The following is a 288,358-nucleotide window of genomic DNA, read 5'->3' as shown; positions in this document are numbered from 1 at the left end:
GTCCCTGAGGACTAGAACATGTTTCCCCACTACTGACGTCTTGAATCGTCATAGGGCCAGGTGGATCGCCCTGAGCTCCAGCCAGTTGATGCTCTTGCGGAGGTCGGTCTGTGTCCACCGCCCCTGGGCCAGCTGGGACTCTAGGTGTGCCCCCCAACTGAACAGGCTTGCGTCTGTCGTTAACACAAGTCTGTCTGGCTCCCTGAACAGGGAGCCCTTGGATAGGGCTGGGGACGTCCACCTGTGGAGGGACAGGCATACCTGGGGTGTCATCCTGACTGTGAATTCTGCATTGCTTGTCCCCCCTCTCTGGTGGGGAAGCAGGAACCACTGCAGCTCCCTGGTGTGGAGTTGGACCCAGGGCACTATCCCAATGCAGGAGATGAATTTGCCGAGGAGCCTGGAAAGAGAGGCTACAGAGACAGATTGAAGCCTACGGATTTCTAGAATCATTTGTACAATGTTGTCCGTGCGCTCTTCTGAGAGGAAAACCTCTCCCCTATCGAGTCAATAATGGTCCCTAAATGTTGGAGCCTGGTGGTGGGTGTCAGGTGACTCTTCTCGAGGCTAACTGAGAATCCCAGAGATCTCAGAGTGGCGATGGTGAAATCTAAGTCCCTTTCTGCTTGAGCTAGCAAGGGTGCTAAGACAAGGATGTCATTAAGATAGCAGTGTAGCCGGATCGGGCTGGAGCAGAGATGGGCTGACACCACGGCCAGAACCTTGGTAAACATCCTAGGGACGGAGGCTAGGCCGAAGGGAAGGGCCCTGTACTGGTAATGGGTGCCCCCATAGGGGAACCTAAGGAACTTGCGGTGGTCTGGTGCGATCATTATGTGTAGATAAGACTCGGTGAAATCAATGGAGGCTGGAAAGTTGCCCTGTCTAATTCCCTCTAGGATAGACTTTAGTGAGGCCATCTTGAACCTACGATAGACCAGCTTGGAGTTGAGTAACTTAAGGTCCAGGATGGCCCTCCACCCTCCAGAGCTCTTGGGGACCACGAAAGGTTTGAATAGAAACCAGATTTCTTCTCTCCCTCCAGTACCAGCTCTACCGCTCTGATCTCCAGTAGATGCTGGATAACCTTGCGCATGAGAGAGCGCTTGGCCGGGTTCCTGGAGGAAGAGAAAACCCTAAATCTATTCGTGGGTTGTGAGCGGAATTCCAGGTGGAAACCGAACCTGACAGTTTGCAACACCCAAGCATCCATGGTGATGTCCACCCAGCGATCTGCGAATAGGGAAAGGGAGTCCCCGATAGGGTGATTCGATCCCGAATCACTTGTTTCTGCGGAAGGGGTGACCGCCTCCCCCTCAAAAGGGGCGCTTGTTAGGTTGTTGGAACCTGAACCTGTCCCTAGAGAACTGTCTGTCCCCTTGTCTGGGGAACCTGGGCACAGAGTACCTTGGCTGTTGGAAGTCCTGTTCCGGTGCTCGAAAACTGGACTTCTGGGGTACAGTGCCGAACGGTGATCCGGTCGTCTGGACGTGGACGGAAAGACCTTCCGCTTGTTTTTGTCCTCGACGACGATGGGGTCCAGGGATGGACTGAACAGCTGACCTCCTGTGTACTCTGTGCCTGCTAAATGCCACTTTGTCTGGAACTCCACCTGCTAGTAACTCAGCCACAGCAAACACCTGGATGCCACTGAAGAGGCTAGAGCTCTAGAAGAGTATCTGACTGCATCCAGTGTGGCGTCCGCTGAGAACTGGGTGGCCGCCATCACCTTTGTGATGTCCTGCAAGAGTCTGACGTCCGAAGCCGGGGTTCTGTCACGGAGCTGTTCCAGCCACAGTAAGGTAGATCTGTTAAAAAAGCAGGCTGCTGTGGCAGCCCTGATTGCCCACGATACCACCTGGAACATCCTGCGCATGATTATTTCCGCCTTCCTGTCCTCTGGTTTCAGGCAATTGGAAATGTCTCCTGTCACCACCGGTGAGGAGGATGCCAGGCTTACCACTGGAGCGTCTACTGATGGAACCTGCAAGGCTTGATCAAAGTTCGCGTTAATGTTATAAAACCTGCGATCATTGCTCCCAGGTGTTGGAAAGGTTCCTGGTTGGGCCCATTGTGATTTGAGCACCTCTAGGAACAGGTCTGGGGTAGGGATTTCCTCCTTCTCCACCTAGGGTCTGTGGAAAGGACCCTTCTTGGCTCCCCCACTCTTTCCAGCTTTGGCAGTGTCCTGATTGGTTACTGGGACATCCAGGTCTGCTGTGGCCTTAGTTTTACGCAGCAGGGAGCTAAAGAGAGTGGGTGGGAATAGGCCCAAGATAGATGGGGTCCTCCCCTTCATCAGAGAAACCCACCTCCTTAATCTCCCCCTCCTCTGACTCTGACTCCTCACTAGCCGTGGAAGGAGATTCCTCTCTAAGGTCTCTGGAGGTGGAAGGACCGGGTTGGTCTAGATGACCTCGAGGTGTCCTACAGACTGCCTTGTTCCTAGGCCCTTGAAACTGGTGTTGGATGCCCAAGGAGATGCCCTGGGCAATGGCTCTAGCTAAGACCTCCTGGAAACCCTGAGAGAGCTCTGGGTAGGCCGGAGATAGCCTTGGAGGCTCTGGATCCATGCTGTGATCAGGGCTTTGTGGAGCCAAGCACTGCCTTGGCAGGCTGAAGGGGTCCCCTCGTGCTCCAGAGGGATGAGCTGGAGATAGAGTGGGGGATAGGGAGCTACCCCGCCTTTGGGAACCACGTGGCGAGGTCGTTAGGCCGGGAGATCCCCTGGGGAGGAGGGCCTGACTGGGGATCGGGATCTGGCCAAGGAAGGACTGATCGTGTCCCTATTTCTCTTGCTTGCCGCCCTGGTTACCCTTACTTCCTTCTTCGAGTGCTCTCTCCTCGATTTGGAGGTGCACTTTCCTGCCGCGGCTCTGCCCCTCTCCCCAGGGTAGGATCCTCTGGAGGTCCCTTCCTCTGAGTCTGTCCCCCTTGGGGAAACTGCCCAGCCCTGCACTTCTCAAGTTGTCCACCATCACGTTTACTCCCCCTCCTCTCTCGTTCTCTGAAGAAGCCAGTCCGCAGGCTTTCTGAAGGCTCGCTTCCCTCCTGCTCTGCTCTCCGACGCCGCCAATCCATGGCTCGAGTCGGGACCGGCCCATCGCCAGATGCTGGGGCCCTCCCCGGATTTCCAGAGAACTCAAGCCCAATTCCCTCTTGGACTGGTGGTGTTTGCGGGCGCTTGCGGTCTCTGCGACCCGAGACCAGAGTTACGCTCCGCGCATGCGCTCTCTCGCTTCAAGATGGCGACTGCCGACCACACAGCCCGATCATGTGCTCTGCTCTCTTCCTACTTGCTTGTAGATCCTCTTGAGCAGCCTACACTCAAGCCGCACTGTGTGTGCCGAGCTTGGGATCTGCAGCTTCTTCACCAGGCCACTGCTCAGGCCTTTCAGAAGCGCTACTGCTCCTATGCCAGGCCTCGTGGAGCGCACGAGAGGAGGATCGTCCGAGGCCAAAAAAAGAAAAACTTCTTCAGGTAAAAACTCCAAAGGGAAAAGCCAAAATGGAAAGAATAAGGGAAAAAAGAGAAAATATTTCGCGCCAAGGAGAGCCAGGTATTTAGCTCCTTCTGAGCCGAAGACTGAGGTTAATCTGGGGAGTCAGAGGAGGGGTAAGGTGTGGCCTCAAGATTTACCTCAGTCTCTGGGCAGATGGGCCGTGAAAATACCCAGCTGTGACTCCTCCCATGCCCCACTTCAGAGACTTGGTGAAGTACAGTCCATACAACTGTTGGTAATTGATCAATCCAAAACATGTGACTTCTAGAAGAAGACAATTTACAAGGCTATGTGCAAAGGACAAAAAATAATCCACTGTGTTCCGGTGCTATGAAATGATAGCGAAATCACTGCTGCTTCAGCAAAGTAACTCCAGAAAATCCTTATTTAATGAAGTTCCATTACAGAAACTTCAAAGGTCAAAGTTATTCCCCAAACCTGTAATACCTAGGGTAGAGGATGAGCTTGGATTAAATTTAAGATATGCTCCATGCCAGACCAGCATAGTCATCACAAATCAAATACTTCCAAGCCTGACAGTCAAATCTGGAAATTCATAGAAAGTGTGATATTTTCAATTCTCAGAAGTGCCAACTTTCATTTGAACTCAATTATCACTTTTGGAGAAAAGTGCTCTATTTATCCTCTGCCTCCACTTTTGCTCTTTGTTTAAAAGTTCATTACACCCACTTAACTTTCACTATACGCAATAATTACTTGTGTTTGATTGCCTAAGAAGAGACTTTTATATGTCATTTTTTAAAAAGTCCTCAAGTGAAACTTTTATTGAAGGAAGAATGAGTGGCACAATGTTCTCTTCTGAAAGCTATCAGAAGCCACTTCAGGTAGAAAGAAAAGAGTATTCTAAATTCCCAAAGTTTGCACTTGCCCTGCAGAGTTATAATAACTCTCAAAGGTCTGTAAGTCAAAGAAATAAAACCTATTGATTTCAGCAATATTTCCTCATACAATGGATATGCGATGGAAATACATGGTCCCACTCTGCTTTAAAACCTTTAACATCTTCCCAGCAAAATTCCCATTTAATTCTTTTAAAAAGGAGGCTCTCTGCAGATCTCACTGCTGAGAGATGCCATCTTTTGAACAGTTACAAATGAATTTGGGGTAATTTTAGCAAATATTTAGAGAGGATGTTTACTAAAAATTTACAGTGTATGGCAAACATTTCTCATTGTTGTAAATGGTCTTGTGATGAAAGAATATTCCCTTAAAGCAAGGCAAATGAAGAATTTAAGGATTTACAGATCATGCCTTGGTGGAAATAAGAATTGTTCTTTTTTTTTTTGCTGTGATCCGACACTAAGAAAAACCTCTGCTAGCCCCCACTCCCTTCCTAACTTGGCTTGGAAACCTCTGAAAGGCCAGAGCTACAAATCAGCCACCCCACTTTTTGGTGAGTTATAGGTATTCCATAATATGACTAAAAAGATTCCATCTACCTGTTGGCATTTTTGCAGGAGAGATTTAAGACTGGAAACAGAAGACGTGAAATCAAGTTGCCAAATTTGGGGCATTTTGCTGTTAACTTTCATTGTTTCATTTTTAAAAGCTTTGCTCTGGTACTTACTGTGGTGGTAGGATCTGGCACTGGAGCAACATTAGGGAGATGAGCCTCAGTGAGGCTTCAACAGCCTGGACTCGTGCAACTTCAGGCAGCAAGACCTTTTAAAGACACAGACCTTAGTTTTGAAACACTCTACCTCCAAGTCTTCAACTTTCTAAGATCTAGTCAACATGAAGCCCATTTAGTATTCCTTCTGTACTATTTCATGGCTGCCTCAATTCTTCTTCCCTGTCATCTCCTATTGCCTCATCCTTTTTACCTCACTTTCTCATCCAGACTGTTTCTGGTTGTCAGTTTATGAACTCTCAAAATACGGAAAGTTTAGTTTTGCCAGTTAACTAAGAGGCAATGGGAAAGGCTCCTGGAAAAAAAAAACCACTGCCAGTCAGAGTTGGCAATGCTAAGCCCTATGGACTGATACCCTAACAAGACAGAAGGCAGTTACTTGCTTTTTCTCCTCATGTACAAAACAGAACAGTCTTTGAATCTGTATTTGTAAACAGGCAGCTCTCTTTCTAATTGAAGAATGAGATGAAAATGAATACCTTGCCCTGCAGGTGGCAGATTAGGAAACTCAGGAATTCTGGAGTTGCTATGCGATGGCACAGAGCCTGATTGACATGGCAGCAGGCATACAGAACCTAACCGATGGAAAAGCAAAACAACACTGGACTGCTGAAATCTAATCCCTCCTTTCCCCAGTTGAAAGAGGGGGAAAGGCATACACATCACAATGAGTTGCAAATAAGACCAAAACATCTCAAAAAGGTTACCTTTAGCCCACTCATGGAAGAAGTAGGACACACGGTGGTTGAGAGAAGACATGGAAGCAGTCGGTCATCTTTCCTGGTGAGCTTTTCAGCTATTTGCTGGGAAATCTGCATGAAAGCCACAAGAGAAACCCTTGGTCAATTGACTAGTTAAAAGGGGGGAAATAAAAACAGCAGGAGCAACTCTTCCAGCAATATTAGACAACTGGACTTAGAGGCTGAGTCCTGTTCTGGAGGACTTTATGGCTGCTTTAACTTGTTTTCATCTCAAAAACAACAGGATTAAATATTAGTCCCTCCCCAGACATCACAAGCTCAGATCAGAGATATAGAAAGGATCTAATTCAGTAAACCTGGTTTGGCTACCATTACTATTAGTAGTATTAATTTTTTTTCTTCCATTACATCCCTGCAGTTTCATTGGCAACCTGTTTCCAGAAGTGATTTGCCATTGTCTCCTTATTTATATCATGTATTGATTTAGAAAATTTATATTGTCCTCTACTTACACGTGGCGACCCAAGGAGGCTTACAAAAATATAAAAACACCATATACATTTTTAAAATTAAAAATAAAAATAAAATAATAGCTCTACACACTAGTCATTCCTAGGGCTGAGAGAAAGTTACTCTCAGGAGGAAAGTCACCCAGTTGGCTTTATGCCTGAGATGAGACTAGAATTTTGGGACTCCTAGATTCTAATCTAATACCACTAGACCAAATTGGCTCTCAATATTATTAATGCTATGTACCATTGCAGTGCTGCCAAGCAATTGCATTGTAAGCAATTAGTTTTCTCTCCACCAATATCAATATGATCCACAGGGCCAGGAAGCAGCACTTCCACTAAAGTTGATGCCAATGATATTACCAACCTCTGCTGCTTTAATAGACCACATTGCTAATGGCTGATAAATATATATGCAAAGTCAATCCACACCTGCTTTTTGGCATTTTGATGTGTGTGGTGTCCTCCTGGGATGCCACAGGATGCAGCCAGAGCTTCTGTAAAAGCAGCTGGCAAGCATTGATACCACTCATGTGCTGCCTCAGCTGATTTTGGAAATACTGCTGGTAATGAATAAGAATACAATAAAAAGATTACATGTATACAGAATAAACTCTTTTTATAATTACCTGCTTTGGTATTTAGAACAATGGAAGAGCGAGGCAAGAAAACTAGTACCGATATGCTGCTAGGCCTCATGTGCATGAAGAAAACTCATTCTCTAGCAATCCAAAAAATGATTACTGAAAAATTTGGAATTATTTTGCTTGGTATAGTTCACCTTGATTTCCCTTTCTCTTACTGTTCACGCAGATATTTGTTACTGTAGAAGTTTAATTTGAATTTGAAAATAAACCAGTGAAATGATTAGTGTGTAAATTAAGAAAAGGATTTTGAAATGTCAAGAGGGAGATACTATATCAATGGACAATGTGGCTACAGAATTTTTTTTTTTTAAAATCAATGTTACTCTAACTTGTACAAAGGACCTGATATTGCCTTGGAATGAAAGGATGATTATTTTAAAAACAAAATGTACCAAATATTAAATTAGGGAAAGTAGCAGGACCAGATGGGTCACCAGGTTCTTAGTTACAAATGCTTTGAATATAAACTTTTACAAACCATCCAAAATATTATGAATTCTATACTATAGGGAAGAAACTTGGAAAAAGGCAAATATAGCATTAATATATGAAGGATGAGATTTTAACTCCAGCAACAAATATTATTGAATAGCAATTATAAGTTATTTACAATGATTTCAGCAGACAAATTGAAAATCATCATGGAAGAAATTATTCATGAAGACCAATCTGGATTTTTACTTAAAAAGATCATTAAAATATAATATTGGAACGGTATTAGACATTATAGAATACTTGGAACAGCATAATAAAAACAAGCTGTGCTAATTTTTTAGATGCAGAGAAAGGCTTTGATCATTTAATTGGCCTGTTTATGAGAAGTTTTAGAAGATAAGATCTTTAAAGATAATTTTGTAAAAAGGGTAAAATCAATTTATACCTCACAAAAAGCACAAATGGAGATTTAACAATGGGAAAGGGAACAAAATAAAGCTGCCTATTATCCCTTTCTTTGTTTATCTTGGCTCTTGAAATTTTGAATAGAGATATAAGGCAAGATGAGAGGATATTAGGTGTACAAATTAAAAAAGAGGCTTACAAGTTGAGAGCTTTTGTAGACAATTTGTGTTGGTATTGGAAGATGTTTCAAAGGGCTTTGAACAGTGGTGGGTTGCAGGCGGTACGCTCCGGTACAGACGTACCGGTGCCTGCCAAGAGCACCGGGTACCGTTCTGGTACGGTGCTCCGGAGGGCCCACCTGAACTCCTTACCTGTATTTGAGCTCTTCTGCGCTTCCACGCATGCGCACATGCATGGAGCGTACGGCGCCTGTGCGACGCTCCGCCGAGCAGTTGGAGCATCGCGGAGGCGTCATAGAGGTAAGGATGCATGCACGTGCTGTGCGTGTATGTGGGGGATGTCGGGCCCCGTTGCACCGTACCGGTTGCAATGGGATCCGGAACCCATCACTGGCTTTGAATGATGTGATAGAAGAAGGTGTCACACTGGTAGCCCGTGGGCCAGATGCGTCACATGCAGGCCATGCCTGCCCCAGCTGCGCAAATGGGGAAAATGTTGCCAAATGCCACGTGCGGCAACATGACATTGAGAGTTTGACACCCGAGTGATAGAATGTTGTGGGCCAATTTCACAAGGAGAGGCATTCCAGAGGAAAAAGAGGCATCTTTGTTCAAATAGTTGGTGTGAAAGAGGGTGAAGACAGCCCCTCTCTAGTAGTTCTCACAATATATGTTTGATATGTAGATAGTATAGTCTGTCAGTTTGGCAAGATCCTGTCTATATGTATGGAACAATAAAGAAATCTGCTTGGACGAATCACCATGAATCTTTCTTGCTTTTCGGTCTGACCACCAACAATGAGAAAATTAAAAGAACTTGGTGCATTAGCTAGCAAGATTAATAAACTGAAGACAAAGAAACCAACAAAATATGAAAATACAAGATCAAATAGAACCAATGAACAATACAGTATTCAATATTAGAAAAATGTAAAATATATGGGGGGTTATTTGATAAATACAAATTATATGTTGTTTCAAAATAATTATGTTAAGTCATGGAATGAAGTTTAAAAAGATAAGTTAACATGTTAAAAGCTACAACTGTCATTGTTGAGGAGAATCAGGCTTTATTGGGACATTTTCAGTGAAGTTCAGGGCAACAAGATAAAGTGTAAGACTAGATACCTCACAATGAGAACATACTTTATTTGCTTAATCTACATAGATACCCATCTCACATAATTTATAAGTATTATAAATTTAATATCCATTTCTATTCCTTATAAATAGCAATGCAAACAAATTTGATTGCACTATGTGGAACATCAATATCACATCTTCTATGTGTTCTCTAATTGGATCAGAGCACAGAGGAGAAAAACATTGTAAGAATTGTGTGAGAATATAAGAGAAACATCATGCTTGTAAGCAGCCATCAATCAAGAATAAGAGAAAGTTCTCATGGAGAAACATAATGGCCAGTTTGTAGTATCCTCAAAATACGAGAAGGCCAGTGTCTTTGCCATTGCATCCATTACCTTCCTGAGCTGAGTGCTCAAAGCTTGCACCCAGGTAGAATGCATCCAGCAGGGCTTGATGCTCTTCAAGCAAGCTGGTGTAGAAGGTGTTGGAGACTGATGGACAGGTGCGATCCATGCTCTCACATAAATGGGTGAAACACTAAAGGAAGGGAAAAAGGGCAAATATTACAATGCAGATGGGGCAGATTTAAAGGTGGGTAGAAGGAATAATACCCTAGACCAACACAGTGAAGTGGTGCTGGTGAAGTAAGATAAATGTGATCTCCCTGGCTCCATTAGCAAAGGTGACAGATTGCTTGGGGCCAAATGGGTTGAATGATGGAAGGTAAGGGAGGGGGAAATGCAGGACCTGCAGAGTGCTAATTTCTTGGAAAACTAGGAGAGAAGGGCCCCATGTTATGAAGATACCCAGCTGAAAGGGAGGAAAGGTACAATCACTTTTCAAAGCTAGCAAGAAATCACAGCATTAAATGCAGCACTTTGGGTAGGAGTTGTTAAAAATGGCATACTTCTTGGCTGTTTCTACCACCATCAGTATCATTCCCGGGGGTGGGTGGGTGAGGGGGGAATGCAGTGTTTCCAAACAATCAATGATTTTAGAGGGCCACGTCACTAGATAAAGAACTCCTGGGCTAGCAGAGAAAACAAATCAACAGCTGTTTCTGAGATCTTTCTTAATGGAATAGTAAGACATTTGTGAGGTAATCTGCACTGTCCCCCCACCCCCCAAGATAGACCAGATCTGTAAACGATTCCATATGATGACTACATTTCAGTAAGATTATTGGGCTAGGCTATAATAATAGGTTATTGCAAGTCTACCATGTTTTCCCTTTCCCTCCCTCTTATACTTCAGGGAGTCAGGGATTGGGTGGGGGCTACTCTGATTTTCTTTGTAATGCTCTCCTGCTGCTCTGGATTTAACACATGTGTGTTATGCAACTGGGGTTTTCCTCATGACCTCTGGATTCCTTCTCTAAAACCATTTCCCTGATTACCTACATTAAGGAAATAATATTACATGGCTCAGATTCAATATACCACATGTTGAAAAACATGCTGGAAAACCGAGACTTGAAAACATCAAGCTTTCAAATCCTTTTCTTAAATTTTATAATTTGGTATGGTTTTTACAAACAAATCCATATGGGTTTGTGGAGGCTTTTAATCATGGAAGATATTCAGAAACTCCATGTCCAGGCACATTATGCTACTGAATGTCAAAAACTGAGAAGAAGCACAAGAGGGCCGTCAATTATTTTTCTGCCTTGGTACCAACTGCTGGATCAAACATATCTGATTCTGCAGGACTTTTTAAATCAGATTTAAAGTAAAGGTTTTCTTACCTAAAAAAAAAGCTGTCTTATACACAGAATTCAATAATTCTATAATGGCTTCTCATTACATGATGAAGCCATATTCCTTAGCTGAGGAGAGCCTTGAGGGATGAGTGTGTCAGCATACATATGGATTGGGGCAACAGATGATGAAGCTGAATGAGGAGGAGAACGAAAGTGCCAGCAACAGAATACAGCTGGATAAATTTAAAAAAAAAAGATCAGATAAGGCATGGATACTTACCACAAGGCTTTGTTTTCGCAGCCTGCTTTCTTGATCTGTTGGCTGATTCAGTAGTGTGGGCAGCAGAGTTAGGAAGTGACTAGCACATGTGTAAAATTCCTGCAAACTGGAAAACCATTTGTGTTTATGATTCAAGACATAAGAGCTAAACTCTGAAACATACTAATAACGACAGCAACTCAGTTTTCTCCATCTCCTAACCAGTTCAATTCTTGCAGCATAAGGGCTTCTTTTTGGAGACATTATTTGCTATGCCCTGCTTTTAAGGGGAAAAAAAGACATAGCAGGAGAATAGAACCACCGGTTATTCAGCCATACCCATTTATTCTGGGATTCAATTTTGCCTGCCCCTATTCTGCTGAAAATAGTATTACAACTTATTTTGCCTTCTTATTCTCTCTATCCTGCAAGTTTCTTACCTTTGCTTTTCTTTATCTTTCTCCTGGTTGAAATCACTGGCAAAGAAGGCTGACATCACTGCAATTAGATCTATTAGCAGTGTAATATGCCATGGCTGCTGTAGGACAGAGAAAAGAGCACATATTTTGAAAATTGTGTAGGGGTCTCCAAAAGATCAAGGAATATCTCAGTGAATTCTACATATATACTGCCAAATTTTGTGCAAGATGCAGACTACTAATGCAAAAAAGCAGGAAGGAAGGAAGGAAGAAAGGAAGGAAGGAGAAAAGGAAAGAAAGAAAGAAAAAGAAAGAAAGAAAGATCTGTGTAGACAAAATTATCTTGCATGACTTGCAACACTGAAATAAGATTCAGACAAATGTGATACCTTAGTATCAAATTTCAGTTTTAACTTAAATCAAATCTGCTGGCTTTCTTGATTACTCATGAGCACTTGAAATGCAAGACATTGGCTATAGAAAACTCGAGCAAAATGAAACCTTCCAGAAGTCAACTGATGAGGCTAGCCATAGTACTATTCTCTCTAATTCCCTGCTGTTCTTCTCACCAAATTCTGCATTTCAAATACTCCAATAATGCTATCAACTTTGGGTAGATTAAGCACAATAAATATGATTTTTGTCTTTTAAATCAAACATAAAAATGCCACTTTAAATTATGCTCATATAAAAAAAACTAAACGAATACAAGCAGCAAAATTTGTCTGCCACCCACTCAGATCATTTTTCTGGAATTGAGCTGATTGTTTAAATAATACCTCTTTCTTACCTGCTTGATACAGGAGCTCTCCAAGATGTCCCTCACTAGATGCATCACAGAATGGGATAGGTTTATGTCCTTGCAGAAGGTATAGAGTAGTTCTGAATTACATCGTGTATTTAACAAGTTGCAAATGACACGAAGAACAGGACGAAGATGGGAAGCACCCTCAAGCATTCCTTCTAAGACCTATAAAAACATATTAAAAACAGAAACATTTAGCAAACTACCAGCCCCTAAAGTGTGACATTATACAGTTTGTTCATTCTAGTCATACGGTCTTCAATAATATGCACAACCATTATTAAGTTCACTCAATATACCTACAGCCATTTCCCCCCAGAATCAATAGCATGTGCCAGCTTAGCCTTTAGACTCCCTCAGTCCCTACAAGAACTGAGACTTTCTTGACTCTGACTTTCTTCAACTCTTAAAGATTTACTTCATCCTTCAATTTCGTGCCTCACCAATTCCTAGGAGTAATAGCTAAATGGCCAAAACTGCCAAAGGGGTCTGACCACGGAAGTGTATTTCCAATTAAGTCCTCATCTCTTTTCTCTAAAGTGCATGTAGTTTCATTTCTGAAGAACTAGTTCCTAAAACATCTCTAGTGTTCTTTGACATTTTGTATATCTCACCTGATGACCAGAATCCTGGATTCGGGTAAGGATGCGCTGCACAAAATCAGGGTCTCCCAGAAGACTCAGTGGGGCACACAGCTGTACATTTACAGGATCTGTGGCATCAATGAGGTGCTGCCATTCTTCATCACTATCCAGCTCCTACAGAAAAAAATGTCCTGGAAGTCCAGAAAAAAATGTATCTGATTCTGCAAAGTGCTGAGGTATATAGACACATACTTACCTCAGGTTCCAGATCTACAGTGTTGAGGCTGCATCTGTCTTGTGCTTCTGGTCCGCCATTTCTTGGCTTCCCCTCTGAGAATTCCCGGTCATAATCATGTGTAATTCTGTTCTCCCTATCCATGGAAAAGAAAGATGAAGATTGAAGTGAGAGTGCACAGCAGAGATCTGTTCTTTTCTTAACTCCAATATCTAATTCTCACCGAGGCGTAGGAGGTGGCTCTGCTTGCTCCCATTCTGCTCCTTGATTTACTACAACACAAGGCCTCTGTTCTCCAGAACCAGAAGACGCCTGATGCCTTTCTCTGGGATCTGCTTGAACTGGGCAGGTTTTCCATGGAAGTCTCTGGCCTTCCTTATCTATTTCTCCTTTCAAAGGAGGCTTGGATTTCTCTCTCACCTGTAGTAGGAGAAAAAAAATCACATATGTTACCTTACTGTTGTGGACTGAGACTCAAAAGGATCCTTTCCAAGGATTATATGCTATACATTTCACCTTTTTCTGAGCCTCCTGGGCCATCTTCTGACGTGCCTTCTTCAAAATCTTTGACTGACCACTGTGAGGGGCCAGGAAATGTGCCTGTTGGTCTTTGAGAGCCTGTAATTCAGGACTCAATTTGCTAGTGAAAGGGTTTGCAACAGCCTGTTCTGTTGTGTCATTGATCACTGCAAAGAAGGATCCAGATCAGTAACCAGATTTTGATGGACTGCATACATTAAAGCAGATACTTAAGCAAGATTGAGGGGAGATGGTAGAAAGAAAAGTGCCATACTTACCTGTCACCCGTCCAGCAATGAAGGGATGATAGAGTAGCTCTGGCCAGGATAGACGCTCACGAGGATCCTTCATTAGGAGACCTTGCAAGAAGCTCTATAAAGTAATATAACACATGAAAGAAGCTCTCCTGACTAAACTGGTAGGTATGGCTAGTGTGCTTCACTCATCTTGACTAGATGAGTCTCTGTAATCCAACCATATATGAGGCTATCATCAGCACAAGACATCTTGAAATATAATTTTTGTTTCCAAGTTTAAATTTACAATTCTCAAAGCTTCAGGAAAACTGTGGCTTAAACAGTCAGCTGGTTTCAGCAAAATATTGCGCAGAAATATTCTTTAAGAAACAAATACATTTGGAAAATGGTGTATTTCATCTCCCCACCAAGAAGCTAGGCAGGACCTGAACCAGTAAGAAGGAAGAGGTTTATCTATTTGGAACTGTTTGAAATAGCAACAAGAGTTATTTTATAATGGCAGTGCAAATTTTAATAACCTGGATAGCATCAAATCTATGTAGAGCAATAGCTTGAAGTCATGGCCAAGCTGCCAGGGGAACTTTGATCTTCCCCCGACTATTGTTGGCTGCTGCGGCCCTCGTTGTCTGTTGGCTCGCTGGCTGTGGGAGCGTTGTGTCTCTTTCCATCTGAGCCGCCTAACATCGCGGCTCGAACGAACGAGCGTAGCGGACGGTGGAGATTGGAACTGACTTAAACAACGAGAGAGCTGGTGAGAGGGGAGTTTGGGAAGCGTCAGGGACGCAGAGGGACGCTGCCTGTTGCTGGCCACCGACATTGCCGGCCGTGGTTACCATCTAATGCCGCCTAACATCGCGGCTTGAACAGAAGGAACTGGTGGAGACCGTGGAGATTAAAGAAGAACTAAGAGAGAGTTGGTGAGGGGGAATTTGGCCCCTGGGACAGAGTTGAGGGAAGGCGGAGTGTCCTGTGATTCAGAGCTGGCAGCGGACCGGCAAACTTTAATTTTCCGAGCTGCCAGCCTCCATAGACGCCAACATTGTTGGCTAATGAAATTGACCACCTTGGACTTGTTTTTGACGCGCTGGGCCCTAAGAACGTCGGGCCCGATTATTGAATGGAGCGCCCCCCCCTCCCCTTCTACCAGAGATAGGCTTCCCTCCCTCCCTCTTTGGACTCTTTGGACTCCTTTGATCCTGGAAATGTCATCAAAAGAAGCTGTTGAAATGAACACACTTACCAGACTTCTTGCTACTATGGTTAACTCCCCGGTTCGCATCATTGCAGCTGACTCCCGAATTCACTTTACCCCCCAGCCCCTCCCCCCCTGGACTATACTGAACTTTTCAGAAGAGCCCCCCCTCAAGGTAGGCCCTCCCTGAGGAGAGGGCAGAAGACACCTTTGGACTACCTTAAACTGAACATTGTGTCTATGAGCCCGTGCAATTTTTAAATTTTTAAATTTTAAATTTTATTTTAATACGGTATGTTGAGTGCATGGGACTGCTTGGGATGATATGAATGATCTCACTTTTATTACTATTACTGTTGTAACTTTGTGTTTTAATTATTTCGTGAGGATTGTTTGAGTGAGAGTTTGGGTATGACTGATTCGGAGGACCTGCCGGGGTATGCGGGGGTCATCGGGGTGGTTGGGGGGACCACAACCACGGGTGAGGGTCGGAGCATTGCGGTCATGACAGGGAGAGGCAGATATGGCGGGGACTTTAGGGCAGGCCATCATCGGGGAAGGAGGGCTCGCTGTGTCATAGAGATCCCTCCTTCCGGCCCTAGGAGTCCCACTCCAAGGTCAGATGGCGCGGGTGTTCAGGACCCTGGTCTCAGGCTGCTGTCGCTAAATGCCAGGTCTGTTGTTCATAAGGCCCCCCTCATCCGGGACTTGATAACTGATGAGGGCGCAGACCTGGCATGTATTACTGAAACATGGCTGGGCCCTGAGGGAGGAGTCCCCCTCGTCGAGATGTGCCCAGCCGGATTTCAGGTGCTACACCAGCCGAGAGCCCAGGGAAGGGGTGGCGGTGTGGCTATTGTAGTCCGGGAGTCTTTAGTACCTCGTAGGATCCCTGCTCCGGAGCTTGTCGGGTGTGAGTCCCTGCTAGTGAAGCTGGACCTCAAGGGTCAAGTGGGTTTGCTGCTTACGTACCTGCCTCCCAACTACGTTGCAGCAGCCCTCCCCTCGCTCCTCGAGTCAGTAGCCGAGCTAGCGGTTGAGTTCCCTAGACTTATAGTTCTGGGGGACTTTAACTTGCCTTCGCTCGGTGAACACTCTGATGGAGCGCAGGAGTTCATGGCTTCCATGACAGCCATGGGCTTGACTCAAGTAATTCGAGGCCCAACTCACTCAGCGGGTCACACGCTTGACCTCGTATTCCTCTCGGAGCAGTGGAGTTACGATCTTGGTCTGAGGGGTAATGAGATCATACCCCTGTCGTGGTCAGACCACTACCTACTGAGGCTAGACTTCCGGAGGCCAAACCCCCACCGTAGGGAGGAGGAACCGACCAGCTGGTTCCGCCCCAAGCGACTGATGGATCCTGTTAGGTTCCAGACGGAGCTTGGGGTTATTCCTGATACCCTCGCCCACAGTTCGGCGGAGACCCTCGTCACTGCCTGGCACTCGGCAGCTTCGGAGTCTCTAGACCGGATTGCGCCGCTACGGCCCCTCCGGGTCAGCGGCCCCCGGAGGCCTCCTTGGTTTACTGAGGAGCTCCGGGAGGTAAAGCGCCGGAGGAGACGCCTAGAGCACTCGTGGAGGTCCGATAGGTCCGAGTCGAAACGGGCACTTTTGACAGCATGCACCAAGGAGTATATTCGGACCTTAAGAACAACAAAAAGAACATACATTGCCTCCTTGGTAGCGTCCGCCGAGTCCCGCCCAGCCACCCTGTTTAGGATAACCCGCTCCCTCCTAAATAGGAGGGAGACGGGGGACTCCTTACAGGGTAAGGCTGAGGAGTATGTCCAGTTCTTGGCGGACAAAGTTGCCCGGTTTCGAGCGGACCTGGACTCCACCCCAGTAGATCCAGCCGAGACACAAGGAGAAAACTTGGCAAACCATCTCTGGGTTGAGTTTCAGGAAGTTGCCTCTGGGGATGTGGACAAGGCTATGCGAGCTGTGAGTGCCTCCACCTGCATACTGGACCCGTGTCCCTCCTGGCTGGTTGCCAACAGCAGTGAGGTGACACGAGGCTGGATCCAGGCGGTTGTTACCGCTTCTCTTCGGGAGGGGTACTTTCCCACCGCGCTTAAGACAGCGGTGGTGAGACCCCTCCTGAAGAAGCCGTCTCTGGATCCAGCTGTCCTTAATAACTATCGTCCAGTCTCCAACCTCCCCTTTGTAGGGAAGGTTGTTGAGAAGGTTTGATTTGATTTGATTTTGATTTTATTAATATTTGTATGCCGCCCTTTTCCCTGAGGGGACTCAGGGCGGCTCACACAAAATCAGGGGAAGGGAAAACAAACATTGACAAAGAAACATACAATAAAATAGTCAGCAACATACATTCATCATTCGGGAGGGGCAGCTATCCTTGTCCCCAGGCCTGACGGGCTAGCCAGTTCTTAAGGGCTGTGCGGAAGGCCTGGACGGTGGAGAGGGTACGAATCTCCACGGGGAGCTCGTTCCAAAGGGTCGGGGCTACTACTGAGAAGGCCCTCCTCCTTGTAGTTGCCAGCCGACACTGGCTGGCCGATGGAATACGGAAGGTGGTGGCTCTCCAGCTTCAGCGTACCTTGGAGGAAGCTAACTATCTTGACCCCTTCCAGTCTGGCTTCAGACCCGGTTACAGCACAGAAACCGCTTTGGTCGCATTGACTGATGATCTCTGGAGAGCTAGGGATGGAGGCCATGCTTCCATCCTAGTTCTCCTGGACCTCTCAGCGGCTTTCGATACCATCGATCATGGTATCCTTCTGCGACGACTGCGGGAGATAGGGGTGGGCGGCACTGTCTTGCAGTGGTTCTCCTCCTATCTCTCGGACAGGTCGCAGTCGGTGTTAGTGGGGGGGGGCAGAGATCGTCCCTGAGGCCCCTAACATATGGGGTGCCGCAGGGGTCGGTCCTATCCCCCCTACTATTTAACATTTACATGAAACCGCTGGGCGAGATCATCCGAAGGCACGGGATAAAATATCACCAATATGCGGATGATACACAGTTGTATCTGTCCGCCCCGTGCCAACTCAATGAAGCGGTGGACGTGATGAACCGGGGACTGGAAGCCGTTAAAGACTGGATGAGAGCAAACAAGCTGATACTCAACCCAGACAAGAACGAGTGGCTGTTGTGTTTCCCTCCCAAAAATTTGACCACCATACCATCACTCAGGCTGGGGGGACAAAATTTAAACCCCTCAGAAAGGGCCCGCAACTTGGGAGTCCTCCTGGATTCACAGCTAACTTTTGACCACCATCTCTCAGCTGTGACCAGGGGGGCATTTGCCCAGGTTCGCCTGGTGCGCCAGTTGCGGCCCTACCTGAATCGGGAGGCCCTCACAACAGTCACTCGAGCCCTTGTGATCTCTAGGCTGGAATACTGTAATGTGCTCTACATGGGGCTGCCCTTGAAGAGCATCCGAAGACTTCAGCTAGTCCAGAATGCGGCCGCGCGAGTGATCGTGGGCGCACCACGGTTCGCCCACATAACACCGATCCTCCGTGAGCTGCACTGGCTACCTGTTGGTCTCCGGGTGCACTTCAAGGTCCTACTCACCACCTATAAAGCGCTCCATGGTAGTGGATCTGGCTATTTGAGAGACCGCCTTCTGCCAATTACCTCCCTGCGTCCCATCAGATCGCATAGAGCTGGCCTCCTCCGTATTCCATCCGCCAGTCAGTGCCGACTGGCGACTACTCGGAGGAGAGCCTTCTCTGTTGCGGCTCCGACACTATGGAACAATCTCCCCGTGGAGATTCGTACCCTCACCACCGTCCAGGCCTTCCGCACAGCCCTCAAGAACTGGCTAACCCGTCAGGCCTGGGGATAATCTTATTTCGCCCCTCCCGAATGCTGAGTGAATGTTGAGTTTTATTGTCTAATTTTCTTTGTGCACATTTCTTTTTTCGTATTGTCCTACACTCCCCTTCCTTTTTGATTGTAAGCCGCCCTGAGTCCCCTCAGGGAAAAGGGCGGCCTATAAATAAAACAAACAAACAAACAAACAAACAAACAAACAGAGGCTAATCTTTTAAAATACTGTTTAAAGTCTTCATGTGGGCTGAACACAGATAGCAAACAGTGAAAGAAGGTGAAGAAATCACATGGACCAAAGAGAATATAGGAAATGTTGAGTGTAACAGGACACTGAAAGACTAAACATTCTAGGACAGTGGTTTCCAACCTTTTTCATCTCATTGCATACTACAAGCTGTTAACATGTGTGCATATTTTATAAGCAGGACTTCCAGGTCATATAACCTAAAAGTTCCATGATGTCACAGGTTGCTGGGACCTGAAAGGAGTCTCAGAGAAAGTCTGACCCATGTGATGTCACAGAGATGGAGTACTGGCTGTGCAGTTCCACAACATTTCTTTGTGGCTCACTAATGTGGCACCCTTGTAGACTTTTTGTGGTACACCAATGTGCCATAGCACAAAGGTTGAAAAGCACTGCTCTAGAAGAAAAAAAGAACATATGCTTTCATATCTATGGAGATTCTCGGTCATCCAGGTGATGGTTGTTCCAAAGGTGCTTTTTCAAAAGGCAACTGGACTTTCTGGTTAAAGTCCAGTTGCCTCTTGAAAAAGCACCTTTGGGATGCCTTCATGTAGAAATCAACCTTAATCTTATCAAGTGGAATTGGGAAAAAAAAGTGTTACCTTGAAATGAGAGCTCATATTTTTTGGCCACTTGACTGGGTCTTTGATGATAAGGCTGACCAATTGGAAGATGCTATTGGTGTAGAAGGGCGGAGTCCCCACGTACAGTTCATACAGAATGCATCCCACCGACCAAAGGTCAGCTGTATGGTCGTATGGCTTCTCTTCCACAAGCTCAGGAGCCATATAAAGTGGGGTGCCCTTGATAGATGTCAATACCATGGTTTGAACACTCATTGCCCGGGCAAACCTTCCAGAAAAGGGGGGGAAAAACAACAACCAAGATTTTTCAGTGCTTAGATCAGGAATTAGATGTGGAGGGAGATCATAAAATGCCTACCCAAAATCACAGAGTTTGACCACGCCTCCTTTCCCTAACAGGATATTCTGAGGTTTCATGTCACGGTGTAGGATCCGGTGGGAATGCAAGTAATAGAGTGCAGAAATAAGCTGAGCAGCAATAACTTGCACCTGAAAGAGAAATTGCAATCCAAACCCTGAGAAGAGGCGTACTTACTTACCATTGTGAAAACTTCTCCCAGTTCGAGTATAACATTTTCAGACTTTTTATATACTCTGATGATGATACTTAATCTAGTATCTTCCCCAAGAAACTATAAAATCATACAACACTACCTGTATTATCCTATTTGCAGGCCAAGCATGCCCTCTTAATTAGAGGTTTTCTCTAAATGTACACTGTGATTTTTGGGGGGTGGTGGTGGTGGTGGTGTAAGAAAGGAGCTTGAAATCACAGAATGTAATATCCTTTAGTGATACTTCTCTCCATTGAAGGACATCCAGATTCAACCATGAACAACACCTGACAAGCATTTGCTTGAAGATAAATAGGCTGAGTTCATTCTTTAAGAATCCACATTAGTCTACTGCACTGTGGTCAAAATTGACCTTATCATCATTTGTTCTAGCATTTTTCCTGGTAAAAGACAGATAACTGGACAGCACTTTTTTAGTCTTCATTATTTATGTTTTGAGGGCTGTGACAATTATTGCCTCTTTTCAGTCTTATGATTCCCCATTCATTCTTTGCAGATGCAAAGACTCATGCCATGTACACAGCATGGGGCACATGACCTAACAAGATCTGACCCTTACACTATTACAGTATTCTTCTCACTCTGTAATATTTCTCAGCTTGGGCACTTATTACTCCAGTCTAACTCTTCAGCTGCAGTTACCTGTTCCTCAGGCAAGTTCCCATCATCTTCAAGGATCTGAAAGAGCTCTCCTTCAGCATAATCTGTCACCACAACCACCTAGCAATCAAGAACCAGAAAAGTAAGCCAATGTAGTCATTCACAAAGAAGCACAGGAAAGAATACAGTAACACTATGACTAACATTCCTGCACTGAGCATAAATCTAATTAACAGCTACAGAATGACTGTAAAGTCTTATAACATTTAAAACATTTCAGGAGCCTTTTGAGAAATGGAATCAGAAGTTAACATCAATAATGTCAACTGCAATCTTTTTTGTAGGGATAGACTATGTCCAAAATATGTTTCTGAGGAAATGGCAGAAGAGAAACAAGTTTTATCTGAGAAGACAGAGACAGACTTGAAACTGGAAATGGATCTACAAATGACATAGAAAATGACATCACATCGGACATCAAAAGAAATAGCTTGATGTTTTAAAAATAAAAAAGGAGTTGTACATAGTAAACCAAGAGAATGATCTAGATAACATTTATATATTGGATTTACAAAAGAGGTTTACTAAAGCTTAGATAAATTTTGTGAGAAGGAACAAAACAGAAATGAAACCAGTTTTATGAGATTACTTGAATGGACTAAAAATTAAGATTGTTAGAAGTAAAAGAAAGGAATATAAAGTTGATTATTTTTTTTAAAAAAAAAGTCTGGATAGTGGACATTGCAGTACCTAGAGACAGCGCGGGGGGGGGGGGGAAGAAAGAACTAGAGAAAATTACAAAATATAATTGTGACAAGATACAGCAAAAGTAGTACCAGTAGTAATAGGTGCCTTGGGCGAAATTCCAAACATTTCCAACCCTGTTTGGCATTGACAAAATCACCATTAATCAATTGCAAAAGGGAGCTTTACTCTGAAACCCATTGAGAAATCTACTGGTAGCCATTCCCAGATTTTTACAAGAGGAACATACTGTAATCCAAACATTCTCAGTGTCAAGGTTCCGACAGATGCCCTAATTAAATCAGGAGTCTCGAGCCAAGCTTCAAAAGAAATCCAGTTATTTATTAGAAGCTTCACGTCGGCATGTTCCAAGTGAAGCCAACTCTGACCCCACGTAATTTACGGCCCAGGCTTGACCCTGTTTCCTCCCCTCCCCCCAGAATGTGTCACCAGTCACATTCGCCAACAAGCAATTTCATGGATTGTAGAGATCACTCCCCTCCGACCACTGTGGGTAACCCCTTGAGACGGCCTTGACAGAGATATGTCTGGAATGTGCTTTTGTTTTTGGCTGCCGTGCTGCTTTGCCGTAGCTGCAAGTTGGTTTTCCTATCTCCCTTGCCTATGGCAATTCGAGAACAGGCCAGGGATGCTTTGCTAGTTGACACTCAGGTTGGTTGAACACAATATAATCGCTTTATTGGGAAGTGAAGGAAAAATTCATGCGCTCTAGGACCCTCAATCTTCTTGAAGAAAGTCTTGTTACATGACCGGTAAGAGTACACATTGATTTGATTGCACATAATCCATCAGAAAGGGCTTTAAAGATGAGCAATGCACAGTTTTTCCTATTTCTCCTACACTTAACTTCAAAGTGATTTTGGCAATATGTTTTCACCTCTTTGTCAGTTTCAAAACTGTCAAGCATCTGGACAATGTTGGGATGATGAAGTCCCCTCATGATCTCAATCTCTCGCTGCAAATTCTTCAGATCTTTCTGAGACCGACCCACTTTAGGAATAAACTTCAAGGCCACAACCTATAATGTTTTAAGAAGAGAAAAAGCTGGAGAAACATGCTAAATATTTGCCTTCTTTCCAAATTTATTTGCAAATATCTTTTTCTTTCTCAATTATGTCTGCATTAATAACACATAATAAGATTTCTTTGCATGTTATGGAAGCCCAGATAATTGCGGCTTAGTCAATGAATCAGTGCTAATCAGAATAACTGAACACAATCTATTTGTATAACAACCCCCGCTGAACAGTTAATTATCACTTTTCTCTTTTGCTCTTACTTGTGCGCTATATTTGCGACGTCCTTTATAGACTTTTCCAAAAGAGCCTTCTCCAACCATTTCCAACACATGATACTTGTCCATGATTAGTATGTATGGAAAGGGATAAGTGCATAACCTGTTGAGTGCAGAAACAGAAATGTAGCTCCTACAAGTTGAGTTATCAGTACTTCCCTCTGCCACACTCTCAAATTGACTTCTTTTCTTCTCTAATAATTTTCTTACATTATAGCTTACATTTATTTTCCTTTTTCTTACTGGAAGTCTGGTCATTATTATATGTACCATATCTTTCTAACCTTTGTTCAGAAGCCTTTTGATTTGACAGTGTATCTCCCAGTTTCTAGAAACTTCATTGGGCTCCGATGATTTCCAAAAACGGTCCTAAAATACAAGACAAATCCCATAGGATTGTAAAACCAAAGCATCCAGTAACACTGAAGCATCTTTGGATGACTTTTCGTAGCACATTTCTTTGGGGTGCAATACATTAAGCAAACAAAACCAAAACTTTCTGCTTTACTAGTCCTTCAAACTGGCAAGGAAGAGGCTCTCTTGTTACAGCTCTTTAGCAGCTGCTTTTAGAAGACTCAAGGAAGATTGTGAGAATTTATAGATTGCATTTTACTTTTGTTATTTATTTTGATGCCTTTGTCTTCTTTTTATCTGACGTTATTTCATTATATGTTCATTTTATATATTTTTTTAATCAGCAACTTTTCTCAAATTTCAGTTACCGCACAATTTCAACAAACATAAAGTTCTTCCCAAGGGCACCTACCCCACCTCCCTAATTTTTACTGTATTTTCTAACACACACCAAACCCACAACAGAGAGTAGAGACTTATTCTCCAATAAAGAAAGTAGGAGATGACAACTGCAGCTGCTGCTAAAAGTTCCTTTGGCTTCATGCCATCCCGCTTGGACCTTTTTCTTTCTGAAATGTTTGCAAAGATGCATTGCAAGCAAAAGGCTGCAACCCTTTCAACTTAGAGCGGTGTTTCTCAAACTCAGCCACTTTTAAGAGGTCAGGACTTCAACTCCCAGAATTGGGGGATTTTAGATAACACTCATCCACTGCTAGGACTTACTTCTAAGTACTTGCGCAGAACAACTCACAGCAAAATACCTCCATCCCTCTTCCCTTCCCTCAGACCCACCGACTCGTCTGCACCTGGAGGGAAATTGCCAAAGGTCTCCTCGCGAGGAGGGGAGCGATGGGTTTAGCTCCGTATCTCACAAGGGCGGGGCGGGGGAGAGAAGCCCGCACGCTGCAGACACCCGTTACCTGCCAAGCGTCAGGCGACGGCGTCGTCGACCTATCGCCTAGCAACTCCCGGTGCCGGAAGTACTCGTGTTCGATGTAGGCCCTCTTTCCGGTTTTGGGCTGGCAAAGATGGCCGCGGCAGGTGAAGAAGAAGAAGAGCAGACAGGAGGGGAGGATTGGTAAGAGGGTGGTTGGTGTCGTTTTGTTCGAATTACCAAAACTGGGTTCTGTACTTTCTTCCTTCCCTCTGCTTAACCCCTCCCTCTCTCCCTCCCTCCCCCCCTCTCCCTCTCCCTCCCTCCCTCCATCCATCTATCTATATATTTTCAGCCTGGATGTCAATTAAGAGCTCATAAGGAAGCGGAGAGTTTAACTGAGAAGTTCTAATTAGTCTCTTGTCTCTGAAAAATACTAAAAGTATTGATGTTGGGGCAGGTAGATCTGCGCTGCAAACATCCGCACCCACCACTATGGGCAGCAAAAAGTTGGTTATAAAGGCTTAGGCTTTCACAACTGGCCTCAGTGAAGCGGTGATGAGCTTTCGGGCTGAATGGTGAAACGTCAGGACAAAAGCAATGTCTGTGGAGATTCTCAGTCATCCAGGTTATGGTTGTCCCAAAGGTGCTCCCCCCCCCCTTTCTTCTTCAAAGCAGAAGAAGCTTTTGGATAGAAGCAAAACGTCTTCAAAGGGAAAAAAAGTCCAGTTGCCACTTGAAAAAAGCACCTTTGGGACAAAAGCCAAACAACCTTGGTCATTGTGCCTGAAAGCTCATTAGTGCTTCAAAGAGTTAGATACTTCTTGCTGCCATATAATAGTAATCTGGATTTTTGCAGCCTACATATGGTAGCATTACTTTGGTAACTGCCAGGTTGAATGTCCATGGCGATTCTCAGTCATCCGGTCATGGTTGTTCCAGAAGTGCTTTTCTGAAATGCAAGGGGACTTTCTTGGTTTTAATCCTTGAAAACATTTCACTTCTTATCCAAGAAGCTAATTCAGAAAAGCATTCTTGGATCTATCTGCCAGGTTGTTGTTTTTTCCAGCTAGAAAAATTGGCTTGTGATAGATGACAGATTTAGTCTATTTCTTTTCCTGTTTTCTTTACTGAATTATATGCAGATAATTAATCTCGGTATGATTTATTTCTTTATATTTGTAATGCATAGAGTGCAATGTTGTTTTTTTATTTTGCTTTCATGACAAATTAGAAAAAGGGAGAGATATAATACTGTTTCAGAAACAGGGTATAGAGACAAAAAAATAAGAGGTTTGACTCAGAGATTCAAGGAACAGGAATTACATTTTATTCAGTTTACTACTAGTTTCCTTAGTGAGTGTTTCCTTTGTTTTGTACTTTGAGATAAAACTCTTCAATATTTCTTTTGGAAATGCCTTTCCTTCCTACAAATAAAGAAGGAAAGCAGTTACATTCATTAGCTATACAAGTATAGGAAGTAGTTATTCTAAAAAAAAATACTTTTCCCCTCCTGCCCCCATTTATGTATGCTATAAACTTAATACAATCTCTCTTCATCTATTTTGCTCTTGTTCTTTTGGCCATTGCTGTATAAAATTAAAGCAGTTGACAGAACTGGAGCTTTTGAATACAGATGTGGTTGGAGTGACTTATAGAAATCTACCTTAGAAAATAGCAGTGTAATGATGACTTTGATCTTTATTGTAAAAATAATGGTGGTATTCTAATCCTGGACTGGAAATTTTGCCTTTTCTAAAAAAAATAGTTTTAGGGGCATTTTGTAATTTCAAATTATTTTATATGATTACTACAAATACCAGTTCCCAAAGTGACCTGTTTTAAAGAATCAGTTTCTGTTACTCTTTTGAAAGGAGCTTGCCTGCTTTACTATTGCTGTAAAACACATCTTATATTATGCAGGTAGAAGAAATTTAAGAAAATGAGATATACCTGTAATATTATTTCTTTTTCTTCAGGGGTTTGAATTCAGAAGTGGAAGTTTTAGAGTCTATCTATTTGGATGAGCTTCATGTGTTTAAAGGAAACAGGTATTTGCTTTATTGTCAGATGTTTTGTTGACTTACAGGTGTAAAACATAGCCAAGAAGAGTATTAATGTATAAATAGTTACAAATCAATAAAACTTAAGGGCAGATTTTCATATGGATGATCTTCTCTGGCATACATGATGGAAGAAAGGAGTAAAATTGACAGATCACTCCTATATCATTTTCCAAGTTACATAAATACAAATCCTTAAGATTATGAATTTCTTAAAATTCTTAAAGTCACCAGTGTAGAATTCCAAGGTGTTACTTTTTAAATTTGTTCTCTTTTCTGACAATTGACTTTAGCTTGTGCCTCTCTCACACTAGATCAATTCCCTGGGAAATCTCCATCATCCTACACCCAGCAACTGCTGAAGATCAAGATTCTCAGTATGTCTGTTTCACCCTTGTATTGTCTGTGCCTCTGCAGGTAAATATCTAAAGGCTTTTTTTCTTAGTTATTTCATCATGGAATATAGCTATACTATATATTTACATCTGTGCTATATATTTACACTTGGCTTGGTTTCCTTTTAGTATCCAAATGAAATACCAAAGATTGCTATCCAGAATCCTCGGGGCTTATCAGATGAACAGATCCAAAAGTAAGTACTTTGATTTTTATCATCAAAATTATCGATTAGTTGTGCACTTCTTTTGGAAGTGGGTTTCTGATACCCATTTTTACTTCTGTAGTTCTGTTCCTTAATATGTAGCTGTCCTTCAGAGGAGGAAGATAATACAAGGTAGTTTCTATATATAAAATACATTTCTGGATTAACTGGAAGACAAAGATTTTGCTTCCTGAACCCTTTTGAGTGAATCTTGTAGATTTTTGGCTGCTAATCATGAAAATAACCTACAAATTTAACCTATCACATACCATTTTGTAGAAATCTTTTGTTTTTATACAATAGTAATGTATATCCTTCAGTACCTGTTGGCTATGCTGCACACATTAAAAAAAAATGAAAACATGGAACTGTTGTTGCAACACAACCGTTGGGTATTCCAAGTATAACTAGCATAACTTTGGATATCTAAAAGTAGTAGCTCTGCTGCTTGGGATGCAGCTCAGATATACAAAGTACTGTTGTTACATATGTAAACGGGACAACAGTGGAAGAGAGTCTCATTACACTAAAAAGAAATGCCCAGTCTGAAATAATTTGGTTCTAGGAAAGAAAAACGTGGCACATGAAAAACTTGTTGACTCAAGAAAGATAATCCCCCCCCCACTTCACATAAAACCCGGATTGATGAAAATTTTTGTGAAAGTGATGAGCAAGGAAAGTGTGAAGATTTTTGTTATTTGAGACAAATAACAAATTGTTTCCAAGACTAACTGATATCAAGATCAAGGAAGGCATTTTTATTGGTCAACAGAACAGATTCACCATCAATGACAAGCAGTTTGAAGGTCTGATAGTGCAGGGGTGGAGAATTAATTTTCCCACGGGACCACAAGAGAAGAGCCTTGCAGATGGTTGAACCAATACGCTGAATTTAATTCTGCTCAATATTACTTTAATTGCTTTGTAAAAACCAGTAAATTATTTGATTTTTATTAGTTCTTCTGGTAAAAATACATGTTATGTCTTATTTACAATTTATTTCTAATTTCCAATTGACCTCACATGGACCAGATAGGGTCAAGCAAAAGGCTGTATGTGACCCAGGGCAGAGGTGGGTTCCTACTGGTTCTGACCTGTTCAGCCAAGTAGGTAGTAACTTGGCCTGCCACGTCCCCAAACTGGTTCTTTTGGCGGTGCCTATGGCGGCGCCATCTTGGTTTTTGCTACTGCACATGCTCCGAATCAACAATCAGAACTGGCCATAGCAGCAGCCAGAACCCACCACTGACCCAGGGGCAGTAAGATACCCAGGTCTGTGTAAATGGGACCAGAGAAAATTGTCCAGAAAGCATGTAAGGATGTCATAGGGAATTTTCTTGGCGACTACCAAGCATTATCTTAGGTTCAACTGCTTGATGAACTTCTTATAACATAAAAAACCATGAAATACAACATGGCGCTGAAGATTCATTTTCGGTATCCACATTTGGATTTCTTTCCCAGAAATCTAGGTGCACTCAGTGATAAACACAGTACAAGTTTTCATCTGAACTTTGCCACAATGGAAAACCGGTATCAGGGCAACTGGAATCCATCAGTACTGGCTAATTATTGTTGGACACTAGAGTGAGATGCATTAGACACGGAGTATAAACAAAAATCAGCAGCAAAATACTTTTAGCCCTGCTGAACTCATGCAGTGTGTCGGAAACATTATGCACTTAAATATAGTCATTAAAAGTTAATTTCATGTTACTCAAGATTCCTGTGTGATGCAGTCATTCTGAAATTATATTTGTGTTCAGTTTGAAGAAGACTCATAATCACCAAAACTTTTTCAGGAAGCAAAAAAATTACCATTCAGTATATGGGATTTATTTTGGAAGTGGAGGTTAAAGGAGAAATTTATGGAAGGAATTTTTGATCAGCTAAAGCACAAGACTGACAGAATTATATGCTCCACCTTTCTTTACTCCTGCCTTACCAATCCCTGTAAGGCCTTGCCCTTTTCTTTCCCTTTCCTCAGAGGGAGCTCAGAAAGGCTGGGCAACCCAAGCTGCTGTTGCTGCTTACCAAATGAGGAGGGAAATGCACCCCTACCATGGGGTAAGTTGAGGTAGCCTTGCATTATTAAGCCACAATCATAGATTCATTTATCTCATGGCAAAGGCAGCTTGGGTTCCTTTCCTGTGCTCTTTCCACAGGTTGTAGTAGCCTACCCATATGACATAATATACTGAGAGTATAGTTATTTCCTATTGTCATTCCTTTTAAAGTGCTTGGAAGTATCTTTTTTTGTGCAAGGCTAGAGATTGCAGTCTCAGAATAAGCCTGTGCTTGTATTAATGTTCAGCTTGTCACTGTGTTTAATCTATTTAGCTACTCTTACTAAGTATTGCCCTCTGGTTTTTCTTTTGGTTCCCCTTTTCTGCCTGTCTAGAATTTCCCAGACACTGCAATGTATTGCTGAGAGCCAACTGGGTACACCTGTGCTGTATGAACTAATAGAGGTAAGAGGACAGGACAGAGACCTGCAAGGGTGGTGGTAAGGAATGGATTTAGCTTGGACTGCCTCTGCTTTAGGATGTGAAATTACACACTGGCTTTTTCTCTCAACAAGAAGGGAAAAGAAATCCTCACAGACAACAACATTCCTCATGGACAGTGTGTGATTTGCCTGTATGGCTTTCAGGTAAGAGCATACTGGACTAGCATCTTTTTTACTATTATTTTGGGAATTAGAGGAATTAAAATCCTTGACAAAAAGGAGAAAAAAATGAAATGTTGGTGAGCTTCTTGAAAAGATGCCCAGATAGGAATCTCCTAGTTGTGATGCAGTTAACTTGATGCAAAAGAGAAAAATGGGAATTTTAGAACAATCGAATACGGCATAGGAGTTTATTAGGGTGCATACTCCTGTTTCTGTAGCTACTTGAAAATGCTACCCACCCACCCACCCACCCTCAGAAGCAGCTTTTCACCCAAAGGAACAGAATATAATATTGTGTGGAATAAAAAAATTAAAAAGCCATTAGTTATATGCAGAAAGTTTTATATGAGTCTTTGGAATTAACCTTATAGAAGTAGGATTTAAATGTAGCAAACACTGCTCTCTGCAATATTTCCTGAAAGTATCATGTTCAACTTAATGTACTCCTGAGAATCTGTTCTTTCATCTTCACAGGAGAATGAGGCTTTCACCAAAACCACATGTTACCATTACTTCCATTCACGTTGTCTTGCTAGTTATATAGAATATATGGAGAAAGAAATCAATGCACAAAAGAAAGAAAGAATGCAGCATTTGACAGCTGTGTCCAAAGAGGTAATGAATGGTTTCCCATTTTTCCCCTGCAACTGTTTGACTGCTCTTTTCTTCAGGAATGGCTTCTTAGTTTAGGACAATATTACCAGATTATTTCAGTTTGTTCAATTATGGCATTGTGGACAAAATATTGGGGATAACAATGGATTTTAATGAAATTATTGCTAAATGATAAGCAGCTTCCCTCTTACTGATGCAAACCCTGTGTTTTCAATCATCATTTTCTATATGTAAGGGGGCGGGGAGCTTTAATCAGTGCCTTAAATCTGGGAAGAGTTTAGTGCAGTGGTAAAGGCACTGGACTAGGAACTGGGAAACAAATTCTAATCCTGCCTTAGGCACAAAGCCAACTCTGTGACATTAGGCCAGTCCTTCTCTCTCAGCCCTAGAAAGAAGGCGGCATTGGCAAATCACTTCTGAAGAAATGTTGCCAAGAAAACAGCAAGGGCCTATCCATATAATCACCTTAAATCAAGTCTGACTCAGGCAATGAATAAATAAGTAAATTCTAGAAATATTTTGATTTAAACTTTGTGGGAGATGAATAATATGTCTTTCTCTCTAAAGTGTTTTAGTAAGTTTCTGTGAATAATCTTTCTGGTTTTGTTAATAGAAGAACAAAAACCATGTGCATTATTTTTGAACACATTCCAAGTTTTTCTTCACGTTTTGACCAAGATGGTTTTTTTTTAGTGAATGAAAGAGGACGAGAATATGTTTTATGTTCTGGATAATTCTTTTGTGGGACATGTTGTTTGCCACGATATGAAATGATCCTCTCTTTCTTCCTCCATAATAATAAGAGAGGAGGGCAGCACTGACTGCATCTTTCTCTGAGATTATAAGAATTGTGGTAGTTAGGAGTAAGATTGCTGCAGCAGAGCAAAAAACAGAGAAAGCATGAAATGCCAAGTAGACTCCATCATGGATAGTAACATAATTGGTAGTACGCCATACCGTTTCCTCTCTGTTGTGCCACTTGGGAGGGCACTCTTAGGAAACCTAGGTAAAAAGCTTGGGATCCAGGCTTTTCCATTAATACTGAGTGCTGGGATAATTGTTTTTGATTGAGAAGTAACCATGGACTTTTCTAGAATTCTCCTAAAGGAGTTGTTATGCACCAAGGCAGAGCATCAGAGTATGAAGGTAGAAACAGAATATCCTACTGTGTGGCCTAATTACATGATGCTCATGATTGCTTCTGTCATCTTTTCTTGTGCAGGATATTGAAGTGCAATGCCCCGTGTGCAGGGAACCTCTCGCGTATGACCTTGCCACACTGCAGGCAGCACCATTACCCCAGCAGTCAATGGTAAGGAAAATTGGCAGCCAGACCTTTTGCGTGGAACCATTATTGTTAAAAAGATGGGACAAACAAGAGGCTTGTGGCCTAAACCACTTTTCATATATCAAACCGCCTTAAGAAATCTGATACCCCTAAATTAGTTTTGCTGAATTATTTCCAAATAGTGACCTCATTGGAGCTCTTTAACTCAGCAGGGTGTGGGAGGGACAGAGAAACAAAAAGGCTAAATGTCCACAACATGTTCTCATTCTCACTAGGTATAACAGTTTTTAGCTATGTGCACATAGCCTAATGTGTAGTGCAAAATCTAAATAATTTTTAATGCTCAGGTTTTCCAGGTAGATCTAGGAATTATAAAGGTTTTAGTGTAAGATGTCTGGGGGAAGGAGGTCTGCCTAAATCCTTGTCCTTCTAGGAACATTGTCAAGATCTCTAAAGGTTCTACTTGCTACTCTCCTGAAATACAAGCTGTTGTTCCCCCTTAGGAAATATACCAGCCTGACCAACAGACAATGCAACACAGAGAGCAGCTGCGTCAGCACTTCCAGAGGCAGCAAGAAAAAGGTGGCATCATTGATGTGGAGCTGGAGAGAAATCGCTATTTTGTTACCCTGCAAAGGGTGAGTGGGTCAGCAGAAAAGAAGGAAAAGGGGTTATTAAGGAAGGAATGAAGAAACTGAATAATATCCAAAATAAGGAAGCTATTAATCCTGTTTGCAGGAAAAGAAAACCTTTTTATGTGGCTGCCACTCTTGGAGCACAAGAGTTGACTCTGATACATCTTAAGCAATTCCATAAGTGTCTTGGGTAATTGATTAAGACTGAAATCTCAAAGCCATTTTGGATGGCTGTTGTTGTGAAGAGCACATTCCAGCCTCCTTGCAGTGAGACGCTTATTACAGAATCAAGCTGGAGAATATGAGTTTAGTGACACCAATATTTTAGCCCTTGCTGCGTGATCTTTCTGGTTCATGTATTTTATCCTAATATGTTCGTTTTCTTTTCAGCCCTCGGATGTCAGGGAATATGATCATACAGCCATCTCAGAAAATGACCTGGGAACTAAGAATGAGTTGAAGTCACCAGCCCTTTCAGAACACACTCAAAGAAGTACAACACCTATGAACGATGAGCTAAAAAATACAGATACATCATCTGTTACTTTGCATCACCATAATAGGAGAGAAAGAAATCGAGGAGAGAAGCCATCTTTACAAAATCCTAGCTGGCATTTACATTATAAGGCATTGGAGATGACAACAGGAAAGTATGTTGAGGAAGAATCTGAAGCCTTAAGTAGGAGATCTAATTGGAAGAAGGAAAGAGGGCAGTGGAACTATGGGAGATACAACCAAGATATTTCAAAATCTTACAGCCAAAACCAGGAGCCTTCATTCTTGGATAAAAAAGATTTGTGTGCCAAAGATCTCCCATCAGCCAAAGAAGAGAAAAGCTACATGGACAAGTGGATACCAATGCCAAAAACTCAAGCCTCAAACAGAGAGAAAGTGGACATTTGCCATGGTGAGCTCCGAGGACAGAACACACGGCAAGGTCAGCATGGTATTCAGTACTGTGAGAGATGGGAAAAGACCAGAGGGAGAGAGTATGTAACTTATCCCAGAATGCCAAGAGGTCGGGGGCAATCCAGGCCTAAGCCACGGAAAGAACTTCAGGCCCCAGAGACAGAAGGAAGTTCTTAGCTGATGGCAATCTAGGAAGAGGACACTGATCACTTTGTCATGTTGCCTTTCATTGACTCTTCCTTATTTTATGAGTGGGGGGGGGGGAACCCCCAGCTGTCTTGGGAGTTTTCTCTAATGCACTGGCAGTATGTCTTGTTGGGATGGATTCAGCTTGGCGAAAAAAGTATTCTGTTTTGTGAGGATTAGAATGCTGCAAAGGGACAAATGCCTAATTTGAGAGAGCAATAAATGACAGTGAAATAGAGTTTACATGTATATTGAAATATCTTCCAGCAAAATGGAGTTGTTTTAGTGGTTGGGAGGTGAAATCCCTTAGTTGGAAAGGCCATTGGAAAAATGCAGTTAAAACTCTTTTAGAATTTTTTTTTAAAAAAAGAGGTACAGGTGTATTGTCTAGGGGTTTGGATCAGTTTTGCCACATTACTTACTATTTATGGTCACTTCATGCTAAAAATAATGGCAAAAGAGTGCACTATATCAGATAAATTTAGAAGTAGCCCTGGGAATTAATCCTACTAATTAATCCTTTTGTGTGTAAATGGTCCTCTGAACCCAGAAGTCTGCAAATAAGCTGCATACTGGGATGTGAGGGTTGTTTTTTAGTGATCTTTTCACTACTGTCAGTAACAAAGTACCTTTTATTTTATATGATTAAACAGTTGGTCTCCAGAGTTTGAGATTCTTGTATTTCAAAAGAGATTACACTGAGCCTTCAGTTCTAAATGCCAGTATGCCAGAAATATAAAAAGCAATGCAAACAGTGATTTCTTCTCTTCTACCATTTTTGGCCCAAATTTGTTGTACCCAATCTTGGGATCAGAGGATTGTATTCTACCACAGTAGTGGAGAGGGGAAAATGTAAATGTGTTTTTGCACCCACATACATGTTATTCAATAGTTCTCAGAAATCAAAATTTATATCAATATAATTTACAGAACTTTTGTAGGATTATCATGCCTCACAAATTGGTGTGCTAGTGACAATGATCTGAAAAAAATATGCTTGGTTCTTTAATGGTTGAAAGTAAGAGTGGCACGAGTCTTCCTTGGCTGTATTTGATGGTATTTGCAAGAATGGACTGGAACAGTTTATAGGCTCACTGTGTTCTCAGTAAAAAAAGTCAGTGGAAGTCAAGCAGATCCAGAGCAACATAGAGCAATGTGAGCTGCTCTATTTCAATATCATATTCTACAAAAAGCATTTAACCCTTAATGCTACCAGACAGATTCCATTTATTCGAAGCAAAATTAAAACCAATCTATTTGTAGTCCGTTGATCTGCCCAGGTATCCAGTTAACCTGGAGCCTGTAAGTTGCTTGAAGATGGCCCTAGAGCCATCCATTCTGAAGAACCAAGTGCCTTCTCAGTGTGTTACTAAGTGGTTATTGAGGCAGAGACTCGTTTGGAGAGGAGAAGAAAGAAACCATTCAATCTGAACTCCAATTTATTTTTAAGGGATATGCAATGAGATTGTTTGCTTTATTCTTTATTTTTTACAAAAAGGACCACCTCACTGAGGCAGAAATATTGATGGTATCACCCTTAGTTACTGGGTGCTGGGTGAACGGCCCAAGAAACCACATTCAGTGTTTTCTCAGTGTTTGTTCAGATGTAAGCATTTTCACATTCTGAATGGCTTTAACTGGATCTTCTTTGTGTAGCATGAAATGACCTTGGAGTTGTGCAGCACTGATTTGATCAGAGACGGAAAGGGCTTGTTTAGCAAATTGCTCAGCGACAGCAGATGGCTGGTCTGGATAGAATCTCTGGAACATCTGTTTGAACTGCCACTCCGAACAATGACCAATATACTGTTTGAGGTCTACTCGGCCTGGGCGAATCAGTGCTGGATCCAGCCTGCAGGAAGTTTAAAAGTAACAAAGGAGCTCAGTAAAAGTTTAACCTTGCAAATATAGCTTCCCTCTTTACACCCAAGCCCAAAATGCTATTTCTAAAATTCCAAAAAGAACAAAGCTTAAAAAAAAACTTCTCTTAAAATAGAATCTATTTTATTTTATCTGCTATGTATAGTTGGCCATCAGATTCAGAAAAAATATAAATTTGGTGGCCAGTAAATATATTAATACCAATAGAAGTCCTATTTTAATTAAACATTTTAATTTTTTCTCAACTGTACTACATCAGTCCAGACTAAAGAGTCCTGCATAGAATAAGAAAAAACTATAAGTTATGTAGAGCAAATGTAAAATTTTAAATAATTGTGCCCATTTCCACTTCACACAGAATAACTATGCAATACTTCATATTCAGGTCTGATTCATTAAAGCAGCTGCATCTATTTTCATAGCTATTGCACATTCTTAGAATCAATCACAGATAGTTTAATGAGTCACTGACAAATGTTATACTTGCACTTCCATATACTATGAACCTCCTTTACAGTATCATATCTAAAACGTGCACAACCTACCACAGACAAATTTCTTCCTCCTCCTCTATCACCTACAGTACCTTGAAATTACCCACCTCTTTGCTACAGTTCTAGCAGCCAATATGGAGCCAGGAAACGTAACAGCGAAAACCACATGTATATTTTGCAGGTTCAATGTTGCAAATGTTTCAGATCATGACCAAGGCCATTAATGACAATGCCACTGCCAACACATTTCTCAGATCACAGCACCAATGCATAAACATAATCCCACTTTTGACCCAATTCAATGTCAACTGACATAACCTTATCTAACAACTTAGCCTTGTCGTTCCATAACATTTGACTTATGGATCCTTTCTCAGCAGGCTGTATGGCTAGCGCTGCCCTATGCTTTGGAAGAAAGCTGAAAGTTACACAGGTAACTTCTAGGATACTTTGCAAGAGCCATTCTTTTGCTTCTTTGCAACTTGTTCCTAGTTCTCATGGACGGAATGAGAAGTATGGTGTTTATTCTTTGTAAAAGAGTTGCATTTCTACTTCCTCCTCCTCCCTACAAAGGCAGAAGGTGCATTTTTTGTTACAAGGAATAGGATTCAACTTGTCCCAAATATTCTTGAGCCACCAAAGCATCGTTCCCCAATTTTTCCAGTGAGGCAAAGCAACAGAGGGGGAGAGGGATGGTTTTGCATGTGCACACTGTTTTCACAAATGCAGTTTTGCACATATGCACTTGTCCACCACATCTACAGGCCAGTTCCAAATGAGCTGCGGTCCAGCATTGGGCCGCAGACCAGGTGTTGGGGACCTTGCATCAAAGTATCTAAGAAGGTAAACAGATTCCTTTGTGCACACCTGCTATTCTTTTTTTGATCCAAGTGGAATCCTTCCTTCTTTAAAGAGAATTATTCCTCTCCCTCCACTGATAGGCTGTGTTTACTATACAAACTAGTTTCCTCCCAACTCCTGGATTATGTGGCTAACTGATTTATGGATTGGGATAACTATTTGCCACTCTTTGACTTTTCTCCTGCTTTCTCATCCAAAACAATGCTATGTTTTATTGTCAGTCAGTACTTAACCTTAGGAGAGTTTATACCTTTTCTGTCTTTTGAACAAGAGGGACATCATAAGCTTTTCTTAATGATATGCTTGGATATTGTATAAGTTACATGGGAAGAGTTGATTTATGTAATCAAACCATTAGAGTTTCCACTGCCTGGATCAGCATTTCAGCGTGCAGCTGATACAAGGTATTGCTGAGAAGAATGCTATGACTGAAAATTGATAAATTGGAAGAAACTCTGGGAATGCAGCTGTTTGCTTTCCTACTCTGTGGTTTTGATTTAGCAGTTAGAGCAAAAACTGCTAACTAGTTATGTCACTCATATCAGCAACCATTCTTACTTAGCCCCTATGAGTGTTCTCCTAAGTCAAAAGGTGGCCAAGTTAGTAACACCCACTTATCCCATTTTTGTGCATCAGTTCTAACCTCTCCACATAATTGGTAGTCATAAATACTAGTCTGGCTTCAGAAGATGCTACGCCATCCAACGCATTGAGAAGGCCACTGAATGTTAAGCGTCCCATGCCTTGATATGCAACAGATTCTGAAGAGAAAAAGCAGCAGAAAATTATTCAGAAATACGAAACAAAATAAAATTAACAATATGAATAAAGACATATACCTTCTGCTGAGGTATATGTCTTTAGGAAAAGATTTACCCAACCAATTGGTTTTACAACTCCCATAATTTCTATTCCCACCATTCACTACCCCAGGGGCAAAAACATATTTTTTTTCTCTATCAATGGCTGCATTCTTTCAAGGGTACCTGTATTAAGAATTTGCAGGTTACCTGCAGATAAGAGTCGAAGGGTTACAAATACGGCATTAATTAAGGCTGCTAAACTATTCTCTTTCTCTTTTGCTATGTGAGAGGAGGGAGACTACTATTATTGTTAAGTTCTGAACTGATTGCTTATCAGAGTGATCATTAATATGGAGTCAAAGCAAAAGTGGATGACTTGCAGCCCAATTCCTGATTTTGTAGTATTTGGGTCACCTTTCAATCATGGCTGCGAAAAACTGATGGTGTTATTTTCCAACCACGTTAGAAGTTGGAAACCATGCATTTCATTGGAACAGATACAAAATTAGCATGTATTTAATTAGACATGTCATTATTAAAAGGCAAAAAAAATTCCACCACTACCCCATGCTTACATACATATGTGGTGCTATTCTAGGCACTTTGGAACCCTCACCCCTGGAAAAATGCTAAATACAGCCCTTGGCCATGAGAGGGTGGCTTACTAAAACTAAAGGAAAACTGCTCCAAAGAGGCATTTCATATGATGCCTCCTTAAGGCAATTATTCTGTTACATGTCCAAAGTTAGGCTCCAGCTGGAATGAAAGAATAAGATAATTTGGAATAGGAAGCAAGAAGGAGCATGTGCCCCTCACTCACTTTCAGCAGCAGGGTCCCGACTGACAAAAGCCGCATCTATGTCTTCCAAGAGAATGATGCTCTGTTGTGGAGCTACACTCAGCAAATGATTGAGGCGATCATCTGAGAGACTTCGATCACTCAGGCTCAGAAGACAGATGCTGTACTGCAATTCGCCAGCCAGGGCTGTGCTGTAATAGATAGGAATTTCATTACAGAATGTAAGCACACAAGAAAAAAGGGGTTGAAAACAGGGGAGGAAAGCTGAGCTCCTGCAAGTTCCTCTCATAATTAAGATACCTTTGTTTGCCCCAGATCTATGTAGATCTGATACACAGATGGAAGCACCATGGTAAATTTCTAAATTAGCCCAAACCACTATTAAATAAAAAGGTTCAGAGTAAGATGATATTACCTAGAATAGCACAAGCAACTTACCATATTTTTCAGACTATAAGACACACTGGAATATAAGACACACCATGATTTTCAAGAGGTAAATTTTAAAAAAAGTTTTTGCATTCTGCAGGTCTCCCAAACCTTCTGCACGCCTCGTTTTTTGCAAAAAAAAAAAGGGGGGGGCATGCAGAGCTTTGGGAGGCTTGTAGAGTGCTCCTGGGGGCTGGGGAGGGCAAAAACGGGCAAATAAGGGTCCGTTTTTCACAAAAAGGGTCCATTTTTTGCACCAAAAAAAAAAGGCGTGCAGAGGCTTTGGGAGGCTGGTACAGTGCTTCTGGGGGCTGGGGGGGGGGGGAACAAACAAAAATGATCCGTTTTTTTCTCATTTTTGCCCTCCCCAGCCCTCAGCAGCACTTTGCAAACCTCCCAAACCCTCTGCACGTCCATTTTTGCAAAGGGGGTGGGGTTGTGGTAAGCCAAAAATGCTGTATTCAGTGTATAAGATGCACCCATATTTCCCCCCTCTTTTTTAGGGGAAAAAGGTGCGTCTTATAGTCCAAAAACATGGTAACTCTTAAGAAAATCTATTGTGACAAAAGATTTTTTAGAATCAGATTCTCTTGAGAATTATATACCCTTTTCCCTGCAACATCACAGCTCCAATACTTCTTGTTTTCTTGACCTATATATACTATGTTCTCTCTAGGATTTCTTTTATCATCACTTCCAAGAAGAGATACTCTACAGGTGAATCCACTTGGAGCAGTTAAAAACAGAAAATTCTAACTGTGCCATAGTTTGAACCAAACACACTTTTGATCCATTTAATGTAACTTGATATAACTCAGCTTGCAGGGAAAGAGGCAATAAGTATCAAAATTGTATGAACAATTCTGCCCCAAATATCACAAATTGTGAGGAAAAGAGACAGTGTTAAAAAGTTAAGAATCATTTTGCTCCCTGCTGAAAAAGTATTTCTAAATCTACAAACGTACCTTTCTCACCTCACTTTTATGCCCTGCATTTGTAAAACTTACTTCCTAATAGAATACAGTTGACTGCCATTAATTTGGCCTTTAAAAAGATCCTAAAACACACTTCTATTCTAATTGGTCTACCAATTATTAATTTAAAATCATTTAACCCTTTTGCCCAAATGACAATTTAATTCCATTCAAACAAAGGTTTTATCACTTTGAGATAACTTAGAATCAAATCAAACCCAATTACACATTGGGATACAATATTCTCAAGCACTGCTAAATAAGGATGGGAAGAAGGGACACTTTTTCAGAACAGGTTTGTTACCAAGACTATAGAAACCCAAACTTACATGAAACTGCTCTTGCCACAACCTGGAGGCCCATAGAGTAGGTATCCTCTCCGATAAGGTATTCCTATGGAAAAAAGAACTAATGAGAAGACACCATTCAATTTTCCAACTTCCTACTTTATGAGTTATAACCATACTATAAAAAGTATATGATAATTCTTCTGCCACTTCTAAACAAGGAATCAGTTTTCTAATGATTATCAGCTTCAGATGTTTTATCTAACTGCCAGCCTATGAAATGCACTCACCTCGATCAATGTACCACTTGGGGTTATCAATGAAGTCTTTCACATCTTGCACAATTCTGTCTGCTATTCCTTTGTCAAACACGACAGACGTGAGTGGACGTTGTCGTCGTGGAAAACCAAATGGCCGCCATTCAGCAGCCATTGCTGTATACATTACTGTTTTGCCTTCTTGCTGTCTCAGAGCCAATTCCTTGGCTGAAGAGAAAGTAAAATGTTGATTATACAAAATATTTGGATATAAATCAGAAGAAATACAGGACAAAGCCGAAGAAACATCCCCATCACAAGAAACAACAAAGGAATCAAAATACCATGTAGAAGAGATAGTCTGTTTAGACACGATGTCCAAATCTGGTTTGTTTGGGACTTTGCTGTGAGCAATATTCCATTCAAGGGTGCTGGGGGTTGGGTGCTAACATACCTTCTTGCAGGATGTTAAAAAAAACATCTCTTTTATTGCCAACTGCTGTAAATGTGACAGACTCCCAAGGAGTGCCTGTGTGGAGATCAATCATCTGGTTCTCCCGGTTACGTTCTATACGGATCCACTTCTTTTGATACCTGAAAGTAGAGGAAAGAGCACCTGAGCAGGAAAACCTTTTCTGGACTTCCACCTCCAGAAACAGCCTTTTCCATGTCTGTTGATGTGTAATGAAACAAGAGTTAACCTAGGATTTATTGCATTTTTCGGAGTAAGGCGAAATAAGGTGAAAATCTGGGTGCATCTTATACGCTGAATACAACATTTTTGGCCTCCTGAAACCCCTCCTCCTTTGCAAAAATGGTTGTGCATAGCCTTTAGGAGGCTTCCAAAAAACTGGCTGTTTTTTTGCTTATTTCCCCCCCCCCAGCCCCCAGGAGCACTCTATAAGCCTCCTAAAGACTATGCATGCCCCCCCTTTTTTTTGACCAAAACCGGGCCCATTTTTGCAAAAAATGGGCCGTTTTGGTAAGGTCTACAGAGAACAAAAAAAAATGTTTTTAATTTGCCTCTTCAAAATCTTGGTGTGTTTTATAATCCGGTGCGTCTTATACTCCGAAAAATACAGTATATATGTTCCATATGGCCAACCAAAATATGCAATGGTAGAGATAACAAGGAAATGTCTTTTGTGACTACCTACTCTCCCAATCTACAAGCTTAAAAATTTCTCCTTATAAAAAAATATTTGGATTTTGCTTTTTGCCTGACTTTTTTTGCCTGAATTTCCATTTTTGCTGTTTACTCATGCCATATAGCTCATGTTCCTCAGGACTTTCTCCAGCCTTCTGAAAAAGGAAAAAAAGGAAAGAGAAACTTGTTCTGTGCGTTTTCTTCTGTTCATGTAGCAATATAGTCTACAGCACTGCAAATAAAAGTTATCCATTCAATCAGTTCTGCTTATTTAAAACGTTCCTATTCCATTGTTGAAAGTCCTCAACATATTGAAAAATAAAACTATATGTATATAATGCAAACCACACAATTGTGAAAAAGAGATTTAGCTATTAAAATAACCAAACAGCATTTCAAAATATTTTACAATATCTTAAGTTACCTATTATTTTGTATCATCACACTCTGAGTTGGAGTAAAGAATGGATCTAATTGTATGCTATCAAATAAGCTTACAAAAAAATTCAGTGCTTAGCTGATACTGGTTAATCATAAAAGATAAACAAAGTTGAACCTAGTTAATAGTTAAATCAATTCCTATTGATAAATCAGAAAATAAAAATAGAAATGAAACATTGGAACTGATTAATGGAAATAAAATAATCAAAAACACTGCGGAATACGGCAATAGCATGATTGCTTTAAAAAAAACCTGCACAGATGTGCCCACAAAATCTTAAGGATTTAAGCTCAGCTCAAGGAAGATTTTATCTTACCTTTAAATCCTAGAGTTCAATGGGATTTATTCTTAAATATGGAGGCATAAGAGTATAGAATAACAGCATGATCTTTCAAAAAAATAAAACAGTTGCTGAAACAAACATTTAGCCACACTGTTGCAAATCATTGGCATAATAACTATCCTTTTGAGATTCAGCAGAATACAGAATTTGCTCTCAGTGCACCCTTGTAAATATCCATACTATACTCCTGCACATGCATTTTGCTGTTTTCTTGATCTTTGCCTATTTTGCAATTTTAGAAATTGAAGTTCAGGATGTAGACATTTAAATTTACTTTCTTCTGTAAGTTGTGCCCTGCAAACTCCTGTTTGTTGCCATAGAAGTATTTGGGAGTTATTGCAAAATATAACTATTCATGTTCACAACGTTCCCACTACTTCCAGCCTGGAGATATTTCACGGTTCTCCCTTACCAAATGAAATGATTCCCAAGGCTGGGAATAAAGTCAAATTTTGTACTGACACGGCCACTCTCATGTTGCAGGTAAGAAGTCTCCACGCTCAGGTGCTGGGTGTGCTTAGCATGGTGAGATATCCAGTTCAACAGCCAGTGGTAGCTCTTGTCCCTGCCTGGCACTTCCAAAGTGATCATATAATGTCGTTTGAAAACCATCATGCCAACCTGGGCTCCCTTACGTGCCAGGGCCAAGGCTGTGCCCACACCAACTAAGCCAAAGCCTGCCCCAAAATATGGATTGTCTTTTAGGGCCAAGACAAAGTCAGAAAAAGGCATTGTGTGCAGGAGGAGCAAATAATGCCAAAGTTAAATAATCACTCGGTGTGGCATTTTTTTAAGCCTGAAAAATAAGAGAGAAAGCAGGTAAACTCATGAACAAAAAACATGAAAGGCATAAAAAGCTTGCATCAAATACACCAGACTTTTTGCAATGTCTAGAAGGCAGACTGCTCTCCAGCTGGTATTACACACCATTCATTTAGCGTACTGCAGTTGCTTAACAAACTAAATTCAGAAATCAAAGAGAACTTGGTCTCTAGTCGCTGATACAAAACAGAAGCTGTACTGATTCCCATAACTGTCCTTCACGTCTTAAAATAAATTGGGGAGAATCTCCTTGGATTTTTAGCTTAAAAAGTGGCCTCTCTCTCCCCCCTCCCCTTTCTCGCGATCTACTGGAAAAAGTTGCAGCTTCATGCAGATCAAGGGAACGAGAAATCTGTCCTACCTTACTGCAAACCGGAGCTTGATAAAACCCCACTTCCCGTGTACAGTATACTATTAAAGACACATTATCTCTCGCTTAGCCGTCCTTGAGCGACCTGCCCCCCCCCCCCGACCTTGCAATCAGAGCCGCCCTCGCACTACTGTGATTCCACCTGATCGGAAGAGGTCAGCCTCTTGTCCCAAAGCTGCTTTTTTCCAAGAGGCAACTGGACTTTCTGGATTTCCTTGGAAGACGTTTCGCTTCTCCTCCACGAAGCTTCTTCAGAGCTGAAGAAACTTCTTGAATGAGAAGCGAAACGTCTTCAAAGAAAAAAACAAACTACAAAGTCCAGTTGCCTTTTGGAGAGAAAAAAAACAAACACCTTTTGGGACAACCACGACCTTGGATGCCCGAGAATCTCCAGTCTTCAACCTCTTGTTCCTACCGAGATAGCTCCGTGGCATGCAAGTGTCAGTTTTATAGAGCATTTTTTTCTCAGCCTCGTTGCCTTTAACGCGCCTGGACCAACTCCCAGAATCCCCCATAATTCTGTCCCTTGAAGGTCACAGGTCTTAAATAGTCCCTGTGGTTTAATTAAAATAAAACGGAAAGGAGCCATTTACTCCTCCTCGACTTTTATAGGCACGGTGGAACCACTTTGGAGCAGGGGTCCTCAACCCCCGGGACCGCGAGCCGTTCTGAACCGGGCCGTGGAAGAAGCGGCGGGGCGAGTGATTGGGCTCATCATTCCCACTTGCGCGAGCAGCGGGGGAGCACGTGCACGCTCGCTGGATGCTCGCGCGGAAACATCTCCTCCCCCCCCCCCATCCCGGTCCGCAAAGACGGGAAGGTCGGGGGGGGGGGACTCTACTCTAGAGTCAAGAGCTTTACAATCAACATGATTAGAAAGCAGAGCTTCATTATGATTAAAGATTAGAATGGGCAACTCTAATAATTCCCTAGCTCTATCTTCCATCTTCGCTTCGGGAACCTTTCTACTTTCTATGAAATTATCCTGCACTCTATGGTTTCTGGGAAAGCGTTTAAGTTCCCGGGTTCCTTTATCACAACCTTCACCGCGAGGAGTCCGGATATCGGGACTTTGATTTGAGAGGAGACGACAAGCTCTGCACCCCCCGCCCACGTTTTGCTTTTAAGTTAAAACACCTACTACCGCCCAGCAGTGATAGGAAGACGCTCTGCGCACCTCGTCTGTGGCGCCGTCTCCGATCCCCCAACGCCAAAGCCTGCGTCAAAGGTTAACCATAGAGCTTCCCGGGGAGAGCGCGGACGAAGCAACAACAAAGAGGGCGGGGGGGGGGAAGAGAGAGAGAGAGAGAGAGAGAGAGAGGCTAGAGAGGAAAACATGGGTGCTTTCCTACCGGCGCGGGGAAAGAGGGATCGTTGACACGGTGCCTGGAGTGGGGATCCGGGCGTTGTAAATGGTGAGGAGAAGCGAGAGGAAGCGCGAGTCGGGACGGCGGCGGAGCTATCCTGGGGCGCTTGAGTGGGGGGAATAGGTAGCCAGAAAGGCAAGTGGACATGCTTCTAAGGATCAAATGGGCTTTTTTCGGGGAAGGGGAATGGCGGGGTGAGCCCCTGTGCTGGTCTCGGGGATCCCTTGTGCCGAAGGGGCTTTTGAACGTGGGTGCTGCGATGGGGTCTCTGCGGCGAGGGGCCTGGAGAGGAGCAGGGCCCGGCTCCAGTTGAGATTCGTTAGTCCTGTAGAATTGGCTGTTTGTCATTCGGATCCAAAAGATGCTGTCGTTAAATTGGTGGCTGTGTCTTTTTTTCTCTTGCAAGGTCTTCAGAGACGGAGAAGAATGGTTCACACCTGGCGTGCAGAATCCAGAAGGTTGCAGAAGAAGCCCACCAGAAGAAGAGGAAACTCGGTGTGTGAGTTAATCTTTTTTTTAATCCTGCCTAATCAGATGGTTTTTAATCACAAATTCTTATTGTTTTGTTATAATGATAATATATGAAACGTGTGTCACCCAATGCTCAACAACTCAGGGCTGCTTGAAAGTACAGTAGAACCTCTGGTCACAACCATAATTTGTTCCATAACTTTGGTCGCAAACCGATTTGGTCGTGACCTAAACCTAATTTTGGAAATTTGGCACTTACAAAAAAAATGGCGCAGAAGGATTTTTTTGATCAGAACCTGATTTGGTCATGGTCAGAAGCATTCATGATGAGAGGTTCTACTATATATAGAAGAGATATGAAGGAATCCTGGATCCAGGAAATAAAAATGTAGGATAATGTGCAGTGAAATAATATAAAGTATAGGTAGTCCTCAACTTACAACCATTTGTTTAATGACTATTCAAAGTTACAATGCCACTAAAAAAAATTGATGTATGACCAGTTTTCATAACGACCGTTGCAGCAGTCATGTGATCAAAATTTGAGTGCTTGATAACTGGCATGTATTTATGACATTTGTAATCTTCCCATCTGGTTTCCAGCAGACAATAAGAGAAGCCAGATTCACTTAACCGCATGATTCACTTAACAACTGCAGTGATTCCCTTAACAACTGTGGCAAAAAAGGTTGTAAAATGGGGCACAACTCGCTTAACAACAACAAAAATTTAAACTGCATTGTGGTCGTAAGTTGAGAACTACCTGTCTATATAATGAACATTTGACAGAACCTGGTGAAATAGACCGATTCCAGGATGACAAAGAAGTTTGACAGATCTGTATACTTCCCTCATATTCAGCCTACATGCTAAAGATATATACATTAAGGGAAGTTGGATTGGAAGAAGATGAGTGTGGTTTTAAAATTGGAGGAAGAAACATCAATAACCTGTGCTATGCTAATATCACTATTCTGATAACCAAAAATGCACAGGATCTATAAACTCTAGCAAATAAAGGTCAAGGAGTAAGATGAAAAAAATGAGACTAAAATTAAATATAAAAATGACTAAACTAATGATAACAGGTAGTCTAATCAACCTTAGAATTGACAGTGATCAAAGTGGTGGATATCTCTTGCCTTTTAGTTCAGTGATTAACAATAATGGAACAAGCAGTCAAAATATGTTGCAGACTGGCACTTGGTAGAGTAGCCAAGATCTTAGAAAAGATATTCAAATGCCATGATGTGTCTTTACCTACGAAAATCAGAATCGTGCAAGCCATGATATTCCCTGTGACGCCATGGAAATGAAAGTTGACTTTGAAGAAGCTGGATTAGAAAGGATATTGTTACTTTTAAACTTTGGTGCTGGAAAAGACACCTGAGGATTCTATGGACAACCAAGAAAACAAGCCAATGAATCTTAAACAAATCAGCTCAGGATTCTCACTTGAAGCACAAGTGATCAGGTTCAAATTATCCTACTTTGAACATATTATCTGAGATTCAGCTCTCTAGAAAAGACTCTGATTCTGGGAAAGGTGGAGGGAAAGAGAAGAAGCGGAGAACTAACAGCGAGATGGATGAACTCAGTTACAGTGGCCATGAGTACATTGTTGGAGTACCTGGAAGACCAGGTTAGGGACAAATTATCATGGGGATAATCTATGTGGTCACTAAGTGTTGATAATGACTTGGTGGCACATAATCATGGTGAAATACTCTCTTTCCACAGAAATTACAGTGTACGTAACTGTAAACTGTACCTGCCATTTTTCCTGGTAGAATTATTCATTGTTTGCAAATATATGTGCCACTTTCATATTTTAGCCAACAGTTACTTATATTCATTTGGTCTGGAACCTGTTCTTTAAACAATCATGCTTGTGACTAAATCATTCAGCCTTTCTATAACATCAAGTATAGTGTAGATTAATTTCTGAGAATGCAGATCAGAAATATTAAATACCTTTAGCTGGCTCTTCTCTTGTATCTGTGCCTATGGAATTACTTAAGAGCAGTCTTTCACTTAAATACATGTATGCATCTTAATGTGATTTCTGTACTATAGAGTAGCCCCTCATCAATAATATAATTATCTGAACTAAACAGATCAGGAATGGCTATGGTTGATTAATGAATGGGCCACTGAATATTAGGCTTTAGAAACAAATAATTGTGTAAGATATAATTATAAGTAATTCAAGAAATTGTTTTATTAGAATTATGAGATAGATAGATAGATAGATAGATAGATGATAGATAGATAGATAGATAGATAGATAGATAGATAGATGCATGCATGCACACATGCATTTTAAAAGATAGTAATGATCTATCTGCTAAAGTGAAAAAAGAGCAAGCAAAATTTTGCATATTCTCTGGATTGAAATTGAAAATGTATATATAAAATAAATCTATCTTGGAGTGAATTTCCTTAGCTCAGGCTAGTTAGACTATGTGTATTAGTATGCCAGGTGATAAATAAGACTTTACGTAACACACATGATTTCTTTAATTACTGTTTGTGTGAAAAATCAGAATTGACTCAATTTACACAAAACGGTATGTCATAGATTATTATGTACAAACTGGATCAACAAGATTGATACATAAAACACTAAGCTAGGATCAAGCAAACTATGTCATAACTTAATATCAATGTAAATCCAGTTATTGTATTTGATTCCATCAACAATCTGTGATAACATACTAGTGCATTCCAGCTTTGAAAATATTGGTAGAAGACGTTTTAGCCGTTCCCTTTTCATCCTGACTTCATGAGATTAAAACAATGTCTCTTTTTTTTCAAATCCCTTATAATCCTTGTTTGCCCTAATTTAAAATCCTATGTATTTAAAGTTAAACTATTCCAGTGGAAACCCTTATGGGTATTGAGAGTGTTAGTATAAAAAGCATTGTGTTTGTATCTCTACAATTATAATATTTCCTCTTTTATTTAGTTCTTTGGAAGATCTGAATTATTTCACATCCTATATCGACTGCCCTACTGCATTTTCTTCTAAACAGGTATGACTACTAGCAATACTGAGCGATTATAGTTGCTAACAACATATTTCTTTATTACAGTTATTGATGTCCCTTTAAAGACACTAATCCTTTCAAAGCATTTAGAATCTATATATAACTACGCATAAAAATGCAGTAAATGTTGAAAAGCAAATCAACTTCTAGTATCTTTTCTACAGGACAGATGGTGGTAATAGCCCTAAAAGGGAAGGCAGAGTTTAGCTAAGTAGGCCTTGTTCCTTCCTCTGTAAATATCTTATGCCACAGCTAACGTAGCAAGTCCCCTCTGGAAACGGGAAGAAGTTCTCATATAGAACAGTTTTCTATGATGGTTGTCATCTGCTTTCCTCTGTCCCCACATAAATGTATCTTTATTTCCTTTAGAAGAGAAATTGGTATTTTGTGTCTCTTTAACAGGATCTGTATGTCATGGTGTAAAGTTGTTTGAGGAAAGACAATGAGCAGAGGAGCAGTAGCAACAGAATCTATTGGAGACGACAAAATGAGTGGACTTTGCCAGGAGCTGTTATTACCTGGCTCAGGAATTGCAGGAAATGAAGACAGTCATGGCATCTCAAGTGAAAGTCTACCAGTGGGACAGAGTTTGCTCTTAACAGAAGCTTCTGTTGTAGGTACAGAAACAGGTGGTGTTGAAATATTTGTAGAAGCCATGAGTAGCACCATGGCTCTCAGCAATCCGGGTAACCCTACAGGTATGTTGTATTTTGATAGAATTATTTGTTTTACGGTTTCCATATCATAAAAACATAATGGCCTGGGGGGAAAAAATCTTTTCCCAGATGTTCCTGTTTTTATGGGCTTTCACTTCTCTAGTCAGTGCTTTTCTTACTCTAAGTGAACAGCCAAGGATATGTTATAACAGGTGGTAGAATTTTGGAATGCATGCATTCCATTTAGTATGTCCATATGGATCAGATACCTTCATGAATATGCTAGGAGAGGTCATATGTCATATGTAGGCTTGAGTTGAATTGTGCTAGCTATGACACTAAGTTGTTATCAACTGGAAATGCCATGAGAACTTTGAACTTTTTTGGTATCTGGTGTTTGTAGGATGTGAACGACGCAAAATAAGATCAGATTAAATTCCTCCCAAGTTCCTGGATACTCCCCAAATGATATCCTCCTCCCCTTCCCCCTCCCAGAAATTAGAGTGTGAATTGGGTCTCTCTAGACTCATGGCTACTACTTCAGCACAGGCCAAGTCTCCCCTCTCTTTGAAATTAAAAGAGGTGAATAAATCCATAGCCTCTTCTGTAGTGACCCCCATACTTTGGAACTTTGTACTTCCTCAGGTTCTTAAAGTTGTCCCTGTCTCTCCTCCCACCCCCAATAAACCAAATCAGAAGATCTGTAAAGAAAGCTTTATTTCAGTCTTCTTGTTTTAATCCATTTTGGAAGAGATTATTTTTTAAACATGGCATTATATTATAATCTTTTTGAAAAAAAAGTTTTGGGAACCTGTTGCAAGGGAAGTTTACCCCACAAATCAATTTGATGCCAATGCAATGTATTAAAATAAACAATAATAGTGTTTAATGTAGTTCATAGAGACGATTATTGTTCCTGATGGACATTAGAAGAATTGAATATAATTTCTGCTAAGTTTATAACTACTAGTACTGAGGAATGAAAGGGTGAGGCAGGTTTGCTTTTTAATATAAAATTTTAACTTTTTTTCCCCCCAGAGGTCTTAGTCAAAGTTGTGGAACTCTATTTTTGTGAACAGTGTGGACGAAACTTCCCTGATCCCAGCCTTCTTTCCCAGCATCAATGTGGTGAGTTTTTCATATGACAATTTGGTAAACTTCCTTCATCTCCACGGGTTCTCATTAAGCCTCACCAATTAAAACTTACCTCTTTCAGGAGAACAATCAACTGTTGGTCAGGTAGAAGGGCAGAACTTCCTGGATGAAAGCAGACAAGACCCTCAATTCTGCACTGAATCTCTCCCATGTCCTATATGCCAAATGGAATTTGCACTGCCTACTGAGTTGAAAGAGCACTTTAAGGGACACCACAAACCCCAGGGTGCCCAAGCCTGCCCTGAGGAAAGCTGTCAGTATAGTTCAGAGGATCGCAAGGAGCTCCGAGGACACCTTCGGCATGTTCACCAGATATCACCAATAGCCTGTACGTACCGTGGCTGCCCGATTTTGTTCCGAAACCATGAGGACATGGAGCTTCATCGTAGGAACCACTTCCCATTCCATTGTGACCATTGTGACTTTATCAGTGCAAACATTAAGCAGTTTGGCTTACACAGGCAGATCCATCTTCATGAAGCTATACAGCAGGAGGACATAGAGATGGTTGCTGAAAATGCAGAGGGCAAATTTCCTTCAATGATGAAAAAGGGATTGACGGATAATCTGCTTCTAAACACAGGTAACCATACCTTCTGGACTTGACTAGGGTGGATGGAAAGAAATATTGTAGACTAGAACGTTATTCAGTGACCCAGAACCATTTGGAATTATGATAGGTTTAATTTTGTTATATAGCTACTGCAACTTTATTAAAATTAGTAAATCCGTGCTATGTCATAATTGTGTGGTTGGTGCTCCAGCAGACCAGGGATATTGCAAATTTATGTTAATCAAGAGAAATGTAATTTAAAAAGTAGTAGAAGTAGAGAGCAAGGGTAGGGATGAGAGCTGAAACAAATAGGCTTAAGAAGAGCAGTCTCAGGGGAATATGGAAATTAAAAGCAGCAACTTCTTTTTGAGAACACTTTAATATTTCATCTTCATTTGTGCTAGAAGAAGAGCCTGATTTCCATCTGATATGCATCTACCTTTAACCCATTTTGGTTCCTGTTTCTGTAATTAGTTATTTTCACTTGCAGCAAGCAGTTACTTGCATACCCATGCCAAATTGAGAGTATGGAATAAATGCAAATCCGGGCTGTGCCTAAAATACTTTTATGGACCTCAGCACAGGAAGCATTTTGTACTAGAGAAGTAGCAGATAGAGAGAAATGCCTATCAAGAGTTATTAACACAGGGAGATAGAGAAATAAAGAAGTTAAGAGAACAATTGACTGTAGAAAGGCTTAGTTTTCAATGGTTCTCATGCACCATTAAAATTTAATATGGATAAAAAGACAATTGGAGTTGAAAAATGCAAAATGGAATTTGAAATTGAATTATGCACAAATGATAAACGTAATAGCAAAAATGTATAAACTTTTGTTAAGATTTGAAACAAAAAGACAAAATGGGCTATTTGTTTTAGATATGACATAGAGATGGACACTTGGGAAAGAATGTAACTGGTATTAAATCTATATTGTGTCATAAGAGACATTTTTAGCAAAATGGTGTAATATTGCTATGTGACACCTGAGAAATTATCAAAAATGTACTAAAGCGTTTTAAGTAAGTATTGGAAATATGAAAAACCCGGACATTTTGTCTTGCATGGTGGGTTTGTGATAATGCTAAGAAACCATGAATACAAATTTACAGAATCACACAAAGAATTTTAAAGATTAATATTGGGAGGAAACCAGAATTCTTTTTTTTGGACTCTATGTACAATGAAGTGGAAAAGACATATAATAGATTGATTTTGTATATGGTAATTCCAGCAAAATTATCATGTACATAGCAATGGAACAATAATAAAATCCCATAGTAGAAATAATTGTGAAAATGTCAGAATTTGCCAAAATGGCAAAAATGATCTGTTTGGTCAGAGAAAAAAGCAAAAACTTTTGAAAGTCTGGAAACCTTATATTGATTTTTTGCTGAAAGAAGAAAAGAAAAAAGAAGAAATTTATGGATTTGAAGATTAAGAACGATGTGGATTTAACAAAGGGCTGAAGAGGTGAATAACATCTAACAGGATGCTAAAGAATAACATCTAAAATAGGATGCTATGTAAAATAGCTATTCTCTAGTTGATGTTGACAGATTTTCAGATTGCCTCTAAATTACCAGTCCCCATCCTTTGTGGCTTGGTGGCCTTGCTTGGGGGTAGGGCAACTGGGCCACACGAGTGGTGGGCTGGTGCACATGCACACAATTTGGTTTGTGTGAGTGGTGGGCCAACGCACACACATGCATGCACATGTGCACCAGTGTCGACTCGCTGCTTGCACAAGTAGAGCTCCACACACACTTTTGCGTGCTGGCCTGCCACTCATAAGGCCCAGTTCCAAATAGGCCACAGCCTTGTAATGGGCTGCTCTAAATCACCCCGGCCCTTAATAATAGCATGGAGTTCTATAAGGAGAAACATGGAAAGTGATTCCTGTTCAAAAAGCTGATTGTTCCTGATAATAAGACAAAACACATAACAGCTTTCCACTTTTCATTTTCCTGTAATGAACTGTGATTTGTGTTGTGCAGGAAATATCGCTGCGGAGTCCAAATATTTGTTCAAGACCCACATGTGTCCAGAATGCAAGCGTTGCTTCAAGAAGCGGACACACTTGGTGGAACACCTTCACCTCCACTTCCCAGACCCCAGGCTGCAGTGCCCAAACTGTCAGAAATTCTTCACTAGCAAGAGCAAACTGAAGATCCACATGATGCGTGAAACTGGAGAGAAAGCCCATCGCTGTCCCTTGTGCCACTACAGCTCCGTTGAGAAGAATGCCCTCAACCGGCACATGGCCAGCATGCACGAGGGTATCTCCAATTTCTATTCAGATGTCTACTCTTGTCCTGTGTGCAAAGAGAAGTTTAAACTGAGCCAGACCCTCAAGGAACATCTGAAGACCCACAAGGCAGAGCCCAAGCAACTGAGCTGCTTTCAGGCCGGCTGCAGTTACGGCACCGAAGACCGCAAGGAGTTTTTGAGGCACGTCAAGGAGGTTCATGGCATTAAAGCAGTGGAGTGCAAGTATTATGCCTGCTCCCTGCTTTTCCCCTCGACAGAGATGATGGAGACACATCGCAAAACCCATTATGCCTTCCATTGCCAACAGTGTGATTTCATTTGTTCCAACAAGCATATCTTCCGCAAGCATAAAAAGCAAGGCCACCCAGGGAATGAGGAGCTGCAGTGCAGCTTCTGCCCCTTTGCCACATTTAACTCGGTGGAATTCCATGACCATGTGGGCAAGATGCATGCCAGTGAGAAGATACATAAGTGTACAGAATGCGGCTTTGCCACCGCACACAAGAGGGTCCTCATCCGCCATATGCTTCTCCATACAGGCAAGTTTTCTTCCCAATTCAGTGATACTTGCATGGGTACAAATACATGCTTCCTCTCTGCCTTATTTTTTCTCCAAAAGAGCTTTGCAAGTCAGGCCTATAATCCAGAATTCAGCATTGCAGGTGTCAGTCATTGGCTTTTCATCATGTCTATAGGTGGATAAGCTGAGACTGGGAGAGTCTCTTGGGCCCTTTTTCCTCACAGGATCAAATATGACATAGGCTTCTTTTGGTCTATATCCTTAACAGGTTCATTTATTGGAATGGAGGGGACAATAAGTTACTTAGAATGCTTTTTAGCTAATCAGGGCTTTTTGAGTAAGGAAGCCTAAAGAAAATGCTGTTTAAGTGTTTGTTTGTTTATACAATTTATTGGCATTAAATTGCCATATTTCCTTCCCCCTAGTTTTCTGAAAATACTTAACTTTTGCATCTGAGTTTTGGTCTCACCCACCAAACCTGGGCAGGGTCTGTACTATTCTACCCTCTGTGAGAAGTCCTAGATCTGTTTTCAAGGGGGAGGGAGGGCCAGAATACAACTCCATTTTAAATTTAATCTGCTGACCTCAAGGGGCAGGGCCATCGACCCACAGCTTCCGGTTTGCTCTGTGACTTTAGGAGAGAAGCCTCACAAATGCCAACTCTGCGACTTCACTTGCCGAGATGTGAGCTACCTTTCCAAGCATATGCTGACCCATTCGGACGATAAGAACTACATGTGCACAGAATGTGGCTATGTGACAAAGTGGAAGCACTACTTGAATGTTCATATGCGGAAGCACACGGGAGATCTCAGGTAGCCAGCAGCCTCCTTCTCACTACGTAAGCTTATTTTCTAAGTAAATAAAGGCTAGAATTGACTGGACATCGTATCTATACCATGAAATCATCTCCAGGTCTAAACTTCCACTATGGGTATGGTTTAAAACTAGATACAATGAATTACAAAATATCAAATAATGCAGAATCAAAGACTGGGCAAGGTTTTCTGGTTAAATTATTGAGCTATTACACGAACCTGATACTGGCAACAGTGTCTGGATAGTAACCTGAATATTTGAACCCATTAGTATCTGGGAATACTTGACTGACAAGCTACTGATAAAAGTATTAGTATTATTTGAGGGAGAATGTTTTGGTTTTGGTTTTCTTGTTTGATTTGTATTCTGTCTTTTCTGCAGGAACTATTTATCTTGAATAGTACAGAGATATGGTGATATGGTACAGAGATTACAATGTTTAAAAGAATAAATCTACTTCTTATGATTGGAAGTGCAAGTGGAGGAAATCTAATTCCAACCTGGTGCTGTTTAAAAATCTTGGAGAAAGCTGTCCTGAGTTTTTGTTTTCCAGCTAAGGGAAGCTGTACATTTCTAGTCACTGAAGTGAACTTTGTTAAAAAACCACAATGAGAGGAGTTTTAGGCTAGGGCAGCCCCTATTCATGTCCCAGCTCCACTGTGAAACGGTTCGGTGAACTTGATAAGCAATTTTCTTCTGTCTGTTTCCCAGTTTGCAAATTACCAACTAAAATCATTAGCTTTAAGTTTTGTGAGTGGTAGTGATTGTAACTGCTATAAAGCAGTTTTTGCTTAGTTAATCCTTGCCTGTGGAAGGCTCTGCTGGATGGGAATTTGGAGAATTGTCCCAACATTTCTGGAGAACATCAGATGTGGGAAGATTGCCTGTGCTGATGTTTTGTCTCAATCTCTGATTCACTCTTATTCTTATACTAGGTACCAATGTAACCAGTGTCCCTATCGGTGCCATCGGGCAGATCAGCTGAGCAGCCACAAGTTGCGCCATCAGGGCAAGTCTTTGATTTGTGAGATCTGTGGCTTTGCCTGCAAACGCAAATATGAGCTGCAGAAGCACATGAAATCCAAACATTCCCAGGATTATCAGATGCCCATTTTTCAATGCCAGTATTGCAGCTACCAGACTAAATACAAGCAAGCCCTCCTGAACCATGAGAACTGCAAGCATACCAAACAGAGAGAATTCTGTTGTGCCCTGTGCACGTACCGTACTTTCAGCAACACAAGTCTCTTTTTCCATAAACGCAAGGTTCACGGCTACGTGCCTGGTGACAAAGGCTGGCAGGAGAACTATGCCAGCAGAGAACTGGAGGTTTCCTCTACTGAAGTGCTGTTTAGCTATAACCTTGCCATGACTCTGCATTCGGAGTCCAGCATCTCTCTGCCTGGAAAAGAAACATGTCAGGATAAACATAAATTCCCTGCTTTGGAGGCCCAGGAAGAAAACTGCCACCAGAAGGCCCTCTGTTCAGATGAAGGCAGCATTGAGACAGAAAGAGAAGACTCAGCGGGAGAACAGGATTGTAAGAATGCAGAAGCAGTTTCTTCAAAAGATCTCTCTGGGAACACATCTTCTGAGAGTCCAGAGGAACTTGACAGATTGGCTCAAGTTTGCATCCTGCACTTAGAACCCTTGTGCAACTCAGAACCAGCTCTGGAGCAGCTGGCCAAAGGAATGCCTGCAGCTTTGTCAGAAAATGAAAAAGCTCTAAACACCCAGGAAGTAGAATCAGCTTACCAAGTGTTGGGCTCCAAGGATTCGCTTCTGCTGGAGGAGAGCGAACCTACCCTTGAAGACATTCCTGAATTTGAAGAAGAAGCAGAGATCCAAGACGGTTCAGATTTGGAGAAAAACAACAACTTTGATACTGGTAGAAATAGAGAAAAAGTTGCTCTTCAACATTTAAAAAACTGTGGCAGTGATAGCCAGAATGCTGAACTTTTGCAGATACCACTTAATTCCGAGCAGGATTTAGGGTACAAAGAATCAAAGCCTTGGTCAAGGGCATTAAAACAAGATTCCCTCCAACTTGATAGTAGCCCTGAAACTTCCTTTGTTCCGGAAGATGCACTTTCTTCAGAAGAGGTTTCTCAGTCAGAATCAGTGCTTAAAGCTCTAAGGAGGCAGGACAAAGAGCAGGCAGAAACCTTGGTCCTTGAAGGCAGAGTGCAGATGTTGGTAGTCCAGTCCAAGAGTCAGGTCTTCAAATGTGAGAAATGCTCCTACATCACCAGGAAGGAGAAGTCAATGTTGGTGCACTGCAAAGCTGATTGCCAAAGCAAGAAATGCCCTTTGGTGTGCCAGGAATGTGGGGCCATCTTTAAGCAGCAGAGAGGACTGAATACTCATCTCCGTAAGAAATGTCCCATTCTAATGAAAAAGAACAGTGGAAAAGCAGCTTCCGTAGAGCAGCCTGCTCCTGTACTGACCTGCAGAAGAACTCTGGAAAGAACAGCAAACAGAAAGAACAGTACAGGAATACTAGATGAGGCAGAGGTGAACAACCTGCCACAACAAGCCGAATCTATGCTTACTGTACTTCCTGATGCACAATCTTTGGTCATCAGCCCACAGGACAAGTCATCTCATCATGACTCTGAATCTGTGGTAGAAGAAACGTTGTCAGAGGCTGTGACAGATGCTGCCAGTTGTGTCTCAGACAGATACTTCCTGGAACAAGGCAAGTTCCACTGTAAGTCCTGTTCCTTCCTCTGTTCAAGGGAATCCACCATCCGATCTCATGTAGAGGATAGCTGCCGTGGCTTGGAGCAGTCCTGGTGTCTCCTATGCTGTAAGCCTTTTCGTTCTAAGAGGGCACTTAAGATCCACCAGTCGGAGGGACACGCTGTAGCGCCATTCCCTAGCCTGCTTGAAAGGTCTAACGGCATCACATCCCCAGGGGTTGCAGCTGAACAAAGAAATGAACCCATCAGTGGTGAGGAAACGCCCCAGCATGCTGAGCTGGCAGAAGTAATGCCTTCACCTCCAATAACCACCCATAAGAGGCGCCACTTCTCCTGCCCTACCTGCCCTTTCACATGCCACCAGGAACGAGCTCTGAAGACTCACAAAAAGCGTGGCTGCCTGAAGCTGGGGGAGTTCCGCTGTACGCTGTGCCCTTTTACCTCTAAGGTGGCTGCAGCTCTACGACTCCACCGCAAGCTCCATTGGAAGTATCTCAAAGCGCGGCCTCAGTTGACCTGCCGGCAGTGCGACTTCACCTGCAAGCAGGTGCGCTGCCTCCGCCAGCACGTCCGCATCAAGCACGAAGGCGTGAAGCCTCACAAGTGCCCTTACTGTGATTTCAGCACCACCCGGCGTTACCGCTTGGATGCACACCAATCCTTGCACACCGGTGTGGGCCGCATTGCCTGTGCCACTTGTGGCCAAACTTTTGGCACCAACTCCAAACTGCGCATTCACCATTTGCGTGTCCACGAGAAGAAGCCCACTCACTTCTGTCCGTTCTGCGACTACAGTGGCTATATCCAGAATGACATCACTCGCCATGTCAGCAGCTGTCATCAAGGAGAGCTGAATTTTGCCTGCTCCCGCTGTGAAGCTCGCTTCAGCTCAGAAACAGCCCTGAAGCAACACACGTTGAGACAGCATGAAGAAAAGATCTCCTATGGCTGTCCTCGATGTGCCTTTGTCTGCCACAGTGAGGCTACCCTCAAGTGCCATGTCCAGAAGCAGCACCCACTTCTGGAATGTGCCACCTGTAAGGAGACTCTGACCACTCGGGAGGAGTTGGAAGAGCATAAAAAACTTCATTTCAGTCACCGCTGTGACATCTGCAGTTTTGCAGCCAAGGAACGGCAGCAGCTAGTGAGCCACTATTTGGAGGCTCATGAGCCCTCGGTCGGTGCTGAACCTCCCTTCAAATGCATGTTCTGTGACTTTGGTTGTCACCATCAGCTGGTATATGACCATCACATGAAAGGCCATGGTGGCACCCGCATCTATAAATGCGCTGACTGTGAATACAGCACCAAGAACAAGCAGAAGATCACATGGCACATCCGCATCCATACCGGGGAGAAACCTTACAAATGCCATCAATGCCAGTACGCCTGTGCCGACCCTTCACGCCTCAAGGTGAGAGCTCTGGGCAGCTTTGGTGAGTTGATAGTGGAAGGTTGTTGTGGAAGATGGATAATCCATCTTAGACGGAAATGGGAACTGTATAGGTAGTCCTTGAGTTACGAGCACAATTGAGCTGAAAAAGAGAAGTGCAATTGCTCTAAAGAGTCCATTAAGTCTAAGAGAAGAAAGTGGAGGGAACAGCCAATAAATGTTCTCTTGCAAAGTCTAAAGCACCTATTCTAAATCATTGTTAAAGTTGCGTAGCTTTACTGTTCAATACTGACTCAATGTGTTTCATTATCCCACTTTTATACTCAAAGTCCACCAACCAATTATATCTAGAGGTCTATTGAGTTCTGCATAGTCCATTCCGCTCCTAAGGTTTCGAGTCAAGTTTATAATACTTGGTGTTAACAGCTAACAGTTTCGTATCTCACACAGACCTGCTTTTCTTTTCTTTACTTAGTATCATATGCGTATCCATAAAGAGGAGCGAAAGTATCTTTGCCCGGAATGCGGCTACAAGTGCAAGTGGGTGAATCAGCTGAAGTACCACATGACAAAGCACACAGGTGGGTTTTCAAACAATGAAGTAGGTTTGCGTCCTGGGATCAGACAGTGCTGGCTATGTGAATAAAAATCACAAGGGGGGAAAGTTGTTTTAATTTCTCACTTAAGAATGATCATACTTCCAGTGGCTATTGAGCATGCCTGGGGCATGTGCTCTTGGATACGTCATTTTCATATAATATTGCCATCTAGCTCTATGCTGCAGCATTGGATGATGGTCTCTGAGTTTTCCCTTCCCCGGGTGTGATAGGGGGGGGGGGGCATGAAGTATTCTGCGCCGACCAATGGAATGAAAGTCTCTTGTAATGGAAATCCACCAAGTGAAAGATTTGTTTGGCTAATATGAGAATATTGTCTCAACTCCATTTCCGGTGGGTTGTTTTTTGTTTCTGTTTTGCCTGTCTCCTGTGCAGGGATCAAGCCGTACCAGTGTGACGAGTGTAAGTACTGTACCAACCGTGCCGATGCCCTGCGTATTCACAAGGAGACACGGCATCGCGAGGCCCGCTCTTTCATCTGCGAGCAATGCGGGAAGGCCTTCAAGACTCGGTTCCTCCTCAAGACACATCTAAAAAAGCACAGTGAAGAAAAGCCATACATCTGCAATGTGTGTTACCGTGGCTTCCGGTGGGCGGCAGGCCTGCGGCATCACTATCTCATTCACACCAACGAACACCCATTCTTCTGCCGCTTCTGCAGTTACAAGGCCAAGCAGAAGTTCCAAGTGATAAAACATTTGCAGAAGCACCATCCCGAGCAAGAAGAGATAGCAGGGGATCTCAGCAAAGGGGTGGGCAAGGACCCAAGTATTCTCAGTGTCCATCTGCACGATGTTCAACTTGAGATTTCCTCCTCCAAGCACGTAGAGGAAAGTGCAGCTCAAATGTCTCCACATGGTTGAGCAACTTGTACATCGAGACTGCGTGGCTGTAGTTTCCATGAGCCAGAAGTGGGTGGGAGTTCTTTACCTAGCGGTGTGTGAGGTCTGGCTTGAGATGCTTGATGTCTACTAGGGCGATTACCACCTATCTCTGCTCTTGTGTTGTTTATATTTATCTCTGTATATGGGATGTAAAATATGTGATTATATAAAAGCTATTTCCATTGATGGCATGTAATTCCTTGATTTACAGAGCAGAGCGAGAATGATAGTGATGATAACACTTTTGGTGGTTTCTGCATAAGGTCTTCAGGGATGGGACAGTTTGGTTTAAGTTCATATACTTCATAAAGCATACTTCTGGTAAATTGTTTAGACGGTTCCTGCGAAATACAAATGACAGATACATCCAAAGAGCTCCAGATGGAACTTCATGTGCACAGAATATACTCCTTACCAGCACACTGATGATGTTACCTAGTTTAGCTAATGACACAACCAAGCTCAGATAACACCAAGGATAACTTAAATCATAATTACACTAGCAACAGAGTAGGGATGGAAAACAAGTTTTATATTCCCAAGTGCTTGGAAACCTGCTAGTCTTCGAGCTTTGGAAATGATCCAGTTGCTTCAGCTCTCTAAAATAAGGAGATCATTTGATGAGATCTAGAGTAGGGGTGTCAAATTTGCAGCCCATGGGCTGGATGCATCATGTACTGGCCACTCCCACCCTGGGTTTAGTGAAGGGGAAAAAAGCCGTGACACAGGTTTGACACTCCTGTCCTACAGGATTTATTGAGCTGCTGCTTTGCAGTACTTAACGTTAGCAATTGGCTACCAGGCTGTCTCCCAGTTTCCAGAGATTGCATCACCGTAATTAGGTGCCAAAGTAACTGAATTTCAATGGTACAATGTTTCACTTGTGATTTTTCAGGATACCTTCCAAAGTGGCCTGATGATTCTGTTTTTCAGGCCCATTTTTATTTTAGTACATGTTTTAAAAATGGGAACGGGGGACAGCCTCCAGGTGGAAAACAGAAGCCAGTTGCCATTCTACTCTTAAATTCTGGGAAAAAAAGTCTATAAAGTTAAGAGTAATATAGAGCAGCTTTCTTACTAGTGGTCTTACACGGTCAACAAAATATGCTCTCATTCTTTCTGGTAATATCATTTCAGCCTTCTAGAAGGACAGGAAGCAGAGTTCTGTCCCCTGAGATATTTCCTGTCACCTATTTTAGACCAGCAAAGATTATACAGTAGCTACTTTTTAATACGTTATTATAAGCTGGCCTGGGAAACTTCCACATTAAGCCTTGTATTCCAGGCTTGAAATGCCACATAATTCTTACATGTATTTCACACTATAAAAGCTGTGTTTCTGAATGCGACAATTAAAATGTGCCAAATTTTGTGGCTATTCAGATAAGCAAATAGGCTGGTGTGTTTCTATAAGGCACAGAATCAACAACATTCTGCTGCAGTATTTATTTCTTCTAGTAACATGCAAACAACTGTTTTGGGGATAAAAAGCTTAATAGTTTATTTGTCCCTTTTACATATACAGCCCTCAATTTTTCTTCTTTATTCTGCCCGACTTCATCAGCCAAATAAACCAAAATTATACAATCAAAAGCAAGCATACAAAAGAAGGAAATAATTGTACCTTCCCCATTGGAGTCTATAGTTCTTGTCCAGATTGCTCCTGTTTCTTATGTGTATATCTCCCTTTTTCCTTTGATTTGCTTGTATCTCCATGAATGTATCATAACCTTGCATCTATATTAGGAAGATATGTTGCAACAAATATAATCTTATGCAAACTGCCCAGGGACTAAATATTACAGCTTTGAGTGAATAAGCATAAGATTGGGCTATATGAGACTTTCTGCTCTACATTAGAAAAGAATAATACAAAATAGATACCCTGCATGTCTGACACTTTTAACAGAAATTGCTTGCACAAAATGTGTTCTTAATTTTAAAAGTAACTTGTGTGATTCTGTTTCTATTCTGATTTCAGTTTGAAACACGAATCTCAACATAATTAACTAGACTTTCAACCAGACTTTTCTCTTCTGGGTCCTTCACTTATGCTGAAGGATTGCCACTCTTGGGGAAATAAGCCAAAAGCATAAGAAGGTGAGGTTAATAAATATTCTCTAAACCTTTTTAATTTCTTCCTGTATATTGCATAGAACCTGAAGTGTATATGAAGTGTGGAATAGGAAGCTTAGGTTCGGCAGAAACTATCTTGTTATGTTGATGGATTCCTAATGAAACTAATGTTAGTGAGGTCCAGAAACTCAGGTTATGATCAGTGTCACCCATCAAGACTATGATGACCCGGGACAAGGCACGAAGGCCACACAGCCAGCTGAGAGTTCACACTCCGCTTTAATGCCCCAAATTTCCCCAAACACTCCCACGTTCTTGGCAAGTCCTAGAATAAAGCACGCATGCATGCACGCATGCACATGGCAGCCTCTGGCTGCACGCAATCTAGCAAAGCAGGAGGGCACTCTCCTCCCAAGTTGTTGGATTGGCCTGCGCTGTTCGTGCCTTCTCTCCACTCTCCGTGCTCAGGGATCAGGAGAGGGCGGTCCTTGCTCATTGCCTGAGCTCTGTTGCTCCTCATTTCCACTGCTTGCCCTCTCTTGGTCATCCTGCCAGTTCCTCCCTGCTAACAAGCCATCCCAATCCTGAGGAACCCTGGACTGCCTCATCCTGCTCCTCCCCACATTCCTCTGAAGCCATCTCCTTGGCAGATTCAGGCTCAGACGGGGGCATGACAAAGTCTGTCTTTTCTAACACACACAAACTAATAAATGTTGCAATAAAATAAAATTTTTACAGGTTTTTACAAAGAAAGCCATACTTGAGAGACTGGCATTCAAGGGAATTTTGTACATACTGCAGTTACTTTAGATATCACATTAAGCACAACCATGTTGAAAGCCAAGCATATTGGATTGTTTAGGTGAGCTAGAGAGCAAAGCATGGATATAGTATCCATAGCACATGAGCAAGCTGTAACCAGGAAAGGTAGTTCTGAAATAGATTCTATCTTGGTCCTGATTAAAGTAGGTTCACCAGGTTCAAATGAAATTCTAATGCCATGCTACCCAATCTAAAGACAGCATGCAATTTCCCTCTTCGTTAGCTATCAATTTTGTTTCTTTAGATTCTGGAAGTGGCATTCCAGCTGCTAATCTCTATTTCCAATAAATATCCTTCATGAGAGAAGCTGTCTCAATATAATGTAAAATGCTAAAATAATTGATGGCTGGAGAGCAACTTCAATGTACCAGGAAAGAGAGATTTCAACATTTTGTAATGTTCCTAAATATTTTGTTCTAAGAAAAAAATTCCAGAGGAATAATAGAAAAAATAAACCTTGAAATAAACATATTTTGCTCGAATTTCAGAAAACTCTTCCCAACTTGATCCTAGCTCATTGGTTTCTTTTATAAAGCTAATAGTAGATTACACCTGGCTGTCAAGCATTTCCTGGTAATAAATACTAGAAAGAAAGACTACTACACTGATCTCATAAAAGAAATTGATCTGAAATGATATAAGGTTTCCTGCTTAAGCAGGGAATTAAACTAGAAGACATCTAAGGTCCCTTCCAGTTATTATTCTGGTCCTCCAACCTCTTGATGAAGGTTCTTCAAAAAAAAAATCAGTGAAGTATGTTCTTGTTATTTTTTGCCTGAAGGTGAAGTCACCCAAATTCATATATTTATAATGCTTGATGACATCCATTTAAATATGAACTGCTTCCATGTGGAAAATACAGATCACAGTGTTGCATATGTCAGGTTCACACACATCTCAAAAGATTTTACCAAGGGCATCCTAACTCAAAAAAGTTTATCTCACATGAATTGGAAGGGATCTTGACATGGGATCTTGACATGCCCCTAATCATACATATAGGAGGGAGAGAAGGAGGGGGAGAGAGGTGGGGTACACAAATATCTCCAGGTACTGTTTACGTTAATCAAATCACTGAGGATCAATTAATGTGTAACATCATGTGACTGTGACTTCTTGCCAGTTTCGCATTGACTTTGCTTGTTGGCAGCTGGTTTGCGAAGGATGCAAATGGTGATCACTCAATCATAGGATGCTGTGACCATCATAAAGGCTTGCCGGTTGCCAAATGCCTGAATCACGACCATGGAGACACTGCAAAAGCTGCGTTTTCTAGGAACCAGTTAGTTGGAAGTCTTCTCTTTCAGCGCTGTCATAATTTTGCATAGTTGCCAAAGAAGTAATCGATCAGCAAGGACTGCCTGTCCAGCCGATCTCAATAAAGATAGTTCTAGTCTTCCTATAGAGTTGATCTCATTCTCTGATTTTACTTCTTAGTGGGGTTGGCATCAATCTTGCAAGTCTGACTGTGTTGTACCTCTCCCCTCCCTCCTTTCCTTATAATCTAGTGATTAGGGAGCATCTGCTCCTGAATATTATCTTCTTTCCCAAGGCTTAAGAAATGTTTCTGCTTCTTTTGCCTGGCTAATGATTCTGTCAAGGTCACCTTCTTTCCTTCCAATACATCTCAGCCACATTATGTTTGGACAGGGGTTTTGTACTCTTTCTACGATGTAGTAGTCTTGTTTTCAGAAAAAGTTTGCAGTTGAAGAGAAAGAGTTGTACCAAACAGGAAGATTAAAGACCCTTCCTCCTGTTTCATGCCACATATCCCTCCCTATATGACAGGTGGCTAATTCGTCATTTTAAGCACCTTCCTTCGGTCACCCAGTTCTGACCTATATAAGGGAGAGTGATTAGTGACTGTTTTCCTACCGGAATCTATAAGGGAAACCAGGTTGGGGGAAAAACATACATCAATTATTTTCTTCGACTTGGCCCACAATAGGATAAAGCTTTCATCAGCCTCCTTTTAGTGTTGCAGAATACCAATCAGCAATAAAGGCAGCACAGTTTAAGCCAGTATACATTTCTGCTAGCTCAAGGCCTGTTGAATAGTACTTTAACACAGCTCTTCTTACAAGTCCATGATTATAGAAAACCTTGTTTAAAAGAACTTTGCTCTGTCGGAGTACGCTGGATTCCTTGCAAAGCGGAGGTAGATTATAAGGTGAGACCTGAGGCAATCACAATCATAAAAATAAATAGACAAACAAAATAATGCAATTGGTATTCTTTTCTTAAAAAAATAAGTATACTAATGGAAAACAATGTTTGTGTCCAAATCCCATTCTGCATAGAAGTAAGAGATGGTTGGCAGATAGGGTGATTTTAAAAAACCCACCATCTTAATTCTTGTCTCCTTCATTCACCCTCATTCTCTAAAGCAAAGGGGGCAGAGAAGGAAGAGTTGTATTGTGTAATGCAGAAATGCGATTTAATCATTCTCAGTTGCCAACTCCCCTATCTGAATGTGGACAAAGAGTGATGCTGGTGAGATCCCAGTGCCATCCTTAGAAAGAAGATGGATGTGGCGGTATCCTGTATGGGAAAAGAAGGTGCAAAAAAAAAAAGAGAGGCTTATTTTAAGCAAGACAAGGCCAATTTCTTTTTTATCTTCTCTGTCTGCAAGAGAAGCTAACTAAGAGAACATAGGACACATTGGGAGACTCAGAGCTCTTCTAACTGCATATTTTGCAACTCTTCCCATCTGCCAGCACTGAACACTTGGATTCATAAGACCAGCCCTGAATGGAATCCCATTGGTTGTTTCATTCAGAACTGCCTCCTCTTATTGGTCAACATCTTGTTAAGCTCTCTCCCTTGCTACCTCAGCCTTTAGAGATAAGAAGCAGCAGCAAAGCAAGATGCCACAGTATTTGCATACATAGTTTGCAGTTTTATTTAACACTGGATTGTCCCTTGTAAATACAATAGCCAGAAGGAAGTTCAGAAGGATGCTTATCATTAGAAATACCTTTTTTTAGTTGTTGATTCCTGCCTGAACTGGACCACATTTCGAGCTCTGATCCTTCAGATAGTTTTGAAACATTCCATGTTCCTCCATCTCCTTTATTTGACCCAAGGTGACCCTCTGGCTATGATTATCTTCTTTTAATGACCCCATAATCTCTTGTGAGGTGGAGTTTGAGCCACTGAATGGAGCTAGCAGAGTGTTTTAATGGCCAGATGCCCTTCCTGTTGCCAATGCGGAGGTTTGTTCAGTGGGCCCAGAGAGAGAGCTGTCTGCCTCTACCTAGGATTGAACTCACAGCCTCCCGATTGTGAGGCGAGAGCTCCACCTCTAGGCCACCTCACCACTCCAAAGTGCAGTGACTCTATGGGTATACATGAACAATATTAGTTTCTTATTCACAAGACAGGACACCGTGATCTTTTTTCTTCCACAAAATGATGTTGTTTGGATTTGCTACAGTAACAGACATCTATAAAAATCCCATCTAAGCAATACTTGCAAAAATTAATTGAAATAATGAGGACAAAGTAGAGTCAGGGAACTTCTGAAGTTTGATCCATCCATGTCCAGGTCTCTATATCTTTGTTTTTCTATTCTGCAAGTTACTTTTAGACATTTTTATAGTAGAAATTGAACTTGTGAAAAAAATACTCTTGAACTAAAAATGAACTTAATACATTATTGTACACACATTTTAACGAAGGCTCATTGTTGATTTGTATAATATACTGATATGCTAGTTGCTGCCAAATAAAGGATCATAGAACTTTAAATTTGAAAATGTATGATATATAGCTCATTGATGTCACCTGAAGAAAGATTCAAAGCACATTTTCTTTTCTTTTCTTTTGCTAGAGCTGGGCTTAATGGAGGACATCTAAGAAGGAGACCTAACAATTTCCCAGCAGTACAGAGAAGATTTTGACAGGAGATTCAGCCAGATGGGTCATAGCCTACTATAATTAACTTTTACTATGTTACTCTTTGAGGATGCGGTGGCTCAGTGGCTAAGATACTGAGCTTATCGATCAGAAAGGTTGGCAGTTTGGCAGTTTGAATCACTAGCGCCCCGTAACGGAGTGAGCTCCCATTACTTGACCCAGCTTTTGCCAACCTAGCAGTTAGAAAGCATGTAAAAATGCAAGTAGAAAAGTAAGAAACACCTTTGGTGAGAAGGTAACAGCGTTCTGTGCACCTTTGGCGTTTAGTCATGCTGGCCACGTGACCACAGAGACGTCTTCAGACAGTGCTTTGAAACGGAGATGAGCACCGCCCCCTAGAGTCAGGAATAACTAGCACATATGTTCGAGGGGAACCTTTACTTTTACCTTATGGAAAAAGAATATCCACTGTAGTGGCAAATGATTTCCCCCAACCCATTTGTCACAAGGGCCATTACTATTTTTATCCCCAGGACTTGGTGTGAGGTAACTCCACCTCTTGACTAGTGTAATATGGAGTCCCATACCTGCTTTGACACTGGTGAGAGGTAGTGTATACTGCCCCACAAAGTCATTCCGAGATGCCTTGTCATAATCTTCCACCACAAAACGTAGAAGGGCCAGTTCTGGGACCCACACGTAGAACCGAAAGGACTCACCCCACTGTGGGTTAAAACCTGTTTAAGAATTTTGAAATAAAGCGAAGATGCCATCACTAAATGGTATTTCAGCATCTCTTTTAACTTTCCCTTAGACCTGGCATCTCCAACCTTGGCAACTTTAAGACTTGTGGACTTCAACTCCCAGGATTCCTCAGCCAGTTTTGCTGGCTGAGGAATTCTGGGAGTTGAAGTCCACAAGTCTTAAAGTTGCCAAGGTTGGAGACCCCTGCCTTAAGACCAGTGTTTCTCAATCTCAACAACTTTAAGACGTGTGGACTTCAATTCTCAGAATCAACAACTCCACATCCTAAAATTGCTGAGACTGATTGTAAGGACTTGACTCTTCTATCCCCTCAAGAAAGCAGAATTCTTGAAACAGACAGCATTTCAAAAGGAACTTTTTTGGGAGATAGTGATAGCAAGGGGAATAGGCAGGATCTGAATTTCTTGCTCAAAATTATTAGGTTAAACATTGTAGAAACCCGTCCCCTTTGTCCAGTCCAAGGCAAATCAATCCACAGGTGTGAAGTTGTTGCGGGAACCTCAGGCTGAGAAGATGATAAGAAGTTGTTCTCAGGTGCCACTTGCTTGTGAACTGCCCAGAGTCACATTTGTGAGGTGGGCAGCTATATGAATTGAATGGAAAGAAATAAAAATAAGGAAAATGTGTAAGATCTAAAGCCCAACTTCCTTCATCTTTACAATAGGATTGGCTCACCATTATTGTCAATATATTTGGTTTCCTGCTTGGCACTGTCAGAAGGGATCCCATGAATCTCCACTCGCACGAATGGATCCACAATGGAGCCTTCTTTGCTGTTGGGAATCTTGGGCAGCTGCTGCCCACTAATGATCTGAAAGAGAAGATTGCACGATCATGAAACTCATGTCAAAGCTACAAGGCAGAACTTGCAAAGTACCAACTGCTAAAACTTGGAACCTGCTGCTCAACACAGAGAGCAACTCATCAGAAGTTCTAAAATCCCCAAGTCTTCTTTTGTCCCCAGCTGCCAGTTGGCCCTAGAAGTACCACTTCTGAATTGGCATTGATGTTACTGAGTCAGCCATTGCTCTGGCAAATGCTCCCAAAGGTCTCCACCAGTGTTTCCCTTGAGTACAGAATCTGGAGGGTCTGCTAGATCAGCGGTGCCCAATCTTTCTGGCCATGGAGCAGATTTGGAAGAAAAATTGTCTTCCACGAACCAGGAGGGCATGATTTTGTACACAACCTAGATCTTCTGCATGGGCAGATAAAGCTTCGCTCACTTGCTGCTGTGTGACCTAGGTCCTAACTGGTTATCCCAAAGGTGCTTTTCCAAGATGCAACTGGACTTTCTGGTTTTTCTTTGAAGACTTTTTTGCTACATTCCAGAAGCTTCTTCAGCTCTGACTGGTTGGTGGGGAATGGAAGGATGTATAATCTTCACCTGCATTCCAACTACTGAAGCTGTTGTGGTAGTGAAGAAATGAAAGCTACAAGACAGCACCTTAGGTGACAGAACCAATCTCAGCCCAGACCCCATATGTGCCATGCTGGACCTCTGCTTGACCTATTTTACTACCTATTTAAAATACAATGAAGGTTTCTACAGACAGAAACATGGCTGTGCCATGGGTTCACCTGTGTCCCCCATTGTGGCCAATCGTTTTTGGACCAGAATAATAATTGGAAGGGACCTTGGAGGTCTTCTAGTACAATTCCCTGCTCAAGCCGGAAACCTTATATCATTTCAGATCAATTTCTTTTCTGAGATCAGTGGAGTAGACTTTCTTTCTAGCATTTATTATCAGGAAATGTTTGACAGTCATCTACTATTAATTTTATAAAAGAAACCAATGAGCTAGGGTCAAATTGGGAATAGTTTTCTGAAATTCTAGCAAAATATGTCATTTCTCTCTCTCCCTCCTTCCCCCCCCCCCCATTTCAGGCAACATAAAATGCAGCTCTCCCTAATTTAGTTCCTTAGTTAGTTTCCTCATATGTAGACTTTCTGGTCTAAAAGAAAGGACATTCCAATAGAAATTGCCAATATACAGGGGAAATTTAAGGGGAAATGCTTTTAAAATATAATTATTGTTTTTATTGGTTGTTGTGGACTTTACTGAACCATAAAGATATAGCAACAAATATGTATAAATATAATTTTAAGAACTTGGGGATGGGTAGAACTCTATGATCATTGGCCCTGCTCAGTATAAGGAAAATACATATTTTTTTTTACCTCCCCCAAATCTTTAAAGTTAAAGTGTGGGTACAGACACGTACAGTACCTTAACCATTAAGCTCAAGGGGTTACCTTCACCCCTGCTTTGGGGGTCCTCAGGGCTGAAGGCTGTCTCTTTATCCCTCATGAAACTTGGCTTCAACACATAACCGCAGTGGCCATTTTGACTAAAAAATCCATCATACAAGTCCATCTCTGTACCAGCTGTTTGAAAATTCAGGGCCACTGAAATGAGGAAGATCAGAAGTTATTTTATTGTTTACTTTTAACCTTAGAACCTCAGACCTATCCTCCACAGAGTACTTCCAGATAAGCATCAATTGAGAGAAGAGATCAATTGAGAGAAGAGATCAATGAAAAAACAGTAGGAAGTTAGCACCCACCCACTCCTAGGAAAATGAGGTATTTTAGGAAATATTAAAAGGGCAGAATATTTCCCCTACAAAAAGGCAGAAACTCACACACATACACCCCACACACACACATTTGTCAATGGGCTAGTAAGGGCTGGGCCAGTCTATTCTACATTACAAAGATCTACCTCCTTCAGGCAGAGCCATAGTAGGAATTGTCCAAAGCCCTTTCACAACCTACAAAGTAACCCCTGCATGACCCCATGGGAGTCTGACAACCAATCAGAATTCAAAGCCCAACAGAGGGTATAAATCTATCTCCATCTCTCACCCATGTGCCTTTTTGCCTAGGATCTCAAATTATGCGGTTCTACCCACCACCATTAAACCATCTTTTCAAGCAGTCTCCATGTTTCCAGTGTCTTTCTTCCCACTTGGAACTGAATCCAGATGGACATTTCTTCCAACAATACAAATTAAGTCCCAGTCTAACATACTGACCAAGTTCACACAAAACATTAAGTCATAACGTGGCTTGCCTCTTGTGCTATGCAAATCCAGACAATTGTTATTTTATTTTATTTATTTAGTTTGTCACTCATGTACAAGGTAACAGGAATAGGAATAAACATGAATAAGAACACAGGAAATTGGTACAAATAAATTGGGACAGTTGAACAGAGATGTTAGGCACACTGGTGTGCTTATGCACACCCCTACAATTGTGGTTTCAATAAACCATGGTGCAGCAGAGAATAATTCACGTGATATGTGAAATCATCCATTGTGGTTTGTAAAATGGCTCAGTGCAAAGTGTAAACTCTGCAAAGAGGGGCTTACTCTATAAATGCTGGTTAAACAAACAACTGCTTAGAGTATGGTGTGAATTAGACTATTGTGTATAACAGTCTTGCTCAAACAAATGCCATCTATTCTGGAAATTCTGAGAATTGTCATTATAAGAAATATGAAAAATATCAGTTTGGGGAAGTACAGAACAGATCACATCTCCAATTAATGTCTACTGTAGCTGGAAAAAAAGAGCGTGAACTGACCTTATTGTTGTTTTTTCACACATTTTTTGTTTATCCTATCATCTAAGCTCGACTCCCGGATTAGCTCTTGTCTTACTCATCTATACATACAAGAGGATAAAAAGGAGGAGGAGGAGAAAGGGGGAAGGAGAGGAGGAGCAGGAGGTTCCTTTCCCATATAAAGAGCAGCACTATAAAAACTAGCCTAGCACTGTTCACTCAGGCCATAAAATGCAAAAACAAATAGTATGAAAAGAGTGAAATTTCATATACCTTCAGAAATGATATTCCTAATCTATTCAATGAATAACATAAAAGATGTAGCACAACTTTGCCTAGGGAAAAAAACCTCGTCATTTGTTTTTCAAATGAAAACTGATGGTAAAATGGTTGGAGATGTCATTTATGATTGAATAATTGTAAATAAGGATTGAAGAAACCAGACACTGGATCAGATCAAATGCCAACATCGTTCATCATCTCATGTCTGAGGAGACCAGCAGTATGAAGGACATGACACAACAGCCCACTCATTCTATTGTGCTCCATCAAATGATATTCATTTATAGAGCACATTTCACCTTGATAGTGGTAGATAACCACTAGTGGCTTCTAAAAGCCTCATGGCTTTGCTTTACCTCCTTTTTAAACTGCCTACCATGCTGATCATTTTACCATCTCTTGTAACCAAGTTTCTCATTCATTTATTGATGCTGTTTGAAGGCCACTCAGTAAGAGAATCTTCAGGACAATTTGCAGCAAGAAATAACAAAGTTAGCCCTCTTGCTCTAGGTAAAAGTGCCAAATGTGCCTTGTATTGGCTATCAAGCAACCTCACCATTACAGTACATACTCTTCCCTCCTCATCTTCTCCTTGTCCCTTTCCTCTTTTACATACCCAATTGGCACCCCACATTCCACATTGCCTGGGGGTTGAAATTGGAGGAGTCCGTCCGCAACCCACTGGGGAAGATCCGTGTCAGTTGCCAGGTATTATGGCGGACAAAGTCATTCCCTATGAGAGATAGGGCACCAATTGTTAGGAATTCAGTAAAGGCAGCGGTGATTAATTAGGTAATTAATTAAGAAGACTAGCAGGATTTTAATACTAGAAGACCCAGCATTTATCGAGAACCATGTGCTATGTATGCATGCTTTGCTAGGCCTCAGGACAAACTTTAAAAAAGAGGTCATCCCTTCTCAGAGCTTCAACATTCTACAAAGAATGTTGTAGAAAACCTTAATGTGGGTAGAATAGTTACTTCATAACGAAAGGAGGAAAATAGATATTTCTTGCATCCTTTTCAAGGCTTGATAGGTACTGTTACTTGTAAATTGCAGAATCTTCCAGTTTTAGTAAAATTCATTTTAACCGATACTATAAATCTAATTAGTGCTGAAATTACCTCATGGATGAGGTAATTGAATAACATACACATGGGGAGAGTTCTCAGTTTACATAAATTTATTATTATTATATACTTCATTAAACATGAAACTCAGCCAACTGAACATTCAAAAATGCATTACAAATATCATTGACTGATGCTAATGGTTGACACAGATTGCTGCCAGCATCCTAGGTATCAACCAAGTACCTTCTTAAAATATAGGATGTTCCGAGAACCACAGTTTTTTGCAGTTCCGCTGGTGTTATTGCAGGAAGCCGTAATTTTTTGATGGATCTTATAAAATTCTTGGACATGGTACCAAGTGCCCCGATGACAACGGGTATCACTGTTACATACTTCATCCATAGCCATGTAGATTTGATGGCCAGGTCGCAATATTTCATTATTTTTTATAGTTCTTTTTCTTCGACTCTGGCATCTCCTGGAGCAGCGATATCAATAAACTGTACACTTCGACCTTCTACAACCGTGATATCTGGTGTGTTGTGCTCCAAATGACAACCTGTCTGTATTCGGAGCCCATTGGTATGGTTAGGAGGGGGTACACCTTTTGAGCCGACCTTATGTACATTTCCTGGCAGAATACATGGGAAAATCCCATTCAGGAAAATTCTACTTAGGGTTAGGATTAGCTCTCCATGAATTTGTAGAGCAAAACGGACATTGCCATTGGATTTGGAGCCTGTTGGTATGGTTAGGAGCGGGCACACCTTTTGAGCCGGTCTTATGTACATTTCTTGTACATAGTCCTACAAGTCCCACAAGATCTTCACCTTCTCATTTTCGATAACTTTTTCTATTTTCTGGATACAGGTAAATCATGTTTTTTATATAATGACCAGTGGGTTAATTTAGCAACTCGGTCATGTCTAGTTTTGTAATCAGTTTGTATGATTTTGCTGCATTCACGTATTAAATGTGAAACAGTTTTGACTTTGTTGTTGCAAAGTCAGCAGTTTGGATTGTCAGTGAATTTTTGTATCTTCACTTTCATGGCACTAGTTTGTAGTGCTTGTCTTTGAGCAGGCAGTATTAAACCTTCTGTTTCTTTCTTTCTTTCAAGTGCTGTCAATTCAAAGCTTTGGTTTTCTATTATTATTATTATTATTATTATTATTTCATTAAACATGAAACTCAGCCAACTGAACGTTAAAAAATGCACCACAAATATCATTGACTGGTGCTAATGGTTGAAAAGGATTGCTGCAAGCTTTCTAGTTATCAACCAAGTACCGTATTTTTCGGAGTATAATATGCACCGGAGTATAAGATGCACCAAGATTTTGAAGAGGCAAATTTTTAAAAAACATTTTTGCACTCTGCAGCTTTCCCAAAAATGGCCTGTTTTTTTTGTGAAAATGGGCCCATTTTTTGTCAACAAAAGGGCATGAATAGCCTTTAGGAGGCTTATAGAGTGCTCCTGGAGGCTGGGGGGGGGGCAAAAAATGAGCAGAAAACAGTTCTTTTTGCTCATTTTTGCCCTCCCAAGGCCCAGGAGCACCCTGGAAGCCTCCTAAGGTTATGCACGACTATTTTGCAAAAGGGGCAGGATTTTAGGAGGCCAAAAATGCTGTATTCAGAGTATAAGACGCACCCAGATTTTTGCCCTCTTTTTTGAGGGAAAAGGGTGCATCTTATACACCGAAAAATACGGTACCTTCTTAAAATATATAATGTTCCGAGTAGAGCAGATTTTTGCAGTTCTGCTGGTGTTATTGCAGGAGACTGCAATTTGTTGCTGAATCTTATAATATTCTTGGATATGGTACCAAATGCCCTGATGACAATGGGTATCACTGTTGTTGTTGTTGTTGTTGTTATGACTGCATCTTGCTCACCGAGCAGTTCAAGAACATGCAGATGCAAGTAGATTAATAGGTACCATTTCGGTGGGAAGGTAACAGCCTTTCATGCACTTTTGGTGTAGAGCCATGCTGGCCACATGACCACAGAAATTGTCTTCAGACAATGCTGGCTCCCTCAGTCAAAAAACGGAGATGAGCACCATGCCCTAGATTTGGACATCACTGACAGGGAAACCTTTATTTTATTGTGTCCTTATGGCTGGCTTTGCATATTTTTATATTTTTCAATCTGATGCAAAGTTACTGGAATTGCAGCCTGACTGTATCTGCTATATTATAACAGTAGAGGAAGTTGAATGAGCAAGAATAGCATTTGGCAGAATTGTATATCCATTAATCCTTGGCCCAAACATTTTGCCTGCCCACAGATTTCAGCCCCACTTTCTCACCAGCTTCTCGGATGAGCTTGCGAGCTTTGGATTCAGTGATGGAAGACATCTCATATGACTTGTAGTGGCTGCAAGAATGTTGGAAGCTGCAGAAAGGTACACTCTTACAGTAGATAATACAATCCGAAAGTTCCTTTGAGAGGGAATGTTTACCTTTCTGTAAAAAAATATAATGTTCATCTGCAGATTATTAATAAATAATACTCCTGCCAAAAATGGGGAAAAGTACAGTATTTTTCGGAGTATGAGACACATCTTTTTCCCGCAAAAAAGAGGCTGAAAATCTGGGTGCGTCTTATACACTGAATACAGCATTTTTGGCCTCCTGAAACCCCACCCCTTCACCAAAATGGCCGTGAATTGCCTTTAGGAGGCTTCTAGAGTGCTCCTGGGGCTGGGGAGGGCGGAAATGAGCAAAAAATGGGCTGTTTTTTGCTCAATTTTGCCTCCCCCCAAGAGGCTCTATAAGCCTCCTAAAGGCTATGCATGCCCTTTTTTGACAAAAAATGGGCCCGTTTTCACAAAAAAATGGGTCATTTTTTGCTTTTTTTTTGTGGGGGCCACCCCCACCCCCCAGGAACACTCTACAAGCTTCCTAAAGGCTATTCACGGCCTCTCTTTTTTTGAAAAAAAGGACCCATTTTCGTAAAAAACAGGCCGTTTTTGGGAGGTCTGCAGAGTGCTAAAAATTTTTTTAAAAATGCCTCTTCAAAACCTTGGTGCATCTTATACTCTGAAAAATACAATATCCTTTTTTTTTGCATATAGAGCTTGACACCTTTGTAATTTAATGTGTTCAAGTTCTGGATTTTACACAACTGACCAGTCTAGCAACACACACAGACACACACAAACACATACACCAGTATGTGTATTGTATCCAAAATGGTTATTGTTAAAATATGATAATGACACTTTCCTAGAAGTCACATTTAGTCAAAAGTGGGAGAGGAGCAAAATTTTGTCATGGCAAGAAGGGAGGGATTAAACATTAATAGATAAATGAATCTACTAGAGATCATTTTGAGTTGAAATCAGCAGAAATATTGCTGTATCTAAGATTTGCCGATGAATTTAGGTGGCATGATTTTGGGAAACTTTCTGCAAGGTACAAAATAGGGATTCAGGCAGGGGTGGGATCCTACCAGTGATGGGTTCCAGATCCCGTTACAACCAGTACCCTGTGACGGGGCTGAGCGTCCACCAACGACACGCGCGCTATGCACACATCTGCACCCACCACCCTGTGATGCTCCCGCTGCTCAGTGGAGCATTGCACAGGTGCCGTACGCTGCACGTGTGTGCACAAATGGCCCGCTAGCTTAAAAGAGGTAAGAAACAAGGTTGGGTAGGTCTGTGGGCCCAATGAAAACACCATTCCAGTATGGTGGCAGCTGCTCCCAGGTGCCACCAGTATTCCCATACTGGGGCATACCGCCCAGAACGCACCATTGGATCCTACTGGTTTAAGAACTGGTTCGCTGCGTGTGCAAAACCAGTTCTTAAACCAGTAGGATCCAGTGGTGAGTTCCGGGCGGTATGCCTCAGCAGTTTAGAGAATACTTACCTTCTGGATTGCTGCTTGGGAAGGAAAACAGCTGGGGCAATCCACTCTGCCGTGCGACTCAGCTGAGAAGATAAAGGTAGGTAAAGCATAGGGGCGTGTGAGTGAGTCCAATTGCTTGTGGGAGAGAACCGGTTTGCTCCTAACTGATCTTCGGAGCTATAAGTTTGCCCAAACTGGTCCGAACCGCTAGAATCCCACCCCTGGATCCAGGTTGCATTCTCTAATTGTGAATAGTAGGCCATCTGGGAGAGTGTCCACATACCTTCTCTTTCCTCTTGTCTTCACTACGCAGGGCCTCTTCTTCTGTCTCATTTACTTCCTCCTCAATAACTTCTTCCCGTTCAGGCATCTTGTCTGGATGCTCATTCAGAGAATCTTCCAGATATCCAATCTTCTTGCCCTTTAGAATGATCTTGCCCTTCAATTCCTGCATGTGGACACATAAACGAGATTGGAACAGGAGGATAATTCTATTGCTTTTGGAAGAAGCAGCTCAGCTACGTTGCTTTGGTTATAAGACCCCAGCATTTCCACAAGAATGAGTTTTGATGGATGGCAAGATTGCTGAGTTTAGATATGTCAAAACTCACTATGACAAGCATTTTGCATTGGTGCATTCAAAGGACATTCAACTATTTCCTGGATAGTTTTGGATGCAGACTTTGCACTATTCCAGAAAAGTAGTAAATCCCTCTTAAAAAGCAACCCAAACCACAACATAGAGTACTACTTAGAGCACAGGTGTCAAACTTACAGCGTCACATTGCTGTCACGTGACATATCACAACGGTTTTTCCCTTCATAGAGCTGGGATGGGCATGGCCTTCGCATGATGCATCCAGCCTGCAGGCCACCAGTTTGACACCCCTGACTAAGAGCATGCTGGCTAGGGAATTCTGGGAATTGAAGTCTACATACATATCTGGACTTGATAAGGTTGGGAAACGTGGTTTAAAAATTCAAGAAGCATTGCTCCAGGAAGCAGCAGAGAACCACCATGCAGTCCCGTTATCACCACCAATCAATTGTTGTTCAAGCTGATGCAGATCTCCAAACTGGGGCCACCTAAGAGCCTGGAAGGGCACAGGTGGAGATCCTGGTTGGAAAGATCTGAAATTTCCTGTTGCCTGGAAAATTTCCAACAGTTCTGGAAAACAAGGTCCAGGAAGGCAATGTTCCTACAACAGCTTAGAGTTGTACAACAGCTTAAAGTTAGAGATGTGAGCCTGGTGCTATCTCAGCTGGGTCACCTGACCGTACTTCTGATTCATTTTTCAGTTAAATGCATTTTTCAGTGAAAAAATCTGTGAAATATAAGGGGGGGGGGAAACAGGATGTTTTAAAGCTGTCGAATATGAACTGGGAATGAGACAAAAAACACAGTATGTAAAACACAGTATGGTGATGTAGCAGGGAAAAGGGGGAGGCTTTAGCTGTGAATATTTGCATTGCTGGAGATGTAAGTCAAGAAAGATTCTATGTAAGCTCACTTTGTTCCTAAGTCTGACATAATTCAGGGCATTTCTATTTCTTCTTCCTCTCTTGGTTTTTGTACCATCTAGCCTGATGAAGAATTCTGAAAACTTCAATAACTCCTATGTTATTTTTTGGCATTTTAGTTGCTCAATATCCACCTGCTTATTTATGAATTTGAAAACATCTTCTACACTTGAATTTAGTGAAGGGCAGCCTGGATAATCATTAGATGAAAGTTCTTAATTACTCTATGTTCTTACTTCAGGTGAAGGCAATTGCACAGGAACAAGGTCATCAATGGTGTTGATGAGGAGTCGTTCTCCCAGTATGCCTTTCAGCAGTTGTGCCATGATGTCTTGTTGTTCTATGCTGCAGTGATTCTCGATAGATAGAATGATGGGGTAATCAGAAACCTGGTTAAAGGGTTAAAGCATTTTGGATAAAAATATGGTGGATTATGCAAAATATTCTTAAAAAGAGGATAAAGTTTACCCCTCAGTTATTCCTGTTAGGTATAACTACTGACTGTACTGTTATAGAGACTAACTAGATTTTGTACTTAATAACGGCAGCAAGATTGTTGGTGGCGCAATACTGGAAGAAGGAAGATTTGCCTACTATTCAAGAATGGACATTAAAAGTAACAAACTTAGCAGAGATGGCTAAAATATCAGCATATCTTAAGGACCACTCAGATGGGAAATATAAACTGGAGTGGAGACGATGGATTGACTATATTCAAAATAAATATGGGACTAAGAAATTCCAGATAGTTTATGACTGAAAAAGCGAGGAACGATATAATCTGTTTAGAGTTAGCCTAACAAAAGAGGAGTTAAAGCTCAAATGAAAGGTGATATTAACTTTCTTTAAGTTTATTTTAGAATATTTTTGTTAAAGATTTATACCGTGTATTTGTTCTGGGAAGTCGGGGGGGAAGGTTGGGGGGGTTGGGTTCAGGTGGGGAGGGTGGGAGAGGGGAGGTAAATATTTGTAAAAGCTTTTTTTCAAATTTTCAATTAAAAAAAAGAAACCTGGATAAATAAGACAATGATGGCTAGGTGTTTGGGAGATTAAAATTGAAGCAGGGCAACCAAAAGAGGACAATAGAGTTATTGTAAGGATCCCTGGAAACTGATAAATATCGTTTTTACTCAGGAAATTTGAAGATAGATGAATTTCTTGAAGATCCTTGGGATTGTGGAATATTATTGCAACAAAGTTACAAAATTACAATCAATTGTAACCAGGGATATGTGGTGAACTCTAGCTTAGATATTCACAGACAGGTCAAGAAAAGCCGAATAACAAAATGTCCATTGTGATGTCTAAACTCAAACTCCATCCCATACGTATTTGTGTAAGGACATTGCACAAATGACAGCGCCTTGAAGCGGATCCGGAGACTAATGGGTAACCAGAATTGGGGGGGGGGGCTTTGTAATGATGGCTCTCTAAATCTAGATGGTAATTTAAAGAGGAAGTTTTTAAAACCTGGTGGGGCTCCTCTATTTTCACCAGCTTCACATGACATAATCACATCACTATATTTCTAAAATAGAAGAGAATATATATAGTTTAGGACTGAATTGTGGAGTTCCTAGGGCTCTCTGAGTTTGATTGTTTGCTTGCGGACTTTTCATTACCTGATTAGGTAAGATCTTCAATGCTACTAAAGATAAAACTAAAGATGTTATCTAGAGGGTGATGAAATGTCTGCAAGCAAACAACCAAGCTCAAAGAGTTTCTTCTGACTGTACATCAAATTGGATGCCAGTTTGCTGAAATGTGTGGTACCAAATGCATACAGTATGTTTTCAATTACTGTTCATGTTTAAAATTAACCCTTTGGGGGTTTTGTCCCTTTTTGAATAATTTTAATATTTGTTTGTTCTAAGATGGGAAACTACAGTATAATATCTGTCCATCAAATTCAATCTGGCAGGGTTGGTGTGCTCTTCTGATTAAACAATGCCATCTATCAGAATCCCAGAACCACACCTTTGTAGCAATGCCTGCCTTCTGGAATGAGATTTTCCCCAAGATCCAGATGGTTCCCATCCTGCTGAACTTTATCATATTTATTTATTTGTGAGCTACCCGCATTCATTGAGAGTTGGGCAGCATACAAATATTCCTATTCTTCTTCTTCTTCTTCTTCTTCTTCTTCTTCTTCTTCTTCTTCTTCTTCTTCTTCTTCTTCTTCTTCTTCTTCTTCTCCTCCTCCTCCTCCTCCTCCTCCTCCTCCTCCTCCTCCTCCTCCTCCTCCTCCTCATGGTAAACAATTGGCCATTGTTAGTTGTTTTTGAAGGCATTCTGAGTTACAATAAGAGAGAGATGGACTAGATCCCCAAGGCTACTTAAACACTTGTTCAAAAAGAGCTGAGCCCAGAATATACCTTGCAAGACGACATTGTTCTATGCTATATTAAACTCCTTCTGCTCAAGCCTAACAAATCCATACTTTTATCATTACCCCCTTCCCACCTACAGAGTTCAGCCCTACAGGGATTCCTTGTGGTAGAAGCATGCAACTTACCCAGAAGGCATATTTCTCAAGAGTTGTCACAACATCACGGAACGGGATCTTAGAAGTGAATGTATAGCCATGATAGACAATTGGTTCTCCATTTGATCCATCCCAACAATCAACTTCTAAACACCGGCAGCCCTGTTTGAGAGCCCTACAAGGAGGAGAAAGCAACTCATTGGCCCTTCACCCCTGAGACCCAGGATGCAGTGTTGGAGGTTTCCTCAGCTGCTACCTGACTGAAGAATGAACATGGAGAAAATATATACATATACATATGCATATGCATATGCACATGCACACGCACCCACGCACACACACAGACATATATATGCATACACACATATACGTACACACACACACACACACACACACATATAGGTCTTAGTGTATTCGGGTCTTTTCCCATGTAAGATTGAGAGTATCTTGGCGACGTTTCAACGAGGTCCCACTTGCCATGTTCAGGCTGGTGCCTTCAGCTTCATGCTTGTGCGAGCAAAGCGTGATCAGAGTTGCCATCTTTCTATAAATATTGGTGTTTGTGTGTAGAGTGCTGGCTTTGTTGCTGTAGGCGGATTGGTTGGCTGTGTTGTAACATCTTGATTAGTTGATGGAGTTGATGTTTGCAGATTAGTCGGCTGTTTCGTAACATCCTGTGTGGCTGAGGTACTGGCTCTGTGCCTATTGTTCTTTTGTGTTGTAATGACCTGGGTAATGACTGGCTGTGTGATGGCATCCTGAGCTCTATTGTAGTGATATCCTGAGTCCTGTGCTGCAACCTCCTGGGGGATTGGCTGCATTGTAACATCCTGAGCCTTTGCGTTGTAACCTCCTGAGTTCTGTGATGTAATGTCTTGAGCGGATAGCTAAGGTGTAACATCCCGGGCTTTGGTTTGGCTCCAAGTTTGCGGTCTGGCCATGTGTTCATGGAGTGTGTCAGTTTGCTTTGTGTGGGGGTCAAAGGGAGGTGCAAGTTGGTGATGCCGCCGTAGTTTGGCTTCTGGATGGTGGTTGCATTTGGTCTATGGGATGGGTTTGGGTTTGAGTCTGGTGAGGGTGATTGGTGGTGGCGTCCTGTGTTGTTCTGGATCCGGTGTCGGTTTTCGTGGCTGGGACTCGTTTGTTGACTAGGGCTAGTTTCCAGATGTCTGGTAGGCAGGAAGTATCGTCACGTTTATTCATGTTGTGGGGATGTTTCTCTATTTCGATGGCTTCCATAATTATTCTCTTGTTGAAATGTTCAGTTTTGGAGATTAATTTGGTTCCTTCAAAATCAATTTCATGTCCTGTTTGCTTTAAGGTGCTGGAAAAGGGAGGAAGTTTTTTCTTCTTTTCTGACTGCGTTCTTGTGTTCTGCAATGTGTGCATTTATTCTCCTATTAGTTTGTCCAAAGTATGCGGCTGGGCAGATTTTGCGTGGTATTTCATAGACTCCTTGGTTTTCTAGCTGGATCTTGTCTTTGGGGTTTCTTAAGATGTTGGCTAGAAAATCTACAACCCAGCGACCTACTCGTGAGACCCGAATACACCAAGTCCTGCATACCTGTACCCATAAAAATCTACGAAAACAACTATAACTATATCTAGCACCTTCCCTATTCTACAGGCAGCCGATGGAATGGCATGGCAGAACTGCCCCTCAAAATACTGAGAAAATGTCAATCAAAGTGTCAATCAAAAAAATTAACTGCTTCTATCAGATGCCTGTGGGGGGAGATTATCTTAATTGTTCCACCTTTTCAAGGGTCTGAGAAATTTAGTAATGTTCAGCTTGATTAGAAAGTGTTCAAGTAATGCAGATGAATGATTATTTCTGTTGTTCTGATACAATACAATACAATAGCATAGCTGGAAGGGACCTTGGAGGTTTTCTAGCCCAACCCCCTGCCTAGGCAGGAAACCTTATACCATTTCAGACAAATGGCTATCCAACATCTTCTTAAAGACTTCCAGTGTTCACAACTTCTGGAGGCAAGCTGTTCCACCTATTTATTGTTCTAACTGTCAGAAAATTTCTCCTCAGTTCTAAGTTGCTTCTTTCCTTGATGGGTTTCCACCCATTGCTTCTTGTTCTACACTCAGGTGCCTTGGAGAATAGTTTGACTCCCTCTTCTTTGTGGCAACCCCTGAGATATTGGAACATTGCTATCATGTCTCCCCTAGTCCTTCTTTTCATTAAAGTAGACATATCCAGTTCCTGCAACCGTTTTTCATATGTTTTAGTCTCCAGTCCCCTAATCATCTTTGTTGCTCTTCTCTGCACTCTTTCTAGAGTCTCCACATCTTTTCTACATCGTGGTGACCAAAACTGAATGCAGTATTCCAAGTGTGGCCTTACCAAGGCATTATAAAGTGGTATGAACATTTCACGTGATCTTGAGTCTATCCCTCTGTTTATGTAGCCTAGAACTGTGTTGGCTTTTTTGGAAGCTGCTGCACACTGCTGGCTCATATTTAAATGGTTGTCCACTAGGACTCCAAGATCCCTCTCACAGTTACTACTGTTGAGCAAGGTACCACCTATACTGTACCTGTGCATTTTGTTTTTCTTGCCTAAATGTAGAACCTTACTCTACTGATGTTGCACCATTGGGTCTGAACAGTGGTGGGATTTAAATAATTTAACAACCTCTCTGCCCTAATAACCAGCTAGGTAGGCGTGGCTCAGTGGTCATGTGACTCTGTGGGCCAATTCTATATCACTCAAGTCGATGGGTGCTTCGCCTTAGCTATTACAATATAATAAGGAAAGGCAGTTTCTGTAAGCAGGGCAATAAAGATTAGGCTAGAAACAATACCAGAATGTTTCTTCCTGCCTTCCTTACAAGATTAGCCCTGTAAAGTGGAAAAAACAAAATAAGATTTCTTCCATTTTTCCAAACTGCTTAGAAAGTTAACAACTGGTTCTCCTGAATTGGTGCAAACTGGCTGAATCCCACTACTAGGTCTGAACCAAATTCTAGATCTAACACATGACTGCCCTTACCAGAGCCAAGATAACTTGGGATTAGTCCATGGTTGTATTGGAGATCAAGGAATCCTGAGCACCACTGATTCCCATACCCAGAATATGGAAGCAAGAGTCCTCCAGTGCTATAATCCTAGAGGACTCCACCACAATTCACAATAAGATCTAGAAACCTAGGAAGGACTATTTCTATTTTTTGTGTGGGTTCAAAGATCGGTGGATAGCACTTAACTTGGCTTTAAGGAAGAGCCATAAAGTTAATTATAAAGATAGTTGGGGATATCAGTCAAGAAGTTATAATGAGTTGAAAAAGAGCTTGAAAAATCAGGAAATGGTAACAGTACAATGAGGAGTGAAATCTGTTAGCCTTTTAGGATTTAACCTAAAATCAGTAGAAAGAAAAGATAAGTTTATACATGGAATCAAAGGCCTGTAAAAAGTCTGATACAGTTCTGCTCAGCCTCCATTTGAAAACTCTGTTTTTATTCTTCACATGGTATGTTTTGCATTTTACTAGCCATTTCTACTGTTCTCTACTGTTTATTTGGTTTATTTCTTTCTTAAGAAAAAGGAAAGCAATTAACATAATCACAACAAGGATTGATGGACCAGTAATTTCGGATTCAGTTTAGGATTTTAATACACTGATGGCATTCTGATGTGCTTGCTGCATTATTAACAGATAATCCTTGACTTACTATCATTTGTTTAGTGACCATTTGAAGTTAAAACTGCACTGGAAAAAAAAGACTTATGACCGTATTTCACACTTACACCACTGTAGCACCTCCATAGTCACATGATCAAAATTTGGATGCTTGGCAATTGGTTCATATTAATGATGATTGCATTATCCCTGGATCATGTAATCGCCTTTTATGACTGTCTAATGAGCAAAATCAATGGAGAAGCCAGATTCACTTAACAACTATGTTACTAACTTAATAACCCCAGAGATTCACTTAGCAACTGCAGCAAGGAAGGCCGTGAAATGGGATAAAATTCACTTAACAAAGGTGTCACTTAGCAATGGGCTCCATTGTGTTCATAAGTCAAGGACTACTTGTACTTATTAATAAGATAAAGATTTTTGGTTCTGTCACTGAAAGAACTATTGATGCAGCTGCTTTCTCATCTCTCCTTTCATTTTGATACCTGATGTATCCTTCAACACTGCTTTGTCCTCGCAGCTGGTCTTCAATCAGATATGTGTTGTGAGAGGAAGAGATGAAATAATGGCAGAGAGGTTGAGACATATCCTGGAAGATCTTCCTGTGCTCAGGGTTGAAGATTGAGCCATCTGGTGAGCAGAGATATGTGAGGAATCCATCTGGGCTCAGGATATGCCGAGCTTTGCCTATCGGAAGAAAAGGTTGGTGAGGAGGAACTGAAATGGATAGGCTTTTCGAAACAAAAGCCCTGCTAAGGGACAGGCACTGAACTAAATAAAGACTACGAAGCAGGAGCCTTTGATCAGTCAGGAAAGAGCAGGTCTTAGAAGTCTCAGACAATGGAATCATGTAACTATTACAAAACAGCAACGCTGGTTTGGGGGAATTCTGCTAACACTAAAAAGTCACACCCTGGATCAGTGGTGGGTTCCTACTGGTTCGGCCAAACTGGTAATAGTTTGGCAGCCTGGATTGCTGGAACTGGCAGTGACCCAGGCCTGCCAGGCCCCCGAACTGGTTCTCCGGGCAGCTTCTACAGTGCCACCATCTTGTTTTTTGCTTCTGCGCATGTGCAGAACAATTTTTATTGTACTGCACATGTGCGTGCAGCATGCATCAAGCTTACCCATGCGGCGCGCCTACAAGCAAACTGGCAGTAGTGACTGCCAGAACCCACTCCTGCTTTGGATCATTGAGCACTTCAGCGACAACTTGTCCCAATTCTGGATGTTGAGTTACAAACCCATCAAGTCTCCTTTTGTTCCCCCACCAACTCACCAGTCTCAGATGGTTCGTATCTGTCAATCAGTTCCATTGCAAGCTCATCAGTGCCATCAACCTCCATCTGCTCCTGTTGCAAGAAGTCCACAAATTCCAACAGGGTCAGCTTCTTCCCATCTTCAGAGTACTCCTGGAAAATCTCAAGCACCTCATCGCGCTGAGTTAATGCTTTGTAGAACAGCACAAATTCCTCTCCCTCCAGCGACCCTGTTTCTGATTTGTCAGCCATCTGTAAGAAATGGAGGACTCTGACCAACAGTTTCCTTGTGCAGGAAGTACAACAAAACAATCAAACTGAGGGAAACAAGGCCTCCTGCCCACTGAGGGAGCCAATGGAATTAAGGGCCTTTCTCCACTTGGATTTAAGAGCAAACATGTCCTAGCAATGTCTTTTTTTTCTGCTAGTTTCCATAATGTTGCTTTCATCTCATCTTGAATCCATGAGTGAAACAAATTTCAACTACCCATATTGATATTAAACTAATGTTTTCCTTCATCTCCTTAAAGACTGAATCATTCTGTGTGTATATGTGATGATTCCTGAGACTAGGAAAACTGGACTTGAACAAGTACATATTTTGTAACAAAAAAAGAAGATTATTTTCCAGGATACACACATACACACATACACACACATACATACATACACACAGAAATATACTGTGTGGGTAAGAAACCCCAACACTCCTTGGTGTATGTGTTCTGTTAAGATACAGCCTGTTGTGCCTTAAAATGGCTTCTACTGTACTGCCGTAAAATGGATTCTACTGTACAGCGCAGTGGAGTTGCCATGATAACAGCTTCACAAGGGGGGGGTCCCCTCTGGTAAGGGGGGAAATCCAACACTACGTTTCATCCGAACATTTTCCCCTTATAAATAAATACCCAGGCAGCATTGGGTTATCAGTTAGTATATTATAAGATAGGCAAAGTCTAGCACATAACTAATGAGTGGTTACCAGACACTGAATCAAAAATTATATGGCCGTGTGTGAGTTTGCACGCATGTGCCAATGAATAAAATAAATGATCTGAAATAATCAATCTTGCAAAACAGAGCACACTGAGTACATCCTTAATGTTCTGTCTACTTCCCAGAGTTCTCTCATGATCAGTGGATCACGAGATTCTGAAGTGCCACTGGGTTCACATCGCCAACAATTCTGATTCTCTCCAAAGAAAGCTTGTGTACCATTTATTAGGATTTGGAGGGAAATCCAATGGTTGGTAGTGATTTGAGGCAATACAAAGGAGACTAGGAATTGGCAATGGGAAGACCAATTTCATCTATTTTTTATTAATGCAAGGATGGCTGCAGAGTAGTTCAATTTCAGCAATAGAGGAAGGCCCATACCGCAGTTGCTATTACATGAATGGTGTGTTGTAGTGTTTGGCATGAGCCTCATCTAAGGAGCTTGCATTTACTTTAAGCAGACAAGATAAGAAAATAGAGGCTGTTTAATTATTGGTTAACCCTTTTATCACTCAATTTTACAATTGAGTATAGTATTCTAAAAGTGCCAGGCCACAAATCCTACTACTTTCATCCATCATGCTGACTGAGGAAGAGAAGATTAAACTGATGACTAACGGCATCAGGTTGGTCTGTGTAATGTATTCCAGAAAACAAAGCATTTAGATTGGCAAGGAGCCACAACTAAATGGATATTCCATTAGGGTATAAATAGAGTCATTGAAAACAAATCGAACAACCAAGTCTGAAGATAAACATGTTCTGACCTAGGCTTCCCAAGAGTATGGCTTCCCGACAAAAAAATATTTTACTGTGAATTCTGCTCATTCACATCCAACAAAGTCTTTCAAGGGAGGATTACAGTCAGAGACCTTTTCTGGCTTGGAGAGCTGACAAGCCGATATCTGCAAAACTTGGCAAGGAGTCTCAGAGAGTCATGAACCAATTAAGCAAACTAATTGTCTTCTGCAAACTCCACTCCCCTTTTGCTCCTCTTATTTCCTCTGGGAGGGCCATTCATTGGTTACCTCTGGCCTTACTCCCAAGTCTTTAGCTGTTCCTTTGTCTGGCCACTCTGCGCATACTCACACTGGGAATAGGCTCCAGCTGTTCATCTGCCTCACTGATGTCTGACTCCGAAGACAGCTAATAACTGGCATAAGGCTCTAGCTCCCTCTCTGCCTCCGACACAGAGCCCCTATCAGAGCCTTCCCCAGACTCCAGGACTGGCTCATATTCCTCCCCAACCTCCTCACTGTCCAAATCTGCTGCCAGCTCCACTGGCAGGCCACAACAAAACATTATATGCAGAGACCAAGAGGGGCTAGAAGTATATCTGTACTCTCATCAGTGGATGATGGTGGCAATGTGACTTTGTGTTGCCACCTTATGAACCAGCAAAGGAATCGCTTTTATGCACCCTAGTTCCACCTGTTCTCCCCTTTGGCTCCTACAGTTGTACCTGGAAGAGCTGGAAGGCATGGTCTTCATTCATATTCACATTCATCATCCTGAGCAAGTGCTGGACCTCTTTGAAGTTCATCCGCCCATCGTTGTCTTTATCAGCTTTTAAAAACCAGTCACAGATCCATGTCCATCTCCGCAGCCAGATTAAGGAAAACAGACTCAGCATTTTGGACAAAAATATGGTGGATTATGCAAAATATTCTTAAAAAGAGGATAAAGTTTACTTCTCAGTTATTCCTGTTAGGTATAATTACAGATTGTACAGTTATAGAGACTAATTTGATTTTGAATCTTACAACGGCAGCAAGACTGTTGGTGGCGCAATACTGGAAGAAGGAAGATTTGAATGTCAAGAATGGACATTAAAAGTAACAAACTTAGCAGAGATGGCTAAAATATCAGCATATTTTAAGGACCACTCAGATGAGAAATATAAACTGGAGTGGAGAAGATGGATTGACTATATTCAAAATAAATACGGGACTAAGAAATTCCAGATAGCTTATGAGTGAATGAGCAAGGAATGATACAACTTGCTTAAAGTTAGCTTTAGAAAAGGGGAGTTAAAGTACAAGTGAGGGATGATGTTAAAGTCTGTTAGCTTATTTTAGAATATGGATGTTAATGTTTATACCCTGTATTTGCTCTGGGAGGTTGGGGGTGGGTGGGGGGGAGTTGGATTTGGGGGGGAGGGGAGGTATATATTTGTAAAACTTTTTGAAAAACTTTCAATTAAAAAAAAGAAAACAGATTCATAGGATCGGGGCAGACAAACAATGTGTCAACCTGCAAAACAACTTCAGCTGAAGGCATTTTTTCCCTTGCTTACTTCTGTTTCCTTTCTTGGTTGCCATTCACAGGGGGAGGGATGGGGGAATTTAGGAATGTGGGGCCTCGGCTGTTAGTCAAAACACCTACCAGCCGGTGTGTGAACCAAGGTCACCTGTTGGAGCTGAGCAAGAAACTGTGGCTGACTTGATTGGCCCATGAGACCTAAAAGACACAGGGGGATGGGTGGAAAAATTCTCTTCTTTTAAATATCCCCAAGCACCTTTCTACGTGCTGATACGATGTACTCAATAAAGCGTTTCCTGAACCTGAACAAAGTCTCAGAGTCCTGATTTCCCTGAGTTTATTACTCGGAATGATGACACAACCAGTGGTGGGTTCCTACTGGTTTGGACCGGTTCAGCCGAAACGGTAGTGGTTTGGTGGCCTGGGTCATTGGAACCGGCAGCAACCCAGGCCTGCCACCCCTTCCCCTCCGAACTGGTTCTCCTGGCCATCTGGTATTTTGTTTCAATTTTTATTGTACTGTGCATGCATGCACAGCACGGATCAAGCCCCCCGCGTTGCACACCCACAAGCAAGGTGGCAGTAGTGGCTGCCAGAACCCAACCCTGGACACAACGTATATTTTTGTCAAAACAAAACACACTGGAGATGAGCACACGCCAACACCTTGTTAGTTCAGGACAGATCGTAATGGAAGTGATCTGGAACTGCAATGGAAGAGAAAACTCTTTTGGCTGTTTGTTTCTTACATTTTATAAAGGGAGGAAAGTATTACATTTTTCACTAAGTCTTATATTTTTAATTAATGGTTAAAATAACAAGAAGAAATAAAGACATTTCCTTTAGATTGTCATTCTGGAACAAACATAGACGTGTCAGTGTGTCTCCAATATTACACTCAAGCTGAGCTTCCTTTTCCCCCTTTTGTCCAAAAAGGATGGCAGGTAATTAAAAGTAAGGATATTGATCAAGCCTCTCTTTCTGATCCATGTTAATGACCGTCTCTATGAGGCGCCTCAAACCTTGGATCCAGCACTGAGCCTCCTCGGCTGAACTGGCAATGAGGTCTTGATTGCTTCGCCGCCCATGGAAGACAACAGTGAAGCAGCACTCAGCTGGGAACTCCTCAGCCAGACTTCGCAGCACCTCTGATTGATGACCTTCACGGATTGTCTCCACATCACTGACAGAAACTTGGGAGAAGAATAGCCAGAAAAGATAAGCCTTTACATAGAGAGTTATGCTTAAATTATAAAAGTGTTCCTTGCTTCTCTGTCTGGACTGAACATCAACACAAACAGAGGAATCTAAGTGATTGGTTTTTTAAAAAAAAAAATAGAGCCAAGAAAATAAAGAATATGATTAAAAATATATCCAGCGTAATCCCAGAACAGGATTCTCATTATTAATTGAAGAGAAGCTGACTGCACTCAGGATGCCACGTATTCAGCAGCAGCACAACAAGCAGAAAAATGCCAATGAGGCACTCAATGCCTCTATGGGAGATACAGCAACATGCAGTAAAAATATCCTTAGTTGGCAGTTTGATACAATATATTTTATGCCTGAATTTATTCTGTTCAACATTCTTCTATTAATTTGGTATCCCCTAGATAAGATCAGGAGACGTGGTGGCTCAGTGGCTAAGATGCTGAGCTTCTCAATCAGAAAGGTTGGCAGTTCAGCGGTTCAAATCCCTAGTGCCGCGTAAGGAAGTGAGCCCTCGTTACTTGTCCCAGTTTCTGCCAATCTAGTCATTTGAAAGCATGTAAAAATGCAAGTAGAAAAATAGGGACCACCTTTGGTGGGAAGGTAACAGCACTCTGTGCGCCTTTGGCATTTAGTCATGGCAGCCACATGACAACGAAGACATCTTTGGAGAGTGCACCGCCCCTCGAGTCAGGAATGACTAACACATATGTTGAAGGGAAGCCTTTACCTTTACTTTAGATGAGATCAATTGCATAATATCCGAAGTAGCAATGGTAATTCCACCACATAGACAATCATGAGGATGGGCTATACCTACATCCCAAACTCCTGTTTTCTCAAAGATTTAAACAAAGCTTACAAAATTTATTCTAGAAAATGTCATGCACATGAGAAATTGTGAGGCTTGAGAGCACACATACGCATCTACATTCTCCATAACGTTATGCAAAACTTTATCTTCTCTGAAGCTGTACAAACCAATACTTATAACAGCTTTAGTTGTCTTTCTGCACTTATTATGAGATCTGAATCCTTCTCAGAATTGGTAGTCACAAACATTTTTAAATAAATATTTTTATTGTACATTTTTCTTTATAATACATCACATTTTCAGTTTTGCGAGGGCAGTGTATTGGTTGTATCCAGTCCTTTTTGAGTATACATAGTTTTATACACCCTGATTATAACCAATATTCTCTTAATCATACATTTATAGTCTCTTTTAAATACATAATGTTCTACGTCATAGTTATAGGCATTATCTTCATAATTGTACTATAACATTCTATATATTAATCTCTTTCCTTTCCCCTCGCTACTTCCTTCTCCTTCCTTTTCTGCTTCTCCTCTCCCCTCTTCGCTCTCTCCTTCTCCACTTCCCTCTCCTTCCTCCCTTCTACTCCTCTCCTCTCGTCATTTTTTATATAGCTTTGTGGGTAAATTTGTGCAAGATTTCCCAAATTTTTCTATTCTGCACTTACACTATTTGAAAGCCCAACCTCAAAGGCAATGTTACGGAGAATCAGCCCTCTTGCAAATAATATGGTGCAGGTAATCAAACTCACAGGCTGATTTGGCTTTGCCAGACATCTTAGATTTGTACCAGACTGTCATGCAGTCCTGCTGCAACATGAAGAATCGTTGTTTCTTCCAATTCTTGGATTTCACCTTGCGCATCATTGTTCCTTGTTGCATTTGAATAAGATTGTCATCCAGTGGCATACCTGAGAAGAGGATCGGACATTTCAAGTCAGGGTTTGTATTAGTTTTAGTACAGCAACAACTATATGCAATTAAATGCAAATGTTAGGCACTCTGGTCAACATTTGTGCTTCAATACAATACAATACAATACAATACAATACAATACAATACAATACAATACAATAGCAGAGTTGGAAGGGACCTTGGAGGTCTTCTAGTCCAATCCCCTGCCTAGGCAGGAAACCTTATACCGTTTCAGACAAATGGCTATCCAACATCTTCTTAAAGGCTTCCAGTGTTGGGGCATTCACAACTTCTGGAGGCAAGCTGTTCCACTGATTAATTGTTCTAACTGTCAGGAAATTTCTCCTCAGTTCTAAGTTGCTTCTCTCCTTGATTAGTTTCCACCCATTGCTTCTTGTTCTACACTCAGGTGCCTTGGAGAATAGTTTGACCTTCTCTTCTTTGTGGAAACCCCTGAGATATGTCTTCCCTAGTCCTTCTTTTTATTAAACTAGACACACCCAGTTCCTGCAACCGTTCTTCATATGTTTTAGTCCCCAGTCCCCTAATCATCTTTGTTGCTCTTCTCTGCACTCTTTCTAGAGTCTCCACATCTTTTCTACATCGTGGCGACCAAAACTGAATGCAGTATTCCAAGGGTGGCCTTACCAAGGCATTATAAAGTGGTATTAACACTTCACGTGATCTTGATTCAATGAATTCCTAAGTGAAAACAATCTGATACATCATTTAAAGTGCCATATTTTTCCAAATTGGAATGCATATTTATTATTTGTGTGCAGCATTTGTGAAAACGGATGTTTCCATAAAAAAAACAGTGAACTTAACAGGTGCACAAATTTAGATATCCTTTCCACTCACTGCTTTGCAATACTCAGTGGTTTGCAATTCACTCAATAGTCAATAGGTTCCAAACATTTGCTATATGCAGCTTAACATCTAAGTAAGAATATATCCACCAATCACTTTGCTTAACCAAGGACCAAACTGGAGTTGGAATTGTATATGGTAGGGATCCTTATAGACAGAGTAGTGAGGAGCTGACTATTAGAATGGAAAGCAAAATGGACTTTCCATAAGATGAAGGGAGTCTGCTGAAGTTTACACCAGTCACTTGAATGTTCAGGGACAAGAGTTGAGGAAGAAAAAAAAAAACTTTTTAGAGCTCAGCAGTCCAAAACAAGAAGTAACATTCAGAGTCCATCCAAGGAAATCAAGAGGTCTCACAGCCACAGTTTGAGGCTTTTCCTTCTGGTGTCACACCAGCAATCTCAATAATTATTTCAGCATCAGCTTTGGGCATAGAAGCAACTCTTTACTTGAGAAGCCTCTGGCCCCTTCTTCCCCTCTGAGGAAAGAATTCTTGCTTGAGGAACCAACTCTCTTCTCTGCTGAAGAAGAGCTAAGTGCCAAACAAGTGTGTGCACTGTTCAATGTAAATTGTTTTTCGTGCATGTGCAGAACAATTTAGAGTGAACTCCGCATGCGCAGTCACTAAAAATCAAAATGGCAGCAGCCCAGTGGTGGCAAGGGAACCAGTTTGGGGGCATGGCAGGCCTGGGTCGTTGCCAGTTTCTGGCCTGAATTCCAGTACCGGTTCGGCCAAACTGGGCTGAACCGGGAGCAACCCACTTCTGGTACAGGATGGTGGAAGAGTTAATATATGTAGCCCTAATAAGCACTTTCTCTGTAAGCTTCCCTTTGTTGACTTCTGGCATCTGTTGTCTCCTCAGCCTTCTCCTCCAACCTCAGAGCAACTTTTAAGCTCAGCAGGTCCCGAGATTTGCAGACACTCATATGTTTTCCTTTCATCACATTTGCTTAGTGAGTTTCAGCCAGCAGCAAATCTGCAGATTCAGCCATCTGTTGAAATATAGTCTGCGCTATCCATAAGTCCCCAGCAGCAAATTGAATAGGAGCTGCTACTTAGCTCCTTCAATGTCCTCAGGTTTCTGATTCCAGGGATACATCAGAGTCAGTTCCTCCTTTCTCCTGCCCGCTCTCACAGCCCTGTTAAATATTACAGCTGATAGGCACGTGATGGTGGGGTTCCATGGTGTTACGTGGGTCTCCCTCCTATCACACACTGGGACTCCTGCAGCCCCTGTTCAGGCTGGACTTATCTAGTGTTCTTCAACAACAGCCGTAAATCAATTTTTTTAAAAAAATAAAAAATTAGTAGAACTTAAAAGCTGGCAGATATGTATGTATGTGGATAGCATCATAACAGTCTCTTTATATCATATTCTGGACCTGTCAATTATTAGTTGGGCTGATTCCTCTTCAAAGCCTGGTGCATGGAGGAGAAAACAGTTTTGGAGAGCAGAGACCAGGGAGGAGAGAAAAAGTGGGGAGATGCCTATACCAGCTGAAAGTACTCAATAAATGCTCAGGGATCATCTAACTCCACTGAAACATCTATGTCAGATTGTACTTATGAAAAAAAAATGGTATTGTCTGTGGCCTAATTATGAGGGAGCATGCTACTTTAAAGCTGGAACAACTAAGCATAAGAATAATCTTTATTATCGTTGTACTTAAATACAACGAAATTGGTTTTAACCTCACTGGTGCAAAATTATAACAGAAATGAAAAAAGAAAGAAAAAGAAAAAAAGCTAGCGTGTGCATGGAGTGATTGTGGTTGTATTTAAAAGTCTCACAGTCCAAGGATAGAAACTATCTTTAAACCTATTTGTTCGACTGGCTATACTTTGATGTCTTCTGCCCAATGGTAGAAGTGCAAAGAGACACTGACCAGGGTGTGAATCATCTCTGAGTATCTTCCTTAAGGAAGACTTAAGGCAACCTCTGGCAAGGTGGCGCAGTGGTTAAATGCAGCACTGCAGGCTACTGCTAGATCAGCAGGTCAGCGGTTCAAATCTCACCGGCTCAGGGTTGACTCAGCCTTCCATCCTTCCGAGGTGGGTAAAATGAGGACCCAGATTGTTGGGGGCAATATGCTGACTCTCTGTAAACCGCTTAGAGAGGCCTGAAAGGCCTATGAAGCGGTATATAAGTCTACTGCTATTGCTATTGCTATTTATTTACTTATTCATTTTAAAGGATAGTTTGGGATGGATGAGATGGTGGCAACATAACCCTAACCTTTGGGCCCAGAGAGAGATCAGGAAAACAAGTAAGCAGCCATATGTAGTGGCTGCAAGGACTGAATTCATATGTGGACCTGAATTATGGAGTTGCACTGTGGACGACTTGCCAGTACCAGTAGCTTCTCAGAGATTCCAGAAAATACTTACGATGATTACAGAGAAGTGAAGACATGGTTCTTCCTCCTTTAGCTTGGAGAAATCGACACCTATAACATAAGAAAGTAGAAAGAAGTGAAAGCAGCAGCAGGAAGTGGAAGACTAGACTATTGAAAGGAGATATCTGCCCTGGAATCTTATATACCTTTACTTGGAAATGATTCTCAATAAGACATACTTCTAACTAGAAAGATGTAGAAGTTAGTCTTCTTTAGATGCTGGATTCTCCCTTATCTTTCCAACACCATGATAGCACTGATATATTGAACTAGAACTCCTTTTATGAGTTTCATGTTCTCTATAATTGTGTTGACTATTGCTTTTTGGGGATACAATTGGTGCTGTGGACCAATATATTTGGAGGACATCAGTTTGGGAAATGATATAAAGTCACAAATTAAGACAGTGGCTGATGAGGATATTGCACTAGGACAGGAAAGAGACCCAGGTTCAAATTCACTCATGTCATGGAAAAACATTGGATGACTTAGGGCCAATTTATCATCCTGGTCTACTCACAAGGGATAAAATTAGAGGAAATTTTATTGAAATCTTGAATCCCAGAGGACAGGTTGGCATATATTGATCATAGCTAAAATTGCAAACCATGAGTAAAAAAACTGCAACTCACAAACATTAATATCAGAGCTAGCCTAACTGGATAGTTCTGCAAATCTGAGGCTTTCTTTTGCACTTCTGAGGTTAGAGAGTCACCAGCTTCATCATATTTTTATGTGTTAGCAAAGTATATAATTTGTACTATTGCAAGAAACAAAAAGTTCCCAAGATAAGATCAGTTCCATCATGAGGACAACATGTAAACAACATGTAAATAAGCAAAATGTAAATTGATTCTTTGAAAATGTATAACAAAGGCTGCAAATGCTATTTTTTTAAACAAACAGCATCATTCATTAAATAGCATCAAAGCAAAGCTAAACCAAACGAAAGCTCAAAATGTCCATCTCACTATAAATTCACACAGCTTATTCTTTCAGTCATTAATTATAATTCAGGAATTACAACTGTCCTATCACAAATTCCTGTGGTTAGCAATATTCATCAGAGACTGTTGAGGAAGATTATGAAGCTTTCAGATAATAGAAGCTGTTTGAGTGGAATGGCTAAGAAATTTAATGGTCTCATGGGTGCTTACTGATTTTGTTAACAGCAGCTCTTACATCATACTGTTATAAACAAAACAAGTGATACAATTTTTCTATATCCACAACAGCACTGCATGATTTACAAGTGCTTCGATATTCCTGGCATACAAATCTGTTTTCCAGCTCTAACACTTGAGTAAAGTGTTGTTTAATGTTGTACGCCACCTAGAGTCACTATGTGCAAAGTGGGTGACCATATAAATCTATTTAAGTAATACAGAAAATAAATAATGGCATTTTAAACTCAAGGCATAGTCATACCTTCTGCATTGCTCTGCTGAACACATTATTCCCACAGCACTGCCCTATGTCGAAGGATATTCATCTTTTGAGTAGGGCTGTATTACTATTATCCTTCTCATCTTTCCTATTACCTTCTACTATTGATATCTTTTGGTTATATTACTTTGTTCACTGAGAGCTTCTGCACCAGAGACAAATTCCTTGTGTGTCCAATCACTCTTGGCCAATAAAGAATATTGTATTGTATTGTACCTTCTGTAATAAAATAGAGCTGGGTCTACTGGCTGGATTAAATGCTATTACTTAAGGGTACACAATTATTTTGGTGTGTGTGTGTGTCCGTGTGTGTGTCCGTGTGTGTCCGTGTGTGTGTGTGTGTGTGTGTGTGTGTGTGTGTGTGTGAGAGAGAGAGAGAGAGAGAGACTGACTTAAGTATGATAATCTCCAGCCGCTTGTAAAATTCATCTAAAAGCAAAAGGGAAGGATATTTTGGAACAATATCAACACTAATGGACTTTTTGTGGTTGCCCCATCACCAGCTGTTCTTAAATGACCTTTGATCCTTAAATTCTCCCTTTTCCAAACTGGCTATTCTCCAGTTGTATTGAGACCAATGTTCCCTCTAATTTTTTTTCAGTGTGAGCAGAAAAGTATAGTGTTTGAGCGGCATATTTTCATGCCTGAGCACCTGAATTTTTTTCACAGATGTCACCGAAGACAACAACAAAATCAGTATTATTTGAAACTCAAAGTTATGTTTATTCAAGGTACCCGCTTAATTAAAAGTATTATATAATATCAGTATCACTTAACAACGCTCCTGCTTAGCAACCAAAATGTTGGCTCAGAAAGTCTGGCATTTGAAGCACGCAAGTCTTAAAGCTGTTGTTACAAGACCCTTGCACCCCTAACCCTTTAGGGAAAAAAACCCCAGGGGTCTTCAAACGTGACAGCTTTAAGACTTGTGGACTTCAACTCCCAGAATTCCTCCCTGAGGGGAATTATATATTTGGACTTTTTCATAGTTACATTAGAGAACTACATTGTTAGAACTTAGCACAAAAGATACCTTTTATCTGAAAATCCAAATAGAGTAAACCTGCTATTATCCCAGAGCACTAATGTCATTTGTCCCAATCTGTTTTACGAGTCTGTATTAAAATAGATAGAAATATTTTCACTAAATTTTATAGATCTATATTTCAGGAACCTATCAGAAGTTAGGGCAAGATAAGAGTGGAAGAATGAATTTTGTTGCAGGTCATGGGGATTTTTTCAGCATCTTAAAAGTGGAGCGCATGTGCATTGAACTAGCAATACCCATTTAATAACAAAAGGAAATGGCTGAATTAAATTTGGTAAAGTTGCAAGCGAGCTGTAAAAAGCTTGTGGTTTTTAAAATCATAGAATCAGAAGGGATACTGGAGGTCTTCTAGTCCAGCCCCTTGTCCAAGGCAGGAGTCTTTATATCATCTGAGACAAATGGCCGTCCAGTCTTTTGAAAATCTGTAGCAAATGAATTAAGATTCCATTGATTTTAATTGTTCTTACTGTCAGATTTCTCCTTATTTCCAGCTTGAGTCTCCTTCTGACAAGTTTCCATTGCTTCTTGTCCTGTCCTCAGGTGCTATTGCTGCCGCCTCCTCCTCCTCCTCCAACAGCACCAACACATTTGCTGCCCAGCGCTGCGGCTGAGGTGAAGCCGCCAAAGCTCCCGCTGGTGCCCCCGCAGCATTGGGCGGAAATCTGGTAGTGCTGTTGGAGGAGGAGGAGGCGAACCAGCCTGCCACCACCGGCCACCGCCAGCCCCGCCGCTCTTCCCGCCCCCTTCTCAGCCCCACAGTCCAGCGGTCACAGCAGAAACAGCCCCGGGTCTCCGCTGCCGCTCCCCGCATTTTCTGGACGGGGTCTCGCAGGGAGGAATCCCCTCTCCAAGGGGCTGTTTCTGCTGCGACCACTGGACTGTGGGGCTGGGAAGGGGGCGGGAAGAGCAGCGGGGCTGGCGGTGGCCAGTGGTGGCAGGCTGGTTCACCTCCTCCTCCTCCAACAGGCAACAGCACTGCCGGATCCAGTTGTAGCCGCCTGCAAAGGACTTCCACACGTTTCCTTTACAGAAATCTCTGCGCAGCAGATAGAAACTGCTGCGCGGGGTTTTCTTGCAACGTGCACGGCCGCGCAGCCGTGCACGTTAGAGGGAACAGTGATTGAGACTACAGTTTCCAAAATAGTTAGGCAACCTGGCTGAAAATTCTGAGATATGTAGTTCCAATATATTTAGAGAACATCCATTTGGGAAAACCTCTGTTCTGGGAAAACTTTCTCCAATGTGGCCATCACACATAATAAGCCCAATTGGGCTTTTGAGCGCATGCATTCAAATAAGCCCTCCCCTGAAAATAAGCTCTCCCTGAAAATATTGCAACACAGCAGCAGCCATGAGGTGACCACTCTCGCTGCCTCCTGCACCTCAAAAATAATAAGACCTCCCCGAAAATACGGCCAAGCGATTATTTCGGGGGTCAAAAGAAAATAAGACCCTGTCTTATTTTCAGGAAAACATGGTAATAGGGACTTTTGTACAGACAAAATCAATGTTGATCTCCAAAGTGCCTGTCGCTCTGAAGATATTGCATCCAGGGGGAATCTCAAAGCAATAGTTTCAGGACTCTGCTTCAAAGCAGATTAAAGTGCTGTTTGCCACTCCTTGAGTGGGTACAAATGGCAACCACCTCATTGCCAATTTCTAGTCTATCACAGGAATGTGTCTAGCAACAGATGTTGAACTGACAGGCTAAAGAAAGCAATTGGTGTTTTGTTTCCCTCCCTCCAATTACATTATATGTACAAAGATAGAAATATGCTGAGATACCCACAACAGAGGAATGGTTGGTGAAGATGACGCAATTTGCAGAGATGGCAAAATTATCTTACTTGACCAGAGAAAAAACAACAATTACAATTGTCAGTAACTGGAAACCCTTTATGGACTTTTTGCTGAACATCTGATCATTTTTCACACTTACGATCATTGCAACATCCCCATGGGTACCTAATCAAAATTTTGCAATTGATTCTTATTTACAATGTCCCAAGGTAACTTTTGTGATTACTTTTTGCAACGTTTTGACATGAGAATTGATGGGGAAGCTGGATTTACTTAATGACTGTGTTAACAATTGCAGAAATTTGTTTAATAAATGTGGCAAGAAAGCTCCTAAAATGTGACAAAATTCACTTAAAAACTGTCTCTCTTAGCAACAGAAATTTGGGCTCAATTGTGGCTGTAAGTCAAGGACTACCTGTATAACAGAAGCAAGATTTCAATGGCCATCCATGGAGAACAAATCTGGGCATATATTGCTAATTTAATATATCCCATTATTGTTAGTGGACCTTTATCGTTCCAAGCTGCATAGAGGAGTCAGCTGTCTGCAATGCTAAAATGTATATTTTAATCTATCCCAATTGAATGCTCTCTTTCCTAATTGGCAGTAGAAGTGGAGAAGGATGGCACTCTATTTTTGGAAGTGAAAGATATGCTTAATGTTATTCTTTCTTTAAAACTATCACTATTCCTCTTTAACGCTTTTTGGAATATTTTGAATCAGCTCGGAGGCAAGAATTTAGATTAAGAAACATCACGTGGCATGCATTTAATGGAGTGATATGGTAGATTTCTGGGAAGAGCTCTGAGCTTTTGGAACAAATGGTTGTTTCTTTTTGGCACGACTGCTCAAAATACATGCAGTACTTTAAGAAATTATAATTTCATCTAAGCTCCTTTTTTCTATTACAAAATCAAGTCATCACAGTAATGGACATCCTAGCAAAAGGCCAGAAAAAGATTTGAACCTGGCCAGGTACAAGCCTCTGAACACTGGTTCTTTGTGCAAAGTAAACACTTTAAGATAACTCAGACCTTGGAATTGAATGCTGTTCCTCACTCCCTCAAACACATACACAATGTACATAACCATTAATGTACAGTACATGCTGAACACACACAGGCACACATAGGCTCTAGAGCCGTGATGGCGAACCTATGGCACACGTGCCAGAGGTAGCATGCAGAGCCCTCTCTGTGGGTATGGGCACCGTAACAAGCTGCTCTTCTGGTTTCCAGTGCGCACATCAGTGGTGGGTTCCAGATCCCATTCCAACCGGTATGGTTGGAACGGGCTTGGCGGCGTCCACATGGTAAGCGCACGCAGGTGTCTTACCGCCTCCGCAAGCCTCTGCAATGCTCAAGCTGCTCAGCGGAGCATCACGCAGGTGCTGTACACACCATGCACATGCGCGTAGGTGCTGAAGACTTAAAAGACCGGTAAGAAGCTCGGGCGGGCAGGCCCTCTGGAGCACCATACCGGAATAGTATCCGGTGCTCCAGGCAGGCTCCGGTATGCCCGTACTGGGAAGTACCGTCAGCAACCCACCACTGGCGCACATGCACACCGGCCTGCTGGTCATGCATGCTGGCATGCCAGAAACCCGAAGACCAGCTGGCCAGTGCGCCTGTGCACACTGGCCAGCTGGTCTTTGGGTTTCTGGTGGTGCAGTGCATATGCATATGCACCAGTGGTGAGTTGCAAATATTTTTACTACCAGTTCAGGTGAACTGAAGTGGGCCAAAAGGGGGGGGGAACCCATCACTGATATTCGTGTAGACACACGTTCTGGTTTGAGCACTCGGTGTCGAAAAGGTTCACCATCACTGCTCTAGAACAGTGAGCCTCAATTTTGGGAAGTTTAAGATATGTGAATTTCAATTCCTAGAACTCCCTAGCCAGCCATGTTGATTGGGGAATGTTAGGAGCTGAAGTCCACACATCTTCAAGTTGCCAGGATTGAGAAACTCTGCTCTAAAGGTGTGAGATCTGTATATTTTTCTGAAGAAGCCCATCAAACTGAAGGAGCAGCCTGGCGCACAGTCAAATGGACATTGTTTCCTGAGTGGCAAAAATAATTCCTTCCATGACCTGGTGTAGCTGAGCTACTGCATTCCACAAGGTCTAATACAGTAGCTACAGGAAAGAATGGAGTGGGGAAATGGATGGATTGATGGAAAGGTAGATGATAGATGCCTTTTTATTCTTCTTATAAACAATCAGGATAAAAACTTTGTTGATGATTGTAAAACAATCCCATAATTCACTAAAACACTCCAGTCTATAATGTAGCTATCATTCAGACATAAAGAAATGAAAAGAAATAGATTGGGCATATCATCGAGAAGCAAATCAATTCAAAATAGGATTCCTTGTGATTTCTGCCTTATTCATATTAAATTGTTTGGTCATTTATAATATTTTAGGCAGTTTATTTCATAACAAAATGTGCTTGGCAGTGTTTTAATTTCATCAAGTAGAATATTGTGTGGGATACTTATTTAGTTATACATTTGGTATTCTTCAAGATGTCAAAAGGCTTGTTTTTCCTGCAAGAAACAAACATGACTGAATCTTTCAAACTTATTATATAGTTTGCAACTATCAGGATCTTTATTTCTGCCCTCTGTGTAATGTTTTTTAAAAAACCATTCTATAAAATTAATCATCTTACGAATGCCAGGATGTTCTGTTTTATCATTAACAATGGTTATTCTGCTGCTATTAATGACTGTATTTTCTGATCCAATATCTCTTGGACCTTACCATGACAGTCCCTCCTGCCCATATTTAAGTGTGTGTATGCACGATACATATACACAATTTATTAATTAATAAACCATGGCGCAGTGGTTACACAGTGCAGCCTACTTCTGCTGACTGCCATTTGGCAGTTTGAATCTAACCAGGCTCAAGGTTGACTCAGCCTTCTATCCTTCTGAAGTTGGTGTAAGGAGGATCCAAATTGTTGGGGGCAATATGCTGACTCTGTAAACTCCTTAGAGAGGGCTGGAAAGCACTATGAAGTGGTCAAAGGTGGGTTGCTCCCGGTTCGGCCGAACCGGTAATGGCGGTGGTGGCAGAAGGCTCCACCCACCCATCCGGATGTTTCTGCGCATGCACAGAAGTGTCACGTGCGAGAGAGAGCACACACACACAAGGGAACCGTTAGTAAAACCGGTACAAACCTACCACTGGAAGTGGTATATAAATCTAAGTGCTATTACTATTATTATATGTATTCATTTTTTTCTCTAGATGAGTATGAGTATAGAGTATATAATTATATAGAAGGAACAAGTAGGCCATCATATTCAACTGTTAGGTCTGGATGCCAATTTTAGTACTGGGTTTTGTTTGCTTTAGGTCTATATTTTATTTTATTTTATTTTACTTTATTTAGTGTTCTTTTTTGTCTTATGAGCTACCGAGAGTTATGTAATTGCATCAGCCATTATGTATACATTTTACACATATGTGCATTTGGCTACTAACAGAACACATATAGCCTACCATATTTTTGGCTAAATTGGTTCCATTGTTCTTACTGTTTAGGAATATGGCACAATAATTAGAGCAGAATATAAACATCTATGATACAATAAACATATTAGCTTTAAAGAGGCCACCAGGTTCTGAAGCTTACTGGAATCATTACAGTATCTAATATATAAGAATAGCTTATGCTTACAATATGGATATTAGAAGATGCTTTCTTTAATCAAGTTGGCCAAAACAAGATCCAAAACAAATACGGTGGTTTGATTCACTTTACACCTGCAAGCTAGTGTACAATGCAATTTATTATAAATTGATACTGAACTTTTTAAAAGAGGCTAACACCATCACATCAGAAATAAAAACAACCCATTTCTAAAGGCCCACAAAAATATAACTCTTCCTTTCATTCACTAATATGGTTACCACTCCAGGGGGGGCGGATTTCCCGTGGCACGACAAAACCGCGCTACGCAAAATAGCGGAGATTAAATTGCGTCACTAAAGCCGCAACGTCATCACTGCGCGTCATCATCGCCGCGACAACAGCGCGGCGACAGAAGGGCGTTCTACATGCTTCGTTCTTTGCCTCCAAAGGTAGACCTCCTCCTCCAGCTGACAGCGGCAGCAGCAAAGAGGGCTGCCCAGCAGCAGCAGCCCACGGGAAGGTCCAGCACAGCCGCAGGGGGCAGCAGGAAGCCCGCAGGGGGCCCGAGCGGGGCCACCGATGCCGGCAACGGAGGAGGACGCGGCAGCGGTGGTGGCTGAGGCTCTCCCGGGGCCGGCGAAGCAGGCTTGCCCAGCGGAGGCAGGCCGCCCTCTTCTTCCTCAACAACATCTCCTTGGACGGGCGGCCGCCACCATCGGGCAAGCCCGCTTTGCTGGCCCCGGGAGAGCCTCAGCCACCACCGCTGCCGCGTCCTCCACCACCGCCGGCATCGGTGGCCCCGCTCGGGCCCCCCGCGGGCTTCCTGCTGCTCCCCGCGGCTGAGCTGGACCCTTCCTGCGGGCTGCTGCTGCTGGGCAGCCCGCTTTGCCCTGTACCCGCTGCCGCTGTCAGCTGGAGGAGGAGGGCTACCTTTGGAGGCAAAGAACGAAGCATATAGAACGCCCTTCTGTCGCCGCGCTGTTGTCGCGGCGGTAGGGTCGTGCTTTTCTTAACGCTTTGGACGCCCCGGATTTGCCTCCGCACTTATGTCGGCGCGGATAAGGGCATCACGGTTTTGTGGTGGAACCGGATTTCCGGCCAGCTTTACTGCTGGTTCGCTTGTGCTCATGCTTCACACGCATGCATAGTTCAATTAAAATTGTTCTGTGCATGCGCAGAACTCACAAAAAAGATGATAGCGATGGTGGCCAGGGAACAGGTTGGTGGCGGGGGAGGCCCGGGTTGCTGCTGCTTCCAGGGACCCAGGCCGCCATATCAGTACCAGTTCGGCTGAACCGGGCCAAATCGATAGGAACCCACCACTGTTACCACTCCAATTAAAATAAAAGCACTACTCCAGGTCAAGATCAGTCACAAAATTTTGCTGCTTCCTGAACACTTCATCTATAAAAAGTCATCCAGCCTGGCAGACAAATTTTACCAACACTGTAGTATCGGAACAGAATTTCTGGCCAAATGTAAAACCAGGAGGCCACAAAGAGGCCACAGAACAGAATGAATGGCAGCCATGGCTGTACCTCAAGTACTTCTTTTTACTGCTTTCAGACTCATAATCTTTGTTACCTGATACAAATGGGCTCACTCTGCTTTGCAGCCTTTGCTGAAAGGGAAGGTATTCTAAGTATATACTCTAGAGAGCCCTTTAGTAGCTCCAGTTTACTCATACAGTGTGACCTTGGGTGCCGACTATAATCCGTTCCAGGACTTCGGTCAGCACCCGATTTGGTCATGATCAGAAGCAAGACTGACTGCGCATGCGCGCATACACGCAAAATGGCGCGGAAGCCAGAAGGGGAAATCGCCATGGCAGGGAAAATCGTGGCAGCTGTGTTTATTCGGCACCCGAGGATGTGTTCCTGACATGAGTGAAACATTTAGCAGATTTTTCGGTCAGCACCCAAATTGTTTGTGGTCTGAGCCATTTGGGACCCGAGGTCCCACTGTACTAAATAATACTGTGGAAATTTCTTTACATTATCACGAATACAAATAGCCCAGCTGAATTCACATCATCACTACAGTAATAAAGCAATTCCTATCAACTATATGAAAAATACATCTTGTACTTTGCTTAGATATAAACAGGTATTAAGTAACAATACCAATGCTAACTGGACTTACTTTACATCAATAAGGTATGATGGAACTTTACTACAGATTTGTACTAAATTGTTACATTGGATTCCAGAACTCTGTTTAATTGAAAATGCACAGCTCTGAAGTTCTTATCTAACAACCATTTCATAAAGTCACAGAATTAGAAGGCACTATTTAGGCCAATCCTTCTCTGAGTGTATGAATCTAAATTATAGTATTTGTGAGAGATTACCAGCTAATTTCTGCATGAATACATCCAGCTGGAATCTAATTTCCTGCATCTTATGATAATAGAGAACAGCCTGCTGCCTTTTTCTAAGTGACCCTGAATAGTGTCATAGTACAGTATCATTTTACAATTCATTCTTCCCTGAAGATTAAGCACACCTACTCTCTTCGTTCCCTCTTCTTAGAGCTGTTTCTAGCTGACTGATAATTGTTACTAGCCTTCTCTGTATCCATTCCAGTTTGTCTCAATTCTTTTTAAAGTAAAGCAGTCAGAATGGCATGGAATTGTTGACCTGATCTGACCACTGGAGACTAAATAAGACTATCTCTATGAGTTGGAAAATAACCAAAGCAGTGGTTAAATGCAGCACTGCAGGCTACTTCAGCTGATTGCAGTTCTGCAGTTCGGCTGTTCATATCTCACCGGCTCAGGGTTGACTCAGCCTTCCATCCTTCCGAAGTGGGTAAAATGTGGACCCGGATTGTTGTTGGGGGCAATATGCTGACTCTGTAAACCACTTAGAGAGGGCTGAAAGTCCTATGAAGCGGTATATAAGTCTAACTGCTATTGCTATTGCTATGTTCAACTTGTCTAACCTAGTTCCTATTAATATTTTGATAAAAGCTTATTTCATTTCTCTACATTGGCACCTTCCATTTATGAACTAGGCATTTATGTCTACATAGGGTGGGTACCAGGGGTGGGTTTCTGCCAGTTCTAACTTCTTCTATAGAAGAGGTTCCACAAATCTACCGTGCCGTTAGAACCGGTTCCAGCTCCCTCCCCCCGCCCGTCGCACATCATCAAAATGAAGAGTGAGAGGAGGAATTCTGGGAGTTGAAGTCCACAAGTCTTAAAGCTGTCAAGTTTGAACGCCCCTGGGGTTTTTTTCTAAAGGGTTAGGGGTGCAAGAGTCTTGTAACTTGACAGCTTTAAGACTTGCGTGCTTCAAATGCCAGTTTCTGAGCCAACATTTTGGTTGCTAAGCAAGAGCTTTGTTAAATGAGTTTCACCACATTTTACAAGTTGGCCATGCCCACCCAGTCACATGGCCAGCAAGCCACTCCCACAAAGCAGGCCACACCTACAGAAGAGGTTCTAAAAAAATTGAAACCCACCACTGGTGGGTACTCAAGTGGGTAAAGAGACAAGGCTAAATTGTGAGAAAGAAGACCCTTTCTCATCACCATCTACCCCACTCAAATATACAGGTATATTTGTCAGTCTCACTTGCTGCATTCATTAGACTCCTTAAGACTTACTGGATTCAATGGGATTTATGTCCAGGACTGTTAGCTCAATCCCCACCGATTTCATCCATTTGTCGTCTGTGACCATTAAAAACAGAAATCATGACTGCAGCCATAGTTTTGTTTCTTCTTTGTGTGGCTAGACCTTTATATCAGCAACTTTTCTTTTTTCTACATGGAAAGCAGTCAAGACACCTAACAATAAAACAATGAAAACATAGTTAAAACATTGTGAAGGATTTAAAATTGCTTGTTAAAACCTAAAAGGCCTGACTCAGGAAGGAAGTCCTGAAAAATAGAAAGAATGAGGTCTGGACTCAACTCTTGAAGGAGCGTACTCCTTGAGAAAAGAGTACATGAGAAACATGAGAAAAGACCTTTTTTTTGAATTTTTATTTTATTTTTACACGAACATAAAACAAACAGACACAATACAGAAAAATCATCCTCCAGTTACATACAGTATGTTGATTGGTTACAGAGCTTTGTGCTTCCTCATAATAGTCCCCACTTGCAATTTACACAAATTCTCATATCAATCCAATATTATTATGATTATTGAACATTCATTTGACTATAATTGTTATTACATCCTTTTGTATAAAATATTCTAAATTTGTAGTAAATCTATATTATGGCATTTCATTACATCCTCCTAAAATCATCCAATAATATTACATCTTTATAGCATATTCTATATAAAAATGTTTATATTTAATAACAAAGCTTTTAAGCATCCTCTCCATAATCTTCACTTACAATTTGTATAAAGTTTCATATTATCAATCTGATGTGTATATATATGCAATATCATCATTGTTACTCATTTATTTGACTATAACTATTATCACTTCATTTTATACATAATACTCTAAATTTAACTAAATTTAACTTAATTTTTATTATGACCTTTCATTACATCATCCTGTGTCCTTCCAACAGTAGTGCAATCTTATATCTCTTGCCATTTGTAGTATTAGTAATTGCTTTCTTGGTAAATCTTATATGGACTTCTCTTATCAACTTGTTGCGCACTGCATATTCTGTAAAAGCTCGAAACCCTCCATCTGTTCCTTCCATCAGTTTGCCTTTGGTTATCACCGATGCTTCTGCCAAAATTTCTCTCATTACTTCTGCCAAATTTTCTCCCTTTTCTTCTTCTATATTTTGAGGTCTGAGATAGCGTTCCAATCTATCAATCTCCCCTTTCCATATTCCACTCTTGCCATTTCCAACCACGCTCAGTTTACTGTCAATATCAACAATTTTCTTATCTCTTTGTTCATCTTTTTCTTCAATTTTTAGAACTCTGTCCTCAACTTTCATCATCTTTTGATAAGTATCCTCAATTTTTCCATCTATTTTCCCAGTTATGTGTTCTATATTCTCCATTCTCTTCTGAATATTCTCTGTTGTTACTAATATTTTTCTGAATTTCTAGCATAATCATTTGCAATATTAATGCTTCTTTTTCATGTTGTGCCATTCTTCCAACTTATAAACACTGCCACTATAACAGCCAAGGCTTTTTTGTTAAATGTCAAGCAAGTTCATTATAATCTTTCAAGTCAAGGCTTTCTCTTCACTCCAGCCCAGTTACTGATAGTACTCCAGAAGAGCACCTGTACAAACAACTCGTGCTCTTCCCACTATCACTTTCAATAAACAAACTCAGGAGCCTTGAGATATAAGTCAAATGTTCAAAGAGAAAAAAACAATGTTTCCAAACCTCCAACCTCTAAATGGCAACGTTAGATCTTTTTCCTCTGCTTTTACATCCCTCTTTGTATTCCAAACTTAAGGAGAAAAGTTGTTAAAAAAACAAATCCGATCAAGCGTAGTAAAAAAAAGAAAATCTTTTTTTATTAATTTTTAAAAAAATAATTTACAGATAAATACTCCCCCCCAAACCCATCTCTCCCCTCAACCTCCCCCCAACCTCTCAAAGCAAATATAGGATATAAACATTAACAACCATATTCTAAAATAAACTAACAGACTTTAGCATCATCTCTCACTTGTACTTTAACTCCCCTTTTAAAAAGCTAACTTTAAACAAGTTGTATCATTCCATGCTCATTTACTCATAAGCTATCTGGAGTTTCTTAGTCCCATATTTATTCTGAATATAATCAATCCATCTTCTCCATTCCAGCTTGTATTTCTCATCTGAATGGTCCTTAAGATATGCTGATATTTTAGCCATCTCTGCTAAGTTTGTTACTTTTAGTGTCCATTCTTGAATAGTAGGCAATTCTTCCTTCTTCCAGTACTGCGCCACCAACAGTCTAACTGCCGTTGTAAGGTTCAAAATCAAATTAGTCTCTATAACTGTACAGTCTGTAATTATACCTAACAGGAATAACTGAGGAGTAAACTTTATATTCTTTTTAAGAATATTTTGCATAATCCACCATATTTTTGTCCAACATGCTTTAACCTTTTTACAAGTCCACCATATATGGTAATACGTAGCATCAACACAATCACATCTCCAGCATTTAGGTTGTAAATTTGGATACATACAAGTCAATTTTTAGGATTTAGATGCCATCTATAAAACATCTTGTAAAAGTTCTCTCTCAGGTTTTGGGCTTGCGTATATTTTACATTTCTTACCCGATGTCAGCGTTCCAAATACCATGTAGAATCAAATCAGAATCGAAGGCAAAACTATGCTTAAAGTTCCAATTTAATAAAGCAGGCATGTTGGCACATAGCTGTGGGGATTCCAACTCTGGAAGTTACATCAGAATCCCACCCAGTTAAAAGTTCATGATCTTGTCCCCACACCCACAGTCAATCACATGGTCCAATCTCCTTCTTCCATGCTGGCATCCATGCCCAGCTTCTTCCAGTCAGGTGTGAAAGTGCAGAGACAAAGGATGACCTTGGCTTCTAGCAAAGAATAAAAAACAATACATTCCAAAATCCTACTCCTTCTAATCCCCCCTCACATTGACTATACTTAAAGAAACAGCATAATGAAATAAGAGAAAGTGTGGCAGGCCAAAATTCTAAAAGGAATATAGTTGCAGGCCTGACAGGCGGCCTCTCCTCAGAAGAAAAACGTTTCCTGAAAAGAGAACAACATAAAAGTTAACATATAAAAAATTAACCACATACTTCCACCCCTAGGGGACCCTTTGGCTTATCAGGAAACTTCTCGTGGAATTGTTCTAATAACTTTTCCACTTTTAAGTTCCAGCTTTTCACCCAAGTGGCTTCAGACAAAGGGTAACCCTTCCATTGCACTAAATACTGCAAGCGACCCCTATTCAACCTAGAGTCTACAATCTTTTCCACCCCAGATTGTGGTTCCCCTCCTATCACTATAGATGGTGTTTCCCCTTCTATCTCTAAAGGAGGAGAGAAAGCTTGGGTGGATGCTCTTATGCTAGACCCATTTCAACAAGCTACAATGAAATTCCGGGCCAAATTTCCCTAGACTTCTGGGTAGACTGAGCTGAACTGTAAATGGGCTAACTATCTTCACTATTGGGAATGGACCTAGAAATTTTGGACCAAATTCCTTGCTAGGCATTCCTAATCTTAAGTATTTGGTAGACACAAAAATTTTGTCCCCCACATGAAAGGGGTACTGGAGCGAGCGATGGTTCTCAGCTTGCTTCTGGTCGGCTTCTGCTGCAACTGCTATAGCCTTCTTCGTATTCTCCCATCCTTTCTTTAGCATGTCCATCCATTCATTCAAAGACATGGAGGAGGGAGGTTCTCTAGGCAGCTCAGGCATGGGAGCAAATTCCATGCCACTGGTAATCTGGAAAGGAGTAAATCCAGTGCTGCTGTAACTTGCATTGTTGTACACCACTTCTGCGAAGGGTAGCAAGTCTGACCAGTTGTCTTGCTGATAGTCCACAAAACACCAGATGTATTGTTCCACTACCGCATTGATTCTCTCTGCTGCAAAGTTCATGCTGGGATGAACCTCTGAGCTCAGTTCTTGTGTGGACCCCATGGATCTCAGGACCTGGCTCCAGAACTTGGCTGTGAACTGGACTCCGCAGTCTGAAATGATCCTCTTGGGCAATCCATGCAGGTGATAAATGTGTTTCACAAACATTTTTGCTAATTTCTTTGCAAATGGCAACTCTGAGCAAGCGATGAAGTGCGCCTGCATAGAAACCAAGTCCATAACTGTCCAGATTACTCTGTTTCCACTGCTGTCTGGGAGTTGCATGATGAAGTCCATTGCGACCTCTTCCCATGGTCTGTTAGGGCTGGCCACTCATTGTAGCAGTCTGTTGGGAGCGCCAATTTCATAGCTGTCATCAGCTTATCCTGGCTTCCATTACTATCATGCTGCGGTTTTCTCGACAAAACATCCCCCAACAAGTTTTTGGGTACTTGTTGGACAGCTGGGGTTTTTGTCTCTGCTGCAGGTTCTGGGCTCATGGATTCAATCATCCCTGCCTGGCCCTTTTTCTCCAAAGGTGGTATTGGCTCATCCACAATCATCAATTTCCTACCACCGTCTTCCCATTTTATCGTAGGTTTCCACTTGTCAAGCCATGCAAGCCCCAATATTATTTTCTCCGGCATCTCTGGAGCAACAATGAATCTGAGAAGCTCACAGTGGCGGCCCACTTGTAACTTCACCAGCTCAGTTACTAGTGTGGGTAGCGTTCCATCTGCCTGTTCACCCCGAATGGGACAGGCTAGAGGTCTTGTGCTTATGCCTAGTTGCTTGACAATCCACGTGCTGATTAAGCATCGAGCGCAACTGGTGCTCACAACTGCTTCAACTCCCCCCTCCAACCCCGTCTTAGGCACTTGGAGGTTGACTTGGAAGGCGAAGGGGCGGATGGGTGCATTCACTATTGGGTTATCTTCAGCAATTTCCTCCTCCAAGGCCTCCCCCTTGCTAGGACTCTTTGTCACCTTAAGTTGGGGATTCTCTTCCAGAGATTGGTTGCCCTTTTCCTCCTCTGAGGCCTCCCCCTTGGTAGGACTCTTTGTCACCTTAAGTTGGGGATCCTCTTCTAGAGGTTGTTGGGCCAGATGATTCTTTTGTGGTGGCATCTTGGCCCTTCTCTTTTCCGCTGTGGCGGTTGGTGCACACATTTGTGGCAATGGGGCTGGAGCCAAGCACTCTGATGCTTTGTGGCCAAGTTGACAGCAAAGGTGGCATTTTATTTGCCCCCATGAGGAAAGGGACCTAGTTACATCTCTAAACTTAGGAACCGCCTCATCACATTTTCCCACCATCCATTCTGTAGCTAGGCCCTTGGTAATCCCATCTTCCACTGTGGAGAACCTTTCTCTGTAAGAAGGTTGGGCAAGAACCTTTTAGGGTGTTGCAGGGGAGACTGGAACCGATGTGGAGTTCAATCCCTCAGTTGGCCACTGCCCAGTTCTCTGCCATGGTGCCATCTGCTGAGGAAGGGTAGGTACCAATTGGAAACCCTTCCATTCATGACCTGGGATTGACCAATCCCGAGGGTGCCTGATTCACAGGTTGCAGTTCACCCAATGATTGCTGGTTAGGGTGGTTTAATTGCCAAGGGCCCCTCTGCTGGCTTGGGGAAATTCTGGCCCAAGGGCCCCTCTGCTGGCTTGGGGGACTTTCCCATGTTGATGGTCCAGGAGGTGCCCACTTGCATCTTAACCATCCATACTCTGGGAAGAAAATCCAATTTAGTGGTAGCTGGCAAGTGAAGGATGTTTGCCAATCCCTTCTTGCTGGCTGGGTTGAAAATCCCATCTTGCTAGGGATTCTATCTTCAACTCAGTTGCAGGGCATTGGCTCATTTGGAAGGAGTCAAAATCTCCACTCCAGGGTTTTTTCCAAGCCTTGGCTGGGGGGAAGGAGGGAGAGTCTGCACTCACATTTAGTTGTCCGGAATGGTCCAGGATCTCCATCGGAGCTGATTGCATGAGGGTGGCTGGAAGTTCCATTCATCAGATCTTCATGCCATCCATTCTCCGTTTTGAGAATAAGCTCCATTCCACTTCTTTGCATCCCCCACAGGCTGAGCTTCTTGCCAAAGGCAATGATTTTTAAAAGCGAAACTGCTTTTGTCTTTGCAGATTTGCAGAGGAACGTCTCATCTCAGCTTCTTATCTCAAAAGGCTTTCTCCTAATTGTTAGCTGATGTTTTACGCTGACCGGTGTGGTTCAACGTTGGAGAAACAGCAAACCTCACCAGCACCCATCCCTGTGAGGGATGGGTGCTGGTGATTTATTTTGTAGAGAGAGTTGGAATGATGTCAGCATTCCAAATGCCACGTAGAATCAAATCAGAATCGAAGGCAAAACTATGCTTAAAGTTCCAATTTAATAAAGCAGGCATGTTGGCACATAGCTGTGGGGATTCCAACTCTGGAAGTTACATCAGAATCCCACCCAGTTAAAAGTTCATGATCTTGTCCCCACACCCACAGTCAATCACATGGTCCAATCTCCTTCTTCCATGCTGGCATCCATGCCCAGCTTCTTCCAGTCATGTGTGAAAGTGCGGATACAAAGGATGACCTTGGCTTCTAGCAAAGAATGAAAAACAATACATCCCAAAATCCTACTCCTTTTAATCCCCCCTCCCATTGACTATACTTAAAGAAACAGCATAATGAAATAAGAGAAAGTGTGGCAGGCCAAAATTCTAAAAGGAATATAATTGCAGGCCTGACACCCATATCTTTTCCCATGTATCCATCGTCATTGGTTCTTCAAAATTTTGTGCCCACTTTATCATACAGTCTTTATCTAATTCAGTTTCAGAATCTACTTCTATCAATATATTGTATAACCTTTTTATATGCATTTCACTTTGATCTCTAATTTGTTTTACTAGATTATCCTCATTTTGCATAATACCAATTTTCTGGTCTTTTTTCCATCTGGCCTGTAACTGTCCATACTGAAACCATGTTTGGATTACCCTTTCTTCTTTTAATACATTCATGTATTAAAAAAGGAAATTCTTAATCCATAAGTATGAAAAAAGAATGAAAAATAGAAGAAGAAAAATTATCCAATCCAATTTAAAAAGTAGAAAACATTTGTAAAAATTCCATCCGTAAAAAGAAAAAAAGATAACACACTAAGTTTAATTCTTGCTTAATCTCGCCGCTTACTATCTTCTGTCTTCAATTTTAATTTAACTTTTGGTTTTTTGGGGTGATCTTTTCTCTAATAATAAAATTTATCTCACCAATTAGACACACTTTCTCTCCTGCTTTCCTTCCTTTCTGGAGCTGTCCCAACTTCAGCAGCTTTAATGGCTGCTTCTCTGTCGCCGGAAAAAAGAGCTTCTCCGGGATCAATCAGGGACTTTGCGATGTCCCTGAGATCAGCAGGATGTGCCCTTCTCTATCACGATCTCTACGGGACAGTTTAGGTCCAAAAGGACTGTCCAGTGGCAGAGATAACAACAGTGATCTTGGAGCTCATCATGATGTCAGCTCCACTTCCTTCAGAAAAGACCTTTTAATAGAGATCTTTGCCGAGTAGATTTTCACTATCATTCCACCATGTTCTATTGGACAGGTCCCAAATCACCAGGCTGTGGCCTGTTTGAAATTTGGCTGCGCAAGTGATGGGCAAGCACACATGTGCATGAAGCTCCACATGCAAGCAGAGGGTGCTGGAGTGGAGGTCGCTAGTGCTTGCATGCAAAGCTCCACTTGTGGAAGCAAAGGAAGCTTGCACAGATAGCTCCATTCACGCAAATTGAACTTCTCACATGAGCACAAGTGCCCTCTGCTCAAGCATCCGCCACTCATGTAAAGCTCCATTCATGGAAGTGCCCTCTACTCAACTGCCCTCTACTCGCGTGAGTGGAGCTTTGTGATGGGCACTTGTCCACCACTCATGTGAGTGGAGCTGCAGGTGCAGCCTGGTTTTGAACAGGGAATCCCTGTTCTAAGAGATGGAACAGAACAATACATTATTAATACAGCAATCTTGCTCCTGAACAAAATTCTATTTCTGCCTATTATTGATTTTCCTTCTATCTTTTCCTATGATGCTCAAGAACATCATGGCATGAAGATTATAACCCTCACAACCAGCCCTACTGTATGGCAAACAGAAAATCATTACTTCTGATGCCAGATTGTTAAGCATCAATCTGAGTCTTCTGATTCAGAATATGAAGAGCTTGGCCAATCTGATCCTCAACCTGCAGTACTGTAATTACCTGAAGGGAGTAGGTCTGAGATGATCCAGGCGTCGGTTGAGTCATCTGATCCAGAACCTGAACTAGACTAGGCTCCAAGTCCACCAAAGATCACAAATGAAGAACAGGAGTCAAGCCATCTGCCTGAAAAAAGGCAAGAAGCAAGGCTCAGCCAACCATAATTTTAACCTAAGACTATCTACTGTTGACCTCACCCCATTCCTAAGCGGTCTGTAAGGGGCATGCATAAGCACACCAGTGTGCATAAACGTACCAGTGTGCCTACCGTCCCTGTGCTACTGTCTCCATTTATTCATACCCATTTACTGTGTTCATATTTATATTTATACTTATACCTGTTATCTTTTATGTTTGACAAAGTAAATGAATAATAAATAAACTAGTCACTTTTTTATTTTTTTTTGTAATGAATATTTTATTTCCATTTTCATTTTCATAACACACACTCACGTGTATACTATACATAGCCCGTATCATAAAGTATTAAATAATAATTACATCAGTTCCTCTTGTCAACAATGCCCAGAAAAATAGAAACCCATTATAGCTCTTCTGCTCTCCATACACCTCTTTCTTCTACCACCCTCCAACTTTCTATCTTCCCTCCATCATCCTTTTCTACTCTACTTCCCCTCCCTTTCTACTACTCCTCTCTCTACAATCCACTCCTTATCCTTCTCATCTTCCCCCCTTACCCTCTCTCCTATCCTGCTCTTCCCATCTTTCTTCTCCCTTCTATTTCCCACTCCTCCTCCCCTTGGTGTATTTCTGCTACATGTCAATATGCTTAACATATCCTAGTTTTAAAGAAAAAATAGTAATAATAATAGTAATGAAAATATAAGAAAAAAAAAGGAAACAGTATACATGTGGGGTCAAATTACATTAAAATCTAACACGTCTCATCAAACCTAATATATATCCCTCCCCCCCACCCTCCCCCACAACCCCCCACAACCTACCCCCCCTTCCCAGAACCTATAGATTTTTAACAAACACAGTCTGAAATATATTGGAAAAAAGAATAAGAAATTAATAACGTCTCTACATTGAACTTTGCTCCTCCTTGCTAAGCTAACTTTAAACAATTTAAATCATTCCTGATCTTAAGCATAAGCTATCTGGAATTTCTTAATCCCGTATTTATTTTGTATATAATCAATCCATTTTTTCCAGTCTCGTTTATATCTCTCATTTGAGTGGTTCTTAAGATATGCAGTTATTTTAGCCATCTCGGCTAAATTTGTGACTTTCAATGTCCATTCTTGAATTGTAGGCAAGTCTTCCTTCTTCCAGTATTGCACCACCAACAGTCTTGCTGCCGTTATTAAGTGCAAAAACAAGTTAATCTCTACCGCTGTACAGTCAGTAATTATACCTAACAAAAATAACTGAGGAGTAAACTTTATCCTTTTTTTAAGAACATTTTGCATAATCCACCATATTTTTATCCAAAATGCCTTAACCTTTTGGCAAGTCCACCATATGTGGAAATATGTAGCATCGAGAGAACCACATCTCCAACATTTAGGTTGTCGGATACATAGAAGCCAACTTTTTAGGATCTAAATGCCATCTATAGAACATCTTGTAAAATTTTTCTCTCAAGTTTTGGGCTTGTGTAAATTTTACATTTCTTACCCAAATTCTTTCCCATGTATCCAACATTATTGGTTCTTCAATATTTTGAGCCCACTTAATCATACAATCTTTAACTAGTTCTGTTTCAGAATCCATCTGTACTAATACATTGTATATCCTCTTTATATGCATTAAACTTTGATCTCTTATTTGTTTAAATAAATTATCCTCGACTTGCATGAAACCAATTTTTTGATCCATTTTCCACCTGGCCTGTTAGCTGTCCATACTGGAACCAAGTTTGAATTACCTTTTCCTCTTTTAATACATCTAAGGATTTTAGTTGTAATACACCCCTTTCTAGGGTAAGAAGCTGTCTGTAAGTGATTATATCCTGTTTTTGTGCTATGTTTATATTTTCTATTGCATGTCTAGGAATTGCCCACTCCCCTCTCACGCACATCTTGCATTATTTTTAGTTTTACTCTCGGCTTCTTTCCTGCCCATACAAATTTATTAATACCCTTCTGCCATTCTAGCAGGTCGCATCTTTTTTAAGTATAGGTAGCATTTGGAAAAGAAATAAAAATGTAGGTAAGATATTCATTTTCACTGCTGCTATTCTTCCCAACAAAGATAACTGCAACTTGTCCCATTTTTTCATCTCTGTCTGTATACTATGCCAAAATGGTTCATAATTATACTTATATAATTTCCCATTTGAGGTTGAGATATTAACTCCCAAGTATTTGACCTTCTTAACTGTTTCACATCCTATCATTCCTCCTAGTTTTTCCTTTTGTTTAGTATTCATATTTATAGCTAGTGTTTTTGTTTTCCCTAGATTTATTTTAAAGCCAGACACTTGACCATATTGGTTAATCGTATTCATTAAGATCATACTAGATTCCTGCGGTTGATCTAATATTATAACCAAGTCATCCGCAAAAGCACACACTCTCTATTCTTGCTGCCTAATCTTAATTCCCTTTAGACCCTCCAAGCCCTGTATTTTGTTCAGCAGTATTTCCAAAGTTATAATAAACAATAGTGGAGACAAGGGACAACCCTGTCTTGTGCCTTTTCCAATTTGAAAAGAGTCTGTTAATCTTCCATTGACTATAATTTGAGCCGTTTGCTGTTGATATATTGCTTTGATTGATTGTAAGAAACTTTCTCCTATTTGCATTTTTTGCAATAAACTAGTCAAATTGATAGGGATAGGAACAAGACTTTGTAACTTTTTTTTTTACCAAGTAACAATGGATGCTTATACCTGTCTATTTGCAATTTTTGAGTTATCTGCGACCCTGGAATGGAAATGGACTGCTCTTGGCTCTTCCTGAACTTGAGTTTTGGCTTTTTGGACTGTCTCCTAGCATAAACTGCTGTAGCTATATAGCTATATAACTGCTATATAAAAGCCTAGTCTAGCACAATACCAATGAAGAAGAAAAATAACAGCTCCCAAAAGAAACCAGCATGGCTGCATAAAGAACTCTCTGATAAATTGAAAGACAAAAAGGATAAGTATAAAAAGTGGAAAGAGGGGGACATAACTAAGGCAGAATATCAGCAAATAGCCCAAGCCTGTAAAGATGAAATGAGGAAAGCTAAGGCTCACAATGAAGAAAGGCTTACAACAAAATTAAAAATTAACAAAAAAAGCTTCTTCCAACATGTTAAAAACAAGAAAAAAGACAAGGAAACAATTGGTCCATTGCTGGGAGAAAGTGGCAAGAAGGTGACAAGCAACAGGGAGAAAGCAGAACTATTTAACTAATTTTTTGCATCTGTCTTTACACAAAGGGAAAAAACAGTCCAACCTATCAAAAACAGCACCACAAAAATCAGATTAGGAACACAAGTTGAAATAGGGAAGAAAATGGTAAGTAAGCACTTGTCTACCCTAGACGAGTTCAAATCACCAGGCCTGGATGGATTACACCCCAGGGTTCTGAAGGAACTGGCAGACGAGATCTCAGAACCACTGAACTATATCTTTCAGAGATCTGGGAGCACCGGGGAACTGCCATTAGGACTGGAAAAGAGCTGATGTGGTTCCCATATTCAAAAATGGAAAAAAAAATAGATCCAGGAAACTACAGACCTATCAGCCTAACCTCAATACCAGGGAAGATTCTGGAAAAGATAATCAAGCAATGAATTAGTGAACACCTAGAAGTAAACAAAGTAATAGCCAAAAGCCAATATGGGTCTGTCAAAAACAGATCATGCCAGACTAATCTTATTGCATTCTTTGAAGTGACAAAATTAGTGGACCAGAGGAATGCCGTCGATATAATGTACTTGGACTTCAATAAGGCACTTGATAAAGTAGACCATAACCTACTACTAGATAAAGTAGAAAAATGTGGGATAGACAGCATCACCACCAGATGAATTCGTAACTGGCTGACCAACCACACTCAACATGTAGTCCTCAATGGAACTGCATCTACATGGAGGGAAGTATGCAGTGGAGTACCCCAAGGCTCTGTTTTAGGCCCAGTACTCTTCAACATCTTCATCAATGATTTGGATGAGGGGATAAATGGGGAACTCATCAATAGCAGTATTCCAATATCTCAGGGTTTGCCACAAAGAAGCGGGAGTCAAACTATTCTCCAAGGCACCTGAGTGTAGAACAAGAGGCAATGGGTGGAAACTAATCAAGGAGAGAAGCAACTTAGAACTGAAGAGAAATTTCCTGGCAGTTAGAACAATTAATCAGTGGAACACTTTGCCTCCAGAGGTTGTGAATGCCCCAACACTGGAAGTCTTTAAGAAGATGTTGGATAGCCCTTTGTCTGAAACAGTTGGAAGGTCCCTTCCAACTCTGCTATTGTATTGTATTGTTTAGCTGTTTTCTATACAGAAACTTTTGAGTTTGCAGCAAATTTTGTATTGCTTTGGTAAATGTTTTATGATGGCAGAAAATATTGAGCTTGTTGTCATAAGCTGGCTGTATGTTCCTGTATGGCTGGAGCATTTGGAGGTGCGCAGGGGTTGTCCTTAAGGCTGTTAACTTCAAGAATCCATTCACAAAATACAGGGAGCTTTCATGACTAAATGGCATCATTGCTCAGCAACCCCCACCTCTTTCTCCAGGAGAGAAGTAAAAGAACAATTCTTGTAGTTAGAGTCATTTTCTCTATGGAAGAAATGAATAGGATTTTGCTTCTCTGGGCGGCCAATAAACTTTACTACTGCAAAACAGCTGGATCCCTCTCTGATTCTCTGTCAAAGAAGAAAAGAGATTTCCTCCCTCCCAAAATATAAAAAGATCATTTCGTAAAGGTTGATTCTCAAAACTTATTCAGATTTATGGGATCCCCTCATTGATACAAAATTGAGTTTTCTCTAATGTGTCTCACACTAAGCTTCCCTACAAGCTGAAGGAAATGCATGCAAGGTTGAATTGCCAGAGGATATATTTAGTTCCACTCTGGAGTGGCAGTGAAATATAATCTCTCATCTCAGTCCCACTGTAGATACACAGGAAAGGGAAGAAGTGTATGTCACCTGATCTTCCATGTCTTGGGTTTGGCAGTGGATCATGATTCTTCAGATATATTTTGAAAGCTGCTTTGCAGCACATAACAATTTCTCTTAACTCTCTTCCAATCTATATAATTGGGGGTGGGGGGTGTTTGCCGTCTCTCTTACTGATGATTTCTGAAAAACCTAAAGGCTACTTTGGTAAGCTGCTCCCAGAACAATGGTGTCTGTTTGTTGCAGCAAAATTAGATACAATCCAATGAATCACAAGCCAGCCACTCACATTTTAGCCTGCTTGTTCTGTGAGACCAGATTGAAATAGCCATAACTTGGTTTGCCAAGCCATGGCAATGCAGCAAAAGAATCATATAGCATCTGAAAACCTAACATTATTGATATATTAATGTTCATGAGCTGTATGGCCAACCCCAAATATGGCCTGGGAACATTTTTTTTCTGCCATTTCTGATTATGTTGCCTTTACTTTGCCCTCAGCTCACAACTGAATTAGCCTTAAGTCATCCTTCATTTTACTGATAGTAAAGTATCCTTTCCCTCTTATTCCAATTTCATTCAGGAGGTGTCAAATTTGTTTAGTTCATCTTTTACTACAAATTAGTTTAGTTTAGTTCACCCATTACTACAAATGTTTTAGTTCACCCTTTACTTTGGAGTGAAGTCAGGTGTCTGCTATGACTTGAAAGAGAGGCCACTGAGGCATGGTGAGGATTGGCAATGGAAACAGAAATATCAAATAGATACGATTTTCTGCTGACTTCAAGATAAAGTTCTAAGATTGTAATTAATAGAGTGAATTTTCATCCAAGTAAAATTAGCAATATATTGCATTTTTGCTTTCTAATGACACTAAAAGGCAGCTAAACTACAGCTACATTTTGAATTATTGCATAATAGTGCTGTCATTGCAGTGTTAAGTATACGTCAGTGATGGAAAATAGAATCTTGGTTGAATAAAATGGAATTTTGGCAAGAGCACATTTGGGAACATGCCCAATTAAAAAGCTCTGCCAAAACATGGTGCCCAGTTTTGAAAGATGTTATAGAGTTGTCCTCCAAGAGTGTCTGAGGGAATAGAAACTGCCACAGCACCCATGGCTATGCTTGGTTTTTGATGGAGCTGTGAATCACACTATGTCTATTCACAAGGCAGACTCTCAACAAAAGAGACAGGAAATATTAGAAGGTCCTCAAAAATTTTCAGCATCCTAAAAACTTTCCTCCATTGCATAATAAATCAGAAAGATAACAAATTAAGGGGTGACACTTATTGTCATGTCTACATGATCAGTCTACTACTGCCTGTAAAATTAGAACTAGGATTACTCCGGGTTGTTGTTAGGTTAAATATTAACAGTAGAAGTGACAATTAAGGCAAAGAGACAGTCTTTTGATGTTAATGGTTAAGTTAAACTGAACTTTAAAAATCTCTAAAGACTTTACAAAGTAACACTAACAGTCCTTTCTTTAGACAGAAGTGGAATTACAGCTTTCAAGTGATTTGGGAAAGAAGGACTAAAGACATCCGGGATGGAGTGGGTTAGAAGTTCCTCAACATTCCTGTATATCAAAAAACTATAGTTTCTTTGAAAAGCCTAATTGTTATTTAGAAATCACCATTCATTAAAAAAAACCCCTCTCATTAAGTCTCCTTCCTTGAATATATAAACTGAATTCGCAAGGAAAATTCAAAGAACCTTCTTGAAGTTGGACAGTCTTAACAAATAATAAAATCAAACCTCTGGTTTTTTTTACTTCTTACTGTTCCATTCATAAAACATTTCTTTTTCTGTCCTCATCCCCAATTTCTTTTCTGCTTAAGATCTATTTTCTTTAAACTTGCAGGAATATGCAAAACGATGTCATGATCAGCAACTAGGTAAACATATTTCAACAGTTTGGAACATTTTAAAAATAAAACTCTCAGGAAGGTTTCTAAAAGGTTTGTGGTGGGGCAGGTAAGAATGAAGACTTGTTTTCCACTTTACTATCAAATATCAAATATATGCATGCACGTACAAAATGCATAAATACAAGCAGAACAAGAAGGTAGCCAGTTTTTCATAGCGATGGCTGCCCAATTCCTTGCAGTATTAAAAAAAATTACATTAACTGACTCTGTTCCTTTACAGAATGCTTCAGTGTCTCACCCTTTTTGAAATTCTAATGCTTGGATGTTAGCAAGGACTTTCTTTCAAGAAACCATTTAACCTCTCCAAATATATAACTGCCACTTTCGTTTATCCAGGATTGTCCTTGAGAATCAGAAATCCAATTAGATGTGCAGCAGAGACGAGATGTATGACATCCAGCTCTAATCCAAGACTCACAACGCACTCTTCCACCTCCATGTAAACATTTGGCACACTTGAGATTTACATCCGCAATTTTACTTACACAGGCACCTCATAAGCTCATGGTTAGTATTAACTTTCCTCTTCTGTTTTTGATTTACATTTCCAGAATCTTTTTTTCTGTGCTGTAACTAAGCCATAGAAAATGAAATTAATTCGTGCCTCTGAAGACACACGAAGTTCTTTTTCTTAACTAAACTGTGCATGTATATACACATTCTCTCTCTATATAGAATTAGGCTTAAATCCCTTCAGCGCCATCCATGCCTACTCTTGCTCAGCATCTCTTATTTTAGGAACGTAAGGCTCACTGCCCTGATTTGTCTTCAGGCACTTGTTTTTCCTGATCTCCCGCTTTCTTTTTTAAAAACAGCACTGCAGCAAACGTCTCAGTGTTGCCTAAAAATACACCAGTCTTTGCATGAAAACTCTTACCAGTGGACAGAGAATCCCAGCTTGGGTGAGTATTGTGTCAAAGTGTCTCTATGCCCTGAGATAGCATGACGGCTTCTGTTTCAAGTATCCTGACTTTGCCCTACCACTTCATCCTGTTGGTACTTGAAGCTGCTACTGACGCAGCAATTGCATTTGCACACACACAAAAAAGCTCACCGCAGCTCAGCCGTGCCCAGGGCTTTGCCTCTTCCCTTAAAGGCGCAGAACAAGATGCTCATTTGTCCCTCGGATGCTTGGTAAAATTGGTCTGACTTTAATGGGAAGTTGGAGAGATGAAAAAGCCACTCAGGTGGGTTAACCTTACGGCAAACAATGAAACAGATTGATCCTGGTCTTTGGGACTGTCCTGATACCTGATGCCTCCTTTTTCTCCATCGACCAACCAGGTTAGTTCGTTGTAAAAAATGCCTAACTAGGAGGAATATCACGCAGCTTGTCAGTGCTCTTTCGGGTTGTTGTTGCTATAGGATCACACATAGTCTGAAATTGGAAAAGAAACCAGTCTTCTATCCTGGAAATAATATAATTTAGTTCTGCACAAAAATATTTGCATTGTACAGTATGTCGATAAGTCTGAACTAGAGTTAATTTCTTCTGCAAAAATGGCTATCCATAGGTGGTAAGAGACTAATGATTTTGTTTTTTCTAAACTCACCGCTCCTTTAATAATTCTTTTCTTAGGACTGAGAAGATTTGGTATTGGTATTTGGTATTTATTCGATTTGTAAGCCGCCCTATTCCCCGGAGGGACTCAGGGCGGCTGAACAAAAACCAGGGGAAGGGGAAAACAAATACAAAAAGTAAGACAAACAGGACAGTGATACAACAATTTAAAAAACACAGCAAGCACAGCAAATTTGAGTAAGGGGGGGAACTCAACCCCAGGCTTGCTGGGACAGCCAGGCCTTAACGGCTGTCCAGAAAGCCTGAAGGATGGCGAGGGTCCGAATCTCCACGGGGAGCTTGTTCCAAAGGGCTGGAGCAGCCACAGAGAAGGCCCTCCTCCGGATGGTCAACAGCTGGCATTGGCCGGCAGATGGAATTCGGAGGAGGCCTAATCTGTGGGATGTAATGGGTCTATGGGAGGTAATTGGCAGGAGACGGTCTCTCAAGTACCCAGGTCCAATACCATGTAGGGCTTTATAAGTAATAACTAGCACCTTGAAGCGTATCCGGAGACCAATAGGCAACCAGTGCAGCTCGCAGAGGATAGATGTAACGTGGCGCCCACAATCGCTCGCGCGGCTGCGTTCTGGACCAGCTGAAGTCTCCGAACATTCTTCCAGGGTTGCCCCATGTAGAGCGCATTGCAGTAGTCCAGTCTTGAGGTCACAAGGGCATGAGTGACTGTTGTAAGATCCTCCTGGTTCAGGTAGGGACGCAACTGGTGCACCAGGCGAACCTGGGCAAATGCTCCCCTGGTCACAGCCGACAAATGGTGATCTAAGGTCAGCTGTGGGTCCAGGAGGACTCCCAAATTGCGAACCCTGTCTGAGGGGCGTATAATTTCACCCCCCAGCCTGAGTGATGGAATACCTTGCCAATTTGTGGGAGGAAAAAACACAAGCCACTCGGTCTTGTCAGGATTGAGAGCCAGCTTGTTAACCCCCATCCAGACCCTCACATCCTCCAGGCACTGACACATCACGTCAACTGCTTCATTGAGCTGGCATGGGGCAGACAGATACAATTGAGTATCGTCCGCATACTGGTGGTATTTTATCCCGTGCCGTCGGATGATCTCTCCCAGTGACTTCATGTAAATGTTAAACAGGAGGGGGGACAGGACCGACCCCTGCGGCACCCCATAGTTAAGGGGCCTAGGGGTCGACCTCTGTCCTCCAACCAACTGCGACCTGCCCGAGAGGTAGGAGGAGAACCACCGAAAAATGGTGCCTCCCACCCCCACCTCTCGCAACCGCCGCAGAAGGATACCATGGTCGGATCCAAGGACGGTCTCTTCAGTAGGGATCTCACCACTGCCTCCTTTAAAGGGGGGGGAAAGGACCCTTCCTGGAGAGACGCAGTCACTATTGCCTGGATCCAGCCCTGTGTCACCTCCCTGCTGTTCGCGACCAGCCAGGAGGGACACGGGTCCAGTACACATGTGGAGGCACTCACTGCTCCGATGGCCTTGTCCACTTCTTCAGGAGTAACAGACTGGAAATCAATCCAACGATGTCGCTCAAGACCCTCCCCCGGTACCTCTGCTGGCTCTGCGCAATTGGAGTCCAGGTTTGCCCGAAGCCGAGCCACTTTATCCGCGAGGAATTGGACGAACTCCTCAGCCTTACCTTTTAAAGGAGTGCCTGAATTCCTCCCTTTAAGGAGGGAACGGGCTATCCTAAACAAGGCGGCTGGGCGTGACTCAGCGGAAGCTATCAGAGCGGCAATGTGAGTTCTTTTTGACGTCCGAATTGCCCAGAGGTAGGCTCTGATGCAGGATTTTAATAGTGCTCGGTCTGACTCGGACTTACTGGATCTCCAGCGGCGCTCTAGGCGTCTCTTTTGGCGCTTCATCTCCCGGAGTTCCTCAGTAAACCAAGGAGCCCTCCTGGATCCACTGCCTTAGATCGGCCGTAAAGGCGCAATCCGGTTAAGGGCCCTTGCCGCCACCGAGTTCCAAGCAGCAACCAGCGTCCTAACAGAATCGCGGGCGAGAGTATCAGGTATAACACCAAGCGCCGTCTGAAAGCCCATAGGGTCCATAAGGCGCCTGAGGTGGAACCACCTAATCAGTTCCTCCTCCCTACAGTGGGGGATCGGCCTCCGAAAGTCAAGCCTCAGTAGGCAGTGGTCCGACCACAACAGGGGCAAGATCTCAATACCCCTCAGACCAAGATCGCAACTTCACTGCTCCGAGAGGAATACGAGGTCAAGTGTGTGACCCGCCAAGTGAGTCGGATCCCGAATTACTTGGGTCAAGCCCATGGCTGTCATGGAAGCCATGAACTCCTGCACCCCATCAGAGTGCTCGCTGAGAGAAGGCAAGTTGAAATTCCCCAGCACCATAAGCCTGGGGAACTCAACTGCCAGCTCGGCTACTGACTCAAAGAGCGAGGGGAGAGCTGCTGCAACGCTGTTGGGAGGCAGGTACGTTAGCAGCAAGCCCACTTGACCCCCATGGTCCAACCTCATCAGCAAGGACTCACACCCGACAAGCTCTGGAGCAGGGATCCTACGAGGAACTAAAGACTCTCAGATAATCACGGCCACTCCCCCACCCCTTCACTGGGGTCGCGGCTGGTGAAGCACCTGAAAACCCTCTGGGCACATCTCGGTGAGGGGGACTCCTCCCTCTGGGCCCAGCCAGGTTTCAGTAATACATGCCAGGTCTGCCCCCTCATCTAAAATTAAGTCCCAGATGAGGGGAGCCTTGTGAACAACAGACCTGGCATTTAGCAACAGCAGCCTGAGACCAGGGCCCTGACTACTCGCGCCATCTGGCCTTGGAGTGGGACTAATAGGGCCGGAAGGAGGGATCTCTGTAACATAGCGAACCCTCCTTCCCCGGTAATGGCTTGCCCTACAGTCCCCGCCATATCTGCCCCTCCCAGTTAAGACCGTAATGCTCCGGCCCACTCCCATGTCCATAGGCCCCCCACCCTCCCCCAGGGCTATCGACATCCCTGGCAAGCCCTTCGAACCATACATTCTAAGGCTGGGGGTTAACCCAGCCCCCCCTAACACTTCTGCAAAGCACTCAGTGTAGGAGGTACCCGGTTGTAGTCCCAGCCTTCTCAAACATACTCACTCATCCAAACAAACACTCCCCCACAACAATTTAAAAAACACAAATACAACTATATGATAAAAGTGGGTTCATACATACATCACAGTCACATCTCAAGCACTCACCATACGTTAAAATGCACGGAGCACTGCGATAGTGCGCTATCAAACAATGATGTAAAAGTGGAGAGAGAACTGCTCCGCTCCTCTCTCTCCTCTATGTCCCGGAGAGACGTCCACGGCTACCAGACCAAAAGTCGATAGTGTACAGGGTAGCCGTACATGGGAAAGGGTAAGGCATGAAAGTCTGATGTTCACAAGTAGCAACTGGTCAGTCTCACCCCTCTTAGAGTCCAAAAGAAGGTCAGTGCACCGCATGCACAAAAGTTTCTTTCCTGATATTAAGTCTGGGGGGCCAAAGTCTGAAACTGGCCTGAGCCGCTCTAGGTGAGGGGGGAGAGAGCGCTGATCTTTCCAAAACCAAGTCCTCGCCCTTGCAGTCGCCATCCTCTATCACTCCTAATCCCAACCCACCCCCAACCCTACTCCTAGACCTAATCACTAATCTAAACTAATCTAACACTAACCTAACACTAACCTACACCCTAACCCCACCCAATCTTAGCCCAACACCAGCCTAATCTAATACTAATCATACATTAACCCGGCCCTACCCAGCCCTAACTCCATCTCAAGCCCTGACCCTATCCCTAATCCCTGCCATTCAGTCCCTCCCGCACCCCCGGGTGCAACCAGCCGTTGCCCTTGTAACGATTTCTAAACTATATCTAACTATCTAACTAAACCTATGCCTATAACTAACAATATCTATCTCTTATCTAAACCTATCTAACTAACCAGAGCAATGGCAGGCGGCAGACGGGCGGGGGGGAGCAGATGTTACAGGCAGGACATCGGACACAGGCCAGGTAGAGAAGAGTCAAAGTGGCTAGGGAGATGGTAAAGGCTTCCTGATGGCTGGGGAGGGAGACAAAGGAGTAATGCCTGGAGGCGGCTATGATGACATGGAGGCCAGAAGTTGGAAAAAAGGGGGGGCATCCAGGCCTCTCGCTTCCTCAGCTGGAACACGGAATTCAGAGCGTCATTCTTCCTCCTCACCCGAGCAACCACACCAGTCAGACGAACTGCCAGATCTTTTCCCCAGAGGACCACAGGACAGCAAGGCAGCAGGCAGCGAGGCGAGCAGAATAGAACAGGGGACGGGGGGAGGGGCGTCTGGGGCGGCTACGGCGGCAGCAGGCACAGCCAGCCGTCTGATCCGCCGCTCCATGATCTCAAAGTTTGCGACGCCCCCACCTTCTTCACAAAGAAGATAAAGAAGGCTTTTGGAAATAGTATATTTTGGTCTATTTTTTGAATATTAGAAAGGGCTTATATTAACATTTTGGAAATTTTATTAAATGAAATTCGGAAGGACCAGGGAATAAAAGGTTTAAGACTCAAAAATGAAGACTATAAGGTCCAAGCCTATGCTGATGACAGTATTTGTTCTAGAGGATCCATTAGAATCCAGCCTGAAATTAATTCAAAAATTAGAAGAATATGGCGAAGTGGCAGAACTAAAGATCAATAAAGACAAAACTAAAATCATAATCAGGAACATGACAAAGAAAGCAAGAAGAGGAACTGGAAGTAGCAACCAGAATGCAAATAACTATGAAAGTGAAATACTTGGGGATCTGGGTGTCGGCAAAATGTTCCACAATTGAGGATGATAATTATACTAAATTAGTGACACAAATAAAGAAGGATTTAGAAAATTGGAAAAACATTCAGCTATCACTCATGGGATGTATAGCGACAATTAAAATGAATATTTTACCAAGAATCTTATTCCTGTTGCAATCCGCACCTATTAATCCGGGTAAAACATTCTTTCAAGAATTAAACAAAATAACCGCTATGTTCATTTGGCAGGGATGCAAAGCGAGGATTAAACTAAAGTCAATGCAAGACAGCAAGGAGAGGGGAGGTTTAGCATTACCAAATTGGGAATTATAGTAGAGCCAAGGTGGCACAGTGGTTAAATGCAGCACTGCAGGCTACTGCTAGATCAGCAGTTCAGCGGTTCAAATCTCACCGGCTCAGGGTTGACTCAGCCTTCCATCCTTCCGAGGTGGGTAAAATGAGGACCCAGATTGTTGGGGGAAATATGCTGACTCTCTGTAAACCGCTTAGAGAGGGCTGAAAGCCCTATGAAGCGGTATATAAGTCTACTGCTATTGCTATTGCTATATGCATCAGCAGTAACAATAACAGGGGTGAAGGATTGTATAGAGCTAAAGAATAAAAGAATTTTGACCTTAGAAGGCCATGATTTGCAAGCAGGCTGGCATACATTCCTATGGATTGATAAAAATAAAACGCACAAATACTTTTAAAATCATTTAATTAGAAGAGCGTTATTGCAAAATTGGCTCAAAATTAAAAAAAACCACTATGTGAAAATCCTGAATTGGTTATCACCGACAGAAAGGATGACCCATCCAAATTTTATAGATATGAACAAAATGCTAAGATACAGAGACTTAATTGATAGACAGGGAAATTTAAAAACAATTGAAGAATTGGCAGAACAGAACATGAAAGTTGACTGGCTAACTTACCTTCAAATCAAAACTAAATATAGTAATGATGCTAAATTATATGACATCGAAACAGAACCACACTAATTATTCAAAGCTCAGATAGAAAGATGATAGGGAGAATATATAAATTTCTCCTGAAGTATAAAATGGAAGAGGAAATTGTGAAAGAACAAATGATAAAATGGGCGCAGAACTTTGGCTATAATATTGAATTAGACAAATGGGAAAAATTTTGGGGAACAAACTTAAAAATGACACTATCAGTTGCGTACAAAGAAAACTAGTACAAAATGTTTTACAGATGGCACCTGGCACCAACAAGGTTAGCTAAAATCTTAACAAATACTTCCCCAAAATGTTGGAAATGTGAATCAATACACGGAACATATTACCATTTATGATGGACCTGTGAGGAGGCTACATTTTTTTGGAAAAGGATCAAAAATTGGCTGGAAGCAATAACGGGTTAAAATAGAATGGAAACCTGAAGTTTTTTTAATTAGGAATAATGTCGGCAAAATACAAAAAAAAAATCCAGTATTTAACACTACATATAATTACGGCAGCAAAGATTGCCTTTGCCCAGAAATGGAAAAACAAATTAACTCCAAGCGAAGATGAAATAATAAGAAAGGTTATGGATTGTGCTGAAATGGACAAACTAACTAAAGAAATCCATGGAAAAGAAGAATCAGAATTCTACCAGATATGGGATAAATGGTATAGGTGGATGGAGGAAAGAAACAAGAATCAATGAAGGAATATAACAAAACTCAAAAAATAATAGTTATGAGTAAAGTAAGAGGGTTAAGAATGGTGAAATCCAAATGAAATACAATAGAAGGGGAAATAATACAAGGTGAGCGGTATCGATTGATAATTGCTATTAGAAAGAACAGGAAGCTCCTGTTCGTATTGCATTGTGTAAATGTGGTGTATGTCTAAGTTTTGTGTGTGTGTATTTTACATGTTTATAAATAAAAATATTAGAAAAAAAAGGAAGGGCTTATATAACTGAAATCAAGAAGCTCAGCTTTTCTTATTCCATCATAATATGAAGTACTTAATAAGGTTTTGTTGGAGAGCAACTGTCCCAGACAAGAGAAGGGTTCAAGAGGGGACTTAGCCTAAGGTGACCAGATTTTCAGATTGGTAAAGAGGGACACCTTTGACCGGGGGGGGGGGGGGTGATTAAAAATTTTATACGGAGCAACAAAAATTTTCATACAATGCAAAAATAGTATTGTAATGTTTTTTTTATTTCAACATAACTACAATTTACAACTATAAATTGTAACTGTTGCCAAACATCCAGAGTTTGATCACGTGACCATGAGGATGCTGCAACAGTCGCTAAGTGTGAAAATGGTCGCTGTGTGAAAAATGGTCATCAGTCACTTTTTTCAATGCCATTGTAACTTTGGTCACTATATCACCTTTCTTGCTACAGTTCTTAAGTGAATAAATGCAGCTGATAAGTTAGTAACATAAGTGAATCTGGTTTCCCCATTTGACTTTGTCAAAAGGTGATTATATGACCCCAGGACACTGAAACCATCATAAATATGAATCTGTTGCCAAACATCAAAATTTTGATCGCATGACCATGAGGATGCTGCAACGGTCGCTAAGTGTGAAAATGGTCACTAAGTGTGAAAAATGGTCATCAGTCACTTTTTTCAATGCCATTGTAACTTTGGTCACTATACCACCTTTCTTGCCACAGTTCTTAAGTGAATCTTCAGTGAAGATGTTATATCTTAAGTGAATCTTAAGTCTTAAGTGAAGATGTTATATAGTAGAACCTCTGGTCACGAACGCTTCTGACCAAAATATTCACATTCTCCCCCCTCTCCCCCCCCACACTGCTGATTTCCCCTTCTGCACCATGTTTTTTGTAAGCGCCAAATTTCCAAAATTAGGTTTCATTCATGACCAAATCAGTTTGCGACCAATGTTATGGAACGAATTATGGTTGTGACCAGAGGTTCTACTGTATTCATGCCTTTACGTACTCTATATCACCTCAAAATGTTGCACAGCCTTCATAAGTTTCTAATACAGATAAAATTAAATACAACATCAAAACTATGAAAAAGTAAAATTAACCTGGCTGGAAAATCTTATGCCTGTCTTGCTATTATTACTGACACACTTGCTGCAGTATTTGATGGCTAAAAGAAAAAAAAATATTGTTAAAGTGTGTATTATGTTCACTCCCATGTCTTGTCTGCTGCGTTGATTTTGAATTCATTAGAAGAGCTTATTTTACATCAAATCCCTCTCATATTATTCTCCTATGTTCAATAAACCCTAAGAGACAGCATACTATACATGAAATTCCTGTAACTGTATATTTAGTAAATTGTGGAGCTGAGTTTATCCAATTAACTCAGTTTTTGGACTTGAGTAATCACATACAATAAAGGAAATAAAACTATTTAGAATGAAGTGTAGTTGGCTATTTGTGATTAAGGGTGTCATGCAGAAACAATTATAGTTTTGATCAGGAAAATACCCTAAAAAAACCCTTTTGTTCTTTCAGGGTTTTTTTTTTAATGATTTTTCCATGGCACATCACATATTGTTTTGAATAAAAAAACAGCAGCTGCACATTTTAAAAAACCTACATTATTTTAAAATGCATTAAAAAATAAAAGAAAAAACCCAGCACACTTACCAGCAGGCAGAAACTCCAAGTCAATATTTTTCAAAGAAACTTTCCCTCCAACCTCTGTGCTCCTCCCCTCTGGAAAATCCAGGAAGTAACACTGACGACCTCTCTAGCCATTTCCTGCAGCTCTATGGTACTAGATCATTTTTTTTCTTATAAAATGAGGTGAACGCGACCGCCGTGAAGGGGGGGAGGTCCTTTTTGTTGCTTTAACGTTTTAATATCTTCAATGAAAGTACTGAGACAGAGAGAGAGAGGGATTAGACAGGATGTCTTTTGTCTTGCCCCGGTTAGGATTTCTTAAGCAAATCCACTGGGCTTTCAACATGAAGCCAGAAAATCGGGACTTTTTTAAAAGGCGGAGGGACACGGGAAAAATTGTTATAAAGCATGCTTGTCACGCTGAAATCGGTACGTCTGGTCACCCTAACTTAGCCTAGACTCCTTATTTAAACACAAGAGAGCAAGATCTCTCACCCCACCACCCTCAATGCCTATGGGCCTTTTCTAAATCTTTCCCAGGTGAAAGCTATCAGTCTAGGACTAGGTTCTAGGGGACATTTCTGTGAAATAGGTACAGAACAGTAAAGTAGCTAGATTGAACTCTACATATGTGGGTCAGGTTGTTTGTGCATGACAGATTTTCTTTCCTAAACCAAAACAAGAATTTTTTCCTTCTGATAATCTGTATACATCAAATTGATTAGAATGCTTCTTGTACTTTAAATCAAAAGTTATGTTTTTTGTTAAAGACTTAAGGGTTTAAAATAGCATATACTCCCTTACTGCTTCCTCTTTGCCTCCTAAATTGTTAACTTGTAGAACCCTTTTTCATCAACTTCATCTCAGTATGCTGGTTGGGCATTTTTTGTAGTTTATTTTAGTTCAGCTTATTTAATTGAGATATTAAAGTTTCTCCAATGGGAAACTAGATTTAAAAGCTTTTATTTAGGAAATATATAGATGTCCACCCAACTCGCATAAATATGACACTTGTATGTCTATAAAACTACACCAAAAATTCAATTATCATTTAATTTTGAGGACTTTGTGTGGAAAGTAGAGCAAAATAGGTACATATGTTTGCCAACTTGAGTTACTTATAAATACAATAATAAAGGTAGGTAAAAATGTAACAATAATAATAATAATAATAAATATATGAATAAGTTCCCAGATTTCAGATGGCTGTAAATTCTTTGGAAATGGAAATAGCTGTTTTGCTGGGGCTCAGTGGTTAGAATGCAGTATTGCAGGCTAACTCTGCATTCCACTGCCAGCAGTTCAATCTTGACTGGCTCAAGGTTGACTCATCCTTCCATCCTTCCGAGATCAGTAAAATGAGAACTCAGATTGTTGGAGGCAATATGCTGATTCTGTAAACTGCTTAGAGAGGACTGTAACTCACTATGAAGCTGTATATAATCTAATTCTAAATGTTATTGATAAGTGCTATTGGTCAGCCAAAATAAGGAGTCCATAGTTGTTCTAAGTGACTCAATAATACAGATGAAATAATATGTTGGGGAAACTAAATTTATCTCTCACAGTTAGCTTTGAGGCAACAATTGTAATTGATGTCACATGCAGAATGAAAGTAATTATTAGCAATAGGCTAAGCATGTGTTTATAAGAAATAAGAACTCAGAGGGCTGATTGAATGATCTCAGAGGTCAAAGACATTTAAAGTTCTTTATACTTAAAATGCAGGTGCATGTCTGGAGAGGCTGGATGCAGCTTACCAGACAGCAGCTGATTTAAAACATAAATGTTAAAATAAGGTACAAAAAGATAGTATTTGAATTATATGTGAATTATGAACATATGGATGGATGTGTCCTCAGAATAGGAAAATAAACAGGAATTTTAGAAAATCCAGAATAAACGGGCAACAGTAGCAGATAAAGGGTGAGGATTTGGATTGGGCCTGGTTTACTTCAGCTAGAGCCTTGAATAAATCATAAGATCTGTGTAAGTAAAAGTCCTGCATATACTGTATGATGTCTAGAAGGACTGTAAATATAAATCAATGCCTCTTTATACATTTATTTTTTTATGTCAAAAATATAACGACTGGTCTATTTGAAGCCATCAATTTCTTCTTCTTTTTTAATGAGAATTTTGAAAAACAAACTTTTACAAATATTTACTTCCCTCCCCTCACCCTCTCCCCCAACCCCCCCAACCTCCCCCCCCCAACTTCCCAGAACCAATACAGGGTATAAATCTTTAACAAAAACAATCTAAAATACACTTAAAAAAGAAAAAAAGATAGTTAATAACATCTTTCATTTGAGCTTTAGCTCCTCCTTGCTAGACTAGCTCTAGACAATTTATATCATTCCTGGTCTTTAATCATAAGCTATCTGAAGTTTCTTAGTCCCATTTTTTTTTGAGTATAGTCAATCCATCTTTTCCACTCCAGTTTATATCTCTCGTTTGAATGGTCCTTAAGATATGCAGATATTTTAGCCATCTCAGCTAGGTTCATTACTTTCAATGTCCATTCTTGAATAGTAGGCAAATCTTCCTTCTTCCAGTATTGCGCCACCAACAATCTAGCTGCAGTTATTAAATGCAAAATCAAATTAATCTCTACAACTGTACAATCAGTAATTATACCTAATAAAAATAACTGAGGGATAAACTTTATCCTTTTTAAAAGAACATTTTGCATAATCCATCATATTTTTATCCAAAATGCTTTAACCTTTTTGCAAGTCCACCATATGTGAAAATATGTAGCATCCACACAATCACATCTCCAGCATTTAGGTTGTACATTTGGATACATAGAAGCCAATTTTTTAGGATCTAAATGCCATCTATAAAACATCTTATAAAAGTTTTCTCTTAAATTTTGGGCTTGTGTAAATTTTACATTTCTTACCCAAATCTTTTCCCATGTGTCCAACATTATTGGTTCTTCAAAATTTTGAGCCCACTTTATCATACAGTCTTTAACTAATTCTGTTTCCGAGTCCATTTATATTAATACATTATATAATCTCTTTATATGCATTGGACTTTGATCTCTAATTTGTTTGAGTAAATTATCCTCGACTTGCATAAAGCCAATTTTTTGACCTATTTTCCATCTGGCCTGTAACTGCCTGTACTGAAACCATGTTTGAATTACCTTTTCCTCTTTTAGTACATCCAAGGGTTTTAATTGTAGTACACCTCTTTCTAAGATAAGAAGCTTTCTGTAAGTAATTACATCCTGGTTTTGTACTATGTTCATATTTTCTATTGCGTGTCTAGGAATTGCCCACATGGGTATCTTATCATTTAGTTTGTATTGATATTTTTTCCAGATCTGCAATAGAGCATTCTTTAAAATATGACTTTTGAAATTCTTATCCACCTTTTTGTTGTATAGCAGATAAGCATGCCAACCATATACCAAATCATGCCCTTTAATATTAAGTATTCTATCATATGTTAAGTTAATCCAGTCACTAATTACAGATAAAACTACTGCTTCATAATATAGTTTTAAATTGGGTAATTTCAAGCCTCCTCTCTCATGCACATCTTGCATTATTTTTAGTTTTACTCTCGGCTTCTTCCCTGCCCATACAAATTTATTACTGCCCTTCTGCCATTCTAGCAAACTCACATTTTTTTTAATTAATTTTTTTTTATTTTTTTGTTACATAACCAACACATGCCCACAACAGTGGGGGGGGGGGGAACCAAAACCAAAAAAAAAAAGACAGAGGGAGAGAAAAAACAAAAAAACAAAACAAAAAGAAAAACAGAACAAGTATATGTTATAAAAAAGTATATCAGCTGGTTACAACAAGTTTTTGTGCATCTCTTCAATTAATTCATATTAATTCAAATATCTTAACTCAAATGTTTACCATATTAACATCATCATACCTCCACTTTTAGTTGACAGTTGTTTAAACATCCTTCATCCTTAACTATGCCAAAGATTTAATCCATAACCACATGCTAGCATTTCATTTACTTGTTTATAAAATCCTCCATTAACATCAAATCCTCATATCCTGTTTTAGCTAAACATCCATAATATTTAATATCAAAAATTCCATCCTCCATGTATATAGTTTATTATCATTCTCCTTTCTTTATGTAATTATATCGTATATCATAGCATTTCCCCCATATTAGTTAAGATTTAACTGTATATAGTTTTATTTTATTTTTTTTATAGTAATAATTATTGTGATTAATAACCTTTATATATAGTCCAAGAATATTTCTAACCTTCCCTTCTCATATCCAATTATTATTTATCATAGCAACTCAACATTATATACATTACTATCATTATCAATTATTATTCAACTATATCTATTACAAATGAATTTAACTAGGTTTAGCTAGTTTTAAATTGTATTCTTCCATCTATCAGCCTGTGTCTCTCCAGTAACAAAATCTCCTTAATCCTGTTGCCATTCGTAGGTCGAATTCTCCAAACATCTTTATGAGCAAGTCCATACAAAAAAATCTTTGCACCTTTTTGCTTATGGTGCCTCTCATATAATGCTGCCGTCCTCCGTTTATTTCCTTTATCAGCTTGCCTTTAATTCTCAGTGGTGGTATCAAAAGTTTTGCAGATGGTATTTCATAAAGTATAAATTCTTTAATGCTTCTCACTCCTCCTGCGCCCTGTCTTTCGAAGTAAATCTTCTGTGTGGCTGCCCCCCCTTCAGACATCCATCTTTTTCTCCCTCAGAGGTAAACCAGTTGCCCTGAATATCAGCAAGTTGAAAATCTTTATCTCTGACATCCTTCGTTTGTATTTGAAGAACATTCAAACATTCAACATTCATTTTTTCCTTCATATTTTGTTGCTAGAAACAGCAGATAATCCAGTTTCCTCTCAATTCTATCATGTGTGGCAGATAATTTTTGTAGTGCCGAAGAAATCATTTGAATAGAGGCTTGAATAGACACCATATTTGTATGCAGTTAGTATTTTTTCTTTGGAAACTCTGAGGTATTTGCAAATAAAAACAAGCTGGGAACTGTACAATCTTATCTGATCTTAGACCAATTCAGCCAAGCAATAAAAGTGTCAAGTTGTAAGGAGCCAAATTATAGTGAATTGGTTTACAGCCCACTTGCAGAGGATCAGAGGAGATGTTGGAGTAATCTATCCTTTGTCCGTGTAAATAGCATTTAAAACATTTAAAAAATAGGGTAACCACCGTCCATAAACCAATAAAGAGATCGAAATTGCTGCTAGATTCTTCTGTTCTTTGATTTAAATTAGCTTGAATTTTTATGCAGACTGTCTTTCTCTGAGTAATAAAATCACCTTACCAGCTGGAAACACTTCACCATTCTTTGGAGCTATCTACAGTTTCAGTTAGCCTTATGGCTAATCCGGAAGTCACTGGCAAAGGAGGTTAAATTCCAAGCCCCCAGAGACTTTGCGAACGTCTCTGGGGTCACTGGATCTCCTCCTACCTTTCACTGTCTCTCCGGGACAGCTTGGGTCCAAAAAGGAAACGTCCAAGTGCTTCGGAATAGGGGAATTTCAGGAATAGCCTGAAAATCCGTCTTCTCACTGCTAAGCCCCGCCTTCTTCCAAACTCACATCTTTTTTGAGTATTGGTAACGTTTGAAAAAGAAATAAAAATTTAGGTACAATATTCATTTTCATTGCTGCTATACTTTCCAGCAAAGATAACTGTAGTTTCTCCCATTTTTTCATCTCTGTCTGTATGCTATGCCACAGTGATTCATAATTATACTTGTATAACTTCCCATTTGAGGTTGAAATATAAACTCCTAAATATTTGAATTTTTTTAACTATTTCACATCCTGTCATTCCTTCTAGTTCTTCCCTTTTTTTAGTGTTCATATTTGTAACTAGTATCTTTGTTTTCCCTAAGTTTATTTTAAATCCTTGGCCATATTGATTAATCATATTAATCACTTGGCCATATTGATTAATCATATTCATTCAAACGTTACTAAATTCCTGTGGTTGGGTTAATGTTATAACCAAGTCATCCGCAAAAGCACGTACTCTATATTCTTGCTGCCTAATCTTGATTCCCTGTAAGTCCTCTGAACCCCGTATTTTATTCAAAAATACTTCCAAAGTTATGATAAACAATAATGGGGATAAGGGACAACCCTGCCTTGTATCTTTCTCAATTTTAAATGAATCTGTTAGACTTCTATTAACTATGATTTGAGTTGTTTGTTCCTGATATATTGCTTTAATTGATTGTAAAAAGTGCTCTCCTATTTGCATTTTTTGCAATATTTTCAGCAGGAATTGCCAATTCACTCGATCAAAGGCTTTCTCAACATCTAAAAATATAAGCGCAGCAGGGATTTGGTTATTCTTTCCCAAGTATTCGAATGTATTAACAATTAGTCTTACATTACTTCTCATTTGTCTCCCTTGAATAAAACCTGTTTGATCATTATGAATCAGTTGCTGAATAACCAACATTAACCTATTCGCTAGTATTTTAGTAAAAATTTTATAATCTATATTGAGTAATGATATAGATCTATAATTTTTTGGTTGAGTAAGATCTTGATCTTCTTTAGGTATCAGGTAATATGAAGGCTGTCTTCCAAGATGGGGGTACTTTCTCTTCCACTTGGATCTTATTAAATAATTCTTTAAGAGGTTCTACCATTTCTAATTGTAAATTTTTGTAATAACCCGCCGTCAAGCCATCTGTACCCGGTGCTTTCCCCTTTAGCTGTTTAATTACCTGGAGAATTTCCCCCGAAGTTATTGGTTGATTCAGTCTTTCCCTCTGCTCATCTTTAACTATGGGTATTTTTTCTTTGTCCAGGTATCTATCTATATCTAAGCCTTGAATTTTATCATTCGTGTACAATCCTATAAAGAATTCACGAAAGACCTTTTGAATCTCATCCTATTGGTGCACTTCCTTCCCTTTATAATGTAATTTCGATATATTACGAGATTTCTGTTTTTTCCTAATCAAATATGCTAACCATCTACCAGATTTATTTGCATTATAGAAGGTGTTATGTTTTGCATATAGCAAATTGGTAGCTACCTGGTCTGACATCAGCATATTAAATTGCTCTCTTAATATGGTAATTGCCTCTTTTTATCTTTTTATCTCCTGGTTTTACGATTAACTCCTGCTCTCTCTTCCTAATTTCATCTTCAAGTTCAATTCTCTTTTCCCCCTGTTTGCGTCTATGTAATCTATTTAAATTTATCAAAACTCCTCTCATATACACTTTACTTGCGTCCTATACCATATCCATAGATGTACCCTTATTCATATTAAAAACAAAGTATTCTCTTAACAATTTTTTACATTCATTAATATTTTTCTCATATCTAAATAAATTTTCATTCAATCTCCAAGTCCTTGCTTGCATCCCAACTCCCAACTCCATCCAAACCGGATTATGATCTGATAAGGCTCTGGAACATATCTTCGTCTTCTTTACCCTAAAAAGCAAATCATTGGTTGTTAGTATAAAGTCAATCCTAGAAAAGGATTGGTGTCTATCAGAAAAAAAAGTGAAGTCGTATTCTTCTGCATTCCTTTCTCGCCAGATATCTCTCAATTCAAAATCATCTATCATGTCGAAAAAGGACTTAGGTAGTTTCGCTCGCATTTGGATATTTTGCCGAAAAGCCTTCTTATCTTTCTTGGTATCCATAATGCCATTCCAATCATCCAGTAATATGCAGGATCTATAGTCCCAATGTACTAACTTAACGTGAAGCATTTTATAAAATTTGTCTTGTTGTTGATTGGGAGCATATATTCCCAATAGCAGTATCCTTTTCCCTTCTAACACCAGATCTATTGCAATGTATCTTCCTTGGGAGTCTGCTTCAATTAATTCAGTTTTCATGTCCTTTCTTAAGTAGATAACTATACCATTTTTCTTCTCTGGAGCAGAAGATATAAAGTGTTGTCCGAGTCTTGTATTAATCAAGTATTTTTGATCAGTTGATCTAATATGAGTCTCTTGCAAGCAAATTATGTCATTCTTGAATTGTTTAAGATAGTGATTTATTTTCTTCCTTTTCTGTGGGGAATTTAAACCATTAACCATTTAAACCAAGTTAGGAACTTAGTTGTCATCTTTAGTTCCCTGAAGCTTTTTAAGAGCCATCTGGACATCCTGAAATTTAATCTTTGGCCTGGCTCCTCCTACTGCTTCTCAACTAAGACCTGTAGCTTCACGAACAGTGGCATGTGTTTGTTGTGATTGTTGCTTTTTTAATTCTTGTTCCATTCGCCTGGTAATCACACGGGTTTGTCTTTGTTCCTTGGCTCCTTGTACCTCTGAGAGAGGAAGTTGATCCAACCTTGTTGATACTTGAGTGGTTTGCTGTCTATCCTGACCTTCTTGTTCTCTTTCTCTGGGTCCAGGAGGGGGGGGGGATGTCCAGCCTTCAATATGTTATTGTACAAATCTCGAGCCTTCCATACTGAATTAAGACAGTATCTTTGCCCCTGATAGGTGAGTGCAAGTCCGGCTGGCGCCTCCCATCTAAACTGTAACTGACGGTTTTTAAGCTCTTCAACTAAAAAAGCATAGTCTTTTCTTGATTTCAACATTTTAGATAGTATCTCCTTCAAAACAGTCACCTCCTGACCCCCAATTTGAAGCTTAGGACTCTTGCAGTATCGTATTCCTCATGTCTCTAGTAGCAAAGTACACCATAATGTCTCTTGGTAGTTGCTTTTGTCTGGCAAGCCAGGAGTTGACACGATAAATCTTTTCAATTTGTCATACATAATTCCCTCCTGGCCTTCCCATCAATTGATCAAAGGCTTCTGAGAAGATCTGCTTCAAATTTTCTTGATTTTCCTCTAGAAGGCCTCTTATCCTTAAGGCAAATTCCATTTGTCTATACTGTAACATTATAATTTCATTTTCTGCATCACCAACCTTTTGTTGAACCACCTCCATTTTCATTACCAGACTAATATTAGAGTCACTAAGATCTTATAATCTGTCTTCAATTCCTGAGATGTAGCCAGAAAGGCAGTTAAAAGCCACCAGAATATCATCTCTAATTCCCTGGTTCTGAGTCATAAACTCTTCAGACAGTTCTTTGTGAGCAGCAGATATCTCTTCCTTAATTTTAACTTCCATCGCAGCTGCATGATTTTTTAAAGCTTCAACTAATTCTTTTTGCAAAATTTCTCTGGTCAGGGGCTCCCCTGCAGAAGTAGGGGGGAGTAGTTACTGTAATTAGTAGTGGGAGCTGGCAAGATTCCTGCACTTTTTGATGTGTTGGGGGGGGGGGAACTTTTGCTTAGAAGCCATTCCAGGTTTAATCTTATTTAGCCAATTAGTAAGTCCAGGCAAGCCGATTATACAGCAATTGCAATTTAGTTTGATAATAAATCACTTCCTGATCTTTAAATGTTCTGAGATCTGTAAAAATGTCATCAAAGCCCAACCCCTCCTACAAAGCTGCTCGGCACCATTTTGTGTGTCTTTCTAGCAAGTAATTGTCAGAAGGAATTCTTTAAAAATGAAGCTAAAGATTTATACATACAATTAGGAGTTCACGAGTATTGGTTCTGCCTGTTTTGGAATCAGCAATAAATCAATCTTTGTGCTGCGGGTGGGCGAAGGCCTTCGTTCTGCAGCAAAAAGCAGAAGAAATTCTTGACGCGGAGATTTACTATGCTGCCGGGTGGCCCCCCCCTCCCGTCCCAGATTTATAGTCTGGGGGGGTTAGTTGGAGCACTGCCCAAACATAGTTTACTCACCTTCTTCTTCTAAGCCCGAAGAAGAGGTAATCAAACTGCCAAACAGTTTATGGATGCTGTTTAGACAGTTTAATGCAGCCAAGATTCCGTAGCTATTAAAAACAACAAACTCCTACAGGCCCCGCCCAACCGGAAGTCCCCATCAATTTCTTCTTTTGAATGCTGAAAGGATGACAGTGTATGAAACCTGCTATTAGGCACAAAATATTGTTATCCAATGTTACAACATGGGTTACAAATTACACTCAGCCCTACACATCTATTTACAATACATACATACAAATAAGTACAATTATAACATATTGTTCATTTTAAAAATAATGCATTGTGCTGAATGTTAGCCTTATTACGTTTTTAGCAAAATATGAATATTTTATGCAGAAAGCATTTTATAACCTAGTTTGGTTTCATAGTGCTCTTGAGAAAGGAGCATTCCAAAATACATTGGGATTTTGGATTTTATATAAAACATTTTCTCTTGGCCTTTGAGGCCTTTGAGACTGCAAAGTCTGTCTTCTTCTTAGTCTTGTTTTCCAGCTCAAACAAGGGTTCTATGAGAAGACAGAGTGTTTTAAAGGAAAAAGAAGCAGGATTAGTCTAAAAGACCAACCATCCCAAAGTGATTAAGCAGAGTTAGACAATATGGGGACTTTGGCAACTTTAAAACATGTGCACTTCAATTCCCAGAATTCCCCAGCCGGCATGGGTGACTCGGGAATTCTGGGAGTTGAAGTCCACCCATCTTAAAATTGCCAAGATTGAGAAACTTGAAAGTCTACTGATGCAGTAGAGCAAGAAAAGAATCAGTAATGGGGAAACAAAATTATCCACTAATGTACTTTTTTTTTTTTACTAATTCAATTATGGATGGGAACAACCCCAACTCAATAGCTAGAAGAAGTTCCAAGTGTATCTACTGGGATTAGAAAACGTTTTAAAATCAAAGAGCAAATAAAACGCAAGCAACATTGATTCACTCAACATTAGGACAGGGACAGATTCCCCCAGGTATATGATAAACCCAAACCAAAAATGTGTGTGCATTAATTTTTAATTAAAAATAACACCAAGGGAACAATCATGCTGCAGTGCAAGAATAGATCTTCCATATGTCTCTAACAAAGTGCTTTGATTTTAAAAGAGAATTCGGTTAGCAGTTTGTGGAAAAAATCTAAATCTGTTGGTAGAAAAATAAAGAAATTTGTTTTTTCTTGGTTAGACTTAAGCACTATTAGCAAAATAGTCTGGTATATACAGTAATACAGCAGCGTAAGAAACTTTTTAGTATTTAGTTTTCTAAAATGTAATATGTATGTTTATGTTACCATGGTTTCCTCTGTATTCAGATATGAATACTTGCCTTATAACCAATAATCTGCTTGTAAATTGAATCGTTTTGTTTCTGTAACATATCAATTGTAATGGGCAATGGGAATGTTACTAACATGTGATTGACCACAAATTTAAAAATAAACTATTTTGGAGAGTGAGTATTGTAATATTGGATTAATGACCTTGATTTGAACAAACAAATGGACTGGGATCACCCTTACTGTAAAAAAAAAAAAAACAACAACTGAGAAGTGAGAGGGAATCCACTCAAGAGTTTTGTTTTCAACAACACAAGACAATTGTGATGGACAGTATACATATGGACAGAATACACATTATTTTCTCTAGCTAGCTAAGAGATGCAAAATGCAGAACCATTGAAAATATCAACATTTAGTGGATTTAAAGACTCTCTAACTCTAACCCCCCTCCCTCCCCCACCTCTGTGTTCCAGTCTGCCACCTCTTCTACACAGGAACCTTAGGCTTCATCATGTCAGATGAGTTTTGTTGATTGATGCTTTTGGCAGTACCCACTGTTGTTGCATTAACTAAACAATGTTTCATTGCTATTTTGAGCCCCAAATAGCCAGCTGGCTGAATGCAGGAGAGATCCAAAGAGATTCCAATAATTCCCCAATAAATCAGATGGAGTCTGATAGCACCTTTTCCAACTAACAAATGTTATTAAAAGGCATACATTTTCATTGCTGCAACCCCTCTGGACTCTTTTGCTACCTTAGAGAAGCAAGCCTTCCTCTCACAATGTCTCTTCCTGCAATAGTAGCATGACATATTCATCTCAGGACAGACGATCCATGACATACCCAATGTAAAATATTTCAAAAGTTTATCACTGAAAGATCACCATTTAAAAGCTATCTCTATACCACAAATGGCAAATAGGACTTTCCCTTTTCAGAAAGGAAAGCAATTCTCAATGAATAACTGTGCACAGAGAGTTTAGTATTTTCCAAGTTAAGTTTCAGAAGCTTAAAAAGAAACTTTCAGTTCTTGTTTACTAGGTCTGGAGATTGTAAACAAATGTTAGAATGATTTATATGCACACACATAACACAGTCAAATGCTGTTCAGCTAAATTTGATTCTGCTGCATATGAAGGGTAGCAGCACTGTAGGGTTCTACGTTGTTCAGTTGAGGAATATATAACAGCATTTTAAACCTTCACAGCAAGAATGTACTTATAAAAAAATCATCTCTTGTCTTCATTATTTTTAGTCCGTTACTCTTTTTTGTATGTTCATTCTTAGTTGATCAGTTATGATGAAAAGATCCTCTCTGTGAAGAAATGTAGACCTGGCCTCCAGGGTGGGGAAGGAATGAGCAAATGTCCACTCTACTGGGGACTGTCGGGAAAAATAATAAAGTCCAGAGAAAGAGGAAAATGTGGGAATCTCAGAATAATTCTTGCTGTTGTTTGGTATAAGGTGGGGCAGAAAGAAATAGGCTTTGGAAGTTCTGTTTATTCTATCTTACAACAATTCAGAGCACTCCAGGAATTGCCACCACACCTGCCTTTGACTCAATCTGATCCACATTTTCACAAAACAGATGAAACCGGATTATATATCAGTATTTTTAATGAACAGACAATCCATAAATGTAATAGCTGTTTGGAATACTTTTAAGGCATATTCCTGTGCTCATATTTGTAGTACACGTTCAAGGAAGAAATTCAATTAAGTGTGAACATTGTTATACAGTACAGAATTGGAACTTAATTCCCTTTACACAGTTGACACAGAAGCAAGGGAGAAGATTCGGTACTAAAACAGCAATAACTATTTCTATTATTAAGGATGCACAGGATAAAAGTATATTACTCGATTTGTTAAATTATTAATTCTTGTATAACTTGACAATATTGAATCAAAGTTCACTCCGCCCCAATTTATTTTTTTAAATGTAGGTGCTTCAAAGTTTACATATGGCCATGTTATGTATCTTGCTGCTTGTTTCTTCAAAATAAGATTTTAAATTAAAGAAAACAAGAAAAACCTGTGGTCTTTACAGTCTATTCTTTTGAGTGGTACATAAAATATTTTTTTTGGTCCTTTATTATTGGTTTATGCTTTTTTGAATATATTTTTCCATCTTCCTTTAATGAGATTTATATCAACATGGTTTTGAAGGCTAGTAAGGATTAAGATGTACGAGTTATTGCCCAATTTTCTTATTAAATATTGGCACCAGAGTTTTACAATAATCCTGAGTTTCCTAGACTCCTAAACAACTGAAAAAATGATCTAGTAAAAAGAAAAGGCAAACAAAAGCAAATAAAACACCCCCAGGAGCAAAACAAATTAAAAGCTTAACTTGTGTGCATTGTTCAATAGACTGTTAAATTGGCCAGGCCCACCTAGTCACAAGACCTAGCCACACCCACCCAGCCACTCTGCCCCCCCCCCCGACAGTATGAGGGACCGTGAATTGGCCATGTTTAAAACCTTTGAGGGCCCCTGCATTAAACAATTAAAAACAAAAAAGGGGGGAGGGGTATGTGCCAGGAAAAAAAATCCAATGCCCTGTACTGGGGAAGAGTTGGTTCTATAATGGCTTTTGAAAGGTAGGTAGGATAGAAGGCAACTGAATCTCAGGGAGATTCTGCTCCAAAGAGGGGGATCAGCAGTAGAGAATCCATATATCTTGGACCCCACAAAATGATGATGGGACTTGGAGTATGGTGATCCTCTCATATCTTACTGAATAGGCAGAAATAATCAGAGAGAAGATAGATCTCCCAAAAAACCAGGCCTTGTGCCGTTAAGGAAAGTATTAGCATCTTGAATTCTACCTAGAAACGTGCAATCATTATGGACACAATTGGAGAATTGTGTGACCTTTTAAAATACATTGGGGCTTGGCCCCTTTTTAGTCAAGATTCTACTTTATTTCCACCATTTGTTAGGATGGAAGTACAATTAGTCTTGAGTCATATAAATGTATACTCTGGGATCTGAAGAGAGGATATATTTGTAAAAAATAAATAGTTTAAAAATAGTCATACACTTTAGGTGTCGTATTTTAAAAGTTCTAATTGCAAGAAGAATTTGGATTGTTTAAAAATGTGAAATGGCAACATAGCCAATTAAAATGTCTTTTGATTTCACTTCTTTTTTCTTGTGGCATTACTAGCATGTAACATTCTTGCCTTACTATCAACATAACGAAGATATTTGGGTGATGGTAAGCTTGCTGCCTTTTTGATAAGATAAAAATATTGACAGGGCAAATGTTTATAATTTGCAAGAACTTTAGAATCGGGTTGAAATACCCTGTATTTTAATGTATTAATGATTAACTGTCTTAAAACATTATTTCGTTGTGTGCCTTCATTGATTCGTGGCTACCAATTGAACAACTCCCTGCAGCTTTCATGGCAAAGTTTTCAAAAATGATTTGCCATTCTCTGCTTCCCCTGGCATATAGGGACTTGCTGGCCCAAAGTCACCAAGGAATATGGTACCTAAGGTGGGATTAGAATTCAGTGTCTCCTGGTTTTTAGCCTGCTGCCTTAACTACTAGAAAATAAATATCACTTATTTAGCACAATCTTCTGTTACACCAATAGACTTCTGTGGTAGATATGCCGTAATTGTTTGTATTAAGGTGACAGAAATCTGGCTTTGTGAACATTTCTTTAAATTCAAGAATATGGACTGAAGTTTTTTGGGTGTTCAGATAGTCCTCACGATACAATAGTTTGTTTAGTGACCAAAGTTCAAAGTTGCAGCACTGAAAAAACTGACCTATGACCATTTTTCATACTTACAACCCATTGTCACATCTCCACGGTCACATGGTTTACATTCAGATGCTTGACAACTGACAGTTGTCAAGACAGTTGCAGTGTCCTGAAGTTATATGATCCCTTCTGCAACCTTCTGACAAGCAAAGTCAATGGGGAATCTACTTAACAACTGTGTCACTGACTTGCAGTGATTCACTTAAATGTGGCAAGATCGTAAAATGGAGCAAAACTCACTTAACAAATGTCTCATTTGACAACATAAATTTTGGGCTCACTTTATGGTCGTAAGTTGAGGGCTACCTGTATTTTAATTCAAAGCAGCCCTTTCAAAGTTGATATTGTTTTATTGGAGAAAAACTACTTGTTTCAATTTCGTTTGAATATTCCAGCTGTAGGAATCAATGGGAACGTGGGGTAAGAAGCTATTCCCTTATTTCCCCCCCCCCCCCAGAGATGCAGAGTAGGTAAAGTTGTAATCAATTGAAAAAAGTTTGGCGAAGAACATGTTGTTGAAAATACTTTGGGGAAAAAATATTCCCATAGGAAATAATGGGAAGGTAGCTCATGCTTTCAACAATTTATGGTCTTGTGGTAAAATAATAAAAGTTGAGTTTTGATGTCAATGCCTTATTCTACTGCACCAAAGGAAGTCAGAAGTCTGTGCCTTTTTTCTCTTTTTCTTTCCCTTACTTCCCTTCCCTATTTACTTTTGTATTTTCTTTGTATGCTATATTATAAACTAATAACAAACTATTTAAAAAGAACCTGTGAAATGTTTGAATGTGCTGTTACCCTACTCCTCCACCAAAAGTAACAGAAGTCTTAATTTCCTGAAATGAACATTTCAATTTGCTTAGCTAGATTATGGAACAACAGCAACTAATTTTTGAACTGTTCCTAATTGAATCATTCCCTTTGAATCATTCCTAAAACAAGAAATTTTAAGAATTTTGTATTTTTTTTAAAAAAAGCAATCCTGTTGGTGAATTTTCTGGAGGCACTTTCCCCCATGTAGCTTGCTTGCTAGGAACAAGCCCCCCCCCCAAAAAAAACCCCTTTCTTCTTTCTCAGTAGATCTACTTGTACAGGTGGTGGTTGCTTGTTTCCAAATAAATAAATAAACAAAATTAAAAAGGAAAATTCTCTTTTGTTTCTTCGTAACAAGATAACAAGGACAGAATAAACTTGCAAATCAACGTTCATCAAAATAACACAAACCAACAAGCTCCTGGTAGCTTTTGCATTTCTATTATCAGTCCTCTGTGGGGGAGGAAATGAAGCAAATGAATGGACATGCAGAGATTTATTCCTGCTTATCTGCCTGAAAAATACAGACAACAGCCAGTTCTCACCCATTTAGCCACAAGAGCTCTTTCTAGGAGCAAAATAAATTTTTAAAAAGCACTAACTTGGCATGCTGGGAGGCAAGTGGCTGTGAGCTCCCTTTTTCTATCTGGCCATATGATTAATTGCTCTTTTTTCCCTCTAAAGCCTCCATTCCCAAATAAGCTCATCCTGTTTAAACAAATAGTAGCAAGGACTTAAATACTGTAGGTTTCTGACATTTTAGCCTGGAAAAAGATGGGTGGGGGCTGGGAAAATAACTCTTTAGAAGTCAGACAAGGAAGAATTCCATTGTAGTCTTGGAGCAATCAGAACACTCAAATTGGGCCCCTTCAAGTGTTTGACATTCCAAATAAACTATCAAACTACAGTACACATTTTGTTCCATGTGGGGAATTGAGGAAAACTCGAGATGAAAGTGTTTTAAACTGCCTTATTCAAGAATTTAAGTTATGGACATTAGAACCTACAGCTTTGGATGTAAAAGTCAGTTGGTCATTAGGATCATTAATTCCATCATCTATCTGTGAACTTTAGTTCTTCACCTATGACCAGTCATTCAGCGGCCATTCAAAATTACTGCAGCACCAAATGATTGCAGTGAGCCAGTGATCACCATCTGCAGTAAGTTTCCCCCAAGCCAAGCCAATTGGGAAGCCAGCAGGGAAGATCACAAGTTGCTCTGTTCCCCCCCACACCAGGTGTCTCACTGTAGTGTGTATCCACCAGCCCACCCACGCTCCCCAGTGCCAGCCCACACCACTTGTCAGTCCTGCCTGCTCCCTCCAGGCCTTGCCTGTGGCTCCAGCCAACTTACCTGCTGTGTTCTCCAGCCACCTGCAGCCCCCTCTAGTCTGCCTGCTCCCTCTGCTGACTTGCCCATAGAGAACACCTTCTTAGCACCCTTACCTGGGACTCCCAACTCTTCCCAATTAACAACCCTGGATCTTGGGGTTATTCTGGCAACCAAGACTGATGTTGCTAAGCAATGCAGTCATCTGACATCATACTTTAGAACTGCATGATTTAGAAGTGGCAATCCCAGTCCCAATTGCTATCGTAACCCAAGGTCTACATATAAATATGTTCAAGGCCATATAGCTTAGTTTAGCAGGAGTGTCAAGAGTATGAACTGCTATGCAACATGGATAAAAGCATACTCTTGAACTATGATTGTCTGGCTAAAATCTTGAACTGCTAAACATAATAGATTAACTTCACTTCATTGGTCTACGTTGATTACAACTACAATTCCCCCCCCCCTGAATCTCCCCCCTCTAAATTCCTCTAACCTAAAATGCTAACATTTCTTTCATCTTAACTTTGAGGGATCTATCACTCCCCTCAGATTCCACCCCCAAAAATATCTGGCTTCTGTCATCTGGAGAGAAATACAACATTGCTCCTGGGTCCCGAGTGGCATTAAGAGTAAAAAAATCCTGCTGCCCTCCCCATTCACCTCCCTGTCTTGAATCAAAGAGGGTCAGGACTGATTTGGCTTATTTTTTATTCAAGTTACAAAACAGAAGCAGTTGGTAAAGTCCACTCAAGGCAGGGATGAAAATCAAGGCTGTTTTAAAACAGGGAGCTGCTGTAAGAGCAAAAGCAACCTATGTAGAGACAGAAGTGTTGACACTCTTGGCTTGGCCTGGCCAGCCATCTGGAGAAGCAGGGGGAAAGAAAATGGGAATGGGTAAAAGGAAAATGGGTTCCCACCCAAGCAGCAGCATTAGCTAAGGTCAAAGGCGTACACACCACCTGCTCATAGGTGTTGTGCAACTGACTTAAGAGCTGGAAGGTTCCCTCTCTCTAAATTCCCCCTTTTTTGTATTTTTGTTTTGCTACTCCCATTTAGAACAGGGGAAAGGCTGCCTCTGCAGACTTCTTAATGGGTTCCTCAGCTGTGGCAGGCACCTACAAACTGGTGCTTACAAAGTGAAGACGTGTGTGCAGCAAGGAAAGAAAAAGAGCATGAGAGCCCTTGCACTTTGCAGCCCTGTCTGTAAGGCTGAAATGCTTGCAAACGTTTATTGAAATGCTTGAAGTAGCTCTTGGTCTGTCTGATTTATTCACCTTGGAATTCTATATTAAACAGAGGCATTAACTGTAACAAAAGACCATAGCAGCCACACAGTCTTTTCCTTCCAATAGTGTCTGAATGTAAGAGGAACACTACTCATTTTGTGGCATTATGGATCCCACAGACTAGAGTTAGCAGATGTGGATCCACAAAAAGTTTGACACCATTTCAATTGCAGTCACAGAGTTAAAACTTCTCTAATTAATGGCCAAAACAATACGATAGGGGGAAAAAATCATTGCTTTCTGATGTGCTAGGAACAATCCTTTAGGAAGCTGAGGATATGTTATTGTCTCCTCCGTTTCCCCAAGATAAAAGTCTAAGGAACCCCAGTCACGATGGCCAACCTTATGAAAAACAATAGATCAGGAGACTCTTATGAAAATGCCATTTTAGGCAGGAAGAAACGAAATGGCTTCCCTGTTTACAGCTAGATGCAGCTCCAAAGGTACTCCTAAGAGGGTCAAATGACCAGATCAACATTTATTGAACTTACATGTAAACAGTGAACCACAAGAAAACTGGGGAACACTTTCCAAGCCGGCTCGATTGAACCAGGCAGGCAGTGCCCAGCTCAGTGTTCGACTGATCATTGCAATGAAGCCCACACCTTCAAATAGGCTTGTCTGTCCCGACTGTGTTTGCTGGTGTCATAATCCTCAAAGACATGGTGAGAAGTTGCTATAGAAAGGGCCTGCAGTCCAGGTGACTACTGACAGTCCAGTGAGCTGTCCACGCATGTCTGACAGGATTTGGAAGAGGTCATTGGTTCCTGGCTCTCTGTAAACCTGAGCTGTTTCCTCCTGGGTTCTGCCACCTCCTTGGCTGTCACTGTGGAGGAAGGGGGATACCCCTGGGGTCGGTGACTTGGCCTTCCTGGAGATTCTTGACCAGCTGGGCTAGCCAACGCTTGGTAGTGGTGTCGTCCTTCAGAACTTGGGCAAAGGTGGTGTCTTTCAGCTGATCAGGAAGGCACTGCCTGAGGGCTTCCCGTGCCCTACATCAAGAGACAAGAAAAAGGGGGCCAACAAATAAACTCACAGGGACAAGAGGGGAGCATGCCCCTCACCTGAGTATACAATTACGGTCCTTCAAGTAGGAAACAAACAGACCAAGGCATCACGTTGCATCTCTATACCCTGCATCCTTCTCCTGTCCTATCACATTCCCTGGAATGCTGTATATTAACATCTAGAATATGTTAATTGTTAATCATGATTGCTACTTGACTAAATAATTGTAGAAATGCACCTGGATTCTGCAAAAGGCTAGATCCATTGGTAGCCCTGGACCAGTAAATACCAGTTTTGAATGAAAACATAGCACTTCCTATAAAGTGCATTAACCTTGTTTTCTGGAAGTGGTTTAGAAAAACATAAGAATTTTCATAAGTTTCCTTTCGCCCTTGCTGCTCATAAAAGAACCGTCTCCCGAGCTTGGAATTTCATGATCACTGGTTCAGCCAGTGCTGCATTTATTTCATCTGTTTAAACAATTTGATTGCTGCTGTTTAAAATCTCTGTGAGGAAGCCTAAGAATACATCCAGACTCTCAAGTAATAGTACTTACTTTGGAGGGAAATCAGTTTTCACTTGAAAGATGCTCTGCATATGGGAAGGAACTGGATTACTACCCAGCACTTTAAACTGCAACTATGACGAGTTCCAAGTGTAACACCCTCCCTCCTAACCTAATCAAATGACCCCTAGAAACTTTTAAGATGTCTACCTTGGATTATCGGAAAGGCGAAGGTAGCAACGGACCACATGTTTCAGCAGCCTGGCAGAAGGCTCCTTGGAAAGTTGCAAGACCATTTTACCCTAGGTTAAAACAGACAACAAGAATAATGAAGAAACATATTGACTTCTTCATACTCATTCCTCAATGCTTTTGCTGTCCAGTGCTCAGTTCAACATAAAGCCTTTTCAGGTAGCAAAACAACTTTTCATACGTTATTGTGCAAAATGATACACCTACTATGGTATGTATATAGAATTTATTTTATTTTATTTTAAGAACATAAATAGTAGTCCATTGTATGTATAGTAACCCAAGACAGCTCCCCCAAAACAAAAGTGAACATATAAAAAATGATGAAAGATAACTCCCTTGCCTTCAAACAACACTCCGCCATATATTAACATGCATATTTATAGAGATCCAGCCTGACCCTAACCCGACTCTTGGGGGAAAAGCTAGCTTTTCAAGGCCTTCAAGATGGAGAGCTGCTGGATCTCAGGGAGGAGGGTATTCCACAGGGCAGAGGCATCCATGGAGAAAGTGCACCTCCTAGGTCCTGCAGATGACATTTAATCAAAGAGACCTGGAACTATCCACCCTGTCCAGCATAGTGGAAATTCAGAGTTCCACAAATCTGGCTTCATGCCATGTAGTGGTGGGTTCCGGATCCCGTTGCAACCGGTACGGTGTCCTTTCCTCCTGCGATGCTCCACGATGCTACAGCTGCTCGGTGGAGCATCGCATAGGTCCCGTATGCTACGCAGATGTGCGCAGCTGGCCCATTTCCTTCAAATACAGGCAAGGAACGAGGAACGGTGGGTGGGCTCTCCAGAGCACCGTACTGGAATGGTACCCAGTGCTCCCAGCAGGCACTGGTATGCCCGTACCGGGGCGTTCAGCCTGCAACCCACCAGTGATGCCATTCAAAGCTTCAAACATAATAACCAGGATTCTATCTTGAGCTATTAAGTTTTTATAAACAGAGCAACCTACCAGTATCATTGCAACATGAGAAAATCGCTCATAAGTCTGACAGATGTATGCCAATCCCGTATCATCTAATAGGATCTTCTGTAGAATAAAAGTAGCAACCTGAAAGACAGAAAAGAATATGACTGAGCAACTGCTTGAGTTGAAAATGATACAGGACTTGGGCAGATCTTAGTATCTTGATCAAATCACTGTAAAACTGAATCCAATCCACATAAAACACAGTAAAAAGACTAGATGAGAAAAGAATATTATTGCAACTCTCTCTCCTAACGCAGTAAAACACTACCAATGATCAAGCTGTAAGATGTTGGCAATGTTTTTTACATGTTGGAATTTTAATTGTAAGCGACTTGGATGGTGTATAAATGTAATTAATGTTAATAAGGGGTACACAATTTCAAATGTAGATATATACAGCAGACATTACACCCATAGTCCCAGAACTAGCAAATGAATCCATGGCAACAGTACTACACAACACACCCAACTTAACCAAATACACTAAGACTGAAATATCCAGAATTGTGGACCTCACCAAACTCTGTCTCACTGCCTACTTTCAGTTTCATGGATCAATATAAGAACAAATCATAGGAACACCCATGGAACCACCATTCTCAGGACTCTGAACAGAGACTGTAATGCAGTGCCTAAAAACTATACCATTCCTTCACATACAACCAAAAGTATGGATCCAGTAATCCCAAAGGTGCTTTTTAAAAAGGCAACTGGACTATTTTTTCCTTCAGGAGGAAGAAGAAAATATTTGCTTCTCACTTAAGAAGCTTCATCAGTTGTGATGGAGTGGCTGGATGGAAGGATAGGTTCTGACAGGATTGGGGTGGGTGGGAAATGAAAGAATTGTATTTCTTTGCAGTCATCTGGTTGTTAGCACTCTTTCTGAGAGCTGTTTAGGCCAGTTGGGAATTTATCTGTCCCACAGAGTCACCTGAATCCGGATGTAATCGGTTGTGGAATCTTCTTGGAACTGCTGAAAGGGCTATCTTGTAGACTACAGATAGGTGGTGTCTTATTCCTCCCCTGTTAAGGGAGGGCCGTTCAATTCTAACATAGATGGATTTTTTGAACACTCCTCCCTCAACAAAGGGGGAAGAATGGTGCTATCATAATAATTTAAGATTTACATATGGTAAGAATAAATATAAAACTACTTTAAAATGAAAGATGGAATAGGCATCTATGATTTTGCTTTGTTTTCAAAGCAATGTTTTTTAAATGAAGCAGGGAATCATGACGATTTGAAAGCCACATCTTCAATCACTTTGTAGAGAAAAAATAGCTTGTTAATCTCAGATGGAAAAGAAGTTTGTTTTGCACTGGAGTATCAATAATTTGAATGGAAAAAACACAAAGAATTAAAAGCAATACCATTCTTTAAAGTTCACTATCACACAATTCATGACCATTTTGCACGCTCAGCTTCAGCACAGTCTGATTTAGCATGAGCAGCCGATTGGCAGTTGGATCTGCCACTTGAAATACCGCCTATCAGCTGTTCCAGGTTGCGAGGATCGCCGCCGCCGCCACCCACTGCCGACTCCCATTTCCAGCTTCCGTGCGCCCTTTTTTTGGCCTGTTCCAGGCAGCGGCAGTGATTTCTGCTGCCTGGAACAGGCCGAAAACAGGATGCACGGAGGCGGCGATCCCCATACCCTGGAACAGCTGATAGGCGGTATTCCAGAAGGTAGATCCAACTGCCAGTCAGCTGCTCATACCAAATCAGGCTGTGCTGAAGCTGACCAGGCTGTTTGCTGTAAGGAGACAAACTGCTGGGAGGCAGAGGGCAAAGGGTGGGGGCTAGCAGGTAGGCAGGACTTCGGCAACATTTGCTCTATAAGACGCACAGATATTTCCATCCACTTTGGGGGTGTGTGTGCATCTTGTAGACCGAAAAATACGGTAACTTGCTAACTTTGGATGTATCATAGAAATAAGATGCATAAGAAAAAGAGCAAACATGAAGTTGGAATAATTTCATTAATAATGAAAGCAATACCGTTTTGGAAAGCTCACTGCCAGACTCCATGATCCGCAAACACAAAGGGATAATTTCAGTTGTTAGTAGGAAATTGATAACTTCTTGTTCATCTGTTTTCACAAGAGCCCCTTTAAAACAGAGAAAGACCAGATAAAATTTCACATAGTTTGACAAAAATCTAATGGAAGTTGAACTGACCAGATACTTTGGTATTTTTCAATTAATTAAACAATAGGTCTACATTAATCAGAATTAGTTGATTTATGATACAAATTAAATTTATCAATGCAAAATCATTCCTCCATGATTGTAATAAATAAATGTTTGCTGTCATTAATCTAAAACTTACTATAGAAGTTTACAACTAACAGGACTTTGCTATCTTTTATTCCTTCATTAACCAAATTTTAAATGAATGGTAGAACTAGACTTGATTTCTGATGGAATATTTTCCCCTTTGAATATAGTCCATTGAAAAAATGACCAGAAATTTCAACCTTGTTTCAAATAAGATATGTAATAATTTATTTTTAAGCATACTCAATCTTAACAATATAGACCGTGATTGTCCAACCTTTTGGCTTGCATGGTGTGAAGATGAATTGTCTTGGGCCACACATAAATATATAATATAGTTAACATATATAAATAACAAACTTCCTTTATTTTTTAATATTTTTATTACCTTGTGGGTCTATATTACTAGCTGTTCAGGGTCACAGGTTGGATATGCCTGATCTAGACTATAAAAAACATTTGAAAAATTGTGACATCACATCATTTACAAATCAAAGGACCCTTTTAAATACTACATAAAACGCTTACATCAGATACAAGAGGCTATTCCAGGGGCCACCAGCCTTTCTGTAAAGGGCCAGATTCTGCCTCTCTTCTGCATCCATGGGAACAGCTAGCAGATCTGCATGCCAAGGAGCAAGGCAGCCATTGGATAATGCTGACCTCCCAGCAAGGATGCTGCTGATAGGCAGCAACCAGGAGGGTTTATGACAATTTGCCACAGCCAACTCACTGCAGCCAACTCACCACAGGACAACTCACCATGGGCCAACTCATAGTGGGATAAGAGTTACATCAATATCGAAGAAATAAAATCATTAAAGAAAGGGTGCAAAAGAAGAGACAGAATGAAATGTGAATGACAAAAATTAAAATATTTTAAAATATTTTAAATAATTAAATTGAATTGCTAAATTGCCCATGGCTAGTTGGTCATGGCAAGTTGATGAGTTTGTCATGGCAAGTTGGCAGCAGTGAGTTGTCTCATTCTGCAACCAAGATGCCTTGCTCTCCTTGGCTCTGTTCCTTACTCTGGAGCTGAGGCTTAGGCATGATGGGCTTTTTAAAGCCAGGAACTATGCAGAGCATAAAAAATGAACTTGTAATTTGAATTTGATGAGTTAATATGGAACTTTATATAGTAAAAAAATCTGTTTCATTGCCTTATTAAGGATTGATCATAATTAATAGACGGTACAGGTGGTCCTTGTTTAATGAGCAACTTTTTGAAATTATGATGGTGCTGAAAGAGACTTATGACACATGCCTCAAATTATGGCTGTTGCATCATCTTCGGTCACATGACTGCACTCTGGGCCCTTGGCAATCCCTTCCACTTACAATAGGTTGCCAAGCACCATATAACCAAAACACTCCCTTAGTTCCTGGGGGCTGGCTGAAAAAGAGCTGTCCCCCAAATCCAAGCAGGATTTTGACGTGAAGTGTTGCATCATGAAGTTTTTGGAGAAAGCTCCACAACGAGAGGGAGCTTATATCCTATGGGAAACTTCAGATGAATCAAATCAATTTTTAAAGTGTGTTTTTTGGTCAAAACTGCCAATGGAGCCTATAAGCACATTTTAAACCACAGAAAATAAAAACAAAATTATATCAGATTCTTCAATATTTTGAGGACTTCCATTTTACATTAATTAATTAGTAAAATAAATTATCTGGACTTAGAAAGAAGAACTAAAAAATGTAGCAGTGGGACATACATGTGGGATTAAGCTGGATGCCCTAAGTTTGCTTCCTAGTTGAGCTGACATTTGTGCTAAATGTCAGAAGTCTAGTGGCGCAGACCACTTTAGGATAGCTTTTCTCAACATGTTTGCCCTTCAGATATATGGAGACTACTACTCCTACAATGTATTGCCAACGTGGAAGTTCTAACACTGACAATCTGCCATACAATTCCACATGGTTTTGTAACTCTCAAGCCAAATTTCAGAAAATCCCCACTCAAATTAATACAATGCTTTTCTATACTTTTTACTGATGAATCTAGATTTCATTTCCCAAAAGCAAGAATTTCTTAAAAGTAGCATAAAAAGCAGCTTACCAATTACTCCAAGACTTGTGAGTCGCAGATATTCAAAGGGACGAGTCTTACTGACAGTGTGCAAGAAGGGATACAAGAAGAGAGGGATATGTGCAGCAAGGAAAGCTGACCTAGACGTGAAGGAAAAATGCATTTGACAAAATAGCAATCAGGAAGAAATACCTTTTAACATAACTTATGTTAAAATAATTATTTAAATATTAAGATATCTTTAATTTCCACAATGTCAATACACAAAGTATGTATACCTGGTTTCTGGATGTGATGCAACACATTGCAAAAGTGCCAGAGCATTGCATACTCTGTTGGATTGATGAGCTGTCAACGTTGGTGGATTTATAGATGGGTAGATATTTACAATTTCCTATGAAAAAGAAAAACCACTACCGTGAAAATATTTCCTATTGAAGCATTACCGAACACCCCACTAATTAATTATGATCCATTGACAGAAAGAATTGTTTTGGAAATCTTCATAGTTTCAATGGCACATCCCAAATTCTTTATTACTATCTTTCAAGTTCCTTTGGAACTTCGTTCAGAACAACTGTAAATATATTATCATGTATTCATTTTCTCAGTTGAACTTTAAAGTTGTAGTAATTTGTATCTAGATATGTGCAAAATGAATTGCTTTTAAAATAGGTGGGTATTTTTGTATTGTTGTATTGTTTATTATTTATAGGCCGCCCTTTTCCCTGAGGGGACTCAGGGCGGCTTACAATTTGTGGGGAGGGGAATACAAGACAAAACATGAGACAATACATAAGTAAAAATAGAACACAACATTCATTCATCATTCGGGTGGGGACGGATTAGAATCTTTATCCCCAGGCCTGACGGGATAGCCAGGTCTTGAGGGCTGTGCGGAAGGTCTGGACGGTGGTGAGGGTGCGAATCTCCACGGGGAGATCGTTCCAAAGGGTCGGAGCTACTACTGAAAAGGCTCTCCTCCGCGTAGTTGCCAGTCGACACTGACTGGCGGATGGAACTCGGAGAAGGCCTAATCTGTGTGATCTAATAGGTCGTAGGGAGGTAATTGGCAGGAGGCGGTCTCTCAAGTACTCAGATCCACTACCATGGAGGGCTTTATGGGTGGTAAGTAGCACCTTGAAGCGCACCCGGAGATCAACAGGTAGCCAGCGCAGCTCGCGGAGGATAGGTGTTATGTGGGCGAACTGCGGTGCGCCCACAATCACTCGCGCGGCCGCATTCTGGACTAGCTGAAGTCGCCGGATGCTCTTAAGGGGCAGCCCCATGTAGAGCACGTTGCAGTATTCCAGCCTAGAGGTCACAAGGGCCCGAGTGACCGTTGTGAGAGCCTCCCGGTTCAGGTAGGGTCGCAACTGGCACACCAGGTGAACCTGGGCAAATGCCCCCCTGGTCACAGCCGACAGGTGGTGGTCAAAGGTCAGCTGTGGGTCCAGGAGGACTCCCAAGTCGCGAACCCTGTCTGAGGGGTATAAAATTTGGGCCCCCAGCCTGAGTGATGGAACACTAGCCAAATTATTGGGAGGGAAACACAACAGCCACTCGGTCTTGTCCGGGTTGAGTACCAGTTTGTTAGCTCTCATCCAGTCCCTAACGGCTTCGAGACCCCGGTTCATCACGTCCACCGCTTCATTGAGTTGGCACGGGGCGGACAGATACAGCTGAGTATCGTCCGCGTATTGGTGGTATCTTATCCCGTGCCTCCGAATGATCTCGCCCAGCGGTTTCATGTAGATGTTAAATAGTAGGGGGGATAAGACCGAACCCTGCGGCACCCCATATGTTAGGGGCCTAGGGGTCGATCTCTGCCCTCCAACCAACACCGACTGCGACCTGTCCGAGAGGTAGGAGGAGAACCACTGCAAAACAGTGCCTCCCACCCCCACCTCCCGCAGTCGTCGCAGAAGGATATCATGGTCGATGGTATCGAAAGCCGCCGAGAGGTCAAGGAGAACCAGGATGGATGCATGGCCTCCATCCCTGGCTCTCCAGAGATCATCGGTCAATGCGACCAAAGCGGTTTCTGTGCTGTAACCAGGTCTGAAGCCGGACTGGAAAGGGTCAAGGTAACTAGCTTCCTCCAAGGACCGTTGAAGCTGGAAGGCCACCACCTTCTCAACAACCTTCCCAACAAAGGGAGGTTGGAGACTGGACGGTAATTGTTAAGAACGGCTGGAATCCAAAGATGGTTTCTTCAGGAGGGGTCTCACCACCGCCGCTTTAAGTGCGGCGGGGAAGTGCCCCTCCCGAAGGGAGGCGGTAACGACCGCCTGGATCCAGCCTCGTGTCACCTCACTGCTGTTGGCAACCAGCCAGGAGGGACACGGGTCCAGTACACAAGTGGAGGCACTCACAGCTCTTATGGCCTTGTCCGGGTCAGCTATCTCAATTAAAAGTTGCATTCAACCTACCTGTAACAGAGCTGCGATTGTGCCAAATGAGTGCCATAACATTGGGGCAAGATCAGGGACAGACTCTCGTTTTTTACTCAGCTCCAATAGTGCATTTTCACGAGTTTCAGGACTGGATAGTTCATTAATCCACTGGTAAATCTTCTCTCGATCAACCTGTGCAAGTGCCGTTGGCACCGGCTTTAAAAAGAGATAACACACTTAAGGAAACTTTTAATTGTGATCAACTTCAAATAATTATACTTCAATTGAAACAGGGAAAGCAGCAGATTAAGTGGCATTCTTCAGAAGTAGATGACCGCTGCCTTTTGAAGGCTAGTGGCACGAACCTGTCATGCAAACATGCATCCTATTTTGTGGAACTCCCCAATCAATCCCTTATGGTGAGTTCAAATAAACCAAGACAGAAAAGGAACAAAAGTGAATGTGTTATGGTGGAGACCTTAAAACAGTGGGTCTCAACCTTCCTAATGCTGCGACCCTTTAATACAGTTCCTCATGTTGTAGTGACCCCCGACCATAAAATTATTTTATGTTTTCCATATTTTTTTGAAAATATGTTTTCCGATGGTCTTAGGTGACCCCTGTGAAAGGGTCGTTCAACCCCCAAAGGGGTCGCGACCCACAGGTTGAGAACCGCTGCCTAAAACATTTTGTTTGCATCCTCAAATGCCATCAGCTGAATTTGATTAGTGTATTGGACGCCCTAGTACATTGTATCAAAAAGAAGTCAGAACTCAATATGGATATGACTTTATGTTCAATAGTGATCTCCTAATTAAAAAAAGAAAAAAGTCTTGGAGAGCGTACTTCAAAGTATTTGTGGAAAACAAGATATAGATTCATGAAAGAATGGGTGATAATGTGGATTGAATAAAAAATGAGTGACAGTACAAAACATGTTGAAGAGGTTCAAGATCCTAAAAAATCAAGTGATAAGTTTTTAAAGTAGAACAAAAGACTACTATGAAGTAGCTTACAGACATAATGAAAGCAAAACTATTTACAAGAATAGAAAGTCAGGGAGAGATGTGGTGAAATGTTAACTACATTTGGGTATATTTTCTTTCCTGACATCATGTTCTACAGCACGGGTGACAAGCTTGCCATGTCACGTTGGTGTCACGTGATGTATCATGACTTTTTTCCTGTTCGTGGCGCTGGGGGTAGGCGTGGTCTGAATGTGAAACCTCCAGCCTGTGGGCCACCAGTTTGACACCCCTGTTCTACAGTATAGTCTAGTTACTATTGTTTTGTGCTTTGCATGTTGCTTATGCTGCAAGAGAATACCGTGTGTGTCTGTGTGTGTGTATATGTATGCATGCATGCATGCATACATACATATATATATCACCTGACTATATCACAGCAAAAATTCTGCTCTGCTCTTTTAAATAGAATGCTGAAGTTAAGTCCTTTCACACCAACATTCACAAGAATTTGGTACAGGTAGTTCAGGATTACAATCATTTGTTTTGTGACATTTCAAAGTTACAACACTGAAAAAAGTGACATGCCTGTTTTTCACATGGTTGTCACAGCATCCCTGTGGTCACATGACCAAAATTCAGGCACTTTGCAACTGGCACCTATTTATGACCAGTTGCAATGTCCCATGGTCATTGATCACCTTTTGCAAACTTTTAACATACAAAGCCTTTGGGGAAGGCATGTCACTTAACAACCATGTTAGTAACTTAACTGCAGTGATTCATTTAACAACTGTGGCAAGAAAAGTCATAAAACAGGGCAACATTCATTTAATTTTATTGATTAGCAATAGAAATGTGGAGCTCAATTGTGGTCATAAGCTGAGGACCATCTGTATCAGGTATCAACAACTAAGAATTATACTGTTTTAATTACTTCCAAATTTTATTTCCCCATTACGGTATTCTTCAACACTGAAGCAGTTCCTGTATCTTGAATAGCCATAATTATGAACCTTTGCCCAATTTCTAAACTGAATGTCATTCCACATATAGTATCTTAAAAGTTTGCTATATATTAGCTTGCTTGTACAATTAATGTAACAAGTGTGGGAGGAACAAGAGAACAACTGAAGACAAAAATGAGGAGGGAAGAAGCAAAAGAAAAAGGAACAGCATGCAAAGACAAGTACACAAGAAGCCTGGTTTTCCACTCATATCTATTAAAACCACTGCAAGTTTTCAATAGAGAAATGGCATCTTGCTTTTCACAACTATTCAATACTTTTATTTAGTTAAACTTCCAATCAAGTTACTGATACATTTGTTAACTTTAATTCAACCTACAGTCATTTCAAAGCTACATCCTAGATATACAGTACTTAGAATTTTTTAAATTATTCAAGTTACTTTCACACAACCCTAACTAATAAGGCTCCAAAACAGTACTTTTGACAAACTTTTAATACCTGAAACTAAAAGCCCACACGAATAACACTAAATGACTGCAGATAAATTAAACATACCATCACCAGAACTTTACCTAGGATCTACACGCCCAGCAGCTGGCCCTTAACAAGCTTCCTCCAAAATCACTAATCTCTGGAGCCACATTCACGTGTGCCAACGTTATGCGCCGGCAATTACAACCCCGCATGGTTTAGCATATGGAAATGCACGCGACCACTATCACCAGGTCGCTGCAAGCTCGCAGTACTCTCGTTTCCCGAAGACGAGCTCAGCGGCGACCGGAGGAAAAGGGAGCTGAGGGCGCAGGAAAGGATGAAAATTTCTTATCGAGGACAATTTGGCGGGAAACCCCCCCCCCCACCGGACGGCTTGGTTTCGGAGCCCCCTTCCTTCCCCTTTAAGCTCATTCTCCTCCCATGAGAGGAATGAGTGGCTCCCAATGTCTTCTGCCAACAGGCCTCTCGTTCCCTTTAATAGGCACAATCTGCATCGGGCCTATCTTGGCCTTACCGCAGCCGTGGCCAAACTGTGCATGGTCGGGACTTTTTTGAGCTCAGGAGGCCGCTTCAACTTCAGCCGCCGCCATCATGGATCCGAGCGCAAGCCACCGCCTCTTCCTCTCGCCCTTCTGGCTCCGCCGCTCTGCCAACCGTCGTGACCTCTGACCTCTTGCTTTGGCCCGAGGGAAGGGGGAAAAAGGGAGGAAGCGCATGCGTCGTGGCCGCTTCGAAGCCACTCTTTTAAAAAACCGCGTACGGGGAGGGGGGGAAAGGAGCCCGATTCCTGCGCTTCCTCCTCCCCCTGCGCGTGCGCAGAAGGCCGAGCGCGGGAGAGTCGTCACTCGGCCCCGCGAACTAAATACTGTAGTCTCGGGGAAAGTTGTTCCTGCCGTCATCCGCGTGGAGGTCTGCGGCGGGAAAAGGCAGCCGGCCGTCGCCGTGATGACGTAAGGAGGGGGGAATTTCTCCCTCTTCGATTCTTTCCCGCGATTGTTTCTCTCCCCACCTTTCTCTTTTTTCCCCTCTCTTTTTCTTCACGTGCGTCTTTGCGTCAGACGGACGTTCGCGCGGCTGATCTGGTTCCCGCCAGCTGCCCTTTTCCACCAATCGAAAGGGGAGGGGCTCTCCTCCGCTTTGAGGGGGGTCCGGCGAAGGTGGGCTGGCACGCGCCGTGAGGTAGAAAAAGGAGGGGCTGCTCACGGGGAGGGGGCAGAGAGAAGACCCCCCACTCCACCCCCCCTGAACGGAAGAGAGGCGACGGCGTTATTATACAAAGAGAGACTCGAGAAGCGCCTACGAAGGTAAAGGGTTGGGAGGAGTGCAGGCCATCCCTATTGAGTTATCCCGGGGTTCGTGGGTATGTGTGTGAATTGTCTTTGGGGCAGATCCGAAAGGGAGTTGGATGAGAGGAATACCTCAAGGGATCCGGGAGAGCTGTTGCTTGCATTGGTGTGGCACGCTGGAGCCTCCACAGTTCGCCCCACTTGTAGCTTCGCGAACGGGGCGAAATCCAACCTCTTTTTATATTTATTTATAAATATATAAATTTATTTATTTATACTTTATTGAAAAGACAGTGCCATGTCAGGGTAACAATTACAAATCAAGCAAAACCAAATGAAAATCAATAACAAATCTTAACATGCTTAACAAGCCAATAACTATAACAGTAATATATTTACAGCAATTATAACAATGCAACCAAAAGGGGGGGGGAGAGAAAAGAAAATTTAACTAAATTTCTACTTACATTAGCCTATTTACAATTTTTCCATATTATATCCATAATTCTATAGCATCTTTATTTTCCATACTAAAAGTTATTGACATTCGTCAAATTCCCTCTCATTTCTACCTCTTGTCTCTATCCATTCATAAAATTTATGAAATCCAACCTCTTGTGTGGTTTCTTACACCTGGAAACTCTGGACATTCTGCCCCCCCCCCCAATGCAACACAACTGCAACCCGTGTATAAAAAAAAAAGCTGCATGTATTCTACCAGTTGGGTTGCTATGAAGGCAGCCAGCGCATCTTCATGGGGTGGGTGGGTTTCCAGAGAGGTGTGATGAAATGGGCTCTCCGCACCCTTTTCAACCATTGGTTACACCGTCCTCAGCTTACGATCACAATCAAGCCCCAATCAAGCCATTAAGTGAGACACTTTCTTAAGTGGACGTTGCCCTTTTTTACGTCCTTTCTTTGCCACGGATGTGAGGGAATCGCTGCAGTTAGTGTTAAGTGTATCTGACTTCCCCGTTGACTTTGCTTCTCAGAAGGGTCGCAAAAGGGGATCACATGACCCCCTGGGACACTGCGGCCGTCAGAAATGTGACCGTTTGTCAAAGTTGATCCCATGACCATGAGGATGCTGTAACATTTTTGTGAAAAAATGGTCGTAAATCACTTTTTTCAGTGCCGTTGTAACTTCAAACAGTCCACTACATGAACTGTGGTAAGTTGACAATTACCTGTAGTCCCTTGACCTCTTACTTCCTCAGGAGCTGTTATCTTTCTTCCCATCACCCCATCTAACTTGGCTATTCCCAGGTTGAAATCTAAACTTTAATTTATCTTTCATTTTCCAACAAGGGTTCCTTATCCTATACACAAAATGCCTCAAAGGTTGATCACCAGGGCAGTTGCTGACATATTGATTTTGCATTATATCTGTAGCAGAAACCTGACATGTAGAATTGAAGCAAGTAATACTGATTTCCTTGGTGTGGAAATGGAGCTGAAGGAAAAGCTGCTTCATATAGATAATACTTGTCTACTGATAAACTGTTTCAAAACTTTTAAAATTGGGCAGCATAGAAAGTGCACATCCTGGCTGCAGGTGTCTTGTGTTCATCTGCTTGCTGCCTTGAAACTTTTGAAGCTGCCTTTCAAGCATTAGCTATACTGTAAACTGTACTGTGAACTGGCTTGCTGGGAAGAAAATGAACACACGGGGAATGAACTGTGTGTTTATCCTAGTTTAGATGAAATGTTATTCTACCAGTCAATATTTGGTTTATACAGGTAGTCCTCGACTTGTGACTATTCTTTCAGTTACCATCCAAAATTACAGTGGTGCTGAAAAAATGAAGGTAAATCCAGTGAGCCTTAGGAGCAACCAGCAGCTTCTAACTGAGTGCTCTAAAACTACCCTTGGAGACCCAGTTTGCAGGTTTTAGCACACTGGAAGCTGCTACCCGTTGCAAAGCTTTGCAGGCTGGGCTGAGCAGAGAGTCTGGGTAGGTTCTGCTACTTATGGACTTGCCTTTACCCTTGCTGAAGCCTGCAGATTGGTTTTCTAGGAGCCTTCCAACAGAAGCTGCAGGCTACACTCTGCCGCAGTGCCTGCATCCCTCTGTTTTCCCTGGTTTTGCCATCACCTCAAACAGTACCTTGATATAAGCTTCATCTTTGACTGGAGTTGCCTTCGACTCTCCTGCCTTACCTAGTGATGCAGAACTCTGTTGCCTCTTTGTTTGGCTGAGCATGGCAAGCTCCTTTGCCACTCAAACTCCAGACACCCTGCTGTGCTTACCACACACACATTACAGGACTCCATCCTTGTCTGCTCTGGATTCCAGACTACAAGCAGGAAGAAGGTGGCAAAGATTGATGGAGGGTGGCAGAAGTACCTGGCAGAGTGCAAAGCAGCCAAAAGGCAGAGATGTGATTAGGAGATAGATGAGTTAGGAGAATTGAAGCGAAGATGGCAGGACAGGAGAAGCGTAAGGTCCTCTCCTACTTACAGTGCTGTTCCTGGCCTAATGACCGCAATTGAGGCTACTGAAACTGCTGTTGCTAAGCAGTGCAGTCACATGCTGCTTTGCCTCACTTAGTAATGGAAATTTTGTATCCTGATTGCCATTGTAAGTCAAGGACTACCCTGTGGTAACCTTGATTTTTGTATTGTTAGTTGACATTTTAAGGGGATTACTCTCTGTTTTTTATTGTAAATGTTCCCAACTACAAATAGGTTATTGAGGGTAGGTGGGCTGAAGGAACAAGAAAATGGTCACAAGAATACCCTAGCATCTGTTGGCATCTTTTTAGTATTGTATCTCTTTGAACCTATACATATTTCAGCAGCGGTGATTAACTACAATTACTTGAAAATCCATTTTGCAACTTTTTATCTTTTGTGACACATTGTTTCCCAAAATGTATATGGAAGGATTCATACTTGTTTTGTAGAAGAGTGTAACTTAAAAATGGAATTTTCTTTTCTTTTAAAATGTACAATAAAAATCTGTTATATTTAAAATGTAGATATATAAAGATTTGTGTATCTGTTTTTTTGTGTACATCTGCACACCACATATTCCTAAATTTCTTTAGAAAATCCGTTACCTCTTTCAATCACTTCATGCAATTCAGTTATGCTAACTCATCAAAATTTATCAGATTTATTTCTGTTCTGCTGTATTTGTGATAACTTGTCAACATTTTTATCCAATGTACTTTACCCTGTCCTTTAATATTCTGGAATAGTTTGGGATTCATGGGGCACTGATATCCCAAATGTAATGGAGAATTAATTATATCAATGGTATTTGTTTCACTGGTCAGCAAGCACAGTTGAATTCAAACTGCATTTTGGGCTGGGATAGTCACATTTTAGAAGGTTATTGTACAAACTTCTTGATTTTAAATTTACTGCCAAGTTTTGAAATATATGTAAACCACAGTAATCAACTTCTTAAATTTATTTTTTAAACAGGTGTGTTAAACAGTAGTCTTCATTATTTTCATAAAATATTTATAGAAAAACATGACTCCATTAAAATTACATGGATCTGTTCGCATGAGGAGCATACAAACCGGGACTACAAAATGGAAAGAAGGAACATTTGAAATTGTGGATAAAGAAAGCAAAGTAATTTTGGGTAGTTCACTACAATGCTGGAGGAATTCCAAAAATGTTTCCGGTGAGTTGGATTTAGAGGGCCTTTTTGTTTGAAGTATTTAATTTGAGCTTTTACGAACAACGGTGTCGCAGTGGTTAGAGTAAAGTATCTGCAGGCTACTTCTGCTGCTTGCTGGCTGCATACAATTTGGCAGTTCGAATCTCACCATGCTCAAGGTTGACTCAGCCTTCCATCCTTCCGAGGTGAGTAAAACGAGGACCCAAATTGTTGGGGGCAATATGCTAACTCTGTAAATCGCTTAGAGACGGCTATAAAGCAGTGTAAAGCAGTATATAAGTCCTATTGCTATTATGACTTGAATTTTCCTCAGAGATTCATGTCACTTTTCCAGAACACTGACATTATTATATTGGGAATTATTGTGTATGTTCAGTGGATTTGTATATTAAAGAAAGTGTTAAATTTGTCAGAAAAAAACATTTTTTTTGTAAGCATGCATTTTTAAATTAGGATGCTAAGGATAAAGTTATTTGATTACTGCTTAATTTTGTTCTAATTCTAGTACTGAAAGACTGTTTGAAGATTCATTTTTATGGTTCTACTCCTTCATATGCAGCATTTTCATGACAGTTTCAAAATATGTGTGGGATCCTGTCTCACTTCTGGAAATCTCATATTCATGTTTATACTGAGTAAGCCCTACTAAATGAATAAAATGAGTTAAAGGTTGCATTGACCCTCTGTCTACCTTTTTGAGCACAATTTCTTTTATTTGTCTCTATAGTTGTTTTATGTTTAGCTGAGAAATATCCAATTTATTTTATAAAAATGTTAACTCCTCTATTGAATTTTTAAAAAAGAGACCTAGAATGGGAATTATGGTTTGAAAGTTGGATAGCAGTTTTAGAATGAAAAATGGTAGTCTCATTTTATATTGTGGTATCATATAGACTAATATAAATATTTTGCCCTGTTTGTCAGAAAGGCTTTCCCTTGTAATAAGATTGTATAAGATGACATTGTGCTTAGACTATGTGTTTGGATGTGTGAACATAGACAGGCTTTGTTGTAAGCTTTTTTATACATATGTAATTTTATATATGTACATGATCATAAGTGGTTTTCATTTATTTTCTTTCTAGCTGAACCATAATATAAAAAATGTAGTTGTACGACAAAGTAAAGGGAAATTGTGTTGCTTGATGATAACACTGAAGGATTCTAGTGTTTTGACTCTTGATAAATACCATCTAAAGATGCTAATGAAATGAAGCTGTATCTAGAAGCTATTCAGAACAAGATTCAGGACAGGTTAGTAGAAAACACTAATTTTCTTATTTCTTGGAGGGGGATAATGTACATGTGTATATTATATGAAATAGTTGGATAGTATAGTGCCGGATGGCGAACCTATGGCACACGTGCCACAGGTGGCACGCGGAGCCATTTGTCAGGGCACGCAAGGCGTTCAGCCTTTTTTAAAGCCATTTTTCACCCTCCCCAGGCTCCAGAAGCTTTATAGGAGCCTGGGGAGGGTGAAAACAGCACACACACACACACCCCGAGGCCCTATGGAGGTTTCAGGAGCTTCCTGAAGCCTGCAGAGCGTAAAAAAAAGGCCCTATAGGCAAACTGGAAATTTGGGAACGGACTTCCGGTTTGCTCGTAGGGCGGGTTTAAACCCTCTGGAGCCTTCAGGAGGCTTCCCTGAAGGCTCTGGAGGATGAAAAATGATCCAATGAGCAAACCACAAGTCACTTCCGGTTTGCTTGTAGGGGCCGTTTTAGTCCTCCAGAGCCTTCAGGGAAGCCTCCTGAGGGCTCCTGATGCTCCAGAGGACTAAAAGGCCTTACGAGCAAACCGGACTTCCGGTTCTTCGTAGGATCATTTTTTGTCCTCCGGAGCCTTCAGGGAAGAAGCCTGAGGGCTCCTGAATGCTCTGGAGGCCTAAAATCAGCCCTACAAGCAACCCAGAAGTGCCTTCCAGTTTGCTAATAGGGTTGTTTTTTGCCCTCCGGAGGGGCGGAGGAAGTTGTTTTCCACCCTCCCCAGGCTCCTATAAAGCCCTGGAGTCTGAGGAGGGCGAAAAAAGCATGCATAAAATGTGCGCTGGGGTGGTTGCACATTGCATTATGAGTATGGCACACCCGCGCATGACCCCCCCCTGTGCTCCCCCCGCTTATGGCATGCAAGCCAAAAAAGGTTCACCATCACTGGTATAGTGGTTAGAGCACTGCCTTTGACATGGGAGATGGGGGTTCAAATTCCTGTTAGTGATCTAAGTGACCTAAGATCCCTGGGCAAAGACTTCTCACAGTTTACTGCTTATCTCAAATATGAAAGTAATGCAGATTAGGAGAGTCATGCCTGCCTGGATGTTGCCTTGGATTAACAACAATATCCATGTCAGATATTGAGGAACTAGAACAATCTAACAATAAGTGGGCTACTGGAACAAACCATGCATGGATGAGACAAGAGTCTAGAACTGATTGACTTGCTACTGTAGCAATAGATTTAATGAGAGCGGATATATGAATGTGTGAGGAAACTGAATGGACAAAAGATACAAACTGAAAACAGCTAATTACCCAAGGTTTCAACATAGTGAAGAGGAAGCTGTTCTTGCAGCTTAAGATAGACCAACTATATTTGTCATCTCAGACTCAAGAAGAGCTGAGAGAAAAACTTCGTCAACATTCAGATGCATACTATAGCCAGCACCTAAAGCTGGAATATCACTACCATTCCATCAATTGCTGAGGATAGCAGTTGATATAAGCCACAAGAGCTTGTAAATCAGCTACAGTCAATTCTTGAGACTAGTTAGCAAGGATCGATAGAGACATACCATCAGATAGTGTGCTAGGAGATGCTACTAGAGCCCCAGGATAATCCCTACTATCCCTTTAACTCAATGAACTGGTATATGTTACAGTTGCTATAACCCTGGACATTTTTTTGCTACATAAGAATAATTGTGGCACATACCTCTACCACTCTCCACCACTGTGAATATGAGGTTTAGAGGTTAAGTACAAGAAAACTAGAGGTAGGTAGCTGGTGTTATGGAATTACATAAAGGTATGATGATTAAGAATAAGATTCAGTTATGAAAGAAATACGATGGCCTGACATCATCTGGAACCCTACAGATTATTTATTTATTGAATTTATATTGCCACCTATTCCACATGGTGACTCAAGGTGGCTACAGAATATAAAAACTCATTTAAAACAATAAAACTAATAAAAAAGAATCAAATTAATATAATAAAATCACCCACCCACCCCCCCGCTCAGTGGCAGAAAATCACATGAGCTATTTAATGGACTCCATCCCACTCTGGGTTCCCCCGGTCCGCTGTCATAACCAGGTCTTCAGCGCCTTTCGGAAGAGTGTTAGAATGGAGGTCATTCTAATCTCTGGGAGAATGATGTTCCAGAGAGAGGGAGCCACCACAGAGAAGGGCCCTTCTTCTGGGTCCCACCAGGTGTATCTCCCTCAGGGATGGGACCCGCAACATTCCCTGCCTCCGCTCTGATGGGTCGGATAGATGTGACCAGCAAGAGATGGCCCCACAGATAACCTGAGGGCTTTAAAGGTGACAACCAGCAGCTTGAATTGTACCCGGAAGCAAATCGGCAGCTAATGCAGCTTCTACAAGAGAGGTAATATGTGCAGTCCGGCGTCTGCACAAAACCATATGGGCCACTGCATTTTGCACCAACTGGAGCTTCCGGATGCTGTTCAAGGGCATGTAGAGCATGTTGCAACAGTCAAGTAGGAAAGTGACTAGGGCATGAGTGACCGTTAGTAGGGATTGTTGGTCTAGGAATGGGCGTAACTGGCACACAACTCTCAGTTGCGCAAAGGCCTTCCTGACCTTGACTGCCACTTTCTCTTCGAGCAGGAGTTGTGAGTCCAGGAGAACCCCTAGATTACACACATGGTCTGTTTGGAATAGTGCCACTCCATCCAAGACCAAAGGGGGCAGTTCTCTCTAAGCCAACGAACCTGAAACCCAGTTTTGCACTCACTCAGTTTTGCAAGGATTTAGTTACAACCCGTTGCTTCCCGTCCAGCCCCTAACAGCCACCAGGCACTGAGAGAGGGAGGACACAGCATCACTTAATTGCTAAACAGAAGCCCTCACATTGCCTACCAGGCTAAGAGATACACTAGAGAAGGTGTACTCCCAACTGTAGTGCAAAAAGTAACAGTGGAAAAACAACAGCAGAAATTGAATAGTTTGGGGAACATATGGGAGAAAGGGAAGAGAAGAGGCATATTTCCCATATGGGTGAGAAGAGAATTTTAATTTTAAAACTTATAAAGCTGATCTTGAATAGTATCGTTTTTTGTGAGCAGCATCAATATATGTTTTTCTCAATGATTCTAGTGTTACGGGAAAAGAAGTATAGTAAATATATACAAATGAAGTGTGCAAAATTTATATGGAACTATGATTTGTTTTAGGTGTGAAATTATCTCATGGATCTGGCAGTTTTGGAGGAGTTTTAAGCAATAGAGCCATGCAGAAGGATTCCAACAGACAGCTACCTTCCCTTGAGGCCAGGTATATTTTCTTCCTTTTCTTTTTAATCCTCTGTGTTTTTTGTGTATTATTATTATTATTATTATTATACAGTTGTATCACAGCGGCCAGTTGTTTCGCCGGATTTGCATTGGTTACTAGTCGGGCCACACCCAGGGGCCTAGGACGTCATAACGTATTTTCGTAATATGCGTGCAGATCCAAGCAGTGCGGCTTTTTTGCATTTGACTGATGTGATTTGTCAATTTTTAACTGTTTTAAATGTATTCCAGTGCTTTTGGTATAGCACCCAGTGCCAATTACCACTGGAATTACCACTGCTGGTTTGTGCATAGTCGTTGAATTTCAATTTTTAAGTCCTGGTATCTTGCAATTTTTTCATGTTCCTTCTCGGCGACCCTAGCTATCACCTGGTATTGCGATGTCTATGATTGTGACCTATTTTCTCAACCAGTGTGATGTCTGGTGTATTATGCGCCAGTATTTTGTCCGTTGTATACAGAAATCCCACAAGATCTTGACCATCTGATTTTCAGTGACTTTTTCAGGCTGATGTTCCCACCAGTTTGTTGCTGGTTTAATAGTAAAATTTTTGCACAAATTCTAATGGATCATTTACGCTACTGAATTGTGCCGCAATTATAATCAGTCTGTGCGCTTTTTTTACAGCAGCTGAGTATGTGATCAACAGTTTCATCAGCTTCTTTGCAAAGTCTGCATTTGGATCATCAGAGGATTTTTCGATTTTGGCCTTAATGGCATTTGTGCGGATAGCTTGTTCTTGCGCAGCCAGGATTAGTGACTCTGGTTTCTTTCTTTAATGTACACTGTGTAACCATAACCAAGTTTGTTCACTGTCCACTTTATCTTTTATTTTTTCCAGAAATTGGCCATGCAGTGCTTTGTTCTGCCAACTCTCCATTCTTGATTTTATCACATGTTTTCTGTATTCTTGTTTGTCTGTTGGGTCTCAGTAGTTTTTGTTTCTTTATTTCAATTAATAGATGTTCTTGACTTTCTTTTAAATAATCAGCCAGTGCATGTTTTTCTTCTTCAACTGTTTGCTTCACTTGTAATAATCCTCTGCCCCCTGATTTTTCGGGGCAGATATAGTCTATCAGTATCACCACGTGGATGTAAACTGTAGTGCATTGTCATTAGTTTCCTGGTTTTTGGTCCACAATGTCCAATCAGCTTGTGTCCGTTAACTATACCAGCTGTGTATCTTATAACTGGTATTGCCCAGGTATTATGGCCTGATTGTATTTCCACCATTCAATTTAGATTTCAAAATTTTCCTAACTCTGTTGGTGTACTCTCGCCTGACAATAGTTTTTACTTCTCCATGCTTGATGTTATCCAACTGCAGAATGCCTAGTATTTGGTAGGCTTCATTTTCTTTGCATGTAATTAGTTGGCCATTGGCATTTCAATTCCCTCACATGCAGTGATTTTGCCCCTTTTTATGGATACAGTGGCACATTTTTCCATGCCAAACTGCATTGAGATATCGGTGCTGAATACTCGGACTGTGTTTGTCAATGATTGGATTTCTATTTCTGATTTTCCATAGAGTTTCAAATCATCCATATATAGTAAATGCGAAATTTTTTCAGCTTCTTTGGCTGTTTGGTAGCCTAATTTCATTTTTTTAAAGATTACTGATAGTGGGATCATTGCGATGATGAAGAGAAGAGGTGAAAGTGAATCACCCTGGAAAATTCCTCGCTTGATATTAACCATTCCGTAGATCTCATTCCCTACTGCCAACTCAGTTCTCCATTGTTTCATCGCCTTTTCAGTAAAGGATGTAATATTTTTGCTAATGCCAGTTGTTTCTAAGCATTTTATGATTCAACTATGTGGCAGTGAGTCAAATGCCTTTTTGTAATCAATCCAGACCATATTCAAGTTCGTTTTTCTGTTCTTACAATTTTCTAATATCATTTTATCAATTAGAAGCTGATCTTTTGTGCCCCTGCTCCTTCTTTTGTTGCCTTTTTGCTCTACTGGCAAGATGTTGTTTGTTTCCAAATAATCCATCATGTTATCTGCAATAATGCCTGTGAGTAGTTTGAAGGTTGTTGGCAAGCATGTTATTGGTCTGTAGTTTTCAGGTGTTGTTCCTTTAGTTGCATCTTTCTGAATCAAGTATGTTTTTCTAGTTGTCAACCATTCATCAATTTGGCCCTTTTGTAAAATTTCATTCAGTTGCCTGGCCAATATTGCATGTAAACTGGTCAGATATTTGAGCCAGAAACCATGTAACTGGTCCTTTCCAGGTGATGTCCAATTCGTTACCTTTTTAACTCGATTTTTGACCATCTCAGTTGTTATTTCTAATACTTGCATTTGTTTGTTGCCAATGCTTTTCTCAAAGTCATGTATCCACTTTGCTTCCTTGTTGTAGTCCTTTGCATTTTCCCACAATTCTTTGCAGAATTCAACTGTGGCCTGTTTTTCTGGTTTTTCACTTTTGGTGTCACCATTCACATTAAGACTTTGATAAAAACGCCGTTGGTCTGATCGAAATTGCTGATTTTGTTTATATTGGATGATTCGTGCCTCATATCTTTCAATTTTTCTAGCTGTTGCTGTTATCTGCTGTTTTACAATCTCTACAGCTTCATTGATGTTCTTGTATCCAATCTATATCTTCTGATTAGCCGATCTATGATTTTGTTGTTTTTAAGCCATTGCTCATGCATGTTCTTTAAGTTACTAGCATCTGCCCTTAATTTTTTTATTTTTTGTTCTAAACGGATTTTCCACTTTGGCTTTGATGCTTTTTCTGTTGTGTGACTAGGTACTTTAATTTTAATGCCTAGTTCATTAGTGACTATTACAGCTGCGCTGTACATTAACTGGTTTGTTTCCAAGATGGATCCCGGTTCAATTGTTGAAAACACTGCATTAACCGTTTTCATGATAGGGGCCAAAATTTTCTTAGGCACAGTTTTTAGTGATGGTAAACGTTGCCTTTCCTCATTAAGCAGAAAATGCTCCATGATCTTATCCTTCAATTCTTTTTGTTTTTGAGTTAGTTCATCAGTTGGTTCAGTGATAACTGGTTCTAGTGGTGGTGATGTTATTTCCTCCCCGAGAGCTTCTTCTGGAAGTTCTATTATAATGTCTTTAGTTGTGTCTTGAATATCAGTTATTTCCGCTTGTGATATTGTTTTTTGGGTTTTGCAATTTGCCTGAATTTCCTCATGTTCAACTTCACTAAACACTTTATTCCGTATAATAAATCACCTTTGATCTGCTAGTCGTTCACTAACATTTGAATCTGGATATTGTTGTTTCCATAATTCATACATTCGCTTTAAATAGCCTCTTTTTCTGGCTCTGAGTTGTAGTAACAGGCCATTATGGCACGGTTTTCATCTGCACTATATTTTTGTCATTTTGTTGCCTGGTCCACTTGTAGCCCACTTGTCAACGGATGTCCAGGGACCCCAACATCTGCCGCGGCCCTTGTTAACCCCGCGCGTACGACGATGCAGTATGGCATTTTTATGTTTTTTTTCACCATATTGTATTGGGTTGGCGGGTTTTTTTTTTTTACGGGACCAGATGCCAACCTGACCCCAACCCTCCTCCTTTCTCATCCGGGCTTGGGACCGGCAACGGCGGAGTTTATTATTATTATTATTATTATTATTATTATTATTATTATTATTATTTTTAATGGATTTATAGCCGCCCAATCCGGGAGGACTCCGGGCGGCTTACAAAACAAAGAAAGTAATTAGTAAAACATAAAATAAACAATTTAAAACATCATCATGCACCCAATCTAGGCGGGGCTGAACCTCAGTAATGAGGTCAACAGCCCCAAGCCTGCCGGAATAGCCAGGTTTTAACGGCTTTTCGGAAGGCCATGAGAGTGGGTAAGGCCCGGATCTCTGGGGGTAGTTCATTCCATAGGGTCGGAGCCACAGAGAAGGCCCTCCTCCGGGGAGCCACCAACCGACACTACCTGGCTGACGGCACCTGAAGGAGGCCCACCCTGTGCGATCTCACCGGCCGTTGGGAGGTATGCGGCAGTAGGCGGTCTCGCAGGTATCCTGGTCCTAAGCCATGTAAGGCTTTAAAGGTAATGACTTAGAGTGTCATGTATCAGAAGCACTGGAGCTATGTTTTTTTGAACAATATGAATTGAGTTTTTTAAGTGAACTCTCATAGTAGGCTAAAGGACAGCACTCCGCCAAGTAATGTTTTGTACTTTTAATTCATATGCTTCCCTTAGATTTCAGTGGTGAAAACAGAGCAAATTAGAAAGCTTTGTTCTTTCTTCAATAATCAGTATTGGAAATCCCCTCATGATTCATTCTTAGGAGCAAAAGCATTCTTAGAATAAATTGAGAAATAGTGACAAAATTCATTTTTATGGCAATAAGGATGTTGATAAGCTGAGAAGAAGCCATCTTATCAACTCTGTGTGTAAGTTCTAAGAGCAGCTTTCACTCACACCTCTTAGGAGCTTGAAGTTTTATATGCATAGAAAAAGAAGAAAGGGGCCAAATTAAGGGAGCCTTGATATAGCTGTAAAAACTATTACAGAAAGAGTACCAAGGTCCAGATACATTTTTGCATACTAACCAAGTCTATTATTCCACAGCTTATTGGCTAATTATTTATTCATGCACTCATCAACTATAGGGCACTATTAGATGTCTAAAGAATAGTTTAGAGTTAGAGTAACTCCTAACAAGCTTTTTTAGTATTACAATTATTTTACAGTTAATGCTAATAAGCCTCTTATGGTTAAATTGAATTAATAATATATTTAATTTTCATCTCCATCTCGACCCTGCCAATGTTTATGTCTTCTGAAAACACAGCTGGGGCACAAGAAAGAAACTGCAGAAGCTTTATTAATTTCAGTGCTTTTTTGATATTTTCTTCCATTGCTCGGTTATAGTATTCTTCCTGATGCAAGCAGCTCAGGATGTCACAGATTTTTTATGTCAGTCCCCTATAATTCTCTGACACTATTGTCTGATCAGTTAAGCATGGCCATTTATGTCTTTTCTGTAATGGAGAATCTTTGCAATTTTGTGCCTCAAACCTTTACACCAAAGTGAGAATAAATATCATGTTGTGTAAGGAATTGACGTGACCCGACAAAAGCGTGAACGACAAAACCGCGCCGACTAAACCGCGTCGCTAAAACCACGATGTCATCAATGCGCCGACAAAACCGCGCCGACAGAAGTGCGATTTAAGTTAAGGTTAGGTTTAGGGTTACAGCACGCTTCTGTCGGCGCGCTGTTGTCGGCGCGCTTCAGTGCTCATTCGTCGGCGCGCTTTAGAACTCACGGTTTTGTCACTGCGGTTTAGTCAGGCGCGCTTTTGTCGTTCGCGCTTTTGTGGGTGAACCAGGAATTGAATATCTGCCTTAATATCAAAGTTACTATAGTATTTGTAGTAACTATCCAAGGCAAGAAGGTTTTGAATTTGCCAGGACTATGTTGTTAGTTCAGCCTCACATTGATGAGTTTCAATTCTGTAAAGTATCAGGCCAACACAGCAGAAAGAGCAGTCCTATTGGTGAACTTTGACATAAATATTTCCTTGGATGACATTGGTAAGACTACTAACTAAATTCTTTCATCACTATAAAGCTAATATATTTGCTGTGATACTTTTGGCAAGAAATTACAGGTTTTCCTTACTTTATGGAATTAGCTATATGTGAATTCACAACAATGCAATTTATCATATATTGCAGGTAGTCCTTGACTTAAAACCATTTGTTCAGTAACGTGTTCAAAATTATGATGGCACCGAATGAAAACTGGTTACCATTGGTCCTTGATGTTCTGACCATCTCAGTAATCCTGTAGTCACATGATTACAATCTGGGACCTTGGCAACCTGGTCTTACTAATGAGCAGTTGCCAAGGACCCTGAAATCATATGATTGCTATTTGTTACATTCCATACCTGCTTTCCCAGAAAGTAAAGGGAAAGCCGACAGAGGAGACTGCAAGTGGCTGAGATGTGTCTCCTTTCACCAGTGCACCCTCTCCCTGCTCTTCTGCACGTGCCATGCCAGCTGCTCACTCAGTGGTACCCTCCCCAATTTGCATGGACTCTCCCTGAGCCACACTTCTTACATATCTTCCACAACCTGTGCCCATCCCTCACACCTCCCTGCATACCTTCCCCAACCCATGCGGCACCTCTCATATGTCTTCATAGACCCTCCCTGCTATGAATCTACTGTGTGCAACATAACAAAGAATTCACACCACTATGATGCATTCTCTAAGTCTGTCTGCCATGGTAACCACTTGCATTAAAAATTAATTGTAGAAAAAATGGAGAAAATGTTTCCATTGTATGTAGAACACAAGGAAGAAAATATATTTGGATAACATAGTACTTAAAAATAGTACCCTAAAAATGTATGAGTACTTTTCTCAATGCATTTAGATGATGAAATTTAACACTGTCCCCTGTAATCCTCTTTACCCCACTGACGGAGTGTTTCACTTCATGTGAATTCATTTAAAGGGCAGTTTTTGGAGAATGTCACTCAAGCATAATATAAAGGAAGACTCTGCTATATTACCTGTCCCAGAACTGTGAGGTTCTTTTTTCTCCTCAGAATAATGTACAATCTTTTTACAGGATATAGTTTCACAAGATGATTATCATGTTTGACATGATTATTGCTTTTGTTGGACATAGGAAGAACAAAAGGAAACACTTAGAAAATGTAGTTTCTAGAGAAAAAATATAGGTCCTTTCCTACTGTGTTTGATTTATCTGTTCCCTTCCTGAGTTTCAGATCAGTTTAGGATGCTACAGAATATGTTTTCAAAAGTTCTTTAACATTTTTGTAACTGATTATTCCTCATGATGAGGAAAGGCCTACTTTCTTTAATAGCTGAGACTGGAAATAAGTACTTCATCAATGTAAATGAAGGGCGGGGTAACTTTAGGATGTAAATCCATCTCCAAGGAGAAGGAACACTGAGAGCAATTCCAGTGTTCCATTTTAGACCACTGTTCTTACAGAATTTTGTTGCATCTGAGTCTGAAGCTCATATGGCCTAATCCAGGTTAGGACTTGGAAGCTTATTGTGATTGAATCCCAGCATTTATGTCTTATCTAGACATGAACAGTAAGTTTTATGCAAGAATTTCAGAACACTACATTTTGATCTGTTTTTCAGTTTACAGAATAAGCATTTAGTAAACAAATTGAGAAAGAGTGCAGTAGAATAAGATCCCTCCCTTGTTTAAAATTACATTATTCAATCACATTTAGTTTTTGTTTTTATGCACATATAATATTCAGAAGGGGCTTCTAACATTATGCAATTCTATTTAGCCATGCACTTAAATGGCCTTACAGGAAGCATTCAGTTCTACAACAAGCTTTCCAGTGACTCAAATCTTGTAGATAAACTCTTGATTCCAGTTTAATTACTGTAACTTGAATATGACAGGTGCTGTAATGAAAGTCGTGACTTAAATATTTTCAACTAAAGAGAGAGAAAATGGAGAAAAAAGGAAGTAGTGTTTACTAAAAGTGGAAAATAAGAAATTCTTAGGAAATAATTCAGTTGGATGGGTAAATTTATTGGGAATGTTTCTAATGAAAATGGTGAGAATAGAATTTATAGACTTAAGAATATCAGCACAACATTGTTTGGAACAGAACAGCTGACCTATTCTGTTGTCATTATTTTCTTGATAATTTCAAAATAGAATTGCATACACACCAAGTTTTAAGTTAGAGCAAAATGCCACAGCTATTTTGTTGGCATATTCCAGAGCAGTATTAGCTAGAAAGAGCCAAATAGGTTTTCTTACACAGCAAGTTTATTAATAGTGATGGAGAGGCTAAATTGAAGTCAAAACTACTGTAAATAGTTGTAATAGTTTTCCTAAAGTTTTAGTACAGTTGTTCATAGGGGTGACTTTCTGGTTTGTCCATAAAAATCATTGATTTCAGGATCATTAAAATGATTGGACATAGCAGATGCATTACTGAGAGGGAAGATCATTGTCTAGTGAGGTAGACAAATAGATCAAGGTCAGAAACAAAGATTTCAAATCAGGAAATAGGGAATGGACAGTTATAATATGGCAAAACTAACACTCTGTAGGATCACAGTGAATTGAATGAACTCAATCACTAGAATCAAATCAGGTGAATCAACAAAGAGCCAGCATTATAAAAGGGAAAGTTGACACAAGACAAACAGGAGTATTTTAGTAGTATACTAGACAACCATGACCAGTGGTGGGCTGCTGCGTGGTCATGCAGGTTGGTTGAACCCTTAGCTTTGATTGCTGGCTGGACCTGCCCACCCGCTCTTGTGCTAAGCTATCCATTTATAACTAACTTTCTGGCTCGTTCCCCTGCCCTTGCTGCCAGCTGAGTTTCATGCAACCGTGCTTTACTCACCGGAGCTGCCTGAGTCAACTACCTGCTTCTTTGAAGCTCCATTTCACTCCCAAAGGGCGCGTGCGAGCTCACAACTAGCGAACCGCTTGTGAATGTAAGTGTAGACCACCTCTGCCCATGACCCATTGCGTCATTCTTTCAAACATATTGTCAGGGTTCCATATAGCATATTTCCTACCAGATTCCTCAGTGCCCAATGTTGACAGAACTTTTCATACACTGATTTCACTAAAAAAAGTTGTGATACATTCCGAGATGTATCTGCCTTGAAAAATAGCCAGTTGAATTGCATAGCATTAAACACCAGCACAACATTTTTTAAAAATAAAGTTGTTACATTTCAGTTCCAGAGAAATTGTAATTCCTAGATTTTGGACACATTCTGTAAGTTGAAGTACCTTCTTTGAAATATTATTGCCCTATGATGTGCCGTTTCGCTTGGTTAAAGGTTATGGGACTTGTATGGGAGGGGGGAGGAGAGACAGACAGACCACCTCAGGGTCTGGTATTGGTCAATTCAAAAGTCTCAGCATATTTATTAGGAGGGTAAAAATATTTATTACTTGTGGTGACTATGTGTCCATATTGTTTTCTTAGTTTTCATTACTTTCCTATGGTGTGCTTTTAAAATTTCCTAGTCTAGTCTAGCTCTGGATTTATAGTGGTCACCTACTAGCTAATCAAATTCTTTTAACTTTCTAGGTGCTACTGCTTGTATTGAACTTAACAGAAAGGTGTTTTGCTGGGCATGATGACATGTTAATAGTCTTATTGCTTTAGCTAGTAGAAGAAAGAGCTGAGCCTCTCTTTAAATTACAGAGAGCTACATTAATCAAGGCTTTTTATTTCTTATAGTCCTAAGCAACTTTTTCACTGGTTTCAGATGAAAATGTGAGATAAATGTTAAGCAACTGTAACAAACCCCTGATTCATGCAAATTAATCCTCTATTATTTATTGGGTGATGACTTCCACTAATCCTGATTTTTCCTTTCTGATATGAGTTGTGATTAACATTGCATGTTGTAGGAGTATGGAACCATTTCAATTTTGAATGATCAAATGTTGAATTTTCAGAAAGTTCTGCTTCACTCATCTTGAAATATTTTGTTAATTTTTTAAAACTATGAGATAAAAAATGGACATCTCAGATTTGAAATAGTTCATTTCAAAGTATTGTGCACACTATTAGTATGCTTCAGCTGAATTTATCATTTTCTCTTTGGCTTATTTTTTAGGACTCCTAGAAGAGTGATTGCAGAAAATAAAGATGAAGCTCCATTTCGTAAAGTATGGTCAGCCCAGGAAGAGCACCAATTAAGAATTCTCCAGTAACTGGAATGTCTTACAGCAGAGGTAATATTTCAGCTACTGCTACTTCCACACTCACAGAAATGGATTATTAGAAAATCGGTATGAAAACTTTGAAGGCAACACGACTTCAATATTCATGATAGGAATAGGTTGTAAAGGTGTATTAATAAATAGTGTTCAGGTACATGTAATTTGATAACCATGAAGTGGATGGGGTTTTTTACTTGGGATGAACAAATGTTTATTTGTCCTTTATGAATAGTGAAGGAGGAAAAAGACATCCCCTGCGGTTGAGATGAATGAAGATTATCCTAAAGAAAATGATTCATCAAGGTGTGTTTTTTATTTTTATTTTGATTAAAATCTTTCTTTTTTCTCTCTACTTTCACTATTAGGTATTTTAGCTATGGATGGTGGGGCGTGCATGGGTGCATGTACATTTTCTGTGTACTTCAATGTGCTAGTTAAAGCTCTGATATTTTGCTTGGGGCTCACAGAGGAGCATGGAAGTGTGGGGCTGGTTAGCACCCTGAAGGCCCTAGCCTGTTTTTTAATTAACTTTAATGTTGAACTTTAACCATCTTGCTTATTTTTACATGTTATATATAGTTTTATGTTTTCATAGGTGTACACAACCTGGAGTCTGTCTATGAAGAGATGAAAGGGGTCAGATAAAATGCTGAGCTTTTCCATTCCATGCTAACTAATTAAATGTTTGAAAGAGACAGATTTATATTCAAGTAGGTTTGGGTGTATTTTTCTATTAAATTTTAAAGAATCATTTGTGAATGCAGATAAATTTAAACTGAAGAATTAGTATATTAAGCTGAAATAGCATAGTGTTTTACAAATAATGCAATTAAGATCACATGTATTTATCTATAGCAATAACAAAGCCATGACTGATCCATCAAGGAAATTTTTGCACAGCTGCAGAGACAAACAGATGCATTTGAAACAGGCTGAGGAAAATAGGATATCAGGTAAAGAAATGACACTGTTTTGACAGTGCTTATTGGTTTTCTAATAATTAATTTTAAAACATAGAATTGTTTTGGATTTGGTTTGCTAATTATAAAACTGGCAGAAATTAAAATGAACTATATTTATTACCATATTTTTGGAGTATAAGACGCACCCAAGATTTTGCAGAGGCAAATTAAAAGTTTTTGCACTCTGCAGACCTCCCAAAAACGGCCCATTTTTCGTCCAAAAAAGGGCATGCATAGCCTTTAGGAGGCTTATGGAGTGCTCTGGGAGGGGGGGGGGAACAAGCAAAAAACCGGCCCATTTTTTGCTCATTTTTTCCCTCCCCAGCCCCTAGGAGCACTCTACAAGCCTCCTAAAAGCTGTACATGGCCATTTTTGAAAAGGGGTCGGGGTTTCGGGAGGCCAAAAATGTTGTATTCAGTGTATAAGAAACACCCAGATTTTCACCCTCTTTTTTGAGGGAAAAAAGTACATCTTATACTCCAAAAAATATGGTAGTTCAAAATATAAAGATCCAAGGTACTTTTTCCTGTAGAAGCACCTAGGGTCACTGGGACTCAGATGGCATATATAATTATAATAATTTTAACAACAACAGAGCACATTGATTCATATCAATGGCAAATTATTTTTGCTTCTCAATTTAATAAGAAATGGTCTTAGTAAACAGTAAAGTTTCCTATCTTCATCCTGAATTAGGGATCCTGTATTAAATAGAAATTTAGGAGGTTTCAGTTGTAAGGGTTTTTCATCGATATAATACTTTCATTGAAAATCAAGATAAATCAGCCATTTTATAGAAAATGAAGTCACAGAATTAGTGCTTAATAAATGATGCAAGTTGAAGAGACCATCTCTTTGCTATTTGACTTCAGCTTCCAAATCAGGAAAATGTTCCCCAGGTCTACTCTAACACAGGGATTTTTCAAAAAAAATTCAGGCCACATAACCTGTTACTTTAAAAAAAATGTTTCCAGAATCCCTGATTCTGAGGCAAAGTTCTGTCAATTAAAAATTGGCTCTGCTCAACTGAGCCTTTCCCCCTAGTTTCTCATGAAATCCCATCAAGTGCTTGCAGAACTCTAGGATTCCATGAACCGAGTTTGAAAAAATATACGTATGATATAAATGTTCTGCCTTAGGTTTTAAAAATGTTGCAGGTAAAATACTTAACACATTTCTTATCTCTGAGATATGATCAATATGATTGTATTTGATATGATTCTTCTGCTGGAAATAAATGACCAGATGATAAATTCTAATAAAGCTGAAATGTAACATGATAATTAGTAGAAGGAAACAGGGATTAAAAGTGATACTACTGGCCAGGAAATAGAATTTTGACAAATGAGGTGTTTGCAAAATATATTTCCAGTATTTCAGTTTTGTTGAGAACTGTCTCTGCTTAGCAAATGCACTCGATTCAGAATTTCAAGATACACATCAGGCTTCTGATAGAACTTGATATATTCTGATTCTGAATCTCATTTAAATTACTGAATAGTTGTGTGTGTGATATTGTTGGCCTTTAAGGACAGTTTTTACAAAAAGTTGTATCTGTCTCCTTTCCAGGGGTTTTGCCTTTACAGTCATCTTCATTTTATGGTAGCAGATCTTCCACAAAGGATTATTCAGCTAATAATTCTAATTTGGACAGGTAAGTGCCAAAAAGAGCTATTCTCCTTTAAAATGCTTTATCATAAGAATGCTGTATTTATCAAAGATCCATATTTTCTGTGAATCAACTTATATTACTGCTTATAAGATAGCCATGCCAAAGTGAATATTTTTCATTTCCTTGTGCCAAGAAGTGAGCTGATTTAATTAAGTGAGGACACTAGAAGCCATTCCAAGTATTGTATAAAAGACTAGCTACAGATATGCAGTCTCAGCAAGTGCCAGCAAGAAGCTAAGTAGTCCCTGGAAAACACAATACCATATCTTTTCTATATTGGGTCTGTCAAAACAACGTGGTTAGCTTTAGATAGACACCAGAAATCGAGGGCAATTTGAGGAAAGCTTTATGGATATTTAGACCTGCCAGGACCATTTAACCAGTTATTGCTGTGTTGTATACTCAGCTTCCCCATCTGAAATGAGCATAGAGGATAAGTAAGTCATATCAGAAGAATGTCTCAAAGGAATTTTGGTGCCAAGTCATGTAGAGCTTTAAAGATGAAAACCAGCATATTGAATTAAATTTGGAAACCTATGATAACAGATGCACCATTTGCAACATCAGTGTCACTTGTCTGAGGCAATTCTTACCTCTGCTCCCCAGCAGGGACAGTTTCATTTTGTACCAATTGCATCTTCCAGGTGATGTTCAAAGCAGTGCCATATACAGCTTAGTGCAGTAGTACCCACAAGTGGTGATCGGTTATAAACATTGTCACCATATTCTTTTGCTTCAGGTAAGGCAGAAGCTAGACAAACGCCAGGGCCTCTACTATGCATTTAACAGTAGCTGGAGTGTAGGACTCCCAAGTCATAGACCTGTTCATTCAGGAAGAATATGGTCCCATCCAGAGATACAGATGCACCTAACAGAGAACTTGGCAATTGCTGCACAAACGGTGTCACCCCCCCAGCCGAGAATTATTAGATTAAAAAAAAAAACCTTTATATGCTTCCCTCATTTTATCTTACACATTTGAAGATGGCCCCTTATAATTAAATTCTGTGGATGAAAATAAAATAATTTACCTTTAAGGTAAGTACAATATTCTTTTAATGCTTTGATATTTCTCTAAGAAGGTGTCATCTTGCTATCTAACTGCACAATCAACCATAATTGTAGTAATAAGTTTTGTCATCTTTGAAATGGGTTTTATCCCTCTTATTTTATAGATCTAATGTATTGAATCCTTCGGCCAAAAGAAGCTTAGGTTTTCTGTCTCAGCCAGCCCCTCTTTCTGTCAAAAGACTGAGATCTAATCAGGATTACACAGGATGGAACAAGCCTCGAGTTCCTCTTACTACTCATCCACAGCAGCAGTTACAAGGGTTGGTTGTTATATCTTCAGCATCTCTTTTTATGTATACATGTGCTAAGTTGACTATTGAGGAAATAGAAACTCACTTCAGGTTTCTCAGCATTTCCTGCAATCAGTAAAAAAAATTATCCTTTCTATAGCTCTTTATTTTCAGGAAGTGCTTTTTGCTTTTCTCCTTGTTATGTTTAAAGCATAACATTATAGTTTCTTAAGATAATGAGTAGGAGAGGACAATGCTTATGCACAGATACAATGTTAGAATTATAATGTCTTCTCAAATGATGTAATCTGCGTAGCAAATTGTATTTATGCTGCCAGTATTTTAATCTGATCATAATGTCTTGTTCTTCACAGATTTACAAATTTAGGAAACACTTGTTACATGAATGCTATTTACAGTCTTTATTTTCAATTCAATCATTTGCTAATGATCTTTTGAAGCAAAGTATTCCATGGAAAAAAGTTCCATTCAATGCATTGATCAGGTAAGCATCAGCTTGGTGAATAAATGGTTTTTGATGAATATCATCTCAAGCATTCAAATGATTTATGCAATTATTAAAATGTATAAATGTACATTATCCTTCCTAGAAATATAATTTGACAATTGTAAAAGTAACTAGAAATGTATTTCTTTTGTATATAATCCAGCTCCAGAAGTAAAATAGAGATTCAAAATGAAATGAGAATGCAAGAATATTTATCATTTAGTATTGTCAAATTTCTTGAAAAGAGATGTTCCGGTTTCAATTTTTAAAACATTTTTAATAATGCTGCAAAAGGGAAATGTTAGATTCCCTGAAATCAGTTTGCTTTGTTATGAAATCCTGCTGATTTTTCATTGTTTTAAACTAAACATTGAAAACCTATAATGGCAATTCTTTGGATCTTAAGGATAGTATCAATCAAGAACAGAATTTTGAGCTTTTGTTGGTGTATTACTTGTTTTCAGTCTCCCATATATGTCAATGTTATAGTTCTATCATACTATTAAACATATTGCATCTTCCATAATTAGCTTTTTGAATATTGGCAAAATAATGGGGAGCAAAAATTACTTGCTTTTCAGCATGTTTGCATCCTTCATTGGTGAGATCACATTTTGGGGGGAAGATAGGAAGCAAAGGTAGTGGCATTTTGGAGGATATTTTATAATTAAATATTGCTTAGGGTTACTAGATACGTTAATTGGCAAAGGAGGACATGATCATTTAGAAAGGAGGACAAAGAGGAATGAAAGAGGATATTAACTTTATGGCATTCATGTCAAAAATTAGAGTAGAAATGGAAGTTCTTAAGCCTACATGAAATTATTTTTTCCAGTATCAGAAAGACTGGCTTTTTAACAGAAGAATGTGAAAAGTATGGGTTAGGCGGCAAAAGTTTCAGTGTGTAGCTAATTAAGATCCTGTCAATTTCAGTTGATAGTAGAACCTAGCCAGAGGGTACTAATCAACTAATTAAAGTCACAACGCTAAGCTTGTTAACTTGTGGCTAGAATTCATTAAGGAATGTGGGAGAAAAGTGCTCAGGAACCAGACAGCTTGTATATAACTTCAAAAGCCACAATATTTGATTTTACGGCACTGCCATCAGACAGAGGGCATGAGGACAAAATTGCCAGATGTCTGGTAACCCCAACATGCTTTTTAATGTCAAAACACTATCATGTATTTTTTTCTAGACGATTTACCAATTTACTTGCTAAAAAAGATTCATGTAGCCCTGAAGTAAAGAAAGAACTACTCAAAAAGGTTGAAAAATTCAATTTCAGCTCAGCAGAGAGATTCTCTGGCTATATGCAAAATGTAAGTATCATACATTGAAGTAACTGTTTTCAGTAGTTTGAGCTACTTTATAAGTTATGTCATTTGTTACATAGTATTTATATAAAAGCTGTTTCATATAAGTACCCCAAGCCAAAATAATCTTATTTGGGAAAAGAGACAGAAAAAAATTCAGATGTTAAATGCCCTTAGGGTTTGATTTTTGATGTAATATTTCTTGGAAAGCTCACTCGTAGCTATGAAATTAGAATAATTACCCATATATCTGTTATAAATGTGACCAATTAGTTGATTGTCTTAGTAACCTTTTTTTCAGCCAAGTGTATTACACTTAACACTGCATAGAGTAGAAAACTCAAAACAGTTAAGGACACTTATCAAAATAAATTTCAGAGAAAATTATTAGACTTTCCCTACTATAAACCTTGTAGGAAAAGAGCTGTGCCAATAAAGGAGAATATTTGTAGCTCAGGGTTGATATGAAGAGATCCTTGGTACTCTCTGAGCTTGGTTGTTTTCTTGCAGAGGTTTCATTACCCAAACTAGGTAACATAATCAGTGCTAGAGAGAGCTGTGTTAATCTATGTAACTCAATATTGAAGTCTGATAGTAGCTTTTAAGAGTTATGCATTTTATCACCCGACATTCAACTTTCAGGAGGTTCAACTGATGTTGAATGTTAACTCACTGATCTAGGATTTAAATACAGGGAGGGAGTAAGGAGGAGGAGAGTGGATGGTTATGCAAATGAAGGTTCCATGGGGTACAGATTCTGTATCCAATTACCATATTTTTCAGAGTATAAGATGCAACCTTTTTCCTCAAAAAAGAAGTTGAAAATCTGGGTGCATCTTATACATCGAATACAGCATTTTTGCCTCCCAAAGCCCAGCCCTCTTCAACAAAATGACCTTATGGAGGCTTTTAGAGAGCTCCCGGAGGGCTGGGAAGGGCAGAAATGAGCAAAATGTGGGTTGTTTTTTGCCCCCCCCCCCAGCTCCACTCTGCAAAGCCCCCCCCCCAGGCTATTCATGGCTCTTTTTTTTTGAAAAAGAAAAAAACGGGCCCGTTTTCATGAAAAACGGGCTGTTTTTGGGAGATTTGCAGAGTGCAAAAATTCCCCCCCTTTTGGGAAGCTCTTTAACTGATTGATGAGAATTATATTGATCAAATGCTGTGCCAGCAGAAACACCTACCTATCTACTGTATTTCTCTCTATTTCTCTCTCTCTATCCCTCTACCTACCTACCTCTACTCTCTCTCCCTACCTATCTCCTGTATTTCTCTCTCTCTATTTCTCTCTATCCCATTATCTACCAACATACCTACCTAACTACCTCTCTCTCCCTACCTATCTACTGTATTTCTCTCTCTCTCTCTCTGTTTTCTCTCTCTCTCTATCCCTCTACCTATCTACACTCTCTCTCCCTACCTACCTACTGTATTTCTCTATCTCTATTTCTCTCTCTCTCTATCCCTTTATCTACTACCTAACTACTCACTCTCTCTCTCTCTCCCTACCTACCTGCTTACTGTATTTCTCTCTCTCTGTCTCTCTCCCTCTATCTACCTACCTACCTACTTTTAAAAAAAATTACTCTTCAAAACTTTGGTGCGGCTTATACTCCAAAAATACAGGTAACCATTATAATGTTGAAAACTATTGCTTGTTTAGATAGCCTGAACCCTATTGATGTATAAACTGAGTTATTTCATGCTCAGTTGTGCTGACCTTACTGCTGCTATGTTGAGTTTGTAAAGAAATGTCCCACGAGTTTAAAAATCTATCTCAGAATGTCTGAACAAACATGGTTTTTAGCTGTTAAGTGGTAAACTATTAACTATCTCTCCTCTATGGAATCTTGGTCTTCACTGTATACCTGCAGCTTTTCCTCCAAAATAGAACTGTGGCTAACATTTATTATAGCTGATGTTCATATAAGGCAGCATCATCCCCTCCAACCTTTTGGGCCAGTGGAGAGATATTTTTTCTACAGACTGGAGGGGGGCCTGGTTTCATATGCTGCTTGCATCTTGAGGATAGGGCTTTGCTTGTTTGCATAGCTCCATTGCTGGCATACCAGGGAATACCATATGGAACGAGCTACCCCCAGAGATCCGGACCTTACCCACTCTCATGGCCTTCCGTTAAAGCTATTAAAACCTGGCTCTTCCGGCAGGCCTGGGGCTGTTGACCTCTTGGTTGAGGTCCACCCTCCTTTGATTGGGTGCATGTTGTGCTTCTTCTTAACCTTGTTGTATCTTATTGTTTTAATCCTTTTTAAATATTTTTTTCATTTCTGTAAGTTGCCCGGAGTCCTTCGGGATTGGGCGGCCTATAAATTCAATAAATGAAATGAAATGAAATGACCATGACCCAGTGCTGATCCATGGACCGGGGTTGGGGATCCCTGATATAAGGTTGGGGATCCCTGATATAAGGTATCCCTGATATAAAATTTTGGCACAGCTTGAGTAATAGGCCTCCATAATGACCTTAGATTAGACAATTGGGAGATATTGAACAGATGCAGCATTGGAGACAAAGGGAAATTTCAAAATAGGAGCATTTTTGACAAATGATTGTTTTTACCTAAATAGATTACATCTACAATTATCACTTGAGTGAACATAAGGCTGATTGATAGCTGATTGTCATTTCTTGAAATCTATTGTTCAGTAAAGGAGAATAGTGCAATTTCATTTTCCATCTTTTCCTCAACTGTGTTGCCTTTGCACTGAATTAAAGTTTCAACCATGCCCTCTGCTCTGGCAACAGACTAGTACTCTGACAATCTTTGAAAAAAAGATACAATATAGTGTATTTGTGGAGAAGTACCATTCATTGTCTGTTATACTGTCCCTTGCATAAAATTTTAAAGGGAAAATTCTGTCTGTAGGTCTTAAAATAGCATTGATATTGCACACCAACACACCCAGTTATAATTGAGGAGGCATTTTGAGGCATTTCTCTCTGCATATTAGAACCTAACTGATTGCATTGTCTGTTCAATTCACAAGGAAAGTTCACAGTTTTTCTTTAATAATGAGTTATTTATTTGCATTTAGCCAAATTAACAAAAGTGTGACTGAGAAAAGCTTAGAGTTGTTCTAGGCCATCTAGGAAACTAGTTGTTGCTAAATTAAGATGGAATAATTAAAATGCAGCAGATAATGGAAAGAGTGTGGGTAGGGTTAGGGTAGTTCTAGTACACTGTCTAGAAATTATTTTCTGAACTTTACTTTTGTATCTTGGTCTGTATTTTGCCATTTAAAGAAGAAAAATGTAAGCATATAATTTAAAGGAAATAATATGACTATAGAACGTGAATAAATACAAGGGAATTCATTAAAAAATTCATTTTCACCATTATAATGGTTCTTTACAATGAATCACAATGTTGCCATTTTAGTTGAATTAGAGGTAATTCTCATTTAGCAGCTGCTTTGGTAAGCAAATGTTGTAATCACACAGATGAAAAAGTAACTTTGTAACCAATCCTCGCATTATGATTTCACAACTTTTTTAAAGCAAAGGAAACTGAAGTATGATTATAAAATTGTAGTGTTTTTGTAGCGCTTTTAAGAAACATATTGATGATTTTAGGATGCTCATGAATTCTTAAGCCAGTGTTTGGATCAGTTGAAGGAGGACATGGAAAAGCTGAACAAAACTTGGAAAAGTGAGCCTATTTCTAGTGAAGACAACTTGTCCGGGGCGCATATCAGATGACTTTTCAGCCACTAAAGTTTATACATGTCCAGTAATTGCAAATCTAGAATTTGAAGTTCAGCATTCAATCATATGTAAAATGTAAGTCTTTAAAGATATTATTTTTTTCACATCTTGTTGCTTCCCTTTCCTCATATCATTCTCATTGAGTTTGATGTTAATACACACAAGCCCTGGCTTCTCAAGCAATTTAAGTAGTGGATGATTCTAATGTAACTAAGCATCATTCACTGGCACTCCTGGCATAACTTGGAAAAAATATACAGATAAACACCTATTCAAATTCCTGCTTTAGTTGAATATGTAGGGGGCCCTACATATTTTCTCAAAGATGTTGAAAATAGTGAAAAGTGGGCATATTTTAATTCATCAAGTATTTCTAACGGCGTTGAACCTCAGATTGCAATTAATGATATCTTGAGATTTGTAACTCAGAAACAGCTGGGAGAAAACAGATGCCAACACAGAGATTGCAATTGTTTAGGGAAAGAGCCACAGTCAGTATTTTAATATTGTATACTACTTATTTAAGAGCACTTGAACTCTTGTGAGGAATCCAATAGTGCCAATTCCTCTTATCGCACAGCTTTTCATTCAGCAAATTCTCTCACAATAAAGAAGTATGGGAACAATTTGGCTGTTCTTTTTTTAGCCTACATATCCCATCCCCACGAATCTGTTACAGAAAGTTATGAGAACTTCCAGAGCATCTGGAAAAGTATTCTGAGAAGAGATAAATGTCAAAGAAAAATGACCCAGCTGGATTAAAAGCTGTTACATTCTAATTTGTGCTAAATGTTATAGAATGGAATAGAATAGAATTCTTTATTGACCAAGTGTGATTGGACACAGGAGGAATTTGTCTTTGGTAAAAAGACAAGGTACATTCGTCAAGATCATAAGATACAACACATAATGATAGTTATAGGGTGCAAAAAGCAATCAGGAAACAATATCAGTATAACTCGTAAGGATATAAACAACAAACTTACAGTCCTGCAGTCATAAGTGGGAGAAGATGGGTGATAGGAATAATGAGAAGATTAATAGTAATAGTAAAGCAGCCTTAGTGAATAGTTTGACAGTGGTGAGGGAATTATTTGTTTAGCAGAGTGATGGCGTTCAGAGAAAAACTGTCCTTGTGTCTAGTTATTCTGGTGTGCAGTGCTCTATAGCGTTGTTTTGAGGGTAGGAGTTGAAACAATTTATGTCCAGGATGTGAGGGATCTGTAAATATTTTCACGGCCCTCTTTTTGACTCATGCAGTGTACGAGGTAGGTTGGTAGTAACTGTTGTTTCTGCCGTTCTGATTACTCTCTGAAGTCTGTGTCTGTCTTGTTGGGTTGCAGAATCAAACTAGACAGTTATAGAGGTGCAGATGACAGACTCAATAATTATCTGTGTATGGCATTAAAAATGTGGCAAACTAAATGAGGTAAAACTTTTCCCTGCAGGTGTGGTGAAACTGTCATCAAGCGGGAACAATTTAATGATCTTTCCATTGACTTGCCACGAAGGAAAAAGCTGCTTCCGTCTCGATCAATCCAAGATTCTTTGGACCTCTTTTTCCGGGTATGCAATATATATTCTTCCATATGTTGTTATATATTAATTTTTACTTATTTTTGTAAACGGTTTCTGAATATTATTTGTACTGTACATTTTTTTAAAATTGCAAATTGAATGCAAATCAATTATATGTTGAAGAGTGATCTTGTGGAAATATGTTAGAGTAGTGTTACATGAGCTTGTTTCAAGTTTCTCCATGGGCTTTTTTGGGAATGGGGTGGTGGTTAGAATCTTTTGTATTGTATTTGTAAAAAAAAATCCTGAAGGTATTAATTCTCTGTAGGAATTGTTATGTAACTTTTGGGCCAATTTACCTGGATTAATCTCAAAAACAAATTAGTCAGAGTTTCTGGTTCTTTTACAATTCTTGTTCTCTGTATTTTTTCATGGATATTTGGTATAATTGTAATAAAAGATTGAATAGCCTTAGGTGTAAATAAATGCAATTGTTTGGCGGGAGGAATACCAAAACAGGAAAAGAAAAAGACTTTATTTTAAAGAATTTGTTTTTATCAGATTACAAACCTTGCACATATTGTATCTCTTAGGCAGAAGAAATAGAATACTCCTGTGAGAAGTGTAGTGGAAAATCTGCTCTTGTTACACACAAATTCAGTCGATTTCCCAGGTAGGTATATAAACTTGGTACAAAAGTTATACCAAAATACTGGCAACTTTTACAATCTATGAGATAAAAATATTTAGGGCAAAAACAACTGCTTGGTATCAGTCCTAGAATAACTGAATTACATAATTTAAATTTTGAACATCTCCAGCATTTATAAGTTAAGAGTACATAATTTTATAAGGAACTGACAACAGGGAGAGCCTATAGTTTTTACGTATTACTAAAGAGAATAGTTGTTTCTACATAGCAAACAATCTATACTTTTCCATTCCTCCTTGTCTCTTAAAGGGTTTTAATACTTCATCTGAAACGGTACAGTTTCAATGTGGTGCTCTCCCTCAATCACAAAGTAGGGCAGCAAGTGGTTATTCCAAGATTTTTGACCCTGCAGTCACACTGTACAGAAAGCACAAGGCCCCCACTTAATCTTGGATGGAGTGCACAATCAGCCATGTGAGTTCTTCCACTTATTCTAGTAATAGTATTTATAGATTGGTTTATTTTTGTTACAGTGAAATTTTAATTGATATTTGTTTAACAGTCTTTGGATACAATTGATACAATATACATTCAAATATCAGCCCTGAAATAATGGACAAAAGTCTAGAGAATCTAGATTTTCTAAATTATTAATTAAGTGGTGACTGTGGGAAAAAGTGAGATGGATGTGATGTGATCTATAAAACAACATTGTAGAGAACTCAGATTTAAAAGGTTTCCATAAATTTTGTGCCAGCTGGGACAGTTAATCCAAAGACTGCTTGCCATAGTTCTTAAAACTGAAGCATAAACTTGGATCCCATTAAAATGGCTGTATGTAATAATTTTCCAAATAAATACTACTTTCTTTTAAATCAGTTCTCGGCCATTAAAAGTGTCCCAAATGGCGAATTCCTGCTCTGTAATGACTTCTACACCTTGTCGGTGAGTAGTATGATTTTGAAGTATCTGAAAGAAGACTAAAATGCTTAAGCCTGTAGAAATTGATTTTGCACTAATATTTGCCCTCTATTTTAGAAAATTTGGTGCATTATTTATATTGTTAATATCAAGTTTTGTAACTTGGTTGGTTGCTGAATTAAATGAGGTCATTAAGGGAGGACTGCCTGTAGTCTGATTCAGTAACGCCTTTACTAATGTATTGTTAAGGCACTAATTACTCTGGATAGATCACATGGTAGCTTTATGGGAACATGTTTGTTTTCCTTTACCAGAACTGAGAAAAATACAGTGAATACAAGATTAATATTTTAAAATATATTAAATATTTAATGAGAGCATTACAAATTCTACTATGAAATGAAGTTTTGCATGAAACATTCTACTTAATATACTTAAGTAGTAATATAATATATATATGCTCCAGTTCATATATACTGGGCTATTATAAAATGTCACTTTTGTAAAACAAGAAGTGTGACTCCAAATTTATCCCAATTCACTTTTTCTGCTCAAGAAACCCAGGAATATTAATGTTCGTGATATAAAGAATTTCTAAATGTTAGATTGAGCGAGTGTTTCAAATAGATTTTGCAGAGGATTAATTTTTGAATAAACCTTTATACTATATTCTTGGAATTATAGTTTGCCATCTGCCTAGCTTTTCTATGAATGTTTTTGTAAGCTGATATTAATCAGCATCATTAGAAGGCTTTTTTGAAAGGGTGAATTAATTTTTTTTGTTTCTTTTTCAGAAAATACTCATTCAAAAATAAAGGTCATATTTTAAATTCTTTGGATTCAGACAGTGAAGAAGAACCACTAAAACGTCCTGTTGCAAACAGTCAGAAACAGTGTGATTTCCAGAGCAGGGAACAGCAGCAAGAGGAGCTTGAGAAAGTAAGAAAACAGCTGGTAGAAGAAGAATGTATGGTGATCACATAACTTTTGGGGGCAATTAGATGCAACATTAGTAACAAACTTTTGAGTTGCGAGGTTTTGTCAATAGAAATAAACCCGTCGGCACTAGGAAGGCAGGAGAAGACAGGAAACAGCCAGGTTCTCTTGCATTGTTATACATATGTGACATCCCCTCCTATCCTCTCCTGATCCCCAGCAACCCTGTAAGCTGGAGTTGCAGCCAGGTGCAGTATAGTTCTCCTTCCAGAAAAGCAACAGCTTTGCAGCAAAACCTGATGGTTCAGTGAACCCTCTGCAGTAGTGGGAAAAGGCAAGAAAGGGTCAACTTCCAGCATGCCCATGCATATGTAAGCAGTGTGCCAGAAACCAACCCTATCCTGCCACCACCCAAAGCCCAATGGCATGCTACCAGTGCAAGGCAAGAACGCACTGCACTGCACTTTTTGTTTTTGCTGGACTTGCGAACAATCACACCTACGGACACTGTCTGGAACATAAATCATTCATAGAGGACTGTATTGTTTTTATCTTTTAAGAGTGGCTGCAGTATGATATGACCAAATTCTTAAGAGGAGCAAGGCTGAAATTGTTTGTTTGTTTGTTTGATTATTTATTTATTTAATACAGCGTATCTTCACTCAAAGTCAGACTTTTCTCTAGTGATGTCAGAACAATTCTGTATATCAAAGCAGTGTTGAATTATAATTGTATGTTCAGAATGTATTTCTTTTTTTATATTTTACGTATGTTCATTTTACTGTGGTTATTAGTGTAGTATCCTGAAAGAGAATGAATCCCAGTGAGTCTTGCCTTTATTTATTTGCAGAGCTCAAAGAAAAGTAAAACAGAAAATCCCAAAACCCCAGAGAATAGTGGGCTCGAAACAATGACTGAAGATGAACTTCTAGCAGCTGTCCTGGAGATTAGTAAACGTGAAGCATCGCTATCAAGCAACGATGAAGACAAGCCAACAAATAGTCCCGATACTGGCTTTGGAGATGATGAGATGCAAGAGTTGCCAGATAATATGGAAGTTAAGGACACTGATAAACCCAAAACTACTGCAGAGTCTGGTAAGAGGGGAAGAAAAGGCTAGAATTTGAGTGACAGTATATGGAGTGGGATGGTGAGCCACTAAGCTGTTCTCAGCCCTGTCTTCTCAGATTTCTGACTCTTCAGTAGGTTACAAAAAGCCATCCGTTGATTTGGTGACATTACAAATGGACAGTTTCATTTTAGTTTTTATTCATTTATTGTTATTTTAGAGGTGGGAGATGAGAATAGTAGGATGGAAATCAGCAGAATTGCAAACACACTCCCATTCCTACTTTTATTTTCATCCTTTTTTGCCTCAAAATCACCCTGCTGAATTCTATTGGATAGGCATCTCATTTCAGCTGAAATTAAACTCCAACTCTTAATGGAGTGGGGATGGTCTACCTTCCTGAACTATTATATTTTAATCTCATCTTATTTGGGGAAGGGAGAAAGGCAAGGGCTGTGCTACAATAGACAAAATTATTTTGAGTCTATTTTATTGTAAAATTATTGTATTAAATTGCATTTTAGAAAAGATTGAATAACTATGTCATAATGCCTAGCATCTTAAAATGTGCAGTGAAGTTTGCGTATGGCATATTTCATTATACAATTGACATAATTGTCAATAACATTCAACTAAATTGGAAAATGAAGCAAAATTCTTTTTTATTGTAGGGATGTCTTTTAAAAATCTTTAATCACAATTTTGAAAGACAAGAGCAAAAATGGGAGATAAATTTTACATACTGATTTCCATCTCATTCTGGTGTGTATTTCAATGCTTCAATTACACAAATGTCTTAATCGGAAAACAGTAAATAAGTACTGAAAGCAATTCTTTCCTTTCTCCCCTTATCCTTTTTTCCCAAAATGATCACTGACTAATATGCTCATTTTGCTCTTGAGATCTGAATAGTATGAAAAAGATTTATCCCAGGAATATGGCAGTCTGTTGTCCTGAGGCTGCAGTAAGTTCTCAATTTCTTTCTTTTTCTGCTGAAAATTGCCAGCATAGTTTTCTCTTTTTATGAGGTAATGATGATATAAGCATTAATATGAGAACATAAATGTGCATACAAAACCTAGTCCAGCTTCTTGTTCACCTGTGTGATAGGCTTTTGTGGCCACCCTCACACACATCTCTATTAAATGCAGCGGTCATTAAAGGGTTATCCATCCTTAAGTTACCCAGCTGCAATTCAGATAGCAGCCCTCCCCTCCCCCCAAACTCCTGCAAAAAAAATTAAGACACCATTTTGTTTCCATAGGTTATGCCAACTTGACCAAGGTAACTAAAGATTTTGATGAAAATAAAGAAAACAAAACTCCAGAAGGCACTCAGGGGGACGTTGATTGGCTGCAACAGTATGATATGGAAAGGGAAAGGGAGGAACAAGAACTACAGCAAGCTTTGGCTCAGAGTCTCCAAGAACAAGTAAGAACCAGTGCACCTTTCGTGATGATACGTGACTGTCTCACTATTTCTAGGGAGAGAATTCTTTGTAACCTCACTTTTATAATATGGCACTGCATGATTTTGTTTCATAATTGCAAACTTAGAAACCTATTTTTATGAACAAGGTTTTTATAGAAATTATTTAGCAAAGATATGTTTTACTGAATTTTGTGCATTTTTTTAAAACATCAATTTTAGCAAATTTGAATTTGGAAGTCTACTGAGGTCATTGTACATCAGAGATGCTCTTCTGTAATATTTTTCTATATAGCAATAGCACCTAAATACCACTTCACAGTGCTTTACAGCCCCCTCTGATTTAGAGAATCAGGCTATTGCCCCCAACAATGCTGGGTCCTCATTTTACTGATCTCAGAGGATGGAAGGCTGAGTAAACCTTGAGCCAGTGAGACTCTAACTGCTGAACTGCTGATAGTCAGCAGAATTAGCCTGCAATACTGCATTCTAACCACTGTGCCACCACGGTTCTTACATTTTGTTTCCGCTATTTTATTTTCTCATGGTCTTTCAAACATTATTACTTCTAATAAATCCCTAATGGCCTTTCTCATATTTTCTCATATTTTTGATAAAAATATTTTTATTGCCAGGAAGAAAGAGATCATAGGTTTTCTTTCTGTGCTCTTTGTGTAGTTAAAAATATAACTTTTAGTAATCTATTTTGCTTCCATGGTTTCTCCTCATTATTAGTTTAGTATTCAAGAATCCATATTTAAATTATTAAAGTTATCCATCCCATGTTGGAATCTCCTTTCTCCTAAAGTATATCTTGGAAAAACCAATTCCAGAGTTAAGAAAAATAGTTTGGGAAAGTTTTGCTTTTGTGTCTCCTTTGACATGATATCCATAATGAAACTATTTTTCATTTACTATAATCCTGCTCCTTGGATGAGATTTTTGTTAACCTAAGTCTCAAAGACCTTGAAACCTGCACAAAACTCCAAAAATATAAATAAAAGCAATTTAATCACAATCCACAATATTAATAAGCCCTGTCTCTCATTTTATTCAGCCTCTGTCTGAAGTAGGTAGGGTGGATCATAGATCTGTTTTGATTTAAGTACAATCTATATCCAGTGATGGCAACGTTTTTCTTACGACGTGCCAAAATTGCGCGCTATCGCACACATGTACCCACTCAATCTCTCTGCCCACCTGTGCATGCGCACAAGCCCCCCGTCCGCGCATGTGTGAGTGACCTTTCCCCAGGCTCTGGAGGATTTCCTGAAGCCTGGGGAGGATGAAAAACGCCCCCAACGGGCCAACTGGAAGTTCTAAAATGATCCATTTCCGGCTTCTGGGGGGCCACGGGAGCTGTTCTCACCATCCCCAGGCTTTAGGAAAGCGTCCGGAGGCTGGGAAGGGTGAAATGCAGCTCCAGTGGGCCAACTGGAAGTTCCCAAACTTCTGTTTGGCCCGTTGGGGCCGTTTTTCATTCTCCCCAGCCTCCGGAGGCTTTCCTGAAGCCTGGAGAGGGTGAAAACGGCCAGAGCTGACAATTGGCGTGCCGCCAAGTATGGCTCCATGTGCCATAGGTTCGTCATCATGGATCTATATGATAATGATGCCAATGTTTATCATTTATTCCCAGGTTAAGCAGACAATGCAATCAGAGTTCTAACCTGGTGCCTAGAGGCTGTAAGAAAGTAGATTTGATGGGTGGGAAACACCATGCAACTTAATCGTCAGCACGTAGCATGTAATTACAGCACTTGTAATTATGGCAATCACATGACACTGGGGTCATGTGATTGCCACTTGCAGCCTTTCCAATCAGCTTCTGACAAGGGGGGGGAGTCAATGGGAGAGGTCAGATTGGTTTAACGACCACAGGAAAAAGGTAAATAAAATTGGGTATCATCATGCAATGACTCACATAACAGCCTCACTTTTTTATTGGAAAGAAAGATGGGAATATGTGAAAGGTGTCTCTTCAGGCACCTTTGCATAGCTTGGAAGGCCCCATTTGCACCCTGAGGAGCTGTCTGTCAGTATGGTAAAAAAACAACAACAGCAGAGTACAGCCCTTCTGAGATATCCTTCATTTCAATACTAGTTTCTTAAATATACTTTTATAAATATTTACTAATGCATAAAGAAACAAAATGGACATGGAAGCATATGTGAATAGGTTAAGAAAGAAGAAAAATTTTCAAATGTGTTCGTCCATTTGTTGTTTAGCAGTGAGATGAAAGGCATCTAAACCTACAAAAGCCATGTATCTGCAAGCCTTTGATATTCTAGGGTTTTCCCCTTAAATTAAGGCAATTTCTCCTATACTGTTTATTCAGGAATGTATGGTCTACCCAGCTAGAATTGAATACACCATGCATTTAGCTACATAGAGGAAAAAAAATGTTCTTGGACTTTGTCGGGAAGTAGTTCACATTCTTGCTGATAGCATGTGGTGAGATTAGGGACTTGCTGTGTTGCATACTAACCTCGTGCTGTATTGGTGGGAAAAATATAGCAATTATAAAAATAAGAAGTGTCTCAGAGAACTAAGCTTGAATCTCTACCCCAGCAGAGGCGGCGGGAGCAGAAAGAGGATGATGATCTTAAACGTGCCACTGAATTAAGTCTACAAGGTGAGATACACAACAGAAAAATGGACATCTTTTAAAAGCATAATTTAATTGTTCAAGTAAGGGTGAAATTTCTTTTTGCAATTCAAATAAACTCTAGTGGTCGACATTGAGTACACAGCATGTAGCCATTCCTCTCGGCTTGAAAAGTAGGCATAGGTGGCTACCCAGAACCCCCAAATATTCCCAGAATGTAATTTTCTAATTTCAGTAAATCTCTATGTCACCATTTTTATTTTAAAATATTAAATTGGTCTCTTTTCTGAAGCTAATGGTACATACAGCTTCAATGATATGTAATATATGCCAAAAATCCACATAAAATTGAATATGAAAAAGTACTGATTGGCATCAAATGTTGTATAGGGAAACTACAAACAAAAATAGTTAACATTTTAGCCATTGGTATGAAGTGGATATGCTGCTACAACCCTGTAAACAAGCAGAATATAGAGTCTCAGCAATTTTCAGTGGTTTCTTCTCCAATCTGTTTTATTTCTCTAACCACAATTTGACTATATCTTAGCATGCTCAACTCTATTTCATAAATCCCAAGTGAGATAAAAGCAAGCAAGTCTGCCCCGGATTCCAAATTTGTGAACAATGAGAATGAGAGGTTTATGCTGAAAGGTTTATTGGTTCTATGAACTGTAGATTTAATTTCCTGTTATTCTTCTCAGGTTTGACGTTCTGCACAGCAAGTTATAAAAACTAGCAAGAGTTATGTATTTTAGTTCAGCCATGGTTCCAAAGTAGGGCTAGTTTATATAGCAGTGGGAGATGAGCAGTAATTTTTTCAAAATATTTTATGCATTTTGCTATGATAATTCACTGAAACTCTTTTACGTTAAGGTGTTATATAAGAGTTTTAGTATAATTTTCTTTCTCGTCGCAATATATCATGTTTTTTTTTTCATTGATGCAAATCAGTTTATGTGTTTCCTTGGCATCATCTTACTTTTTAAGTTAGTGCAAAACTTGTAAAAACTGCATTTTTGAAAATAAAGTTTTTCCCTTTATAAACTGATCTGTTTGCATTCTAAAAATCTTTGTACCTATTGTATATTTAATGCTTGCTGTGGCTCTGAAGATTTAATATAGTAGATTATTTCCTTTAATAAAGAGAGGCTAACTATTTTGCCTTTTTAGTGAGATAGTGTATCATGCAGTGGAATGTAAAGTTTCATCATCTCTGTTTTATGCACAACATCAGGAATCTTATGCAGTATCCTTTTCATGCTGTTTAGAGTTTAACAGTTCTCTCCTGGATAGTCTTGGCTCTGATGATGACTCTGGGAATGAAGATTTTCTAGACATGGAGTACTCTGAAGCGGAAGCTGAGGAACTGAAAAGAAATGCTGAGGTGATGATCTGGGAAACCAGGGGAAGAACACTAGCATGTTTAACCGGTGGTAAATGCTTAAGCAAGGTTTCATGGCTTGGTTAGTTCAGTCTGCATAATATGGCACCCTTGGTCATCTTTATTAAGCTTTCTCAATGATGACCAACAATGAGCAACAGTGAATTGTTGATAATATCGGCCCTTGGAGATGCAGTTTCAAACCCTTACTTTAGAGTAGACTAAAAACAATTTACCGGGTTTTTCAGTGTATAAGATGCACTCCCCCTCCCCCCCCCCCAAGTGGGTGGAAATGTCTGTGTGTCTTATAGAGTGAATGTTACCAAAGCCCTGCCCACCCACTGGCCCCTACCCTTCCGCCTCTGCCTCCGAGCAGTTTGCCTCCTTGCAGCAAACAGCCTGGTCAGCTTTAGCACAGCCTGATTTAGCACGAGCAGCTGATTGGCGGTTGGATCTGCCTTCTGGAATACCACTTATTAGCTGTTCCGGCTACGCTGCCACACGTTCCATTTTCAGCCTCTGCGTGTCCCATTTTTGCCCCGTTCCAGGAGGGATAGGCAGCAGCTATCCCTGCCGCCTGGAGACCGAAAACAGGGCACACAGAGGCATTGATAGGTGGCAGCAGTGATCCCTGCAACCTGGAACAAATTTTTTATTGCTAAGTGAAACATTTGTTAAGTGAGTTTTGACCCATTTTACAACTTTTCTTGCCACTGTTAAGTGAATCATTGCATTTGTTAAATTAGTAACACAGTTGTTAAGTGAATCTACCTTACAAATTGGCTTTGCTTGTCAGAAGGTGGCTAAAGGTGATCACATGACCCCAGGATACAGCAACTGTCATAAATATGAAGTCTGAATTTTGTTCACGTGACTATGGGGATGCTAAACGGTCATAAGTGTGAAAAACAGTCACATCATTTTTTTTCAGTGCTGTTGTAATTTTGAACGGTCACTAAATGAACTATTGCAAATCAAGGACTACCTGTATTTAACTGATTTTTTTAAACACATTTTTTATAAAGCCTGATTTGAGTTAACTACAAATTTGAAATGAATTATTCTAGTGTTTGATACAGTGTGTCCTAAGTATGCTATAAAGTCTTTTATAATGTTAAATGTCTGATATATTCAGAAGCAAACCAAACTAATAGGAGAATTCTTTCACAGACAGGAGAGCTTCCTAATTCATATCGTCTAATTAGTATTGTAAGTCACATTGGAGATACCTCCTCTTCAGGTAAGAAAAAGGCTGTGGTTTTTTATCATTCTTGTTTTTCTAAGTTGTGTTTTGGAGGCCTTTTCAGGTAACCAGAATTGAAGATGAAGAAAGAAATGCAATAAAAGTAGTTAATTTTGTATGCTTGATTTTAATCCATCCATCCATCTATCTGTCTGTCCAGCCATCATATTTATAGGGCTCTCTATATCACAAAACATGACTCTGGGCAACTAAAATAAAAACTATAAAACTAATATAAAAATAACCAACAATTAACAAATGCTGATATTATGATTAAAACAGTTTCCATACATGTTTTACAAAGTGGGGGGGGGGAATTAAACAATTTGTTATTTATTCATTCATCAATAAATCTGGCACATAAAAAGATGTTGAAGCTCAGTAAAAATGAGTCACATTTAAAATAATAAAAGCAAATTTGTCTGCAGAAGATGTTATTTATTAGATACTTCGGCCTGTATATTTCTGCGTGAAATACATCAGAAGCCCAAATGGTACAAGAGGCCTGCCTTCTCTGCTGTAACACCTGCCCTATGGAAAATTCTCCCTGTAGCCATTAGGTTGGCTGGTTTTTTGTAAGACCCTCAGGACTTGGAACCCCAAGTATGTGAATGCCCCACCCTTTGCTGTACTAGTGACTGTCAATTGTGATATCTTCCTCAGCTATTGTGTGTTTAAATTTTTTATATTTGTAACAGGAATTTATTAAAAAAATACTTTGAAACAGTTTGCCTCTCAAACTCACTTATTGAAATGGACAGCACATGAATTGAATGAATAACAAAATAATTATTTTTGTCTGTTTCATTCTTTTTAAGGTCACTATATTAGTGATGTATATGACATTCGCAAGCAGGCATGGTTCACATACAATGACCTGGCAGTATCAAGAACTCAAGAGGCCTCTGTCCAGAGTGATAGAGACCGAAGTGGCTATATCTTCTTCTATATGCACAAGTAAATATTATTTATATTATTTACTGCTTGCATGTTCTATTTCATTTCCATCCTTGTGAAAAGATGAAAAATACTCTTCTCTTCTCCCCCCACCCCAACCCAGCTCCCTCATTTCCTAGCTCTTGCATGGTTTTTCAGTATGAAAATTGTAGGGATTTTACAACTGTCGCAGGGAGAATATTGTGTTAACATAGCCTTCTACCATATATTTGTGTAAAGAACTGAATAGACAAGGTAAAAGAAGATATTTCTGAAACCTACATTGTAGAATTGTTTTATTTAGATTTCCAGCTCGTGCATCTTGTGGAAAAATACCAGAATGAAGACCACTTAACAAGAAATAGTTCTTAAAACAAGAGATGGGTTCTATGTGAACTTTTTAGGGACTGGAGAGGTACCAGGCTCGATAAGAGTCTCCAACTGGAATTAGTCCAGCGTTGGCAGAAGTTATAAAAGTGGAAGGTAGCTCCAGTAATTTGGAGCCATTACACAAAATGGGATATTGCAGTCATGGCTTTTGGCATTGATTCTTTAAGAATTCATACCAAGCCTGATCAGCTAGATCTTGAGTCAGGAGATAAAAAGTTTGGGTGTGTAACAGAGAAAGAGATAAACAAAGGGTTTAAAAGTTTTTAATTCAGAAAACAAACCTGCATTCAAATGTCCTTATGAACATCTCTGTGTAAGAAGCTGGATTATACTGTACTGTGTAGAATCTCTATTACTTCTTTTAAAACATTCCTTTTAAGTGCCATCTTGGGTACATCATATGCCTTGGCTGCTCTATGTAGATTTTCTTTGGTTTCTAATGTGTTCTGTTCTCTAGGGATATATTGGATGAATTGCTTGAAACAGAAAAGAGCCTGCAACTGCCTGGCACGGAAGTGGGGAAGCCAGTCTGAAGAATGACCCTTTACCTGAGCACAAAGAGTTAAGAACTTTTGCCTAATGCACAGGAGACAAACCTGAGGAACTCGGGGCATAGTTGAGAGACAAGCTGCTTCAGATATGAAAGGGCCATTCCATCCCTTTCTTTGAACTTCAGCAGTCAATCTTCTGTTATCCAGATGTTTTTTTTTAATGGTTTTGGTTTTGTTCTCTGTTGAGCTATTCAAATAATTTTACCTGCAGCGGAGACGATCAAGCTAGAGAATTTAAAAACTTCTTCCAAAACTTATAAAAGCATAGTATGAGAGAAGACCAAAAGATCACCTATTATTAACAAATGGAGAAGATCTTACACATAGGTTGACTTTCTTTCTATGGAAGAAAAGGTGAGAAAAAAGCATAAGCTATACTACAATTATACTATGCCCTGGAAAGTGCAGGTGGCTGATTGGTTAAATGGAAGGATTCGTCTTCAAATGGACTTCAACACCTATGATTTGTAACACTCCAGAATCCTTCATTTTCATCATTTCAAATAATATATACATTTATGTATATTTTAACTTTTTAAAGTTTTTATTCTTTTTGAAGGCATTAGTTTCCAAATACTGTCATTTGCAGAACAGTTCCCTCTCCCCTTGAGTGTGCATGGGTTTGTGTATATATATATATTTCTTGTGTTTCATGGAACAGCTGTGCTGGTTGGGTGGTGATCGCAATCCCTTTCTGAGCTGATACTAATCAGTAAGTGAAACAGAAATAGTTTCAACTCTGCACTGGCTTCCAGAGCTGTATTGTGCTTGAAAGTGGGCAAGGAATATGGCGAAAGGAACATGGAAATATAACAGTTTCTTCTTGTGCGATTGGAAAAAAAACAAAACTCTTAAATGATCAGCATTTGCAAAAAAATTTCAGAGCATCAATAGAGGAGTTGACACTTAAAAGTGTTTGAATAACTTGCTTATATTGGCAAAAATTATATAGGTGCTCGACCCTCATTTTAGTGCTAGAAGTTAATAACTGTTATACCATTTCCACTTTCATAGCAATGAAATTGCTAATAATTGAGATGTTTCTTGATTTGCTTCATAGTAAAAATATTTTCTTTGAAAGAGATAGCAGCTACATGGAAAAAATGTATTTACCCTACTTGTTGGGGATTTTTATGTCTTTACTATTAGAACCTTCTGAAACTACATTTGAGAGTAGACACGAGTGACATAGACAATAGAATTATTTGTTGGCTGAAAGGTTTTTAAGATTATTGATAATTGCAGGCAGTATTGGAGAACTCTAAATACATAAATAGAAGATACCAACAGAGTAAATACTATCTGATTAGAAGACAAAGTTCTCAAAAACTACACTGCACCAAAGCATAATAGGCTAACTTCTGTCTAATTTTGTACTGTTCACAAAGGTAGTTCGGTGTGTTTTTAACAAAGAATAAAGGGATTTTCTTTGTAAAGAAGAGTATCTCAGAATGTGATAGTCTTGATTCTAGAGTAAGGCTAGCTGTCTGTTAATGAAAAAAAAACCTTCAGATGTTTGACAGAATCTGGATTTCTATTTGCTTGAGCAGTTATCAATACAATTCAGGAAAAAGCAGGATTTGTATTGCACTGATAGCTGAACTTCCATTCAAGTGAATGTTACTGAATAATTGGTTCCTTCTCTGCCTCCCATCCAACTCCAGATACATCTTAGATTTCCTTATGAGTGGAATAGGAGGGGGAGCATTTTTCTCCAGTGCTTGTTGTGGTCTCTTGAGAAGGGGCTCTGGAGAGTAGAGGCCTTTAAATATAAGGGGAGGTGGCAAACTCAAGTTCGGGGGAAAAAAAGAAATTCAAATAAAATTACATCTCCCATTCTCCCTTCTGGCAGGAGGTGGTGTTAGCTTTCATTTCCTGCTCTGAATGGAAGGGTCTTATACAACCCATTGTAATTATGCAGTTATGTTTTTGGTTCCATACTTAACAGTGAAGCCAAATTAACTAATATATATTCAGTTTCGAACTTGGTGTCTTCTATAATACAATGCAGAATTGCCCCTAGTGTGTAAAGACTGATTTGCTTCATCTAAACTTGAAAAGTATGTAGCCTGAGATAAATTTATGTACCTTTGGTAGAAAACAATTTCTCATTCAGTAAGAAGTGGTGACTGTTAATCCTGCCTGGATTGCATTTTACAAAGATCAAATTCTGTGGCAATGCAATGAATTTGTGCTGCAGTTCATCTATTTTTCTTATATGATTTAACATTTAATTCTGAAACTCCTGACCATACTGGATTATATTTAAACCCTCATTAAATGGTTTATCATATTTCCTTTTGAGAAATTATACCAAGGACCCTAGAAAATCTCTGGGGAACCTGAACTGCAACTGCTGGTATTTTTAAAAAAATTCTTGTTTAAAAAAGGAATTGGATTTAGTTATACTATATTTCTGGAACAGCATGATATGGCACACCTCTAGATATCTTAATTCTAGGATTACTGATTTTAGATTTTGAAGTGAGGCCTAGCTTTAACCATAAATTCATCCAGTAGTGGATGAACTTCAGCATATTTTAAATTCCTCTCTTCCTTCTTCTTATATCTGTCAAACCTTTTTCTGCACTTATTTTTTATACGAGAAATAGCCATAACATGTTTGCACTAAGTAACTAAATTCTTCTGAAAAGTAAAATGAAACGTGTATATATGTGAATTTAAAAGGTAGCTCTGGTAGTTTACTTTAAAAAAAAAACTTTAGAATCACCAAGCATTTATGCCTCTACCGTTCTAAGGAAATGCAAGTCTGCAATTATAGAATATTAAGCAGCATTGCTGCTATTTGGATGAAGCCTAATATTCATATCTGTGACAAGGTACAAAGGTTTCAGGGACATTTCTCTATTCTGAACTGCCTTTTCACTTCCCGAGGACCTGACAGCATTCAAGAATGGCGCTGTATATTATGGGTCTCTGTTGCTAGATGTGCTAAGAGAAAGCTGCTCGCATTGCAACTAAGTAAAAGGCAGAGTAATTGTTTTAAAATTGCATAAATTAATATTTCACCATGAAGTGAATTATTCTGGGAATAAGATTGCCATGTGTTTCTGAAAAAGAATAGTTGGGTGCTTTTTAAAACCCGAAATAGAAAATTCATAGCCCATGAATGGAAATCAAAGAAAATCCATAACACTTTGCTGTTGACCTGCAGCAGTAACCTACTCCTTTGCTTTTACTTTAAGAAGTTACTTTGTAAAATCTTGGTGGAAGGGAATAAATAAAAATGACAAGGGTACCCTAGCAGCTGCATTGAGAAGATTGCTTTGATAATTATATGTTGGGAATCGCTTTGTATCCCTTGACATAATGTGGAGCAGCAGTTTTCTGTGTTTTAGCAGACCTGTTCTTCTATTCCTCACAATTCTGCTTTTATTCTTTCTTTTTAAATAATGTGTAGATCAATTTCTGAGAAATTAAACGCTCTTTATGAATGCCGAATCTGATTTTTCTTTCCAGAGCAATGCAGTGCCTTGCTACTTTTCTATTGTCCTTGCTGCTATTTGATTACTGTTTTTCTTCCACAAAATTGGCACTACAAAAATCATGGTATTTTTTCACGTTGATTTTGCTTAGATATTCCACATTTTTATTAATTTAAAATTTGTTCTTGTTTGTTTTAAAAGTGCATAACCATGTTGGAGAAGATATCACTGTATATTTAAAAAGATGCTAAACTTTATTATGGAAAAGAAATGTCCATTAGCAGTGAATTGACGTAATAATGTGATAACTTGCTGTTTACAAACAAGGATAACTCCTCATTTTGCAGGAATAAGTTTTATTTGTACTGGGATACATTTCATAAGAGAACAGTGGTTCCATCTGGAATGCCTTCTGCTTTATGGGTCACCTCAAAGCCTATTTTGGAGGCATATTCATTGGCAATTGAAAACTCTTAACTATAATCATGTAGACAGCTAGGATCATAGATAAAAACAGATTAAGGCAAGCTTGGAGAGACAATAATCCTAGAGCTCTTATATTTACTTCTATTGGCAAAGCTGTGTTTTTAAGCAGTATAAATTAGCTGCTTTTAAGTCATTTCTGGCCAGGTTGCAAGATTGCAATGTCCTTGCTTGAAAGATTTTTGTCCAAAATGTTTTTTTTTAATTCTAAGCAGGAAAATCTTTCAAGGGCAGTTGATCAGAAAAGTAGCACTGGTTCACCCAGGGAGTTTCCCCAGATTAGACAAAATAATTGAGAGTCACTGGAGTGTGAGAAAGAGACACAGTGGAGAGACCGAGTGAGCAAGAGAGCATGGGCAAAAGGGAGATGAACAAGAGCAATCATGGGTGGGTGGAGGGTTGGCACACCTGTCCTATGGTGCAAATAGAGGTTCCCTATAAAAAGAGGGGAGTTGGAAAATTGTCACCCAAAAAGTCAGGTTCTGCTAGATAGCAAAATGTATGGGTCTCATTCAAAAACCAGCCCAACCTCCTTTTAAGAAAAATGGTGGGGGTTGTTGTTGTTTTTTGCCTTCCACTAGCAGGAAATCCACCAATTACTTTCCTGCATCTGTTCCACAATAGTGTTGTTAGGGCAGCCCCATTTGCCAGCTTTGTCACTAAGTCAGATTGGAACTCTTGGGTATTGGGAAAGAGTAAACAATTTCAACATAGTTTTGGGCAGCTTCATAACTGGAGGAAAGTATGTTAAAGCAGCTGTTCTGGATCTGCACTAAAATCATCTACATTTTTTTTAAAAAAAGAAACCCTTTTGTCTTTGCAAAACTGCTAGTGGTAGAAAATTCTGAATGCTTCTGTTACCGAGCTGTTACCAAAAATGACATTAAGGTCTGCAAATGGCTGGAAAATAATGGCAGGTAAATTTCCATTTAGAAAAGTCCTTTTGCCTTCTTGAGAGATGTTTGTTTCCACAGAGGCAGTGCAGCAAAATCCTGTTGGGACATTCCAAAGATCTGAAAAAAATCTTCCTCTGACAAGTATTGCTGTGGAATGAAAGAAAAGCACGTATGTGATAAATGACAGCTAGACTTATAAACAGCGAGAAAAGTAAATGAAGTAGATTATTAAATATAGGGATGTCCGTCCGTCCCCCAAGTCACAATGGAAGCAACATTTCTATTCTGGTATGGTTTTGCATAATTCTTTGTAAGCTGGACTTACCAAATTTGTTTTTCCAGGCATTATTAAAATCACTGCAAAGATAAAATGTTTACACGTACACCAAACTAGAGTGAGAATATTTTCAGTTGGCTTGTATTCTTTTTTGTTTCATTTATGTTTTAGTCATATTTATTTTTTACTATTTTGAACCGCCTATCTCAAAGAGGGACTCTGCACGATGTACAATAAAATGTCAACATTTATTTAAAAAGTACAGGTTATCCTTGACTTACAATAGTTCATTTAGTGACCATTCAAAGATGATGACATTGAAAAAAGTGACTTATGAGTATTTTTCACACTTATGACCATTGCAGCATCCCCGTGGTCATGTTATCAAAATTTGAATGCTTGGCAGCTGATTCATATTTATGACTGTTGCAGTGTCCCAGGGTCATGTGATTACCCTTTGCGACCTCCTGACAAGCAAAGTCAATGGGGAAGCAAGATTCACTTAACAACTGTGACACGAAAGGTCGTAAAATGGAACCAAATTCTCTTAATTGTCTCACTTAGCAAAAGAGGTTTTGGGCTCAATTGTCATAAATCGAAGACTTCCTGTCTATGAAAACTAAAATGTTCGAATTAAAATGTTAAAGCTAAACATTTTAGAAGGAGATTAGAATAGTGCTTTATCTTCATACCAGAGTAAAGAAAGTTCCCAAGACATTTAATAAACTTTGTAGTGAGCAGCTGTTTTTTATCCTGGATTTTCAGCAAATATCAACTCTTGAAATACCCTCACTGTCCCCATGGAAATTCTGACTATAGCCCTCTGATCTCACCTCCTTCCGGCTGGGATCTATGTCCTTGGGAAGGTCTTCTCCAGCTACATTCACCAATTTCTCCAAGGGGTATGTAGAGAATGACAACTTGCCAAAAGTTGTCTTGGCAGTAAAAACTTCTTTTCCTTCCAAGATTTCCTGAAATAGAAAAAGGGGAAGCCCTCAAAGCTATTCCCATGTCCATTTTGTCCTTGTTTAAATTCGATAAAAAGGAGTTACAGGCTGGGCTTTTTCTAAATTGATTCTCTTTGAAATTGTAGATAGGAGGAGTTGTGTATTTGAAAAGGGACCCTGCGGTGCAAATGACCAGTGAATATGCTGTGGTTGAGGAACTTTGTGAGAGTCATTTAGAGTGTCATTTTAAAAACAAATGGTGTTTGACGCAACCTAAAAAGGCAGTTTTGTGCTAAAGAATGGCAGCATCATGGAGTCACTCACTATGTGTAAATAGTGAGATCAAGAAGATGAAATACATGAATTAAAAGGCCCTGCTGCATTACAAGTGAATGAAAAAAAATCATTGCTGTGACCTTTCAAAGTTTTTGGGTAGATTATCAATGCCTAGGGCCTAGGCCATGGAATCCTTAACAAATTATAATTATTCTGTGCCTGAATCTTGTTTTCAATTTCCTTTACAAGTTTCCTTATTTAGTAACTGCCTTTTTAGTGACTGCAATTATGATGGTGATGAAAAAGTAACTATGACCAGTTCCCATGCTTATGATGACCACCTCAGGTCTGTAAAGTGAAGCAAAGTGGAAGTAAGATTATAAGCACAGTTGCAGTTTCACTTAGTGACCACTTCATTTAGCAACCAATATGCCGGTTTGAATTGTCACTAAATGAGGACCATCAATGTTCATGAAAAACTATTTTAGGTTTAAGAATAAATCTGAATGTTTATGGTGTCATCAGTATTGCTTGAATGGTGATGATAATGGGAAATTTGTATGCATTTAATATACAATTGTCAGAATTGTAATTTCTATATTTTCTTCCATTTCACTGACTTCCCTGCTACCTTTGCACTGTTCCTCCAAATTGGCATATGCACACCAGCAAATATATGAATGTAATAACATTTGATGCCCAGGTAGAATAATGTGCTCTTAGGAGCCCCAAAGGTGCTTTTTCTTGTTTCTCCTTGAAAATGTTTTGCTTCTAATCCAAGAAGACTGTCAGAACTGAAGAAGCTTCTTGGATGAAAAATGAAACGTCTTCAAGGAAAAAAAAAAATCCAGTTGAGTTGCCTTTTGAAAAAGCACCTTTGGGACAACCATGACCTGGATGATTTGAGACACTCCCTAGAGAGTTCATTAAAGTTTATGCCTAATGTTAATTTTTAAAATAGTCCAACATTCCTTGTTCATTGTATACCGTGAGTTCCAAATGTGAAGATCTGGTTGTAAACTAAGCTCCAAATGTTTTTGCTTGACTTGGTTCATATTCCTTCACTTTATTCCTTTTTCTCCTCAACTGAAAGATATTGTATTTCAGGAGTAAATAAATGCAGGCTTCACTTCTTTAAGGTACTGAAATAATTTGAAAGAGGATTTCCTATTCCTTTCACAGTGGAAAGCAGTACAGTATCTTGCTATTAACACTCTGCGTTACTGCTTGCCTTATCAGCCATACTTACAGAAGTGAGTTGGTCAAGGCTATCATCATTGGCAAGTTCAGCTTTCAGTTCTTCATAGGTTTTCTTGCCCTGCAGGAAGACAGGCAGAATTTTGTTTTTTAATTTATAGCTGAAAGCTTAGGCAATGAAAATACCTTAAAGACTTTCCCCTAGCTGGCATTCCTTTCATGAAAATGAAGGTTCTTCCATATATAAATCTCCCTCCCTCCCTCCCTCCCTCTCTCTCTCCCCCTGTCTCTCGTGTGTGTGTGTGTGTGTGTGTGTATTCTTCTTGCCCATATGTACTAGTTGTTCCTGACTCTAGGGTGCAGTGCTCATCTCCGTTTCAAAGCTGAAGAGCCAGAGCTGTCCAAAGACGTCTTTGTGATCATGTGGCCGGCATGATTAATGTTGAAGGTGCACCATTACCTTTCCACCAAGGTGGTCCCTATTTTTCTACTTGGATTTTTACATGCTTTCGAACTGCTAGGTTGGCAGAAGCTGGGACAGTAATGAGAGCTCACTCCATTATGCGGCGGTAGGGATTTGAACCGCTGAACTGCCAACCATTCTGATCGTTAAGCTCAGCATCTTAGCCACTGAGCCACCACAAAACACACACACATGATTTCTGCCCTTTTGTCTCCAGACTACCTTAGTAAAGGAATAGGTCACTTTTCGCATACAGTACAGGCTTCCCAAGTGGGAAGAATAACTTTTTGTCACTTACTGTCCATTTGAGAGGATCCCATGCTACAAACCAGCCAGTGAATGTTGGAGGTTCATTGCCTTGTTTCACAATCACAATTGGAGTGTCAGGGTCCCGACTGCCTGGGTGAGTCTTCAGGTATTCTTGGGCAGTGACAGCTGCTGCTTCTTTCTCAGCCTCATTTGCATCTTTACCAATCCAGAAATAAACCTATGGGGGGGAGATGTCTCTGATCATGAAAAACTGTATGTAGCTTGGACCATTTTTCCAGGATTAGAATTTCAATGCTGAAAATGACTCCAGGTATAAGGAATAAGAATACGCAAACATAAAAATTGGATCAGAATTACTGTATTTTTTCTATAAGATGTACCTTTTTCCCTCAAAAAAGAGGCTGAAAATCTGGATGTGTCTTATACGTTGAATACAGCATTTTTTGCCTCCTGAAACCCCGCCCTCTTTGCAAAAATGGCCATGCAGAGCCTTTAGGAGGCTTTCAGAGTATTACTGGGGAGGGCAGAATTGAGCAAAAAAGGTGCATTTTTTGCTCATTTCTGCCTCCCCAGCCCCCAGAGCACTCTATAAGCTTCCTAAGGGATATTCATGCCCTTTTTTAAAAAAAAAAAATGGGCCCGTTTTCAGGAGGTTTGCAGAGTGCAAAAACCTTTTTTTTAATTATTTGCCTCTTCAAAACTTTGGTGCGTCTTATACTCCGGTGCATCTTATACTCCAAAAAATATGGTATATAAAACTAAAGTTCTGTAAAGACAGAACCTTGCAAAAGAGGACTTTTTAAAAATCAGCTAAATCCTTATTAATGTAAACAATCCAAAAGTGCTCTATTAGAACCTGGTAGGGGTAATTCTCAAAACAACTCTCATCCCATGTCCAAATTTCCATCTGCCTCTTCTCTGAGCAAGAATGTACATTATTTGGGGAATTAAGATGGAATCCGGCACCATGAAGTAAAGCACATTTAACAAATTAGGAGCAGAAGTGTATATAACTGGTGGCTTTCTGGTGTTAATTAAAAAGAGTTAAAGTCTTCCAACAAACACATTGGCTGGAAGTATGTTTGTTACAAATTGGAGGACAGCTTACATTGAGAATATGGTAATAAAGGATATTTGTGTCAATGGAGAGTTAATGGGCAAGAGAGTCAAATAATGAAAGTGTTTGGAATAGAAGCAGGAAAGTAGGTAAAACCACTGCCATTACTTCCTCCAAGAGAGTCAGGAATACTAGCCCTAACCTGCCTCTTCCCCTCCTTCAGGTACATAGGGAAAATTTATGCAATGGAAATAGGTATACAATTAGGGGGAAATCAGGATTCTGAAGCAATGAAGTATACCTGGATAAACAGTTCTTCCTGTTAGACATTTACCTTCCCTAAATGCAAACTTACTTTAATAGCTCAAAGTAAGAATGAAAGATTCTTATTTGTGTATACCTTCTGGTGAATGAATAAAACATCATCACACACATTCACAAAAATACACAACACGGCTGGCCAGTGAATCCTAGCTTTGGCAATTATAGATAAGGGATTTATTTTTGTTTGGTTTGGTGGCTTTATCTGGCAGGTAACTGCACAATTTAAAAACTGATTCCTGCAACCAGTTCTGCAAATCAGAAAATATATAAGTATTACTGAAAAAGATATTTGGTACATATATTCCATTGGGGGGGTATTAGAAATGGTCTGCAGATTCACATATTTAAGAGAGAGAGAGTGTGTGTGTGTGTGTGTGTGTGTGTGTGTTTTCCTATTAGATTGGCAGTTGAGTGCTTTTTATTTTTGGATCCAGTTTTCTGTATGTAGGTTGGCATAAAGTTAAGGCAGAGCCTGGCCCCTGCAATGATATTCTGGCTTTTTAATTGGCTTTTACATAGGTTTTGCAGAAGAGTGCACTGATTTCATTTGAAACAGACACATTTTGCCACTTCTATGGCAGGGATAAGCAATCTTTTGTTTCAAGCTCAACTACTCTTGTCAAAGATGATGTGTGTTAGGCCTATTAGAGACTACATGTATTTTACTACGTATTGCCATGGAAAATTATGCCTCTGTGGTCTGTCAACTAGCAACTGAATTTCAATTGTGACAATCTCCGCAGAGTCCCGAAAAGGAGAAGTAAGGATTAGGTGACGTCTGGTGTTCTGTGAGGTACCCACTGCTGCCATACAGTGGAAAAAGCAGAAAGGGAAGCAGAAATTGGTGTTTGGTACCAGAGAATTATTCCAATAAGCATTCTCTTCCTAAGCTACTCAGTTGTGATTTACGGGGATGACAGTTATGAGAGTGAAGTGAGAACTGTGAAAAAAAAGCGGAAGTGATGAAGGGTGAGAGGAAGAGAATATTCTGTTCTGAGAGTTCTTTGAGAATATAGCACAGGCAACTGCAATCAACTGCAGACTATATTAATAATCAGATCAGATGGGATGTGGGTGGGCATGCAAATTGCTCAATAATAGGAGGCACCTTTGATTCAATTATTTCTGGAAGAAAAATAATCTCTGTGGATAAATGTCTTCCTCTATCTATTGCATCTTCCACATTCATACCCACCTGGTCCCAGGCATCCAGCAAGAACACGTCATCTTGTTCTAGATCATCCTGAGTAAAACTGGTGATCTCCGTGGCAAGGAACTTGCCTGTCTTATTGGAACACTCAAAAAGCCGAGGCGTGATCGAAATAGTTTCTTCTTGCAATCTGCGTAAAATAGATAAAGCAATTCGAGGTGCTGCTGGAACAACAACCTGACAAATATGGGGAAATTTTGATACAGTAAAGGATTTAGCCACTCAGCAGCATTGAAATGGGTGCTGCCTAGAGCAGAGAGATGGCAGGGCAGAAAATGATTAAGAGCTCTCTGCTACTGCTGCTCAAACTCTTCCTATTCAACCATAATCACAGCCCCGGTTTTTATGAATGAAACATAACGGTTATCAAGTTGCTCCTTGAATTCAACAAACTGACTACAGCCCATAGGTCACTTCTTCACTGTTGTTCCCCTGCTTCCCTGTTTGAATTCTGACAGAATTCAGTTTTGGTCGCCAGGATATAAAAAAGATGTGGAGACTCTAGAAAGAGTGCAGAGAAGAGCAACAAAGATGATCAGGGGACTGGAGACTAAAACATGAAGAACGGCTGCAGGAACTGGGTATGTCTAGTTTAATGAAAAGAAGGACTAGGGGAGAAATGATAGCAGTGTTCCAATATCTCAGAGGTTGCCACAAAGAAGAGGGAGTCAAGCTATTTTCCAAAGCACCTGAAGGTAGAACAAGAAGCAATGGGTGGAAACCAATCAAGGAGAGAAGCAACTTAGAACTGAGGAGAAATTTCCTGACAATTAGAACAATAAATCAGTGGAACAGTTTGCCTCCAGAAGTTGTGAATGCCCCAACACTGGAAGTTTTTAAGATGTTGAATAACCATTTGTCTGAAATGGCATAGGATTTCCTGTCTAGGCAAGGGGTTGGACTAGAAGACCTCCAAGGTCCCTTCCAACTCTGTTATTCTATTCTAGAATTGCCTGACATCAACAAGACATTAGCTAAAAACCCAACTGGGTCTCCAAAGCCCAAAACATGTCAATTGTTCAGCTGGCTTTAAAGGTGTTGTTTTTTAAACAGACTGTGTAGATGTAATCCCCAGAACTATGAGTGTTCTGCAGTTCTGACTGAAGATGAAACTTATGGCTGTTGTATCCAATTCTGGCTTTATCACTACGAAAGACTATGGCTTGGCTACGGGAGTTCAGAAACAGATGTGGTTAAACAGAAGTTTTAAGGCGGGGATAGGATCAATGGTGGCCTTTTAGGTATAGAACTAAAACTCCCAGCATCCTATGGTTCCCACATGTTGGAAGAGTTGGGAATTGGGAATTGATAGACCAGAGTTTCAGACATCCCTGATGTAGCCTGAGCAAATAGCAGTAGCAATAGCACTTAGATTTACATACCACTCCATTCTATAGTGCATTTACAGCATTCTCTGGGCAGTTTACAACATCAGCACATTGCTTACAACAATCAAGGTTTTCATCTTACCGACCTTGCAAGGATGGAAGGCTGAGTGAATCTTGAGCTGGCCAGGATTGAACTTCTGGCAGTCTGCAGAGTTAGCCTGCAATACTGCATTCTAAACACTGAGCCACCAATGCAAATATTGTTTGCACAGCACTAGGATAGATTGCTCCTCCCCCGCTTTATTGGTCACCTCTTCCAGATGCTTGGAAGATGTTACCTTTTGTTGTTGGCATACTGAGACTTTCCACCTAGTGCAACCCAGAACGCTGCAGGCTCCTGGCCTTCTGCTACCACAACTTTCTCTGTCCTGGAGATCAGGTCGGAAACACTCTTGGCCATCTCTCGCTCGTCCCCACTGCAGCCCTGTGGAAAGAACTAATGTGGTAAATTGTAAAAAATGATCAAGAGATGATCTGAACTGTGCTACTTTTTAAACCATACTTTGCCTCTTTCTCTCCAGCTTGAGATTTAGATGCCAGTTATGGTCCCCATCAGTGGTGGGCTGCCAATTTTTTTACTACTGGTTCGGGCGTGCTCTTGCGCGTGCTCCCCCACTCGCAATGCTTCTGCACTGTCGCTACTATTAGTTCGACCAAACTGGGAGCAACCCACCTCTGGTCCCCATCCTCTTATTAGGAAACTATGGCCCTTAGGAATTACTACCCATCCACTTACTTAGTCCTTGGTTGACACATATCCTTGTTTATTAAATTCTACTTTCTTGCAGGCAATGCTAAAATTAGCGCTTCAGTGCTTATTTCTAATGCATGCGCTTCCCCCATCATGGTACATTACCTACCTTACCATACCAGAGGTAACAGCAACTCTGGGTTTTAAGAATGAAGACATCATTGGAATTGAGGGAGGAGGCCGTGGGAGACACCTCCAAAGCCTTGGTGTTGTATTCATTAATCCCATGAACTTGGAAAAGACGGGTGGGAGGTTCTGGTTCTGTATTATCAGATCGGGAAGTGCCACCCTGTGGAAGAATGGGGAAAAAAATGTTGACAATTGAGTTGAGTACTGTACCTTGTATTTATCAATATCCCAAGTTTCCCATGTTCATCTCATTTTCTTTCAGAACAGAAAATGTATTAAGGAGTAAAAAACCATCCCTTTGACAGAAATATGTTAGTAAATAAATTTGGCTCTGGAAATTGCTGTCTGGAAACATCACTCCCTCCCTCCCTCCCTCCCTCCCTCCCTCCCTCCCTTCCTTCCTCCCTCCCTCCTTCCCTCCCACCATCCTCCCTCCAAATTTAGTTAGAAGAACACAAAGTGCTTAATCCTTTACTTCTTGTCATTTTTCCATACTTAACCTGTCCTTTCACTTATCCCACATGCCAGAAACTGCTACTAACCATAATGGTAGGCAAGTGTAAATAACTTCCCCAACAGAAAGACTGATAATAACATGGTTCAGAAGGAGACAATTGAGGTTAGAAAAATGCTTAGCGGGAAAAGGAAGATATGCCTCTGTCCCAATGCCATTGCTCAGGCAGAGCCTCTGGGGTAACCCATTAGAGATCAACTGCACCACCTCTATGTTAGACCTTATTGGATGGGGGGAATGAAAGCAGGTAAATTATCTTGCAGTCTGCCCCTCCCCTACTTACCGCATACACTACCATGCGTCCTTTGAAAATGGCCATTAGATGAGCAGGTTCCTTGCCCATGGTGACTCGCACCTGCACAGGCTCACCATTATATGTTTGGTCCAGAGTGACAGCTTGGTAGGCAGAGGCAGTAATCTCATCCTTGGTGGCGTGACGGCCCTGGGAAGCGAAGAGAAAACTCACTGAACCCTTCCGGAGAACATTGCAGTTGTTCCTCCACTACAGTTCAAAGGATTTCTACTTAAGGAATCTTGGTAACTTTACCATTCTTGATGGCCTTGTACGTTTTATATCTGTATTTAGTGCAGAGATGCACAACTTTCTTTTGGTAAAAGGTCTCGTGGCTTTTGAGTGATGAGTGCCAGATCACAGGAAAAAAAATAACTTTAAATTAATGTACAGTTACCATTGTTCCCAATGTTGGTTCTCTTTCTTGTTAGAAATTACAGTTTCAACTTTCTAAGATGAATATGTGATGCTAAGAGCTTAGTTCCAGCACAGTTCCAAGGCAGCACATTTCTGATGAACCTCAGGATTCATGTTGACTAGAATTTTCAAATAATTCCTGGACTACATTTATGCCTTGTGACCAAGCTCATCTTTGGTTAGGATTCTTTTTAAATACTTTACTAATTTTAAGGGAATAACATCAAATACTTAGAACTAAGGAAAAATTTCCTGACAGGGAGATCAATTTATCAGTGGAACGACTTGCCTCCAGAAGTTGTAGGTGCTCCATCCCTGGAGATTCTCAAGAAAAGATTGGATAATCATTTGTTTGGAATGGTATAAAGTCTTAAGCAGAGGGTTGGACTAGAAGGCCTCTGAGGTCCCTTCCAGCTCTATGATTCTATTTCTAAAGGATTTCTTGAGTGACATTTGATTCTCAATCTATATCCTCTCTACCTATGCTGCATTTTCATTCTGTCTGTCCTTTCTTTGCATGCTTACCTGCCAAATGTAAATGATGTAGTGTATCTTGTTATAAACTAAATATTTGTAGAGGATAAGGTAGCAGTCACCACTGTAGAAATGCCCGAAGTTGCGACCCTCTACTGGTGCTAGTTCTAAGTTCTCAATTCTCCAAACCTGTCAAGGAAAGTACAACATTAGAGCAAGATGCCTATTATGTAAGAAAATAGAATCCTTTGTATAATCAATTACCATATGTTTCGGAGTATAAGACACACTTCCCCCCCAAAAGAGCATGGAAATGTTGGTGCATCCTATATACCAAATACAGATATTTTTGGCCTTCCGAAGCCCCACCCCGCTTCCCATTTTTATGAAAAACGGGCCATTTTTATGAAAAACGGGGATGTTTTTTCCCTTCCCCCACTGCCCCAGAAGCATCCTGCAGGCCTCAGCAGGGGTGGAGGGCATTTTTGCCTTACCCCAGTCTTGCTGAAGCCTGCAGAATGCTCCTGGGAGCTGAGGAAAGACAAAAACTTTTTTTTCTTACTTACCTCTTTGAAATCTTGGTGTGTCTTATGCACTGGTGCATCTTATAGTCCAAAAAATATGGTATGTGGGCAAAGTTAACATGAAGGATCCCCATGACTGGAAACAGAAGGTTTCGTGTCTCCCTACTCAACTATAAAAACCACATCCTTCACACTATGGAAAGTTAATCAAATTTTGGAAATTGGGATATAGGACAGTGTTGTGTGCAATTAATGATTTGCTGTGCTTATTTTTTTAAAGGGCAATAAATTAATTATTGGTGCAAAATAGAAGAATCTCCACTTTAATTCAAAACAAAATACCTGTCTACAAACTCAAATTTAACAATTGTGGCTACAGTGATATGCTTCAATATGGATGTTTTGGCTTAAAGTTTCAGACAAAAACAGCTGAGTAAAATTTCTACTGTCATGAATATTGGGAAATAAGCAACTGCTGTACCATAGTTGAAGGCTGCCATAAGATTAGGAAAAATAATCCTGAAACATATGCAAATTGAATAAATGAACTTTGAATTGAACCAATGGCTTCCTTACTGCAGAAGCTTGATAATCTCCCACACAAGTGTAGAAGTTCGTTATTTAGCTAAAATCTTTCATTTCTATATTTTTATCAAATGGTCTTCAAGGAATATAACAGATGCTAGTACAAACAAATCTTGCTGATGAAATTGGAACATAGCAAGATTCATTATTTTCAATAAATCAATTGGTCCATGGGCTGATACTAATTTTAGACGATCAAGTGGTGTGCTTTCCTCTCTTTACTGGATGAGTCTTTGTACCTACATGGCATAAATGTTGCCACTCCTCAACTAGTGGAATCACTGATACAGGTACTATATTATTTTAGGAAAACAAACATATTCCTTACCTGTGTCTCTCCAGAACCATCATCAACCATCTTGTGCTGGGCAGCCAGATCTGGCCTGGCATGCAAACTATTGGCATCAAACTTCACCTGCTCCACCTTGGCTGTTGTAAGGAAAATAGAGAAGGTTAACAGGTAGATAGGCTTGAAATGATCAGCTCTTTTGTGCAAGCCCAGATTGTTACATGAAGAGTAGATAGCAACAAGATGGAACAGGTTTTGATTATGTGGATGGAATATGTGAGAAGGTATTTAATATACAGTAAGTCTTCTACTGTTTGTCACCCTCTAGTGATTATACTATTATTCCGAATGCTACAATATAATCATGCTGACAAAGAACCTGTAGTAAAGAAGGGTTGAATTCATACTTGACACAAGCTGCCTCTGCTCTAGTGTTTACCTATTTTTCCAATTGTATGAGTTTTGCCAATGCCAGTGGTTTGATTGTGAACTGTCCATTTCTGAAACAGCTGCCTGAAAACAGCCGATTCAGCGCCATCATTTTCAGTCTCCACACTAGTGGTAGGTGAGTAGTTTTTTGCTTTGATGAAACCCTGAAATGGAAAATATGAATATTCACAATAAGAATCATACTCTTCCATAGGCAGCAAACAGTTTCATTCAAGAGAACTTATTGGTTTCCTGTAAATTATCTAAAATAGGAACGTATTTAAAAAGAATTGTTTTCAGTAAAGCATTTATTTAGAATTATTTGATGAATTATAATTCAGGTATCATGCCACAAGAAATTCAAATAATCCTTGGATCATTTTCTTTTTAAAAATGCAACTATTTAAATATTTATGGGTTTTTTTTGCTCATTTAGTGGGGAAAAGAACTCAAGATTATCTTTTATCTAAACATAATTTTTCTTCCTCATATAGTGGTATTTCTCTTTGTGTCATAAACTGTCTCCAATTAATTCTAGTAAGCATTAGTAGTTGTTCTTCACTTAACATTTCATAGACAGACATTTCATATTCTTTGAGGAATCTGCATTAATATTTCCTGGAATTTGCTGCCCAAACCAAGAATATTCTTGTAAAAATTCCTACTATTAGGAATAGAGGAAGTTTTCGTTGCATGTTATATACTTTCTTGTTTTGTTTTATTGATATCTACCCAATCCTATGAAATGAAAAAGGACACAAAGAATAAAGACAGGTTGTAATAGCAATATTTTGGTTCAAAATCATATGGATGATGATGAGTCAGTAGAACTGCAGTCCCTTTAAAAGTTAGGAGAAAAAATATGGAAACACTTTCCTAGTATGGCCACGATTCCTGAAACTTTTCTGTTATGGTCCCAGCTGTGCCTCCATCCCAAAGACATTTGTCCATCTTCACTCACCAAGGCCCTTGACAGGGCCTGCTGCCTCTCTTCCTTGCTGGAGTGTTTGCCCTTCCACACGAAGATCTTCATACCACCTTGGTCCAAGATATAGCAATCCTAACAAGAGAAAAAGCAGGTTCCCATTTTATGGTTGTTCTATTAGGAGTCTACTCTGTGAACAGAACACCTTTTTTTCCTGTCAGTTATTATTGTCAAATTCTCTCTTAAAGAAAGTGCACCCTCTTTTGCTTCTCAGTTTGAGATTGAAGTGGCAGTAGAAGGTGTCCGTTTATGAGAGTTGAGCACTGAGGTATTTCATTACTTCTTTCCTCCACCAAGAAACATGCAAGCTCAGTTTCAAAGAAGTCCCTTACCTCATGCTTCAGGAGGTCTTGGGTAAGAGGCTGGATAGCAACTTCCTGCACAAGTAGATTCCCTTCTACATCAGAGACACTTGAAAGAGAACAAAGTGTTGTCATAGAACAAATATTACAACAGGGGACCTCAATCCCTGGGTTGCAGCCCACTACTAGGCCGTGTGCCATTCAGAACTTGGCCGTGGAAGCAGTCTATAAGTGTCGGTGCACGCCAGGGGTGGGATTCTACCGGTTCGGCCCTGTTCAGGCAAACTGGTAGCTCCGAAATTCAGGTGAGAGCGAACCAGTTCGCTCTGACCTTTAGGTGGGCCTGCCACCGGCCCCTGGGCTATACCCACATATATTTCCTTGTTTTCTAGCCCAGCTGATAGGCACAGCAGAGTGGATTGCCGCACCTCAGCTGTTTTCCTGTGAACTGTACACACATATGTAGCTTGCGTCAGGTGTGTCAGGCGTGCGCACACTCAGCAAACCAGTTGTTAAACTGGTAGCAGTGGTGAGTTCTGGATCCTGTTGCAACCGGTACGGTGCAACAGGGCCTGGTGGCCACCACATGAACACATGCAGTGCACATGCACACACGCAGCACACGCATGCGTCCTTACCTCCTGTGATGCTCCGCGATGCCTCCTCAATGCTCCAGCTGCTCGGCGGAGTTTCAGGCAGGTGCTGTATGCTCCGTGCACAGAAGCACCAAAGAGCTCAAATACAAGTAAGGACGGTGGGCGGGCGGGCGGGCTCTCTGGAGCACTGGAACGGAACGGTGCCCGGTGCTCCCGGCAGGCACCGGTACACCCGTACTAGGGCGTACTGCCTGCAACCCACCACTGGTGCACCAGTACATCCCCGCTTAAGAGAGCAGCGGGTAAGTGGGTGTGCATTCCATTTGTGTACACACGGATGCACAAGCGGAGCAATACAGGCATGGGTGCACCTGCCAGCCACTCACGTGAAACCATCCCCTCTCCCTTCCTGTGCCATTCCACAGAGCCAACATAAGATCTCCACAACAAAAAAATGAAGATTGGGCTAATATGTAGCATTATGGAGCCTTATTTTTTTTAAAAAATCTCACAGCTAGATTTACAAAGTTTCAGAGTGTGGAAATAACATAAATGACCCACATTAGATTTTTTTTCTTCTTCAGATACATGAACCATGAGTTCTGTCCCACATACAAAAAAATCTGACTTTTATATTACTTTTAAGCTTTCGTGTGATTATTTAGAAGAATAAATGCAAAGGACAGGGAAAAGAGGAAGACTCTTTTTTATGCTTTTGTTTTGTTTTATTGTCACAGTTGCAAGGAAATCTTCCCAAATATAGGTGGTCCTTGACTTATAACAGTTCATTTAGTGACCATCCAAAGTTACAACAGGACTGATGACCATTTTTCACAGTGATGACTTTTCCAGCACCCCCATGATCATGTGATCAAAATTCAGATGCTTGGCAACTGACTCATATTTATGACCGTTGCTGTGTCCCAAGGTCATGTGATCACCTTTTGCCACCTTCTGACAGTCAAAGTCAATGGGGAAGCCAGATTTACTTAACAACCAGCTTACTAATATCAACTGCAGTGATTCACTTAACAACTGAAGCAAGGATTGTCATAAAATGGGGCAAAATTCACTTAACAAATGTTTCACTTAACATAGTTTTTTTGACTCAATTGTGGTTGTAAGTCAAGGACTATCTGTATATGCAGTGTGTTTCCCAAAACACTAGTAGGCCAGGAAACCTCCGTAAGGCCTCTTTCCTGTGCCCATGGCCTTAATATTCCCTCCAAGATCTAAGGATCATTGTTTCTATTGTAGCCTTTCTCAAACTCTTTTCTTTCATGACCAGTTGTTGATGGGGGCTGGAGACTGATGCATTTGGAGGGTTGTTGTAGGCAGTGAAAGGTTGTTAGATGGTTTCCACCATTACTAAACCACCAACTACCAACATGGGTAGTTTTTATGAACTGAAGTTAAAAAACATTTGGCAACACTAGTATTGTTAAATAACAAAGGTGGAATCTTAGGTACTTAGAGTAACTATCCTGAAATCACTTGAAGTTCTATGGTTGTATGTGGAGATGAATCAGGATTGCCCATCCCAGGATTGCCCAATCCTCTCCTTGTGGCCTCCAGTCTTCTCTCTAATTACACTTGCCCATAACCAGCAGTGTGGCCTTTCATCACTTGGAGGTGGGAACATAAAGCATTTATTAAATAGCATTTTATTCCTGTAAATATCCTCTAATATTTGGTATAGGTGCAAGAGAACAAAATAGTGGGTTCACCCACATGTATCATATGACATATTTGTATTATTGTCACGCTTACCATGTTTCTGCCCTCATCTTTCCAAACCCATTAAGTACAGCCCCTATTCAGTAGAGAGTTATCTAGCTAATGCAATGTCACTGCAGAATAAGGGTAAAAATGCTTTACAGGGAATCTTTGTTTTTTGAATAGTGAAGAAATTATCATTCTCATTTGCCCCTAAAGATTTGTCCTTCTTTCCTGCAACTATAACAATAGCACTGAGACTTATATACTGCTTCACAGTGCTTTACAACCCTCTCTAAGTGGTTTACAGAGTTAGCATATTGCCCCCAACAATCTGAGTCCTCATTTTACCCACCTTGGAAGGATGGAAGGCTGGGTCAACCTTGAGCCTGGTGAGATTCGATCTGCCAAACTGCTGGCAGATGGTGATCAGCAGAACTAGCCTGCAGTGCTGCACTCTAACCACTGCACCACCATGGCTCTTATTGTCCATGCAACATCTTTTTCTACCTCAGGCTCCCAGCACAGCATGCCAGTAATACTCACTGGTAGAGCTTCAGAGAGGATTTCAGTTTCTGGTCCACTACTTCATCTGAAATGGCCGGTTGGATGTTCCTCTTCTCTCCAAGCATATAGAACATGATTTTCATGAGTGCAGGAGATGCATCTTCATTTTCACCATCCACTATAGCCACCTGTGCTCGGCCACCACGCTCTCGGTCACGAATGTCCTTGGCTAGATTCATGCCCTATGAAAAAGGTCACCACCCCAAGTCAACGTCAGAAGTTGCAAGAGAAAATCAAAATAATGCTGAACTAATAAAGAGATTCAGAAATAAGACTGGGTATTAGGTTGTGGCTCCTAAGACTGGGTATTAGGTTGTGGCTACATGCTTGTGTAACACACACACACACACACACATATACACACACACAGAGAGACTAAGAATTGGGCAACTTCAAGTAATTCATAGAGATCTCTGAATTTTGAAGCAATCATACAGCAGATTCCTTGACTTTTGATTTCATTCCTGCTACAGGAAGAAAGTGAGTATGACTTTTTTTCATGCAACAGAATTTGGACAAGGGCAAAAATTTCTGAAGGAAGTGAATTATGAGAATGTTGTTCAAAGTGAATTGTTCATGGGTGTAGAAATAAGCAAGAAGCTAGTTAACATATGGAAGACAAGGAAAGCATCAGCTTTAAAATGACTAGATTGTGTCACTGCATTTCACTAAAATTTTAATTTGGTTAAGCTATATTACTGAACATGTAGCATGTACTGTATATACTAAAAGTATTCTTCATACTCTCTGCTCTTTATTTGTGGTATTGATTCAAAAATGCAAAAGGCATTTCCTGAAAAATCTTAGGTCCCGAATATGATGAGAGGGAGGGGAGATAAGTTGCTAAGGGGGAAATTTCCAAAGATGAACCATTTGCAATATTTCAGCAATCTCTATTTCTTTTCTCTCTTTTTGCAAATTCACATAAGAATTAAAAGACATTTCAATATCTTGTGGTTAAGAATACCTATCAGAGGAATAGAATAGACAAAAATGACAAAAATAGTTTTTTGAATGCATTGAATTTATGAATGGCTGTTGAACTACTATTCCTGAGTTGCTGTTTGCTTCCAAAGTGAAGTATTTCTCAAGATGATTCAATAACTATTCCATGGCATCCTTTAAAAAAAACAAACGGGTTTTTTAATCCCATTGTTCTGTTTCCTTTTTTTTTCTTTAAGTGGTTTATATGATCACCCATCTCAACACAGAGAATATCGGTGGCTAACAATGCATAAAAATATTCCAACAAACCCCCCCCCCCCCAATATAACCAAATATCAAAAAAATATTCTCCTACTGAAACAAAACACAGATGATACACTGGTAGTGGCTACATTTGCTCCCAATTTTATTTCTAACGTGTATGTTCTGTTGGCATTTATGGCAGTGATGGCGAACCTTTTAGACACTGAATGCCCAAACTGAGTGCGCATGCCCAAACTGAAAGGTGTGCTTGCGCGCATGTGAATGCATGTAGGCTTGAATGTGTGCCTGCAGGTGCAGACATGTGCAAATGTGCAGACATGCATGCGCATGCATGGACATGCTCACACATACATGGACCAGCTGGCTGGAGGGGAGCAGTGCATCCCAACACTGGCAGCATGGCAAAAGGTAAGATATTTTCCTTTCGTGAATTTCTGTTTCGCTGTTTGCAGGAAAACAGAAGCTCACGGAAGAAACGCCACGGAGATCTGACCTGGGGTGATGGCACATGTGCCAGCAGAGAGGGCTCTGCGTGCCACCTCTGGCACGCGTGTCATAGGTTTGCCATCACAGCTATATGAGATCTTGTTTTTGGATTTTAGGTATCAAATTTCCTTATACCCATCATTGCGCAAAGCTCAAAATCCAAACGCCTCTTTCCTGACTCTCTACCCAGCTTCCTGCATTTCCACCTGCCCCACCCACCTTCAGCCGTTCCAAGCGGTTGCTTTCAGGCCCATTCCACTGGATGATGAGCTTCCCCAAGTCCAACAGGAAGACATCTCCCAAATTGAAGCTGTTCCAGTTCATCTCCACCTATTCAAGACAAGCAGCAGAGATGAGAGACGACTAAAAGTAAAAGAAGCCCAGCTGTATTGTTAGGGAAGGATGTTCTGGGGTGGGAAGGAGGAGAAGCCTTTACCAAGGACAGAAGCACAGCGTTTGCAAAAGTAGTGATCGCATGGCTTTTATCATGAGGATAAAAGTGCTAGTACATCTAAAAAAAATAAACATTTCATAGAAGATTTGTATCATGCCAGTGTACAATGATGAGTATGATTTTAGCACCTTTATAAATGGTAAAAGCATCAAAAGGACCAGGTATATTAACCCAGGATCTTTCATTAATAGCTCATCTACTAGTCCTTACCATCCCCTTCCCCATTGAGCTCTGACCTACCTCTCCAGCCACCACATTTTTCTTCCCCTTGACATGCAGTAGCCGTTGCACATTGTACGTGTTGGTTTCCACATGTTTCATGCCCGAGGCCACACCACCCTTCTTATAGCTGCAGAAGAAATACAAGGTTCATATTGTGGGCTGCAAAAGACCTAACTCCACCATGATAATGAGTTCAGTCCTCCACAAAAGGAGGAAAAATCTTTCTCCAGTTGTCGTATGTACAATAACCAGATTTTTTTTTTTACTCTCTAATTCCCTTGTATGTCTTCATGTTTTCCTTGCTTTCTATTTCTATCTTCAGACCATTCAGGCAGTCAGCTTTTTTTCTAAAGCCGCTTCTTGTCATAAGCATCACACTAAGTCGTAAAACCGCATGCTCATTTTTGTGTGAGCCTAGCCATTCTGAATGGAAACTGTGATGTGTTGCTGAGCATGTTGTGTGAACCCAAGTATAGCCTATCCAACAAAAAGTGGCTAAGCATGTTGGATTTGGACCACATATGAACTAAATCCTAATAATTGTAAATCCACAAATATTCATACTCGTGTTTTCCCCCAAATAAGACCATGTCTTATAATTTTTTGCCACCAAAATGCACCAGGTCTTATTTTTGAGGGGGAAGATTTTGTCCAGTGGCTCACCTCACTTGCATGAGTTGCCAGCTGCCTTCTTTTTACTGTCAGAGGCCTTCAGGAACTTCTTCGGCTTCAGATAGTTGCAGCCAGGCCTTGGGCCCATTTGTTCTGCTGCAGCCAGCAAGGCTTTCCTAAAGGCTTCTGTAGCCGATAAAAGAGCTCTGGATCGATCCTCTGGAGCTCTGTTATCAGCTACAGAGGCCTTCAGGAAAGCCTTGCCGGCTGCAGCAGAAGAAATGGACCCAGTATGCGAGGCCTGGCTGCCACTATCTGAAAGTAAATAGTAGGGCAGCTCCACCTCCCCCATCCTTACCCTAGCTTAATTTTTACTTGTGCACCCTGGAGTGGGTGGGGTCTTAATTAGGGCTTATTTTGTGTGTGGGGGTTAGGGCTTATATTGGGTGTACATGTAAAAATCAAGCTAGAACTTACTTTCTGAGTAGGTCATATTTTCGGGAAAACACAGGTATATTAAGTTCTACATAAAACATTCAGCTTCTGTGCAATTCTGTCAATTGACATGAGCTCTGGTGGCACAGTCATTAGAATGCAATATTGCAGGCTACTTCTGCTGACTGCCAGTTGCCTGCAATTTGGCAGTTCGAATCTCACCAGGCTCAAGGTTGACTCAACCCTCCATCCTTCCAAAGTGGGTAAAAGGAGGACCCAGATTGTTGGGGGCAATACACTGACTCTGTAACTGCTTAGAGAGGGCTGTGAAGCACTGTGAAGCGGTGTGTAAATCTAAATGCTATTGCTATTACTGTACTACTTTCTTCATACAGAATTCAAATAATTCTGTATAATACGTAATACACTGACTCATCTGAAAGATGAATGCATTTTTTGCCCAGGTTCGCCTGGTGCGCCAGTTGCGGCCCTACCTGAACCGGGAGGCCCTCACAACAGTCACTCGAGCCCTTGTGATCTCTAGGCTGGAATACTGCAATGTGCTCTACATGGGGCTGCCCTTGAAGAGCATCCGGCGACTTCAGCTAGTCCAAAATGCAGCCGCGCGAGTGATTGTGGGCGCACCACGGTTCGCCCACATAACACCGATCCTCCGTGAGCTGCGCTGGCTACCTGTTGGTCTCCGGGTGCACTTCAAGGTCCTTCTTACCATCTATAAAGCTCTCCATGGTAGTGGATCTGGCTATTTGAGAGACCGCCTTCTGCCGATTACCTCCCTCCGTCCCATCAGATCACATAGAGTAGGCCTCCTCCAAATTCCATCCGCCAGTCAGTGCTGACTGGCGACTACGCGGAGGAGAGCCTACTCAGTTGCAGCTCCGATGCTATGGAACAATCTCCCCGTGGAGATCCGCACCCTCACCACCGTCCAGGCCTTCCGCACAGCCCTCAAGATCTGGCTATCCCGTCAGGCCTGGGGATAAGACTTTACTCTCGCCCCTCCCGAATGTTGAATGAATGTTGGGGTTTTTTTATTGCTAATTATTTTTATTCACATTTTCTTTTTGTGTCTTGTCCTGCACTCCCCTCCCCTATTATTGTAAGCCGCCCTGAGTCCCCTCAGGGAAAAGGGCGGCCTATAAATGCTTAATAAAATGAAGAAAAAAAAATTTTTTTTTCCATATCTCATTGCAGCAGTGGTGATACCTTTATTCTACTTCTGTTAAAATGCCCTGTGGCTTGTTCCAAAGATTATGACTGTCAGCTTGCTTTAAACAAGCAATTGAATTTATTTAGGAAATTGATCAGAGAAAATCTTGCTATAATTTTATTTTGTGTTTTATTTTTGATTATTTTAATAAAATAAAATATTAATTTATTAATATTTTATTATTTATTTTATAACAAATAGTTATAAACAAAAGATAAGGAAAGAGAATCAGGAGTGGCTAACTCTTGATTCTCTTTCCTTATCTTTTGTTTATAACTATTTATTTTGGAAAACTTTTTTAATATATTGGATGACCACTCCAAGCACATAACAAAATTGACTTGACTTCACGATCCCACTACTAAACCAACTCTAAGTTTCACCCTACAACCCTGGTAACTCTACCCATCCAAATTAGTTCTGTTTTGTTTTGTTTTCCTTAATTCCAAATATTGGAGACCAAAATTGCATATAGAAAACACATGAAAACAGACATGTATTTTTAAATCCACACCAGAGCTACTTTGGGCAATTGTTGCTAGTCAAGATGATCAACCTGTTGATCTGTTCAGCATGGACAGCTCTACTCTTGGATGAAGAAAAAGAAACCAGAATTATGCAGACTGGTCCCAAAAGGATGGCAGAGAGCCTTACGTACACAAGGCCTTGCTTGAAGTGACTCCGAAATGTGTCACTCTCATAACTTTGAATCTCACGGTACTGTACAGCAACTCCACCCAGGTGCTCATCCATTTGTGTTGTGTAGATGGCAGCTGCACCTTGTTCATCCTGAGATGATGAACTGCCCAGCCAGAAATGGATGTCATAGGTGAATGTATTCTGAATCTTGTGTGTCTGGATTAGTAAAGAAGAATATTAGCTAATATCAAATCAAGTATGTTCATTTCAAAATGCTGAACTCAGTTCTGTAACCAACACAGAATAATCACCTGTGATGAATAATCATGATTATTAAGGAAGCTTGCTTACTATTATGAATAGCAACTCACTGTTGCATTTCACTTATATTTCTCTGGTTGTTATACAAAAATCCCCAACCCCTGACCCTATGTAAAGACAATGGGTAAAGTAAATAATTTGCTTTCAATTAAAAATATAGTACAATAAATAATGAAGTAGATCAGTTATCTTGTTTTAATGCTCAGCTGTCTCGGTAAGCTTGTAACATTTAAGCATATGCAAAGGAATAAGGTATTGCAGGATTTGGGCTTTGATCTAACTCAATTTTTTCTATGCCTCTACCCATTTCTTATACTAATATCCACATTTTGGGTCATTATGACAATAATCCAGAATATATACAATGCAAAGAGATGTACTGTATATGCTCACATTTCACAAATAATAAAAAGATGGAAATGAATAGAATATGAGAAATAAATTTTGAGTGTCCATCCTAGTTTTTGGTCAAATATAGTTTTCAGTACAGTTTCCAATAAGCAAAAAGTAGAAGAGCTAACATTTAAAGAACATGTAATAGCTTTTGAAATAAATGAGAGCTACCGAAGCTTTTATTTATCACTTGACTTTAGACTGTTCAAAGTATTGGCTCTTTTTGTACTTAAATACTTATAGTAGATTAAATGAAGTCATTGGAACATTCTGTAGTCAATTCCAATTAAATTTAGCTCTAATCAATTATCTTGTAGTGATTCAAAAATAATCTTTTTAGATAAGGCAGAGACAAATTATTATTCCTAGTTTCAGTAAGAGTGGTATTTAACCACACCTGAAAACTAATGCCAGAGATGAGCTTTGAACTGGGCGTTTGATTAATTACAGTCTTCTCTGCAAAACCTCCTGCATCAGCTTTCAACAGTTTTTCACCTATGTGCAGATTTTAAGTGAGATTATGTACTCATACATTTTGCATTATATACTACAACTACATAATATATAACACAGGTGTTATATATATGTGGCGGGCAAGCGCACATGTGCACACAGCTCTATTTACCACATGCAAATGGAGTGTGTGCACATGCTCGCACAGCACTTGTGCAAAGGAAATGTGTGCGCATGCATGCCCATTTCATGGTCCTGTTCCGAATGGCTCAAGGCTCTGTAGTGGCCTGCAGCCCAAGGGTTGGGGGATCCCTGACATATAAAATCAATATAATGAGCCATCATGGCAAGTTTTGACAAAAATAGTAATAATAGAACCAAATTATATTTTTTGACCTAAAGAAATGATCAAAAGATGGAACCTAAATAGGTGTAGTTTTGAAAACTACCTGCCATTTAATGAGAGTTATGCATAAGGCTATCTGGCAGATAGCCCAGTGTTAATTTATAACCAGTAATAAGAGTATGTAACGTTCCTCCTGTTCTAATTCCGCACTATCAGTAGTACAGGATTAGTTGAACTTCCCGTGTGAAAAAGCAAGCTTTGCATATGTGTGTCAAACGTTTTTAGATTTGTTCCTAGTCATGCACAAGCTTCCATGTAAGCCACCTTCATCACTCTAAGCTTATTATGTCCCAGCATTCAGCCCCCACAGTTCATGGGCTATGAAACACCCCTCTCCTTTTCTCAGCTCTTTTTACCGCAAGCACAATATAGGCATCCCCTTCATAGAAGTTCCCGTAGGTCTTGGGTGGTATGGGCACCATCTCCATGTTCTGGAAGGAAAAGGGGAAAGGAATCAGGAGACTTTTAAAAAAAAAATATTTCTCATACACAGTTTACTCCTCGACTTACAACACAGTTAAGCCCAATTTCCATTGCTAAGCAGGCGATTGTTAAGTGAGTTTTGTTCCATTTTTATACATTTTTTTGCTACAGCTGTTCAGTTAATCACTGCAATTGTTCATGAATCATGTAGTCATTAAGTGAATCTGGATTCCCCCATGGACTTTGCTTGCCGGAAGCCGGATGGGAAAGTTACAAATGGTGATCACATGACCCTGGGACCATGCAACTGTGATAAATACATGCCAGTTGCCAAGTGCCCAAAATGTGATCATGTAACCATGGCAATGGTCATAAATGTGAAAACTGGTCATATAAGTCACTTTTTTCAGTGCTGTTGTAACTTTGAAAGGGCACTAAAGGACTGGTTGTAAGTTGAGGCCTACCTATATTCTCTCTACTGTTCTGCTTGTCCTTCCAGCAAGTTTCTTCGGCTTTTAAAATATATTTTTTCTGTCCATGAAGATTCTCAGTCATCTAGGTCACAGTTGTCCCAAAGGTGCTTTTCAAAAGATAACTGGACTTTCTTGGGTATTTTTTCCCCCTTCTCATCCAAGAAGCTGAAGAACTGAAGAAGCTTCTTGGATGAGAAGCAAAACATCTTCTAGAGAGAAAAAATACCCAAGAAAGTTTAATTGCCTTTTGAAAAGCACTTTTGGAACAACTTTTTCTGCCCTTCACTTGAGTCCTATATATTCATCCATATTGCAGCTGGATAATGTTCAGAAATACCCTCCTTCTCCTTCAGAGAATTCCCCTAATTTTTGTACAGGATCTCTTGAAACTCCTGATTTTTCTTAATAGGGAGAGTGATACAGAATAACATTCTCGGCCATTCTGATTTATTTATGCCATTTCATATTACCTGAGTTTTAGACGGCTCTAAGCCATTTATACTTCAACAATGTACTTCAACAATGCACATCATTAAAACCAGTTATCCAAACAACACAATGGTCATCATTGTGTAAAATAACAAGCATTATACAATGCACTCTTTCTCCATCAACATTCATTCACAGCTTCGCATTCTTGTTCTCTGAAGGCATTCCAGAATAAGTTAAAAAAAGTTTTTTTTATGAGCCATCACAAGGAAAGGGGCAGTTCCTGGCCCTGAATGGAGCTGTTTCATAGGAGGGGAGCCTCCACCAACATGCCCACTTCCCTGTTCCCACTGGTCAGGTCTCCTAACAAGCAAGCAAGTTTGGAATTGGCCAATAAATCTTGATTGCTTTGCTTAGCCGCAAAATGAGATCCAATTTATTTTAGAAAACCATGCATGCAAATAGCATCTGCTTGAACCTAGAGATATTGAAAGAATTGTGCTGGTCAACAAGATGGGATAATTCAATCATTTCCCCCCTTGCTGCACTTGCAGGAGGATCCTTTCTTTAAAGCTGCCTTTTGCACGGAGAGAAAAACCCCTTCTGTCTGATGTGAGGACTATCATAACTTGACTGCAAAAGTCCAGGCAGTCTCTAGGTGGCATCAAGGCCTTTGCTACCAATTAATAGTTGCCTGGATTTTACAGCCCATACAGATAGTCTAGGAGTGGGGGCTGAGCTTAGCAGCTGAAAACTGACAGCCAAGGTTCAAGACCCGAAACGCTGCATGACAGAGTGAGCTCCTGTTACTTGCTCCAACTCCTTGGCCACAGCAATTTGAAAGCCTGCAAGTGCAAGTAGATAAAAAGGTACCACTTTGGTGGGAACAATGTATCGTGTTCCTCATTGTATAGCGATGGTAGCCACACGAGCACAGAAATGTCTTCGGACAAGTCAGGATCCCTGGGCTTGAGATGAGCACCTCCACTCGCCCCCCCCCCCCAGTCAGACACGACTGGACAGGGAAACTCACCTTTACCTTACAAATACTTACTTGACTTCTATCATAATTGAGACCAGAATTTCCATCGTTAAACAAGGCAGATTCTAAATAAGTTGCACCCAGTTTTACAACATTTTTGCCATCGTTGTTAAGTGAATCATTGCAATGGTTAATTGAATGCTGTGGCCTTTAAATAAATCCAGCATTCCCTATTGACTTTGCTTGCTGGAATTTGGCCAGGAACGTGGGGATCACATATAAACCCAAGAGGCTGAAAAGATTGTAAGTATATGTCAGATGCCAAGCACCCAGTTTTGATCACATCACCATGGGGCTGTGTCAGTTGTAAATGCGAGAACTGATTGTAAATCACATATTTCAGTGCAATTGGCATTTTGAACAGTCATTAAATGAAGGGTTGTAGGCAGTGGTGAGTTTCAAATTTTTTTAGAATCTCTTCTGTAGGTACGGCCTGCTTTGTGGGAGTGGCTTGCCAGCCATGTGACTGGGTGGGAGTGGCTTGCCAGCCATGTGACTGGGTGGGCGTGGTCAACTTGTAAAATGTGGTGAAACTCACTTAACAACACTCTTGCTTAGCAACCAAAATGTTGGCTCAGGAACTCTGGCATTTGAAGCATGCAAGTCTTAAAGCTGTAAAGTTACAAGACCCTTGCACCCCTAACCCTTTAGAAAAAAAACCCAGGGGTGTTCAAACTTGACAGCTTTAAGACTTGTGGACTTCAACTCCCAGAATTCCTCCTCTCGCTCTTCATCTTGACGATGTGCGGACAGGCTGGGGAGGGAACTGGAATCAGTTCTAAAAGGCACTGCAGATTAGTGGAACCTCTTCTATAGAAGAGCTTAGAACTGGCAGGAACCCATCCCTGGTTGTAGGTCAAAGTATAAGGTAACCCAACTTAGCATATTTTACTCTATAGAGCAGGCTAGTCACAAGAGGCTTCCTGTATAAATGTCAAGTCAAATATGTAGAGCAGAATTGAGTTGGGAACCATGACAAGAAGGTGGATGAGGGGTGGGGGCAGCACTTTAGCCCTGCTGAGTCTTAACCCTTTCCCTGACTGCTACCTACATCTTTACAATTTTTTTCCTGAAAATTGTTTCCCATAAAACATGGCCAGATTATTTCTTAAAATAGCAGATTAATTATCAGCCATTGAGTTACTAGTGTAAACAGTTCCTTCTATTTTTCCCCAGTTTGCATTAGTTTTTGTAGTTATGATTACAATCCATAATAAAATTATTATAAAAGCCGAACAGATAAGGCCAAAATAAACATTTAAATTTGAATTTATTAAGTTTAGCCAGTATGTTCGGTCTTGTGTTTTAAAGAATCCCATTTTTTGTAATATTAATATTAGATTTTGGTAACACTTTTTTGATTTTCCTAAAGCTGGCTCCATGCTTTGGGAAGCTACAAGCTGGGTAGTTCTTGTGTAACACTTTGATGTAAAATTGCCACCAACTAGTTTCTTCTACATAGACATCTGCTCATTGTTCTATGGAATACTGTCCATCCATCCACATGGGTTTTTGCGCATATTCACATTCATTCTCACCTCAATTCTCCATATTTGAAGTCCAGGTGTGGTTTTGTTCAGAGTCTTGGTGACTTTGGTATTAAGTTCCGGCATGGTGACTAATCCTTTGTAGCTGGATTTTGACATGGAATGGAATGGAAAAGAACATTAGCAACAGCCCAGGTCAAAAATAGTATGTGCCAAAAGACATTTGAACTTTCCTGATGTAACTCAGCCAGCTTTGGAATCCCCAACCTTCATCTCTACAGTACTTGATTAGTTGAATATTGTTAATTAATTTACCGTATTTATTTTTTTAAAAAAGACATACATGGAATATCTTACCATTTGTATTCATTGAGCTCATGCACTTAAATGAATGCTACACACTTCTTCGGGATGCTAAACCTGTATAGCTTGAGCATCAATAGTTAGCAAGTCCAGTTTTGGAGAATTACGATCTTAATTATTAGGAAGATGAAGTCAATGAAGTATGCATCTTAAAAGAGACAGGGAGGACACAAGATTTTGTCTTTAACTACTCTGAAGGTTTCTGGGCATTCCTTTAAGCATTCTTGGGAATTTTCCAGTAAGGAGAAAAGTTCCAGTGTAGGATATCATTATCCCTGTGTTTAATACACAGTACTGCTGCAGGACCTTTGTATAGTTTCCTTATGTATGTGCTTTTTCAGTAACATACCAGTGGTGAGTTGCAGGCGGTACACCCGGTACGGGCATACTGGTGCCTGCCAGGAGCACTGGGTACCGTTCCCGTATGGTGCTCCGGAGCGCCCACCTGCCCGCCCGTTGTCCTTACCTGTCTTTAAACTCTTCAGCTGAACTTTATATCAGGGTTCAATATAAGAAGTAGGGCTAATCAACTGTGGCGAAAACAGCTAGTCCTTGACTTACAACCATTTATTTAGTGACCATTTGAAGTTACTATGACACTGAAAAAAAATGACTTATGACAGTTTTTCATCTGTATGACCATTGCAGCATCCCCATGATCACATGATCAACCTTTGGGATGCTTGGCAACTGGCATGTATTTATGACAGTTGCAGTGTCTCTCGGTCCTGAGATCACTTTTTGCGACCCTCAAATGGAGCTCAATCCACTTAAGAACTGCAATGCTGTTTTACAAATGCAGTGAATCACTGCGGCACGAAAGGTAGTAAGATGGGGCAAAACTCACTTAATAACTATCTTTCTTAGGTACAGAAATGTTAGCCTCAATTGTGGTCATAAGTCAAAGATTACCTGTATAGTTTAACCTGACTGATAAGAGAGACTTAAAAGCATCAGCTGTTGTTGGGAGAACTGGCTTTCCAATATCTGTCAACCCATTACCCATCTGTGGGTTGCAATAGAGCAAATCTAAGCAAATGCAGCTATTATCTCATTAGGCTCCCTAATTTTCAAATGACAACTTTCAGAGGAATCTCCTTACAATCCCACGGAGAGATTTGTTCACTTGGTTCCTTCTGAATCTGAGGCTCTTCATTCTGCAATTTTATTTTATTTTTGGCCAATTCCCTTTCATCCAAAGCATGGCCCAACCCATCTATGGTCTATGGGAAGTTTCTTCCTTCCTTCCTGAATATGCATCTTCCCTTCTCCCTCCAAAGGAAGGTCCACACTGATTCTCCAGCTGGACTGTGTGGCTAGCCTTTGTGCTAACACAATTGCAAGAGGGGTCCTTGGTGCTATCTGAGCTCGCTTGCCTTCTGGCAGAGATTTCATTACCCAAACTAGGTGACATCAACAGTGCCCTGATGCTGTTATCTAGTTTAGGTAATGAAACGTCTGCAAGGAAACAAGTGAGTTCAGAGAGCACCAAGGACCCCTCACTTCAATCCTGAGCTACAAATATTCTCCTTTATCGGAACAAAATTAAGAGTTATGCAGGAGGATTCTGCTATCATCAATTCTCATCCTGGGAGAACCGATGACAGCACTGGAGCTCAAGAGATGACAGCGGCTCAAGAGAAACCTCCTGTTTGGATTGTAAAACTTGTGGTTTTTCTCAGCTATCACACTGCAAACACAAAGCTTTCAGTCCTTATCTTGGAGCAGGGCAACCCTGGTGTTATATAAACCAAGTTGGAGCAAGGACAATTTGGGGTCAGGCTCCTCCAGAATGCAGCAACACCCCCCTCAACCCACTCCCCACAGTTCCTGATCAGGCCCAGTGAGGCCGGTGCCAGGAGCCGTCTCTCTAGATTCCCCAGAACAAACTTCTTACCTTGGCTGTTGTGTCTGCTTAGTGGGCACGCAGCACCTTGGAGAAAGAGTGTGCCTGAACAGAGGAAGTGCCAGGACGACCTTTGTCCCTTCCTTCCCTCTGTCGCCACCAGCTTTTGCCATATAAGGGCAGGAATGCCTAGGAAGGAAAGAAGGAGAGCCAAAGTCCCTGCAGATCCACCTGAGTTATGTCCTTGGCGTGGGTAAGATCTAGCTTGCAATTGAGGCTACTCACCTGTCTTCCAGAGAAAACTTGCCTTACCTGTGACCTCCAGAGAAACAAATGCAGCCTGCTTGCCACTTGATTTTGGTAACACCCCACTGCCACGTTTTTCAATCCTGGTCAGAAAAGATGGTGGATGGTTTATTGAGTGTTCTTGAGTAGTCGAAAGTTTGCCTTCAGACTGGCTGGTCATCATTTCATTGCATTTAATTTACTCTTCCTCCTTGGTCTTTGTCTTCCAAATCACTAATTTGGAAATAACAAACCAGATGGTCAGTTGCTCCACTGAGACTCAGGACAAATCATTTTCTTCATAATAGCAATATACTCCCCAAGGGAACGATGCTTCTGTTTTTTAAAAACATTATAATTCTGTTTGTCTTGTTTCGTTTATATTATTCTTATGTTACTTTTTATTTATTACTTATTAATTATATTTCGATCCTGCTTTTCTTCCAAGAGCTCAAGGCAGCTTACCAGTATATGGGGCTATCCCTGCAATTGATTGCCACAAGATTGATGAGATGACTAATTGGTCCAAAAGTCACAGTGAGTTTCCATGTGAAACTAAACCTTCCCAGGCCAAGTCCAATATTTTCACCATTATGATTGTTTTGGGATTAGACAGGCTGGTAACCATTTTGTGAAAGAACATTCATGAGAATTAGGCTCACTCTTTATTATTGACCCTGTGGGCATAAATCTAATTTATCTGCTGTGGAAAAATTACTCAAGAGTAAAGATCGTTACAAAAGATAAGCAGGCCAAAACTGCCAATTGAAATATAGGTCCAGATTTTCTGAGAGTTAATAGCGTACAAGAGTCCACGATGAATCAAATCAAATATTTTTATTACGATCATAGATCAGAAAAGAGTACAAGGCTGAACCATTGTCCTCTGGGAAAAGTTCAGTCTTTTTGTCTGAAGGCAGTAGTAGAACGTCATAGGGAGGAGACAAAATGCCAAAGGGAACGTGACACTGTGTAGACCAGTAGCAAATACTTTCTCTGTGGCCTCAAATTTCAACAGCTCAACAACATCATAGTGTTAGTAAATCCAGTATTCTTAGTAATATACATGCAAATGATTCCTGCCTTGTCTTTAGAATCTTTTATTTTCTGCTATGTTCCACCACACTGTGGAACATCATCTCCCACCACCACCCCAGGCAGTGCTCTGCGCATATGCAGAAGCAAAAAAACAAGATGGCGGTGCTGCCCGGAGAACCAGTTCGGGGGCGTGGCAGGCCTGGGTCGCTGCCGGTTCCAGCGACCCAGGATGCCAAACCACTACCAGTTCACCAAACCAGTCCAAACTGGTAGGAACCCACCACTGACCCCAGGTGAGACTGGCCCCATCCTAGTTGTCCTTTCAGATGTCCCTCAAAACCTGAAGTTCCAACAGGCTTTCGGGTTTGAAGGAAATGGTGATTTAATGAAGGAGCCTCGTTGTTTTTAACTTCTGATGCTCTCTTAGCCTTTTAATAACAATAATGTTTTAATTGTGGATTTTTAAAAAAATATTTCATTTTTTTTATTGTATGCCACCCAAAGTCAGATTTTTGTGCGATGGGCAGCGACATAAATAGGATAAAGAAATAAATAAAATTTATCAAGTTTATGAATTTGATTTGGTTTTGCAAAAACATTTTCCACAAATGTTTTTATAACAATGTAATCATAACAATTGCGGGTGAGACAGGAATTGTCCTTTGGCACTTTTCATACAGCCTGTTCTTAACATAGTATACTCTTTCAGAGTATAGTATCTATATTTACTGAACAATGGCATTCATGAGAGTCCATCTTTTCTCTTTTACCCCGAAAGGTTCTAGTTTATTCACATTTCGGTTCTAGAATCTAGTGTTACAGCTCTTCCTGGATTGTATTATTTTAGAGGACAGGAAGGAAAATGATCTTTGGAAAATCAATAGATATAAGGAAGGAACTTTTATCTGTCCAAAATATTCTCCGTTCAAGAAGAGGGAAGGAGGGAAGGGTGGGAGAGAGAGAATTTGCAGAAGGGAAATCTGCGTGGAAGAACTTTCAAATAAGCTGAAGTGACTCTAGTAACCTTTTATTTATTTATTTATTTATTTCATCAAACATGTATTAGATAACATATATAAGTATAAACATGATTTGAATACATGAAATGGATATGAATAAAAGGGAACATTAGGGCAGGGACGGTAGGCACATTGGTGCGCTTATGCACGCCCCTTACAGACCTCTTAGGAATGGGGTGAGGGTTGACAGTAGACATTCTAAGGTTAAAGTTAGGGGGGGTTGGGGAAGAAACCACTGAGTCAGGTAGTGCATTCTAGGCATTGGCTTTGTCTAAACCTTGACTAAACCTTGTGGATTAGTTCTACCACACAATTTAGTAACCCATTGTCCTCAAGTCCTCTATGGTTCTTTGAACATATACTGAATTGTCACATAAAGGCCGGAGGATGTACATAGACATAGTGACCTATATTTCTTTGTATATGTAAGAAAAGATTCTGTTTATCTTATCTTCACCATTAAGATAGTAGAAATAAATCATCAAATGAAATTCTTACAGTTGCTAATTTCTATTAACTCCCTGGGCCAGCAGGCAGAAGGCTTTCTGAAAAGCAAAACTGACCAAGTTCAGGACTTCCTGTAATGGTGTATCTACAGAACATTTAGGTTCAGTGCAAAAATAGCTTCTTCCTTGCCCAGAAATCTTTGTGGACAGAATAGTCTAGTCAGAAGGAACCCCTGCCTACCCATTCACTTTTTCCAGTGTAAGAAACCAGATATCTGTTGGGTTCTTGGTATCCTCTGAAGAAGATTCCCTTTCGGCAGACATTTCATTACTAACTTTGGTAACATCAGAAAAGAAGCAAGCTCAGAAACCAACAAGAAGCAACTCATCCCTGAGTATTATATGTTCCCCACTATAGTGCCACAAGCAATAAGGAGCAACCAGATCATAGCTATAATATAGGGACATTGTCTGATGATATGTGATTTTCCTATAATGGGAAATATCAGATACAGAAGATAAGGATTTGTAATGATTATATGGAAGACAAAAAACCACCTTGACATACAGGGATTAGTTGGACTGGAATCTGTGGATATTCAGCTATTCACCCCTAGCCATGGAAATTCACTGGGCTATTATTTTAATAGTATTGTGTTATCTAAAAATGCAAGGAAAGAACATTATGTATGTTGTCTTAAGCACCTGAAGGAAAGACAAGGTACAACTATAATGGCTGAATAAAAGAATTAATTGTGACAATTAAGTTTGTCATGTGAGGATAACAAAGAACGCACTATTAACATTCTTTCACTGCTACAGTCAAAATAGCCTGCTCTTTGAGTTTGTCATTCAAGGTTTAAAAGTTTGAGAAATGGAATACGTACACATCTCTTCCTGAAAATGGGAGGCATGACATGTACTCCAAAATGATTAATTTTCACTCATACCAGCTAGTAAATGAAAATATGTCCACAATGATACTCTTTTGCAAATGGGTGCTTTTCATGGTCAAAACCTAGGAAAAGTTCACCTTGTCTTAAGAAACCAAAAATCGAAGAAGAGACAGGATAACTTATAGGTCAAAATAGTGAGTGTTCTGATTTTAAAAAAAAAATATTAGTCAGTAACTGTGTTATTCCTTTGTGCTATTATTTTGCTAACCATCAATCTCACAAAACTGAAATCAAGATCATGAGCGTGGTGTGTTCAAACAGGACATTTAGTGAGTTCCTCAGTGCAAATGGTGTAACTTGCATGTTGCCATTAGCAGAGAGAATGGGAGGGGACAGACAAAAGAGATATATGCCCCTTGTTACAAAGTTAAGTACAGGTGAAACTCAAAAAATTAGAATATTGTGCAAAGGTTCATTTATTTCAGTAATGCAACTTAAAAGGTGAAACTAATATATGAGATAAGACTCATTACATGCAAAGCAAGATAGTTCAAGCTGTGATTTGTCATAATTGTGATGATTATGGCATACAGCTCACAAAAACCCCAAATCCACCATCTCAGAAAATTAGAATATTACATACAATCAATAAAACAAGGATTGTACATAGAACAATATCGGACCTGATGAGAGCAACTTTTGCATCTCATTTGGAAACCAAGGACCCAGAGTATGGAGGAAGAATGGAGAGGCCAATCAAGCACAGTAATCCCATGGTCATTGAACCAGTTTTTGGTGCTTTTGGCAAAAGTTGCTCTCATTAGAAAAGAGGACTTTGGATCACTGTGCTTCATTAAGACCAGGATCAACGCAGCTGTCTACCAGGAGATTTTGGAGCACTTCATGCTTCCTTCCGCAGATAAGCTTTATGGGGATGATGACTTCTTTTCCAGCTGCCCACACTGCCAAAAGCACCAAAACCTGGTTCAATGGCCGTGGGATTACTGTGCTTGATTGGCCAGCAAACTCACCTTACCTGAACCCCATAGAGAATCTATGGGGCATTGCCAAGAGAAAGATGAGAGACATGGGACCGAACAATGCAGAAGAGCTGAAGGCCGCTGTTGAAGCATTCTGGTCTTCCAAAACACCTCAGCAATGCCACAGGCTGATAGCTTCCATGCCACGCCGCATTGAGGCAGTAATTGCTGCAAAAGGGGCCCAAACCAAGTACTGAGTACATATGCATGCTTATACTTTTCAGAGATCCGATATTGTTCTATGTACAATCCTAGTTTTATTGATTGCATGTAATATTCTAATTTTCTGAGATGGTGGATTTGGGGCTTTCATGAGCTGTACACCATAATCATCACAATTATGACAAATCACAGCTTGAACTATCTTGCTTTGCATGTAATGAGTCTTATCTCATATATTAGTTTCACCTTGTAAGTTGCATTACTGAAATAAATGAACTTTTGCACGATATTCTAATTTTTCAAGTTTCACCTGTACACACTCAGAGTAGAAAGATCACTTCTTAAAAGTAACCCTTCAAGGGAGAGGCTGAGCAACTTCAACAAGTCTGGAAGAACAAGGATCCAGAATTGATAATTAAAGGGCAATGTAAGAGAGATTTTTTTTTGAGTATTTCTTTAAATGGAGAAGACTTGGCAGAGTTGTCTTCTAAGGCAAAATGATAGTTTGGGAGTTTCAAGGAACACCCTGGCTTCTGTTCTCTGGTGGCTAACCCACCTGCTTATTCCAATATCAACCAGCTGTTCCTCCTTTTATGGCACCAATAAAAACAAACAGCAAATGGAGAAAACATTTATGATGTTGACTCTGCCCAAGCCTGTGGACTCTCTACTTTATTTCACAACAGCTTAGAAGTTAATTAAAGCATGAAAAGGGCCAGATAGTTAATGGACCTCACATCTCATTATATTTCTGGAATAACTTTTTTTCTCAGTTAACTTTGTCCTTGATACTGTGTAGGCATGTCCATTCAAACTTCCAAACTCATGTTGATAGATACTATTGTGCAAAGGGATATCTGGTAGGTTATCCTGAGCTACAACATGCACATGGATACAGATAAAAAGTTGCATTACGTGGAAAATGGAAACAAAAGTAAATAAAGTAGATGTGGGAAGAGCATAAAAATGAACAGATGACTGAGCTGTCCAAACAACTAAATAAATGCAAACGGTTGAAGACAAACAGCTGAAAAAAGTAATATTCTGATACCTTTAAGGCTGATTTTTTTAATGTATTCATTTGTTTGTTTGTTTATTCAGTTTCTATATCTGTCCATCTCAATCCAATTGACTTATAGCATAAGCTTTTGTGAACTACCATCTACAATCATCACACACATGATTTTTTGGGATAGAGAAATATTCTGTAACATTCATCCCTGAATTGGATGAATGTATACAAACTGGAGAAATTGGAGGAAAATGAAATGTAAAGTCTGTGAAATTGTCTCTCAATGCTAACCACCAAAGATAACAACTGGGTGTGACTGAGACACTCCTGCACTGATGTGCTGATTCTAGTATTGGACACTTCCTCTTAACCACTGGCCTCTGACCTTTTAACCTGGGCAACAAGTTCATGGCCGTACACAAAGATCCCCCCTCTTGCTTTGTAGGGGTGGGGGAAGACAAAAATTTAGTCGTGGTAGCTTTTATGCCTCCACCCGCCCCCCTTCATTGTTTCTTTATTGCATTTCCTTCTTTGAGGACATCCTGCTGTGTCCTAGCTGTGTAGGGAGAGAAGCAAAACATTAACTCCAGTTGCTCCTTAAAAAAATGGCCCTGGGGTGGAATGGGTGAGGAATGGTGTCCAGGCATTGCAGCCTTTTGCCTTTAGAAGGGAGGGGAAAATCCTAGAGCTGGGCCAAGGTGACAATTCCCTCCAATGCAATATCAGTCACCCTGCAACTCAAAAAACCTCCAAAGCTCTCCTTATCACCCATCCTTTGCAACACTAGCAGGGAGAAATTAACAGATTTCAGAGTGATGTAGTATTTGTAGGTGGCGCAGTGGTTAAATGCAGCACTGCAGGCTACTGCTAGATCAGCAGGTCAGCGGTTCAAATCTCACCGGCTCAGGGTTGACTCAGCCTTCCATCCTTCCGAGGTGGGTAAAATGAGGACCCAGATTGTTGGGGGCAATATGCTGACTCTCTGTAAACCGCTTAGAGAGGCCTGAAAGGCCTATGAAGCGGTATATAAGTCTACTGCTATTGTATATGAAAAGGACCTTCAAATGTATTCCATTCCTCTTAAATGGCCAATTTCAATCCTCTCTAAAATTAATAAACAGATAAATATAAAATGGCAATTTGGCAAGACAAATGTTCATTTTAATAGATCCCCAGGTAACAATGAAGTAGGTATGTGACATGGTGTTACTTTCAGCTTCAAGGTTACAGGAGAATGCTGTTTCTGTTGTCCTCTCCATTACTGATCTGCATTACTGGTGCCCTCTGCATTATTGGTCCGCACAGCTGTTTAGCCATGAAAATCAACAACAGAAGATTTTTCTTTCTACTAAGATGTCTATTAGCTTCTGCAATGTTTCTAGTTTTATTCCCTGTTGAAATGTAGATGGTATATTAATTATAAATTCGCTTTGGAGGTTTGGAAATAGGTGACTATACCCTGGAGTAAATTAAACTCTTTCCTCGCATATACTGCTTGCAGGCTTATTTTGACCACTGCTAGGCTAAGTAATATGATACCCTCCAAATAATTTGGATTTCAATTCTCATCTACCATATGATATACCATATTTTTTGGAGTATAAGATGTACCGGAGTATAAGATGCACCAAGATTTTGAAGAGGCAAATTAAAAAAATAGTTTTTGCACTCTGCAGATCTCCCCAAAACAGGGCCATTTTTTGTCAAAAAAACCTGGTCCGTTTTTTGCTCATTTCCACCCTCCCCAGCCCCCAGGAGCACTCTGGAAGCCTGCTAGAGCCTATGCATGGCCAGTCTGGTGAAGGGGGTGAGGTTTTGGGAGGCAAAATAATTCTGTATTCAGTGTATAAGATGCACCCAGATTTTCACCCTCTTTTACTCCAAAAAATATGGTAGTTAATGGCAAAGGAGAGGAGAATTATGATTTGAGATCTCTGGAAGATATCAGGATAGTTATCCCAAGTCTATGTCAGTTGTTTAAAACAGGAGTCCACAACCCTTGGTCCATGGCTCTCTGCCGGGCCACAGCCTGTTCTGGACGAGGGTGTGTGTATATAGTTGCATTTGTGAAAACAGCACGTGCAGATGGGAAACCATCCCCTTTCCTTCCCCTCAGTGCTGCCGTCTCCACCAGTCTGCCGAGCCAGAAAGATTGGGGAATTCTGGATTAAAACATCAACTGTTAACTTTTCACAGGGTAGACTCTTTTGCCGATTGATCTATTTCTGTTTCAAATGTTCTCATGAGTGAGAAGATTCAGCTGTTCACACAACGTGCAAAGCCACAATTTGCTTAACCGTATTATCACCTAGGCTATTCCTAGCTGGATTTGTATAATCAGCAGTGCCCAAACCAAGCAAACCACATTTTGGCTTGTATGTGTAAAGCCATCAACTCGCTGAACAAAGGAAAATACCTTCCACTTCCAGGGCTGTGACATGCTTGCTTTTGTGGGTCAAGCACAAATGAAAAATCATACATGACTAGAAGCATGACATCCAGTGAACCAGCTGGGTATAATCTCTAAAAAGAACTTCAAAGTTGCCCAGTATGAGATGGAGGAAGTTGGAGCCTGAGAAAAAACTAGGTACTAACATCCTCTGCCTGGCCCAATTTCTAAATTCCCTAAAATGACCTATCATAGCAATTAAAAACAAGATAATAAAAAAAAAATAGTGAAGTTGTATTTGTGCTTATACGTTGCTATTTTTCTCTAGTAGGCACTAGAATTCTGTTCAACCCTCTTTCCTAAACTACTCACAAAGTGAGGATTTTAGTTTAATGCTCAACTTAATGCTTCTGTCATTCATAAAGAGCCTGTTCCATACTTGATGTCCTTCCACACAAGGCATACATTCAAACAGCTACATTTCTCCTTTCTGTCTGAAAGATCACCATGACTATGGGGGATGGGTATGAGCAGGTAGCATTAGAAACAAATGGGGAAAGTGGCGATTCTCCAGATAAGGCAAAACTCCAACTCACATCATTCTGGGTGCCGATGTTGGGGGGAATAGAAGTTCTAGTTTAATCAAATTTGGAGGAATTTCTTGTAAAAGTGCTGTTAATTATATTAATTTGTCTACTATCCTATTCTGTCCCCCCTCCTCTGCTCGTTAACAGACGACAGGCAAACAAACTTAAAAGGAACTCTCTTTATCGGTTCTTGGCTCAGACTGGCTGCGAGCCCAAAAATAAACAGAAATAAAGTCTCTTTCAAGAAGATAACAGAATACAAAACAAAAACTCTTACAAAGCAATGCACTTCTCACCACTTTCCCGGCCTTCCGTAAAGCGACCAAGACCTGGCTGTTCTGGCAGGCCTGGGGCTGTTGATTAATTTCCAGCCCCACCTGATGGAATGGATGTTGTATTAATTTTTTAACATTGTATTTTTTAAATGTTTTAAATGTTTTTACTTTGTTGTGAGCCGCCCAGAGTCCCAAGGGAGTGGGCGGCATACAAATCTTATTAAAGTTCAAAGTTCAAAATAGACTGCATAGGGAAGATGTCCACCCATTTAGACAGAGCATGCACCATGAGGAGGAATGTCAAGTGGGCCGAAGAAGTCGAGGTGGAGGTGACTCCACGGAGAGGAGGGGGTCTCCCAGGAACGGGCAGGGGTGGAGGGCGGAGCAGGGCGGACTGCCTGACAGAGAGGGCACCGCTGGACCCAGGCAGCAATGTCCATGGAGGGCCACCAGACATAGCTGCGACCGAGAGCTTTCATTCGAACTGTGCCTGGGTGGCCCTCATGGAGGCGGTGGAGCACTTCCTGGTGGAGGGCCGCAGGGACAACGACCCTGGAGCCCCAGAGCAAATAGTCCTGTATGATGGAAAGTTCGTCCCGGCGGCGAAAGAATGGGAGGAACTCGGCCGAGCGAGTGTCCGCCGTCCAGCCCCGGTGAACAGCATCCAAGACCCTCTGGAGGAGGGGGTCAGACCGGGAGGCTTGGGAGATGTCGGATGCCGAGAGGGGAAGAGCAAGGTCGTCTGTCAAGGTGCCGACTGTGATCGCGGGCGTGGAGTCAGAAACAGAGATGGGCAGCGGGCAGCGGCTAAGGGCATCGGCATGGCCCATGTGTTTGCCGGGGCGGTAGAGGAGAGAGTAAGCGTAGGAAGAGAGGAACTCGGACCACCGACCCATGTGGGGAGAGAGTATAGGAGGGGTGGGCCGGTCACCAGAGAGAATGCCCAAGAGGGGCTTGTGGTCGGTCTGGTGGGTGAACCGGTGTCTGTACAGGTAGGGGTGGAAGCATTTTACCCCCACAATGGCCGCGAGGCCCTCCTTGTCCAGCTGGCTGTAATTGCACTCAGCCTTGGACAAGGTGCAGGAGTAAAAGGCGATCGGGACTTCGAAGCCATTGGGGTAGCATGGCTGAGGACGGCCTCGACACCGAAGGGGGAGGCATCGCAAGCAAGGATAAGTGGGAGGTGCTCGTCATATTGAACGAGCACGGGGGCAGATGTCAAAAGGGATTTGACAGCTGCGAGCGCATGCACCTCACGGTCTGTCCAAATCCAAGGGGCGGAGGAATCTAGGAGGCGGTGCAGAGGCTCCGCGATGGAAGCCTTATGGGGAATGAAGGAGGCATAGATGTTGAGGAGCACCAGGAACGCTGGTGGTGGGGTGGATTCCTCTGGAATCATGAGATAGCCCAGGAATTCAATGGAGGGGACGCCCAGCTGGCACTTAGAGCATTTTAAGTGCAAGCCAGTGTCCCTAAAATGAGTTAGCACCGCCCTAAGGGTTTTGACGAGTCCTGATTGGTCGTCGGCGGCAATCAGGACATTGTCAAAATAAGGAACTACGTCCGGGATGTCATGGAGCACCCGCTCCATGAGTCCCTGAAAAATGCCAGGAACCACGCTGACCCCAAATTGCAGGCGGCGGCACCTGAAGGCCCTCCCGTGGGTCATGATGGTCTGGGCTGTGGCAGAAGCCTCGTCGACAGGCAACTCCTGGTATACTTGGGCCAGGTCCAATTTCGCGAAAAGTTTGCCCTGGCCCAAGGAGTGCAACACGTGTTGCACGACTGGCACAGGATAGGGGTGCACTTGTAGGGCCTTATTGACAGTTGCCTTATAGTCCGCGCAGATCCTCAGGGATCCGTCGGACTTCAAAGGCAACACTATGGGAGTCTCCCATGGGGAGTGATCCACGGGCTCCAATAAGCCCTGTGAGATCAGTTTATTGAGCTCCGCATCAACACAAGTCCGAAGGGCAAAAGGAACCTCTCGCGCCTTAAGGCGAATGGGCGCCACCATAGGGTCCAGATTAAGGGAGATGGGGTTGCCTTTGTAGCAGCCCAGGGCATCTGAGAAGACATCATCGAATTTATATAGGAGAGAGTCTAGGGAGGTGGCGAGGCATAATGAATTAATGCCGGCAATGCTAAGGCCAAAAGCCCTGAACCAATCGAGCCCCAGAAGGGAAGCAAGGGGGCTGCGAACTACAACAAGGGGCAAGGAACCCTTAAACCGCCCATACTGGACAGGGAAATTCCCACAACCCAGGGTGGGGATAGGGTTGCCCTGGAAGTCCCTCAGGAGGCAGTTAGCAGGGGACAGCTGGCTCGGCGTGAACTGCAATAGCAAGGCATGAAGAGTGTCTCAGGACATGATCGTGCGGGCCGAGCCTGTGTCCAGTTCCATCTGGCAGGGGTGGCTGGCGAGTAAGGCCCCCGAAAGAGGAGGCAGCGGAGTCGGACAGCCAGTCAGGTATTGGAGCCTCAGGATCAGAGAAGGTGTAGCACCCCAGGCGGGTGGTAGAAGACCCAGGAGGCAGACGCAGGTAGGTAGCTGATGGAGCAGAAGAAGAAGACGATGGAGGCCTGGGCTGCGAGAGTCTCCAGGAGCTGAGCAGCAAACGGCCGTGATGTGGCCCTTCTTCCCGCACTTGCGGCAGAGGGCATTTCGAAAGCGGCAAGAAGCCCTGGAATGGCAGCCACCGCAGCTGAGGCAAACACCGCCATCCTGACTGGGCAGAGACCTGAGGCGGTCGACGGAGGGGTCGAGATTGGCGCAGAGCTCGTCGGCCATCATCTGACAGTGGACAGACGAGTGAGGCAGCGCAGGCATCGCGGAAGCAGGGAACCGACGGACATCAGGGGTGGATTGGCCGGCCATCTCATATGTGCAGGCTTCGTCCACCGCGATTTTCATGGAGAGTTCAGCGCGGGACAAGATGCGGCGATGGAGGTTGATATCAAGCAGTCCATAAATGAACTGCTCCAAGAGGGCATCTTCCAGGTCGACAAACTCGCAATGTATTGCAGCAGCCCTCAGCGCAGCCACGTACTGGCTGATAGATTGGCCCTCTAGTTGGATGCAGCGCCTGAAGTACTGCTGGCGAGCGTATTTGGATGGCGTCGGCTTGTAGTGCAGCTTGAGCCTGGCCATGAGAAGGTCAAGAGGCATCGTATGCACCGGGGTTGGTGCTGAAAGAGCCCTGGCAAGGGCAAACATTTCAGGGCCACAATAATGGAGGAAGGTGCCCCGTTTCCTCCCCTCAGGCAATTCACACAGGTCATGAGCCTGAAGGAAAACCTTGAAATGCTCGAGGAAAGAATCCCAGGATTCATCCTCAGGGCGGAAAGCGGCGAAAACAGAAGAAGGAGCCAAGGCTGGGACGTGAACGGGGTCCGTGTCACTCATCCTCATCGCCAGTTTTAAAGACGAGAGTCTGAAGTAAAATTAACCAACTTTATTGTAGGAACGAACAGTCAACAGCAAAACACGAACGGAGAACAGAGCCCACCTGACAGCTATTTATACTTGACAGCTGTCAGGTGGATAGCCAATCGGTGGTGTGTATTTCTCCCGCCAGCCAGCTGGCGCGCCAGAGCCAATCAGAAGCCTGAGGCTCTGGCCATGGCTGCCGGCTGCGTCGGGAGGATGCAACAGTGCTGGTTATTACCTGTAAAGCAAGCCTTATATGGGAATAGGGCCTGGTCATTGAAGGGCTGCCTTCTTTTCCGTGACATCTGTCCTGTTCCTATTGAATATGTTCAGTACTGCAAGTTCAGTGCACTCTGTGTTCCTTCAATTAAAGCACATACAGGTAGTCCTCCACTTACAACAGTACATTTAGTGTCTGTTCAAAGTTTCAATGGCACTGAAAAAAGGGACTGGATTTGGCATTTTTATCCACCTATTGAGTCCTTGCTAAGAATCTGGGATAGCCAGATGCTATTATTTAATATTAAAGCTGCAGGATGTAAGCTGCTCCAAGTTAAAATGCCTTTTGTAATTGACTGGTGGTGATTTTGTCAATGCTGATGTTGTTCAAAGAGCTCCAGATGTTTTGGAATTGCATCCTAGGTGCTTATTATTATTATCTTTCTTTCTTTTTTTCTTTCTTTCCCTTTCTTTCTTTCCCTGCCTCCCTATTCTTTTCTTCTTTCTTTCTCTTTCTTTCTTTCTTTCTTTCTTTCTTTCTTTCTCTTTCCCTGCCTCCTTATTCTCTTTCTTCTTTCTTTTGCTTTTTTCTTTCTATCTTTTTTCTTTCTTTCTTTCCCTTCCTCCCTGCCTCCCTTTTCTTTCTTTCTCTTTCTTTCTTTCTTTCTTTCTTTCTTTCCATATATTTCTTCTATTTGCAGGTCTTTGTATTTTGTGATTTTCTCCTGTTTTTTCTCTTCTCTTCTGCTGTCTCTGGGTACTATAGCATCCACTATACAGACTTTTTTGCCCTTTTTATCAACATTTGTCAAATCTGTGGTATTATGTGCCTTATTACTTTAATGGATTTTCTAGATCAGAAAAACCCATAACTATTGCCAGCACCTTACTGAGGTTGTTTAGATTGGAAGTTAAGTAGAAGTGGAACAGATTAGTACTTTGAAGAGAAACTAGTAGGATTGTAGGATGAATTTGGAATAAGATCTTGCAAGAAAGATGTGGCAAAAGCTTTTGCACTGTTGTGAAGAAAGTAATATCTCTCTCTCCATGAAGTCATAAGAGCAACTTTTAGTGCAGACCAAGTCCCCTAACTCTTAATTAGAAGGAGTTGGAAGTTAGTTACATCTCACAAAAAAGTATGCCTTTTAGTAAAAGTTGTTAGTCTGAAAAAGAGCTACCATCCAGATTGCTTCTGATTTTGAGCTGTCCTACCTAGACTAACATGGCCCTTCTCCTATAACATCCCCTAGCCCTTGAATTAGCGGCTTTTCCTTCTAATAATTCTTGATTCTTTTTCTTATTATCCTATTTCTGAAATATAATCAGCACTTGCCTGTAGCCATCTCTGCAAAGCCTCTAATCCTAAATTTCCCCCCGATTTACACTGAATTAGTTTTACACTGAATCTTAGGTCTGGTTGAAACATGGAAGGAAAATGCCTGGCTTATTCCTGTGCCTCAAAGCTGACAACGGAACCAGAGTTAAATATCCCACACCTGCCTCTCAAGCTATGGTTAGGGGTACAGAGGTGGCCCATAACCTGAGAAAACCAACCCACCATTTGCATGAGGTAAAGGCAGAAAGTAGCCCTGCAGCTTACCTGGTGTTGTGGATGTCTGTTTTAAATTGCCCTCCAATATTAATTCTTTTCTGGAGTTTGTTGCTGGTTTTGGTTGCTATGCTCGCCTCTCAGTAGTGAGTGAGTGAGAGAGAGAGAGAGAGAGAGAGAGAGAGAGCAAGTCATCTCTGAAAAAGTGAGGGGGAAAGCCAGTGGCCAAGCCTCGGATTATGCCTGCTCCAGTAGACAACCAGCTTTTGCTCTCGCTTTCTCACACACACATCTCACTTTAGTCTCTAATGAGCTGAATTCCACCAAGTACTTATTGAAAGATGATAGTGAAGCCACAGATAGGGAAGACAGTAGCCCATTAATGGATTGTCTGTGTGTCTCTGTTTGTGTGTGTGTGTTTTTGCGAGACAATAATAGATAAAAAGAGGGACAGAGGCCGATCAGAGGCTGAGAAACAAACAAGGCAACGAATACAGAGTTTTGGGCTGCCTCTGAGTCGAATGAATGGATGAGGTCAAACGCACAATAGAGGACACACAGAGATGCATTTGGCTTCAGTACTAGATTCAAATGGATTCCGCACTGTGACTGGATTTTGGATCACAGTACAGGTTCCCCACAGTTAAGATCTCCCTCCCCAAAATGTCTCCTTGGAGCCAGGGGCAATTTTAGACTCTAGCAGTAACAGCAAACAAACCTGTGTCAGTTCTTGAGCTGACATACGTACTTCTGCTGTTCCTCGCAGTATCCTTTCCTTATTATTATTATTTTTTAATAGTTAAAATCAGAAAAGAAGCAGCTGGACACAGACAGATTCAAATAGTTTTATTAATTTATAATATGATATACAAAGAGAATACAAAAGCAAATGTTAGGGAAATTAGGAAAGGAAAAAGAGAAGTGGATGGGGAGGAAAAGCAAGAGGAAAAAAAGGGCATTGACCTGACTCCTTTGGTGCAGTAAAAATAAGGCATTAAGATCTACCCTCAACTTTTTGCTTTTTCATAATAATAGAAACTAGCATTTCTATAAGACACTGACAGATTTATAGATGTTCATTTAATTATTTTAAAATGATATAATGACACTCTACAATGAAACAGGGCTTGGTTCCAATTATACCCACAGTGGTCAAACTGCGACTGCTTGGAAATAATTTAGATCTGTATTCTGAATTCATGTTTAGTACACCGCCGGTGCCTGGTTAGATCTCTGCAGAGGAATGGATGAGTAAACAATTAATAGATGAAGCTTCAGAATACATTGAGAAATGCAATTGGGGGCAGGAGGCAGCTCCCCATTTTTGGAAGGGTGATTTTTTGGGAGAACTGTAGTTGTGCTTTAAAGGGAAAACAACTTATCTTCCCTGCCCCCCAACAAGGTATTATAAGAAAAAAAGGGGGAATGGATAAAAACAACCCAATGCGCTACCGGAAGTTTGGGAACGGACTTCTGGTTTGCTTGTTGGGCCGTTTTTGCTCTACGGAGGCTTTAGGAGGCTTCCCTGAAGTCTCCGGAGGGCAAAAAAGGGCCCAACACGCAAACAGGAAGTCAGAAAATGGGCTGTTTCTGGCCTCCGGAGGGCCTCTGGGGGGTGGGGGAGGCCATTTTCGCCCTCCCCAGGCTCCTAGAAAGATGCGCGCACATGCACGGGCAGAGGGTTGAGTGTCACGTGCGCATGCACAGGGGGCACAGCATGGGGAGGCATTGTTATGGGGTGGGCACGTGAGTGCACGCAATAGCTTGTGTGCTCATGTTTTTGGCACCTGAGGCGAAAAAGCTTCACCATCACTGGCCTAGAACCAGGGGGAACCTGAGATGTTACTATACGCTTCTCCACTCTGATGCTCTCCAGATGTAGGACTGTTAATTAATATCATTCTTTACCATTGACAATACTGGCCAGAATTTAATGGAACTGTGGTGTCCCAAGCACATAAACAGCACTAGATTGCTTACTGCAATTCTAATAAAAGCTTTTATTTCCCACAGTGTCCACCCAACCAGTTTAAAAAGCTCACAGGCACCTGAGGAGGACATTCTAATTTAGCTTAGTATTTCTTCACGAGGATTATACTCCCTCTTAATATGGAATACAGCATTCATGGCCAAAACCACTAACTGACCTCTCCCCATAAATTTGTCCAGTTCCTTCAATCCAGATGTAGGCATCTGTGACCCTTCAAATAATGGAACCTGTGTTCCAACATTTAGAGGGTTACACACCCATTCCTCACCCTTACTTTGACTTTTTGTTCATAATGGTGGTGATAACTTCTCTTGCCTGTAATATTTCCAGCTCTCCAATTAGGACAAGCAATCCAAATTGTTTATTTTTTTAAAAAAGCAACATAAGCAGTGCAAATATCTTCCTCAATGGGTTTTGAATAAAAAACGCAGGGATAAAATAGTGGAAAATGTCTCCTGGTTTGGCTTTGCCTGCTGTATCAGAAAAATAACCTTTTTCTAAGTCCTAAAATTATCATATACAGATAGTCCTCAAGTTAAGAGCACAACTGAGCCCAAAATTTCTGTTGTTAAGTGAGACATTTGTTAAGTGAGTATTGCTCCATTTTATGATCTTCCTGGCCATGATTGTTAAGTAACTCACTGCAGTTGATAAGTTAGTACTCCGGCTAAGTGAACCTGGCTTTCCCATTGACTTGGCTTGTCAGGAGGTGGCAAAAGGGTCTTCTGACAAGCAACCTTGGAACACAGCAATGGTCATAAGTATGAACCAGCTGCTAAGCGTCTGAATTTTGATTGCATGGTCATTGGGATGCTTCAAAGTTTCGTTAGTGTGAAAAACAGTTACAAGTCAATTTTTTCGGTACTGTTGTAACTTTGAATAGTCACTAAATGTTATAAGTCAGAGACTACCTGTATGTGTATAATACCCTCTGTCTCCAATTTGCTTCAAAAAACAGACCAATGATCCTATGAAGACAAATATTCAAAAGCTTTCAAAAAATCATTTGTACTGGGCAGGATACTTTTTTATCACTGTGAGCTACCTTAAAAGCTCTCCCCCGCCCCCCGATTTCCATGGGTAGCAGGAGACAAAACAATGGTGTGATTTACACAACTCAAGGAAACACACCTGGAGTTCTCACTTAGAAAACTCTCTTCTAAGACCCTGGAGAGGTTTAATAAAATAAAATAGTTAAACCTTTTAAAATTTAACAAGTCTGTTTTAAGGCCAAAAAAAAAAAAAAGCTGCATAACATGCCATTATAAGTCTTTTTCCCAGAGATTCTATCTGACAAGGAAAACTACTGACCTATGAGTGAATGGTAAAGGTTCTCCTTGCACATACTGCATGTGCTAGTAGTTCCCGACTCTAGGGGGCGGTGCTCATCTCCGTTTCAAAGCCAAAGAGCCAGTGCTATCCGAAGATGTCTCCGTGGGCATGTGGCCAGCATGACTAAATACCGAGTCGCATTGAACACTGTTACCTTCCCACCAAAGGTGGTTCCTATTTTTCTACTTTTATGTGCTTTCGAACTGCTAGGTTGACAGAAATTGGGACAAGTAACGGGAGCTCACTCCGTTATGCAGCACTAAGGATTCGAACCACTGAACTGCCGACTGTTATGATCTCCATGTGTTAGCCACTGAGACACCGTGTCCCCTATGAGTGAATGAGATGGAAAACATAAACAAGGCTGGGTAAATAAAAGTAATTGCTTTTCTTCTTTTTAAATCTCTCTACCCACACAGCTTTCACTTTCTGTTACACAAAAAGACAGAGAGACTCTTTTTACAGTTTTGTATATATATATTTTCTTCAGAGATTATGTTACAGTTTTGACTCCCACAAGAAGGCACTTTCGATTGGAAATTTTATCACACACTCTCATATTCATGATTAAAGATTCAGCTTGTGGTCCTCGGATACAGACAGCCTGAAAAACCTGAATGGGGAACAATTTCTCCATTCACGGGGAGGAGAACTAGTAACATTAATCATGTGCGCCGTGGATGTGGCATCTTATTCAGCCACTTCAAAAAATCCAGGAGCATGGTTTAGCCAACCTATCTCAGTTCCTTGGCATATCTACATGGAGATTTGTGTGGCTCCTTGGAGTACTGAAGCTGGCACTGAGAAAAGCAATCCCAGCGAAGTGCTGAGTTTACCAATACTCTTTTAAGAGTTGAAACTGGCTTGCTGGCACTGAACCTTTAGCCTTCCTAATACAAGAAATGAAACAGGAGGTAGGAAGGCAATTCTATGTAGAAAGTGAGAGAGGCATCACTCAAGCAGCTGTTTAAAGAGGGCTTGTTTGCTGCTACCCTGAAGGATGAATGATGGGTGGGTTGGTATGAGAACCAGTCTCCGGTGGCAACAGAAAGCAGTGGAGAAGGGAAAAGTGGATAAAAGCACAAATATGTGAAAAAGGAAAGTAGAAAGAGGAGAAAGAAGTTATTTCTCTTCCACGGAACAATTTTGGGCTCTGTATAGTGGTGGGTTCCTGCCAGCATTACTACTGATTTGGTATTTTTTTTCAATGAAGATTGTTCTGCGCATGTGCAGAACAGAAAATAAAGATGGCGGTGCTCAGGATAGAACAGGTATGGTCACATGTCCAGCCGAATTACTAACCTATTCGACCGAACCAGTCCGTACCGGTAGGACCCCACCTCTGATGCAGATGGAAAAAATGAATTTTCTGTGGAATGAGACCATCATGTTAACTCTTAGCTAATGTGGCTAGTAACACTGGCCCTGACCAATACTGTGTGGATTATTTCATTCCTTTGCCTCAAAGAAAGGCAGGGGAGGCTCCAGGCACTTGGTAGAGATGGCAGAGGCTCTCTGAATAGAAGTATCAACTCATGGGCAGAAAACATTCCCAATGCATTTTCTTTTATATCAGAAATGACAACAAAACACACAAAAATAATCACCATCTCCCATGAACAGCATTAAAATACAGCTATAAAAATCATACTTTTTCTCATTCCATATTTTCCTATTTTTTCCTATTATATATATATACACACATATATACATGGTATACATATTTATATAATCTAAAAAACATGCCCAATTAAATTTCTCTCTACATTCTGTAAAAAAGAAAAAGTAATCCTCACAAATTTGCAACTCCCTACAAATTTGGATTAATTTTAAAGGGGGATCTTTTGGTTTGTGGGAGCTAATGGGTCCAAGTTGGCCTTTGGCCTCTTTGGCGGGTAGGGGGAGGGAGGAAAAGATTTCTTGGTCCTGCCAGAATGAAACAATTTCTCAATTTATACCATCAAACACAGCATTAAGGAGGCAACTGAGGTAGGGTGAGAAAAGGGGAAAAAAAGATACAGTTCAGGCCAAATTTAGCTACCCCAATGGGAAAAACTATGTACATGCCAAAGGAGGTTGATGCCATCCTTAAATCAAGATGATCCATTGAAGCAGCAAAGAAATATGCAATCTAAGTTTACACAAAAGAAAGTTCACTGTTTCATAACAGTTTTCTGCCCAACATGTGTGTGCATAAATTATAACCATATTATTTTATTTTACTTTGCCCCCACAGGGATTTCTGTGGTTGGAGAAACAACAAAAACCAGCCTTAAAACACCACAAGAGAATTCCTTGTTAATTCAACCTGACATTAACATAGATTGGCTTAAAAAATCATATGGAATGATTAGAGATCATTTTGCACTAAATTTTACTTTTGCCTCAACATCAAGTTCAAAAAATTTTTTTTTTTAGAAATACTGTACATTTTAAAATGTGTTTTGATAAAGTTTCGCTGCTGAAAACCGTGATACAACATTTGAAGAACTATAAAATCTGGAGAAAGTTATCCAATGCATATTTTCAGTGTTTCAATGCACGTTTATCCAGGAAGTGCAAATCTGGCAAGTCATTGAGAAAATTGCCAGGTTCAATTTCTCAAGAACTGCTAAGGAAAGACTTTAGACCTACAGAGTCTTTCCATACAGTACTAGCAATAGATGCCATACCTGCAAGAAGCAGAAGGGGGTGGGGAAGATGACAGTAGTCTTAAAGAAAAACAAAGCTTCTCTTCTTTGACTCTCGATTATATTTCCTTTCTTCCACTCTCTTCAGATTGTTAGAACAATGCTGTCTTTTTAATGGTTCTTTTGGGGGGAAAATAAATAGAAAATAAAAAGGAACATGTTTATCTCCTGTTCAAGGAATCTGCAGTTTGCATTGTTGAAAGATGACCTGCTGAATTTAATGATCAACTTTAAACATACCTGATCTGACAGTTGTGGTTGCAATGCCCAATTTAAAAAATTTCTGAACATCCTGTCACTCTTAGTAAGAGAGAGCAGTAGGTTAATCAGAACTTTCTGGTCAGGTGTAGGCCAGCAGTGATTAGATACATTAACCATTTCTGGTCCATTGTAACAGTAAATTTAATTGTTGGTTCATGTTGAAAAAGACAGCAGTGAAGTTCAAAAATGAGCTACTAATGAGCTACCAAGATCTGCAGTAGCCTATGCCTGAGTTAGATTCTTGGGCATCTTAATAATAATAAAAAAAGAGAAATAGGCAAAGGCACAAAGAATTCTTACATCCCAAAAATATTTTAAGGCAAATTTAAGATGGCACTGGAGAGAAACCAAGGCAAATCCATTAGCAGAAATAGTAACTAGATAGAGTTCCAAGAAAATTCTTGTTTGGTATCAAAATTCTCTCCTATTAAACAGGCTTCAAAGATATTGGGGAAAAAAATAGGAAGAAACATCAGCTTAGTTTTGCTGAAGCATCACCTTGGGGAAAACACCCCCCCCCCCCCGCACTGTGGACAAAGCAGCAGAAATGGAGACACCTCGTTTTGGCACACTTGACTCTGCTTTCTCCTCCTCATGCTATACCAGCAAGTCTGTTGATTCTAAAAGGCACAATTTCCCCCACATACTCCGCAAATCCAGAAAAGTTACAGATTTCTAGGGAGACAGTGGGATTTGAAGGCACCGACTGTAACACAAGACAAAAAAAAACCACAGCAGACAAGGAATACACCTCCCACACCTCATCTCTGTGTTTAGTCTAATTCTGACTGATGTTGTATGCTGTCACTGAGATGAAAAGGAGCTTAAAGGTTGAAGGAGGAAGGAGCCAGCACTGACACAAAATATGGAGGTGCAAAGAGGACGATTCCAAAGCATTCAACATAAATACTGTAGGACAGTATCACTAATCATTTCTCTAAGCTGTGGGAGGGATCTGTGGCTCTCCAGCTATTGCTTTAGGATCCCTTGATTCTACCTCATCATGAATGTTCCTCAGCAACATATGGAACCATGGCTTCCCAGCTTCTGTTCTTTAACATTGGAGACTCTTAATTATAGAACTTGACTGTCCTTTCCTTCATTCTGTGCTTCCCACAGAATTTTATTTCTTGTCAGCCATATTTCACATCTTAAGGAGGCCCTTCTCTGCCTCCCAATGCCACCTCAGCCTTTCCTCCTAAGCAGTGGTGGATTCAGCCAGTCCATACCTATTCGGGAGAACCGGTTGTTAATTTTCTAAGCAGTTTGGAGACCCGGTTTTTGGAAGAAATCTCATTTTGTTTTTTCCCACTTTACAGGGCTAATCCTGTAAGGGAGGCAGGAAGGAAACATTCTGGTGTTGTTTCTAGCCTGATCTTTATTGCCCTGCTTACAGAAGCTGCCTCTCCGGTTAACCCTTATTACATTGTAACAGCTAAGGCGAAGCACCCATCAACATGAATGACGTTGAGTTGGCCATGCCCACACAGTCACATGACCATCAAGTCCCACCTACCCAGCTGGTCATTAGGGCAGACAACCAGTTGTTAAATTATTTGAATCCCACCACTGCTCCTAAGCAAATGTTTGTATCATGAACCATATTATCCCAATACAATCAGTCACAGAAGTGAGAGATCTACTGTATTTCCAGAGATTAAAAAAAAAGAGGGACTTGTGTAGGCTGGAGCTCCTTCAACTCCTCTTATTTTTTTGCTAGTAAAGGTGACATAGCTGGTTCACCCTATGTCTCAGGAGGAAGCAGCACACCTGATTTTCTCTCTCTCTCCTCCTTACGAAACATCTCCAGCCCTTCTGAGGTCTAGCTTAGAGGGGGGAAACAAATGAGTGAAACTGGGAATTCTTCCAGTCTCTCTCTTCTCCCCTCACTGTATTTGGAAAGTTAGGAATTTTCCCATAAGGGGAGGGGGAGATATTTCCAAGAGGAGCAAAAGACAAAACTGACCTCACTATTAGTCCCAAGAGATAGCTTATGTGTAATAGTTATACACTTTCCACAGCCCCTTTGTGAAAAGATCCAGCTTAAATTTCAAGTAAAAATCTAAGCCTTTTGAAGAAGCAGACACATTTTCTCCTTTAAGGGCGGAGATGAGGCCACTAAAAAAGCCAACCCCCTGCTCACATCTTTCTATCACTTTTCTGTATCCCTGTCCCATCCACACCACATTAGTTCTGCTTGTTCTTTTTAGCTTTTCTTCTCCACCTTTTCTTGAATATTTTCAATCTGGGCTCTTCCTAGCCGATAGGTGATTTTAGAAATCACTTTTCCTGCAATGAGGACAATGGAGATATACGAACAGTTACCACAATGAAGTGCAGTGAATACCCGGGAAAGAGACTTGTGTATCTTTCCCCCAAGATGGCAGGAAACGAGTGGAAAACTGTTCTGATTAGAAGGGAAAGGACCATAGTTGGATGGTAGCTTTGGTTACATTTGATGTTGTGTGTGTGTGTGTGTGTGTGTGTGTGTGTGTGTGTGTGTGTGTGTGTAGAGAAAGGGGCTGATGTCCTGGTTTCTGCAACCCATAATCCAAGGGGAGAAACTGTGAACCATAGCAGCAAGGAGGTTTCCTTTCTGGGGTTCAAGATCATATTCAGATGCTGGAGTTTCTTCTGGTGCCTCACGGGAATAATTGCTCTCTGCTGCCTCCTGCAGGGTTTCCTGGGCACTGCATTGCTTGTCGAGGTCGAGGGAACAGGTCAGCAGAAGAAAGCAGCCAAAATGGGCACACCTACCCCTCCGACATCCCCTGCCCAAAGCCCTGCCCCCTCCATTGGTCACTAGCTAGTAGTCCGCTGCTGCTTTAGCACAGTATATACATCATCCACTTTGCTGAGTCTCTCAAAGAAAGGCAGCAAGTCGAGCAGCTCCGTGTCAGCCATGTTGTCAAACCACGAAGCCACAGGCACCTGCCAGGGGTGAAAACAGGTAAGGGGTTACTGCATTGGCAGCTGTCGGTGATTCAAGTAAGGCTACAGGGAGCAACTATTTCATACAAGCACACTTCTTTATACGGTGCTATGGATTGCATATTATATTGCTCTACTATTTAACTTTCAATTGAAAAACACACACACACATCTGCACAATGCATGGTGTTAAGAAAAAGACTTCTTGGGCACAAGTACCAAGTAGAACACTATCCCCCTTGCCTTCTTCTTCAGCCATGTATTTTCAGATCTGTTCAAGAGACAGTGCAGAGGGCAAGGCTTCCAAATTGATACAGTCCCCCCCATTTAGAAAGTTGCTAGCTACCCCACTCCTACTTACAGCATTATCAGGGTGGAAGACATAAGAGGCCGGTGAATTGTCTACAATGATGATCCGTGTGAGATCGCGTCCTAGGCGGCTGAGGTCCTTGACGTAATTACCCCGGTGGAAGACACATGACTCACGAAAGAGCCGAGCGCGGAAGGCTCCCCACTTGTCCAGCAGATCAGCCACCGGATCGGCATACTAAAATTGGAGGACCAACAGGTGATAAGGAAAAGTAGTTTGACTAGATTCTCCAGATGTTCTAATGGGAAGAGAGTATGCATGTGTGTAGTATTAGGGCATTCTATTTATTCCTATTGATTTATTTCCTGCCAAACTCCTGAAAGTTTTGCATTCCGTGGGGCTAAATTGGAAATAAAGATTGGTAAACTCTTTCCCCAGAAGAGGTCTGGCTTTTCCAACTAATTGTTAATTAAAGCAGATTTCCACTGATGACTCCGTCCAGATTGTCTTTTAATTGCAAAAGACAGAGAAAAATAAGACTTGTACAGTACAGGTAGTCCTCGGCTTACAATCATTTGTTTAGTGACCTTTAAAAATACAATGGCACTGGAAAACTGACTTACAACTGGTCCTTGCATTTATGACTGTCGCAGCTTCCCCACTATCACGTGATCAAATTTTGGGTACTTGGTAACCACCATGCATTTATGTCTCTGGAGGTTCTTAGTCATCTAGGTCATGGTTGCATTGAAAAGACAAAGATCACTCTTGCGAAGATAGCAAAGTCCACATTTTGGGTGGAGAGGACCACTGGTTTGAAAGAGGGGTCAAAGAGGCCATCTATGTTAAAATTGAACAGCCCTCTTTCAACAGAGGATGTGGGATATGACATTGTCTATCTCCAGTCTACAACACAGTCCTTTCAACAGTTCCAAGAAGGTTCCACACCCATTTGCACTACTCAGGTGACCCTGATGACACAGATAAACCTCCAGGTGGCCTCAATGACTCAACCAAAGAATGCAAATGACCAGCTGTCTGCAAGGAATATAAATCCTTCCATTCCCCACCATCCAGTCATAGCTGAAAAAGCTTCTTGGGTGAGAAGTGAAATGTCTTCAAAGAAAAAGGAGAAAGTTCAGTTGCCTCTTGAGAAAGCACCTTTGGGACATCATGTATTTACAACTGTTGTAGCATCCCAGAGTCATTTGCAACCTTCTCGCCTGATTTCTGGCAAGCAGAGTTAACGGGGGAATCCGGATTCATTCAATGACCCCATTTCACTTAACCACTGCTCTGATTCATTTAACAACTGTGGCAAAAAGGTCATAAAATCTGGTGCAACTCCCTTAACAAATGCTCTGCTCCCAGTTGTGATTCTAAGTCAAGGTCTACTTGTAGAACATTTGCTTTTTTAGAATCAAGGAAAATGGTACAAAAGAAAAGTCCCGGCTCTGATATGTTTCAGAATTCTTCATCGAGCAAAATATTACAGAAATCCTGGAAAGAAGAGAAAATCCAAAGCAGAGGGTCTTGTTTCAGATAAGTGGGAATTGCTTTTTACTGCAGCTTGCAAGAGGGAAGATGGATCCTGGGGACCAGGATTTTTGGATTAATTCTGAGTTTAGAATGGATCAAGAGGTCAACTGGATAGAAAGGTTGCCATGAGCATCTTCTTAAACTCTGTCTTTCTGTTGGCTAACTTTCTCCAAATTGAAGGCCATTACTCTGATTACTTCATGAGAAAGCAGGACGATAGGAGAAGGAGGAGAATCGTACCTTTGCCAGGCTAGCAGTGAAGAGTACACACTCAAAGAGCTCACCCATCCGCCTCAGAAACTCATCCACATGGGGTCGCTTCAGTACATACACCTGGTGAGAGTAAGAGAAATCATGGAAGGGGATAATGGAACAAGTTGAAGACGGGGCCTCCACATCCTACCTTCTTGGCCCACAAACCGATGGACCCAGTTCCTCTCAAAGAAGGCAGTGATCAGCATCAGAATAAGCCTACCTGAACACTAGATGGCAAAACATGTTACCCAGAAAATGGCTGAATTTATTTATTTATGTATCTTGCATATGTAATATTCTGCCTTTCTTCCAAGACTCTGGGTGGTTGACAACAGCAATTGAACATAATATCCTAACATTCAATTAAGCACTGTGTATAAAAGCAGCCACAAAACTGGCCCAAACAATAAAAACCTGATCGGAATAAAATATCAACTAAACAAGATGGCTGAATCACTAAAATTAGGATTTCCCCCCCGCTCAAACAAAATGATTTTCCCTGCCTAGTTGAAAACCAACAACAGAGAGACTAGGTGCATGTCCAGCAATGAGGAGTTCCTGTGAATTGGGGGTCACCCTAAGATGGTTTGCTTTCAGTTCATGTCCCGCTCACCTCACAAGGCGCGGGGATCCTAAGTATCTCCTCCAGAGGTGGGTTGCTGCCAGTTCAGCCTAGATTGGCTGAACTGGTAGTAGCGGTGGTGGGAGGCTCCACTCACCCACCCACCCAGACGCTTCCGCACATGCACAGAAGTATTGCACGTGCATGCGAGAGAGCGCCCGAACCAGAAGTAAAAAGATTAGCAACCCACCTCTGATCTCCTCCCCTAAATACCACACAGAATGGATAGATGCCATTTGGGGGAGGCAGACCCCACAGCAAACTGGAGCTCTCCTTATAAGACTTTATAGGTTATAAGAGAGACACGGTGGCTCTGTGGCTAAGACACTGAGCTTGTCGATCAGTAAGGTCAGCAGTTCAGTGGCTTGAATCCTAGTGCTGCATAATGGAGTGAGCTCCCGTTACTTGTCCCTGCTCCTGCCAACCTAGCAGTCCAAAAGAATGTAAAAATGCAAGTAGAAAAAATAAGAACCACCTTTGGTGGGAAGGTAACAGTGTTCAATGTGCCTTTGCCTTTGAAATGGAGATGAGCACCGCTCCCTAGAGTCAGGAATGATTAGCACGTATATGCGATGGGAATCTTTACCTACGTTATAAGCAGATCTTTGAATTTGGCACACAGCAGTAGTATGTTTCCCTGTTAGTAGGCTGTCCACTAGGATCAACTCTAGTTTGCAAGCCATCTTCAAAAGCAGCCCCATGTAGAAAACCTGTTGCAGTGCTCTGAAAGTGTCTTGCGCCAAGAGCATGAGTCACAACTGCCAGATAAAGGTTGCAAATGTACCAGCCTAGCTGGGTAAAAGTTCCCTGACCATGACTTCCACCTACTGCTCCAGCAGGAGACATGAATCCTGGAGGAACCCAAGTCACAGGCATTTTCTATAGTGTTCTACGGGATCAAATTCAGAATTATCGCTGGAACTGATTGCTCCTGGATAAACAGTACCTCTGGGGAGAGAAAGGCAGAGATAAGAAAGAATGCAAGATCCCTTACCAGATTAAAAGGCTAGTAAATGACACCTTGGCCTGAGAAAAGTCAGAGAAAGAGGCCCATAATAAACTCACCTTGATTTGGTATAAGAGAGGGCAGAGGGAAGGGTTCGAAGATTCGGTTCTTATGCCCGTATAACAATAAAATAGACCTCCGGGAGTTCTTGCTGGGTCTTGTTTCCTGATCTTGCCTTCCTTGAAGGCCTGATATTCAGTCAAGCAGAAGCCACGAGTTTAGCAATATTGCTAAGCTCCTGACCTATTCAAATGAGGGAGGACAACCCTAACCAAAGCTAACCACAAAACTGTTTTAGAAGCTCCAGCTTGCTGGGATTTACTTTCAGCTTGTTCCTACCATCCAGATCCTCAACCCACCCCAGGCACTGGGCTAGGGCTTCACAGCAGCTCTGTCACAACAGAGAGGACTTGCTGTGGAGCATCATGAGGATGTGGAGGATTCCTCACTGCAAACTGACAGATGATCTCTCCCCAAGGTTTCATACAGAAGTTAAATCGGCACGAGAATGGCACTGCTGGGTTAGAAGAGGGGATGTGTGGATGGTCCTTCTCTTGCAGCAGTAGCCCAAAACTACACCTGCCACACTTCACGCTGTGTAATCGGCTGTGAGAATAAGCTTGAAGAACAGGAGGAAGAACCGTAGCCAAGGCAATAGTCAAATAAGAGAAATCTTTGACTAAAGCATGGAATTGGACCCGGCCTAGTTCTATTTAGGACAAGTGCAGGGAGGGGAGAGGCACATTCAGAGTTGCACGATTCTGTTACTAGGACCATGTAATAAAAGTTAATTTTATTATTCATGACTTTGGTGTTCAAGCCTGGTCTACCTCAAAGGACTGATACCCTGCAGAACACTGAAGACATATGGTCCCCAACCTCAAAGACTCTAACTGACCTACGAAGCCAAGATACTTCTAGATACGGATATTCTCTGGCACTTGCTCTGATTTTACTTACTGAATTTTTACCAAGCACTGAGAAAGAGGTCAAGAACACCTCCACCTTGAAGATCTTCTGCAATTCAAAGAAAGGCTGGGAAAAGACAGCTTGTACCCTTTGCACAACGAATCAAAGCGAGAAGATCCCCACATTTCAACACGCAGCACACAACACCCATCTGAAATGGTTCAAACTCCCGAGGTAGGGAATGATGTCACTGGGCAATCTCATCCGGGAACTATTCAAAGCATGCTGAGCTGTCGATTCCTCTTTGAAAGCGAGCACATATAACTGTCACATCCACTGTGAATGATGCTGCTGGCTGCCTCCAAGGCCAAGTAATCGGGAACAGGCTGATTGCAGTACCTACAGCCTATCCTGGATTACTTGAACCTAGCCGCAGCTCTTTGTAAATGAGAATAGCAATCACGATATATAAGGAGGTTTTCGATTTCAATCTCAGCTCCATCACAGCTCAGCCTGACCAGTGTTTAGAAGTATAGAGGAGATTTTCATATGTTGAATCAGACCATTGGGGTTCATATGATCTAATGATCAGACATATTTTTCTTAACCGATCTGGACTTGGTAGGGTTGAGTGAAAGATCTTCTCATGGAAATCAACGCTATACTACCAGATGGACCTTTCCCCTCACTCTGCTGTCAAGGAATTTCCCATAACAACCATTACCAATTCAGATTTAATGTGAAATTTGTCTGCCACACTAGGACCATCCAGGTTGGCAACAATCTCTCTTCTCCCATTTCCCAGCATAGATTCCATACCTGGTGCATGACCCCGTCAATCTCCACTGGGATGATGAAATCTGCATTGTTCACCGGCTAGAGAGGAGGAAGGAAGCACAAGGTGAATCACACCTTCTAAAAGACTTCTTCCCACTATCCATCTCCCTGGTTTTGAAAAAGTTATGTTGGAAACACTTCCTGGGTTTCAGAAACAACCTCAGCTTCCATTTTTGCTCTGGCAACAAATAAGTCATGTATCTCCTTCCTTCATCCACTCCAATAGTTTGGAGGGGCTAAGTTTGGGGAAGGCTGTTCTGATGAAGAAAGATTTTAAAAACAGCTGTTAAAAATCTCTCTTAATAGAACTGCCTGGGATGAAAATCAGCGGAGGAGGAAGAGGAGGAAGGAAGGAAGGAAGGAAGGAAGGAAGGAAGGAAGGAAGGAAGGAAGGAAGGAAGGAAGGAAGGGGAAGAGAGGTAAGTACGTAAGAACTGACCTTAAAGGAACTATGTACTAATGTCTCATCCAAGTCAATCACCACACAGATTTTACTGGCATCTTGGGGTTTGATTTCTGGCAATAGGTATTTGACTGTGGTCTGCAGGGTAAGAAAGACAGAGAAACATGTACACATAAGTTTAAAATCTGGATTAAAAAAGATACAGAAGCAAGGACTTTCAACCTCTGACACCTGGTATGAGGGACAATGGGAATTAACCTGTGAAGATCATGAATGCTCTACAATCAGAGGTCCTCCATGTGTTTTGTGAAAAATGGATGCTGTCTCCTTTTAGTTTGCTTCCCCATATTGGCATCAAGGAATATTTGGCAGTTATCAAAATCTCTGTCCTCAGTCCTCTATAGAACAATATTAGTCAAAAGGATAGTTAGCAACCAAGATAGAAAGACTTGAGGATTAGACTGACTCTCTCTCTCTCTCTCTCTCTCTCTCTCTCTCTCTCTCTCTCTCTCTGTGTCTCGCTTGCCTGCCTGCCTGCCCACTCTATCTATCTATCTATCTATCTATCTATCTATCTATCTATCTATCTATCCATCCATCCATCCATCCATCCATCCATCCACCCACCCACCCACCCACCCACCTACCTACCTACCTACCTACCTACCTACCTACCTATTCATTATCTATGTCTATCTGTCTGTGTGCCTGTCTGTTTGTATCTATCTATCTATCTATCTATCTATCTATCTATTCATTATCTATGTCTGTCTGTTTGTATCAATGTAGCATTTGCCCAGGTTCGCCTGGTCCGCCAGTTACGGCCCTACCTGAACCGGGAGGCTCTCGCAACAGTCACTCAAGCCCTTGTGATCTCTAGGCTGGAATACTGCAATGGGCTCTACATGGGGTTGCCCTTGAAGAGCATCCGGCGACTGCAGTTAGTCCAGAATGCAGCCGCGCGAGTGATAGTGGGCGCACCGCGGTTCGCCCACATTACACCCATCCTCCGCGAGCTGCACTGGCTACCTGTCGGTCTCCGGGTGCGCTTCAGGGTATTGATGACCACCTTTAAAGCACTCCATGGTAGTGGATCTGGATATTTGAGAGACCGCCTTCTGCTGATCACCTCCCTCCGACCGATTAGATCGCACAGGCTGGGCCTCCTCCGAATTCCATCCGCCAGTCAATGTCGACTGGCGACTACACGGAGGAGAGCCTTTTCTGTTGCAGCTCCGACCCTGTGGAACGATCTCCCCGTTGAGATTCGTACCCTCACCACCATCCAGACCTTCCGCACAGCCCTCAAGACCTGGCTCTCCCAGCAGGCCTGGGGATAGGTTTCCAATTTACCCGCCCGAGTGTTGACTGTTGAATGCATGTTGTGGTTTACCATTTTATTTTGTTCACTATTGTTTGTCTCTTGGTACTGCACCCCCTCCCCTTGTGATTGTAAGCCGCCCTGAGTCCCCTCAGGGAGAAGGGCGGCCTATAAATCTCAATAAAATGAAAAAATGAAAAAAATGTATCTATCTATCTATCATCTATCTATCTATCTATCTATCTATCTATCTATCTATCTATCTATCTATCTATCTATCTATCTATCTATTCATTATCTATGTCTGTCTGTCTATCTGTCTGTCTGTCTGTCTCTATCTATCTATCTATCTATCTATCTATCTATCTATCTATCTATCTATCTATCTAATCATCTATATCTATCTATCCATCCATCCATCCATCCATCCATCCATCCATCCATCCATCCATCCATCTATTGTCTATTTATATCTATCTAACTGTCTGTCTATCTAGTCATCATCTGTCTGTCTGTCTGTTTGTCTGTCTGTCTACCTATCTGTTCGCTATAACCCATTCCCTATTTTATTATTCCATAGCTATAAAATATAGACTGCAAAAATAAAGTAGCTGCAATGAGATGCTTTACACTTGTAAACAGGGAGAAGTTTGGAAGCCAAGCCTAAGCATGAGCAGTTATACAACTGGGCAATAGAGGGCACTAGTATATCAAGGCTCAGGTGATCTAAAAATGAATCAGGTTGGGGCCAGAGTTTAAAGAGAGTTGATAGCTCAGAGGCTCTGGATAATTAAAGGATCTGGTGATCTCCCAAAATTAGGAAATTCATACATTAGCACCATACTTGGCTTCTTTATCATCGTTTTTAAAAAATTGCTATTGGTTAGAGCAGGGCTGTCAAACTCCTGGCATGTGGGCTAGATGCATCACATGCTGGACATGCCCTCGCCCAGTTAGGGAACGGGGAAAACAGTCCTGATACATCATGTGATGACATGAATGTGTTAATGTTCTGGCAGCCCAGCCCCCATGGGCAACAAGCTACAAATCTTGAGGGATGCCAGAAATATAGAAGGGTCTTAAGAAGGTCTTAATTTTTTTCCCTAAAATTAGTGGGTGGATAGCTTAAGTTGCTAGTGTTTGATTTTTGTATAGTCCAGTGCAAATACCAGTTGGGTACTTGTCCTATTACAGAGTGTTCTTTCAAATATAGATGAAACCCAATCTCTAACTAGATTGCCATCTCGCAGCTTAGATATCAAAGAAATCCTAGGCAAGGCAGCCACGACTCTTCTTGCCCATCCCCTCAAGCGTGTCACCTGTCATTATCTATTGGCAGCTAAGCAACAAGGGATCATGTGATGAAATCTGCAGCCAAATACATTTCAAAGAGTTCTTTCCAACCTCTGGTTGGATATGCCATCTATGTGGAATGTAACTACCATATTTTTCGGAGTATAAGATGCACCTTTTGCCCCCTAAAAGAGCATGGAAATGTTGGTGCATCTTACACAACAAATACAGCCATTTTTGGCCTCCCGATGCCCCGCCCTTGCATGCCATTGCATCCCATTCTTGCGAAAAATGGGCAAAAAAACGGCCATTTTTCACAAAAACAGAGGCTTTTTTGTCTTACCCCAGCCCTGATGAAGCCTGCAGAGTGCTGCTGGGGGTTGAGGGAAGGCAAAACCTTTTTTTTCTTACTAACCTCTTCGAAATCTTGCTGCGTCTTATACACCGGTGCATCTTATCGTCCAAAAAATATGGTAATTCTCCTTATCCAAGTACAAATACACAATTAAAGCAATGCAGAGGGTGACTGATGCATAGTGAATGGACTGCAATGGGCAACCTAATTTCTCAAACTGTTTTCTGTTCTCAGGGCTTAATGTCACTTGATGAAATCCATTAAAATTTTCACACCTTCTCCAACCTACAGCCTGGAGTTTTATTATTTTGAAGTTTAGGATGTTATCCCTTGATCAAGGAGCTCAGGAATTTTACCTGGGGCTAAACATGATCTGAGAATTCTCAATGGGTAGAATTATCATGAACTGAAATAAGGGTGTGCACAACAGCCCTTTTCTTAAATATAACGTATCCTTCCCAACATAGTATCTATTGAATGGTTTGGACTACAATATTCACCTGTCCCAATGGTGCACAATCATTTATTTTGCTTGCTAGGAGGACGGTGTTTCCAGTGGTGGGTTCCGACAGCTGCTACCGCCAGTTCGCTCAGGGATGTGCCATGCACATGCACACACTTGGTGTGTGCTGCATGCACATGCACAATACAACGAAAATTGCTCTGTGCATGCACAGAAGCCAAAAACAAGATGGTGGCACTTATGACACCGCCAGGAGAGCCAATTTGGGGGTATGGAAGGCCTGGGTCACTGCTGGTTCCAACAACCCAGACTGCCAACCTACTCCCGGTTCAGCTGAACTGGGCTGAACTGGTAGGAACCCACCACTGGGTGTTTCAATCCCACGTATCTGGAAAGTCATGGGTTGGGGTAGACTGTTAACGAGTTCCTTCTGACAAATGGATGTGTTGTTCTCAGGAGCATCAGAAACTGGTTCCATCCTGTAAGGCAAGATCCTTGATGGCCAAAAAACCCACCAGGAATCAAAGAGACAACTCAACGTACCTTGGTCACCGAACCGTTTTCTTCCACCAGCAGTGGGGCATTGTTGTTGACAGGGATAGGCTCTGAGTTGTCATGGCAAAGGCAGCAAAAAAGCGATTGGAAGATGCTGCGATTCCTGGGTTTCTTGGAAGATGTTTGGTTCTGAACCCCTGCAGGATTGGGGAAGGGTGGGTAGGTGGCCAGAAAAGACAAGCAAGTGGAAATGAAACTGCACAGCTCTTCTGTCAAAGATACTTTACTGCCTAAGACAAGAATAAGGAGCATCCCTCCCATTCCATGTGTACCAGCTAAGTGGACTGCAGGAGGAATTCTCCTTCAACCCAGAGATAGGAGAATATCTCTCCTGGAATCTGAAGACCATGGGCTGGCTCAAGAACACAAGGCTGTGTGATTTGCAGCTCTCAAGCCCAACACTTTTCTGCTGTCTTCCAGCATCTGTTGCCTGGAACACCTGTCTCATTCTACCTAACATTAGGTTGGCCCTAAGGAGAGGTATTCTACTCAACCTCTGCCCAACATGAACCTTACCTAAGCATCTATCTTCTTCCTTTTCAAGCTTTGTTTCTTTAAAGTGTCTTTGACTCATTGCAAGATTGGAAAGTTCCGTATTCAAATGCATCATTTTATTATCTTGCAAACTAACATCTACATACGCAGCTCTTATAATAGGATTCACTTAATCAATACAGTAGCATTCCCTTCCCTTCACATATTCATATTTTGAAGATGTAAGCTCTCATTTGCCATGGAACCATATTGTGCATGGATGCTTATGATCAAAATAAGTTTATTTTCTGAGAAGAGAGCTCAGAGGTAGGGAAAAAAATCATAACACTGTATTTAAGTGAATACTGTAGATCAATAACTTTCTACCTAACATCCCACTAGGCTGGCTTTACCATGGATGCATATTGATTCATATATTCATTTTTTTCCCCAAATTACTACTTTAACACTGGATATAACCTGCCAATGAAAACTATCATCTTTCTGTGAGTGGGTGCATTTATTATTGCAAGGAAGAAAAGATAAAAAGATAAGCTTTAAGTAGGATATTTGGTTTGATGGATTTTTAAATAAACCCATAACTGCATACAGCTCTGTAAGCGAAATAGGCTGGTTCACTTGAGAAAAAGGTGGATCCAGGAGACATTAAACAAGACAGCTTGTTTAAAACAGGGCAACTTTTCTTAAGTCAGGCTTCCCACAGGCTGATACTTTCCAGTTGGACTTCAACCTTCCTCCAACCAACACGGCTATCAGATCAGGGAACTGAGGGGTTTAAAAACTCATGCATCTGAACAGAACCAGCTTGTAGGAGGTTGGGGGGGGGAGAATAAGCAGGTTGGATTCTTGATGGGAGATATAGAGCTTTCCCCCAAAATGGAAAAGTGCCAGACCAAGTGGATGCATGGGTATGATTGAACAGGGGGAAAGGAGCATGCAAGTACTAGGCCTAATTATGAAAGGGAGGGAGATTAGTCAGGGCTCTGCTGAGGTGAGAGGAGACCAGGTTGAAGGAATCTGATTTTAGCTGTTGAAAAGATTTTTCAATAGTAAGAAAAATATGTCTGATTTTCTGACCACGACAATTGAATCCATACTTTGCAAGAAGAAAAAGAAAACATCATTTCCTCTTCCTAAATTCCACACAAATATCTACACCTGTTTTATGGAAATGGAAAATATATGTTTGTTCTCCCTCATTCCCCCTACCCCCATTTTCCTTAGTATTTGTATTTATTATTTTGTCAAATATGTACAAGATAGCAGGTATAAATGTAAACATAGACATGAATAAAGGAAATGAATACAAATAAATGGGGACAGTAGGACAGGAACTGGTGTGCTTATGCGCCCCCTTTTAAGGACCTCTTAGGAATGGGGTGAGGTCCACAGTAGACAGTTTAAGGTTGAAGCTGTGAGGGTTTGAGGATGTAACAACAGAGTCACACAAGGATGCCAACACTAGAAAAACCCCAGGGCAGTTTTAATCATGCATCATCTTCCAAGCTTTAAATTAGATTCACTTTCCCATCTCATCTCTTTGCTATGCTATATTTGGCTCTCTAACCCAGCCCCAAATCATGAGATTGTCTTCACTCTGAGATCCCCTGGACTAGGGCTACGGTAGGTCAGAAGAACATATAGCCAGAAAGCCTAGCTAGCAAGATGGTAGCACTTTCACTCCCAGTAATCCTACTCTAGAATCACAAGATCTAGTTTTGGTTTTTAAATTCACTTTGTTGCAAGTTTTGTCCTAACCATACTCAGAGGTAGATGCTCTGTGGTAGAAGGATGTTGCTTTTGTGAGAACCAAAGTAGCACTTGCAAAAGAATTTTCCCATGTTTATTTTTAAAGCGAATGGACAAGGTTCAGACATAAGCAGAACTTATTTAGAGCAAGAGAGGTCCCAGGGCCACATGTGGTACCTAAAGTCAACCTCTGTCTCTCTGTCTCTCCCTGGCTCCCTCTATCTTTCTCTCTCTCTCACACACACACACACATCGATTTAATCCTATCTCAAAATGTCAGTGGTACAATTGCCAAAAGTCAACAATGCTGTATCCTGCTCCTCTGAGACCAGAAAACACATGAAAAGTATACCACAACTAGCACCACGACTACCAGACCATGCCCTGCAAACATTCAGGAAAAGTGGAAAATCCTTGCTCTGCCCAAATGTGTACCTTGGCCATACCCACTTTACCTTATTGTCCTGTATCTTTTGGGCCTCTAGTTTAGGTGCTCAGAGTTCCACGACACGTCAAACTGTCTGCTTTGAAGACAGAGACTTTCTGCATGCAACTCCATCACGGATTGACTATTGCATAGTCTACCTTTGAATTTGTAAAGAGGGCAAAATAGCTTCATATGTGCTCACTGAGAATGTAACTGAGAATTCCCTTGTGGGAATTTTAGTCCCAAAAAATATGCCTAGCAATTGACTTCCTTCTTATTCATGGACTGGTACAAAGCCACCATCTCACAAATGGCAATGTGCTTGGCGCAAAATAAACATAAAGTTGTACTTCATGCCTGCAAGTGCCTTTCCTATTTGTTCATTCTCACAGGCACACATAAGCACGGTGCCCTGACTGAAGTAGGTCCCTGCCTATCTTCTTGAAGAACACCAGCTATGTAAGTCCAGTATCAATCTAAATATCCAACTATGACAAAAACAAAGAGTTACAAATTGCAGATATTTTATTCAGCCAGCTATGTGATAACCACAAGGATATTGCTCAACATGAATGATAGGAAACAGACCGTAAACACCCAATGTTGAGCTTCTGAAGGCAAAGTGGTAACCTTGAAAAGATGTAGCAACTCTCTCCCCTTTTCTACCTTTTTGAGGGGGAGTTGAAACCAAAACAGGTGTACCAACCCTCCTGGAGTATTTTGTTTTGGTATTTTTATAGGAACAATCAAACGATCTGATGTCTGTACTTTGCTACTGCATTTCAGCAGTGTAATTGGAGAAGGGCATTACCATTGGTTGTAAGTAACTCACCCTGTTTTTTATTTTTATTTTTTTCTTGGAGGCAGGCAAAATTTTGATAGTCAATAGCCCCTTTAAAATCTAGCAATAAGTGGTTCCACATTGCACACATGGGTAGGGATAAGTTTTCTTTTTTTTTGTTAACCCTAATACAGTTGTACATCAGCAGATTCTGACAGGTTCTGGAGAACCGGTAGCGGAAATTTTGAGTAGTTTGAAGAACCAGCAAATACCATCTGGCTGGCACCAGAGTGAGGTGGCGATGGGGATTTTGCAGTATCCTTCCCCTGCCATGCCACCAAGCCACACCCACAGAACTAGTAGTAATTTTTTTTGAATTTCACCACTACCCTAATATACATACTTTAAGGGCTTACACTATAGACTCACATCAACATAGGAGGAAACACTGACAGTTTTCAGCAGTCATGGCTAGAGGAGTCCCCGAGGGCCATCCAAAGTAGTTTAAAGTGAGTCTGGGACCACAAATTCCCATCCATAATCTAGGGCCATTATGATAGAGCTGCTGTCACTGTGAGCAGAGGAAATCTAAAGCAGATCCTAATGAGTCAATAACTATGAAGGACAGATCTTAGTTGAAAACAGAACAAGGCCATTCTCAGACCACAAAAAGCTTTTAATTTCCAGGAGCCCTCGGTTTCAAGAACCATTTGCTTCCTTCCAGTGGCAACCCTCCCCCATCACCCCGGAGACCTTCAGCAGACTGTTTCGGGAACACCCTACACCTTGATTGGCAGCTGCACATTGTAAACATGCTCAAAGAGGAACATATCCCTATTCAGGTCTGCTCTCTCTGATTCAGTTCTCTACCGGAAATATTGTTTTTGCTGACAAGGCTAACAAGAAGAAAATCACACACCTCATCAGGTAAAGACAAGAAAATTCAAGGTGGGCCAAACCAGCACAGCAAGTAAGGCAGACTCAGTTCATCAACCATTCAATCTTTTATAAAAAGAAACTTGAGATCTGGAGTGCTCCACATGAATACAAAACACAAAATTGCTGGGGCAAAGCACCGAATACTGAACGGATTACCAGAGCCAAAATACAAACTAAAACATTTGTCATTTGCCAAGAACCATCATGCTTCAAAAGCCCAATTCCGGTTTCCCAGCCTAAATGAGAAACAAAATCTCACTGTACTTTAGCACTGGAGTCTCTCCAAACTTGGCAGCTTTAAGACCTGTGGACTTCAACTCCCAGAATTCCTCAACCAGTTAAGATTGAGGAATTTGCCATTAAGACAGACTTTTGAATGGTGCATCACTCTAACCTCTTTCTTAGATCCAGCCAAGGACATCTGAATGCTCATATTATCAATTCTATGTAAGTTCAGTGCAGATTCACTCAATGCACATTGTTGCAATAACATTATCTGTCTGGTTTGGACTTTTCCCCCTGGAAAACCAGAGGTAAATCTCAAACTCTCAAGTGTCACAGGCCATTCTGAGCACTACCAGGTCTCTGAGGTTTCCCGCTCCCCCTATCTGTACCACTAAGGCTCCAATATACAAACTTGGCAACTTTAAGTCTTGTGGATTTCAACTCCCAAAATTCTTCAACCAGGAGTTTAAAATTAGCCATAGCAAATATGGCAAAGGAATGGCCCAAAAGAATTCGACAACAAATGATAAGGCGTTCCCCAAATCCTGCCATTATTAAATAGAGATCAGAATTAAGGGAGTTCTTGCTGTGATATTTAACTCATGGTCTCTGAGGTTCTTACTAATTGAAGAAGATAGTTTCTCATCCCTGCAAAGGAGAATGCCACAAGCAGCTTGAAGAAAACATTCCAAGTATACAGTGACTTTTGCCAATAGCACTTCGTCATGGCTACATTTAGTAACCAGGCGTCTTTACAACAGGCCCAGCAAAGGAAAACTTGTGCCATTCTTAGTTCAGCTCAGCTGAAAACCCTGTAATTTCCCCTGCCTGCACAATTTCTATTCCAACTGTTGTATTCATATCAAGAGTCCTGCCGTATTTCGGCAGGTCATTGCAAAAAAGAGTGGAAAACAATATTAAAATATTTTCCCTCCCTTACCTTCTCTTTCAAATGCTGTGTTGTGTCTGCACTGATTAAAACTTGAGGACAGCTTGTTCTGGTTTCATTGATATGTTAGCAACAACTAGAGCTTTTCTGGGCAAAGAGTAAAGTACAAATGCTTTAAAGCAACTCATAAATAAAATGGCTCATGCAGTTCTTCCTTCAGATTTACTCCAGATTTAACTGGGAAGGCTAAAGTCCAAAGAAGCAGGGCCACAGACTCCACTGATTTCTCCTACATAGGATGGCAGTGGCAAATGATGTCACTGTTATGAATACACAAATGAGACAAGCACTCATTGAGCATGGCATGCAAAGCGTGGTGTTCACAGAGATTGTGTTAGAGCACAAGGCCTACATTCTAAACCAGTAGGAATGAGCTCAGAAAAGAACAGCATCACAACTTCACACCGCAACAGGCCTGGCCATCTTTCGACCCATCAAGCCAAACAACCACAGTTCACCATCCATGCACACCAGGGGCTTAATGAAACCTTGAACTGCAAAAATGGTAAGTGGTGGGGGGGATAAACTGTCATTGACAGGTCACTAGCCTGAAGCTAGCAGGAAGGCATTATAATAATCAAAAATATCTCACTGCTCAAATTAGACCTATGGTCCAATTCAAATACTACTTTGTTACCCCTACTAGCCAACTATGGTAGCAAACCACAGGTGGGGCATACAACTTTTCTATTGGCAACTGTTAGTCAGTGGTCACCTTAAAAGCTTAGAAAAGTCTTTTAATAAAATTGTTTCAGGTTTTTTTGAGATAAAGGCCACATTCAGACTTAACACTAAACCATTATTTATCAGCATTGAACATAACTGCCTTCCATGAATTTGTCTAAGAAAATTGCCCAAGAAGTCTGATTAAGCACTCTTGCATATTTATTACAATTATCAATATAGAGTGAAAAAAGAAAAATGAAGTTAAGATTCCAGTGTTTTCTTAGTGCAGATATGTCCAACCTCCCTTTATTATATAACCCCCAGAGACTTCCAGATGTTTTTACCCAATTGTAATTGTTAATGTGGGAAGGGAAAATGATAAAGCATATAACTGGAACGTAATCATATCAACTACATTTAATTTGGATTGTGTTTAACCATAACAAAATCGAATTCAGTTTCTATTCTGGCCTCAGTCATGACTTACTGGAATTTTAGTCTCTAGTGCAGTGCTCCAAAAAGATACACAGTTATTTCACAAGAAACACAGCACACTCCCATTACAACAAATGACAGCTAATTTCAAGAAGAAAGGATCACTTGATCCTTCTCCTGCTTCTATCACCAAGGTAAACTGTGATTGGGCAGTTAGTGGCACTGATTAAACAGTACTATTTTATACAAAACTATAGCAAGATTTGACTGGTTTTGGCTCACTACAAATGTGGGCATGTCGCCGTGGTGCTGAATGAACCATGGTTTACATCATGCGGATGCTCTGGGGGAATAAGGCCAGTCTGATCTATTTCACAAACCACGGTTAAATAAACTTTTAGGATAATGTTTCAACCCAGTCAATGGCTTAACATCACCCAATAAGCTTCGTGGCAGACTGTAACTCACCAGATTCCACTGACATTAATCATAATACTTTGAACAGTACGTTTTGTTCCAATTATTGTCTCTATAAGCTTTACAGCAGCCCTCTAAGGCAGGTTAGTATTCTATAATCCCCACATTCTATATGGATGGAAACAAAGGGAATATATACTAGCGTCTGATATTTGCACTGGGATGAGATTCAAATCTGAGATGTCTATGGAGATTCTAAGTCATCCAGGTCATGGGTTGTCCCAAAGGTGGTTTTTCAAGAGGCAACTGGACTTTCTGGTTTTTCTTTGAAGACATTTCGCTTCTCATCCAAGAAGCTTCTTCAGCTCAGCTTCTGCTTCAGCCCTCCAACAGAAGCTTTGGACAGAGCTGCCAAGACGCAGAAGAAGCTGCAATAAGATTGACACAGGAGCTGTCCTTTTAATTGAATTCATTCAATATATATGCTACCCGAGACTCCCAACAACTCTCTATCTCCCTGGACTGCTGCTGCAATGATTTTGCTCACATTTTTGCTCTTTTCTCTCACCGCATTTAGAAGATCATTGAAGACAGTTTTATTTCACCAAGCCCCGAAGATTACTTAAGTGCTATTATTGGCATCTATCTTGGGGGAGGGGGGTTATTCTTATTGCTGTTGTTTTTAATATTTTTAATGTGCTGTAACCTGCCAAGAGCTTTGGGATTAGGGGCCAGGCTGTAAAAGAAATAAATCAACAATAAATTAAAGGAGGAGAGATGGCAGTGGCTAGTAAGTCCAACAAATCTTACTTCAGCGGTGAAGTCATTAAATGGCCTCATGCCAGGGGAGGGTAACATGCTGTATTCCAGATGTACTTGAATTGCAGCTCCCATCGTCCCTTACTGCTAAGGATGTTAGATAAGGCTTATGGGTCTTGAAAGTCTTTGTTTTCATCCTGTCCCCCAAATATATGCAAGATACAATACTGGCCTATCTTTCTAAGATAAAGACTGAATTCTCATTGAACACACAGCCAGGCTTTATTTATGCACACAGAACAAACTGTAGTGGTCTGATTTACGTATAATACAATGGATGCGTCTGCCCTAAACCAGGTGAGCCATGACTGAAGGATTCCTCTCTGCTGACCAGCCTCCCACTCTCTCAGAAGGCAGAGGAGGTCAGCAAAGGGTAGGGACAAATGTCCATTTAGTTTAACCTTCGGGGAGCAATCAACTTTCATTCCCATGCAAAGCCTCCTCCCAAATCTAAAAAAAATAAAAATAAAAATGGGCCAAGCATCCGATACAGTTTTCATACATGCAGTCCCAATATAACCAGTTGAACACTTTCAAACTGTTTTTCAAGGGTCTTTCATGCCTCTCATTACAACATGCCATGATGGTGCAGTGGTTAAAATGCAGTATTGCAGACTGCCTACAGCCTGGAGTTCGATCCTGACTGGCTCAAAGTTCACTTAGGCTTCCATCCTTCCAAGGTCAGTAAAATAAGGACCCAGATTGTTGGGGGCAATATGCTGACTCTGTAAACCGCCCAGAGAGTGCTTCAAAGCACTATGAAGCAGTATATAAGACCAAGTGCTTTTGCTATTGCTATTTCCAACCACATTTTAACTGTGCCCCGAAGACCACTGAAGCAGTTTGGGGTTTCCTCTGGAGACTTTTATCTCCTATTTCTTAAAAAATAGCATAAATAAAGCCAATTTTTATAATCAGCTTTTCTAGGAGTCTTGCTTTATGCTTCTTCTTCTTCTTGATGCAGAAATAAGTATAACTCTTAATTGCATCATAATAGCATTGGCCACAAGTAGGCGGATCAATTTTTTTTCAACACATCTCCCTGTTGAACGTTAACATACAAAGGAGATGGACTGTTTATAGTATCCTGCCTTTATTTTAATTCATTAATGTAATAAAATTGTGAATTATCCTAGCATGGCATATTCACCTGTACAAATGACTTCACTTGCATTTACTATTATTGTTTCATTTGCATTTGCTCACCTTGCAATTACCTTGAGAGATAATAGCAATAGCACTTAGACTTATATACCGCTTCATAGTGCTTTTACAGCCCTCTCTAACCGGTTTATTAAGTCAGCATATTGGCCCCAACAATCTGGGTCCTCATTTTACCCACCTCGGAGGGATGGAAGACTGAGTCAATCTTGAGCCTGGTGGGAACTGAACTGCCAAATTGCAGGCAGCTGAGATTCAGCAGAAGTAGTCTGCAGTACTGCACTCTAACCACTGCACCACCAAGGCGCAACCATTATTATGACCGTCCATATTGGAAATGGATTAATTAAGAGAGGGGGGTTCACAGAGGAATCTGTCATTGGAATCAAAGACTTCCTGATTTCCAGTACAGTCTCAGGTTGAGCCTTTTATAGCACTGTATGCAATTGGCATAAAATAGAAAAATAAAATATTTTTATTGCAAATTATAAATTGTATTTATAAATTAAATTATAAATGTAGCATAATTATTATGAATTGTAAATGTAATAAATATTATACAATCTTGGGGCCAGCCACTCTCCCTCCGTCCAACCCACCTCATAGGGCTGTTGTTGTGAGGAAAAGAGGAGGAGGAGGAAGGAGTATTAGGTATGTTTGCGGCCTAGAGTTACTACTAAAAATAATAATGGAATAAAAATAAATACACAAAGAAATAATGATATGTAAATTATAATGATAAAACAAAAACTTTGAGAGCTGGATAGATACTGTGAGAGGATGAAGAACTATTACAATTTCTATTATATGAGAGCTTATAAATTTTCTCCACAGTGAAATTCCATGGGAATTGAATGTGTTCAACTTATAGAAGGAATTATCACAACAGGCTTGAGAAGAATGATTAAGTACCTTTCAAAATAGAGAAAGGGAGCTAGAATTCGATTTCTTTTCACCCTGATATAGTTATCCTGTCAAAAGAGATGAAATATGAACTAAATGGGAGTTTTAAACATGAGCCTTTTCTCACTCAAATCCATAAAGTATTGTGAAGAATGAAATAAACCTTTTAGATTGGTCTTAGGACAATTTTCAGAGGAAACAACATTTAACCAGATGAACTCCTATTCAGCACCTACCTCCTTCAAGCAGCCTGGATATATTCGATTCACGTCTGAAAACATTCTCTTATTAAAAAGAGAACCTGCAGCCTTTTTCAGGGAAGCATTAGAAGGGAAGATGAATGGACAAAGGCATTTGCCACATTTTCCCATCTGGTGCCATCCAAGTGCACCTGGATAGACATAGTACAGCAATAAGCCATTATGCGATTCACTTGCTTCTGGCTTAGCATGAACTGCAAACTCAACCATAAAGGTTCAACTTTAGGAGGGGGGGACCCTGGCTAAAATGGTTTGATTCAATATTATAAGTCAAACAACCAAGTTCACTAAGGACCCCACTTAATATTATGTATGAATCCTGTCACAGTGTTCCTGCATGGGAATCATCAGTCACAGAAAGTCACTGAACCTTTTACCTAAGTTCTCTTTTGAAGGCTGTTTTCTCCCAAGGGCTGGAATTCTAAATTTCTCTATATTAGGCTGTCTTTCAAATCTGCATTGTCTACTCTGACTGGTAGTGGCTTTCCATTGCCTTGTTGACCTTTCAATTGTTAACCTTTATGGTGGTATTGTACAAGTAGACCTCGACTTACTCCCACAATTGAGCCCAAAATTTCCATTGCTAAGCAAGACAATTGTTAAGTGAGTTTTGCCCCCATTTTACAACCAGTCTTGCCACAGTTGTTACGTGAATCACTGCAGTTGTTGGTAACATGCTTATTAAGTGAATTTGGCTCCCCCATTGACTTTGCTGGTCAGAAGGTCGCAAAAGGTGATCACATGATTCCGGGACGCTGCAACCATCATAAGTACATGCCTGTTGCCAAGCATCTTAATTTTGATCATGTGACCCTGGGGGTGCTGAAATGGTTGTAAGTAAGTCTGAAAATTACTTTTTTCAGTGCTGTTGTAACATTGAACGGTCACTAAATGAATGGTTGTTAAATTGAGGACTTGCCTGGAGTCACTTAGGCAAGATGAGTAGTGTAGAAAAGTAAGTAAGTAAGGTAAGTACATAAATAGATAGATAAATACCGTATTTCCCTGAAAATAAGACCCAGTCTTATGTTCTTTTGACCCCCAAAATAAGCACTTGGCTTATTTTCAGGGAGGTCTTATTATTTTTGAGATTCAGGAGGCATGGTCACCTCATGGCTGCTGTCATTGAAATTTTTTCAGGGAGGGCTTATTTTTGGGGGAAACAGGGTAGACAGACAGACAGATAAATACATACAGTATTGGCAAATGTTTAAAACTTAACTTGAGAGGTTTCTGCATCTCTGCAGGTTATTTTCTGCCTGCATTTCTGCCTTTTCTAGCTTACTGATTTATTTTTGTTCCAAGACTCTTCCCTGGCATGGGAGAAAGACTCTTATGATTGATTCCAAGGATGAACACCAAGGACTTCAGGCAGGAGGGAAACCTGAAGCCAGGAGCTTTGAAAGTCCATTAAGAATAATTATAGACAATGAGGGGTCCTTGGTGCTCTCTGAGCATGCTTGTTTTCTTGCAGACGTTTCATTGCCCAAACTAGGTACCATCATCAGTGCTAGGAAGTAAGGAGTGCTGCTTGCTGTTCAGTTTATATTCTGATTTCTTGCCTGTCTGTGAGGGTGGGGGCGGTCTTAGAGATTCTTTGGTTGGGCTGTTTACTAATAATGGCTCTTGGGAAGTTTCTTGATTGAGGTATTGTTTATTTGATTGTTGGCCTGAAGTTAACCTTGTCTATATTTGTGCTGTCCGAACCTCATTGCCCGGAGCAGAACAATATTGTCTATTTGTAGACAAGATTCCTTCTGCGGTAGCTCAGTGCAGCATAAGGCAACTTCTTGGTGGTCGACTGAAAGGTGCAAACTCTTCAATCATCCCAAATCACGACAAGGTCTTGCATACATGGTTTTATTCCACATGGGACTCCTGAAAGGCAGAGAGCCTACCGGCTATATTTGGCAACTCAATAAGCCTCCGGTTGTGTTCGCTTACTCAGATGTGTAACAAACGTCTACTTTCAGGTAGACTGGTGGGATTTAGTTTAGTTGCTAGAGTAGAATTGGTGCAAACCTCTCTGTTCATGGCTTACAACAGCCCTGATGTTCTCTCCTAGACTCCAATCTTGAACTGCATCTCTAACCAAGCATTATTTTATACTTCAATGAAATACTTATTTCATATTATATATTAAGAAAGCTTGCCATTGTCTCCCAAGACTCCTGTGGTTTTCCCAGCTCAACCATGGTTCTCTCTGACTCAGACAAACTGTGGTAGGAAGGAAATCCATTTTCCATTTCCTCCATCCTCTGCACCTCCATCTTTATTGGCCACCAGGCTCAAATGGTGGAAATCAGAGAAGGAAGAATCAAACAGCTACGTTTCCCCAGATTGCTGCAAATGACCAGGAATGCTTCCATTCACAAGTCCAGTCTGCTCAGCAGTGAAGAACCACTGTTCCCCTTTGCCTCACTGTCAAAACACTGTCAATCCTCCGGGATTGGGTGGCCTATAAATTGATTAAATAATAATAATAATAATAAGAAGAAGAATAAAACATCTGATGGGCAAGAGGTCTGAATTTGTTAAACGAAGGCAGCCTCAGGTTTTTTTGCTAACCAGCACCTTCCTCAATGTTCACCAGGAAGTGGTGCAGAAAGTCTAGAGGAGCCATCAAGACGCGGGCCACACACACTGTCCCCCCTCCCCCTCTTGTGGTTGTTGTTAAGATTGCCATTGGTATAGCTCTCTTCATGATTCAAATTGGGGACAAAAACAATTGGACGTTTCTGCCATAACACCAGAGGGGCTCCTTTCTAGGTAGCTACAAATGGGTCATATCGGAAGACAAAGTGGGTGGGAGGTGATATGCCAAAAGATTGAGAAAAGGCTGCTCTTCCTACCACTCAGGCAGATTCCTGCAAGTTAAGAGATCAATCCTGAAACATCAATAAAAAACACCCCATTCGGCGCCTCTGGCTTCTGTCCAGCAGAGGAGCCTTCTGGTTGATTTACTAATACCTGGCACAAAATTAGCTGGTATGCAGCGCCCAGTCTCTGCTAGGAGATTTTGTCCATCCCCAATTAAAAAGCCACCAATCCCCACCTTCCCGTCCTTACTTTCCAAACCTCCAAAGCAGCAACTGTGGAAACCCTCAGCTGGAAACATCTGGAAAATGTACTTCCATTGCAAAACGCCCCAGTTCTCTCCTCTCTCTCCTAGCTCTCACCCTCAGGGAAAAACAGTGACTGACAGTTGGAGGGGGGGGAGGCATCCAGGATATGGGGGTGGGGGAGGGGGAGGGCAGGCAACAGGATGCCCTTTGCACTCATCTGTCTCACTCTTGCCCACTCCAGATGGCTCAGACTACAACTCACATTCTGCCAAGATCATGGGAATGGTAATCAGGCCCCTGGAACTCAACAGATTGAGGAAGGCAGGCTGTCTTGAGAGCTCTGAATAAAACCTGTTGCTGGACTCCCACCGTGCAGCTCCCGCCAATATATTGGGCGCAAAGGAGTTGGGGTGGGGGCAGCAGAGGCGCCCAAAGACCCTAGATATCCACCCAAGGCAACTGTAGGCCCTTCATCAATCCCCCAGTCCTTCCAGAGGATATGAGGTCTCAAGCGATCTGCTATGGCAAAGCTGCCTTTTTGGCAGCTCCTGAGCACGGTTAGGTTTGGAAAGCGTGCGCGGACTTCGCAGCCATTCCTAGAGAAAATGCACGCACGTGTGCAAAGCGATTGCGCCCTGGTATCCACAGGACGGGATGGGTCCCGAGCAGGCTTCCCACCCACCCACCCCAAGTTTGCTTCCTCCGGGTGCCTGAGGCTGCAGTTCCCACCGCCCTTACCCACACTCACGGGCGCACGGCATGCAATCGTGTAACGTCCCGCGGGCCCCGGGTTGAAGACGGCTCTGCCTGCCATCCGCGCCCGCGTTAAGGGAACGGCTGGAATTCGCGGGACGCGTCGTCGACCGGGGGGGGAGGGTCGACGGGGGGGGTTCATCTTCGACCCCAGAAGAAACACGCGCGTTAAAGACATTCCGCTTCCCCCATTCCCCTCCCCCACTTTGGCTTTACCACCGGAATCTCAAATCGGAGTGACTCCGGAGGCCCTTTGGGGTTGGGGAAGTCTGCAAGCGCCCCTCCCCGGTTCGAGCCGTTGGCACCGAAGGCGCGCAGGGCGATCCAGCGCTTCTCTTCTCCGAAGGGGGGGGGGCGAATCTGTCAAACCCGAAGAGGGCCGCGGGGCTTCTGCAGCTCCGCTTTGGGCGACCTGTAGACACCCCCCCCCAGGCATTTCCCCCGAGGAGGGAAGGCAGGCGTGATCCCCCCCAAAAGCATCCGCGTGGGAGGGGGAGGGGGAGGGTTGTTAAAAACGCTTACCTTTCTCCTGCAGAGGACTGTTCACCTCTTCCTTGCTAACCTGGGTGATAATGGGTCCGCTGTCCATTAGACCAGACCTGCAGAGAGCTCGCCTCCCGCCTCCGATTGTCTCTCCGCCTCCGCTGCTTCGAGGAATTTTCCGGGACTTCGCACAGATATATATATATATATTATTATTATTATTTCCTCCCCCCCGCCCCCGATTGTTGTTTTTTAAACAACAACAACAACAACCGCGGCGGCGGAACGGAACGAAAGAGGGGGGGAGAAAGGAAGGAAGGAACTAATAAATAAAAGGAAAGAAAACGGAAGAGGGGAAATGAGAGGGTGGGGGAGGGGCGGGGGAGACGGGGAAAGGGAGAAGCAAAAACAAAACAAAAAGGGGGAGGGGGAGAAAAAAAAAGACGGCGGCGAAGGAAACTTTGTTACAACATGGAGTTCCCTCTTCACGGGTTCTGATACAAACATGGAGCCCAGGCGCAGTTTCAAGCTACCCCTTAAAAGGGCGATGGCTCCCGCGGCCGCCCGGGACAGCCGCCAGCGGCGTTCACGGGAACGAACCGACGTTGCCGCCGCCGCCGCTCTCCGACAGGCAGAGTCCCCTCACCCACCGACCCACCCCGCCACACATGTGGGAATCGCTCTGGGCGCGAAACGGGGGGTGGGAAAGGCGGGGTTTGGTTTACATCTTAGATCTGCCCCCCCCCCCTCAACCGAACGGACTCTACAAACTCTCGGCGATTTGCCTTTCTTGCCCCCCCGCCCCCCAGAGCCTCTTCTGCGGGCCGGCGGAGCTCGGCCAGACCGGAGTGGGAGGGTGTGGCTGGATCCGCTGGGGGAATCGTTTTTTTTGGAGCGACCCCGGCCTGCTAATGTAGAAATAGCGGCCAGGAAGAAAATGTGGAGCCGTCGAGCTCTCCTCATCGTCTTGTTCTCCCGCCGAGAGGCTTATTTTTGTCTTGATTTTTTTTTGGGGGGGGGGGATAACGACGTGGGAGCTTTTTTGTGGGATTCTTTGCTTCGTTTGTCGAGATGTTTTTCTTTCTTTTTTTTGTGTGTCTTCACTGTGAGTTGTATTGTGTTTGGGGAGGGGGTGCAGTGAGGGAGCTCAACCAATCTCATTGGTTTCCCCCAAACAAGCAGAGACATTCTGGCAAATATTACCAATTTGGGATTCTGGTGAGAAGGCCTGAGCATCCTTTTTAGAGGGAATTTCCAAGTGTTCGCCAGGCCCTGATAGGCCATTGCTCGTCCCCTTAAGGAGAATAATTCACTAACCTTCCAGACTTCCATGATTTACTAAGCAAGATCTGTCAGAGCTCATGGTGGATCTTGCTGGGTGCCAGAAATGGTAAGAGACCTTAAGGGAATAAAATGAATTGTTCTGCAGAAATTCACCTGGCCTTTTAGCACCATGCATTGGTTTGGCAGTTAAGAAATGTGTCCATCTAAGGGCCTTTCCCAGGAATGAATAGCTGTCTGTCTTTGACCCATCGGAAAGCCACTGGCATAAAACTGCTTGTGCCTTTGCCAAGTCGGCCTCTATTACATCTGTTTCCAACCACTGCCAGTCTCCTAGCTCTCCTCCAAGTTAAAAGGTGACAAAGCTGAATACATTTTACACACCTGGAGGCTGGCCTTGAAAGGCATCAGAAGAAGGAAGATAGTGTTACTTAATGCCATCGTCTGACAGCAACATCCTGGGGATAGAATAGAGAGGGGGAAAGAGGTTGTCAGGCTCTGTGGCATAGTTGGGGCAAGTGCAGAACAACCTTAGGAGGGTGGGTGATATTTTCTCAGGAGGGGCTATACTAGATAGAATCATAAGGCTGGAAGTGACTTTGGAGGTCTTTCAAAGTGACTTTCGGAGTGACTTTGGAGGTCCCCCAACGTAGCATTTTAGGACCCACATTCTTTATACTTTACATAAATGACCTTTGCGATATTATTGCTGATGATGTAAAACTATTCAACACCATCGACAATGCTGCTACCCTACAAAAAGACCTTGACTATGTGTCAGAATGGTGAAACAATTGGCAGCTCCAAATCTCAACCAACAAATGCTCTGTCTTACACATTGGCAGAAAAAATCAGAACACCAAATACAAGCTGGGCGGATATGACCTCGTAGACGAGCCTTACTCTGTCAAGGACTTTGGAGTATTGAGCTGCTAACTAGGGCATACAAAACTTTTGCTAGACCTAATCTCGAATACAGCTCATCTGTCTGGAACCTGCACTGCATATCAAACATTAATGTAATCAAATGAGCCCAGAGATATTTCACGAGAAGAGTCCTTCACTCCTCTGCTGGCAATGCCACCAGACTTGAAATTTTGGGCTTAGACAACTTAGAACTTCGCCGCCTACGATCCAACCTTAGTGTAGCACATAAAATTATATGCTACAATGTCCTGCCTGTCAATGACTACTTCAGCTTCAACCACAACAACACACCAGCTCACAATGGAAACAAATTTATGGTAAACTGCTCCAAACTTGATTGCAGAAAATACGACTTCAGTAACACAGTGGTCAATGCCTGGAATGCACTACTGGAACTAGTGGTTTCTTTCCCAAACCCCCAAAACTTCAACCTTAGACTGTCTACTGTCAACCTCACCCCATCCCTAAGAGGTCTTTAAATATAAGCGCACAGTGTGCCTACCGTCCCTGTCCTAATATTCCCTTGTATTCGTATTCATTTCATGTATACATAATCATGTTTACACTTATATCTGTTATCTAATTCATGTTTGTTGAAATAAATAAATAAAATAACCCCCCTGCTCAAGGCAGGAGCCTTATGCTATGGGTAGGGGAAGGCTGGGGCTGGGGAGGGGGAGAGATTTATAAAAACCTGGCAGGGCCAGGACCCAAAAGAGAAACAAATTTTAAATTCCAACCTCCCCTCTTTTAAGAACAGATGACAGCATGTAGGACAGCATTTCTGTGTTAAATACCAGAGCACACATTTCTGTCACAAACACTGAGGAGCTACAGAATGGTGGAGTGAGCTGCAATTTGTTAACTGAATTTGTTGGCTCACCTATCTAGGGATAAATATAGGTGTACTTTTGAGGTATAAACTGAAATGGTTAGCACATAAAGTTTACACATAAAGATGCAGAGGTATGCTTCCTAAGCAGCAAGAGGTTTCCCAGCTCAGTCAGCAGCTAACTGGCATCTTAAGTGATGCCCTCCTTGGAGAGGGCAGCTGCCATATGCAGGCTGGGTCCACAGGAGATATCCCTCATTCACCCAGGAACCTTCCATGAGACTGCTGCCTTCCCCAAACCATCTAGAGCAGAGATTGTCCATCCTTGGCAATTTTAAGACTTGTGGACTT

The 288,358-nt window shown here is 40.9% G+C and overlaps 9 protein-coding genes across 19 annotated transcripts in view; 3 read left to right on the top strand and 6 right to left on the bottom strand.

The window, feature by feature from the left end:
- STK36 (serine/threonine kinase 36) overlaps positions 1–24,309 on the bottom strand; it is a 35,188-nt gene extending 10,879 nt beyond the window's left edge. Inside the window, exons 1-20 of the mRNA XM_032217392.1 lie at positions 24,029–24,309; positions 23,236–23,320; positions 22,937–23,054; positions 22,535–22,675; positions 20,935–21,012; positions 20,076–20,206; positions 19,736–19,985; positions 13,918–14,011; positions 13,637–13,806; positions 13,344–13,540; positions 13,142–13,256; positions 12,916–13,059; positions 12,287–12,466; positions 11,518–11,615; positions 11,099–11,204; positions 9,515–9,656; positions 6,800–6,930; positions 5,862–5,966; positions 5,634–5,729; positions 5,092–5,186 (exon numbers count right to left, since the gene is read on the bottom strand). Coding sequence (XP_032073283.1) covers positions 5,092–5,186; positions 5,634–5,729; positions 5,862–5,966; positions 6,800–6,930; positions 9,515–9,656; positions 11,099–11,204; positions 11,518–11,615; positions 12,287–12,466; positions 12,916–13,059; positions 13,142–13,256; positions 13,344–13,540; positions 13,637–13,806; positions 13,918–14,011; positions 19,736–19,985; positions 20,076–20,206; positions 20,935–21,012; positions 22,535–22,675; positions 22,937–23,020 — 2,357 coding nt within the window. The 5' untranslated portion in view covers positions 23,021–23,054; positions 23,236–23,320; positions 24,029–24,309. The remainder of the gene's footprint in view (positions 1–5,091; positions 5,187–5,633; positions 5,730–5,861; positions 5,967–6,799; positions 6,931–9,514; positions 9,657–11,098; positions 11,205–11,517; positions 11,616–12,286; positions 12,467–12,915; positions 13,060–13,141; positions 13,257–13,343; positions 13,541–13,636; positions 13,807–13,917; positions 14,012–19,735; positions 19,986–20,075; positions 20,207–20,934; positions 21,013–22,534; positions 22,676–22,936; positions 23,055–23,235; positions 23,321–24,028) is intronic.
- Positions 24,310–24,311: 2 nt separating this feature from the next.
- On the top strand, positions 24,312–33,385 carry RNF25 (ring finger protein 25). Its single transcript, XM_032217400.1, has 10 exons — positions 24,312–24,383; positions 26,159–26,230; positions 26,557–26,659; positions 26,767–26,834; positions 29,245–29,314; positions 29,425–29,496; positions 29,989–30,129; positions 31,352–31,441; positions 31,921–32,055; positions 32,443–33,385. Exons 1-10 carry the CDS (start codon positions 24,334–24,336, stop codon positions 33,136–33,138), a joined length of 1,497 nt encoding a protein of 498 aa, XP_032073291.1. The 5' UTR covers positions 24,312–24,333; the 3' UTR covers positions 33,139–33,385.
- A 294-nt stretch (positions 33,386–33,679) lies between these two features.
- On the bottom strand, positions 33,680–44,304 carry LOC116508758 (mitochondrial chaperone BCS1). Of its 9 annotated transcripts, none has more exons than XM_032217423.1 (8): positions 44,234–44,304; positions 42,277–42,660; positions 40,387–40,526; positions 39,966–40,160; positions 39,718–39,781; positions 38,007–38,176; positions 37,027–37,144; positions 33,680–34,999 (listed from the first exon to the last, which is right to left on the bottom strand). In XM_032217423.1, exons 2-8 carry the CDS (start codon positions 42,594–42,596, stop codon positions 34,726–34,728), a joined length of 1,281 nt encoding a protein of 426 aa, XP_032073314.1. In that variant the 5' UTR covers positions 42,597–42,660; positions 44,234–44,304; the 3' UTR covers positions 33,680–34,725. The 9 variants fall into 9 exon arrangements, with proteins under 9 accessions (XP_032073314.1, XP_032073330.1, XP_032073303.1 ...); XM_032217439.1 differs by having other exon boundaries at positions 44,198–44,284; XM_032217412.1 differs by lacking the exon at positions 44,234–44,304 and adding an exon at positions 43,472–44,191.
- Positions 44,305–44,338: 34 nt separating this feature from the next.
- ZNF142 (zinc finger protein 142) lies at positions 44,339–59,700 on the top strand. The gene is made up of 11 exons (XM_032217382.1): positions 44,339–44,471; positions 44,830–44,918; positions 47,863–47,929; positions 48,347–48,642; positions 49,639–49,728; positions 49,817–50,338; positions 52,306–53,118; positions 53,737–53,914; positions 54,854–58,034; positions 58,489–58,594; positions 59,006–59,700. Exons 4-11 carry the CDS (start codon positions 48,387–48,389, stop codon positions 59,491–59,493), a joined length of 5,634 nt encoding a protein of 1,877 aa, XP_032073273.1. The 5' UTR covers positions 44,339–44,471; positions 44,830–44,918; positions 47,863–47,929; positions 48,347–48,386; the 3' UTR covers positions 59,494–59,700.
- Positions 59,701–64,849: 5,149 nt separating this feature from the next.
- PLCD4 (phospholipase C delta 4) lies at positions 64,850–90,932 on the bottom strand. Its single transcript, XM_032228346.1, has 14 exons — positions 90,776–90,932; positions 88,963–89,191; positions 87,199–87,328; positions 84,761–84,992; positions 83,967–84,168; positions 79,853–79,997; positions 77,574–77,726; positions 76,100–76,264; positions 74,271–74,427; positions 71,503–71,619; positions 69,264–69,442; positions 67,711–67,846; positions 66,858–67,007; positions 64,850–64,953 (listed from the first exon to the last, which is right to left on the bottom strand). Exons 1-14 carry the CDS (start codon positions 90,930–90,932, stop codon positions 64,850–64,852), a joined length of 2,256 nt encoding a protein of 751 aa, XP_032084237.1.
- A 57,567-nt stretch (positions 90,933–148,499) lies between these two features.
- CNOT9 (CCR4-NOT transcription complex subunit 9) lies at positions 148,500–161,645 on the bottom strand. 2 transcript variants are annotated; one of them, XM_032217303.1, is made up of 8 exons: positions 161,492–161,645; positions 158,583–158,762; positions 156,429–156,544; positions 156,181–156,290; positions 153,840–153,949; positions 151,823–151,921; positions 150,818–150,909; positions 148,500–150,092 (listed from the first exon to the last, which is right to left on the bottom strand). In XM_032217303.1, exons 1-8 carry the CDS (start codon positions 161,513–161,515, stop codon positions 149,918–149,920), a joined length of 906 nt encoding a protein of 301 aa, XP_032073194.1. In that variant the 5' UTR covers positions 161,516–161,645; the 3' UTR covers positions 148,500–149,917. The 2 variants fall into 2 exon arrangements, with proteins under 2 accessions (XP_032073194.1, XP_032073202.1); XM_032217311.1 differs by having other exon boundaries at positions 148,500–150,086; positions 161,492–161,644.
- A 503-nt stretch (positions 161,646–162,148) lies between these two features.
- USP37 (ubiquitin specific peptidase 37) lies at positions 162,149–205,289 on the top strand. Its single transcript, XM_032217340.1, is given in 32 exon segments — positions 162,149–162,281; positions 165,697–165,861; positions 165,863–165,904; positions 166,987–167,086; positions 167,089–167,159; positions 167,909–167,915; positions 170,325–170,411; positions 178,252–178,276; positions 180,081–180,127; positions 180,130–180,216; positions 180,219–180,255; positions 180,412–180,480; positions 181,033–181,130; positions 182,710–182,794; positions 183,988–184,143; positions 184,488–184,522; positions 184,525–184,618; positions 185,818–185,941; positions 189,528–189,644; positions 189,646–189,734; positions 191,108–191,225; positions 191,771–191,850; positions 192,139–192,303; positions 192,709–192,774; positions 193,545–193,689; positions 194,537–194,783; positions 196,020–196,186; positions 198,756–198,816; positions 200,061–200,176; positions 201,344–201,413; positions 202,235–202,373; positions 203,200–205,289. Coding segments are annotated over 31 exon segments (2,934 nt in total). The 5' UTR covers positions 162,149–162,281; positions 165,697–165,747; the 3' UTR covers positions 203,276–205,289.
- On the bottom strand, positions 204,437–237,536 carry VIL1 (villin 1). The gene is made up of 20 exons (XM_032217290.1): positions 237,073–237,536; positions 234,864–234,957; positions 231,315–231,389; positions 229,405–229,601; positions 226,487–226,595; positions 226,012–226,122; positions 224,077–224,279; positions 221,249–221,327; positions 220,893–220,991; positions 219,942–220,095; positions 219,542–219,642; positions 218,156–218,293; positions 217,205–217,363; positions 216,388–216,567; positions 215,806–215,951; positions 214,125–214,269; positions 211,577–211,765; positions 210,868–210,936; positions 209,229–209,366; positions 204,437–208,265 (listed from the first exon to the last, which is right to left on the bottom strand). The coding sequence occupies exons 1-20, from the start codon at positions 237,192–237,194 to the stop codon at positions 208,152–208,154; spliced, it is 2,622 nt and encodes an 873-aa protein (XP_032073181.1). The 5' UTR covers positions 237,195–237,536; the 3' UTR covers positions 204,437–208,151.
- A 21,983-nt stretch (positions 237,537–259,519) lies between these two features.
- On the bottom strand, positions 259,520–285,235 carry CTDSP1 (CTD small phosphatase 1). 2 transcript variants are annotated; one of them, XM_032217322.1, is made up of 7 exons: positions 285,007–285,235; positions 270,429–270,577; positions 266,490–266,591; positions 266,033–266,089; positions 262,662–262,754; positions 260,934–261,119; positions 259,520–260,572 (listed from the first exon to the last, which is right to left on the bottom strand). In XM_032217322.1, exons 1-7 carry the CDS (start codon positions 285,071–285,073, stop codon positions 260,444–260,446), a joined length of 783 nt encoding a protein of 260 aa, XP_032073213.1. In that variant the 5' UTR covers positions 285,074–285,235; the 3' UTR covers positions 259,520–260,443. The 2 variants fall into 2 exon arrangements, with proteins under 2 accessions (XP_032073213.1, XP_032073218.1); XM_032217327.1 differs by lacking the exon at positions 285,007–285,235 and adding an exon at positions 284,480–284,507.
- Between the last annotated feature and the right edge of the window lie 3,123 nt (positions 285,236–288,358).

Source organism: Thamnophis elegans, chromosome 1 (assembly GCF_009769535.1).
Source record: "Thamnophis elegans isolate rThaEle1 chromosome 1, rThaEle1.pri, whole genome shotgun sequence".
NCBI lineage: Eukaryota > Metazoa > Chordata > Lepidosauria > Squamata > Colubridae > Thamnophis > Thamnophis elegans.
This window is presented reverse-complemented; position numbering and strand designations above follow the sequence as displayed.

Coding starts and splice junctions, on each gene's coding strand:
- RNF25 (XM_032217400.1), top strand. CDS start 24,334: ATGGCCGCGGCAGGTGAAGAAGAAGAAGAGCAGACAGGAGGGGAGGAT. Junction 26,231..26,556: donor CATGTGTTTAAAGGAAACAG/GTATTTGCTTTA, acceptor CTCTCACACTAG/ATCAATTCCCTGGGAAATCT. Junction 29,315..29,424: donor TGCTGTATGAACTAATAGAG/GTAAGAGGACAG, acceptor TCTCTCAACAAG/AAGGGAAAAGAAATCCTCAC.
- LOC116508758 (XM_032217423.1), bottom strand. CDS start 42,596: ATGCCTTTTTCTGACTTTGTCTTGGCCCTAAAAGACAATCCATATTTT. Junction 40,161..40,386: donor TTTTAACATCCTGCAAGAAG/GTATGTTAGCAC, acceptor CTTTCTCTTCAG/CCAAGGAATTGGCTCTGAGA. Junction 35,000..37,026: donor ACTACCAATTATGTGGAGAG/GTTAGAACTGAT, acceptor AACTTCCTGCAG/GCTGGATCCAGCACTGATTC.
- ZNF142 (XM_032217382.1), top strand. CDS start 48,387: ATGAGCAGAGGAGCAGTAGCAACAGAATCTATTGGAGACGACAAAATG. Junction 50,339..52,305: donor TAATCTGCTTCTAAACACAG/GTAACCATACCT, acceptor TGTGTTGTGCAG/GAAATATCGCTGCGGAGTCC. Junction 58,035..58,488: donor CCGACCCTTCACGCCTCAAG/GTGAGAGCTCTG, acceptor TTCTTTACTTAG/TATCATATGCGTATCCATAA.
- PLCD4 (XM_032228346.1), bottom strand. CDS start 90,932: ATGCCACTGGATGACAATCTTATTCAAATGCAACAAGGAACAATGATG. Junction 77,727..79,852: donor TTGAGAAATATGCCTTCTGG/GTAAGTTGCATG, acceptor CCCTTTAACCAG/GTTTCTGATTACCCCATCAT. Junction 74,428..76,099: donor AAGACAAGAGGAAAGAGAAG/GTATGTGGACAC, acceptor ATTTTTTTACAG/AAAGGTAAACATTCCCTCTC.
- CNOT9 (XM_032217303.1), bottom strand. CDS start 161,515: ATGCACAGTTTGGCCACGGCTGCG. Junction 156,545..158,582: donor CAATCGCAGCTCTGTTACAG/GTAGGTTGAATG, acceptor TCTTTTTCATAG/GAAATTGTAAATATCTACCC. Junction 150,093..150,817: donor CGCCTTTCCGATAATCCAAG/GTAGACATCTTA, acceptor TCTTGTCTCTTG/ATGTAGGGCACGGGAAGCCC.
- VIL1 (XM_032217290.1), bottom strand. CDS start 237,194: ATGGCAAAAGCTGGTGGCGACAGAGGGAAGGAAGGGACAAAGGTCGTC. Junction 224,280..226,011: donor ACCGCTTGGAACGGCTGAAG/GTGGGTGGGGCA, acceptor CCTTTTTCATAG/GGCATGAATCTAGCCAAGGA. Junction 209,367..210,867: donor GCCTTGACCAACTCACTTCT/GTAAGTATGGCT, acceptor TTTCTATTTCAG/GAAATCTTGGAAGGAAAAGA.
- CTDSP1 (XM_032217322.1), bottom strand. CDS start 285,073: ATGGACAGCGGACCCATTATCACCCAGGTTAGCAAGGAAGAGGTGAAC. Junction 262,755..266,032: donor TTGACGGGGTCATGCACCAG/GTATGGAATCTA, acceptor TACTCTCACCAG/GTGTATGTACTGAAGCGACC. Junction 261,120..262,661: donor TCACTGCTAGCCTGGCAAAG/GTACGATTCTCC, acceptor CTCCAATTTTAG/TATGCCGATCCGGTGGCTGA.